The sequence below is a fragment of the Peromyscus californicus genome, unplaced genomic scaffold, assembly GCF_007827085.1.
Source record: "Peromyscus californicus insignis strain IS unplaced genomic scaffold, ASM782708v3 Scaffold_17__1_contigs__length_78620276, whole genome shotgun sequence".
Lineage (NCBI taxonomy): Eukaryota > Metazoa > Chordata > Mammalia > Rodentia > Cricetidae > Peromyscus > Peromyscus californicus.
In genome coordinates, this window is record NW_026294469.1 from 74,672,478 (window position 1) to 74,960,835 (window position 288,358).

The 288,358-nt window shown below is 38.4% G+C and overlaps 1 protein-coding gene and 2 long non-coding RNA genes across 8 annotated transcripts; 2 read left to right on the forward strand and 1 right to left on the reverse strand.

The window, feature by feature from the left end:
- Positions 1-31,752: 31,752 nt before the first annotated feature.
- On the reverse strand, positions 31,753-55,719 carry LOC128113047 (uncharacterized). 6 transcript variants are annotated; one of them, XR_008219324.1, is made up of 8 exons: positions 55,528-55,719; positions 50,393-50,555; positions 49,335-49,489; positions 48,964-49,236; positions 48,617-48,722; positions 43,436-43,586; positions 38,135-38,253; positions 31,753-32,052 (listed from the first exon to the last, which is right to left on the reverse strand). It is a non-coding gene; the product is annotated as an uncharacterized LOC128113047 (long non-coding RNA). The 6 variants fall into 6 exon arrangements; XR_008219325.1 differs by lacking the exon at positions 43,436-43,586 and having other exon boundaries at positions 55,528-55,718; XR_008219322.1 differs by lacking the exon at positions 38,135-38,253 and having other exon boundaries at positions 55,528-55,717.
- A 1,755-nt stretch (positions 55,720-57,474) lies between these two features.
- Neto1 (neuropilin and tolloid like 1) lies at positions 57,475-182,508 on the forward strand. Its single transcript, XM_052742727.1, is given in 12 exon segments — positions 57,475-58,192; positions 60,243-60,296; positions 60,553-60,656; positions 60,658-60,691; positions 67,551-67,799; positions 131,035-131,076; positions 131,193-131,320; positions 144,792-145,020; positions 167,853-167,966; positions 173,979-174,528; positions 175,517-175,591; positions 176,281-182,508. Coding segments are annotated over 11 exon segments (1,593 nt in total). The 5' UTR covers positions 57,475-58,164; the 3' UTR covers positions 175,578-175,591; positions 176,281-182,508.
- Positions 113,148-119,932, forward strand: LOC128113048 (uncharacterized). Its single transcript, XR_008219326.1, has 2 exons — positions 113,148-116,826; positions 117,706-119,932. It is a non-coding gene; the product is annotated as an uncharacterized LOC128113048 (long non-coding RNA).
- Positions 182,509-288,358: the final 105,850 nt, after the last annotated feature.

Genomic DNA, 288,358 nt, shown 5'->3' on the forward strand with positions numbered 1-288,358 from the left:
CAGCAGGTACCAGCTGTGATGGTAGGAAGCAAGTGACTAAAATGCCGTTTCATTTCCGTCTTCTTAGAGGAAAGTATTCAAAGTGGATAAGTTACGGCCAAGCTAACTGGAAACAAAATTAAGATGTAAAGTACTCTAAATCACACGAAGCAGTTACAAAGTACCAGATTATTATCTACCTCCAGTTAAAATGTAACAAGTCAGTCATCCATAGAACAGGAAAGCAGAAGAACTCATGAGAAAAATAGTAACACTGATATTTAAGTATAGTTCATCCTTGCCTCAACTTTCAGTAAAGCCATGAATAATGAAGAGAAAATATATTATACTTAAAGGAATGTATTTATATTGCCTATAAAATTACTTAAAATTTCTTGTAGTTTCACATTCACTGGGTATACAAAATTCAGAGGCATATGACTGTTCTTATCAAAGTACACAACACAGAAAGTCTTTAACCAAATGCTTGGGTGGAAGAGGAGAAAATCCTAGCCCACAGTTGTTTTTCATCCAACATTTTTGCTATTCTTCACAGGCGGTACCCCACCAGGATCATTCAGCAGTGTAAGATTGTCCTTCACTACCTCACAGGATGGTAGAGTTGATACACTTTTGTCTCTCCTCTTTGTAATGCCAGCTTTGTTACTTGGGAATTTGCACCACTTTGTGCCAGAGATCTGTATTTCATTTTTCTTGGATCAATCAGTGTCTGTAGATAGCAGTATACTTCCTCTCTGCCAGCTAAGGTCTTCTCAAAGTCAAGAGCTGGCTCAGTCCTCTTGCTCCCATAACCATTACAATCCTTACTTCTTTTACTGAAGTTTTTCTCAAAAGCAGATACATGCCTTGTTCAGACTAACTAAACCTCTGGTTTTAGGCTAGACTGCTATACAATATACACCTATCTATTCTGCTTATCCAGGAAGATATTGTTGTCATCAAATCTGAGTCCATTCTATTTGTGCATAACTATGACCTTTAAACATTTTTTTCCTCGTGTACTGAATGTTTTCATTGATATCTCAGAGTGTCTTCAATCATCACAAATCTCACTTCTGTCCTTTTCCCAGTTCCTCTGCAGCCACCTGATAATTCCTAATTCCACGCCTCCCTTGTTAAGGACTCTTCAACCTTCAGGATCTCTGTTCCTTATATTTGAATATTAAGCCATAGGCTCAAGGAGAGGAGACCCCAGATGCCATTAGAAGAATAAAACTCATGTGACATCATGGCTTTCCATGCATGGCTGTGCCATGTGATATATACACTCAGTTCTCAACCACTTGTTTTCATATTTTATCATTTACTGGATCAAATATAAAATGCCAGTTATATATAGCAATGGCACAGGTCAAGGACTCTGCTGCCTAGAATAGCACCAGTGGTGTTCAAAATGTTTTGTGTATGCGTATATGTGTGTTTCTTTGTTTAAGAAGATATAACAAAAGACTAGTGGAACACACAGGCAATGTAACAGTTAAAAACAACTCCATGTGTCCTACAAAATGGCTCAGCAAGCAAAGACACTTGCCACCAAGTCTGATGACAGAATTGACTGAGTTAAATACCCAGGAGCCACATGTTAGCAAGGGAGAACTGACTGCTGTATGATGTCATCTGTCTCTACATCTGTGCCATGACATGCATATGCCCACACACCTATACACACATACATGTACACACACACACACACACACACACACACACACACACACATACACACACACACACACACACACACACACACACACACACTACAATAAATAAATTTTAAAATGTAGTAGTTTTAAAATTCTGTCTTGTGTTCAGAGCATGTGGGGGTGGTGAGTAAGGAAGATTGAAGGTCAGAATTCCAGGAAACAGACTAAAATTAGACACAACTGGAGAGGAACCATTGGACCACGCATTGTGATACTATCTTATTGACTTTTACTCTTTTTAAATTTCACACATACATAAACTATATCTGAATCATATCCATACTTCATGTCCCTCTCCAGTTCCATGTAGGACCCTCCATCACATCTACCTCCAAAGTAATCTTCTCTATGCTTACTTATTTTTAAACCACTAAGTCCAACCAGTCCTGTCCATTTGAGCATGGGCCTAGAGAAATCACTGGGATATGGGAACCTACTGTTGGTCACACTCCTAAAGAAAAGTTGTTCACCCTCCTCCATTTGGAAGCAACTGTCAATAGCTCCTCAGTTTGGTGTGGGGTCTTTGGATCCTCTCCCCCACTCCATGCTGGAGTTTTTAACTGGCTTGATTGGATGGAGGTCTTGGATATGTAGCCAGCGCTGCTGTGTAGTCATCTGTGTAATGATCATCTCGTGCCTAGAGAACAGCATTGCTCAGGGCTCTTTCCAGACTCTTACATTTCCCCCCACTCCCTCTGGGTTGATGTTTCTTGAGGACTGGTGAACCAATATTGTTGCTCCTTCCATGGCTGAGTATTCATAGTCCCTTATTCACAGAACTTTTGACAGTAGTACTCCTCGGCATCAACTACTGCCCGCTGTAATATGAAGCTTCTCTGAACAAGGTTGAAAGCAGCACAAATCTATGAATCTTAACACAAATACTTAGAAGGCAACTTGACAACATGGCCATGCAGATGAACAACATCAATCATTTCTCTCTGAGACTTATGACTTCTCTAGCCATGTTTTCAAAAAATATTTTTTAATTATCTTACTGGGGTTTTACAAGACTTCCTCAGACAGCCTTTGTTTTGGTTGGCTTACCACACCCCTCTGTTCCCTGATCACCATTCCTACTTGAATTATTAGCTCTCGGTGATCCACCTTGGTTCTCTCATATCATGTATGTGCTACGAGTCCCTCTTTTTTTTTTCTTGGATTATAAGATTGACAGTTCCCAAGTGAATTATTAATGTATACTTTATTTTGGTTAAGATTTCCTCTGACCTGTCACTGTCCAATTCTTTTTTTAAAAATTTTATAATTAATAAATTTTCTGTTCATTTTACATGCCAGCCACAAATCCCCCTCTCCTCCTTTCTCCCGCCCCACCCCAGCCTTCCCTCCCAACTCATCCCCCTTCCCACCTCCTCCAAGACAAGGTCTCCCATGGGGAGTCAGCAGAGCCTGGCACATTTAGTTGAGGTAGTTCCAAGTCCCTCTCCCTGCTCCAAGGCTGCCCAAGGAGTCCCACCATAGGCACTGGGCTCCAAAAACCCCACTCATGCACCAGGGATCCCACTGCCTGGGGCCCTCTAGACAGTTCAAGCTAAACAACTGTCTAGCCTATCCAGAGGGCCTAATCCAGTCCCATGGGGGCTCCACAGCTATTGGTCCACAGTACATGCGTTTCCACTTATTTGATTGGCCATCTCTGTATGTTTTCCCATCATGATCTCGATGTCCCTCATTCATAGAATCCCTCCTCTCTCTCATCGACTGGACTCCTGGAGCTCAGCCTGGCACCCAGCCATGGATCTCTGCACCTGCTTCCACCAGTTACTGGATGAAGGCTCTACGATGACAGTAGGGTATTCACTAATCTGATTACCAGTGTAGGCCAGTTCAGGTACTCTCTGGACTGTTGCTAATAGTCTAAGGAGGGGCCATCCTTGTGAATTCCTGGAAACTTCCCTAGCACCCTGTTTCTCCCTATTCCCATGATGTCTTTATTTAAGATGGTATCTCTTTCCTTGCTCTCCCTTTCTGTCCCTGTTCCAGCTCGAACCTCCCATTCCCTTATATTCTCACGTTCCATCCCTTGCCCTCCATTGCCCCAACTCACTCCCAGTTTGCTCATGTAGATCTCATCTATTTCTCCTTGCTGGGTGATTGATCTATGTGTCCCTCTTAGGGTCTTCCTTATTAGCTAGCTTCTCTGGGGCTGTGGGTTGTAGTCTGGTTATCTTTTGCTTTACATCTAGTATCCACTTATGAGTGGTACATACCATGTTTGTCCTTCTGAGTCTAGGTTATCTCACTCAGGATGATATTTTCTAATTCTATCCATTTGCTTGAAAATTTCATGATGTCTTTGTTTTTTACTGCTGAGTAGTACTCCATTGTGTATATGTACCACATTTTCTTTATCAATTTTTCAGTTGAGGGGCATCTAGATTGTTTCCAGGTTCTTGTTACAAGTAATGCTTCTATGAACATAGTTGAATATATGTCCTTATGGTATGATTGAGCATTCCTTGAGTATATGCCCAAGAGTGATATAGCTGGGTCTCAAGATAGATTGATTCCCAATTTTCTAAGAAACTACCATACTGATTTCCAAAGTGGCTGTACAAGTTTGCATTCCCACCAACAGTGGAGGAGTATTCCCCTTGCTCCATATCCTCTCCAACATAAGCTGTCTTTAGTGTTTTTGATCATAGCCCTTCTGACAGGTGTAAGATGGTATCTCAGATTCATTTTGGTTTGCATCTCACTGATAACTAAGGATGCTAAGTCATTCTTAAATGTCTTTCGGCCATCTGAGATTCTTCTATTAAGAATTCTCTGTTTAGCTCTATAGCCCATTTTTAATTAGATTGTTCATTATTTTGATGTCTAGTTTCTTGAGTCGTTTATATATTTTGGAGATCAGTCCTCTGACAGATGTAGGACTGGTGAAGATCTTTTCCCATTCTGTAGTCTGTTGTTTTGTCTTATTGACTGTGTCCTTTGCCCTACAAAACTTCTCAGTTTCAGGAGGTCCTATTTATTAATTGTTGCTTTCAGTGTCTGTGCTACTGGTGTTATATTTATGAAGTGATCTCCAGTGCCAATGTGTTCAAGACTATTTTCTACTTTTTCTTCTTTCAGGTTCAGTGCAACTGGTTTTCTATTGAGGTCTTTGATCCACTTGAACTTGAGTTTTGTGCAAGGTGACAGATATGCAATCTTCTGCATATTGACATCCAGTTATGCCAGCACCATTTGTTGAAGATGCTTTCTTTTTTCCATTGTCACTGTCCGATTCTTATAGCCCCACCATGTGCTTGAACATTTCTGCTCACCATATTCTTCCTCTCTACTTTCACTTCACCTTTATTCAAGGGATCTGTGCTTCAATGCAGCCCCCAGTAATGGCTCATTTCCTAGATCCCATGTATTCCCCATGGTAATTACACAAAACAATATTTGAAGCTAGGATCTACAGGTAAGAGAGAATATTCAAGCTAGATGACATCACTCAATATAAGTTTCCAATCTATTTACCTTAAAATTTTATGATGCCATTTTTCTTTGCATATCATATTCCATTGTGTATGTATACCATATTTTTCCAACTGTGAACAGAGCATCAGTGAACACAGATGTGCAAATACTCTCTAGTGAAATATAAAGTCCTTTGCATTCATACCCTGGAGTGATATAGCTAAATGTTCTATTTGCTTTGTGCTTCTATGGTAAATACCATGGCCAAAAGCAATAAAGAAGGAACAGGTTTATTTCATCTTACGTTTTATGGTCCATCATAGAATTTGTAGGAATGGAACCATGGAGCCAAGGAATCTGTAGGCAAGAATTGAAACTGAGACCAAGAAGTAATGTTGTTTACTGATTTGCTCTCCATAGCTTGCTTAGCTTGCATTTTTTTTTTTTCTGGTTATAATATAATTACATTCCTCCCTTCCTTTTTCTAACTCCAAACCCTCTCATGCCCATATACCCCTCCTTACTCTATTTCAAATCCATAGCTTCTTTTTTTCATTAATTGTTATCACATGCTGTGGAGGTTATAAAGAAAATGTCCCCTAAAAGAAATGGCACTATTAGGAGGTATGACTTTGGTGGAGTTGTTGTGGTCTTGCTGGAGAAAGTGTGTCACTTTTGAGGCAGGCTTTTAGGTCTTATATTTTCTCAAGCCACATCCAGTGAGACAGTTCACTTCCTGATGCCTTGATCTTGCCTACACAAGATGTCGAACTCTCAGCTACCTCTCTAACACCACATGTGCCTGAATGTTGCCATGTTCCACCATGGTGATAATTGACTGAATCTCTAAATTGTAAGCCTCTAATTATATGTTTTTCCTTTATAAGAGTAATCATGGTCATGGTGTCTCTTCACAGCAATAAAAATCATAACTAAGACACATGCATATATTGATATGCATATATATTCCTAAATATATTCTGCTCATTCTGTATAATGTTAGCTTGCTTTCTTAAACAACCCAGGGCCATCTGCCTAGGAATAGCAATGCCAACAGTGAGCTGGGCCATACCACATCAATCAGTAATCAGGAAAATGACTCACAGACACATCTATGAGTTAATTTGTTGGAGAAAATTTCTCATTTAAGATTCCCTCTTCCCAGGTAACTCTGGTTTATGTCAAGTTGTTTGAACAACTTGTGTCAAGTTTGAGACGTATTATAGATCCAGTTCTATTTTCTAAAAATCTCCATACTTATTTCTGAGTGGCTACTGTGTTTACATTCCAATCATTAGTATATATGACTCCCCTTTCCCTACATTCATACCAGCAGTTATTATCATTTGTATTTCTAATTATGACAATTCTAGGTTAGAATGGACTATTAAAATAATGTATGGATTCCTATTTCATAAACAAAAATATTAAAGGATTGAATTAGGCAACATCTACACAGGGCTTTGCAACTACAAAGTACTAGGCAAACACAGAATAAAGTTTGGTTACCATCATAAGCAGCAACATCAATGTAGGTGAGAAACTAAGTTAAACACAGTTTGTTGAAAAACTTGAAAGGAATAGTTATTAAGAAGCATAATAAGTATAATGTGAGTTGTAATTTATTACAGAAGCTAAGACAGGCAAGGTAATTGTGCACTACATTATATATTTTCTTCCAAGGAGTGAGCATACCTACCATGCCACTGTTGAGTGTGCCCAATAATCACATAGGACTCTTTATAAGTCAGGTGATCCTGACGGCCAGGTAAAGAAGGCTATTTCTACACATGCCCAGGCCACTTATATTGTTAACTTGCAGATAGATAGTTGTTTCAAGCACATCTGGAGTATTTGTTTCTTGTTAGACACCAGGTTAGAGGAATACTGAGAAATTAGACATTATTATATTGAAAGATACCAAAAAATTTTTAAAAAGCAAGAAGAAAAATGGAAGAATCAGAATATATGAGCATAGACATTAACTTAGCTATATATAAAAATAATTATAAAAAATTATTGTTTTGTGATTGTTTACTGAAGTGTAGTAATTTCACCTCTTTCTCACATTTCTGAAGATTTTGAAACTTGTAGATATATAAAGATACTAATTGGGGATACTGAGCAGACATAAAGAACAATTGTGTCAAAGCATATTTATTCATTCATAATGCCTTCTTGTCTAGTATCTAAGATTAATTTCAAAATATTCATCAAATAATTTTCTATGCATAGATCATTGTGCTTAAGCCTGAAAATTATATAGTAATTGAGTAATCATCTAAAAGCACAGAAGAAAGCTAGACAGATATTTAAGCATCTCTTCATATAAGAAATAAAGCATCAGCAAATATAACCCAATTTGAAGAGCAGCAATAAATAAATTGAATATTCAAAGAGCACAAAAATGTGAAATAAACTTTTATAAACAAAGTAAATTGTAAAAGCATCCATAACATCCAAGAAGCAGATACACAACCAAATTCTCTGCCTTATTCCATTTATTGTTCAGAATCATATATTCAATATTTACTTCTTAAATTGCATTTGTAATTTAGATGATTTCTCCATATTATTGAATGCAGATTTACAAGCTATGCAACTGTTCCTGGGGATTTCACAAATAAATAAAAATCTGACAACCTGTAATTCCTTAAAATTATTGCATTGAGAAACAAAACTAACTTCAAGATAGTTGGCTTATTCTGTCGTTGCCCCATTTTCCATTGGTTCCTGTTTCCCTGCCAGAGTCACTATTAAGTAGATTATAAGCAGCACTCGAAACAGCACATCTCTTTGCAAGCTGCTGCTTCATAGAGAATGCGTGTACTGACTTCAGGGGAAAAAAATGAAGATATCACTGTATCTTTTATATTACAAGAAAATATTCTACCTTCGTATCATTATGTGATGTGGTAAAAAGCTATAACAGCAATGAAGTATGTTCTTAAAAAAAAAAAAAAAAAAAAACCTTTCCATGCTGCCAATCTTACTCAGATCCAGGTAGCAGGGAATAGCCAGAGTATTTACCCACAATCCACATTCTCCCTTCCTGAAAACCGAATAAAATAAAGCCATGGGAAATATGCTGCAGGGGAATGTATTGGAAAAAATTGAAATGTGTAGGCATTGCACAGTGATGATACATTAGGAAAAAATTAGATCAATTATTTACAAATTTAAATTTTAAATCAGCTGTCAGATTGAGTAGCGCTGTTGGAATTATGTAAGAAAATAATTCTAGATAATTCTCAAAGTCCCAATGTTAATCATTCAGTGGAAGCCAACTCTAGCAATATGGTCCAACTCTATGCAACATCACCTACAGTCTACACTGTAGCTACTGTCATTAAGGCGGTAGGTCAACAATACATTGCAAAGAAATTTTAGGAATTTTAACTCTCTTTTTTGCTATTCTGTAAATTTCAGGGGATGTAAAAAAAATCTGACATTAGAGAAAATAGAACTATACAACTGAGATGTGGTCTAAGAACCAAACACATTAGTGTTATTTTCTGTTTTGCTGGTTTGTTTTGTATGTCCTGTGAGTCATATTCTTTTCTTGGCATTCATACATCATTATTCTGAAATCAAGCAAATTATTCCAGTTTGCTTCATCTTTCTTTAGTGGTTTGAAGTCTGAAATTATACCATCTCAAAGAATGGCTTATGACAGAACGGGAAGAGAGTGATACAAGAGTTTTGCCATGAGCTGGGCTTATTAGACACATACCTTAGGACTGTGTGATGACATTAATAAAAACTTCAAGTGTGTCAGAGCCACAAGAGTCCCTTAGATATGAGAGTAATGGAGGGACATTCACAGCAGACTGCACATACTTACCTAAAAGAAATAGAAGCTGGGTGCTGGTGGCACACCCCTTTAATCCCAGCACTTGGGAGGCAGAGCCAGGAGGATCTCTGTGAGTTCAAGGCCAGCCTGGTAGAGAGAGCAAGATCCAGGACAGGCACCAAAACTACACTGTCTCAAAAAAAACAAAAAACAAAAAAAAAAAAGAAAGAAGGAAAGAAAGAAAGAAAGAAAGAAAGACAGGCACACAGAAGAAATTATGGAATCCTCTAGCATTAGGGGACAACGAAGAGGAAGTATCCTCAACTCCTTGTTCTGGAGCATGTTTTGTAGTACAGGAGATACTGTCGGTAAGCCTTCTTTACAAATAGTTCCCATTTGGACAAATTTTTAATGGTCAGACACAAAAAGAGGGAGAGCAGAGCAATAGAAATACGATGACTCTGTTTTTCTGTATTTTAAGTGAACAGAGGAGTAGAAGCAATTGTTTGAATGGTGTGAAATGTGCATTGTTTGAGGAGAATGTGTCCAAGACCTTTAAGGTGGAGATGAACATATACTTGCTCTTTAATATGTTGCTATTTGCAGAGTAAAGTAACTAAATATGACTCTTAAAAGTATCTATTTATACACTGACCTTCCTGTTTATTGTACTTGGAAATACTATTCATTCTATTTTTAAAAATTTGCTTTTAAGTATTTTGAGTCATGGCAGATAAATTTGTAACTGAAAATGTCTGAGCGTGATCACAGAGACTGAGACAGCTTGGAACTCCTTTGTGCTAGTGAGCATGTGTTGTTTCTCTCTGCACTCTAAAATTTACCCTTTCATCTCATAAAGTTAATAAATGTTACACTGACATTTTGATGAGTATCTGACACTCTTTGGATAACAGAGAAGCAGCCTCTCCATTGTAAACCGGGTTGTGATTCTGCAGCCTGAGCAAAGGATAATGGTGCAAGAACAGATTGTCTTCTGCATAGTAACTAATGTCCTGCCCATTCAAATGCAATCATTACACAATTACCTGTGAAGTGAGTGAATTGTGGTTATAATTCCTTACAACTTCTATCAATACTTTAATGAAAAGTGTAGCCTGTGTAAATTTGTATATGACAGCACATCTATATCTTATAATGTAAAATATTAATACTATAAGAATTTTTAATATAATTATTTTACTTTTTTTTTCAGAATTTCACTCATGTATACGAGATATTTTGATCATACTCTCCTTAACTCCCTTCCTTCTCCTTTCCCTCGACCCCACCACCACTAATTTACCCTCCTAAATTCTCATTATTTTCTTTTCTATTTCTTATTAATCCATTGATCCAATTTCTGCTGCATATGAGTCCATAGGTGCAGGACCATCACTGAGCATGGGAACCCTAGTAGAGACTCAAAAGTTTAAAAAAATAAATTGCATCAAATGCACAAAACTTGGGGAATACATAACACAAACATCTAGGGATTTAATTGACTGCTGTTATATTTTAATTCTAGACATGTCTATTATTTTTCTCCAAAGGGAAGTGCTAAATAGCAAAAAATTATCTGGTTTTTAAAATACCGTTGCTGGAGTATTTTCATAGATTTTTCATATTTTGTGTATAATATTTTATATCTATATCTGTATAGAAGGAAAAATACTAACTGAAATGCTATTGTACATCAAATCAAGGAGATGATGAAGCTAATAATGCCTATTAATGATGATGATGGTACTTCATCTTCTTAGGTCAAATATGATTACCACAAAGTGATGTGCATGTTCCATTTGCCAATAATCAAATAAAACCTATACATATTTGTCACAGTTAAGACATTGATATTTGTCACAGACAAATACTATATATGCTATAGAAATTCATTCTCTATGTGGACTCTGGATTCATTGTAGTCTATGTGGATTAAACGCATTATCTGTCAGGAAAGGGGAAAGTTGAAATGATCAATAAATCTGTACCAAGAACTTAAGGGACACCTCAGACTGTATGCACTCTATCTCTGCGTTAGCAGATAACTATCAGATAATTAAGATCAAACCCAGAGAGAAATCAAATATGACTTGAAAGCTTGATAAACTTAATTATTAGGAATATTTAAGCTACCATGAACCAAAAAATAACAGCATAAGTAAAGGAGAGCAAGCTTTGGGATAAGGGAAGAAGATGGAGTTCAATTCCAACTGAGATTTCTCAAGCCCAGCTCACAGTAGTACAGCTTCAAAGCACGGTATCCCCTACACACACCCTGCTGTCTACTGGACACAGATATAAAACAAAATTTTTATAGTACAGTATCCATAGGAGGAGAAGGAAGATGCACACATGGACAGTGGGAGTCATCCCACCCAGTGAAGGCAGGCAGGAGACATGGAAAGTCATCCTGCGGGTGCTATACATTCTCAGGGCAGAGACTGAACTGCAGAGAAAGCAAGATGTCTGGTTTTTTACCCTTTTTAGTGTTATTTTCCACAATGTATCTAGTGTCCAGAAAATGGTCAGTCCTTTGTGAAGTACTTTGTGTTGAACAGTGTTTTGTTTATTCAATGTATATCAATTGAGTGGCTGTTACATGCAACACATCCTCAGTAGAGGATGGACATCATTAATCATCACATTGCTTGCTTTTGTGGAACTTATTTTTCAGTGTGTGTATGTGGGTGGGGCATGGGGAGCAAGAAATGAACAAGTAAATATACAGCATGACAAACAGTGAAATTGACCAATTTGAAAAACAGAGAAGAGTCTAGATGTGGGAACTGCTCACTGCTTGGATGTTTCAGACTGTGAGACAAAGTTTGGTGATAAAATAAAATTTGAAATAAAAATTAAGGTAGCCAAAGAGAAAGACACTTGAATTCTTGGGGAAGAATATAGATAGACTGGACAGGAATTAGAAAGACAAAGGGCCCACGTGAGACTGAGGACTACACAAACAAATGAATTAAGGAAGGAAGTGTTGGATCCCCTGGACCTGAAAGTACAGACAGCTGTGAGTCACTTTATAGGTTCTAGAAATAAAAGCCAGGTCCTCAGAAAGAGTAGCAAGAACTCTTCAGCGCTGTTGCATGTCTCTAGCCCTGTTCTAGTTACTATTGTATTGCTATGATGAAACACCATGACCAAAACAACTTAGAAAGTAGTTGGGGGGTGGCATTCGGTATCAGAGGGTTAGCTCATGATCATCATGGCAGAAAAGCATGGAGGCTGTCAGTTAGACATGGTGGTGGAGCATTAGCTGAGAGCTTACTTCTGATTCACAAGTTGCAGGCGAAGAGAGAGAGGGGGGCACCTGGCATGGACTTTTAAAAACCCAAAGCTCACCCCCAGTGTCACATCTCCTCCAACAAGGTCAGACCTACTCCAACAAGGCCACATATCCTAATTTTTCCAAAACAGGTCCACTAAGTACCAAGCATTCAAATATATGACTCTATGGAAAACATTCAAACCACCAAAAATCCCAACAAGATTCTTCTTTATAGTTGAATATACACACTCCATTGTGTATATAAACCACATTAACTTATCACTTCTCTCAATGATGGACCCCTCTGCTGATTCTATATCTTAGCTATTTCTAATAGTGCATCAGTAAACATGTATGTCTAGGTACCTCTGTGGAAGCTTGAATTAGGTTCCTTTGGGTATATACCCTGCAACTTTCCATTCTTTCTGAAGAAAACAATGTCAATTCATCCTTTGCAGATCAGTGTCATGAAAACTACATAAATAATTACTGTTTCACAATATTTTATTAAGTGATATGTCAACAGTTGTAATTATTCTTCAATAGCCTATATTTTAAAGTGTAATCTATTTATAGCAATGTAGATATAAGAAATTTAATTATGAGCCAAACTTGTGGAATACTGTAAGTCTCTCTCTCTCTCTCTCTCTCTCTCTCTCTCTCTCTCTCTCTCTCTCTCTCTCTCTCTCTCTAGTTTTTCAAGACAGGGTTTCTCTGTGTAGCTTTGCACCTTTCCTGGAACTCACTCTGTAGCCCAGGCTAGCCTCGAACTCACAGAGATTCACCTGCCTCTGCCTCCCAAGTGCTGGGATTAAAGGTGTGTGCTATCACCGCATGGCTGTAAGTCTTATGAATGGATGAATAAAAATACTTATAACTGAACCACTTCACAAGAAAAATATAAAATTCAATTAATACATTTTGAATATTCACACAGACTACATAAATTTCAATCATTCTAGTTTCAGTCAAAATTTGTGTTATAATCTTCACAACTACATACCCTTGTCCCATGAGCCTTTTGGAACACTGGTAAAAAGCCTAAGGATTGTATTGAATTTAATTATCAATATTTACATAGTAGCATTTTTGTCAGAAGCTCAGGGAATTGTGAAGTTGCTATATCCTTTGAAGATAAATTTGCTTCATATTCAAACATTTGCTGCTGTGTTTGAAACTCTACTGTATCCATAGCTACAGCATGGAACTTGCCCTAGCCTCTTTGCTTGTAATACACTAAAGGATAACATTACAGAGAATAATTTTCACTGAATATATACTCATATAAACATGATTTTGACTTCACTGTCAAACTATATGAAACAGAATTCATGGGAAGGAATTTTCTCACATTGAAAATGATTGCTAATGCCTTACCTCCTAAGTATTCCTCTCTAAGCAACTGAAAGGAGAGGGGGAAAAGCAATTCTTGGCTTAGTAGAATTGGTCTCTCTGAAATTACATTATTTTACATTTATTTATGTTACCATGAGTCAGTGAGATTTTATGTCAACCAATATTTGAAAATTAAGTTATACATTGTTGATGCAGGAATCAGTCACCTATTTTGACTCTTGATGTGATCTTTAAGTAACAATATCTCTAAGATGAGTTTTCCTCTTTTTCCATACCTCAAAATTCTGAGTATATGTCCTCTGTTACAACTTCATCCTCAACATACCTATCATTGCGAAGGCCCTTATCTTTTCTAGCCTTCTTAGTCAATATTTTGTTTTGAAGGTTTCATACATTGACACAATGTATATTGATCACACCCATCCATCACATCCTCACCCCAACTTCCTTTAGTGTCTGCCCCCCCTTATTTCTCATTACTTCATGTCCTATTTATGTTGTTTGCAGTTGTTGCTGTTGTTGCTGACTCTTGACTTCTAGTTAGTGCTTCCCATATGGGCGTATCTCCAACCACTGCTGCGTGAACAACCTACCAGTGTCGACATTCCTCAACAGTCATCGACTGCCAATACTTCATCTGATCGGGCCTACACCTCAGGAATCCCAGCCACGCTAGAATGGTTAATAGCTTCTTTTTGTTCAGGTCATATGTAAGCAAACACAGTGGTTGTAAGTCAGTGGGTGCAACACTCATGTCATGTCCAAAACCCTGTATTTGAAGCTTTTCTCTCCACTGGCTGGCTCCTACATCTTCTGTGCCCATTTCAGGAAAGTTCTTCAAGTCTTGGATGGTGGAAGGTTGATATAGATGACCCATTCACAACTGAGTACTCAGTGTTAATTTATACTTTTGCGCTTCAGTAAATTACTTCTCTGAATAAAACCTTACCCACTGTAAAATTAAGTTTCTCTAACCAAAGTACAGAGCAGCACACATTTATGGCATACATGTAGAAGTTTAGAGTGCAGTTTGACAGCGTGACCATTTTTCCCTTATAAATCTCCCTAGGATAGGATATGCCCAGGTTTACCATATACCATACCAGGCATGAAATCCTCCTGAAGAGCCAGCTTCCTACCCAAATGGAAAACAACTGCTTGTCTACCTAGCCATCCTGCCACTATTGCATCAGCTCCGACATTGGTTTTTGTCTGTCTGGGCAGTGCTATTGTGTGCAGGATGCAGAACTGAGTAAGACCGTTGATATTTACCTCTTCCACCAGCCTTCTGGCACTATGAAAGCAAGCCAGCAGGGAAAGTTTCCTGGTCAGTTCGAGGATGGTTTCTCTATGTCCTGCACCCAAAGTGAATGACAGTAGCACCTTTCCATGTGGTTATGATGGGAACCCAGAGTAATAGCAATAGCCTATGTTGTTTGGGTTACTTATATAGTCTTCCTAATAATTTGTAGGGTTATATTCAGGGCCAGGCACTGAGATTTTATTTTAGTAACCTATGTCTTCTAGAAGTGATATTGTTAACACTTATGTACTTCTTTTCAATCTCTCACATGTATTTACATAAAGATATATTTTGTATAAAATTTCATGCATGTAATTTTAAAATTAACTTACAAAATAGTGGATTTCCATAGATTTCTTTATGTATTGTTAGTTTTGGCTAACATACCCCATCTTCTCTAATCCCTAATCCCTTATTTCCACTGAAACCTTTAACTGTGAGTATTTATCTTTTCTTCCTTCATGTCACCAATATGTTTCTATCCCCTCTAAGTGATTTGTTTTGTGGGTTGGAAGATCTTACATTTCCACATTGCTTTTTCATGCACCCTTCATTTGGGTTAAGCCTTCTGCCAGTGTGGTGATATTTTATTTGTGCTGAAATGTGGTGATATTTTATTTGTGCGTTAATAAATAAAGCTTGCCTGGAGATCAGAGGGAAAAGGCCAGCCATTTTAAAGTAAACAAGAAGTCAGGCAGCACAGGCCCTTAATCCCTTAGCAGGCAGGGTCTCTGTGTGTTCAAGGCCACACTAGGGAACAGATCCAAGTGTGGTGACACACGCCTTTAATCTCAGTACCAATCATAGAGACCTGAAGGTCTGTACAGACAGACAGACAGTGACAGAGCTGTGTAGTAAAAGGAAGTGACTTAGTTGGGCTAAGAGCCAATGAGAGGGCAGAAAAGCAAGGCATCTAAGCCTGAGTAGACAGGAAGTCGCTCTCTTTGAAAGCTGTGGAGTTGGTGAGGTGAAGTTAGCTCCTGGCTTTTTGTATTTCCCTGCTCTCTAAGGCTTTAACCTAAATTTCTGGCTCTGTGTTTTTTATTTAATAAGACCTTTAGAAATTCGCCTACCTGCCAGTACTTCACTTTTCATCTCCCATTCCCCTCTGTGATTTCAGATTTCTTCCACAGTATTCTACCTCTCATTTTACTTTATCTTTCATTTTATCTGTATATTACTATCCTCACTTCCAGAATGCATCTACTCACCACACGGCAATGACTAGTATTTATTTTCAATGTGACTGTCTAAAACAACCTGAGAGACTTATCTCTTGGATATGGAGGATTCCCTTAATTGCTTTAACTGAAGTGGGACTGGAATACTGTTCTGTGTGGAGGGGGAAAGGGTACTGAACAGCAGCATGCATCCATAGTTCTCTGTTTCTTGATTGTGGCTAAGAGCAGCTGGTTCACAATTGTCTTGGCTTTCCTTCAGTGATGTACTGTATCTTTGACCTGTGAGCCAAAGGTGCTTTTATTAGATTTATGTCTCAGAAATGGAAATAAGAAACTAAGACGTGCTCACAATGATGGCAGGAGAATGTGCTTGGCCTCAATCAAACCCTGTTTTGGAAATAAAGACAGTATGTTACGAAGATGCATTTTGAATTGCACCTACTGAGTATTGTTTACTTTGTGGAAAAATAACCAGCTGATTGCAGAATATCAGTTTCAATTAACTCTTCAATTAGAGACAAGCATATAAATAAATAGCAAACAAAAACCACAAAAAGATCTTCATCCACAGCCAGTAGTTGAGGGTTTTTATGGTGCACTTTGTGCTTCCCATCAGGCAGGTACAGATTCAGAATCTGACAGAAGCTTTTGTAGCGAGAAAGATCTTGTTAAATGTTAGAACCTGCCAACTCCTCACAAGCATCTTCTACCTATTTCTGCCAGAAATCATTCCCTGACTGCAGAGGCTAGTGACTTAAACACAGCTGTCATTTGTTGCATGGAAATGTCTTATAAACAGATTCAACACGGCTGTTCTTTAATGGAAAAGAAATATAGTCTCTGTATGTCTTCATTCTCCTGGGGTGAAGAGATTACATTCTCAATTTAAAACCAAACACTATTATCAATATCCCTTGGAAATTCTACTTAATTAAAATGCTCTAGTCATAAAACCTGCCAAATAAAAACTTCCTTCAGTTTCTCAATTAACTTCATTTAATTAGAATTATATAATATGGAAAGGATCTGTTTGCAGCTTATCTTAATCAAAGGGAGTGTGGTTTGGTCAAAATAAACAGAACATTAGAAAAAGTAATGGATACCAAGGAAATCAAGTATTCCACTTTCCAAATTAAGCCTGTGTTTATCTGATACAAGGAAGGGAAAAGCTGTACTTAGTCTGTTTCTTGTGATTACCTTCCCAGACTCCCATCTGCTACACCTGAATGCCTATAGACAGTCGTGGCTAAGAGCTACCCTATGTAGCTGTGTGTTTTCACAGATGTCAGACCTCTGCTAGGGTGTGTGCAGATATACATGTGTGTCCAGGTCCAGGTCTATGTGGAGGCTACAAGACAACCTCTGGTATTGCTCATATTCTATCATTCTCTCTCTCTCTCTCTCTCTCTCTCTCTCTCTCTCTCTCTCTCTCTCTCTCTCTCTCATTTTTGAGATGGTGGATCTTAGTGACCTGGACCTCATCACCTAGGCTAGGCCAGCTGGCCAGTGATCCCCAGGGATTCAACTGTCTATTTTACAGAGCTGTACTGGCACTACAAGGATGTGCACTATCACACAGCCCTTTTAAAATGAACTTCGGGGACCACACTCAGGTCCTCATCCTTGAAAGGCAAGCACTGTGTGTACCAAGCTATCATTCTACCCTGCTACTTGACTTTTGAATGTGTGAATGGTTTAGAGTTTCTGGCCCACAGTAGAAGTCCATTCTACTTCTTCCGGGATCTTCAGATCCTAATGTCAGACCACCCTGAATTCAACAGTCCTCAAAATGCCTTCATGCTTTTACCATTGCTGTGGGTTGGGACAGAGTGGCACAGAATCTATATGTTGGAACCTTAACATCAATATCAGCAATTTTAGCCTTTGGCAGAGATTCACGTTTTTGTATCCGATGCCTGTGTTTAAATGGGGTTGGTACTGAAGCAGGCTGGGCTGTAACTCATTGTGACTGTGGCCTTATAAAAGCAGATATTTGGACCCAGACACACAATAGAAAACCATGTGGAGAAGGCTCTCTGGCAAGAGGCTTTTGGAAGCAATGGGTAGCTGGAATATTAGCACTTACAGAGGCTAAGGGATAGGCATGGAGCAAACTCTCCCTCAGAGACACTTGGAAGAAACCAGTTCTAACAACAAGCTGTTTTCAGGGTGCCATCTCCAGAACTGCCAGGTGACACATTTCTTCCTGATTTTTCTTCTAAATCATCTGATTTTATTTCCCAGCAGCCCCAGAAATCCAGTTTGCACTGAATATCTGCAGAGCTCCAAGGAAGGGTCTGAGGAAGTGTTACCAAGTGCTCTACCTGAGGAATTGTTGGGGAGTCCCTCGTGGGGACACAGCATCCTCTGAAGTTCATGGAGTCCAGTTGAGAAGGGAAGCTCAGGCAGATACATTAAGGGTTTTTGATGTATTTATCTCTCTCTGCCTTTGACATCATCTTCTTTCTCCTGACTTCTTGCATCCTAACTGTGCTCATTCTGATTTCTTCTGATAACCCATGTTCATTAGTGCCCTAATGAGCTCCCATTGTGCTGTCCGTGGGTACCTATCTCTTGTTATTTCTGTAACATAGAGTAGACAAACTTTCTATGAGGATGCTATTCCAACCTATGTTTGTGACATTCCTGTTCTGTATTTTCTATTGTTAGAGCTCCGTGGTCCTGTGGTGCCAGCTTGTCTAATTTTGTAATTACTTCTTTTGTCATCAGCCTTGTCATGACAAATAGAAACATTTGGAGGGAGAGAAAGGAAGGGGAGAAAATGATGTAAATACATTGTAATCTCAAAAACAAAATTCAAAAAATGGAGCCATAATTTAATGCTCTTGGTTGTTGGTATCCCTACAACCAGTTCGCTCCTCGAATGATGATCATTCTGTCTCTCTGTGCTTCACCCATCATCAGCAACTACATGTGATACTTTCTTGCCACCCAGTACATCAACCTCATACCAGGAGCCTTTGCATCCCTTCTTCAAATGCCTGCTGGGAAAGCCTGGCTTTCAGCTTAGCTTTGTGCCACAGTTTGGAAGCGCACAGGAAGAGCAGGCATCATCAGGGTTGTGAAAATCCCCAAATCCTATGTATACAGATATGAGATGCTGTGCTCCCATTTTCATATGTTACATGCCTGAAATCCACATTTCCATTCCCCCATACAATTTAGGGTTTCATCCCTAGAAAAATTGTACTATAGTGTGGATGTTTATTCTTATTCAAGGAATTTATAATTAGATTATTTTCAATCATGCTAAGCAAAGCTGACTAAAACATAACATATAAACATATCCAGGTTTCCCACTATCTTTTATTCACTCTATTAATAAAAAAAATATTTTTAAGAACCATTGACAAATTCTTGCTTCAAAAGCACATGCTGAGGTGAGTAAAAGCCAAAAACTACTGACATTCATTTTCTCAAACTCCAGACAGATAAAAATAAATGTTTAAAATTTTCAGAAATAAAATGATATTAAAATATCTGAATGTCATAATTTATTTTATGTCATATTGTCACTGACAGACTTAAAATGATCCCCAAATATTTTCTTTTAAAAATATGTTTTTATTCTCTGAGAGTTGCATATATGCATGAAAATATTTGATCATATTCAAACCCTACTTCTTCTCAATTCCTCCCAAATCTATCCCCACCTACCACCTCACCTACTTCCTGTCCTCTTTTACAATATTTTTATAATCAGCTAGGTCCAATTTTTGCTGTCCACATACTCACATAAACGGAGGCATCTACAGGAGCATGATCCACCTACCAGTGGTCAACACTTAAAGAAAACTGACTCTCCTTCCTCCAGCAGCCAGCTCCTCAGCTGGGGTTGGGGGTGCATGAACCCCTCCCCACTTCATGCTGAAAGGTCAATGGGCTCGATCTTGTGCAGAAAATCACAGCTGCTCTGAGTTCATGTGAAGAGTGGAGCTGTCATGAGGAGGAGACACTGATTCACCCTGTCCTCCCATATCTCTGTCTCATCCTAACTCTCATAACCATCATTACCACATAACCAAGCAGGACAGACGTTCCTTGCCCACTTGTAATATGAAAATTTAGGATCAGATCTAAGTTCTTCAAAAACAGTTACACCCCTAATTAAATTTTTCTTTTTGCTCTGTCTTCTCCCATCTTATGGCAATTTACCTCTCAGGCATTTGTTTTATTACTACATATGGTAACACTGATACGATGCATCGTAGCCTCCTCTTCATTGGAGACAAGTCTTTCCCTGTGATATACAACAACAACCAATAGCTTAAGGTCGTGCTTTCTATTTTTTGGAGATTATAATGAAATTATATAATTTTCCCCATTCCCTTTCTTCTCTCCATTCCCTTCCCACATTCCCTCCTCTGCTCCCTCTCTCAAATTCATGGCCTCTTTAATTATTCTTAAACACACTCACATACATGCATGCACAAATATACATACACCTATATCCCATAATTATTAAACACATGCACGCACATATACATACACATATATCCCTTAATAATATATATTATATGATTACATATAATACAATAATGTATATTAATTAATAAGTAATATATATTCTTTAATAAGTAAATACCTACTCAATCCATATGTTATTCATAAGTATATGTTTTCAGAGCTAACCCCTTGGTATTGGATAACAAATTGGTATGTTACTTCCCGTGGAAGACCATTTCTCTCACTCTCGTTCTGTAGTTGCCTGTACTATTTTTGACTAGAGCTGAGGCTTCTTGAGCTTTCCCCCAGCGTGTTAGCACATCTGTTATTGTCATTCCTGTTCATTTCAGGTTTAGGCAGCCTGTTGTTGAGACTTCATGAGTTTAGCTTCTTACATTTCTAGGACAAACAATATTACAGCCAACTTCTTGTTCCTCTGCCTCTTACAACCTTTCTGCTCCCTCTTCTGAAATGATTGCTGAGCTTCAGTGCATACGTGGTGTTGTAGGTGTTTGAGTTGAGCCTGAGTTCATACCTCTGCATCTTGATCCATTGTACTTTTCTATAATGATCTCTATCTGTTGCCAAGAAAAGTTTCTTTGATAAGGAGTGAGAACTATCCTTATCTGTGGGTAGAAGCATAAGTTAGGGATTATGTTAGTTTAGTAAAGTGATGGTTGTAGATTCTCCTAGAAGATCCATGGACTCACTAGACCTGGGTAGTTGGCTAGGTTTACAGTAACTAGGCATGATTTTTCTCTTCCTGAGTAGGTTTTATGTCCGATTAGAGAGCTGTTGGTTAATTAATTAATAATTAATATTAATAATAATTAATAAAATATGTGTGATACTGTTGCACTCTTATGTAAGCTGTTGCGTGCTGCTGTGCCTTGTTGCTGTTCATAGGCATGATAGCTGGGGAGGACCACCAGTGGTTTCCCTCCACGGGAAGCTTGCACGGCATCTCTGGTGCCATGAAAATTAGTCCTGAGAGAATAAGTTTTCAGAACAGATCCGTCATTGATCCTCTGTGTGCTGAGATTGAATTGTGATATCATCAGCAGTGAGTAATTATCTTCTACCTCTTAGAGGCAACCAAAGTCAAGAGCACTACCCTATACTGCTTGGGAGTCCCTGGGACAAATGTGACCAACAACTCAAAAGAGGGGTTCTTGTGCTTCTGTTGGAGTTTGTGTTAGATATTCTGTGATTCTTGGAGGAAGCAGGGTCAGCCCAGATGGGGAAATTTATTCAAATTGTATATGAATATGCATACTAAGACTTACATGTACTGTGGGGATTTTTAGGTATATAGTTAATAGTACGACACATAATGACACTTGCATACATCCTTCCTCTTATGTTAGTCTTCTGCCTACATCCTCTGTGTTTGTCTTTCCCCTCTGTCTATAGTTAAAGTCCCACATTGTTCCTCATTTCCCCTTCAGATCACTTGATTTCTATTTCCCTTTCTTTAATTCTCCCCACCCTGCTCACAGATGGTAAATTTTTATTTTGTCGGTAGCTGCTGTTACTCCAGGTTTGCTGGTCTAGTGATAGTAGCTTATCTACTACCAGTTCTTGCTTTTCCTGGACATAACTGGTCATTTAGGCAAGCCTGGAGTGGGAAGAATTGGCTAAACTAAACTGAATAAACTCTAGCAAATCTAGTTGTTTGTATAAAGCTGGTGCCAACTCCACGAGAGCCTTATAGACTGGGAATAGGTTATCACAATTTACAGATGTATGGGTGCAAATGGGAGAATCCATTCCAAATAACAACAAAGGTCAAGTGCCCACTGCATGAAAGAAATAGGGAGGGGAAGGTCATCTGGAGACAGAGGATGGGTGGGTGGAAATCCTAGCAAAACTTGAAAATCAGGCACTGAAGAGACAATTAGAAAGTAATCTGTCTTTTAGGATACCTCTTCTTCAGGCCTTTAAAAAAATCAATGGTTTTGTAATAGTACTTTGAAATAAGCAAAAATGCAGAAACTCCAGTAAAAATCTTGAAAACTTAAATTTCCTTATTTGGTAAAGGAATACACACTTGATGTCACCTGATTTCCCAGTGATCATGGTGTATATCACCATATCATTGTAAATACTACTGGTTGTTTAATTAATTAAATAGACTATACATATTATAGAACATACATCTGTATATTAGCAAGGTGTTATGCAGAATTGGGAGTGTGTGGTGAAACACTGGTAGCAGCTTCTTTCTCCTCACAGGGAGTAAACAAGCAGCAGCCTCAGGAACTCAGCATCCTTTGTCTGTGTAACTTTAAATACACTGGTATGGCTGCCAACAAAAGGTAATGTGTGTGTGTGTGTGTGTGTGTAGATAGATATACATATACATATATATGTAGATACATATAAAGATTTTGACTCAAAGTCAAAAAGATAAAGGAGAAGAGAAGATGGTAATTATTTTCACTACAATGCTTTCAGGAATATTTTATTTTATTCCCAATAATGGATTTTGTAAGTAAATTATATGTATTTAAGATAAATTGAAGGCCCTCTGCATTCATTAATCATCCCTAGTAGTACAGTATTTCTCTATCTAATAATATGAAGGTATTTGTAACTGGAATTGAATCATTTCTTTCACTTTGCTGTATAAGTGAAAGAGAGGAAGAAATAATTGGAAGAAACAAAGCTTCAATTTTCCTCCTTGCATTCTCCTCCTAGATGGTTTCATCTCAGTATGGGTCCAAACTTGGTGCAGATGGAGACTGAATACCCTGGATCGACAGTCAAGCATAGAAATTGGAGTAGGCAAATGGGATTGTGAGCTTCCTCATTTATGCAGTCCAGACGTGACTTCTGCAGCCTACAAAATGAAACAAATACCAAGGCCTGTCACTCATCTTCCCAACAGATATTAGAAACTGCCCTTAGGCACCAGTGACAGGGAAAAACCTATAGCAGATAAAAATTAATCTGTTTCTCTTCCTTCTTTTTAGTTTAATATGTCCTAAATGAAAAAAAAAACAACTTTGAATGCAAAAATAGGAGGGTGTTACGTAACAAAAGTGAGCGTACAGTGTGAGAGTGAATTTACAAGTCAGGTGGGCAGGCATGCATAGAGCTTGCTTCCAACACTCAACCTGCTTCTTATGAGCATGTGTGTGTGGAGACCTTGGGCCTGTTTACGTCATGATTGGTGAGTTTTGTTTCATTCTCCTCCACCTGTTCTGCTTCCCCCACACCTGGTCCCTTCACAGCAAGTCTCTGCTGTATACCACCTTCAGCATGAGTCTATTCATAACAGTATTTTTGCTATTTGGTAATTCTTGAGAAAGATCTTTTAAAGAAAGAAGAAGTGAAAGATGCTGTAACTCTGGCGGTGTGGTCTGCTGAAGGTCTTTCATTTGATCATCCCACTTCCTAATCCATTATCCATTTTCGTTTGGTTGTCATGGTTATTTCTTTAAGGTATCAATATATTTAAAATGTTCTTTAATTTGGAGCTAAGGAGATGGCCCAGAATCAGAATTCTGATCCCCTCAAAGAATGTCAAACCGGGTAGGGCAGTGTGTATTTATAACCCCCCAAGCTTAGGGGCAGGCAGAAATACCAGGAACTCTGAAGCTTGCTGGCTAGCAAGCTTAGCTCCAGGATTAAAGACACATGTACCAAAAAATACAGCAGAGGTTGGAGGCTGATAAAGAAAACACATGAAATGAACCTGTGGCCCACACATGTACATGCATCTGCTGATACAAAACCCACAGCTTTCATCTAAGAGGGAATAAGAGACAGCTTATTCTGGAGACATTTTGAATGATCATACTGGGTGGGTAATATAGATTTAGGTGATCCCAATTCCCATGCTCCACTATGGAAGCAATTTCATGAATTTTTTTAGTTGTACAGAACAAAGAAAGTCATAAATCAAGGCAACTTTAACATTGGTGCATCCATTAGAGAGACAGGTATGGTGAGATGGAGGAAACTTTACTATAGGCCCAAGATGCTATCTGAGTTTTTGGGTTGGTGGATGCTAGTGGTCTGCTAAGTTAATAGATTCCAAAAGACTTTTATTTATTGGTTACAGGATGTTAATTCTTACTCAGAAATAGGCAAGCAATGGCTGTTTGGGGGTGTGGGGGTATGGGCTAGTACTAGTCCAAGATAAGGTAACTAATCTTTGAAACTACCACATTGTAATTTCTCCACAGTACTAAAATTGTAATTAGTTATTCACTCTCTTCAGACACAGTTTATTTAAGAAGTTTTCATTCACATACCCGTACACACACATACACACACACACACACACACACACACACACACACACACACACACACACAACACACCTTTTTCATATAAGTCTGGAGATGTCTTTAAGAATTGTGAAATTATCATATGCTATGTTGGATAATAAAGCTAGACTTGAACTACAGAGGCACAATCTATTCCCTTACAGAAACTTTGAAGATTGATTTTAGCAGCACAATGATTTAATCAATAGCCCACCCAGCCCTACTGCCATCTAAGAATGTCAGATTTAACTATTATCTTGCTCATTTATGTTCAAAATGACCTCAAAACCATCTTGTTCTGTTCAGGAAATACAACTCTATAAAGACAAATATGAAAATGTCACAGTTGCCGTGGAGTTGCCTATTGGCTGATACTGTGATTTAAAAATGGGGAACATCTTTTTTATGTTTCTGCACTTTAAGCATGTTGGCACATGCCACAGTGTTCATGTGGAGGTCAGGGGGCAAATTGAGAGAGTCAGTGATCTCCTACCTTGTGGGTTCTCGGAATCAGACTCAGATCTCAGTATGGATAACAAGAGCCTTCATCCTTGGATCCATATGCCACCGCCCCCTCAGTTATTTATTATTCCCAAAATATTTTTCAAATATTCCCAAAATAACTATTTTAGAAATATGTATCATGTCCACTTTTTATTTTATTATCTTATCTGTAAACTGTTGATTTATTCAATGATTAGCTCGTGCATAAATTAATACAGCCACTTGCTCCTTCAATTAAACAAATGAAAACACTGAAGGTCAGCGTTATCATCTAATGTTTAAACATGGGTTGTGGAGCAAGCAGTAGAGGCTGGAGTAATTTACTTAGTGATTCACTTAATGGACTGTACCCATCTGGGAAACAAGTGTACAAATGTATGTATCCAGGGTGAATATCAAGTTCCTTTGTTAACACATGACAATTGCTGTGAAGGAGGCTTGGCACCTGATCAAGACATGTTTTAACATAGGTTTATCAGAGCATGCATAATTTGCTTATTTTGTGGGTATGCATGTTTACATGTCCATGTGTGTTCCTACACATAAATGAGCATATGTCTATGCATGCATGTGGATGCCAGGGATCAGCCTTGAGTGTCTTCCTCAACTATCTTGGACTTTCTTTTGTTTGTTTGTTCTATAAGACTGTTTCTCAGTTATATTGGAGCTCACCAATTAAGGAAGGCTGGATGTCCAGGAGGCCAGGGATCTGCCTGCCTCTACCACCTGAGCACTGAAGTTACAAGCAAGTTCCACCATGCCCAGATGTATTTTCTAACATAAATTCCAGAGATTAATGCAAGTACAGCAATCACTTTAACGGATGAGCCATCTCCACAGTCTTCATCTAGGTTTTGGAACTCGTAAGATTCCTCCATCTATTTCAGGGTGTCAACTGGTGTTGTCATTGTGCCTGTCATGTTTAGATGACCATATTGTTAAGATTGAGTTGGTGTAAATTCCCTGCCGTATATAGAAGACACCAGGCTGTAGCAGATATGATGGTCCACTGGCTCTTACAATCTTTTTACCACTTCTGTTGTGCTCTTAAGCTTTGGGTGTCGGGGTTCTGTTGTTGTTCTCTGTATTATGATTGGTTGTAGATTTCTGTCATGATATCTACCTGTAGCAAAATGAAGCTTCCTTGATGAAGGATGAGATATTTACTTACCTCAAGATATAAGGATAAGTATTTAGATGATATCCCCACTACAGCAGAAGAATATCCCATTTTTTAAATGTGTGTGTATACATGTTCATGATGGATGTTAGTGTGAGTACACACATGCCACACGATATGGGTGGCGAACACAGAACAGGCTTCTGTATTGGTCCTCAACTTCCACATTTTCAAGGCATCATCTCTTGTAGTTAGGCACAGTGCATTTCTGCTTTCTGTTCTGCAAGTTTTAAGGGATTATGTTTCCTCTGCCTCTCTCTCATCCTTAGGAGCTCTGTTGCATTTAGCTTCATATGGATTCTGGAGACTTGAGCTCCAGTCCTCATGCTTGATAGCAAGTGCTTTAACCAAGGAGCCATTTTCCCATAACAGTATTTCATTTTCTGTATGTACCCATTTTTTTAACCCATTTGATGTGGGATGGTCTATATGTCAAATGTGTTGCTGATTGGTCAATGAATAAATCACTGATTGGCAGTGGCTAGGCAGGAAGTATAGGCGGGACTAAGAGAGGAGAATTGAGAGAACAAGAAGCTGGGTGGGGGAGACACTGCCAGCCGCCATCAGGACAAGGAAGATGTAAAGTACCGGTAAGCCACAAGCCACGTGGCAAAGTATAGATTAATAGAAATGGATTAATTTAAGCTGTAAGAACAGTTAGCAAGAAGCCTGCCATGGCCATACAGTTTGAAACCAATATAAGTCTCTGTGTTTACTTGATCGGGTTTGAGCGGCTCTGGGACTGGCGGATGAGAGAGATTTGTCCTGACTGTGGGCCAGGCAGGAAAACTCTAGCAACACCCATTCATTAGCTGATCATTTTGAACACAGTATTTTGAAATAAAAGACAGCATGATCCAACTCTCAGGACAATGAACATTTTAATGTGAAACTCAGGGGTGAGGCTGGCTTTGGGTACACAATTTCTGAGCTGCAAGTCCATGTGTTTACTAGTCTCCTGGCTTCTTATTTCTACCTCAATATGTAGTATCTGCTTCAGACTCAGGGTTCCAAGAACACTTGCTGTTGAAATGCAGAGCTAACAGTAAGTTTGCATCAAGAAAACAGACATCAGAATAGAAAGTAAACTTCCTTCGCATTTCTCATTTCAAAGACAATGTAGACTGTTTCTAGAAAACTCTTGAGATTTAATCTAATCACAAACTCATTGCCAGTGGTTTAACCACTGGCATCTGCAATATAAATACTTGATAAACTGAAATCAAGACAAGGAAATTAATTCTACATAGAATCAGCTGATTCAGTACAAAAAGAATGATTAAGGATAGAGCAGTAATGACTGACTAGAAATCAATGACAAAGCTATCAATGACTATACAGTTCTTTCCTTACATACACAACCTTCATTCCTATCCTTTAAAATATACATGTCAGGTTGAGCTCCATAGCCATGTATAATTTATTCCAAGTCCAAAATTATCTTTCTAGGGTGTTTTAAAAAAACATCTCTATTCTGTTATCTCCAGGATGTAAATATGGAGAGGGGGTAGGAAAACTAAATAGAAATTGCCACCCATCAAACTGAGAATTGGAAGCATCACAAGGTGTGGAGTCATTCTTCATATGCTTCAGTTCAAATCATAAAGGAAGAGTAGGAGAGGCCTGCCCTTGAGAGAGAAGGCCTGTTTCTTTACATAAACACCGTGTCCTCTTTCACTACCCAAAACTGATTTAAACAGGACCATGTGTTTCAATCATTGTTAAGGAGAAAAGGCGAGCACATCTCTATGCCGAGGAGCTCGGGGCAACACCTGTTCCCATCAAGGAAAAGAGCTCTGGGAAGAACGGGAACCTATGAAAGGTTGCAGCAATGCCTGGGACTGCCGCAGACACACTTTCTTTTCCTAGATACCATGTTTTGTAAAGAACATGCTAATTATAAATACCAGGTAGCAAAAAACAATGCACATATGAACCAATTTTCCACTGAATTTCCTTTGTTTTCTGTTATTCTATCTCTAGAACAGAAAGTCAAGATTTCTCAGAATGAAGAGTATATGGCATAGACACATGCATTGCAAATGAAACTGATAAAGTCCCCAAAACCAGCCTTCTTCCGAGGAACAATGCACAGAGTGCTAAGAGTCAGCTTGGAACTATCAGCAGCAGGTGATTCCAGAACTACTATGGATACAATTCTTTCATGATGGGCTACAGCTACTAAAGTAGAATGGCATGCTTAGCAGTATTTCAGTCAGTTAGAAGTAGAGGTTAATAGTAGATGACATAGCTTGCAGAAATAAAAGCTATCAAAATTTTCTGTCTTGCACATTTTATTAAAAAGCTGTGCATTCAGACATTACTACAAGTTAGAATAAAATCAATATAGTAATTCATTTTTAAATTTTTTAAGCAATTTCTAATTAAAATATAATTACATCATTTTCCTTCTTTCCTTCTGTTAACTCTTCCCACAATCCTTCTTCCTCTCTCTCAAATTCATGAACTCTAGTTTTGAATTGTTGATACACACACACACATATATAATTTTTGAAAACAAAGTTTTCTATAGCATTAAGAAGTCATTAGCATTCATTATGCTAAATATTTTGTCAGGAACTGCATTCCTATAGCAAGGAATATTTTCTCATATGCATTTTTTTAAAGAAATAATATAGTTCTTTTTTAATTAAGAAACTTTTTTCATTCATTTTACACACCAATCAAAGATCTCCCTCTTCCCTCCTCCCACCCCTCTAGCCTTCACCCCCAACTTACCCCCCATTCCCCCCCACAAGAAGGCAAGACCTCCCATGGTGAGGCCCATCCAGTAGAGGCAAGTCCAAGCCCTTCCCCCTGCCTCAAGGCTGCACAAGGTGTCCCATCAGAGGCAGTGGGCTCCAAAACGCCCCCTCATGCACCAGGGATAGATTCTGATTCTACTGCCATGGGACCCCCCAAGCAAATCAAGCTACACAATTGTCTCCCCATGCAGAGGGCCTCGTCCAGTTCCATGCAGGCTCCACAACCACTGATCCAACTTTCCTGAGTTCCCACTAGTTTGGTCTGGTCATCTCTACAGGTTTCTTCATCATGATCCTGAAGCACTTGCTCATAGAATCCCTCCTCCCTCTCTCTCTCTCTCTCTCTCTCTCTCTCTCTCTCTCTCTCTCTCTCTCTCTTGCTCTCGCTCTCGCTCTATCTATCTATCTATCTCTCTATCTCTGACTGGAGTCCTGGAGCTTTGCCTGGTGTTTGGCTGTGGATCTCTGCATCTGCCTCCATCAGTCATTGGAGAAAAGCTCTGTGATGATAGGGTATTCTGTAGCTAGAGTTTTCCTGCCTGGCCCACAGTCAGGACAAATCTCTGACACCTGCCAGTCCCACAGTCGCTCAGACCCGACCAAGTAAACACAGAGACTTATATTGCTTACAAACTGTATGGCTGTACCAGGCTTCTTGCTAACTGTTCTTGTATCTTAAATTAATCCATTTCTATAAATCTATACCTTGCCACGTGGCTTGTGGCTTACCGGCATCTTCACATGCTGCTAGTCATGGCGGTGGCTGGCAGTGTCTCTGACTCAGCCTTCTACTTCCCAGAATTCTCCTCTCTCCTTGTCTCACCTATACTTCCTGCCTAGTCACTGGCCAATCAGTGTTTTATTTATACGGAATGATATCCACAGCAGTATTCACTGATCTGATCACTGGGGCAAGCTGGTTCAGTTCAGACACCCTCTCCACTATTTCTAGCAGTTCACGCTGAGGTCATCCTTGGGGATTCCTGGCAACTTCCCTAGCAACAGGTTTCTCTCTATCTCCATGATATCTCCCTCCATCATGGTATCTCTCTCATTGCTTTCCCACTCCATCCCTGTTCCAGCTTGACCATCCCATTTCCTATAAGTGGATACTAGAAATAAAGCAAAGGATAACCGGGACAACAACCCACAACTCTAGAGAAGCTAGCAAACAAGGAAGACTCAAAAAAGGGACCCATGAATTGCCCTGGGATGGGAAAATAGATGAGATCTCCATGAGTGAACTGGGGGTGAGGGGTCGGCAATGAAGGTTAGGGGATAGGGGATGAGAACATAATGTAGTTCTTGGTGGTAGGTTTAGCTGAAGTTTTCTCCAGTCCTGCTTGGTCCATGGTCAGGACAAATCTCTCTTACCCACCAGTCCCACAGCCGCTCAAACCCAACCGAGTAAACATTGCTTACAATGTTTGCAAGAGACTTATATTGCTTACAAACTATTTGGCCTAATGGCTCAGGCTTCTAGCTATCTAGTTCTTACATCTTAAATTAACCCATTTCTATAAATCTATACCTTGCCACATGGCTCGTGGCTTACCAGTATCTTACATGTTGGTACTCATGGCGGCGGCTGGCAGCATCTCCTTACTCAGAATTCCTGTTCCCAGAATTCTCTTCTCTGCTTGTCCCGCCTATCCTTCCTGCCTGGCTACTGGTCAATCAGCATTTTATTTATACAGTGTAATATCCACAGCAGGTAGGTGCTGGTCATCCTAGCACCCAGGATGCTAAGGCATTAGACTGGTATGGTTAAGGCCAGCTCATACTATACACCCAGTCATGTCTCCAAAAAGGAGTGGTGTTGTCAGCAGCCATCACTTGTGGGTTTTATATAGCTTTAAAATTCACAGAAACTTATAATAAAGTAAGGTATCATCATCTTCAAAAGTGACACTTGCATGAACCCTTCTAAAAGCAAGCCTTACCCTGAGCTGTTTCTCCAGCTCTCTGTGGAGCATACGTCACATTCCATTTGTTTTATTTCAACATGATTCAAGTTAGAAAATGCACATTGATCTTTGTTTGACTTCAAAAAATTTGCGTTTGTTCTGTTGATAGTTGCAAGATCTCTCTCTCTCTCTCTCTCTCTCTCTCTCTCTCTCTCTCTCTCTCTCTCTCTCTGTGTGTGTGTGTGTGTGTGTGTGTGTGTGTGTGTGTGTGTGTGTGTGTGGATACTTGCTTTGTTATCATATAAAGCTTCCGACAAAATGAACATCCAACCCAGATTTCATGCTAGCGTTCTCTGGTACACTCTTAAATCTCCTTGAAAGAGATTATCAGAGAAACTTTCCAATAAATTCATATCCCAGAGAGTAATCAAGCAAATAGAAATTCTGTCTTAGAATATATATGCCAGCATGTAAATTAGCTGACAGTGATAAATAGTGAAATTAATCTCAATGATACTAAACATCTTAATTTGAAGAGAAACTGGTAAATTTATGATTTTAGGTAGTCTTACAATAGTGGTCTTGGAATAAATTATTATTAAATGAAAGGTAAGAGGTGACAGAATTGAGTACCTTTATTAATGTCTCTTTCCTATATATTTCAAAGTAACTTACCAAAATAAATCAGAATTCAAGTTACATCAATGACATTATTTTATTCTTCAGGCAAAATGCACACATTAGCTGTTAATAATGCTTTAAAAGGCCATGCTTCATATTCCATTTCATTTCTTTCAGTTCTGCTTGCGGTGGCAGACTTTAATTTTGCATTTAGTATTCCAGAAGAGTAGAATTTCCTTCTAAGCACTCTGATCCATATGTGTATAGTTATGAATTCCAAGCCATGTGCCTAAAATGAAAGAATATGACTCAAAGATATATACTAAGAATATATTAGAAAAAAACTTATTTCTAAGGGTAACAAGAACAATGTATTCCATCTTTACAATATTGTATGTTTTCTTTTTTTTTCAATTTCAATATATATATAATTTGTATACAATATAAAACAATCCAATCCAATGTAAAGTATTTACATTTTTCTTTTCTTTTCTTTCTTTCTTTTATTTTACAATACAATTCAGTTCTACATTTCAGCCACGGATTCCCTTGTTCTCCCCTCTCCCGCCCCCCTCACCTTTCCCCCAGCCCACCCCTCATTCCCACCTCCTCCAAGGCAAAGCCTCCCCAGGACTGAGATCAACCTGGTAGACTCAGTCCAGGCAGGTCCAGACCCCTTCTCCCAGGCCGAGCCAAGCTGCATAAGCCCCAGGTTTCAATCAGCCAACTTATGCACTGAGCGCAGGACCCGGTCCCACTGCCTGGATGCCTCCCAAACAGATCAAGCCAATCAACTGTCTTACCCATTCAGAGGGCCTGATCCAGTTGGGGGCCCCTCAGACATTGGTCCATAGTTCATGTGTTTCCATTCGTTTGGCTATTTGTCCCTGTGCTTTATCCAACCTTGATCTCAACAATTCTTGCTCATATAAACCCTCCTCTTTCTCGCTAATTGGACTCCCGGAGCTCCACCCAGGGCCTAGCTGTGGATCTCTACATCCGGTTCCCTCAGTCACTGGATGGGGTTTCTATCACGACAATTAGGGTGTTTGGCGATCCCATCACCACAGTAGGTCAGTTCGGGCTGTCTCTCGACCATCACACAATAGAAACAGAAGGAACATTACCAAACTCCTTCTATGAGGCTACAATTACCTTGATTCCTAAACCAAACAAGGATACAACAAAGAAAGAGAACTGCAGATTGATCTCCCTCATGAACATTGATGCAAAAATATTCAATAAAATACTGGCAAACAGATTCCAAGAACACATCAAAACAATTATCCACCATGATCAAGTAGGTTTCATTCCAGGGATGCAAGGGTGGTTCAACATACGAAAGTCCGTCAATGTAATACACCATATAAACAAATTCAAAGAAAAAAACCACATGATGCAGAAAAGGCATCTGACAAAATCCAACACCCCTTCATGATAAAGGTCTTGGAGCGATCAGGAATACAGGTAACATACCTAAACATAATAAAGGCAATTTACAGCAAGCCAACAGCCAATATCAAATTAAATGGAGAGAAACTCAAAGCAATTCCACTAAAATCAGGAATGAGGCAAGACTGTCTGCTCTCCCCATACTTATTCAATATAGTACTTGAAGTTCTAGCCAGAGCAATAAGACAACATAAGGAGATTAAGGGGATACAAATTGGAAAGGAAGAAGTCAAGCTTTCCCTATTTGCAGATGACATGATAGTATACTTGAGTGACCCCAAAGATTCCACCAAGGAACTGATACAGCTTATAAACACTTTCAGCCACATAGCAGGGTACAAGATCAACTCAAAAAGTCAGGAGCCCTCCTGTATACAATTGACAAAGAGGCTGAGAAAGAAATCAGAGATACATCACCCTTTACAATAGCCACAAATGACATAAAATACCTTGGGGTAACACTAACCAAGCAAGTGTATGTTTTCTTATAAAGAAAAATTCTTCAACAAGTTAGATAGGCACATACTTAAATGTGAATTCTAGACAAAAAAAATAAGTATTGCATTTCAGCCTGTGATCATTAGCAGTGCTTTTATCTATCTGTCTGTCTGTCTTTCTGTCATCAATCATCTGTATTTCATTTATCTGTCATTTCTCTATCTTCTCCTTCACCATCATCTCCCTTTCCCCTTTTCCTTTGTTGAAACTTTTATCCAATTTTAAGACATTTATTTCATTCTATGTGTATGAGTGTTTTGCCTATATGTATATATAAGCACTGCATATGTACCCAGTGCCCACAGAAACCATAAGAACATGGTATGAAATCCCCTGAAACTGGACTTACTGATGATTGTAAGCCAGTGTGTAGATGCTCAGAACCAAATTCAGGTTTTCCACAAGAGCAGCAAGTACTCTTAAAAGTCAGACATCACCTCACCACCCACTTTTTCCTCTTTTTAATGGATCAAAATTTCAGGCAGTATTGCATTAGTTCTTTTCCAAAGCAATCTTCACTCTGATAAAAATTTCAAGTTAAGTTGGCCTTGTTAAAACACATTGGCTGTGTATAGTGCTCTTTTAGTACAGAATACTGGCCCTTTATGAATTGGCCTGACCTTCCCTCACTCTCTTGGAAATCTATCCTCTGTTTATTCAATAAGGAATCTTGAAGAAAATAAAAAACTCAAATTTATAAAGAAAAATGTAAACGAGACTATCCTACTAGAAGCTTCCTAAAACAAATACACACACAAGCACGCATACCTGTGTATGCACATATATCCACATGTATGTACATATATCCATACACACACAGATAAAAAAGTTAAATCAGGGTTATACTATAATGGGTAAACAATGCCTGTACCATAGGATAACAAATAAGCACCCCTTGCCAGAAATGGGTTAATTCTTTTAGAGTTGTTGCCATGTGAGTTTCCTTAGAACCCCAAACATGAAAGACAATTTCCAATGGATTGACTATCCTTCAGAACTTGGCAGTAAGACTCTATTGATGAACACACCATAAACTTGTGTCACAGAATATGGAGAAATCAAATTGGTACAAATTTGGAAACTTCATCCTTACTAGCTAGCTTTCATAAAGCTGCAAAGCATTATCCAGGGTAGCAGAGGAGAAAAAAAAATTATCAGTCTCTTACCCAGGTGTCATCCCTTGTGAGCTAAAATAGTAACTGGCCTGGCCAGATCTGTCCCACCAATGTGATGGTGGCATGGACATCATGGTGATAACCAACCACTTTCTAATTATATTTCTGTCTTGCTCCACAAGATGAAACCTATACCTAGCACCATTATCAGGCTAAGAACCTGTGACTATATGTCATAGACCCTTGGGGAGAATCTACTCCTATGATTCTGCTACATAGTATTAAACTAATTCATAATATTTATCACTATAGGCATTGATTAATTCATCTTTCAACTCACATCAGAAAAGCTTGTTTGTAGTAAATGAACATCAACACAGATACCCAAAGTATCTTGGTATCAGAGAATAAGGTGCAGGGAATAAGACATTGCAGACTATCTGAGTAACATATATAATGTACTCTTCCCATAGGTCAGAGATTGTTGCAGAAGGAACAGAAAAGGTGTGAAAAAGTATACGGAAACTGTGTCTTTTGATACAGCATGGCAGCTGAATTCACAGCAGTTGTGGCACCATACACAGGGTGAGTGCAAGCCCGAGATGGACCGTGTTGCAGGATGGAGAGAGAAGCTGGACCAGTAGCCAAATCTGTTGGCGATTGCTAGCTGCTATTATAGGGAGAGTCTGTTTTCTCTAAGCGTGTAACTTCTGGTAAATGGACCACACTCTAGTGAAAGGCCACATATTAAAAAATATACAGGCAACACACACTTTACTTGATAGATTTAAAAAGAAAAGACACAAGTTAACAGCAGAGAAAAGGGAAGGAGACCTAGGAGACGGTAAGAGAGGACATGAGTCTGAATAACACATATAAAATTCCCCTCCCCCCAAAAAACTTCTGAAAATAGATACAGAAAGAGGGTGGTGCAGCCAGGCGGTGGTGGCGCACGCCTTTAATCCCAGCACTCGGGAGGCAGAGCCAGGTGGATCTCTGTAAGTTTGAGGCCAGCCTGGTCTACAGAGCGAGATCCAGACCAGGCACCAAAACTACACAGAGAAACCCTGTCTTGAAAAACCAAAACCAAAAACAAACCAACAAAAAAAGGGTGGTGCATGCCTTTAATCACAGGAGAGGCAGGTGGATCTCCGAGTTTGAGGCCAGCCTGGTCTACAGAGCAAGTTCCAGGACAGTCAAGGCTACACAGAGAAACCTTGTCTTGAAAAAAAAAGACATTGCTTTTTGATGGACAAAAATAATTAGAGATATACTAAAAACAATTCAAATGAAAAATAGATGTATACTCAGTAAAGCAACTGCCTTGACCACAGATTTGTTCAAGCAATGTCCTTGGTATGGACTCTTTTCCTAAATTCTTAGGAGCCAGCTTTATGTTCAGCACCTTTAATTTTAATAATAAGTCAGACAAATTTTCAGATTTCATCTGAGGTATGTGAAAAGTCTTGCTGGTAGGTATATAAATTTCACTAGAAATGCCTCATTCAGTTTTAGAAATAAAACTGTTTTATGAAACAGTGGAGTTGTGGCTGGAAATATATTGCTAAAGTAGTGTGTCATCGAATCATAGTACATGATATTATTTACTCAAATGATGGGGAGTGTATTTATGAAATAAAGGGGATAGTTTGTAATTTAAAATGTATTCCTTACCTCCCTTTACTGATTCTAGATTAATGGCTTAATGGTCTAATCCCAGTATATCTTAACTGCATAAGTCCTGATAAGGTCTAGAGACTCATAGACACATTAGCAGAATCAGGAAAGCAGTCTCCCACTCCTAAACTGCTATGGCAGGACTGTGGGGATGAGTAGAAACATCCAGAAGTGAATATCAGGGACATTCCTGTGACTCAGAATTGAATGATTTGACAAGGACCCCCCAAGTCATTGCTGCAGACAAACTGCTGACAATCTACTGTAATACCTTCTTGCAGCTTGAAGAAAATAGCCTACAAGACCCTAGTATTGAGGGTACATTGCACACTCAAGTACCACTTGCAGGCTCTAGTAATAATGTGTTTATCTGAGACAGAGACAAGACTTACTCCATCACAGTCATATCTGATTGTAACCTGGACTTTCATTTAGAAGCAGTTAAGGGAAGTAGGGTCAAATACCACAGAAGGCCAAGTCACTTCACCCTCGATGGCCCTTGCCTTCAGACAATGAATCATATAGTTCTGAGACCACGACAGACACTTTTGAGGCTTTGAGGAAACTCAGTTCAACATTCACCATGGAGACTTATCATAGGTTTCAATGTCTGACTTTTTCCGCTTCAGAGTCTGACTTTGATACAGAAATATGAGATATGGCTCAAACTAGGACATTTAATTCTATTTTCTATCTAAATGTTCTGCTGGCAACATTCTTAGCATTTGTGAAGTTATAGCCAGTTTGAGTCTTCTATGGTCCGAGAATCCCCACAGAGAGCAGGTTTGTAACCTACAGGCAGTGAGCAATCAGTGTCCAGGATTTGGTCTCTGTGGTCAGCTGCCCAGGGACACTATAGGTATAGAATATTTTGTTTACCTTTCTTCAGAAAAACAGAAACCTAAGAGTATAACATCACTGCCAATAATCTAAGTCCTTGGGGTGTTCTCCCTGAAGATATTGGTAGTATATTAGACACTGACTCCAGGAGAGAAAGATAGTCATGTAAGTTTTACTAAGCAAGTCATTGCTGTGTGAAATAAGGCCTGCTGAGAAGCCTGCAGGCCAGGCTACAGCATGTATGGCCTAATTGCATTGCATGAATGCTAAGGGAGGCCAGCTCTCTGCAGTCACTGAGAGAAGCTGCTTGCATCCCTCCCTGTGGTGAGCCTAGTTTAAAAGGGCCCAGCAGCTTGAGACAATTCTCTGAAGAAAGGTTTATAGTTACTGGTAGTTGATAACACCACTTCACACTGGGATAGTGAGGCCCAAGAGGAAAATGTGGCAAAATTTGATACTTGAATTCAGGACATCTGATTTTCATGCTAAGGTTCTACTGTCTTCAATGAAATTACTTTTATAACTTTTCTTCTTTAATAAATAAATTTTATTTATATTACTTTGCTTAAGAAAACTAAAATGTCATTTGACTAATGATAAAACTTTCCATAAAATAATCCTCAGTGGGCATGTGAGATGATTGTATGGGTAAATGCACCTTCTATGCAAGGCTGATGATCTGAGTTTGACCCAAGGAACACATGTGAAAAAGCTGATACTGTCATGTGCATCTGTGGTGAGATGCACTCACTCCTGTGGTGAGACAAGAAACATGGACAGGAGAGTCACCTGGACACTGGTGGGCCAGCCCAGTTGGAGCACTCAGAACAGCAGAAATGACATGAGATTGCTTCAGATGATGGAAGGAGAGGACTGACTCTTGGAAGTTTTCTCATTTCACACACATGCTGTGGAGTGAGATATTACACATACACTAAGTAAATAACTAATAATAATAATAACTTTAAAATCCTTAATTTCCTTAATTTTCCCTCTATTTCATTTGCTCATCATTTAATCATCCATTCATTTGTGTTGGTAAGATGTGGTGTGAGCAAGAGCCTCATTTCCACTTCTTTGTACTTATAGATATATTCAGTGTACACATACCACTCTGAGCAAAGCACCTGCAGCCTTAGCTCCTCACCAACATTGGGCTACAATGTCCACTCTTCTCCAAACAGTGGGATAGATGTCTTCTCTTGTGGGAGGGCATCATATGTTCCCAAGCTGATAGAAAGATGGACAGGTAGTTCTGGCCTACACTGGTTATGGGAACACACATTGTAATGCTAAACTATGTAATATAGAAATGATTGAAGAAAAGGAGATTATTAAATCTACTTTAATCCAAAAAGACCATTAATCTCAAAATACTTTACATTGGTATGGATTTTGGTTTATTAATACAAATTTAAGGTTAATTTTTTTATAATGATGTATATTTCTACTCTTGTTTAAGGTATTATGTTTATACAACTCATTTAAAATTGAAATACATCATTAAGAAATACAGATTAATAGTCATCTATGATAATCAAAATTATAGTCATGTTAGTTAAGTTTTTGGTATGCAAAGATAAATTTCAATTCAAAGACCTACAGAACATGGCATTTAAAGTTTTAAGAACTTAGATTTTCCTGGACATTGAGACATGTTTGCTCCTGGCAGCACCACTCTACTTCAGAAAAGATGAGGGGCACTAAAGAAACTCCATATGGAGTTTGCTTTCTTTGTGGCAAAAGTTAGTCATTTAGGCAAGAAACTACTCTTGCCTTGACTGCTTGACAGTGTGGTGTATAAACTGGACATGCAGGACTCATACGAAAGTGACCACTGAACTTTGACAAAACAAGGCAGGATGGTCGGTCCTTCAGGTTCCTGCTTTGCAGAAGGAACTGTCAGACATTCTGCAGGACACAGAAGAAAGTGACTGATGAGCTTTGCTACTAAGCAGAACAGTCCAAATTTCCTGTTTCACTGAAAAGTGTGCCAGAGACTCTAGACTTATAGGCTAAAGATATATGCCCCAACATTACCAAAGAACTTTGGGTGATTCTCTATTCTTTCAATCTTAACCTATACAATGCACATATATAAGTTTTAATGTATCTGTCATATATATCTTTATATACATAAACAAATGTATACATATATATATATATATATATATATATATATATATATATATATATATATGATATGTTTGTGTAACCATGGAAATATGCATTCTCTTTGGACTTTTATTATCCTTTGGTTATGTGTTAGAAAACCATCCAGAAGTCATTTGTCTTGCTGCAATGCATCATGTGAGCATTTTCTTGATTGGGTATACTAAAAGAAGAGTAGAGTAACTTCTTTTCTGTTATGGTTGGCTAGTTTTATGTCAACTTGACACAACCTGAAGTCATCTGGGAAGAGGAATCTCAACTAAGAAAATTCCCCCACCAGATTGGCCTGTAGACAAGTAAGTCTACAGTACATTTTATTTTACTTTATTTTATTTATTTATTTATTTATTTATTTATTTATTTATTTATTTATTTATTTATTTATTTATTTATTTTTTGTTGTTGTTGTTCTTTTGTTTTTTCGAGACCAGTATGAGATAGTCTAGCCAATTGTGAATGGTGCCCGCCTCTGGGCAGGTGGTGTGTATGAAAGCCAACTGAGCATGCCATGGAGAACGAGCTAGTAGGCAGCAATTCCCCATGGGCTCTCCTTCAGATCCTGCCTCCAGATTCCTGCCCTGACTTCCCTTGGTGGAGGATTGTGACCTGAGAGCTGTAAGGTGAAAGAAACCCTTTCTTCCTCAAGTTGCTTAAGGTTCTATTTTATCACAGATATAGAAATCCTAACTAAGATGTATGGTGATATTTTATTTGTGCTGAAATTTGATTTTTAGTAATATAAGTTAGGATAGAAAGTGAATCAGGTACATTTTGGACTTACCAAAATAGGATAGATAATGGAATTATTTTCTCTGAATTTGTCAAATGCAAATGGACTAGACATTGTTTGGGTATTTATTGCTTGTATATATTGTATATAGTTATTGTACTTTTTGTATATAGTTTTTCTTATATTAGTTATTACCTTCTTCCTTTCCTTTTATTAAAATAGAAAGGGGGAAATATGGTTATATTTTATTTGTGCTGAAATGTGATTTTATTTGTATGTTAATAATTAAAGTTACCTGGGGGTCAGAGCTAATAGCAAGCCATAGCACAAGCCAGGCTGTGGTAGCACGTGCTCTTAATCCCCATCACATGACAGGCAGATCTCTGTGTGTTCAAGGATACAGCCAGCATGGAGACACATGCCTTTAATCTCAATACCAACCATAGAAGACTTTGAGGGCTGTATAGACAGGCAGTAACTAGGAGGTCATGTGGTTGGGTTTACAACCAATGAGAAGGCAGAACAGAAAGTCAATAAAAAGACAGATACACAGGAAGTAGGCCTCTTTCTCAGGGGAAGGACGGCAGTGGCAGCCAGGGATAAGAAGGTGGTTTTAGTCTCAGTTCTTAGCTACTGCTCTGACCTCTTGGGCTTTTAACTCTGCATTTGGCTCTGTGTTTCTTATTTAATAAGATCGTTATATCTACAAAGATGCTTTCCTTTTTTAATTTTAAGTGAAAGCTTATATATATATATATATATATATTTGTGCTATATATATATATATATATATATATATATACACACACACACACACACACACACACACACACACAGTTTTGGTTCCTGAGATTTATTTAGATTTCTAATGTCTTATCTCTACAGATTCTTTGTACCTAGTATTACTTGTCAAAAGCAGATCCAAAATATGACCACTACCCTTTCTGAAATTGTAATTTATTTCCTTTTTTTTTTTGGGCATAGTTTTCAAAAATTCTTTGTTTCCTTCTTTTACTTAATGTTATTATTATAGTTTCTGATATGTATTTTATCCTACAATATTTATCCTCTGTATGTCTTTTAGTTTCCATTCTTATGTCTTTTTAAATAATATCACTTACTTAAAATATAACTTTCCTGTTTGTTATTATTTTACCCATCTTTCATTCTGAGACTCATGCACAACCTTTAGTATTTACCTCTGTACCTATCAATGTGCTTTTCCCTGATGATATTACAGAAAAATAGTTCAGATTCCCTCATTCCAATCTACCTATTAATGTTTTTAAACATTCATTTCAATAGCCATCATTATTACACTTGCTGTTTATACGTTTTTTCCACTTGTATAATTAAACTCTTGCTGTAAAATAAAAATAAAAATTCTAAAAATTAATGTCTTACTGTAATAGCCAATTTTCTTGATTATGTAAGCAAGCAATTGAACTGGTCTCATCTGGATAATTCTTTAGCCAGCTGTACCTGAAGGAGTTCTTTCAGTAGCTCATCTATCTCTAGATGTCTAAGATTATCTCATTGAAAACACTGACAGCAGTTGGCTAGGAGGCTTACTACTCTGTCTAGGGAGTTTTCTGCTGGCATGGCCTTTCTCTGTCCCTTGTAGTTATCACATTTAATAAGCTACAATAGATTTCTCCACTAGCAATGGAAAACTTCTCACCAGTAGAAATAAAGCCCAAATTTGCAAGTGCTTGCCGAGTTTCTCTCTATATCACTCTTGCCAAAGTCTCATTGGTCAAAGTACATCACATGACTAAGCTCAAATTTAATTTGGTAGGAAAATAAATTCCAGAATCTTTAATTCTAAGTATAAGCATCTTTTGCACTTGAGTTGATGGTGGTTTGGAATGTGCCTTGGAAGAGACACACTGTTTTCTTCATTTAGTCATTCCCTATACTTTGGGTGTTGTATCCCTGTCCAAATTACTGTTCTGCTGAAGGGCTTCTTTCCTCCTTTGTAAACGTCCCTTACTCAAGGGACTGTACATAGTGCACCAGAGGGTAATGGATTCTTGTGGATTATGCATTGAGCTCTGTACACTCAGCTGTCCCCTGATTGAATTCTGTGTACTGTGCCTGTAGATCTATAGCCCTACTCTGCTGTCCCTTGACTTAATAGTCACAGACTATCTCTATGGTTTTACAATGTCACAGCATCCTGCTATTCTGTCACATAACATTTAGCATCCCACTCACCTCATGCTTCTAGTCCAGGGTGCCAGCGAGTCAGTGGTAGTGGATTCCATTATAAGGCCACCATAATGTCACAAATCCTAATTACTGCTGTATGATGTGACCATGTGCAGGTAGAGTATTTTCTTTTTTATCCTCTTGAAACCAAGTGAGTCTGTGCACCATGTTATCAGTCGAATATAATGTAACTGAGGCTAACCCTACTCTCAGTGTATGTTTCCTCTGGCCTCAGAGCTTCTATTTCCTGTTACTTCTGCATCAGAAACAATTACAAAATCTGTAAAGAATCTTAAACTATTGTGTGTGGAGAAGCCATGCCATCTGTAGCAAATTGAAGGGTGAGAATCACTGTAGGGGAGTGTTAGAGGATATAGAGGACAGAGAACACAGAGATCCAAGACGTTAGGCACACGGGCATACCAAGAATTTTCCGCAGCTGATGGCACAGGCTGCACAGTAGAACACCACTATAGGAAACAGCTTTGCAGAGCAGGAGGCATTGGTCTGGGGACTGAGCTAGAACTGGAGGCCCCAGGGACCCTGAGGTGACACTTTGGGGCCTGAAAAGGCAATGCCAAAATTGCCTCCTTTTTAGTTTTCTGGGCCAACTTCCAATGACTTCTGTAGTAGCTACACCAGGTTACACTCTGTAAAGCAGTGCGTGATGTTATCCTTTTCCCATATCCTCACCAACATTTGTTAATTGTGTTTTGGATAAAAACTATTCTTACTGGAGTGAGATGGAACCTTAAAGTTAAACCTTAAAATGAAACCATTTCCCTGACAGCTAAGACTGTGGAAAATTTTTCCAATATTTTTTGGCATTTGTGTCTTTTCATTTGAGAACTGCTTATTCAGTCGATCAGTTCATTTACACATTAGGAGGTTGTTTGTGGGAGGGGCGGGGAATGAGAGTATTTAATTGTTTCAATTCTTTATATATTCTAGGTATAAAATCCTTAATATATAGTTACCAAGAATGTTTTCCCGTTCTGGAATCTGTCTTGTCACCCTGGTGATTGTTTCTTCTGCCACACAAAAGGTTTTTCATACTTTTCCATTTACTAATTATTGGAGTTATTCCTTATGCTAGTACAATTCTTTCCAGAAAATTCCTGCCAAGACCTATATATATTAAAGAGAAATGGATAAAAGTGGAAATGATTATGTTAACTCAAATAAGCCATATTGAGGAAGACAAATACCACATTTACTCTAAAAAGGAGATCTTAAATTTCAATCCCAGTATAGGTCTTGAAATTAGAAAGGAGACCTTGGACCTTGATTGAGAGGGAGAGAGAGAGAAAGAGAAAGAGAGAGAGAGAGAGAGAGAGAGAGAGAGAGAGAGAGAGAGAGGAGAGGAGAGGAGAGGAGAGGAGAAGAGAAGAGAAGAGAAGAGAAGAGAAGAGAAGAGAAGAGAAGAGAAGAGGAGACAGATCTGTAGCAGGAATCTTAGAAGGTTTTATTAATAAAAACAAACCTGGAGCCAGGTATTGGGGTGAATGCTGGAAGATCCGAGAAATAGAATCAGCCACAGTTAAACTCGCCTCACCAATTCCTCAGCTGATTCTGTTTCCTCAAACTGGAAGCCTCTGTGTCCTCATCTGAATGAGTCTCAGCTGAACTGCTGCTCAAAATCCAAAAGCTTAACTAGGCTCTAGTTCCTGGTCCTCACGCTTTATATACCTTTCTGCTTCCTGCCATCACCTACTGGTATTAAAAGAGTTAACAGAATATGGTAGCATGAAGGGGAGAAACTATAAAAGTGGAAGAAAGAGACCCCCAGGATCAGACGAAGAGATCGGAGGGTCTGGGGGATACAGAGGATCAAGAAGAAGAATTTATGTGAAAATGCTATGATTGCTTTGTATGCTAATTTTAAACACTAATGAAGTAAGTCTGTACAGATGCCTTAGTGGGTAAAGTGCTATCCTGGGAAGTACTTCTGTCCCAGCTGGATCCCCAGAACCCACTTAAAAACCCAAGTATGGTGACTTAGGTGTGTAACTTTAGCCTTAATACATGTGGAGAGTAAGGAAGTGGAGACAGATAGATTCCCGAAGCTCATTGCCAGCCTGTCTAGGCTAAGCAATAATCTACAGACTCAGTAAGAAACTCCGCCAGGATTGAGGGGAGGACTGAAAGGGTCCTTCCTGATGTTCCGCTCCATATACCTTCCCAGTCCCTCAGACCTACCATAAGTCCAGTATTCAGTGCTTTGGCATGGTATAACCATCTGAGCTTGTGCCAACCACAACTCTGACCAGGCTTTGACTAGGACCTGCCCCATCTATCATCAATCTTCAGTCTCCTGATGCGTTACATCCAAACTCTCTGCCAGGTGAGGCCAACTTATCTTCCTGTGGTGGTTTGAATTGGAATGCCCCCCCCCCCCAAAAAAAAACATAGGCTTTTATGTTTGAATGCTTGGCCCCTAGCAATCATACCTGTTTGAGAAGTATTAGGAATTGTGGCCTAGCTGGAGGAAGTGTGGACTTGTTGTTGAAGGAGGTATGTCACTGAGGGTGGGCTTTGGGGTTCCAAAAGCCTATACCAGACTCAGTATGCCCTGTCTTTCTCTCTGTCTCTCCTGAAACTCGTGGATCATGTTATCTCTCAGCTACTGTTTCAGTGCCTTGCCTGCCCTCTTACCACCAAAAACCCCTACAATGACCGTCATGGACTCACCCTCTGAAACTGCAAGCAAGTCCCCAGTTAAATGCTTTCTTTTACAATTGCTTCAGTCATTGTGTAATGCTAGGGATGTTTTTCTGTATGCTGTGAATGTGTTCCTCTGATTGATTGACAAATAAAAACTGATTGGCCAGTAGCCAGGCAGGAAATATAGTATAGGCAGGATAAGCAGAGAGGAGAATTCTGGCAAGTGGAAGGCTGAGTCAGGAGATGCTGCCAGCCACCACTGCCATGAGAAATAAGATGTAAATTACCAGTAAGTCACAAGCCACATGGTAACTTGTAGATTAACAGAAATGGGTTAATTTAAGATATAAGAACTAGATAGCAAGAAGCCTGCCATGGCCATACAGTCTATAAGTAATATAATCTCTGTGTTTTTACTTGGGTCGGAGCGGCTGTAACCCTAACTGAGACAGATGTTGATACTAGGAGTGGAGTATTGCAAGCGTGACCATAATGATGTTTGAAGGAATATGAAAGACTTAGTACTTTGGACTAGAAAAGCAGTCGAATCCTTTAAGCAATGTCAATGAGACATGCTAGTAGGAGTGTGGAAATTAGTAGTGCTGAGAACAATGTGGTCTATGGAAGCTCAGCTCAAGAAGTTTCAGAGGAAAGAATATTACTAAGTGGTCTAGAGATCATTCTTGTGTTATTTTGTCAAAGAATGTGGCTGCTATCTTGTTCTTGTCCAAAAAGTCTGTCAGGGGCTAAATTGAAGAGTTCTGAACTAATATCATTGGCAGAGGAAATTTTACTACTCCTGGTGATATGTAAATTTTACCAAAGGGGCAGGCAGGAGAGAGGGAGATAGATACATGTCATTTGAATGGGAAAATGGAGAGTTAATCAGGTAGTGGAAGGGAAATAATAATTAAAGAAAAATAGGGAAGAGGGTAAAATAAACAGTGAGCATATCTGAAAACATCAAGAGGAATCATATTATTATCTCTCTACATAAAACTAATATAATAATGTAAGTCCAAGTATACATATAGAGTCTAAACAAAATTTTCTCATCCAGATTGGCAAGGCCTAGAGACTATCTGACAGAAACTCCAACACTATCCATGAGAATCTCTGCTTTTATTTGTTGGTCAAAAGACTCCTCAAGGCTATTGCTGTTGCCTTTGGTTGCTTCCCAGAGGTTTAAGGGAAGTCTCTTTATCTGTAGACATCATCTACTTTGGACACAGGTCCTGTGTGGTCTGAGCTGTATCCAACATGGAAGCTAGCTCCCTGAGGACTAGCTCTAAATTACATGGAACCTGAGCAAGTTATATTTATTTACTTAGTATTGTCTGTGTGTGCCTCTGTGTGTGTGCCTGTGTATATATATATAAAAAAAAAATAAAAGAAAAATAGACTATAAATTTTAAAGAAAGCAAGGGAGGAGTTACATGGAAGGAGTTGGTAGGAGAAAAGGGAAGAGGGGACATGGAGTAATTATATTTTAATTAAAAAATAAGTTTTGTTTTGTTTTTTTTTTTTTTTTTTTTTTTTTTTTTTTTTTTTTTTTTTTTGGTTTTTCAAGACAGGGTTTCTCTGTGTAGCTTTTTGCCTTTCCTGGAACTCACTTTGTAGACCAGGCTGGCCTCAAACTCACAGAGATCTGCCTGCCTCTGCCTCCCGAGTGCTGGGATTAAAGGCGTGTGTCACCACCGACCAGCAAAAAATAAGTTTTAAAAACCTGAAAAGTAACAAAATAAATAAGGATAAAAAAGAGGGAAGAGATGCCCGGCATCAACTTTGGACACACACACACACACACACACACACACACACACACACACACACACGGTGATATTTTATTTGTACTAAAATGTGATTTGTATGTTAATAAATAGAGTTGCCTGGCGGTCAGAGCTAATAGCAAGCTTTAGCAGAAGCTGGGTGGTGGTGGTGCACGCCTTTAATCCCAGCTCTTGGGAGGCAGAGCTAAGCAGATCTCTGTGTGTTCAAGGATACAGCCAGCATGGAGACACACGCCTTTAATCTCAATACCAACCATAGAAGACCTGGAGGTCTGTAGTCAGGCAGTGACTAGAAGGTCATGTGGCTGGGTTTACAACCAATGAGAAGACAGAACAGAAACTCTATAAAAAGACAGACACACAAGAAGTGGGTCTCTTCTTCAGAGAGGTAGGACAACAGCGAAAGTGAAGGGTAAGGTTTTTAGCTCTTAGGTATTGCTCTGACTTCTTGGCTTTCATCTCTGTATTGGCTCTGTGTTTCTTATTTAATAAGATGGTTGGTTACATCTACACACACACATACACACATACACATACACACACACATTCCCCCCTCACACACACACACAAGAGAGACAGACAGACAGATAGACAGACAAGACAGAAACAAAGAAACAGAGAGAGACAGAGTGCACCAGGAACAGTGATAGATGCTTATGATGCCGTGCTGGGAAAATGGAGACAAGAATATCCATGGACCTTACTGGCCAGCCATCCTGCCTACTTGGCATGTATCAGGCAATGAAAGATCCTGAATCCAGGAAAATGGACAGCATCTTAGAAATGACAACCAAGGTTTGCCTCTAGATTCACAGAGCTCACAAACTTATGAACCTACACGTGGTTGGTGAACATACACACCCACATAACTCTAATAAAATATTCTTAAATATGATATGAAGTACCTTGACAGACAGAGACAAGTTATATGAAAAGGAAAGGTGAGTGTTTACAAAACTAGAACAATGCAAATATAGGAAGGAAAGAACGAGAGAGAGAGAGAGAGAGAGAGAGAGAGAGAGAGAGGGAGGGAGGGAGGGAGGGAGGGAGGGAGAAGGGGAGGAGGGGAGGAGGGAGAAGAAGAGGGGCAAGGGCAGAAGAGGAAGGAGGAGGAAGGAAGGAAGAAAAAGGAGGGAAGGAGAGAGGGAGGAAGAGAAAGGCTTAAATTTCTTGTCACAGTCCATTATATCATCCAGAGAAGTCAGAGCAGGAACTTAAAAGACAGGAATCTGGAGGCAGGAACTGAATCAGAGACCATGGAGGGATGCTACTCATTGGCTTGTTCCCATTGCTTGTTGGCTTTTTTCCTTATATAACTCAGGACCACCAGCCCAGGAGTGACATCACCCACAGAATGCTGGGCCCTCTCCCATCATTAATCAAGAAAATGCCCCCACAAGCTTGCCTACAGGACAACCTCATAGAAACAATTTTCTTAGTTGAGGTTCTCTCTTACTAAATATTGGACATAATGACCACGGCTGGATGATATAGATAATACAGATACATAGATAAATGTAAGTACTGATATGGACAGTGATAAAATAATAAATTCAGGTATGCAGCTACAGGTATAGAAATCTTCCAACTACCTAGGTCTACTTGCATTTGCTTTCATATGCCAAGTATAGAAAAACTGATCATTGTGTCAATGAAAATAGCAATATTTATTTATATAGGTTAGTCACTATATTTAGTACTTACTGTGTAATCATACAGTTCTGTGCTTCATTGTTGATGAGTTACAGATGAGATCACATAGGCTAAGAAAACCTCAATAATTACTATTAATGATTAAATTTCAGCAAACCTGAAATTTAAGAAAAAATATTATTGATTCCATTCTTCATAATTTCCTACTTCACATTTCAACAATGTAAAACTCATATTAAAGGGTTGATATTTCCAATGGTTCAAGTTGCTATGATGTGAGTGGTGAGTCTATAGTTCATAAATACATGCTACCTTCTCCCTCTATATGATGCATCTTTATGGTGTGTTTCCAGTAAGAATGTGCAATAACACAAGATTACCATTTTAGCAAGAAATACCTGCTCCATGTACTGCTCTCTGCAGTGACTCCCACTGCTTTGCTATTAACCCTCGTTGATACTGATTAATCCAGCATGTCTGAGGTGACACTCCAGCAAGTAGGAAGCAAGTGAAAAAGTACAGAACATGTTTGCCTTTCTCTGGAATCAAGAGAGAGTATCTAAAACCTGAATTCTGTCATCAGCCAGTTGGAAGATCTGGGATTACATCAGTTAAGATAAAATAAAGGGACATAGAAATCGTTGCACTTGTTCTTACTTCATTTTCCCCATCTGAAAAAAAAAAAAAAAAAAAAAAAAACAATTCAGATGGGACAGATCAGGCTTGTAATTGAAATGCATGCAGAATCCAGGTGAATACACTCTAATACCTGTAGCTGTATCCAGTGTCCTAAATGACAAAAATGTGTGTCACGAAAGCATTGATAGAGGTTGACTGTACAGTGCAGTATTATGATTTCAATCCTCCAGAAGTTGAAGCAGGAGGATTATGAGTTCAAAGACATCTTGAACTACATAACAGACCCTGTTTGAAAAAAAAAAAGTGTTGATAAAGTTTCAGGTCTATAGATTCAGTTACTTTCCTAGTATGCATGATACCTTGGCTTGGAATTCCAGCACCACAAATTAAATTAAAAAATAAAATAAAATAAAATGGTCATTAGGTACATAAAGCTGTTTGTACAAATGAAGTGGTAAATAGTGCAGACATTTCCTATATGGCTGAATGTACTGAGGATCCCTTGTCAAACATTCCTTCAAATTAAGTAAGTTGTTGGCACTTAGGAGAGAGTCCAACGGAGTTTTCTGTGTGTGTGTGTGTATGGTGAGTGTACATGTGTACAAGGAAATGAGGTTTCTTGATCTATCATTCACTGCCTTATTCTTTGAGATATGGTCTCTCACAATGCATGGAACTAGGTTGGTAGCCACCCAAACCTAGAGATCAACAGACATGTCCCTGCCCCCCACAGTCTTGGGTTTACAAGGACATGGGGTCACACTTGGCTTTTTGCATGGATTCTGAACTCAAAGCCGCATGCTTGTACATTCAGTGTTCTTACATCAGTGGTTACCTCTCCTCCCTCCATCCCCTACAGGAGGACTTAGGAAGGAAGCAGAACTTATCCAGAATTAGACTAATAAAAGGCATGACTCAAAAGCAGAAGCTTATGTAACCTTTGGATCAGAAGGTTGCTATGCTTTCCAGTTAAAAATTAACATTACTTAACTTAGTTCTCTCAGGTTTTACTTCAGACTTAAGCTCATTTATGACAATTAGATGTGAATAATCAATTCCTGTCACACACACAAAAAAAATCACATAACCTACCCTATGTACTCCAAAAACACAAAATATAAAATATCTTTACAGAGGAAAATATTCAAATCTGTATGATATGCATATATAAAATTTGTGTTCTCTTACCTCTCCCCATCTGACAAAGCCACACTCCCTCCCAGGGCTTTGTAAAAGTGACTTTCAGTATCCTCCTTGTAATGTGACTGCTGCCAGTTCCTGTCACCGCCTGCTCTTTCTTCTCATTCCGTTAGAGAGGCATCACTTTACTATTTTAACAGGATTCAGGATTCTAGGTACCATGATGATAAATACAAATCACCTTTTATGTTCCAGAGAAATAAATCGATAAAATAACTGTATAAACCAATTAGAAAACTAGTTTAAATGTTTATGTTTTAAATTAAAATATAGTTGAAACACCATCATAGTGTTCGTGGTTTTTGAAGATTATAATAACTATAAGTAGTAGGTATTAATGTTCCATGGATCTGCTACTATAAGCAATTGCATCATTTTGTAATTTGCTTATTTTAAAACTAGGGATAGAAAGTTTTCTCTCTCTTCTTTTCATATTGAAAATGTTAATGAATATATCTTGGGACACTTATTCTTAAACATCAGTGTGGCGATTTCTCAAAAGATGAAACTACTGTATAACCTAGTGGACTGGCTGGTTTTGTGTATCACCTTGACACAAGCTAGAATTATCAGAGAGGAAGGAGCTTCAGCTGAGGAAATGCCTCCATGATATCCATCTGTAAGGCATTGTCTCAATGAAATTATTTAATGATTAATTATTTAATTAATCATTAGTGATTAATGGGGGAAAGCTCAGCCCTTGGTGGGTGGTGCCATCCCTGGGCTGCTGGTCCTGGGTTCGGTATTAAGAAGGTGGGCTGAACAAGCCATGTAAAGCAAACCAGTAAGCATCACCCCTCCATGGCCTCTGCATCAGCTCCTGCCTCCAGGATCCTGCCCTGTTTGAATTCCTGTCCTGACTTCCTTCAGTGATGAATAGCAATGCTGAAGTGTAAGCCAGGTAAACCCTTTCTTCCCCAGCTTGCTTTTGGTTTATAGTGTTATATCGCAGTAATAGAAACCCTAATTAAGACAAAGAATCACTAAAATGGGTGAATTATTTTATTATTTAAGAAAAATCAATGATTCATTCATCATTTATTTCATTTCTCCCAATCAAAATATATTTCTTGAGTATGTGAGGCCCATTCCATTTTATAATACAAGGTTATTTTATACAAATAATTCTGAACTTTTAGTATTTTCCTTAGTCACATAACAAACAATGTGTTCTATGGGGCCATGGTCAATAAATTTGTGATATCATTAATGTATTTCTTTCAATTATTAATAAAATATATATCTATCCTTGAAGTAATATTCATATATCTGATTTATCAGTTTTAAGTAATGTTTCGAGTCATTAATTATACTTTGACAAAATATGTAGACTTATCTTCAGCTTAACATACTTCCTAAACATCCAGGTGATGGTGGCACACGCCTTTAATCCCAGCACTCCGGAGGCAGAGCCAGGAGGATCTCTGTGTTTCAAGGCCAGCCTGGTCTACAGAGTGAGATCCAGGACAGATACCAAAACTACACAGAGAAACCCTGTCTCAAAAACAAAAACAAAACAAAAAACCATACTTCCAAAATATCTATTGTTTCCAAATATTTTTCAAATCTATTTTAAAATAACTGTTGGAAATGTGTGTTTTCTTCCCGAAGCAGCAGTGGAGAAAGCCTGTGATGTGATGCTACAGAGAAAGCCCCTAAACGAGGTTCCACACATTCTCACAGCAGCTGGTTAACTCCATGTACAGTCTTACCCCTGCTGCACCAGTGGCCTCGTCTTGCCTGTCAAGTCAGTGTTATAACAAGAAGGATTTAGTGCTTAATGAGACTAGTGATGTCTTTTCTCCTCACTAGCCTCACAGCACCTTCCAGCTCTGGGAAACTAACCAGCAGGTAGAGTTTCCCAGTCATTTCAAGCCTTATTTCTCTGTGTCCTGCAATCAAAGTGAGTGGTATCTTCACAATTGAATCTTTACAACTACTTGTGATAGATAACAAAGAGCAATGGCAATAACCTATATAATTTTGGGTATTTCTTGGGGCTTTCTCATCAATAACTCATAGTCTAATAACCCATGACTGGAGCTGAGATCTCCATTTAATAACTCACAACTCCCAGGAGCAACAAATATATATATATATTTGCTTACAAACTAGTTAGCTTTCATACATCCTTAATTTTGGTTAACCTACTCCCACTTCCCCTTTTTCTCATGCCCCTGCCCCAGCCGTGATTACATTTTTTTTAAAATTTGTGTTTTTATTTGATTGTTTTCTAACACTTTAGAGTGATATCCGAGACCCACGTATACAAGGTAATTGCTCTATCACTGAACTGCATGCACAATTCTTATTATAGCATCTCACTAAGTTGCTCAGGATAATCTTGAACTAAGTGTGTAGTCTAGACAGGCCTCAAGTAACTGGGATTACAGTCTAGTACCACATGCTGAAATGATGTTACTTACATACTCAGTTTATTGTGTGTGTGTGTGTTCCATAATTCATGCCATTGCACAAATGTGGAGGCTGAGGAGGACAATTTTGTGAAGCCAATTCTCTACTTCTACCTTTATGCAGGTTTCTGGGACTGGACTCAGGTGTCTAGGCTTATGGAGCAAGCATCATTACCGGAAGAACCACCTTGCCAAACCCCAATCTTATTTTTTTTAATAAGCAATTTGTCTTACTTAGGGTTACTATCGCTGTGATGAAGCATCATGACCCAAGCAACTTGGGGAGGAGAGCCTTCATTTGGTTTATGATTCCACATCATTGTTTGTCACTGAAGGGAGTCAGGACAGGGACTCAAACAGGGCAGGAACCTGGAGGCAGATGTGATGCTGAGGCCATGGAGGGATTCGCTGAGTATGGAGCTCACTGACTGACTAGACTTGGGGTTCAACAGGCCCCTGTTCAAACCCCAGTGCTGAGGAAGCCACAAGGTTACTAAATCTGCCTTTGTTGATGGGTGTTAGGGATCCACACTCAGATTCTCATACTTGTACATCAAGTATGTTACTGACCTAACCATGTTCTTAGAACCTTAAGTGGATATTTTACTTTTGCATATGTCTCTTCCAGAGTTTCCAAAGAGATTTCACTGAGAAGCTGCCCTATAAATATGAGTGGTAACATGCCATTGGATGGTTTTTGGGCTGAGTAAAAGGGAGTGGGATGATCTGGGAATCAACCTTCATCCTGGTCTGTTTCCTGTGCTTCTAAAGTGACTAGCCACCTCATACTCCTGCCGCTACGACTTCCCCACCAAGATGGTCTGCTTCCTTTTATACAGTAGACCAAAATGAATCCCTTCTAGAAGAGACTCACCCTGAATGGGAGGGGCACCACTCTGAGTGCTGGCTTGTGAACTGAGTGAAGGGGGAAAGGAGCCAGCAAGCTGAGCTCCAGCAGTCATCTCTCTGCTCCCTGATTACAGGTGCAATGTGGCCATCTGCCTCAAACCACCGTGCTGTCCCTGCTGTGGTGGACTTTAGTCTTGCTCTGTATGACCAAATACACATTTCCTTATATTAGTTTGTCAGATGTTTTATCATAGTAATGGGTAAAGGAACAAATATAACTATATTGTTTGAATACTGAGAGGTTAATGAGTAAAAATAAACAATATTCTAGTTCTTGTAGCATCACCCCTTTTAACAGGAGAAAGGCAACACACAGGTTGTTCCAGTAAAGTAGAGGAGATTAACAAGGGATCCATAGTGGTCAAGTTCATATGTGTGTGTGGAGAGGGTAGTGTTCTCTATAAAGAATTACATTCGTGCAGACAAATGTTTGCATTTCAGTGTGAAGATACACACCTCTTCAGTTAGGATTTGGGACTCTTCCTTACCCCTTTATTGTTACGCTGGTGCAAGCTGGGAGGTAACCAAGGACACTTACTGGGTCCATAAAGATTTAATTTTTTCGCTGTTTCCTGTAGTAGTCACTATTTTAATTCTAGTCCTTTAGAATCATGGCAGGGTGGTATACAGAACTCAAAAATATACTAGTTTATTAGGCGCTCCTTTCAAAACAACCACACCATGTAAGTTGACCCTAGGTATTCATAGGTTTCTCTTAGGGAAACTGAACTTTTCCCCATAGCTTTTTAAAAAGAAAGAGCTCCTGGGCTCCTATTAGGGAGGTAGCATTGCTCAGCAAGTGGTCCTTCAAGGATTCTTAAGAATGAGAAGCCAGCTTGTGAAGCAAGAGGGTTGTGAGAGCATGCCTGTATGAGGGCAGAAGGAAATAGAATGGGATCAAAGAAAGAGAAGCCCCTGCAGCCTGGGAGGCTCAGGAGAGCAGAGCCATTACTTGGACATCTGCAGTCCCAGTGGAGGGACCTGGTGGTGGAGGGGTCAGAAGTATGTCCTCTTTCCTTCTGCACCTAGGGTGGAGCTGATGCAAGGACTATTAGCCTTAGGCACTGCCCACAAGTACCCTGGATACTGAACACTAGGCAGGCTACTATGAGAACTTGATTTACAGCAGAGGCTTGGGTAACTCTTAGGTATCCTGGCCCTCTCTTCTTCTGCCCCTCCCTTTCCTGAGATTTCCTCTCTGCATTTACTGTGATGGGCCTTTAGATGTGTAGTCATGTAGTGCACCCTACTTTCTGATACAAGGACCATCTGACTAGGCAAACAAACTGGACTAAAAGGAAAGAGGAGGGTACTTGGAGTGGGAGTTTAGTATGCAAACAGAACTTTTTTCCTGTATTCAATCAGCAGTTGAAAATGCAGTAAAATCTTCTGTAAAACTACTCCAAATGTTTGCCACAGTTTCTTTGAAGAATTTTGTCATTTTATAAACACGGCACATTGTGGATCTGTCTAAAGACAGCCATCTCCTTTTCAGAATTCCCATTCCCAACTTTCATCTCAAGCAACCAGCCATTTGCCAAGAAGCCCACCCTCTGCTTAAAGGTGACTCTTTTCCCAGTAAGCTGATTTCACTGTCACTCTTTGTCATGCTCATCACTGCTTGAGCATCTCTTTTCCTTCTTCACAGTTGGGGGACTTCCTGGCTTCCACCGCCTCTAATCTGTTTTCCCCACCCCCATTCCCACCTCACCCCCCTATTGGCACAAGAATCACGTGAGGGTCACAGAACTTCCCATAGGACATTCCCATAGTCCACCTGCAACTAAGTGTGAGACTCACCGGCTCAGCAGCATCCATGAGCACAGCTTTCCCTTTTTCCAAGCTCATAGCTCCTCTCACAGGTCTGCCTGACTTCAAGAGAAATTGGTTTCCTTTAGGAGGCACCGTGTTCTCTCCTCCAATTCAGATTCTCTCTCTCTCTCTCTCTCTCTCTCTCTCTCTCTCTCTCTCTCTCTCTCTCTCTCTCTCTCTCTCTCTCTCTCTCTCTCCCTCTCTCCCTCCCTCCCTCTCTCCCTCCCTCCTTCCCTTCTTTTCTTTCCTCTCCTCCCCTCCCCTCTTCCCTGTCTACTGTCTACTCCCCTCCCTTCTCTGTCTCCCTCCTCTCCCTCCTACCGTCTTCCTTCTCTTTTTTCTCTCTCTTCTTGCCTGTTTGCTCTAATTCTCTTGCCTCCTTGGCTACATCTGGTCATCTAGTCTAAATGGGCTCTGTTTACTCTCTTTACCATTCAAGACTTGCAGTCCTGAATATCCAGGAACCAGAGGCTTGCATTTGAGTGCCGATTCCCACTAGACTAGAGTCACTCATTGGTCCTCACCGCGCGAGCCTCACTTCACCTTCTCCAGCTCCACTATGAGAACCTGTGGACAGGATCACTGCATACACGCCCACTGGGCAGACACCCACACAACCACATGGGCAGCTCCAGCCTCAGCAGCAGGTGCATGGCTGTAGCTCTGGTTCTGGAGCGCTCATCTGTCTCTTTCCAAGGCCTTTCTTGGCCTTCTCTGAAGAGACCCTGTCTTTGCAGCCTCACGTATACATTTGCTGTCTGCCACGCTGACTCTTTCCACCCTCCCTTTCCTTACTACTGTGATCCCCAGCTGGGGCGCAGTCTGCCAGGTAGTGCTGCAGGCGCCAGAGGGTCTCTCACCCCCTGGGGCTGCACCGCGGAGGTCCAGCTCGCCCCGCTGTGGTCAGCACAGGCGGGGTCAGCAGAGGCCTGGGAGTCAGTGTGTGATCCCGGAGCTTCTGGGCAGAGGTGGAAGGAGGTGCTGTACTGTCAGGGGAGGAGGGACTGCCCAGTGCTGTCAGCTTCAGCCCCCGCCACCCCACCCCACCCCACCTCATGGCGCTGCCTCGTTTTTACTGTGATTTCACATTCATCTATTCGCATTTTTACATATTAGGGTTCTTCCTGCTGTTTTTCCACCAACTCCTCTCTCCTCGGAGTTTGACGAGCAGCGTGCGCGCGCGTTTGTGTGTATTGGGGTGGGGTGATCCGTGTTTGCTTTTGGACGGTTTTGAGTATTTTTCCGAGAAAGATACATTTCAAGGGGCCGCGTCTTTGCAGGAGCAGTTTGGTAGGATTCTCGTGAGGATCTCCTCCGGTGATTAATCGTGAAACTTTTACCGCTTTCCTTTCTCTTCCAGCGCGGGGCTTCCGATCTTAGCCCAGCGGCTAAAAGGTGAAGTCTTCACCCTCTAGAAGAGGGGACTAGAAAGCTCCAATTGGAGGGACGGGAGACAGTCGTTTCAAATCTTTAAAAAGTGATAAACCAAACTCGAAGGGGAATTTTCGCATGATGGCCCCTCCCCCTTCCACGCCTTTCGCCCTCCACTGAGATGCAGTGGGGAATTTGCGAAGCTGCTCTGGACCCTTCTGCCAGAGCTGGCTGAGGGAAGGAGCCCAGCCTGGTCCTCACCCCCTCCCCCTCCCCCACGAACCAAGCCGCTGTGATGTCCTTGCTGTCGCCGCCGCCCCATTGCGCCTCGCACCAGCCCTGGGGGCACCAGCGGTGCTCAGCTGCCCAGTCTCACCCAGGCTTTGGGCTTCCTGGAGGGTCATGCAACCCGGAGCTATGACTAAGGCGCTCACTTGGTAACTCTGCCATATTCTTGATCTTCCTCTCCCTCCCTTCCCCTCCCCCTTTAACCGCCCCCGTGTTCCCCTCCACCACCCTTGAGCCCTCCCCCGCCCCCAGACGCCCACCCTTAGGTTCCTTTCCCTGCAAGATCGCAGAGGTGGCGCGCAGCCTGCCGAGCCCATGACGGACCCCTGCCTCCTGCCTTCAATGCCTCAGCAGAAGACCCCCAAAGGCTGGAGAGAGGAGGGCTGCGGCTGGACATCCTCCCGGCGACGCTGCTCGGACCTGGTGCTCCTGGTGGATGAGACCGGCGACTGAGCAAGCCCCTGCCGCCGCCTTCGCTGTCGCCCTCCCAGTTGTTGCCGTCGGTCCGGACCAGTCCCCGCCTTGCGCCTTCTGCCGCCGGGTCCAGATCGGGTCCCGGCTTTGGGCGCCCCGGGGCTCGCCCCGCGCCTGCCGCCGCCCGCGCGCCGACTGCCCGCCGCGTCCTCCTGACAGCTGCGGCGGCGGCGATGATGCAGAGGAGGAGGGTGCTGCCGGCGGCGGTGCTGATGGTGGCGGTCGGCGCCCGGGTGTGATGAGAGCGTCATGGTGGAGACGCTGGCTTCGAGGCGGTGAGAGAGCAAAGGAGGGCGAGAGCCAGCCAAGGGCGGAAGACAGAACAGTTCCGATCGCGATCGCTTTCTTTCCTCTCTCGCTTTCCCCCCACTGTATTTTGCCCGTGGTTTGCATATTTAAAATCTCTGGACTCCATCCTCTCCCTACCCACGAAGTCTCCCCGTTTCTAAATGGAATTAGTGGAGATCGGAGCCTCTGGTGTAACGCACAGACATGATCTATGGACGCAGTTTGTTTCACAGTGAGTACCTCTCCAGCAGTGCCAGTCCGTTCCCGGGGTGCTGCCACCTCGCCTCTTGGCCCCATGCGCTGGGAAAAGCCCTGCCAACCACTCCAACCAGACCCCGCAGTCCCTTGGAGTCTGGGGCAGATGTAAACTTTCAGTACTGCAGCATCATACAGCCTGGCGGGGGCGGCGCACAGAGTGGCGCTGGACCTCAGAGTTGGTCAGGGAAAGCCGTTTCTCTGTAGGCAGGATCTCTGGGTGGTCCAGAGGAGCATGTAGTTAAAAAGTAGACACGTGCAGGAGATGATGGGCCCCCGAGAGGATGCAGGTCGACACAGGGAGGTAGCAGGATTGATCTTTGCTGGGTAAGAAGGAATAATTCTCCTTTGTGGGGCTCAGCGGTTCACGGGCCCACCTTCTATTCCTCAGGTAAGCTGGTGCACACCTGAACCCAGGGATTTGGGGTAGAGTACATCCCAGCCTCTGCCCCTAAAGCTCTAATTCTGCTTCAGAGTGTGGTAAGGGGTGGGGGTGAGATGGAGAGGAGTGGAGGCAAACAGGTTCAGAAGTCAGTCATTAAAGGCAATGTCAGAAAATGTGTGGTGGGAATGTCATATTATGAAGCAAGGACTGACGGGCTAAATGTGTGCCACTCTACTAAGAGATCTTAATTCACGAGTTCAGCATCATACAGGTCCTCTGTGTGATTCCATCAAAATAGGAAAAGCAGAGTAAAAAGGCCAAATGTACACACTGATATGCCTGGAGCATCTTTGTGCCTGTGGTGGGGGAGGGAGTTACAGAATTACAGCAAGTTAGGAAAGATCTACACACACACACACACACACACACACACACACACACACACACACACACACAGACAACCAGTCTTTGAATCTTAGGAGTAGATGGACGACCTGGCCAAAGTATAAAGTAGTGCAGTTGATAATTACTGGAAACTTAATGTCAGGACTCAGATAATTTTTCTGAGAATAATGGTGTGCCTTAGGTAAGATGGTTGGTTGATGCCCCCACTTCCTCGCCCTAAATTAGTTTCAGGTGGAAATGTGCAAAGGAAGAGCTTTTATGTAATTGGTCAAAATAAATAATCAAAATGGTTTCATTTAAAGAAATGTCAGTTATTACCAAGACCAGATGCATTTTTAACACTTTTCTAGTTTTGGGTTTCTCTTGACGTTTCTGAGTGAAGGAAGAAGTAAAGAGAAGTTTAGATCCTCACAGCATTGCAGACTTACTGTTCAGTGGCAGACCAGAGTCTCTGACCCTGAACTGACTCCATGGATGCTTCTAGAAATCCCCTTTTTCAAAAATGTTGTCTACTACTGGATGATAGCCAGTTTAGAATCACAGTTCGGGTTAGAAATGATGAATTTCGCAGCAGGAGAATGTCACACACAGGGCTAGTTGGTAATTGGGTTAGTTTTTTTTTTTTTTTTTTTTTTTAAACAAACAAGCAAAAACTAAACTAGCACAAACAATCAAACAAACGAACAAAACCTTCCTGGAGTTCTGTTTCAACGCCGACCAATCCACTTTGATCGGTTTTCTCTTGCACTCATCCTCCCCCCCCCCATAGGTTTTACAGAATCGTTTACATTCTACACTCCAAGCTTATTGGCAATATGTTAGGGTGGACCATGGAGATTTGGTTTTTCCCATCTCCCTTCCTCCGTCTACTCATGGTCCTCCTTTCCCTCTACAGAAGCTGACAGAGGTCTTAGCAAGGGGTCCTTTACTGCAGAGAGACCTGGAGACCTCCTGGCAGTCTGTGTGACATTTGCAGAGTGTAACACTGTTTATAGCTTTGAAGAGTTTGGGTCTCATTTGCTTTGAATAGGAAGTACTTCCTTATGAGAGTCCCACATTTTACTTAGAACATTTTGAATTAGATTTCCAAAGTTCTGAGACAACTTTGTAAGGATTAACAATGATTAAATTATTCTATTTTGGTATCATCTTACCTGTAACTTGTCTTATGGTTGTACAAGGTTTGGTCATTTTGGTTGTGAATTTTAAATTTATAATTGTTCTTTTTCTGTTTCAGTTATAGCAAGTTTAATCATCCTCCATTCCTCTGGAGCTACCAAGAAAGGAACAGGTGTGTTTTGTTTTTCATTTTTTGTTGATTAAAAAAAAAAGCTAATGGAGATGTCTAATTATTTTGCATTTTCCTATTTTACCATACCCATTCCAGAATAGCTGGACATCTCATAGAGTGTATAATAGACTGGCCTTGACTAAAAGACTATCTTGAAATTAATTTACTAATGGATATTATGAGAATATCCTCTCTATTTTTGGTGTTATAAAATATTGGATGATGGTTCTTTTTAAAAATGTGTTTTATTTTATAGAAAAACAAATCACCTCGGAAACACAGAAGTCAGTGCAGTGTGGAACTTGGACAAAGCATGCAGAGGGGGGTGTCTTTACCTCTCCCAATTACCCCAGCAAGTACCCCCCCTGACCGAGAGTGTGTCTACATCATAGAAGGTAAGAGAGGAGAGATACCAGGCCAGGGAGGCAAGCCAAAGCCTGGCCTTCTCAGGCCCTGCACGTGTGATATGAACAGACATTACAAAATAACTGTGAATCCAGAATCAGACTGATTTCTGAGATTATTAGAAATGGGTTATGAACACACAAATATCTGGTAATGAAACAACCACACAACCTAAAAGCTTCCTTTTCAGCAATCTAAAATAACAGAATTATTTGCAGTTGATGTGCTATGTCAATTTGTGACATTCTGAAAACTAATATTTTACTGGTTTATTATTATAATAGTTGATATGCTTGTTAGTGTTTTCTTCAATACTATCAAGCAACAGAGAACCATGTGAATGGCAAAGTTGTATCTGCAATCGTGTTTTCTAAACATTAACTTGAATGGCATTTAAAATCTTTTTGGGTATTTGCAAGTGAGATGATCATATTTTCAGGTCAGCCAAGGTTCTAACTTATGGAGCTCTCATCCATTTTTCCAACCTGAAGGACAAAAAGTACTTTTAAAAAGATTCACCCTTCTGAATAGTTTCCATTTCTTTTAACCTTGAGCCACCTCTCTGTTAAATATAGAGAAAGCTTTCAAATATGTCAACATGTCTTCCAATGATGAAGGAAGGCTGCATTTTAAGTGTTAGTTTCAAATAACCCAGAACTTGGTACCCTCCACGCCATGTACACCTACAGACTAAGTTATGGTAACAGAAAATTGTGACTGCATAATGTCTCCCCGTAAACCAGGGTTGTGACCACAGGGTAGATCTTTTAAAAACATAAATAAAATAAAACAAAGCAAAACAACAACAACACCCTCTGGGTTCTGTTTCTCTGATTTTGAGAGATCCTGTTTAGAAATGATTTTTTATTTTTATTTTCATCCATAAGTTAGGAATCTTCCTCTTCCTCTTGCATTGCATAATGTAGGAACTTTTATCAAAAATAACCTAAAACTACATAAAGTTTGATGTTTAAAGGATAAAACAAAGCAACTCAAACAGACATCAGGTAGTTTGGATCTCTAGAAGATGAAAATATTGAGTTGCTTTTCTGAAGTCAGCTATTATTTTTTAAACAAGTTTGTATTAGATATTAACTATATGTGTTAAAATAATATATTATAAACTTTGGAAGATTTTTTTCTTTTTGAGACAGGGTTTCTCTGTGTAGCTTTGCAGCCTGTCCTGGGACTTGCTCTGTAGACCAGGCTGGCCTCGAACTCACAGAGATCCGCCTGTCTCTGCCTCCCGAGTGCTGGGACTAAAGGCATGCCCCATTACCTCCTGGCTACTTTTGAAGAACTTACTATTTACCAAAAATATTTACTCATAGGAAGGTGTCTTCGTTTTGGTAATTAGGTAACGGAGGCATATAGAAATTAAACATCTTGCTGAAACTAAAAATAATCACATTTGAAAGAGCAAAACAGGACATGTTTCCTGTGAGTTATGCTTTCTTGTGTATTTCTTTGGTACCTTTACAAGTACCGCTAGCCTTGAATGTGATAGTTTTCATATAGTTGTATTTATATCAAGGACAAAATAAAATGATAATGTATGATTTAATCATACATTAAAATGATGTTATAGTGACATTTTTATGAATTTGCTATCAAGCATTGCACAAAAATTGCCAGATACTAGGCTTATGGTGCTGTCAATGTGGCTGGGGGAGTTTGAGCCAATCAGGGGCTTCGAGGTTTACCTAGGATTACTGGAGCAGGAAAAAGAAGAGAGAGCTATGATGTTATCCTTCATTGTTTATGTGTATCCAGGTGGTAGTCCTCTTTTTTATAGAACACCTTGTACTGAAGTGCAGAGAAGTGGTAAGCTGGCGATACCTGGCCTTCTACACAGGTGAAGAGAGGAGTGGGTAGGAGGGAGATGATCCTAAAAAGGAGATCTGTAGTCTAGGAGCCAAACCTATAGACATTCACAAGTTAATTGTAGGCAGTGGAATAGCACTGAAGGAATTCAGACAACTAATGAGGTGAGACTTTAGTAGGAAAGTAACTGAAGGAAAAGAATGCCAACCAAAGAACTACTGAAGACAGCCAAATAAAACAGAGAAAACCTAAAGGAACGATATCGGCAGGGGTGACAGAGCAAATGACAGAGGGAACAAAATGTCTTCAAGAAACTGAGATTCAAATGATTGGGTGGGAAACGGTAAAACAGGATTTATAAAACGTTGATGTGGTCAATGTTGACACTTTTATGGGTAGCTCCTGGAGAGAATAAATGTGTGGAATTTTAGTTTGATGGAGAGATCTATGCTGATTCTTCGTATTTACAGGATATAAATACAGAAATTGTTAGTGAGGATTCCATATGAATAAAAATATCAGAAGGAGGCATTTAGAACACTAATATTTCAACTTATTAAAAATGTCTTGGGCTTTCCCTAGAATGCCAATTTCTTTGGAAGTAGAGGTTCAGGCACCATCTGATTTTGAAATCATTCCACTATGTTTCAGCAACACCCAGTGCACTGGAGTAACATGAATAAAGAGAGGCTGGGGATGTTTCCGGGGCATAACATGCTGGGAATGAACCAAACAGGGAGACCTGGAAGGCTCTCAGAAGGAGTTTCAGATGATCAAGGAATCAGGAGGGATGTTATGGAGCTGGTGTAGATGATGAGACTCAAGAATCAGTGGTTTTCCAAGTGACAGTTGTTACAATAAAAATGAGGCAAACACACATATGTGTTTATTGTATGAAGCAATCAAGAGTCTGCTTGTGACTTTAGGATGAGCACAGTGATTAACACAGTGATGGAGAGAACCACCTCCCAGTCAGTAGAAGATTGAGGGAAGACAGTACTTGTAGGGCAGGGCGTGGGAAGGTGCAATAAACTGGCAGTTTCTTTTTTTTTTAATGAGGAAAATTATACGTATTTATCTCTAGAAAAAAATCACTTGATCAGTAGAAAATAGATAAATTTAAAGTAGAGAAAAAAGCATTTTTTAAATTGTTGATGCAATGTAGAATTCCTGGAAGACAGTCTCAATGAAGGATTGTCTAGGTGAGGTTAGTTTGTGGATATATCTGTGAGGGATTTTCACAACTGGGTAAACTGAGGTGAGAAGACCATCCTGAAAGTGGAGGGCTTTTTCTTTCTTTCTTTCTTTCTTTCTTTCTTTCTTTCTTTCTTTCTTTCTTCCTTTTTAAGAGATTTTCTATTCATTTTACATGTCAACCACAGATTCCTCTGTCCTCCCTCCTCCCACCCCCAAGCCTTCCCACCCAACCCACCCCCCATTCCCACCTCCTCCAAGGCAAGGTCACCTCCCATGGGGAGTCAGCAGAGCCTGGTACATTCAGTTGAGGCAGGTCCAGGCTCCTCCTCCCTGCACCAAGGCTGCAAAGTGTCTCACCATAGGCACTAGGTTCCAAAAAGCCGGTTCATGCACCATGATGGAACCCTCATCCAGTGACTGATGGAGGCAGATGCAGAGATCCACGGCCGAGTCCCAGACGGAGCTCCAAGAGTCCAAACGATGAGAGAGAGCAAGAGACATCAAGACCATGATTGAAAGCAGTACAGAGACAACTAGCCAAACTAGTGGAAACACATGAACTGTGGACCAATAGCTAAGGAACCCCGATGGTACTGGACTAGGCCCTCTGGATAAGTGAGATAGTTGTTTAGCTTGAACTGTTTACAGGGCATTGTTTTCTTTGCGTGACTCTCAACTGCAAAAGGAAAGAGCTATTAGTTTATGCTCTCTGCTCCTGTGGATATAACGTCACTCGTTGCTTCAGGTTCCTGCTGCCTTGATGTTCTCCCACGATGAGGGATTTAACTTGGAATTCTGAGTTAAACATTTTCTCATTCTTGTTGCTTCTGCCAGACTATTGTATAATAGCAACAAGAAACAAAGCTAAGAGAGATAGATCAAAGGCCTCGTTGCTTAAGATAAGACAAGATATGGTTAAAAAAATATCAGGCAAGCTCACAGTCATGGAAAGCAATATCCTTTCGTGGATTTCAGATGGTATCAGCACTCCTTCTGTTTAGGGAGGTACATGGCATGTATATCAAGTGAGTTTGCATGGGTACCATATCCCAAGAGGCTGAGAGCGATGGAAATCTGAAGAAACTTGAGTGTCAGCTGAACATCAGCTAGAGGAAGGAGAATGAAAGAGTCTGTGAACATAACAAGTTGAAGATGAAGAAAAAGTGAGTTTATGAAGCTGGACCCTGACAGCTTCAGTTAACCTACACTGCAACCATCCATTTGTGCATCTATGATAACAACTCTGGGTAGAGTGTTCACTTTTTAACAAGTTATTTGGTATTTTCTAAAATTCAACTCATGAAACTTTCTTACATGGGCTGATGGGTAGTTAATTTCAGCTTGCTAGGTGAAATGAAAATCAACTGTGCATGTGTAACATGTTCTACAGGAGCTGCATAAGGGCATGCTGCTGGAAAAGAGTGCTGTATTTGTCCATGTTGGGTAGAGTACAAGCCACAAGAAAAATGAAGATAAGAATAAGTATATTCTTTACACACAATGGCTCTTTATTTCCTGGTAGAGGATACAGGTGGACATATGTTGATAGATGACATACTGAATGCTAAGTAAAATAGCACAAGACAGTACTTTTGACTTTTTTCTCTCCTTAGCCATATAATATTTGTAGCTTAAAAAAATGCCCAATGCCAGGAGATGTTGGCACGTGCCTTTAATCACAGCACTCTGTCAGAGGCAGAGGCAGTGAGTTCAAGGCCAGCCTGGTTGGCAAAGTGAGTGAGTTCCAGGACAAACCAGAGAAACACAGAGAAACCCTGTCTCAAAAAAAAAGAAAGAATGAAAGAAAGAAAGGAAGGAAGGAAGGAAGGAAGGAAGGAAGGAAGGAAGGAAGGAAGGAAGAAATGCCTGAATCGCTGAAGTACTTTATGTTCCCATAAATCTCCCTCTAACTTATTAAAGAGCAGATGTACAAGCAAGTTTACAGTGTAGAGTAGTAAGGAACTCAAGTAATACATTTAAAACTATGTTTGTAAACAGATCCTCATTCTTAAACACTTATCTTTATATTTGTAGAGTAATAAGCTGGGTAGGAAACAGGATTTCTCAGATAGTTTTAAAAGATATTTTTCAATTCGAAAGTTTTAAGCATTGAATGGAAATTCTCTCAACTCTGTCATACTTCCTCTGTCTGTTAACCTTTGTAATATATACAAATGTCAGATGAAAATGTGGCCTGAGTTGTAAATTTCTCTTTTCAGTAGGCAAAGAGTTGGGAATGTTTATAAGGATTAAAACTATTTTGGAGAAAAATCTTTAAACATAAGCTGACCTCGTTGCTATTGATTTTTAATTTTAGACTTGGATAGCAGTAAATTTATATTTTATTAAAAAAATCTCCATTTCTAAGTTATCACATATCTCCATTTTATATAAATCATTGGCATCCATGTCTGTACAAGTTTAATTTTTAGGTGATCAATGGTGATGATCAATATACATTTAAGAAACAGTGGAGCAGGATAGCAGATATTCAGAATGGTTTCTGATCACATAGGCAGCAAGTTTTACTGTACCAAAATTTTTGGAAGAGTTAGTCCATGCAGAAGGTCAGGTAGCAAGGAAGCTCTTCTCAGAGGCTTCAAGGAAGCAGTGGTTCCTGGCCTGTGTACTGGTATTTCAGACAGTGTTATGTCTGTTATGGATATCCTGGCTGAGTATAACAGGAATTGCCATTACTACTGTTTTGGCCATGAAAGGGAACAGAGTGAAGGAATATTAAAATATGTACTAGTATGGTGACTTCCATGGTTGCTAGGCTTATCAGACTCTCCTGTTTTTCAGAGAGCTATAGAAACATTGATGAAGGCAAACTAATTTTTAATTTACTCAAAATAATATTGAAAAATATATACAATGGCGTATATTGTGCTTAAGTACCAGGAAAAGAAGGTAAATAAGGTTCTTGTCTTTAATGAACAGACTGAGAGAAGATTTCCTCTAAACAAGATTGTCTAGGAGAGCTGGAGATGTGGTTTAGTTGTGGAGCATTCCCTTATCATGTGTCAGTCCCTGATGTCAATCACCTGCACAGAAAAAGCGAAACAAAAGCAAATGGTAGGAAATAGGCAAATGAAACCCTCCCTCAATAAAGAGGGTTAAACTGTAGTTGTCTAGACGGGGAGAGAGTGAGCAAAACAAGTGTACTCCAGCTGCAGAGGGCGTGATGTGTTAGGAAACAAGACATGTGCCAAGTGCCTTGAGTTTGGGGGCTCTGAGGTGATGAGATCATGGAAGTAGAACTTCCTCAAGGCCTTTATCTGTCAAGTGCGTTGTTCTGTCATTCAGCTGGGGAGACTACTACTGGAGTTCAAGTTGAGAATGATGAAATCACATTGGATTCCTGCAATGATTACCTTGTATATGCACTTGGATCTCATCAAGACACCTGGTTGTAACTACTTGAGTGGTTGCGTAACTGCCTGGAGGATAATTTCTGAGTGCTTTCTGGCATTAAAACTGAACACTGGAGTTTATAAGAAAAGAGAGAACTATACCCTCCACCCACCCTCCACCTTCTAACATGAGTTAACAAACAGCATTGCTAAGCTGGTGTTGGCTCCATGTTAGTCATTTCATGTTACAATAGCATTTTGTGCAAAGTCATCAGTTTTAAAGGCCAACTTTTAGGTGTTCTTTAATGAAAATATCTCTAGACTGCTAAGCATCTCCTTTCTTTGTATTTCCATGTGACTCTTCTACAGACTTCTATTGAACAGTATACAAATAGAACCTGACATAGAATCAGTTAATCAGCCTCAAGATTTAAGAAACTGCTTTCTACATATAATCTGTCTTTGTTTTCTACAGCTGCCCCAAGGCAGTGCATTGAACTCTACTTTGATGAAAAATACTCAATTGAACCATCTTGGGAGTGCAAATTTGATCATATTGAAGTTCGAGATGGACCTTTTGGCTTTTCTCCAATAATCGGAAGGTTTTGTGGACAACAGAATCCACCTGTAATAAAATCTAGTGGAAGATTTCTGTGGATTAAATTTTTTGCTGATGGCGAGCTGGAGTCTATGGGATTTTCAGCACGATATAATTTCACACCTGGTAAGTAGAAGCTTGTTTTCAATTTTTTTTTCTTACCCCCTCCTTTTACTTCTCTATTTTCATAGTATAATTTTTTCTTAAGATGTTAAAATTTTTCAGTGAAATTTCAAGTTATGCTTAAAAATTCAATCTATAACCCCCTTTCTTTGTGCTTCACAAATTCTGGAAAAAATCTTGAATCTTAGCTACCATTAAGTAGGCAAGAAATGAATCAGAACTCTATGTGGTCATCAGAAACACAACTGAATTGACTTCCATTGTATTGAAATGTGTAATTTGAGACACAATCTATAATATGGAGATCAATTATAGGTAGGATCTCACTAAACTTGAAAAGACAATTGTAATACAATAAAATATATCCATCAAAATGATTTTTAAGAACTTGAAAATGAAAATATATTTGTTTCAAAAATTATTATTTTTAAGAGAAATGCATCCTTCTATACAATAGCCTAATTTTTTTAAAAAACATGGAAATCTTTCAGAGGTTTGAGGAAAAGAAAACTGAGGCCTGGGTGTTAGTAATCATAAAATTATTCATCTTATGTCAAGTTTCACTAAATATTTAAAGGATTCTGTGATGTTGACTGGCTCATTTTATGAAAAGTAAACCTCATTACTACAAATATATATTATCATATTCTTAAACCCACAAATCATTCTATACACATTGATGGATATTTAATGAACTGAAGCCATTTTTTTCTAGTTGATGAAAATCATTCAAATTACACACAACATGTAACTTACATGTGGTGATAGGCTTCTCACTTTGTATGTGTTGTTTTGCTCCAGTTATAATAGGCAACAAGAAACATGGAATGTAGGGAAAACCTTTGAAGCTATGATATCATGGAATGTAGGGAAAATCTTTGAAGCTATGATATCATGGAATGCAAGGAAAATCTTGGAAGCTATGATTTCATGTTGTAGAAGTAGAGTGCTGAAGGATAACTAAGTGGTAGAGTGTGTTTGCCTAGCTTAAGAGAGGCTCTGGCCTTAATCCCTAGTACCCCAAAAGAAAATAATTACATACATAGAAACTGAATATAAATAGGGCTTTGTTGAACAAAACATTCATAACTCTGAAGATAATTGACATATAATTTAGGATTGTTTACATTATGTCATATAGTGTTGGTTAAATAATTCAGATATTAAATATGTCATATGGATTAACCTTAAATATTATAATAGTTCATGACAACACTGTGTGATTGTGGTTCTTGAATACTTTTTATTAACTTTAGACTGCACATAGAAACCATGGATGTTTTATGAGCCTAATGAAACTAATTTGGCATGTTTAAAAAAGATATGAACATGTATACTATTTTCTCTAGCATATTATTTGTGCTGTATTTTTAAATGTGTTTGTTTTGGGGGGGGTAACTGACAATTTTGAATATAACCTATAACTAAAAATGTTTATATGAGGAAGGGTTTTATAAGTGTATTTGTATTATTAGTTTGTTGATTGTGAGCATCATGTCTAGGGTTTCAAAGTATCCTCTCCTAAAGATTGTGACATCAGTCAGAACTTTTTACCAACATAGCAATGTCCCTCACACTGCTAGCTTCTTGTGGCATAACATAAGTGGTGTCACCTCTCTGTTATCCCAGGGTTTTAGAAGTCATAGTGGGACCTAAGTGTCAGTTGGAGCTACATCCTTTCTGTCTGATGCAATATTTTATCATCAGGGGAACTCGGTCAGAAGGGATCTCAGGAAAAAAAAAATCTCAGAAAACTAGACTGAGTTAACAATGGACTTAGGTTTCTGTCTTTACTGGATAAATGAGGGTAAATGCAAAAGAGAATCTGCTGTTGGCATAGGAGAGACAGTAGAACCATAAGAAGAGAACCTGCAATGTTTTTATGATATCAGAAAACATATCACCAAAGCCCTTGCCACTGTGGCAAAGCAATCTGCAGCTCTTTCCATAAAAGGGTGTGGCTGAGGAAAGAGAGCCAGTGTGGGAATCGGTGGAGGGCAGGGCTTTGTGAATGCTCAGACAGCGTTTCAGTCCTGAGCCCATCTGCCTTAGCTGTCAGTTAGCTTTAAATTTTATTTGGTAGCTTGACTTACATGGTGAGCTGGGGAAACTGAGGAAGGAAGAGTTCCTCAGGTTGATTTCATGATTTTAGGTATAAAGTACTGTATAAGGCATCTTGCCACCAAAGTAGAACCAAAGTGAAGCATCAGGACCAACTCACCAGCTCTAGGACTGGAATCTTGGTCAGTTGGGGGTTGGGGGGAACACCAACTTTAGGACCAAGCAAGGTAGAGTTTTATTTTTTATTTTTCATGCCATTTACCTTAGACATAATCTACAATATTTTATCTTTTACTACATTATTTTATAAAAATAAAGATAGTATTGTTCAGAATTGTTTGAATATACGTTAACCAACATATAGTTATGAATTTGAGATTTTTGAATGTTGTTTGAAAGATCTCAATTGTCCCATAGCCAGATTTGTTTTACAAGTGGATCAGCTCAGGGCTGGGGAGATGGCTCAGTGCACCAGTTAAGAGCACTGGCTGCTTTTCAGAGGTCCCAGGTTCAATTCCCAGCACCCACATGGCATCTCACAACTGTAGCTCCAGTTTCAGGGTATCTGACACCCTTATCCAGACATACATGCAGGCAAAACGTCATTGTACATGAAATGAAAATGAATAAATCATTAAAAATGAATCAGATCAAGTGTTCTCTAAAATAAGGATATTTTGATGTTATTGGGAAAACAAATGTCCTAGACAATTTCAAAGTACACACTCCATCTCTGCTCTTCGTGGTCTTTATGTATGCACCAAAATATGAAAAATTAGTCCTTTTGTTATATCACTTTTTTTTAGATTACTTACTTGGGCCCAAGCCACTATAGAAGTTGTAGTTATTTATGATGATGGTGACAAAATATATCCAGGAAGACATAACCACAAGGTCAGGTGACTTATGCACTACAATCTAAAATCTGAATTTTAGTATTGAAGTCTGAAAAACTTGGTTTCCACACACTGAACGGAGTTCATATTTATTTATTAGGAGTGAATCACATTTGCCAAGCTAACAAGATTTGTATGCGTGTGTGGTGTGTGTGTGTGTGTGTGTGTGTGTGTGTGTGTGTGTGTGTACGTACATTTATGTCTGTTATACAATAAGTCATATGTGAATATACCTAGACAGCATATCAATATGTATACAAATGGGTACATTTTCAGTTCAGCTTTTAGGATCACAGAGTGCAATGTTTCCTAGGTGCAGCCATACCTGTGTATTCAGATTACTGTCAGGGGATTACATGCATGGGAAATCTTTGAGCAGTCTGTTTTGAAGCTGAGTTGCGTAATTGATACATTTAACAACACTGAGCAAGGGTACTTGGTGTTTCATCACTAAAATGTGGATGAAGTTCTCCGTGGCTGCTTCAGAACTCTAACTCCCATTGGTTTCTTCCCCTATCCTCTCCCTTCTTCTGGCTTCCTGCTTCCATGTTTTCCTTGCTACTTTGCTACTTTGTGTCTTCACTCAGCTCCAAAATTGTTTCTGTTTCCTAAGATCTGAGTGTCTGACTTTCTTTTCTTATCATTTCAAAAATAAAATAAATAGCCCTTTCATCTGTAGCTCCTGCTGGCCCTAGCGTCTAGGCTTTAGAATTCACAGTGATGTCTGAAAATCAGTTAACCAGAACTCGTGCATGGACAGGGAGGATAGGAAGTCAGCCAACAAAAATACCAGGGAAATCATTTTGAGGAAGGTGTTCTGTTTTTCCTACCCATTTTAATGGTTCTTTACTTTTTAGTTCTCTGATGGTTATTTTGGGTGCCTGTGTCGTCATTCAGTCACTCAGGCCTTGAGAACATGGATGAATCACCTGGGACGGTAGTCTAGCATGCATAAGAATTACTTTCAGGATGAGGACGTAATCAACTAGTTCAAATTCTAGGGTCTGCAAAAAACAGCATGCAGCTTAAAGAAGGGCCAGTGGATTCAGAGAGGATTAACACAGGGAAATTTCCTCTGCATCCTGAGTGGTGAGTGTACATCAGACATAGAGTTTCTGGCTTCCATGAACAGAGCTAAGTGGCTGTGGCTGGGTGTGGTGGCACATACATTTAATCCCAGCACTAAGGAGGCAGAAGCAAGAAAATAGATATCTGTGAGTTCAAGGACAGCCTGGTCTACATAGCAAACTCCATGCCAGTCAAGGCTACAGAGAGAAACTTTGTCTCAATAAAAAAAAAAATTAAACACCAGAGGTAAGTACTTAGACATGAAAAACATTAATAACTACATGTTGTAAGATATGATAAGATAGAGCCAATTCAACAAGAAACCATATTAAACATATAAACATGTGCACTGTTAGAGAACTATACTATGTTCTCATTTAACAAGTTGTGTCGTTAAAACTACTTAAACAAAGCAGTGAATAAAGTCAAACAACTAGTAATACTTATAAAGCCTGGACTAAAACTGTAGCAATATACATCAAATTCATAAGAATGGATACCCCAGGCATGAAATGGCAGGAGAAAGAATGGTCTTAGAGCCAGATAGAACCAGACTAAAAATTGACTTAGGTTTATCAGTAAGTACACTTAAAGATCCTTCTAAAAAAGATTTTATATTTTTGGTATTTTTGCATAAGCAAACCATTTAAAATAAAAATACAAAGAGAAACCACGGCAGTTAAATTGCTTTAAGTGAAGAATGTTGTTTCTCTATTCTACATTTTGTAAATTCAACCTGAGACAGCCTTTGGAGCTGGGAATAACGCTTCCTCACAGCCAGATGCCTTCTTGGCATGGTTTCCTTTGCCACTAGAAAATCTAACTTCAACAGTGAAGCCGTAACAATCCCGTTGAACCTCTAAGACCAGTGGCATCACCCAGGGACTCTTTAATCCATCAGAGTGCAGGAAAACATCCCGGAGGTTAGACGTCTATGGAAGGCAATCTTTCCTCCCCTCAGTTACATGTATGTTTTGCTAATCTTTTACTTTGCTTTCTAATGAAGAAAGTTTTTGTTTTCTGCTATTTTCAGAACAAGAAGGGTAAACATACAGAATCTTGCACTTTTGATGATTTTTTTCCTATACTATTCTCAAGAGAAGTTACACACATCCTACTAAAGAAGCTTAGCTAAAGGAGTACTGCCACAGAGGTGAGGTTGAGTTAGTCATTCCCATTGAAGTGAGTAGAGTTTTAAATACTTTGGGACGATTATTATACTTTGTACTTAAATAGCACCTTTCATCTGAAGAGCTCAAAGTCTTAGGGACAGTTGACTGATTCCTATCCTCCCTCAAATTGCATGCTGATTGACTTCAAAGGCATTGCAAAGAGTACACTGTGGTGGAGAGTTTTAAACCAAGCATTTCAAAAATATCCCTATGCACAGTAGATGAAATGTACTATTAAGTCGAAATAGCCTTGTATTTAATGTTGTCTTAATTATTTGGTACAACTTTATTCTCCTGAAGAATGAATGAATATTCACTTAACTACTTTGAAAGTTTCTAACTTTCTTTAACAATTTAGATTTATTAATATTTGAGAATTTTATAAATGAGTACAGTATTTATATCAACTTCATACCTCCCAACTCCTCTAGTATTCCTGCCCCCCACTATCTTTCAAATTTATAACATCTTCTTTAATTATTTTTACATACATGTGCATGCACATAGACATATATCCACACATGTATGTAGATACGCATACAACCTGCTGAGTATACTTTGTTGCTCTTATGTAGATTGCTTGTGGAAGACTGACTCTTTTCTCAGCTGACAGAGGTCATCGTTTAGGAATGGATAATTACAGTTCTGATATCTATTCTGACATGATGGAAAAATAATTTTCTCTAATGGTCAGTTTGAATTTTACCTAAAAGAAAGAAACTTTGCGTGTCTAAGATTTATAGTATAAAATTCTTTTTAACATAGAAACTGAAGATAACATAACTTCAGATTAGTTAGTGTTATCTTTCAAACTATTGTGTTTACAATGTTGCCCCAAATTAGTCTCATTTCACCTTAAAGAGTGGCTGTGGAATGCAAACTTTAAGGAGTAGCATCACACTTCCTTTCAAGGCATATTTTTTTTGAAGAAGCAAAAGACAAAACTTAAAGCACAATAACAAAATTTTAAATGTGGAGCAGGTTGCATTGATGTTCATGTGAGACTCCTCTCTTCAATTCCTGCTTCTCACTCATCCAGGCCATTGACTGGTTCAGCTCATCAATAGCTTGTGGAGGACTCAGCCTGAGAGATGGGGGAATGTCAGAGGAAAGAAACTGCGGCTTGGTCTAGGTGGGTGTACAGGAGAGAACTTGAGAGTGGGAGAGAGACTTTCCAGGATTAGCTCCCATCTGTGCAGAGAACACCAAAAGCAATATAAAAGGAAAGAGAAGATTGCTGAGCAGTTTCCTGTACAATAAAGATGTTGTTAGTTTGTCTCCAGGACAGACAGTGTCCAGGTGCAAGCCCGTTGTTTGCAGTTATTTGGTGGTTTAAGACTGGAGTGAAAGCTTGAAACATGGTACATCCTGCATGGAACCACAGAGGTCCCAACATGGTTGTGTATATTCTTTGGATTAGAAAAACACTTTAGGGTTGCTTTCACTAGTTCCTTCATAAGTAAATAAGGAAAGAAAGAAGTTAGGAATAAAGAAAGGAAGGAAGCAGAGAGAGAAAGAGAGAGGAAAGAAGGAAGGAAGGAAGGAAGAAAGAAAGAAAGAAAGAAAGGAAGGAAGGAAGGAAGGAAGGAAGGAAGGAAGGAAGGAAGAAAGGAAGGAAGGAAGGAAGAAAGAAAGAAAGAAAGAAAGGAAGGAAGGAAGGAAGGAAGGAAGGAAGGAAGAAGAAGAAAGAAAGAAAGAAAGAAAGAAAGAAAGAAAGAAAGAAAGAAAGAAAGAAAGAAAGAAAGAAAGAAAAGAAAGGAGAAACTGTCAGCAGAAACCATGTGGAAGTCCATGATCTGTGCTGCTGCTTGCTGTAAAGAACAGAAGCTACTTTTGCAGTGGTGTTGATGACTGCAGATGCAAGCCGAGAAAGAGGGACATAGAAGGCTCCTGTGACAACCCCCCTGCCAATAAAAAGCATCAGCCTAGACAGGAAACCATTGAAGAGAACTCTTAAAATTGTAATAAGGATGCTGAACTGCACAGCTGAGGGCTTCTGTCAGGGTGCTGATGGAGAAGGCTTCAGCTTTTTATTTTTTTAAGGGCCTGGCTACTGGGAGTCTGATCATGCTCCAGTGCATATGTGTGCAACACAAATTGGACTTGTGTTCGTTCTTTCTTTCTGTCTCTCTCTTTCTCTCTCTCTTTCTTTCTTTCTTTCTTTCTTTCTTTCTTTCTTTCTTTCTTTCTTTCTTTCTTTCTTTCTTTCTTTTCTTCCTCTTCCCCTTTTTCTCCTTCTCTTTCTCCCTCTCCCTCTCCCTCTCCCTCTCCTTCTCCTTCTTTTTGCAATGGGGAGGTCACAAGGGTAGCAGGCAGACCTGAGAGGAATGGGAAGTGAGTGGGATCTGGGTGTATGATATGAAATTTCTAAATAATGAATAAAAATATTGTGCTGGAAAAAATTAAAGAAAAGTAGAAGCCAGAGGACTTGAGAGAACATGCTGCCTGATCCATGAACTCTGCCTAGACATAGAGCTCTCCCTTGCTTATCAGTTTATGTAACTCTGTGCTGACATGCCTTCTGCAAAAGGGTAGAGATGATGACTCTAATGTTATCACATATTGAGATTACTTTTAGTGCAGCTATATTAAGACATTTAATTATAGAAAACTACAGTACCATCTCATAATTCCCTGCTATCACTTGAAGAATTTACTTTTTTTGATTTTGTCAGAAATATTTTTCAACTAACAATGTTTTCTTGCCTCCCCTCTTCATCTCTTAAACTTTATGCCTTCTCTACCCAACTCATCATGAAGTAGGTAGCTGCTTTCTTGTTCATCTCTAGTATTTGTTAGTGCTGACATGATTCTTTGTGTACATAGCCCTCTGTTAAAACTTGTGCCTCGCACATTAATTCTTATGAGGAAAGTTGAAGTTTCTTCATTCAGGTGTAACTCAATTTTTTGCCCTTCATCCAACATGTCTCTCTGAGTTTTACTTGTGATGCTAGCTGCTAGCGGCTCTTAGTTACCGTACAGCACACCTTTTCCTAGGGCTACTGTAAGCAGCTCAGCTGAGAGAGGGCCGTATCGTCAAATCTCCTGGAGGAGGCTTAGAAGAAGGAGTGGGAACGCTTATTGAGTTATTGAAAAGAGGTCTGATAGGCTTAGTGGAAGCCACACCTCCCCTAACTATGAGATCACCTCTGCATCCAAACCTATCATCACATAACTAATATCTAGCCTCCATTTTAATTGTTAAGATCAGTAGCACCATTTAAAAAAGAATACTAAAGAAATTTGACCAAAGTTAATTGGAGAACACAGGCTTTCATTCTCCATTTTGGCACTCCCCGTGTCCAGGGATTTGTTTAGTTACAAGAGTTATTAGTATAATCTTTCCCAGAATCCTCTGTTTAACATTTAATTTGCCATTGCATATTTAAGGAACATACATTTCAATTTATGAATTTCATGTACATTTGCCTAAGGAAGTATTTTTAAATCTTCATATTTAAAATATTGTCTTTCACAGCATTTCACAAACAGATTGAAACTTATTTTTAATTTAGCTGTATATGAAATCAGTTAAGGAATTATAAGGAAACAGTTTAATATTGTAATAACTAAGAGTGAGTTTCTGTTTTAATGTTTGATGTCATTATAACTATGAAAGTCAAACTTGTATTTTTGTACTTAGAGAATCTACATATTAACTTGATTTCCATCCCACTTTTTGCCACTTATTTATTCACTGAATATTTCTGGTCCATTTTCTTGATCATAAGAGTATAAATACAGTATGTTGTAACTCTAGCAACCATGCAATTAATTCATTGATCAGACCAATCTCTGTAGTAGACTAATAATCAGATCATATGCTCTACCCTCAATATGTATTTGCAGAAATCCCTGGAATCCATGAGTGTGCTGTTACATGTCCAAGGGGAGCTAGAATCACATGCAATATTCAACATTAAAGACATGCATCAGTCAAACTTAATATTTAAGAATGATCCTAGATCATGTGGGTGGGCACACCAAAGCTCAAGTTTCTTTCCTATGGAGTAAAGGTGGAGAAGATTGTGTGTCATGTGAGGTGATGTAAGGAAGACTCCAGCTCCCTTTAAAGGAAGATGGAAGAGTAGCAAGGTGATGTGTTGGGAAATTTCTAGAGATAGAAAATGACATGAAATGGAATATCTCCTAGATCCCTCAAAAGGATCACAGACAACTCATTTCAGACTTCTGATATCCAAAAATGGAAAAAAATACATTTGATTTGCTTAAAGCCACTACATCTGTGATAATTTATTCTAACAGTAGTGTGAGAAAAATAGTGATTTTAGTACTTGGAAGTGAAGTATTACAATAAAAAGTATTTTGAAAATGGTGTTGGAATCATCAGTGGTTAAAATCTAGAAGAATTTTGAGAAATACATTAGAGAAAAAGTTTATTTTACTTGTGAACTATTAGAAGACACATGGTGTCATTGACTGTAGGAACTTCAGAGGTAAGTAAGTAAGGCTCATAGGAGAGAAAAGATTCATGCCTTATAGAACATATACAACATAATGAGCAAATTACTGATGGAATATGATAACTAGGACTCACAGGAAATAAGGAGCATGAATATGGAAGTTGAGAGGTAAAGAGTCTCTGCTTTACTTAATCGGAAACTTAATGCAGTTATTTTCCGGACTTAGGTGTAAGGTAGAACTTTTAATGTTACTTACAGTTTTAAGAAATTCACTGTCAACTAAAATTTACAGGTTCTTTGAATGCAATTAGAAAAGCTTGCCTTAAGGAAACAGGAAGTAAGAACTAACCGATGGGTTGGGGACATGACCCAATCAGTAAGTGCCTACCATGTGTGCATAAGGGCCTAGATTTGATCACCAGAACTCACATTAAAAAAAAAAAAGTTAGGCACGTGGAATGTTTGTGCAATTCTACTGCTTCAGTGACGGAAACAGGAGGAACCTCTGGGCCTGCCAACTTAGGCTTGGTGAGCTCCAGGAGGTGAGAAAGCATGTCTCCAAAAACAAGATGAGCAGCTCCTTACAAACAACACCACATTGTATCCTGTATACACACATATGTATACATCTGCCAGTTCAGGGATATACAGCTACAGGCACTTGTGCCTTTATACACACACACACACATACACACACACACACACACACATGCAACACAGACACACACACTACTGCTACTTCTACATGCCCTATTACATTCACCATACCCCTCCCCCCCCACACACACACGAACACATGCATGCACATGCAAACTTGTTTCAAACAACAGCAAAACTTGCTGGAATTTTTTTTCTGATCTCATTACAAATTATTAAGTATTAAGGACCACAAATAATTCTTTAGAGAGATTTAGGGATACAATTCATAAATCGCTTCAGTCATTGTGGCCGAAGCCAAAATTGAGGCTCATAATCTAGGAAAGATCTGTAGAGGACCTTTGGAGAGGAGTTGGATGAAGCCTGTGACATACACAGGAGACACGGTTGCTGAGAATGTATACCAGCAGAAACATTGCCTTCCTGAACTACAGGAGATAGAAGGAGAACAAAATGAAAGAAGATGCCCCGCCCAGTGTTTCCAAACAAGAACTATGCTTCTGTAACCACTCAACTCAAATGTGCTTGGTGCAATGGACTGAAAATGCAGATTCCATGGGTACAATAGGACTTTCAGTTCAAAGACAGAGTCAGTGTCACTGTAGGTAATTCTCAGGCATTAAAACCAAACAGAACACTTCAGCTGGGTTTCAAAATGTCTTCAGACTGGTGACTTTCTTTCTGCCTCCCCATTTTTATTTTTGTTGGGAAGGAATATTAAGCTATACCTGCCACATCATTGTTGTGCTGTTGGGACAAATAAAATGCCGATTGAATAGTGTATGTTCAGAGATGGAGAAAAACCATGCCTCAGAGTATATCCTATTCAGAACCACGATACACCTGATTTAGATGATGCCGACACTGAGACCTGAAAGCAGCTCTGGGTTTGAGTCAATTCTCTCATGGGTTGAGCACTTTTGAGCACCTCAGAGGATGGAACACATCTGCTTTTGCCATGGAGATCTGTCTTGATAGGACAGAGTCTGACAGTGTAAAAGAGAACACTGATATACAAAGATGTCTATGTCTTCAATTCTGGAACCTCTGAAAGTATTGTGTTAGGTAACATCAAAAATAAAGCTGATCTCAATGAGCTGAATGTTGCTAACAATCGGACTTGAAGATGGGGAGGGTTTTCTGAGTTTCATGCAAAATCACAGAGAATTAACAAAGTCCTTCAGTGTAAAAAAGGGAGGCAAATATGTCCCTGTCAGATGACAGCCTAAGAAATAGGAAATGGTTATTGTGGCCTTTGAAGATGGAAAGCCATGCACTAAGGAATGGAAGCAGCCTCCAGAAGCTGGAAGGTGCATAGCAATCCCCCCTCAAATCTCCAGAAGAAAGGATACAGATCTCCTGACTCACTGATGTCATATTTTCAATGTGTCCAAAGCCACTCATATTGGGGTAAATTGTTGCTGGAGTGTCAGAACACTCACAGAGCATACAACTAAACATTGAATGTATGTGTTGAATGTGGCAGATGAATAGAAGGTAAACTAATGTGATACTTTGCCTATGAAAATGGAGAACAGGAGATGTTTACCTGCAGTTCAAATGTTAGAATTGCCCTTGTATTAATGTCCTTTGTATCTGGATTTTCCTACATATAATTAATTGTATGTGTCTAGGTGGATATATGTATGTTTGTGTCTTTATGTCATTTGATTTTATGTGTACTCCATCTTTATGCACAAATATGACTGAAACTCTCACAAAAACAAAACAAAACAAAAAAACCAAAAACTTGCCATCCTTTCCAGAGATGTGCATGGGATGGCCGTATTTTTGCTTGTGGCAAATAATAGCTACTTGTGGGAACTGGCACCTTCAAGCCTCTGCCTCTTCATGGCATATCTGCCTGATGAATTTGCTTCAGCAGCCCGTGCTGTCTGTTCCTGCCTGCTCAGTTGGCTAGTTTCCCACCACTCCACAACTGCTGACTTGCCTGAAATTCTGCTTCAGTTTGTCCTTATGGCATTTTTCTCTTCCCAGCCACTTTCAGACAACTCATTTCAACCAGCCTAGCCTAGGAGCAACAGAGGGATTATAATATGGCATGACAGTTCACAACTAGCAGTACATATGCCCACAGAAGAGTTATAGTTAACTGTTTTAGATAGGAGGACATATTAGTCATAAATATGTCACTTTTACTCTGAGTAGATCATAATCCAAATCAGATGGTTGTTCTCTTCCCTGGAAACATTTCTTCAGGAAACTGCACTTCAAAACCCCCAGGAGCTCCACTAGGTGATATAGAGGGAACTCATACAGCAGGGAAAGTAAAGAAATCAGCAGCACTTTCGTCTGAAAGCAATGTGCTTTTCCTCTGGCAGATATGGCGAGCAGAGTAGAACTAGCAGAATGGCCACTGGCAGGATGGATAGAGTATGAAACGACAGTGACAGTTGTCATGACAATGGCAAGTGCCATCAACAGCAGAGTTCTGGTAGCAGAAAAATGCATTGGCTTTGTGGAGATCTGCTGTAAATAACTGGATGACTCCTGGGGAAATTATAGCCAGATTTATTTGCATGGGAACACATGCTTTGTCTTCATAACTATTTCCTAGTAATATTTGCCTCTCGTTCTAAAACAAAATAGTAAGATCACTTAAAAAACAATGATCATGATTATTTGCTGTTAACAGCAGTTTTATCCCCCTCAGTATAATTTCCATACGGTGCCTGTCTCTCTGGGTTCTGACGCTGCTTTCGGGAATCTCTCCAGGCCTGCACACTTTGCTCCTTGACAAATCCAAGCCTCGTGTTTTCCTCTCACGGCCCTCCACCAGCTCCTTCCTTAAGCTCTGAATGGACATCACATTTCCTGATTCTGCCAGCCCCTGTTTTATGCTTCTGGCCTGCTCCCACATTTCTAGAAAAAAAAATGTCCATTTGAATCTGAACTGTTAACAATCCTTCAATACAAGAGAAGTGTAGGAATTCCATAAATAGACTGTTAGTTTCCTGCGCAAAGCACTGGCGTTGGCATTTCTGCTCACCGCACTACACTTTTCACCATCCAGATCAGATAGGAAATAGTTTTATTTTTCCTCACAACAACTTATGTGTGTTGTTTGAGATTACCATTTATGAAGTCCATTTTTTTCTTAAGGTATATGCTCTCATTACCTATGATTGAAATTTCTCATCCCCAAGAGATAACACATTTAGCGGTTTCTAGTTCCTTTCCCACATGAAAATCTATTCATTGCTGGTGGTCATGATTAATCACACATGGTTAGATTTAGTTTTTCCTTAAAAAAATACTGCATAATGATCAGTCCCTTTCTGAGCATGGGAACAACATGATGGAGTGTTTCTGGACTCTGTATAAGTCTTCATATTTTTATCTCTGCAGTTAATTTATTGATTATACTGTATATATTCACACAGTATATGTGCTTTTTCATATCATTTGCTGTGTCATATTTCATGCAACACAAACATGTTCCACCATACCATCTTCTGTGAAACAGATTCAGGCTTAGTCACCTTCCTGGTCTGTAGCTTCATATTTCTGGATCTCATCACCTGACAAGGATAACTGTGGATGTTGCTACCAACTATATAGCAGATTACTGACATTGCTTCATATAAGTTCATGTGAGAGCATATGTAAACCTTCAATTAATTATTTCATAGACCCTTTCAGCAGCGACAGGTGGCAACTGACACATAATTGCCTTATATTCTTTGCTATATGCTGAGACAGGTAATCAGCGGAAACATAGAATTTTATCTTGAGCTTAATAGTATTTTTTAAGAAATAAATGTTTATCCCCAACTCAGTGAGTGCTTTGGCATGGACACACTGTCACGTGTACTTTAGGAAGCAGAGGGCATCAACTAGATATGGCATGGGCCCTGTGGATCAGCACTGCTCTTTCTTCATAGCCCTCCCTCACCTCATTGAGACAAACAGGGAGTATTTATGTGCTCACTCAGCCATTACCAGTCATGCTTCTCTAACTAGAATTACAACAAAATATTTCCTCCTTTGACTGACCCCATGCTTTGAGGAAAAAGAGATTTACAGTATCTCTTTAGAATGTAGGCTCATCAGTGATCAGCAACAGCTGACACTTGATGAAGTTTGTGTGCATTCCTCGTGGAGTTTGTAAATGAATGGGCAGCAATCAATAATCAAAGAAGGTAGAATGTGTGAGACTCCATGACTGAGAAGAACTGCCAACGTACTGGTATCTATTTAATAGTCAAAACCATTTGTGGAGTGTGACTTTGAAAGAGGAGAAGTTAAGACTGACTAAGAAGTTAATAATTTGATTCATATGATGAAGGTCTCTGGGAGATGGGCCAAAGATTCACACATGTAACTTTAGAAGTGGGAAGCACAATGATGTGCTAATTGAATAGTGACATTTGAGACTGTGTTTTATTATAGGAGTGTGATTTATCTGGATGTGAGGGATAGACTGACTAGACAGAACACAAAGGCACAGAAATAAAACATACTTAATCCAAGCATAATGAAAATAGTACAGGTAAGAAAATGTAGACAATAATATCAGCCTAGCTTCTGTGTTGATGAATTGAAAAGGAAATCTGGAATCAGAAAAATTATGTAAGAAATCCAGTACTAGTGTTGAAAGAGTGAAGTGGAAGGGGATGTTTTATTGATTAAGCTGTGTCAAAATTTACCTTGGATAACCAAATCTTAGAAAGTGTTATGCTCATTTTAAAATGTGTTGTGACCAATTAATCAAGTAAATATCTTTGTGAGCACATGAGGAATTTAGAACTTAATGAAAATTGTGGCCAAGGAAGGTAAAACACAGTTTAGGGGAAGAACTAAGGAGAAAAGTCCAATTAATCACGGTACTTATACACATTGAAACAGAACATGACTTGAATGTGAGCCAATGGCCTTGTGTCAGCAAACCAAAAGACAGAATTGTGTATTTGGAAATTTTACATTAATTCAGTCTTGGCTTCTCCCCTTATAGATCTAATTTACCGACTGACATCAGTTTTTCTTTGTGGGTAAGCAGAGTTGTACAGTGCACTTCAATTTTTAAATTAAAGGGAGATTTATTTTGATTTATGAAAGGGATTGCCATCTCAAGACTGGTTATAGACAAAGGAGCTTCCTTCCTTGGAATATTTCTGAAAGGCATGAGATAGATACAAACTAAAATGTGTAAAAATGACAAGGATGTTGAGAAATCTATTGTTTAGTTTTTTAATTTTTCTTTCTGTATAGCTTTGTAAATTTTCCTTTCAGAAATGTCCCCATTTATTCCTATCTAACTAGGAATATGTCCCAGCATTTCTGATGTGTAAAGGATGCTAGGTGTTTTGCATTACTTATTTACTCTTACTTTCATATATAGTGTGGGTGGTGATGGGGTAGGGGTTGCTTTGTAGGTGGAGTTAGAGGCATCTGTGAAATGCCTGACCTGGGTTCTGGTAACTAAATTTCATATCTCTGAAGCAGCAGTAAAAACTCTTTAGCTTTTGAACCATTCACACAATCATCTTGCAATATCTAAAGAATTAGTTATTCTTGCTTTGAACGTAAGGGTTGAATGAGCTATTGTTTTATCTATTGACTTATTTAATTGTTATTTTGCAATACTTACTTTACCAGTTTGCTGACTCTGTTAGGACTTGAACTAATTGCATTTGTGAGCTATGACAGTGCAAAATAAGGGCACTTGATGCATTATAATCTAAATGTCAAGATAGTAAGTGGATATATATTTTAGGAATTATACTGATACATGTATCATACATAGTTATAAAAATAGCTTCTCTGTGTCAGAATATTAGATTTTATTCACTAGAGGATACACCTTTCTCAAGTTTTTCAATAAAATTGTCCTGCAGAATAGTGAGATAAATGTAGTCATTCAAAATTAATTCAAGTGAAATATGGCAAATTTAAGTAGTGATTCCTGCTTTCTAAAAGAAATTCATCTTGAAAAAATAATGAATTATTGAACTCATTGTATTCCAGATGTTATAATACATATTTTTAGTGTGTTATCTCACAGCATTGTTGTAGCACACCTATGCTGTATTACATTATTTTCATCCAAGTTTTGAATTTCAAAAATTAAAAACTTAAATGCTTAAATGATTCATATTACAAAAGTTCACATTTCTAAAATAGATGAGATTTGAAAACATGAATTAGATGTTGTGTCCTAGAGTCAACAAGTGCAGCCTGTTTCATTCTTATCAGCTGATGAGGATGAGGACAGGACTACGACATTTTCGAATGACTTGATGTGAGGTCTGCAACTGAAGCAGGTGGGGACCACTCTACTAAGAAAAGATAACAGTGCTAACCATTGAGCAAGCAGCATTCATTTCCTCTCCTTTGTGTCTCCTAAGAGTCCATTTACCATTATTGTCAGATATATTGTCAATCATTCTCCTTAAATCACCAGGAGATGCATCTGATACACTTAAATTTGTCACAATCTTTTATCTTTACTAGTTATTTAATCTAAGACCACAATTTCTAAGATGCTATTTCTTCTTTTTAAATATTTTTCTTACACTCAGAATAAGTCATTGGCCATTTTCTATTGGGCTATATAATTCTATTTGTAGGAAATTTTCCAGGGCTACCAAAAGACTTTTCAAGATCTTTATAAATAACGTTGCATCCTTGATATCCCTTTGCCTATGTTAAAGAATAATCCTTGCAATATTTCTTGGTTGACATTCAATGATGTGTTCTTAGGTTCTGTGTTTTCTTTTGTTAGCATTCAGATATGTAGGATGGCTTCTAGAGCTTGGTCAAATGGGTGCCCATAGATACCATTTGAAAATTGCTAGATCAGCAATGCATCTTCTGAACAAGTCTGTCTTCTTGTGAATTGGAAGGCACATTAGCCCTAGGCAGAAGTGGAAGGGAAGTGTGACTAACTAACCCAGCTACTCTTCAATTCTACTCATCATACTGTTCTTCCACACTCCTCAGCATTCAGCTCAGTATCTTATCTCATGTCACAGTCTTTAGAAATTCATTCTGAGCTAGCTCCCTCACTGGAAATGGATCTATAGGCCTGTAATTTCTGATGACATGTTTCATCTCACAAGGAATATTGTTCAAACCAGTCAATGTCATTTGAGTTTTCAGTGATGAAACTCAGAAGAACTGAAACCCATACTAGTTTCAAAGTAATAAATTGTGGAGACTATACATCTAAGCAATGGGACAAGTGACATAGAAACAGAAACACCTTTTGAGCATGTAAGCCAGTTGCAGAAATTTTTAACTCACTATGTGCACATTCATAAATGGAATGCACATTGAGGACTGGTTGTATGTCAAGGTCAAAACAATAGTTACAAAGTTCCAGAAAAATTCTTATCCAGAAGTCAAAATGACACAAGAGACTTTGGCTGATTTAAAAAACAAACGAACAAAAAAACAAATAAAACAAACAAAACAAAACATATCACACAAAACAAAATTATACACTTATAATATACTTATTAAATATGCTTGAACATTTGAATCAATAGAAAACCCAGCCTCTGTCCCTTTTAAAATAGTTTTATTTGGATAACATCATTCTGTTTATACTCTGTATTCTAAAGATAATTTATACCTTTCTTGTGACAAGAACGTGAATAATTTATCAGTTTAAAGGACTTTGAAGAGTTCTAATTAAATAAGAGAAAGCTTTCTCACATTTGAGACATGTACATAAGACTGAATTAACAATTCAGCCATGTGACCACAGATAGACCTCCACAGCTGAGGCACCTGTGTGTTGAAGGATCTTATCTTAGATGTTATCTAAGACTATTGGAGCACTGCTGTTCCAAAATTACAGAATCATTTCCTATTCCATTAAAACTGATTTTAGAAACAGAGATCACTTTCTTTTTTCCAAAACCAAATTACGTTGTTTTTGCTGTGTCCTGGTTTTATACATGAGTCACTTGAAATTTGGAGTGGTGAATGGCTTGTGCACACTCAAGAACCCAATATTCAAGCCTGCTCTTGCTGACTCTAAAATCCACATTTCAATCTGTTTCTTTTTACTCAAATTGGGAGACAAGACATTCAAGCTCCATTCACACATTCAGATATTCTTGATAAAATGGGTTCTTAACAGCTGCTCTAAAGTAAGAATATACTCATTCTGTAACCTGTTTACTGTCCTTCTACACAAATACAAGTTTCTTTTTCAAAGGTCAGTAGGCTCTAAATCTTTAGTTACAGTAACAATAGGTCCACAGTACTCATATTCTTTTTATTCCCTTTAATCTAAAAGTAAGTCAACCAAATTATGAAGTTTAAGCATTATTATAAACATTACAGGGTGCTACTTTTACTGTTGCTTCAAAAACTTCAACAAAACTGATTTTCAATTAAGAAAAAAATGATTGATCAAATAAATCCAAACTTCTAAAGATGACATTGAATGTATTGATATGGAATTCAAATAGTCAAGTTTGCACATCTCATTTTATTTCAGATCTCCCAACAAGCTTCATTGGTACATATGATACATTCACATTATTATTGAGTGGGAGAATTTTAATGTTTGTTGTGGGATAGAATTGACCATAGAGGTTTTGTGGGGCTGAAGATATGCAGAGAGACAGAGGAAGTCATAGGAAGGGGTTAGAAAGATTCTCAGGTGGTTTGGATTGAAGAAGGAGAGAGAGAAAAGATCACTGGTTACTTCTCTACTGATCCTTTGATCAAACAGGTTTTAACCTAAATAGACTCCCAAGATTTTGTTAACAATAGAATAATTTAGGTAATCATTGCATCTAGTGCCCCACATTGGGCGCCAAACGTAAGCAGCTTTCTTGTCAGAATTTCTTGGACTACCAGCCCACAAATAATGACATGGAGACTAGTTATTAATTATGAAAACTTGGGATTAGCTTAGGCTTGTTTTCAGCTAGCTCTTATAACTTAATTAACCCATATTTTAAAATATACATTCTGCCAGTATTGCCTCATATCTGTATTATATATCCTGTTCTCCCTGTGTCTTACTGGCAAATTGCACATGCCTACATTCCTCCTCTCCTTCTTTCTCCCTGGAAATTCCTCCTATCCGCTCCTGCCTAGCTATTGACCACTCAGCTTTTTGTTAAACCAATCACAACAATCTTCACACAGTGTACAAACATTCAACAACACGTGCTGGCTGGGTTCTCTTCAGGAGACAGTCTAGAGACTGTAGGCTCTTACAAGGTTTTCTATAGAAATTCTGGACAAGGTGTTCTGGAAACTTGTAGTTCGAGAGCTATTTTGGTACCTGTGGCTCACTGGGAGAATGCGATTGTCTGTCTGGAGTATACAGACAGAAGCCTAGGGTTTCGATAGAAATCTGAAAGTTGCCATAGATTACCCTATTCTCCCGTGTTGAACATGCAGTGAGGATGTTTAAGTTCCTTGGGGAAAGAGGTCACTTCAGAAATCACCTGAATAAAATATGTCTTTTGATGGACTCTCGGGAAGACAAAATTACATGGGGTTCCAAAGAGTCAGTCAATAAAGTACTACTAACCATCTCTATGTTGTGAGACTCATTGTAGATATCTATGGACTACACTGTGTCCATCATAATTCAAAGGAAACTTCTAGGATCACCCTTTAAAGATGTTAGCTTTTCCTGGTTTTCCTAACTTGTGTTTCTACCTCCCGTCCACCTAGGTAGCTCCTGATGGTAAGGGGGAAAGGGAAGCGGGGAGAAGAAGGGTAGACTTCTGTTCCTTTTTATTCTAAAGGTCCCTCATAGCAGTACCTAATATAAGGGAAGTTAGATATTCATCTAATATATTTTAAAAAGTTAAAATATCTGAAAGTGATTCATAAAGGTAATAACGAGCAATTTCTCTAACTGAACAGCTGTGGGATCTCCACAAAGTTTTATTCAAAGATAGGGCAAGGGATTACTATACCAGTGAAGGATGTAGCTGACAATGAAGTAAGATTATTCCTCTTTTAACCCCATAGATATAGGTCCACTAAATTAGAGACATATATGATTATATTAGAAATATTAAACTGAACTAGAATTATGAAATAAGATTCCTAAAAAAGCTTGAGAAACTTTGAAGATACAAATTTAGCCAGTTTGAAAATTATGGGAGAAAAAATTTAAATACAGTTTAACACAAACTCTCTGTTGTTTACTGCTGGATAATACTTTATTAGTATCTTCACAAGATGAAGAAACAAATTTGAATCAATTTCTACTTTCCTGGCTAATACTATGACTGTTTGTTCTTGAACTAGACTATTTTGAATCTTTTTTCTTTCCTGAACTTTACATGGAAATTTGGTTCTCCATTAAGAGATCTACTAGGAATTCATTTTATGGACTCTAGATTATGTTTGTGTTGGTGAAACTTGAACTCCATATCCCAAGTGAATATTGCACACTGAAAAATACAGAAGCCAAAATCTTTTCCCATGATTTGTTCATACTTGATCAAAATCACCATGGCAGTCATTCAGGCTCAGATTAAATGTTTTACTTTCATTTTTCCTGCTCTCCACCATTAGCCACTAAGTGCTGGCAGATAAGTGCTAAATCTTCTTGTGTCCTCTTTTATCCATTCCTGCTGACATGAACTTCATTTTTGCCTTAGGGAATTTCACCTACTCCAGCATGTTAGCCTATCTGCTGCTATAATCCATTTCCTCAATTATTTAAATAAGAAAGATGAGAGTTACGTGAAATGAAAGTCATATATAAATGTGATAAAAAGAATAGATACCAAATACACAGAAAATATGAATTGAACTTAGTTTATGAAATTAATTTGTAACTCTGAAATGGAGACTTTGAGCTAAATTTGGTAGGTTGATGGGAGTGAATCATGTAGAAAAATAAAAGAGAACCATACACTGAGAGATATGGGGAGTTGTCCTGGATTTAAGAGAGGGACTGTGTAAAATTTTAAAGTCCAAAGGATGTGGTTCATGAGAAACTGTGGGAGACAGACATGGACACCATGAAAGGTATTCAAACACTTAAGAAATTCTTGTTCAGTTTTGATGAATTATTCCTATCTGCCACTCCCGCAGTCATTACTTCCTTGGAAATCCTTCACTCTCTCTTCTCTGAGCTCTCTCTGTGACACACCCCTCTTGTTGGAAGTCCTTCACTCTCTTCTCTGAGCTCTCTCTGTAACACACCCTCCCTTGTTGGACATCCTTCACTCTCTCTTCTCTGAGCTCTCTCTGTAACACACCCTCCCTTGTTGGATGGCCTTCACTCTCTCTTCTCTGAGCTCTCTCTGTAACACACCCTCCCTTGTTGGACGTCCTTCACTCTCTCTTCTCTGTGCTCTCTCTGTGACACACCCCTCTTGTTGGACGTTCTTCACTCTCTCTTCTCTGAGCTCTCTCTGTGACACACCCTCTCTTGTTGCTCTCTCACATTGCACTGTAATTATCTGTTTATGTCTTTTTCTCCTGCTGAACTGTGAGATTTCTAAGGAAGTAACTATGAGTCATATTTGAGTTCCAAACATTAGCCATAGTGTCAACATATGGAAGAATGTACTTCAAGTATTACCTTCTTTGCACCATTTTTTCAAACCACTGTTATTTTTGCTTTTCTGATTCATTTGCTCCTAAAAATTAAGATTATCAGCATTTTCTTGCTAGAAAATTACATTTTCTTTCTTTTTCTTTTAATTGGAGATAATGATATTGCCATTGTCATTGCCAATGTCTAGACTTCAAGCAAACAACTCTGAGCTGTCCATTTTCCCTGCTAAACTTCAAAGCCTTCAGAAATAGCTTCTGGACATTCTTCAGTCTGTGCCAAGCTTTCTACTTCAGCATTAAGTTAGGATCCATTTGATTTCTTACCTGGGTTTTTAACTTTTCTTCTTACCTGAGAGCAGCTCCTCTAATTAGCTAATGAGTTCATAAAATTTGGAAAGCACTTACCTGTAATGTAATAACAGTGACTAATGGACAAATCATAGCATGCATGAGTCATGAGAAGTAAATATATACTTCATGAAGAAGATGCTAGGAAGGGTCCTGAGAGAGATGGGTGTTCATATGTGTTTCTAGGTGGGAGAAAATGTATGCCAGAGTCTAAATTCCTTCATTGCTTTCTCTGCCTCCAGCACAAACCAGTTCCTTATGGGGATATGAGAGATGTTTCATGACCACCTTCTTTCTCCATAGTCTCCCCCTTGGATGATATAGTGCCTACAATTTTGATGTAGTGCAGGCTTTGCTAACCCAGAGTGCATAAAGCACAGTGATTTAACCCCCAGGCATATGATTTGCTGTATCTAGAAAGTTTTCATATCTTCCACCTAGAAAATGCCAGCTACTTCCTTAAAAATAATATTAAGACTCACCTCTTCCAGGACCCCTGCTTTACCACCATCCTCAAAAAATATTTATTTTCTATTCCTTTCTCATGCCATGACCTATTCATTAGTGATTAGTATTATGTTACTGGTAACTGCTCTCCAAATATTATGAGCTCATCAGCCTAGAAACTGTACTATATTTTCTTGTTGCTATTGAGTGGGAATAAATATATATTCAACATATTTTAGTATAGTTTATCTAGTGTGTTTATATGTGCACGCATGTGAGTATGTTTGTGTATGAGAATGAGCACATGCATTTGACACAGGACCTTTTATTGAATTGAGGGCTCATCAGTTGGGCTAGACTGACTGGCCCGAAGATGTGTTTATCTTCTACTCTCCCTGTGATGGCGTTACAGACATCCATGGCTGCATTCAATTTTGTATGTGCATGCTGGGCATCCCAACTCAGGTCCTGATATTGCACAGCAAGAAATTTTCTGCTAGAACACCCCAGCCCCAAATTTTACTCAGAGGTAAATGTAGAAAATAATACTAACCCTACACTCAGTGACAAAGCTGGAAGTTGTTGGAGGACCAAAAATTAATACATTAAAAAAAAAAAACCCACAGATTTCCCTTTACGCTAATATCATCATCTGAGCAATAACAATTTTATTAAATTAGAGACATTATATTCATTATGCTTGTATATATTGTATAATGATCAATACTCAGAATATTTGATTAACTTTTAGCAATATCATGGAATTTTAAAGTGGAAATAGAATTTGGGGTCCACATAGGACATATGACTTCCATACGCGCACACACACACACACACACACACACACACACACACACACACACACACACATTTTAAACATTTTTTATTTCTTTATAAATCCATGTCATCTGGATTCATAGCCACTTCATAGTTAATGTTGCTTTCTCTGAAAGATTGTACAATGTTATATTACAACCTTATTTTTTGTTTCTGTGAATATTTCTATAACTGTAAGAATGATAAATCTTATTTCATTGTGGTAACAGTAAAACATTTAACAATATAATAAGAATACACATATTGCACTACAGCTTTAAAATATTCCATATAGTTTGAAGTTCTGCAAACTTCATTACTGGTATTAAACAGTCTGCTAAGTCAATAATACATGTAACAAAACATATTTTTCCTTAAATAATAAATATGCAAGTTAAGTTCCATGTCTTTTGAAAATTTGAGTATTATAATGTTATAGTCACCATGTTCCTGGTAATTTTAGCAGAACAATGCTGTGGAGGAAGAAGCTATCTTTGTTCAAATATTTTTAGCATGGGATGTGATTGAGCTGGTTGATGAGGGATGCAATACTGTTTTGTATGAGGAAGCTGAAGTGGTTATTTTAGTGCAGAGACATTTTGCATCCTTAATTTTGCAGTTATTTTGAAGTGAAGACCATTTTCAGAGGCACCCAAACAAATCATTCATCTTTCAGTTTTCAAAACTCAGAGAATATGTGCATGGCATGTATTGTATGTCATCTTCTCGTCCGCCATTCCAGTGCTGAGGACCTGAAGAGACAGAGTCAGACAATGAGCAATGGGCTATGTCTAGGCTAGGTCAGGCACGTCCTGAAAGTAAGAAACACGTCATATATCAGAAAGGTATCAGTGACTGATAGTGGTGGGAGGCGCTCATTCATTAAACAGGTCTCCTTTGATCTTAAGCAGAGGTAACTGGGATGAAGAAGATGGAGTACAAAGTTTAGAGGTAAAAACAAGAGATTAAAATAGCGTTTCTGCATCCTGACGCTGTGACACACAGCAACACAAACCACAAATAATCTAGAAATCAGAGGAAGCCTCCTTGAAAAACAAGAATTCTAGTACAGACCTGATGGAGTAAGATTCAAGTGCCGGGAATATCTATGGTGCATGAAGTGAGGCAATGGAACGCAGCAGATTCACAATTTTGTGAAGCTGTTTTGATACATATCTTTTCAAACTTCTCAATGTTGGTTTGGAATTTCACATATATTGAGTGTGTGTGTGTGTGTGTGTGTGTGTGTGTGTGTGTGTTTCACAAAAATAATAAATTAGAAGAGCTTCTTGGAAGTTTCAAGTTCAATTAATTTATGTGCCTGTTTTTCAGTAAGCATCAAATAAGTGATAAAGATTTTAAAAAGGTATTTTAATAGCATACTAAAAATGTCATCTAAAAAACTTAATCCCCCACCATATGAATGATGAGTAGAAAATCTGTAAGATTTTTATAATTGTTTTGGAAACATGATTAAGTCTAATTGATGTGTATATAGAGCTACTTTTGTCCATCTTCATGTATTTCATGAAAGCTGGTTAGAGTTGAATACTGTATAGACAGATAGGAAAAATAGCTCAAGCTTCAACCCCTGTAACTTGTTCTAATGAGTTCACTATGACAAAATATTACATTGGTTCATGGTAAAGTGCCTCATTTCAAGGAAGTTGACCAGTGATCTATTGCATCACTTGGGTCAGGGATGTCAAAGAGGGATGGGATGAGTCTGGCACTCAGAGCCTATCAGATCACCCATACATGGTATGGAAACAACATCATCAAACTCACTGAGCTGTTTGACAGGGAAAAGTTTGGAAAATATCATCCCACACATATTACTTAGCAAGCTTCTGTTGTCATGAAGACCCAGCTATGGATTCAAGTAAGCACTCAAGTCTCAGGAAGCTGTGTTTGCAGGGCAGGATAAAACAGGCCCGTGTTACATTTATTCACAAACTCATCTATTCTCTGTTTTGATTAATTATTCAAAGACATGCTTGATTTGTCTGATGTTCCATCTTTTGAACATATTTATCAAAAGTTACTCAGTAATTTTTAGGGACACAAAGAAGGCTGAAGCATGTGGAAAAACAGTAGCCTTTTATTTCTTATGGAAGTCTCTTCTTCACATGCAGGCAGACTTCTGTTCAAATCCTTTACCATTGTCAAAACTTCAGCGACTTGTATGTATGCTTTTCGAGTTGAAAGTATATATGAGTAACATTATATGGAATAAGCACGGTTTCTTATGCATTTAGAAATACATGCACACATGCATGCACATACACACCACACACACACACACACACACACACACACACACGAGTACTGAAACAAAGAGGTTATGAATTTAAAAAAGAACAAGGAGGTATATATGGATATGGGAAGGTATGAAAGAAGGAACAGGAAGGAGTAATGATTAGATTATAATCTCAAAAAATAAAATTAATAATTTAAAAAATGAACACAAAATACCCAAACATTAAAAAAAATGCAGCTCCATTGTGTTAGGAGAAAATAGCCTACTTTTCTGTAAAGATATTTCTTCTTCAACCCTCACCTTCCTCTTTCTGCTTTATACTCTCCTGCCCATCATTCTATCCTAGACGGCAGCAGTTGTATTATCTACAGATGAGAATCCATATTTAGGATGCTATATATTGTATTATTATTTACAGTTTTGTGTTGGTGTGGTGAATAGCCCTGGGTAGGGCTTCCTTGTACTGATCTACAATGGTTTATTCAGCATCTTCCAGTCGTCATCTGGAATCAACATAGACTTGTCATCTTTCAGGTTGTTCACTAGGGAAGGTAACATAGAATAAGTAAACAATTTCAAATACTTAATTAATTGCTGTCATTTCTATTAAACAGTGTTCAACTTCTGTCATTCACAGATGAAGGACACCTCCGTCAGTAATAGAACACATGCATGATGGTGATCTTGTAACACGATAATAATTAGGTATTTCAAAGTTATCTGTTGCATACAGTCTGAGGCACGGAGACAAAACTTCCCATGGTGTACTTCTCAGGATATGTTTTCTGTTACTGTCACAAAGTCTCATTTAAGAGCATTTCTAATCCTTGCTCCTCTTATCCTCGCAAAGAGAAAGAATTTACAAGCTGTACATAAAAATACAAACTAGCATCCCTTGCTAGTGAAAGTATGTTAGTATTAAGAATGGTTTTTATTGCCCTACAGTGTGCATTATTATATACACTATAAAGTTTTATGTTAAAAACTGAATTATAATAAGGTACACTTCTGTCCATCCTTTACAAAGCTTATAAACAAGGGAACAAGCAGAGTATAATTCAGTCATATACTAATTCCTTAGGCAGTAAAAAGAATCTAGAGAATAGTACATAATGTAAATTAGAAACACTGATGCCAGGTGTCACAGGAGCTCAGGAGACTGAGATGTGAGATCTGGTAACAGCAGGGTACAGATTAATGGAGTTTGAATCAGCCCTCCAAGGCTATTTTTAATTTTTTTGCTGTGTAATGTAGAAGTGGCTCAGCTCTTCCTGAATATAAATATAACTAGATAAAATTTCAAATGTTTGCATTTCCTTCAAAGATTTCTTTCTTGTGAGTGTGAAACAAGTGACTTTTTTTTTTTTTTGGTTTTTTTCGAGACAGGGTTTCTCTGTGTACCTTTGCTCCTTTCCTGGAACTTACTTTGTAGACCAGGCTGGCCTCGAACTCACAGAGATCTGACTGCCTCTGCTTCCTGAGTGCTGGGATCAAAGGCGTGCACCACCACTGCCCGGCTGAGACTTAACTTTTTCAAGTAATATTTTTTCTCAGATATATTTTGACTCAAATTGGCTGGTTAGATTGCTAAGTGGGTAAAGAATTCCTACATAATAGTGATTATCAGAGATGGGATCTCCAATACCTACGTAAAACTCTGGGTTGGGGGTAGCCCTTCTGCAACCCCAGATTGTAAAATGCAGTTGTTGGGGACTTTTGAAGCCAGCAAGGTAGCCATGATAGATGAAACAGTAGCACCAGATTCAGCCAAAGATCTTGCCTCAAAAAGTAAGCCTGGAAGTGATTATGAAGATGTCAGATGTCAACCTCAGACACACACATGTGCACATACACATATTCATTTGCATCCACATGTATGTTATCATGTATATACACATAAAAACAAACAGGATTTCTCTATATATACATATATACACATATATATACATATGTATTCATGTATATATATATATATATATAAATGAATCATACTTAAATTTATAGAATACCGTGAAAGAGTTTTCTATAAATTACAGAGACAATTGCTATATTACCTTTTAAGAATCATAGCGTTTTATATTACATTAACATTTAAGAAACAGGAAAATGAAGATCAAGCAGGAATTTTAAAAATAACTCTAGTTCATCTGTGGCATATTTGTTTACCCCTGTGCTAGCTAGATATTAGAGGCAACAAATGGATGAATCTCAAACACACCCCAATCATACCTGGGGTTCAGGGAGTATAATGGTTATCTAACAAAGGTATGTATTGCTTTGAGGAAGTTAGGGAACTTTTGTTTGAGCTATGTTATGTGATTGACAGGTGTTTTCAGGAGTTCTGATCTTAAGTACTTTGAAAATTTCCTGGAAGATAGGCCAGAACCGGCCTTCTAGGCTTTGGACCTGCAATGGTCAAAGGCTGGAATGCTGCTCTTGTGGTTTTCCACCAAATGAACAGCAAGTGATTTTGTTCAATTGAAATAAATGCTGTACATGGAAACACAGTGTTCTAGCTTTATTTTTATTCATTTTATACTTTTTTTAATGTTGCTGTGATAAAATACTGGGACAAAAAAAAAGCAAAGAAAGTTTTATTTCACGTTATGATTCCAGGCTACGGTCCATTATTGAGGTAGAGTCAAGGCAGGAACATAAGGTTTCACATACACAATCAAGAACAGAGCAAGAATAATCGCAGGACTCCTTCCTTGCTTGTTTGTATCTAGCTTTCTCTTCTCTACTGCCCCAGATCCATCTGCCTAGGAAATTATGCTACTCACAATGGGCTGGATCTTCATACACCAATCGACAACCAAGGCAATTCTCCACAGATGTGTCCTTAGGTCAACATAACCTAGATAAAAGCTCATTGAGAAGTTCTCCCCCAGTGAGTCTAGGTTGTGGCAAGTTGACAATTAAATATTAACTTCTAGTTTGATTATTTGTTGTTTTCTGTAGTGATCTCCAGCTGTGGCAAATACAAGTTTCCTTTAGGAGGGGTGAGGGTTTCGCTGATCTGCAGGTGTAAGGATAAATATTTAGAATGCACTGAGGGATTATACTAGTTTAATAAAGTTGTAGTTTTGGGTTCTTTTCCATGACTTCACTAACCTGGCTAAGTTTCCAGTACCACGAACGATTTCTATCTTGTTAAGCAGGTCTTAAAACCATAGCCAATCAAAGTGCAGAGTTATGAGCACAATCCTGATAGATTCACCTACAAAATAACTCCCACATTTAAGTCTCAGGGAACATTACAGGGTGTGTGGAAAGATTATAAGAGCCAGAGGATCAGGGAATTTTCTGTGAGATTGTGTCTCCTAGCCATGTCAGAAGCTACACCCATAAAGTCTCACCAACACGAGTGCCCAAACATGAGCTTAACAAAGACACCAATGGGCATGCTACAGTGGACAGGGGAAAAGCCCAAGGGGTCCAAACTCTACATAAAACTACAGGCAACTAAGGAATGCTGAGATTATAAGAAATAGTCTTCCTCAGGGAAAAGCACACCAATTGATTATCCAATACACTAAATGGTCAGCCCTGAAAACAATTACAAGTAACATTGTACAGACATAGTAAATTGTATTTAGGATTATATTTGTATATACATATGTATATACATGTGACATCAATTAATTAAAAAAGAGAATATGAATTGAAAAGAGAACAAAAAGGGGTATATGTGAGGCTTTGGAAAGATAAAAATCAAAGGGAGAAATGATGTACTTATACTATCTCAAAAAAAATAAGTATTAAAATAAAACTAACATGTACACACAGTGAATAACATGTTTGGTAGTGATATCCACAGTGGGTGTTAGTGTGTTTCAGGTGCCATATTACTGACTATAGCCTTCAAATAGTAGCAGCCAGAAAAGTATTTTACATATGAAAATGACTGTACTGTAGACTTAGAAAAGCTATTTGATTCCTATATGGAAATTAAAACTGAGACAAGGTAGAATTTTTGATGAGATGGGAAACAGAAAAAGGCATTCCAGTAAATTAGCACAAATATTAATAGCTACACTAGATACAATCGGGGAGTTCCAGCCTAAGTACTTCTGCAGAGGTTCAAATTTACAGCACATTCAGTCTTGTTACCTGTTAGGAGGAGACATGATAATTTGCACTGTTACATCTTTGCTTTCAGGTACCTTTGAAATTTAGAGGTATTATAACCCTTTGTTATCTAGCAGACCAGTGCATTTTTGTGAAGAAACAGATCATCTTAATTCATCGTGGGAGCTCTACATCTTGAGAACTTTAAATCATAGAGAGTTGTGATTTGTGGAGTCAAAGTGTTAGTTACTGGCACGGAGGTGGTAGTAGAAACCATGGTTGTGGATGTCATTCCTCGGCAAGGAAATATCAAGAAAGAAAAAGACGGGACATTTGTGTAGGTTTGCTGGCAAGGAAAGAGACAGGCTGCTGTTCCAGGAGCCAAAAATAAACCATGGCATGGGTGGTCAACAGCCTGAAGTGAGATTGAAGTGTTTCAGTGGGAAGAAACGAACGTCAGTCAAATTAGCATGAGGCGTGCAATGTGGAAGTCCGCTATCTATCAGGTTTTGCAACTACAAGGGTGAACTGAGAACCTTAGCAAATAAAACTTTCCTGCCATGAGAAACGTAGAACCTCAGACTGGGGAGAAAACACTAGTGTATAAAAAACTAGGCCGAGTCTCTAAGTATAGAATCGCTTAGAAGATCCTTGTTTGTGAAAGAATCCTTGTGATGCAAGGATCACGATGTGGAGTTCAGTGTAGAGTTAAAAGGATTTTTTAAGCTCATCTTCTACTGCTCTTTGTGGGTGACTCCACTACTAAGAATCAATGAAAAGGGACCAGCAAGATGGCTCAGAGAGCAAAGGCTCTTGCTGCTAAATCTGGTGACCTGAGAGTTCCATCCTTAGAGACTATTTAAGGGTAGAAGGAGATGACTGACTCCAAAAGTAAGTCCTCTGACCTCCACATATGTTCTGTGGCATGCAGCCATCAACAAACACAAATACAGAGAGAGAGAGAGAGAGAGAGAGAGAGAGAGAGAGAGAGAGAGAGAGGGAGGGAGGGAGGGAGGGAGGGAGGGAGGGAGGGAGGGAGAGAGAGAGAGAGAGAGAGAGAGAGAGAGAGAGAGAGAGAGAGAGAGAGAGAGAGAGAGAGAGAATAAAAAATAAAATTTAAGAGGACCAACCTGACACCTCTTCTGGCAGTACCCATGTCACCCTCATCTTCCTTCAAACCAGAAGCTGCTTCTAGAAGACTTTGGCGTCTTCTATTACTATAGAGAAATCCTTATGATATATGTTTATGCCAATGTTTCCTTTTTATTGGGTTTCTAAATTAGAATCACCCATTCTTCTGAGTGACCAACAAAGATGATCCTACAATTATGTTCTAAAAACTCCAGCGGTAGTATGTGCTCATCCAGGCTAGGGAGCTTCTGGAGTGGGACTCTGTCCAATGTGATGAACCACAAAGGCACCACCATTTTTGCTCCATCCTGCAGCAGTACTGAAATTCCTCTTTCCAAACTTCAGAGATGTATTGCTATGCTACGCAACTGATGTGAATGAAGAAGGCCTCCTCACCATGCTTCTGCTTCACCAGCACTGTGGATGCTCACAACACTATGTGGTGGTAAAGCCAGGGCTCTTAGGCATTTGCAATAAAAAAATAAACAAATAAATAACAACCAACCATGTGTGTAGTCTTGGAAATTGAGCTAAAACACACATAGTGATCTTCCCCAAGCCATCATCTCTTGAACCTTTATTTGCACAAAATAATGAAATACTGAATTTCATTATTTTACTCCCCTGGATACACTGCAAATGTACTTGGAAGCATTTCAAAGCACCCGAGTCAACCCTAGGGTAAAACAGATTCAAATTTCACTAGAATAGGACAGTGTTCCTAATCTTCTATGTATGTGCAGCTGTTAGAGTGCTGATGGGGTGCTTCCCAGTTCTCTCCACCAGAAATGTCTGTTTCACCCTGAGTTAGAAGGCTGCCTTCCAAACCTTGTCTGCTCGCCCAGAGTTCCTACTCTATCTTTATTCTAACATATGTCAGGAGACCTTCCGTCAATAAGCTAAATAATTTAGATAGATAGAACTGAAAAATAGGATAAAAATAGAACAAAGTCAACACCAAAAGAAGAGTCCGCTACTAAAGCATACGTTTAAAGTCATTAGAATTGTTAGATAGATTCACTCTGGTTTTATGGTGATTGTGCTTCTCAGTTTCTAAGTGAAATGAAATTTATGTTTGTTACTAAATTACAATGTACGTGTTATGATCAGAGACTAGACAGAGTTTCCATTCACTTCCCCATGTTTGTTTCCCGCATTTGCTACTATTCCACACCTTTGTTTTTCCTCTTGCACTACATACTTTAATTTTTTTCAGATCGTGTCTCTTGGAGATATCTCCTCTTGATGTTTATCTCTGAATGTCATCTCGCCTTCATCCTTGAAAGCTCGTTTCATTGATTGACAGTTCTAGGTTGATAGACCCCCACCCCCCACAGCATTGGCAGGTACCAGTTGATGCTGGATTCTGTTTGTGCTATGGCAATGTCTGAATTCATTCTGCCATTTCCTTTCACTGGCATGGTCCTTATTTTTGTTACTTCAAGATTTTTAATCTTCATTTTCTGCATTTATCAATTTCATTGCCTTGTGCCTAGGGATGTATGTTCTTTGATTTGTTTCTTGTGTGAAGGATAATGTGCTTTCTAGATCACTGACTTGTTTCTTGTGAGCTCTGAAAAAGTTTTAGATATCAGAGACTAAATATTATAAATTTTAAGTTATATTTTAATGGTGGTGGGAATCCTGATTTCATCTCTTTATAGTTTCTTAAACCCTGATAAAAAATTGTCCTTGAGTTTCAAAGTAAATAAATAAATAAAATAAATACCACTCTGCTTAAATCACTCCAGGAGGATGGATACCCTGAAAAGCTTATTATTTGAGGCAAATAAGAATCAAAAGCACTTGGAAATAAGAGGAACTCTTCAGATGTGGTTCTGAGAGTCTGCCCAGGTGTGGGTCCCTCTGACCTTTCCACCTGGAGATGCTTCCTGAACTTTCTCAGGAGTGGGTCTGGCTGGTACAAATGTAACCTCATATCTTAATTTGTGATAACTTTGTTTTATTTCCACTCATCTAGGATAAATTCTCTTGTCTATATTGATTATTTAGGACTTCTAAAACCTAGTTGACAACTCAATTATACTTTTCTAACACTCAGAGGAAAGTTTCTGCTTAATACCAGATTTCCTTTATGGCAATTTAGCTATTTTTCTAGTATTCAGAAATGAAATGGCTGTTCATGAGCTGTTCTTGTGTGATAATACTCCCAGTAGTTCATACCCAAGAACACATTTTTTATTGTTCAGACAGGACTAAGTCATGTGTACCAAGTACACAGAGCCAGAAAATTATAAATTCAATTTGAGGTTGTAATTCTGAGTTTGGGGCTTGCAAAAATTATACAAGAAAAGAAGCATATTAATAATTGAAAACTTTTGGAAGATAATTAGAAATGAATTTGCCAGCAGCCATGTTCCGGCCAATGATTGTAGTGTGTTCACTGATAACAACATTTTAATGAGAACTCACTAAATGTGAGGAACTTTGAGAGCTTTATTCTTAGATATTAAAACAAACAAATATATTTGTTCTAAACTTGCACAGCTCATCTATTCAGAGGTTTAGATACGTAATAAACGTTATTATGTAAGACCAAAGTACTAGGATACATGCATAAAATCACACAATAAAGTCATACCTGTATCCCAGTAGGACATTTCCTTTTCACGTATCAGGCAGCATGATGGTTTGAAAATAAAAGCTAGGCTCAAGTCTGTTCTCTTCTAACACACCCTGTGTTTGTAGAAAATCTACCCATTGCTTATGAAGCTATGTTAGACATCACCCAATTTCTCTAGTATAAAAGGCCAGGTGCTGAACATTTTGTTCTCAGGATAACATCAGCACTGTGGTATCTATCTGGTATCACATGAAACATTGTGGCAGGAAAGCAGAAATGTGTGGGTACAGATGTTCTCTACCAAAATGTACTGAGGGACCCAAAATTGAATTTCATACCTTCTTTTTTTTCTTTTTTTTCTTTTTTTTTTTTTTTTTGGTTTTTCGAGACAGGGTTTCTCTGTGTAGCTTTGCGCCTCTCCTGGAACTCACTTGGTAGCCCAGGCTGGCCTCGAACTCACAGAGATCCGCCTGGCTCTGCCTCCCGAGTGCTGGGATTAAAGGCGTGTGCCACCGATTTCATACCTTCTTCATGTCACCAAAGGGTGTCTTATTGACCCTTGTCAAATCTGTATAAGATCACAAAGCACTTTTTTTGGCTTCTGATTTGCACAGAACCAAGTGGCAGACTGAGTACATCCCCCTTTGCCCTCTTCATCGCCACTGACACATACTCCTCTCTGAACTAAAGTCCCTGACACTGACCAGGCCACTTTGGCCTCACTGATGCCCCTTATCAATCTAGTATAGTGGTTTCCACATAGCCTCATCTCTGTCTGGTGCTCCTCCGCCTATTGTACTCAGTATGTCTGTCTGTCTCTCCTGCCTCTAGAAATGTCACTTTATCAGACATATTGCAGTTCTCTCTGCCTTGCCCCCTGTCTACTATGTAACGAGCTACTCTGCAACTTTCTCTCCCTAATCCTATTTAATTTCCCAAATATTAGCCACTGCTCTTTACTGGGAGATTATTTTGTATACTTTTTTTTTAACCAGAATTTTAAAGTTAGGGAGTTTGAAAATCTTTTATAAAAATACTGTTTGGTCAACACCTACAATGTATAAAGTGCTCAGGAAGTATGTGTTCCATAAAATGTTAGTAAAAAGGTGACCGTGAGGACATGAACAATGACAGTACTATGTCCAACTATGTGGTGAGGTGAATAGAAAGGTTTTGATGGGTACATATCTATTTTCTATTGTCAAAGTTATGTAATGTTGAACATGCCCAAAAGTACAGAAATGTGTGAAAAATTAAAATTCTCCATACTCCTTTTATTCTTACATCTTTGCAACACTGTGAACAGTTTACTTAGTAAATTCTCACACTGTTCTGTGTGTTCAGTACAGAAGAATACACATGAACAGACAGCATAACAAGAGCTCTCCACCTTTTGTTATCTTTTATCTTTTGGGGGGTTAGATAACACATTTTTACTATTGCGGCTTGTGTTCTTGATTTCAGAGGAAAGTGATTATGTGAGTGTGTGTGCGTGTGTGTGTGTGTGTGTGCAAATTTAATAATTTATAAGTAAGCTTACAGAACAGTCATTGCAAACAGATAAATCTTCATCTTTATTTATCTGAGATAGTCCACATTTCAGTAAAAGTAGCACAATTATTAGATGTTTTAGAGGTACAAGATTGACAAAGCTTGGGGGTAGAAAAATGTCACTCTTTTATAACTAAGACAATTTTCTTAGCTCTGAGCTCACGATATTTCTCATCATTAGAAATGTAATCTAATCTACTGAGATTTTTATTTAGAAATTTCTGTAAACGTCAGGTTTTAGATCCAATTAACTCAACGTTTTGGAGTCTCCTATCATAACAGTCCTGTTCCCTGCCCCACCCCTTGATGTCCTGTGAGGGGTCTGGGGCAACAGCATTCCTGTCTGTACTGTCCCTCCAGCCCGACCAGAAACATTACACATTTTGCAGCATCTGCCTTGGTGAACTCATGGCAGCTTGGCTTCCTAGCCCTACCCACCGGCCCATTCATTTGCTGCCTACTTCCTGATGCTGCCCACTTCCTGATGCCGCCTTCTTCTCCTCCCCACGCAGCCTCTGAGACAAGAGCCTCCTGGAGCCCCAGGCACCCTCCATCTGTACTACTTTGGATCAGACTTAAATATCCCTTTAGTTTGAAGAAAAGGCAGGTATGGGTACTAAACTGTTTGCTTTTCTCTTCTCACAACCACTTCTAATTTGTGCTAGTCCTGGAAAAGTGTGGCACCAAAGGAATTCTCAGAATATTCCTTCATCATCATACTCTTTAGGAAAGACAAACGTCAGCAACTACATTCTGCAGTACCCACACTGCTACTTTCATGGGAACATTTTGCCAATTGACAAGAAGGAAGATCGGCATGGCACCTCGGTTATCTATGAGCATCGTGCCCTAGGACTGTATCTTTGTTATATTTCCATTATACTAATTTTCCCCAAAGAGTTGTTTTTTTTTTCCAAAGACAGAGTTTCTCTGTGTAGTTTTGGAACCTATCCTGGAACTCACTCGGTAGGCCAGGCTGGCCTCGAACTCACAGAAATCTGCCTGCCTTTGCCTCCCGAGTCCTGGGATTAAAGGTGTGCGCCGCCGCCACCACCGCCCGGCCCCCAAAGACCTTTTAACAACACAGCCATTTAAGAGTTTAGGCTCAAGAATACAACAACCTTTTGCCAATTCCTATTCTGCAACCTCTACCAATTTTCTCAGTCATTCAAAGTCTCCCTTTTTTCAACTTTAAAACTGAGTGGTTGAAGTAATCAGTATCATTTCAGGGATTAATGAAATAACCTGTTAAAGTTGTAGTCTTTCCAGGCAATAGTAAGGGTTTAATGATACAGTTTGATACTTTTGTGGAGACTTCCCCCAGTCCATCTATTTATATAAGAAAAAGGATACATCCGTGACTCAGTCCCAGGAGACACAGGGCAGGGGGCTCAGGGAAGAATAAGACACAAAGTATCTTCTAGAGAAAACCACTCAAAGCTCTGAAACCTCAAGCTGTCTCCCAGGCAACAGATGTGCAAAGAGACAGCAGGGCAGATCACAAAGGCTGTTTTGCCATTTACGTTTCTCAGTGTTTTGAATGGGAGACTATATGTCCATCTATAAGGAGATTTCTCAGAATTGGTTCCCACAATAACATCTCGTTACAGGAGCTGAGCCATTTCAAGATCTGGAGCCATCAAGCTGGGGGTAGTCAAGTGTCAGTAGTCTATTTTAGTTCAAACAGCATTACTTTGAAGACTTGAGTCCAAATACTGAGGACTGCTGTTCATGCCCACGCATCAGGACAGAGGGAACTCCTTCTTAGTTAGTTGTTCCATTTGGATCTTCCACTGATTGACTGAGGTTCACCCATGTTGATGAGCATAATCATCTGTTCTCAGTCTATCTATTGAAATGTTTGCCTCTTGTAGTGTAGCCAGACTTTCATTGAACCACCAGTTCCTAAATAATGATACTAAGACTTCTTATTAGTTATGAAAGCTTGGCCTTAGTTTAGGCTTGGACCATACTAGCTCTTAAAACTTAAATTAATCCATTTACATAAATCTACATTCTGCCACATGACTCATTACCTCTGTTCAATACCATGTGTTCCACTTCCTCCATGTATGGTTGGGAGATCCCTCCTCTCTTCTGAGAGTTCCTATCTCTTCCCTGAAGTCCTGCCTATCCTCTCTTGCCTAACTATTGGCCATTCAACTGTTTATTAAACCAATCAGAAGGTGTCTTGACAGAGACATATCTTCAGAGTGTACACAAAGAATCATCCTACAACAATACAGTCTGTACCTCCTGATGGAGTCATAGACTAATGCTTGAGTAAACATCAGGTGCCCTTCTGGCCTAGTCAAGGTATCAAAGAAGAGAACTGGCCTGCATGTCTAAGACATTTCTAACATGTGAATCTCCTCATTTAATTGTTCTAATATGGATTGCTTTGGAGTAAGTTAAAACTTTAGAAAGGTGCTTATCTTCATGCATTTGCTACTGTTTTTCTTAAGACATAAGTAAAGACCACTTATCCTTGTCTTGTTGTCTGTATATGTAAAGTAAATAGAAATTAAGAAATTAATTATATCAAAAGACCTCGCCTATGATTTCATAGGCGCTTTCTAATTGGAAATTTTCAGTTACATAAATTTAGTGTAAAATGTGATTTCTGGATTTTGATGTAAGAACAAATCTACATCTTCATCATTTGAATGTCTGGCTCTTGGCATTAAAGGTAGCACAAGAGTCCTCAGATCTTTGTGACTTGACTGGATTACATCACAGTTTGCTTCATTAGGCATTCTCCAGGAAGTGCTGTGATGGTGCCCTTGAACTCCTTCAAGCCTGTCTGAGCGAAACCACAAACTAGTTCTCTTTCCCATGAGTCCTGATTTGGGGAAGTTTTTCCAGTAGTGACTAAAAATTCTTCTGTGGTTTATTTCTCCCTGTGGCTTCTCATAAGTGTCTGAAAGAGATCACCAGGCAATCTTAGCACTTTTCCTTATGTTTCCTTAGTAAGATGTTCAAGTACATTCAAAACTTCCTTTCTCCTAAGTCAACCAAGGGATCATGAACAGAGATCCTTCCATGATATAAAACATCTGTCCAGTAAGATTTTTTCCAATCTGTTCTTCTAGCCACTGCTTCTTAGGTTTGTAAAGGGCTTTGGACTCCCAGTTCCTACCCATCCCCAAAGCTGATGCCCATCTTCCCCCTAAATAGGATGTTATTGATTTCTAGCATCATCAGGTAGGAGTCATGTTGCCTCAAGGTTTCAGCAAAACTTTGTGTTCCTAGTCTGACTTTCTTATGTCCTGTTTGCCTTTTAGGGGAGCTATATAGAGTTAGAATGGCATTTTTATCACTATCAGTTAATGAAGACATAGATTTCCTCCTGTATAGAGTACTCATCAGCATGTTGACATTCTTCATGCATAGTCTCATCTTGGAACAGAAATTCACCCAGAAAGTCTGTGTGATTTATATATTATTGATACAGAGGGTGTTGATGTTAATGAGATTTTTCTTGCAGTACATAGCTTAACTTTTATTCTTTTGCAGTTTCTTCTGAAGATTAGATGTTCTTACTTTTCACATTGTTCATTTTATCAGTTTTATCTATACTTTTGTGATTTAAAAACTTTTATTAACATTATTGGGGATTATTTCCACAATCAGTTAAATTCATGTTTACTTACATTTAGATTAGGTCGTTAAGGTGTTGGATGAAGCAAGGATTCATTTCTTTCAGGTCATGTACGGAATCCAGGTTATACTAACACAAATATTTTCAGAAGATCCCCAAAGAATGTTCTGCAGCAGATAGTTGAGAAATCTCTGCCTAGTAACACATAGATTTGTACTAAGAGTTTCCTTGTGAATTCTACTTCAGCAATGTCAAAACGAGTTTTTCTGTAATATTTTTGCAACTACTTTACTAAGTTATAGTCATTCTTAATTTTTTTTCGCAGTAACAAAAATCCATTGCTACAATTGTAGATATTAAAATGTTTGTTTACATTTATTTATTTAGTCATTTGTATATGTGTATCTCTCTCTCTCTCTCTCTCTCTCTCTCTCTCTCTCTCTCTCTCTCTCTCTGTGTGTGTGTGTGTGTGTATGCTATAGAGCAATTGTAGAGGTAGAGGACAACAGCTAGGACTTGGTTCTTTCCTTCCATCATGTGGGACCCAAGGATTAAATTGAAATCTTCCGGATTGAAGCACATAACTTCATCTGCTGACTCATCTTGCCAGCCCAATTATAGATTATTATTTCTCTTAGATTCCAGAAATATTTCATTAATAAAATAATAACATTGTACCTATTGATTAAGAACACATGCATTTTAAAATCTTCCATCTTTTCAGTGAAATTAATCACCTAAAGTTTTGCTCAGTTTGTGTCTACTAATGTTACTTTCTACCTTAAGGTCTTTTTGTTTGTTTGTTTTTATGATTATTGCTATGATAGGCTTCTTTGGATTTGTAAAATTTTACTACAGCCAACTACGAACATTTATGTGTTCTATTTTTTTTTTTTTTTTTGGTTTTTCGAGACAGGGTTTCTCTGTGTAGCTTTGCGCCTCTCCTGGAACTCACTTGGTAGCCCAGGCTGGCCTCGAACTCACAGAGATCCGCCTGGCTCTGCCTCCCGAGTGCTGGGATTAAAGGCGTGCGCCACCACCGCCCGGCTTATTTTTGTAGATGACTATTAAGGACAGTGTTATGTTAGACCTGTGTTCTCATGCAGTCATTTTGTCTGTTTGTGTTTATATAATTGAGTTAGATGAATCAAACTACCTCAGCCTTTATGTTTCTTTCTCCCTCTTTTCTTTTTTTTTTTTTTAAACCAAAGTGTTTTCTTTTTCATTTTGTCCCTCATAGCATTTAGGTCTCTCTATTTAGTTTTGCAAATAAATCATCCTTTTCTCATATACTCATTGTGGTTATCATGTACATTGTGATCTGACTTTACATTCTTCTTAGGAAATACACTCAAAATGTCTTGGAATCTTACATCTCACATTATCATGTCTGAATTCATGATGTTTTTGTTCAGTTCTTAGTGTGTCATTCAATCTGGGTCCACTCGTGTTTGCTCCTTATTCCTTCCCACATGAACCTCAAACTCCAAGTGTCACTTACCTGTGGGTGAGTTACGTCCTTCAGAAATGTGTTAAGTGAACGTAGCTTTTGAAAGGCATTCTCAGTTTTGTCTAAAACCACCTTTGCTTTGCTCTCGCTCTTGAGAGGACATGTCTAAGGCATTGGAATCCAAGTTGTTACTCACTTCCTTTCAGGCTACAGGATGACATTTGAATGTTTCCTGGTTCTGCCTTAGAGGAAAGTGCCCTTCTTCCTCTCTGAATCTTATAAAGATTCCCCATTTTTCAACATATTGGAAAACCTCAGTAATTAATACTTTTAAAATTCCTCCTTGAAATATCTGGTAAGATACTTTTCTTCATCCCTGTCCTATTTTCCTGTTTTTTTTATTTCTCATATTTTCCCTTATTCTCTCTCTACATATATTGTACACTAAAGATTTTCTTTCTTTTTTCTTTTCTTTTCTTTCTTTTTTTTTCTGTTTTTTTTAAGACATGGTTTCTCTGTGTAGTTTTGGTGCTTGTCCTGGATCTTGCTCTGTAGACCAGGCTGGCCATGAACTCACAGAGATCCACCTGGCTCTGCCTCCCGAGTGCTGGGATTAAAGGCGTGCGCCACCACTGCCGGCTTGAAGATTTTCTTAAGGCCTCTATCAGAGTGTGCACTGTGAGCAGCTGCAAAATCTGTGAAATGAGTTGGTAACAAATTATGGATTTTTCCATTTTGAAATCTGTATCTTTCTCAAACATAGAGGAGTCTTCCTGTTCGTATTGTACTTGGAATGTCTTTAAATGTGTTAAGATATTCATGATTATTTTATACCCTTTGAATGACCTTTCTATGTCCAGGAGTCTCTAACATTGGTTTTTGTGATCTGTTTCTTCAGCCCCCCTCCCTTGAGTTTGATGATCCTGTGCTTAACGCTTCATAAAAGATATGGCACCTTTTTGGAAAATTATTTTTAGCAATTGTTTTTTGTTGTTGTTGTTTTGTTTGTTTGCTTGTTTTTCAAGACAGGGTTTCTCTGTGTAGTTTTGGTGCCTGTCCTGGATCTCGCTCTATAGACCAGGCTGGCCTCGAACTCACAGAGATCCACCTGGCTCTGCCTTTCGAGTGCTGGGATTAAAGGCTTGCGCCACCACAGCCTGGCTATTTTTACCAACTGTTGGAGACATAGAATGGAGTGATGCTCACAAGAAGCAGTTGTATTTTCTTTGGCCTGACACTCTCCTCATTTACGACACATGTACTTGAAACATGGTTGGAGGTATTTTTGTTATCTATCTCCATTTGGGCTGCATGTGTACAATGAGGGCAAATGTGATTTGAAAAGTTCTTGCACATTTTTCATCTCTCACTGTTTAGCAGAAATATTTTCATTTTCCTCTGTGCTTATGAGTTCCACTGACCTTCTGTAGGTAAGGTGGGAAGTTAGACTGACATGAACATCCTTGTACCATCACACCTGAGAGGTGGGGTATTGCACAATTTCAGATTCATAGACATTGTTTCTCTCCCCAGATTTTCAACCTTGTTTAGACCCTACACTTCATCTTACAACACATGAAATGTGATCCTGTAATACCAAGAATTGTAAAAATAGTACATAAACAGTCTGATGCCTGTCATCTCATTACCTTGGATATAGTTTTAGAAATGGAATTGTTATAGAAAGGTGACCAGCACACTTTGCTTGTTACCTCTTATTTTGCAAAGGGTACATATCAATCATTGCTTCATCTAAATTTATAGTATTCTCATTTTTCTGTTTCTAATTCTTGGTAACCTTTTTATCTCACTTGTTAATTTGAGAAAAATAATATCAAAAACTTTTTACCAAATTTTATTTTAAATATATCACATGATAATTTAAAAGATCCTACAATCAGGGTAATTACAATGTTTTTTTTTTTCAAACATGTTGTTTATTGTTATATAAAATATTGGTACATATAGGCTCAAACAATGCCTCATATAAAAAACTCTTTGGTTTATAAATATATGATAATTTTCATTTTTCCTTCTAAATGTGAATTATAACTATTTGCATTTATTGTATGTTTTACTTACCAATTCAAACAACTTGGTTTTCCTCAAAGCACACTACCTAGGAGAAAGGTTAACTTTGTCTCTTCTTACCTTATATACTCAAATCAGATTTTTTTTGCATGATGTATGTTCAATTAAATGTTTCAAAGCTAAACTTATTAGCATACATATTTTCCTACTTTGGGAAGCATACTTTTGCTCATTTGCTAAGTGAATGTGGCTGTGCCTATGTCAAAATGAAAATCATATTTTTAGTAAGAAAGAACATTTAGTGGTAAGATAGTTTGAATATCATTGGTCCCCATAATGTCATAGGGAGTGGCACTATTAGGAGCTACGGCTTTGTTAGAATAAGTGTGGCCTTGTTGGAGGAAGTATGTCATTGTGGAGGAGGGCGTTGAGGTCTCATATATGCTCAAGATACTGCCCAGTGTCTCAGACCACTTCCTGTTGCCTGCAAGATACAGAACTCTCAGCTACCTCTCCAGCATCATGTCTGACTACACGCCACCATGGCCCACCATGTTGATAATGGACTGACCTCTGAAACTGTAAGCCAGCATCTCAATTAAATGTTCTTTATAATAGTTGCCATATTCATGGTGTCTCTTCACAGCAATAGAAATTTTATCTAAGACAAGTGGTAATACATTGAAGAAAAACATTTGAGAATAAAATTTCCAGACTTTCAATTGATGACATGTGAATATATAATTTTCAGAACATACCCCAAACTTAAGAATGTTTTGATATTTTATTTGGGGAGATGATTTCAGTTAAAAACAACAACAACAAAACAAAAACTCAAAACAGCAATAAAAACTTATACTCAGCAAGATACTAGTATATATCAACATTTGGTTTTTATTTCATTTAACAAACCTGAGTTCCCATATTTCTGTGGAAGATGTATAATGAAGGCTGTGGATTAGCAAAACAGCTTTTTCTGTTAGCCAATACTGCTATGCTTTCATTTCATGTTTTTATTCAAAATGCAATTTAATTACCGTTTTCTTGAATTTCTCTTTCACCAGCTGTACTTCTGTCTCCCACTTTTCTAGACTCCTATTGTCCTTATGTTTTGACAATTATTATTCAAAAGTGTACTGGTTAGTACTGATAAGTAAATAATGCAGGAGCAAAACATTATGAGACAAAACAGCTTCCAAACTACCATTGAGTTCATTTTGTGTTGGCCATCTACCACTGGGTTCATATACCCAGAGAGACTCCATTAGAGAAAACTAAGTTTTCATGTATGAGTGGTTGTCATTTGGAGATTGTTTCTGGGTTGTGGATAGGGCTTGTGTCTGCTTCCCCTTTCAGTGCTAGAACCTCATCTGGCTGGAACCTGTGCAGGCCTTGTGCATTCTGCCCGTTCTCTGTGAGGTCATGTGTGCATCAGTCCTGTTGTGTCTGGAAGGCCCTGCTTCTTTGGTGTCTTCCCTCCCCCACTGGCCCTTACAATCTTTGCACCTCCAATTTCACAAAGTTCCCTGAGCCCCTACAGGAGGGGTCTGATGGAGACATCCCGTTTAAGACTCAGTGTTCCACAGTCTCTCACTCTCTTCACCTTGTCCAGTTGTGGGTCTCTGTGTGAGCTCCCATATACCACAGTAGGCAACTTCTCTGATGATGTCTGGGTAAGACACTGATCTATGAGTATAGCAGAATGTTGTTAGTAGTCATTTTATTGCTATGTACAAGAAGTCACCACTGTAGATCACGGAGATTGTAGCTGCGTTGGTATTTGTCTTTCTTCTTTGGCAGTATGAAGAGTACCTTCCAATGACATGAACATTATTCAGTAGGGGTGAAGACTATAGGTATGTAGAAGCTTAACTTCTCTATTTTCAGTGAGTTATGAGGATGTTGTCTTCAGCAATAGGGCCTTATTATCAGTTTGTGGAAAGCAACCAATTGCGTTGGCATAGGCCAGAGTTGGTTGGGGTTTTTCATGGGGCTCCTTTGATCAATAACTCAACTAGATGTAACCCATTCCTGACCCTGGAAGTTTCATTTGGTGGCAAGGGATGTCCAGCTGGGGTTTTCTCTCCTCTATTACTTGGTGATTCCATTTAGTTTTGTTTCTTTTATGAATATATTTGAAGAAGGTTCTATTGTATTAGGTTTTCATATAACCCCTCAAATGGACCTTAGTTCTAGCTGTCCCTTCCCATACTCTCTCCTTCGCCTCTTCTTCCCCCCTCCATATTTGATCCTCACATTCCAGTCCCCAGCCCATCCGTAACTGTGTATTCTATTTTTTTCTGTAGACACCACCCATAGTTTCTTACTCTATACCTAATCTCTCTCCATGTATGAAATAATGTCAATCACTTAACAGCGAGGATCCATACATAAGTGAATACAAAGCATTTTTGTCCTTTTTGTTTCTGGATTACCTAATAGCTCCATTCATTTATTTGTAAATTTCATGGTTTCATTATTCAAACAGGACTAATATTCCATTTTGTAAATGTACCACATTTTCTTTATTCATTCACCCATTGATGGACATCTAGGCTCTTTCTAATTTGGAGCTATTAGGAATAGAGTAGTCACAAACATGTTTGAGAAAATGTCTTTATAGTAGAATGTAGGGTTCTTTGGGTATATGCCCAGGAGTGGTATAGCTGGATCTTCAGATAGATTGATTCCTATCTTCCTGAGGAACTGCCTCACTGATTTCTATCGTGGCTGTACAAGTTTGAAGTCACAGGAGTAATGGATGAATTTTCCCCTTACCAAACATTTTTGCCAGCATAAACTGTTATTTGTTTTATTGATCTTGGCCATTCTGACTAGAATAAGATTTAATCTCAAAGTAGTTTTGACTTGTATTTCCCTGATGACTAAGGATGTTGAATTCAACATTTTTAATTCTTTAGATTTTTTTTTTTTTTTTTTTTTTTTTTTTTTTTTTTTTTGGTTTTTCGAGACAGGGTTTCTCTGTGTAGCTTTGCGCCTTTCCTGGAACTCACTTGGTAGCCCAGGCTGGCCTTGAACTCACAGAGATCCGCCTGGCTCTGCCTCCCAAGTGCTGGGATTAAAGGCGTGCGCCACCACTGCCCGGCAATTCTTTAGATTTTTATAGGTTAGTGAAGACTAATATTGGTCTATTTCTAAAGATTATTAAGTTTACAGGCAATTAGTTAATGAGTTTTGGTTATGTGATAGGTATTGCTAAACATACATAATTAATAAATAACAAATAACACATAGCTAATTTGTTACCTAAATAAATAGATTGTTTTTGTCTGTTTTTAATTTGTAAACATTTTTGTTTTCTTTGTAACATCTTTCTTATAGATACTTATATATTTAACCACCATCAACACTATGTCAGTCATTTTGTGATGAATAAATAATGTGTCAGTAGGATTAACTGGCTTTCCAGCTTCTCACAGGCTAGAGATAGAAAGAGGGAAATAGTATGCTAAGCCCTGACAGACTGTCTTGAGTGTCTGTTCTTAACTATGACCTCAGAGTCTTTCCACATTGAAAAAATAAGTGAATCTCAGCTTTCTCTATGACACATATATAGTGAGTGCAAAGACTAAGGTTGTGAGAGAGTAAAAAATATTCCCCATTGTTATACACCTTACTTCACCACTTCCTGTTATAGTCTGTTGTGGTGGTTTGAATGAGAATGACTCCCATAGACTCATGGTCTTGGCTACTCCTTCCCTACTTGGTGGAACTGCTTAGGAGGGATTAGGAGGTATGGCCTTTCTAGAGAAGGAGTGTCACTGGAGGCAGGCTTCGGGGTTACAATAGTCTCGTACATTCCCAGTGTACTCTCTGTCTCCTGCTTGTGGATCAAGATGTGACCTCTTAGCTGTTCCTGCTGCCAAGCCTTTGCTCTCGCATCATGGACTCTAACCCTCTAAAACTATTAAGCCCAATTAAATACTTTCTTTCATATGTTACCTTGGTCATAGTGCTTTATCACAAATAGAATAGTTATTAATACACAAGATGCTAGATGACAACATTTGGATTTCTTTGAAGTTATCGGAGCATATTTAGATAAAAGTACTAGTAAGTACACAATGATAACGTTATCCTTTCTTTGCTATGAAAGAAGTAAGAAAACCACTTAAGGAAGGAATTATTTTTGGTGCATGGTTTCAGGGGATTCACTCCATTGTCACTTCAATATCTTTCTTGTGAGCCATCATGTGATTGAAGAAGAACATTTGTGAACCTTGTGATGAAACCTCCTGGAGGACATTATGCAGAGTGTAACAGTGGAGGAATGAAAAAAAATAAAAAAGGAGAGAATTGAGGGAAGACAGGGAGGAAGGAAATCTTTGGAGACAAGTTAAAGCCTCAGATGATACACATAATAGCTTATTTCTTCAGCTGGGCCTGAATTTCTAATAAACCCAGCAATAAATTGATCATTTAATTAAAATATCAGTCACTACACTGTTATTATATAATTACTTCTCACTTGCTCCACCTGGTGGTAATAAAGGTTTCAACTCATGAGCTTTTGGCGGGAGGAAGCACTTTCTATGGAAATTATAATAATTTAATGACATGTTACTAGATAGTGTTGCCAGAGAGTGTGTGTCGATATACCACCTAAATGTACCTCTACTGAAAAGGATACTGTAATTTTACCACACCTGTGTAACCTTGAAGTGCTAATCCAGGGTTATATGTGCACTCAAGTTTGAGACTTGTGGTGTACTAAAAGGATGAATTTTATTTTTTAACTGAATTCTTGATTCTTAGTGTCTGTCTTATGAGTGAGTGTGGGATCCTAGAATAGTCACTATTTTATAATTTATGCTTTGCTTCTTTGAAGAGTCTTTATTATTTTTTTCTGAGACTGGCTCTTACCATGTCTCCCAGGCTGCTCTCTTGATCTCATACTCACTCTTCCTCGGCCTAGTGAGTGAGTGCTGGAATTACAGGCATGTGATTTCACACTTTTCTTCATATTAGAGGAAATATTAGATGAAGCGGATGAGCTGGCTATGAAGTTGGTGCCCATGTTGGACCCATTGGCTGGTGGCAGCGAGTTAGTTGTGACTGAGAACAGCAAATGAGGCTCTAGGCTCTGATGCTGGCTCTTCTTACCGACTTTCCAGCTTTATACGAATTCTTCAATCTTTCATTTACTCTCTTCTATTCTATAAGGATAATCATGTGTATGTCATATAGTAAACTCACTGCTTAAAGACCAAACTAACCATTTGGTCACTTCCTATTCACCAAAGTTCCTGGACAACAATGCTAGAATAACATCTATGATTATAATTGTAAGGGAGCAGTCACCTTGGGAGCACCAATTATGTCAATAATAATTGTATGTTCGGGTCTGCTTGCCAGGTTCCAACACACTGTTGAAGTGGGAGTCGTCAAACTGGTTTCAGAAGTGTGGGAGACAATGAAACAGCCAAATGAAAGGTCACCCATAATCAAAAAGAAATTTGCAGGATTCACATTTACAGATTTATTAATAAAATACTTTTGCTCTTCTTGCTCTATTTTTCACCTTCTATTTTACACCAGTTAAATTGGTTGAAAATAAAGAGATACCAAAAGGTAGTTTGCCATACAAAACATATGGAAGAAAGAGTTTGGGGTTGGAAAATGAAGAGTTAGGCTATTCAAGAAGGTGGCATTGCTGGTGAGTTTCCTTTGGTGTGTGGGAACCAGAGAGTTTCCAAATTTAGGAAATTGTTCCTGGAAAACAAGACAGCACTACAGAGAAAACCAATGAGAGAATGAGTGTTCGGAGACTATTGATGAGTTTGGATCACTGGAGCAGGCAGAGCTGAGTTAATTCGTTGTTGAAGTTTCCAGCTCATGTACTCAGGAGAAGCTAACGACTGATTTAAAAAATAATAAACCTTTAAGGGGCTAAAGTAGATGGCAACCTGTCCACTCTCTTTCTAACAGAACAGAACCTCAAACTGAAATACTGATTGACTTTTCTTTAGACCGTAGCTCTGCAAAGTCTTATTTTACTTCTCTTATTCAAATTGACTTTGGTGCCTTTGTGTTTGATCACAGACATGCATAGGACTACAAATTCAGCAAACGTCTCTGTAAATGGTTGGGTCTTAAACTACAATCCAAGGGTTAAAGAATCATTCAAAGCCCTTTCAGAAGGCACCCAAGACCAAGCCTGGTGATGTGAGTTCATGCCCCAGACTCACATGGTAGAAGGAGAAAACCAAGGTCTGTACACCTTCCACTGTAAAAATAATGTCAAAAGTGACTGACTACAAATAAAACTCCATATATGAGAAGAACAAACAAAATAACTGTGTATTTTAAATGCCAATGAAAAGAAACCATTACAAAATTCTAAATATTTAAACATCCCAAGACTTCTGCTGCAGTGAATATCTACAGTTATATTTGGAAATAGATGGGAAATGTCCTTGCTCCTGTCAATCTTTGAGAGAATGGAGAAGTGGACCACTCTGGTAGTGTAGTTCTATCTGAAGCTCCAGGTTGCATTTGCCCAGTCTCCCAGGTCGAATCTACACTTTGTAGAACTGAAACTTTACCAACAGAAGGTCCTTCATTAACACAAGATGTATCACATCTGTTCTGCAGTAGTCCATCCATAAAAAAAAAATACCAGCTTTGTACACCCACTCATACCTTCTGCATCCCTGTAATAAGTAAGCAGGAATATGTCCAAGAGAATGCAAAAATATACAACAAATGAAAAAAAATGCTGAAATTTTGGGTAAATTTTTACTTCTATTCTATTTGCATTGTTATTTTTCTTTATGCTGTGACAAAGGAGCTTAAAAAAGAATTTGTTTTATGACACAGTTGGAGAGGGTACAGGCCATCATGGTGAGAAAGGCATGGAAGATCTGGTGGAAACATTCAGCTGTGACTCCTCACATCTGTGTAGACCAGAAAGCAGAGAACAGGGTAATGGCAATCACCTGGTCTCCTCTATCTTTCCTTTTGTTCAGCACAGTCCATGGGATAGTAGAGTGCACCTTTAGGGTAGGTAGTCCCTTCCCAGTTAAACGTCTCCTGAAACATCCTCATAGATACATCTAGAGGCGTTTCTTCTAGATGATTCTAAATCCCATGGGGATGACAGTGAAGATAACTATCACATGACTTAATGTGTTTCTTGATGCCGGAATACAAGTAAGTCAGGTAATTCCCTTGTGATTGCATGTATCTAGGCAGAAACGCCTAAGTTGAGAAGTGTAACATCAGATACACTGTTTCCATTGCTTTACAACTATTTTGATTAACTTAGTTTCCTGTTGTTTACAATATGATCACAACTTTTAGACCAAATGATCCTAAGAAGGCTTTTTTTTACATAGGCTGTGATGCCTCATGTTAAAGGAATGGCGAATGATTGTATATTTAGCAAGTATCTAACATCATTTGTATACTGAGTGGACAACAATGCAAGTATTTCTATTAATACCACATCAATTAGATTTTTATTTTAATCTTTTAGAGAAGCAATTAAAACTTGGAAGGTGGAATATTTTCAATTAAAAAGTTAGAGCCCTGGTGATGTTGCTTAGTGATAGGACATGTGCAGAGTCGGCCCAAGGCCTTGCATTTAATCTCCAGCCTCAAAGACTAAAGGGCCAGAACACAGTGAGTTAAAGGCAAAATGTGCCTAGTTCTGACCCTCATCCAGATTGGCAGAAATGTGTGCTCTTCAAAGCATTCTTTGAGCTGCTTCGGGATTTATCAAGAGGTGCCTCACAAAAGCACTCATGCCAATTTGTTGGCAGTGGCAGTTTCTGGCATTCTCCATTTGCTCTTCTCTTCCAGATCCATGATGGCTCAACATGTCCATGTGCACTTCTGGTGTCTGGCATAGTAGCCCTGATATCTTTGCCAAGGGCAGCAACAGAGGACTCTCCCAGTGTTTCCAATAAGAAGTAGTTCCAACTCTATTTAGAGGAGACTGAAGCTCCTCAAATTTACTGGAAGCAGAATAGATCTTGCCTTCCATCTCTATTTACATGACTTATACAACTTTATTCTTTTTTCTTTGAGTGTATTTATTGAGCTCTAACACTGAAGGCACCTTCACAGTTGCATTTAGGTTTATAAATAACATTGAGAAAACAAAAACATTTTACAAAGATTTCAATTGATGTGATTTATTTAATATTGAAACAAGTAGGATACAGTGTGAAAGAAATGCTATTCCATCACTCATGCACTGATCTACAATGTGCTACCATGTTCAGCATTTCAGTCCTAGATGTGGGAAGCCACAGCATTCTCCTCCTTCACAGCTTGTGACACATTTGTGAACCCAGCTCTCAAAGCACCATCTGTGGCTTCTAACCTCTCAGATTTGTTGTTGAATGTGTCCTTCTCTTACTCTAGGAGGCACAGAACTTAGCCCATTTCACACCACTGCAACCATACGAGCTCTCACTCCCCCATGTTCTTCAATGCAGAACTCTTCCTGATAGGCACAGAAAACTTCTTGTTTGTGTCAATAAAAGTTGAAGATTGAGGGGTGAATACACAGAAATTAACAGACCAAGATCAGTGGAGGTGTTATATTTGCTAACCACAGTACCAGCAAGATCTACTCCCATTCAATTAGTTCCTTAAAAGGACTCACTGATTGCAATGTTCAAGTGACCTATGTTCTGGTTACTTCAGGCAGTGAATAAGAACACTGTGAGAGCACTGATGCAAAGGTAGGCATTGTCATCAAGCCAGAACTCCACAGATGCCCTTGAACAAAGGGAGCTGGAAAAGGAGAAAGGGGGGGACAGAGAAAGACAGACAGTGAAGAAAGCAGAGAGAGAGAGAGAGAGAGAGAGAGAGAGAGAGAGAGAGAGAGAGAGAGAGAGAAGAATGGCAGGAGGAAAGGAGAGAAAGAAAGGAAGGAAGAGTGAGAGACAGAAATGTTATGTGATGGCTACCACAAATAAATAGACATCTGCTCCTCCTTTTTAGTCTTTATCCTCCTGTTTATTCCCTTTTTGGTCTTTTGTTTATTTCTTTCTTCTCTCTCCCAAGTTTCTACTTCTGCATGACAAATTTGTTTCCCCAGATTAATACTACTGGCTTCTGAGTATCCAAAATAATTAATTATCCTTATGAATAATATAGAAAAAAATGATATTATGGAATCATGAAATAAATTGCTTCATTCTGATCCCAAGCCTTACTGCTTACAAACAGTATGTTGTTAGGTGAGTTATTTGATTTCTTTGTGTCTGTTTCTTTAGTCTAAAATAGGAGTAATGTCCTTATGCATCTCAGATTACATTGTTGGAGTACAAAGGATAGATTATCTGATTTAAAGTCAATAAAATAATGCTTGGTAGATCTTAATTAGTTCGGTATCAATAGCTGTTTGACAACATAATTAAGTTAAAATAATAGGATTTTTGGTATCTTACAATACTCTTTTTGAGCATTCTATACATATATACAGTGTGTTTTGATCGTATCTATCCTTTACTTTTCTGTTCCTCCCAGACACCCCCCTCTGATATCATGTCATCTCCTTTATTATGTTTTTATAATCGACTAAGTCTAATTAATATTGCCCATATGTCCATGGGCATACAGCCATCTACTAGAGCAAAGGAAACCTAATGGGTCACATACATGTAGAAAACTGACTCTCCTCTCTCATCCTTCAGCAGCCACCAACAGTCAATAGCTCTTAACTAGTGATACTTAAATAACAAAACAATCTTTGTTTCAGTTAGGTGCATATAATAAAAAAATATTTGCAACCTTATATTTGTATAAACATTCATAAAGCCTTGTGACACACAAAATTTGCAATGCTATTTCTACTTTATAAAAGATTCAGAAAATTGTAGATCCAGAAATTGTGGAATGCTTAAAACAATAAATTCACTCTATATCTTACCTGATCCTTTGCAGCACAAATACAATTTTCTGCCAAAATATTGTGTTTGTTTCCTATGTCCAATATATTCTACAATTAAATATCTATGCTGTATTATTTTAAGGAAATTGCAAATAACACTATGTTGTATTTTTATTGTTCTCATATTTGATTTCTGATCCATTTGAGAAAGTAACCTGTTGGATTCTATTTGAAAACTCTGTTTACCCAAAGCCAAAATGAATAGCAGCAGTTGTTGAATAACTCTGGATATAATAAAGATTCAGTCTATTGTGGCATTCACTGGTTTTCAATGAGAGGACAAATAGTGAGGACGGAGGACATAATTCAGAATGTCAGCGATTATGGAAACTACAGACAGGATTTACTGACACTTTCTAAGACTGTCCTGTGACTTCACAGCCATGAGCTCTTGACCAGGATCATGGTATCTGGCATAAAATTCCCTCTTGTGGAATAGGCCTTAAATCCAATGAGAAAGCTGTTAGTTACTTTTAGCAATTGTGAAACTGTTATACCAGTGGGCATATCCTACCTGACTGTTGCTATTAGAGTATGAGAGTCTAGCATTAGGTAAGTACAAATATCTTTTTTTCCTTAGCAACCTGCATAACACCGTCTATCTCTTTAAAACCTTGCCAACAGGAAGGAAATTTCCCAGTCAGTTTGTGATTGATTTTTTTTTTTATGTCCTGTAGCAAAAGTGTGAAGTAAGCATCTCCAGGATCTGGGTCTTAGCTGTAGTTATGGTGGGCAACCCAAAGCAGTAGTGTGTAGCAAGAATCTTAAAAGGTCTTATTAATAAAAAACAAACTCGGAGCCAGGTATTGGGGTGAACACTAAAAGATCAGAGAAACAGAACCAGCCACAGCAAACCTCACCTCGCCTCGATGACTTCTCAGCAGATCTCGTTTCCTCAAACTGGAAACCTCTGTGTCTTCATCTGAATGGATCTCAGCTGAACTGCTGCTCCAAAGCCTAAAAGCTTAACCAGGCTCTAGTTCCTGGTTTTCATGTCTTATATACCTTTCTGCTTCCTGCCATCACTTCCTGGGATTAAATGCCTGAATCATCATGCCTGGCTGTTTCCAGTGTGGCTTTGAACTCACAGAGATCCAGATGGATCTCTGCCTATGGAATATTAGGATTAAAGGTGTGTGTGCCACCATTTGCTGGCCTCTATGTCTTTCTAGTGGCTGTTCTGTCCTCTGACCCCAGATAAGTTTATTAGAATGCACAATATTTTAGGGAACACAATATCACCACAGTAGTGATAGCCTGTGTTGTTTTAGAGACCTCTGGGTCCTCCCTGACAAATAAATTAAGGGAGGTATATCATGCCTTATACTGCACTTTTCATATAAGAGCCCAAGCCTTCTGAGAGTGATATTGTCCACCCTTCCAGGACATTTCAATTTAAACTTTATACAGATTTAATTTGAAATCATTTTGTTCAATGTTCATGCTGTCAAATTGCCTCCTAAATATTTATGTTTATACTAGTACACCCATGCTGCTTTCAGCCTTCGTCAGAGAAGTTTCTTTGTGTGATAGATTGTGGTAAATGGAGAGACTCATAACTGGTTAAAAATAAAAAGAGTAAGAGACCAAGTGTTCAGTCCAAAATAGGCCACCTATACCAGTTCTTCTCCCCCAATGATCAGGACACATCAAGGAAGAGGAGTGTGAAGGACTATAAAAGATGAGAGGGTTTTGGAGGAGTGCTGTGAGCTGCTGCCTTCTGAATATCACATGTCAATCACACTCATGAACAGCAGCTGTGGTTACCTGTGTAAGACAAGCATAAGATCAAGCAAGCCAAAATTTGGGCATAGATGGGCAGATGATCTTCAGATCCACCTCTTTCTTACTAAGGAGCAATTAGCAGGTGATAGTTTCTGAGGAAGGGAAAATCCATGGCTTTGAAGGATGTTCCCATGGGTAGAATCCTCATGCATTTGTGGCCCCCGAACTCATGGACATTTGAGTAACACCAGTTGGGCTTAGCAGGTTATCATCAGCAATTACAAAATGACATGATAAGAGGGAAGAACTTGTTTGTGAGAAGAGGTAAGGGTCAACACTACCATCATATTTCATTCCTTGTGTCAAATTCTCGAGAATAAAGAAACTGTTTAAAAAGAGTTACTAAAAGTGTAGACACACGCACGGGGCGGGGGCGCGGGGGAGGGAGACTAAGACTAACTTATCAGGTGTTTGAACTAAATTATAAACATACATACATATTAACCTTGATTCTTATATTGGGAAGGCTGTGGATATATTATACAGCCTGGTCACGTAGCCTATTTTCTCATGAATTGCTGCCTTCTTGGAACAGCATTGGGTTCTGTGGTAGATGGGAATATGTGAGTTGTACAAACTTAAACACAAGACTCTTGTGTTAACACAGTTAAGGAAACCACTCCTGGAAAGTCTCAGGGGTTTCTTCAAGACCCCAGAGAAAACACTGAAACTGCTTAAGGCTTCAGTCAATTCCAGTCAAATTGTTTGTGAAGTTGTCAGGCCCCATTTAGAGAAAAAGTCTGTGACACATGCATTCGTAGTCATTTGAACAGTAATTTCTTGTAAGTTGCTTATGACTTGGCTCACAGTGTGAAACTTCCTGAGACAGCCACACAAGTGTGTCTCCAGCTCTCCTATATCTTGCCATCTTGAGTTCTTTGGGAAGAGATGCCCATGAGACAGTGACAGGTTTGGTGAGGGTAGGCCTTCTGGATATTGTTGGTCATTCCTTTTTGAAAAAAAATTATCAAAATCCTGAAAGAACATGAGGAATGGTTGTGTCATAAAACATTTGACAAATTATCCAATTAAATTTGGAGTATTGTAAAAATCTACTTATAATTCATGAAAATATTACTCCAGTAATCCAATTGCGAATTAAAACACAGAGCATACATTAAGACACCGCTGACACATTAGTGGAAAAACAGCACTGGTTTTTATATTTTTACAAATAAGATGTCCGATTCTCAGATGAATAGACTTTTACCTCTGCTTAATGCTGTACTTTGCTCACAGTCATTATAGAGAGAATCCGACTTCATAGAGATGTCTAATGGGTGAAAGGAAAAATACTTTCATGGTCTTTCCAGAATAGTGGCTATTGTTTTATACATAAAACATCATCTAGTGACCGTTTTAACATGCTTAATCATGGTAAGAACCATGAAGCTACATCGATGATGTCCTTATTCTAATACATCAACTACATCAGTGTGTCTTCTTAAAATAGGCCATGGACCTGTACACACCCTTCCAGGACCATTTAAATCTGCACAGTGTGTGTTGGGCAGTCTTCTATGAGGAACTCACAAATGTTGATACAATTGCTTATGAACTATCAAAAGTCATATTTCATCATATCGAAAACCACCTTACTTCAACATTCTCCAAGTCTCGGGGAGCTGTCAGCACACAATGACAAATGCGTTCTCCTCGCTGGAAGCTGGATTCGGTCGTCGGCAAAACTGTCAGTTGTTTTCCTTTAAATCAACAGATTTTCATTTTGTTCATTTTCAAGAAAAAGTCTGGCAAGTAACTAAATCTGAATAATTACGATTTGTCTTTCAAGTAAAAATGATGTTCCACGAGTAAAACACACATGTCAGCTCACAGTGTAAACAACTGTGAAAGTGATTTTCTAAAGAAAACCATCAGAACAGTTTGAAGCAAAAATGCCTTATTGATAGTTTGTATTTCACAGTAAAGAGTATTAAGACACTTCTTCTAGGGTTCACACGTTTAAAATAGATAATTCTTGGTGCTTCACCAAGGAGATTTAAGTAAATTCTTAAAAGATTGCACCATGGATGCTGGCTACCATGGTTTGTGCTGGAGTCTTGGTTCCTGGCTAAGCACCAATTATTTGAAACACTGTTACTTTTGAGCAGTGGATGCAAATAGATCTTTAGTACAAGCTGTGCCACATATGTTTTAAAATTAAATGACAATTTCAGTATTGTTATGCAGCTTGGTTTTATTAGCAGCATTCAAATAAAAGATCACTTTTGCTAATTCATTTGTATTTAATACTGTTCAAATTCTGGTAAAAATGAACCACGTTTGTGCAGCTCTGAAACACACAAGAGTACAGCAACAATGTGAACTCTGCCCTCTCCTTTGAGCTAAATCTTTCAGTCCAGGAATTGCTGTAACTGTAATTTTGTGGAAGTGACAGTGTCCTGGATTCCCTCAATGATCTCCATCCAGCATGCATTCAACAAAGGCAGGTTCTATGCCTGCATCAACCTTTGACCCTTTGTGTGTGTGTGTGTGTGTGTGTGTGTGTGTGTGTGTGTGTGTGTGTTTCTCAGGGAGTACAATTGCTTATCCTGTGAGATGCTTCAGTGATTTCCCTATTTGTTGTTTCTTCAGTAATATTTGTCTTTTGAAGATGTGATGATGCCTATGTGTAAATATCTAGGACTCTTTTCCAAAATTCTGACTCAGATTAGTAGTTACCAAATTTTATAATAAAATTATCACACAGTGTTTGTCTAAACCCCTGTAAAAATCTATCTCTAACATCTGTAAGACTGGTATACATTTCGTCATAACCAGTTTTATGTAGTTTCCATCTGTTCAATAAGTAAGAATTCTGTTCAAAATGCTATTTCTTCATCATTTTGCCCTTTTGAACAGACTATATAAGTATGGAAGAGAAAGTGAGTCTTTTATTCTTGTATAATATTAGAGGGACCAGCCTTAATATTATACATCCCAGGGGCTCAGGAGAGAGAACTACTAATGGCGAGGACTATTTTCAGGAGATGGAATCTCAGCACACCGAGCTCTATAGTACACTTGCTTTAATTCCTCTGGCATAACATCCACATATACACAGCTTCAGTTCTGTTCTCTTGCCTAGCTCCTTTCTTGCCTGATTTCTCTCTGTTTATTTACTGTTCCCTCTTAAGTTCTATCTTAATTCTGCCCCATCTAGGTCCTTTTCACCTTGTTCTTTCCCAGCTAGGGTTTTCCCATCTGACTCTTCCTCATCTTCCATTTCGTTCTTCTAGTACTCTTTTCTAGGCCTTCAATCTAGTTCTTTCCCTTCTTAGTTTGTTCCTTGCAAGTTCTTACCCATCTAGTTCTTCCATATTCTTTTCTCTTCTCCGACCTCTCCATGCCCTGGAAGTCCCGGTATAAAAAGGGAGGGTATGTGCTTTATCCAACCTTGGTCTCAACAATTCTCACTCATATAAACCCTCCTCATTCTCGATAATTGGACTCCCAGAGATCCACCCGGGGCTTAGTCATGGATCTCTGCATCCAGATCCCTCAGTAGTTGGATGAGGTTTCTAGCACGACAATTAGGGTGTTTGGCCATCCCATCACCAGAGTAGGTCAGTTCGGGCTGTCTCTCGACCATTGCCAGCAGTCTGTTGTGGGGGTATCTTTGTGGATTTCTGTGGGCCTCTCTAGCACTTTGCTTCTTCCTATTCAGGATCGCTTGGCTCGGCCTGGGAGGAGAGGACTGGACCTACCTGGACTGAGTCTACCAGGTTGATCTCAGTCTGCGGGGAAGGCTTTGCCCTGGAGGAGATGGGAATGGGGGGCCGGCTGGGGGGAAGGAGAGGGGGGCGGGAGAGGGGAGAACAAGGGAATTCGTGGCTGATATGTAGAACTAAATTGTATTGCAAAATAAAAATTTAAAAAAAAAGGGGGGGAGGGTATGTACTCACTCATAGGAGGATACTAGATGTGGAACAAGGATGACTGGACTGCTACTCACATCACCAGGGAGGCTACCTGGAAAACAGGACCCCAAGAAAGACACAGGGATTGCCCAATGACGGAGAAATGAAAGAGATCTTCATGAACAGCCTGACATGAGTGGGGGAAATGAAGGGCGAGGGTCGAGGGAAAGAGAACTTGGGGGAGCGGGAGATCCCAGCTGGATCAACAACAGAGAGAGAGAACAAGGAATAGGAGACCATGGTAAATGAAGACCACATGAGAACAGGAAGAAGCAGGGTTCTAGAGAGGCCCACAGGAATCCACAAAGATGCCCCCACAACAGACTGCTGGCAATGGTCGAGAGACAGCCCGAACTGACCTACTCTGGTGATGGGTTGGCCAAACACCCTAATTGTCGGGCTAGAAATCCCATCCAATGACTGAGGGATCTGGATACAGAGATCCACAGCTAGGCCCCAGGTGGAGCTCCAGGAGTCCAATTAGCGAGAATGAGGAGGGTTTATATGAGTGAGAATTGTTGAGACCAAGGTTGGATAAAGCACAGGGACAAATAGCCAAACTAATGGGAACACATGAACTATGAACCAATGGCTGAGGGGCCCCCAATGGGATCAGGCCCTCTGAATGGGTGAGACAGTTGATTGGCTTGATCTGTTTGGGAGGCATCCAGGCAGTGGGACCCGGTCCTGTGCTCATTGCATGAGTTGGCTGTTTGAAACCTGGAGCCTATGCAGGATCGCTTGGCTCGGCCTGGGAGGAGGGGACTGGACCTGCCTGGACTGAATCTACCAGGTTGATCTCAGTTCTCTGGGGAGGCTTTGCCCTGGAGGAGGTGGGAATGGGGGGTGGGCTGGGGGGAAGGTGAGGGGGGCCAGAGGGGGGAGAACAAGGGAATCTGTGGCTGATATGTAGAACTGAATTGTATTGTAAAATAAAATAAAAAATAACCCCCTCCCCCACAAAAAAAGGGAGAGTCCGAGCTAAATTGTGTAAAGCTATTTACTTAACATCCACCTCACCTAGGTGGTGTCTCCTTGTGGAATTTACCTTAAGTCAGGAGACTTGTCTGAGGGCTGCTATCATTGTTAGTCCTCAGAAGTTGGCGCCCCCCTGGGTGGTGTTTCCTGTAGTCCTTGAAAGTGGCTAAGTGAGATATCTGATTCCAGAGAAAGCCTTTTCTGAGGCTGTTCTCCAAATACCTGGAATGTGTATGTCCAGAGAGTGATCAGTCCACACTGTTAGCACTTCTTAGGGAAAAGTCAGTTGGGAAAACTATGAAGGCACACCTGATTTTCATAACAGAATATAGCTGATATATAACAAGCCAAGTAACATCAAAAACTCCTTGGGATTTGGCTTCCTCTGGAGAAATTCCCTGATTCCTCCAGGTAGTGACTTTGCCATAACCAGCTGAGTTCTTATGATATATTCCTGTGGCCTGCAGCATTTTATTTTTATTTTTCTAAGGAAAATATCTGTTCTTCACCAGAGGAGACATGCAGTAGAAACAGATTTTCTTCTGTTTTAAGGCATACAAAACAATTAAGTTTGCTAACAACTGGACTTCGTGTCAGAATTGATAAAAGGTTTCAATTTATGTAGATCAGTAAACATGTAGAGGGAGAGAGAGAGATTAAAACAGGGGTGGAAAAATCTTAATACTTGCTGTTCTTCATGTAAGTGCAAGAGTGAGTTTTACAGTTCGGCACAGCGCAGGAGTGCCTAGACCAAGGCGATGTTGCGACAATGAAGAAAGCTCCACACAGCAAGTGTCCTCTCAAACCAGGCAAGGTGAGATGGGCTCCAAACACACACGTACATGGGTCAAAAGGGATCCACCTCAGGGTACCTTTGGAAAGGCCAACAAATGGTTTGTTTTCTGTAATCACACTCAAGTCATCGTATGGAATTCTGTCCATAACATATCATGCATTCTTTCGCTACATTCATTGATTCTGTATGTTTGTGCATATATGTATGTACTACACAAGCTTGCTTTGGAAAGGAACCTGAGAGAGTTAGACATGTTCAGTAGATATTGTTTTAAGACTAATCATGGTAGAAAAAGGATCTGGAGAAAAAATTCTTAGAAAGGTTTTATAAGCCCACCTCACAAAGTTAAACCTTCCTTATCATTCATGTTAGGAGCCAGAATTGTTACATGATAACCTGCACTTGTGAGAGGCTGGGCAAATGAGGCATAGCTGTATGCCCAACAAGCAAATATCAGCATGAGTTGACCTCTGGCAGGGCACCTACATTGATGTATTTACAGTGAAAGTCTGTCTATGAGCTTGGGCCTATATATGGAGAGGAAAAGTTAAAGTGTAAGAGCTTGCAAACATATGTAAATATGGAACAATGAAGTAGGAATAAAGAGATGCCTTTTTCTGTATATATACAATTATGTTTAATTCAGTAACATTATTGATCACCTATGATACTGTGGGTCTTAAGTAAATATGTTACCGCATAGAGTTGTGTTTGTCATGGGCTCACGGAAGTAAAACATAAGCACAGAGAAAAATGACTGTAAATTCTAACAAAAACAACAAGGGAGTGAAGAAAATGACAGACAATGTTCCCTAAGACTGGGTTGTCTGGGAAAGCTTTTATGAGACTTTACTATCAGAGGAATCAAGGGTGTGGAAGGAGAGCAGGGCCAGATGAGGGCTCTGTGGTCTGGTAAGGGACAGATGAAGGGCTGGGATCATACTCAAAGGACAATGGGAAGTGACTGTCATGAATTCATTTATATCTTTCAAATTAATTCAGGTTGCTTTGTGGAGAACACATTTTGAGAGACATCAAGAGAGTAGAAGGCTTATTACGCTCAACTTTACTGTGCATCTACATAATAACTTTTGTCATTGCCCCAAATAACCTTGAACAATCAATCAAACTTTATACTTTTAAATCCAATTTAGGCTGCTTCAAATGTGTTTTTGATTGTTTTGTTTTGGAACATATGAGGAATTTATAATTACAGTATTTCAAACAGAAGTGCAAAACAATTTTTACAAAGTATTTTAAGCCATCATTCCTATCAGTGTTAATACAAAGACAAAAATAAATTTTCATTTCCCAGTACTGGCACTAATATCAATCTGATATGGCATGACTTATAAAAATGATAAATGTTTCCCTTCAAACTGGAAGACAGAACATTAACTTAATCTCCACAAAATTATAGAGATAGCCATGTGCAGCTGAAACTTTCTAATCATGAAGGTGGTGATGTACATTTTTGAGAGATATATTTAAGTAGAGGCCAAATAACAAAAAAAGTATAAGGAATTAGAAAAATTTGGTACCCAAGGTGGACAATCTTAGTTTTAGATATAAGTACTTTTTGGTGTTGTTGCTGAGAATTAACTCATGGCTTTACCTTAGTCAAGCAAATGTTCAATTGTTCTTCAAATGAGCTGTACCCTGCAAGTATATGCTTGATTTTATTTTACTTTTTAGTTTTTTGAGATGAGATTGACTATATAGCCCAAAACTTGCACAGACCAAGATGTCTTTTAACTTAGAGTCATTCTCCTGCCTCTGATTCTAGAGTGCCGAATTACAGTTGTGTACAACCACAGCCTGTTCCAAAGCTTGACTTTTCCAGAAAATATGCATGACTCTATTCCATACTAGTAGACTGCTTAATGGTAAAAACATGAGTAATTTTACATAAAATGTAGCTGTTTTATTACACAATCAGGCATTTAATACATATTTATTGGAACAATAATGAGATGCCCATTGATGCTGAAGGAAGAAAGAAAGAAAAAAAAACCCTACTGATAGTTTAATGTAAATGATATATATGCCCTTTTTCTTTGTTTTCCAAGGAAATTATATACAGACTTTTTTTTGTCCTGTAAAACTAAAAGACCTGTTTTCAAGTAGTTCTAGAAAAATGGTTTCTTGATTAAAAATATTTTCATTTTTCTTGATTCAATGCATACACATAAATTCTAATAGTGTTTGTAATAAACTGAGTGAAAATAGTTGACGCAATTGGGAAATACCATGGTTAGTAAATACTATCTCTCACTGTCAACAGACCAGTTTGCATCAATATTTAACTGGAAGAAAGCAAACAATGAAAACTGCTAACACAAGTCTGCACATGCACATTTAGTATGCTCACCTACTAGGGCACAGGATGAGGTGCAGCTAGACACAGATATTATATAAACTCCATGATGTTAATGTGTGTACCTAATTCTTGCCATAATGAAAAATGACTTTTCATTCTGCAATTCAGGTTCACTTTTTAGCAGAATTTTATAAAATACTTCAAATTCTGTAAGATTTTTTCTAGTATCTGTTTTATTATAGAAATAACAACCTAAGTTCCATATTCAATTGTAAATTGCTCACACCAAGTTTCTAATCATATATCATTATGCCACAGCCATTGGTGAGTCCAGTGCAGGATAGAGGAAATTCCATTCAAACAGGCCATGCTCTATGGACATAGATTGTTTCAAATCATAGAAATGTTCCTCATATGGGTTGTGTTCCATTTTGCTTATCATCAGAGTTGATGTATTCATGTTCTGATCTTGGGGCCTCCCAATAATGAAGAAATCCACTGCATATGATTCCCAAGGATCTCCAAAATAACAAGAAAAGCTGAAAACGCCTCCTGTATTCTCTTGGGAAAACATTTTCAGATGCAGTCTTCAGAGTCAACTTTGTATTTCATGGGCTGTGTTCCTACTTTACAACCAAACCCAGGAAATGGGATTGATGACATCATTTTAGCTCTTAACAAGGACATTTGCAAAGCTTATGATGAGTCAAACTTCCCATGAAGCATTAAAATAAGCAAAGAGGAACTAGTTCCTAAGACTAGGTTCACAGAGAACAAGAAAGGAGAAAAGGGATGTTAAGTTTTCTGTGAGTTCGAGGCCAACCTGGTCTACAGAGCGAGATCCAGGAGAGGCGCAAAGCTACACAGAGAAACCCTGTCTCGAAAAACCAAAAAAAAAAAAAAAAAAGGTAGAGAATGAAGGAGTACTATAAGCCATCATGGTGTGTGAATCAGAGATGGCAGAAAACAGGACAAATCTTTCAACGAGAAGGAGGGATTTTCACTTTCGTACATGACCTTCATGCTGCTAAAACAAGAATGTATTTCAAAAACTTGCATAATCTTTTGAACGAGAACACAAATTCTATTTGTAATACGTGGGGTGACTCAAACCATGACTTACCCATGGATATACTGTACAAAAACATATCATCATAAAGTGAACACAAGATGCAGCAATGGTGTTGAAGGTTTAAAATATCTCCTTTTGTATTGAGAAAAAAAAGCTAGTAGCAATATATGGTTATGTTGACATACACTTGAAATTTATGAGTTAATACTATCATGTACTTATTATTTTATCACCTAAATTCTCCTAATGTATATCCAGGTTACTTCCTGGATAATTTGATGGAATGTTACTCAATATCACAGTAAGGAATACATGCAGAAAAAAAACTAATTGTCTTTTTTTTCAATTTTTAAGATCCTGACTTTAAGGACCTTGGAGTTTTGAAACCATTGCCAGGTTGGTAAAACAGAGATTTGATAAAGTCCAGAGGTCTTTGTTTTCTGCGATGAAGTATACTTTGGGTTTATTATTTAAGCTCCATTTTTGTGTGTGTTTGGCATTTTATTATTTAGCCTGTGAGTTTGAGATGGGCGGTCCTGAAGGAATTGTGGAGTCCATACAGATTCTGAAGGAAGGCAAAGCTTCGGCCAGTGAAGCTGTGGATTGCAAGTGGTACATCCGAGCCCCGCCACGATCTAAGGTCAGTCCCAAAGCTGAAACCCACACACAAGAGTAGATTGAGAAGCATCTAGTTCTCACATTATCTGGTAGTGCTAGGACATGTGTCAAACGTGCATAAGTGAGCAGTATTCTGTGTTTTGAAATGAGCATTGTTATCCACCTGTTTAACATAACTTTCCAGAATAAGCTGCAGTATGGGATCTGGTTAACAGATTGTACATATGAGCGAAGCAAGTCTGCCTCTCTGGAACCTAGATCCCAGTGTCAGGCTGGAGTTGTTGTTAGGGATGGTGTTAAACAACTATCCTCATCTTCAGTATATGCAGTTTTAAATTAAAGTTACATCTGAGGAAGAAGTGGGTAGAGTTTATGAAATTATGTATCTCTAGTATGTGAAATAAAGGTGTACATGGTAAATGTTAGCCAGAGGTCCTAGGAGAGCTCACACCTCTTCAAAGAGAGAGTACAGTTCTTCTGTAATTGCTAAGATTCTTGAAATTGTTATGATTTCCCATATGTGGGGGTTATATTATCAAGCTGTTCCAGTCTTTCAGATACAAACACTCCAGACCTATTGTTGACCACCTCAATTTTTGAGTGCTAGAAACATAATATAATGGTTTAACTGTTATATGCATCACAGTGAATGTAACATGGGTCTGATTCAAATGCAGGCAAGCACTTTGAAAACACTTTTTAGAACAGCAAAGAGTACATTTATCCTTACAGGTCTGTCTTCAGAGGAACTGTCCTCTAAGTACATATTACTTATTTTCCTTTTTTCCTCTTTTTATGCTCACTCCAATGTATATGGTAGAATACAATGTGACTGATTTACTGGACATACACCAACTATTCATTGAATAAAGTAAACTCTTTGTTTAATTAATTGATTTAATGACACTGGAAAGCCCAGAGCATTGTCATCCATTAATGAAAGTACAATGGAGAGGAAGAGGGATGGAAAAATGGCTTCATCTGTAGAATGATTGTCTTGAAAATATATGGACCAAAGTTTGATCTCTAGAGCCAGTATAAGAAGAATTTGATGCAGTGGTGAGAACTTAAATTTCCAGAGCTGGGGAATAGAGAAAGACAGATCTCTAGGGTTTAAGATCCAGCTATCCTGGCCTACTTGGTGAATTCCAGGTCAGTGAGAGACCTTGCCTCCAAGAAAACGTGAACGAAGCATGAGAAACAACTTTAAAAGCTGATCTCTGACCTCCACACGGGGAGGCACATGTGTATCTGTGCTGTCATATGCACATGCAACCCTACACACACATGCACACACACACACACACACATGCACACACGGGTGGGGGGAGAGAGGGAGAGGGAGAGAGAGAGAGAGAGAGAGAGAGAGAGAGAGAGAGAGAGAGAGAGAATTCTAGACTCAGTCCTCAGCTTTTCTTAATTTAGTACTTAGACATACATATATGTGAAGAAACCATGCAAGCAGTAGGATTGTATCCCTGAACTGTTGATGAGGAAGGTGTGAAGGAAAAGACGACGTAAAGGCTACTACACAGAGGTGGTCAAGGTCTCGTTAGAATGCATGAGAAACAGCACCATGGAAACTAGGCAGGAGCAGGGGGTGCTAAAGACAACAAGGAGAGCATGTGAGACTTTACGTGCAGAGAGGACAGCAAACCTTTCTGGAATCAAAGCAGTAGCTTGAGAGCTAATGAGCAATGGATGTGGAGGGAGGCAAGTCTGTAAACTCTGGGGCGCTCTGGGGTCTTTCCAGAGAACAGATGCTTTACCCCAAGTGCTTAGTGATATCAGGAAAGGCAAGCAGAAAGGGGATATGACCAGATTTGCATTTTAGAAACAGAGTATTATGTGGGAAGAAAAGATATATGGGTTAACATGAGCAGATGCCTAAGTAGGGAGAAGACAGTGAGTCTAGGACTAAACTTACTCTGTTCTGGTGACCAGTAAAGGAAATATTAAGGTAGATAGATACCAGAGAATTTTGGTGGTGGGATATTCATGTTGAGCAAAAACATAAACCTTTTTGCCCCCCCCCCCCACTTTTTTAAAAAAAGAATTTAGAGGAAGTTGGACCTTCAAGCAGTACTTTGGCCTTTCCACACCTGATTATATATATATATATTCAGGAGACTTGCCCATTTCTCCAAATAAGTAACTAAAGAGCCTTAGAAACAATGAAAGAATGGTCCTGCTCGCAGCTCTGACATTTTCAGGTCTCTCTGTGTGGGAGCAAATCTTTTTAAAAGTTTTTTGCTTTATAATAATTTAGACACTGCTTCTCTTTTTCTTTTTTTCTTTGTCAGTTTAAAGGTATTTGCTAGCTGAGTCTGAGGGCATAGACCTGTGAGCCTCTCTACTCAGCTGGGAGGCTAAGGCAAGATGGTTGCCCTTTTAGTTCAGGGTTAGCTTAGACTATACAGGGAGTGAGTTTACACAGCTAGATTGGACAGTTTAGTGAGACCCTATCTCAAAATGAAAAGGAAAAGAGGGCTGTGAATACAGCTTGGTGACAAAGCCCTTGTCTAGCCAGTGGGGGGCCCTGGGTTCAAACCTCTATATCAAAAGGAATTTTAAAAAGTAACCGTTTTGTATTTGTAACACGAAGTCGTAAATACCTGGTTGATCAGAGAACTAAGTTTATCTTATATGCAATTTTCGGATTATCAGGAAAGTGCTTGTTTTTCTTCACCTTTATGAATGAAAATCTTTTATAAACAGGGACTATACGCACAGCACCTTGCTGTCTTTAGCGGCACCTTGTCGCTTCAGTGTTAAAGTGGAGTGTAAACACACGCCTCCTTCTGCCAGCTGGCAAATAAGCTGTCCTTTGTACAGTCCCAGAACAACAATGCCTTGTGCACCTGCCTGTCACAGATTCTGGCAGTCTGTGACCCAAAGGGGACGCTGCCTGCAGAGCTGCACCAAGAGGGCTCTATCGTGACAGCCCTTTTCTGTTCAATTAGAGGTTGAGAGGGCAGGGAGTGGCACTGGATGCTATGGAGAAAAAACAAGAAACGAGGCCTACGGCCATGGTGGGCTTCCTATTTTTGTGGATAGCCTTTGATTTATGAGATTAAACTATCAAAGCATAGGTCAAGCTTGAAATGGGTCACTGTGAATATTTGAATGATCTCTCCCGACCCTGCATAGTTTACAATGAAACTGAAAAAGAGTTTACTTGATACAGTTAAAATTTATAGACACCACATGTTGCTTATTAGCACTTGGCAAAAAAAAAAAGAATATGTACTGATATCTCCTTTATTAATGTAGGCGACCCCTTTAGGTAGAAATATGATCAGTCAGCATTTCCAAGGAAAACCAGAGAAGAAATAACTTTGGAAATCCATTCATGATGTGGCTATATACAAATAGAAAAAGCAGAGTCAGGATTATAGAGGTCTTTTTGAGTTAACCATAGTGTGTGTGTGGAAGTGGGGAGCGGTTTACAAACACACTTCTGTGAACAGGCTTTGTGTGTATGGAGATTCTAGAACAAAGCTGTAGGAAAGGAATTAATGTGTCTAGTTATAGATCTTATCCAGAGAATTCACCTGTAGTGAATAATGGGAGACCAAACTGTGGTAAGGATTTGAACTTGAATTCCATGACGGCTGAGCTTTAGGTGTTTGTAGATAACGAATTTTAAACGGAATGGTAACACCTGTACAAAATGGGGCCACTCCCCATTCAACTCTCCCTGGGGGAAGGCTTCTTGAGGCCTGTAGGGAGTGGAACTATTTTGTAGTAGGTGTGGTCTTGTTGGAGGAAGAATGTCACTGTGGAGGCAGGCTTTGAGGTCTCATAAAGGCTTAAGCCTTATTTGGTGAGGCAGGCCACTTCCTGTTGCCTGAGGATCAGGGTGTAAGAACTCTCAGCTCCTTCTCTGGCACCATGTCTGCCTACATGCTGCCTTACTTGCCGCCATGACAATAATAGACTAAACTTCTGAACTGTAAGCCAGCCACCCCAATAAATGTTTTCTATTATAAGAGTTGCTGTGATCACGGTGTCTCTTCACAGCAATAGAAATTCTGAATAAGACAAAGCCTTATCCCCTTCCTAAGGAACTACTGGGAATTAAAGGTTGTCAGAGGAGGAGATGTCATTTTTTTCTGTTGTAGCTATTGCTAAATTGACCATGCTGTAGTAAAAAGGCCCATCACTCTTGTTCCTGCAAGCAAATTCAACTAAACTCAGTGGTTAAGACAGTGCATGAAAATGGGAGAGCGATAATTGATCCAAGGGCAGTAAAGGTCATAGCGGATAGGACAGGGTAATGAGAGATGAATATAGACACAATACATTATAAAGATTAAATATATGATAATTGAAATTATCACAAATAGTATTTAGAAAACTCATGTAAGATTTAAGATAAGCTATATCTAGAAAGAAAGAGCGTAACAGCAATCTCCTTGATCTACACTGTTCTAGAAACTGCACTTTTCCATTTGAAACTAGAGATAAACAGCTTTGAATTCAATATACTAAGGGTTTGGTGTTAATGATGGAAATCAAATGATATTCCAGGGGAGGAATGAGAGAAGAATTTGGCAGGGGTGTTGTATAATAATTAAAAATCAAGTAATTTTGAATAATATTACATGAAAATTCTATTAAAACCCAAATCCCATAAAAATATGTTTTGGGACTAGCTCAGACATTTAGCTCTCTAGTAGCAGGGATTGCAGCAAGGATAATATCTCAAAACTCCTGGCCCAGTCTGATATCTCAAAACTACCATCTTCAGGAAAATGATAAAGTTCACCCAAGTATCACAGGAGATAGGATCAAAAGTTTCACGAAGCATGTGCCAAGAAGAGTGAATAATTAATGTTTTGGGAGGACAAAAACCTACCTTTTGTTATCTACATGTAATTTTCTTATTTTAAGTTAAATTTAAATTTGTTACCAAATTGAAATATTGTAAGTCTACTTATCGTCAAGTCAATGTCAGAAGGTGAAAAGTAGGTCTGTATTTCATAAAACACCAAGCTGTTAACTCTGTTTATATGATGACCTGTGTGTGTGTGGCAAAAGCTTATGAAACGTCTCCAATTTCCAGTCCCAGTTCTCACTTTGTAAGTATGTTCAAACAGCACACATCTGGTTGCAGTAAATTAAATTACTCGGTAAAGGGTGCTTGAGGGATACCAGTGAAAGTGTCAATCAGATGACTTTGAGCAGAGGGAGGTGGCACGGCTGAGTTTTTTTTATTATTTAATTTTTTTTTCCTTTTACATACCAACCACTGTTCCCCCTACACAAATCCTCCACATCCCACCCCCTATTCACTCCTCATAGAGGGTAAGGCCTCCCTTGGGTAGTCAACACAGGTTGACATACCAAGTTGAGGCAGGACCAAGGCCCTTCCCCCTGCATCAAGGTTGAGTAAGGCATCCCACCATAGGGAATGGGCTCTAAAAAGCCAGCTCACTTACCCAGGATAGGTCCTGGTCCCATTGCCAGGGGCCCCACAAACAGATCAAGCCACACAACTGTCACCCACATTCAGAGGGTCCAGTTTGGTCCCATGTAGGCTCCCCAGCTGTCAGTCCAGAGTCCATGAGCTCGCACTAGTTTGGGTCAGTTGTCTCTGTGGATTTTCCCATCATGATCTTGACCCCCTACCCACTTGCTCCTATAGCTTAGTTTAATCTAATCACACAGCAGACCTTTCCTTATAGACAGAAGAGGGAGCCTTGGAGTCAGGGGACTAAGGAACTGTTCTGGGGATGAAGGATGTGAAAAGTGGTGTTGATCTTGGAAATGCAAGAACATGGAATTCCAGGCTTTGAAAAGACAGTTAAATCTAAATCTAGAGTACTTCTCACCTGGGGATTGTGCCATAATAAACGGATCATTTTAAATGGATCTACTAAGGTTGAGGTCATTTCTTATGTAACAATAGAAAGGGGTAATGACCAGAATTGAAAACAAGAAAAGTCTGAAAGTTCTAAGGATTGAATCTGTCTTCAGATTATCTCAAAATATGAGAAAAAGATGAAAATGAAAATATTAATGTAGTAGATAATAGCCAAGAAAATTATAGTACAACTTTTAAATTGAAATATTAGATGTAAAATGTGAGAATGTAGAGGGGTACTCAAATGTTTTGGAATTTTTCTATAGCCGTCCAAAAATCACTTTAATATTTTTATACCTGAACCATTTTATTTATATTTTTATTTGTGTTTCCCAACTGTACATTTTTCAACCTTCCAAATTCATGTAATGTTCTACCTATTATAATCCTGACCTGTCCAGTCACAAATAGTAAGCACAAAGCCCTGGGCACATGCTTTTAAACTGTGGTTCAAACATCAAGACGTCCAGCGGTCTTGAATCCGTGAATAACATATGTCAGACACACAGATGGCTCAACTTTTATTTATTATGAATAAGCTCTCTGTGGAGTCTCAAGTAATTGCCTTGGTATGTGTTTTTCATATGATTATGACAGGAAAGGAGGAACTTCTGAGCTTCTGGTATTAAAATTTCTTTGTAAATGTACTACTTAGTAAGTTCTGATGACATTACTTGTTTTGCATATAAACATGGCACTTTCTTCCTTATTTGTGCCATTTGGAAAATAGATAATCCCAGAAATGGTTTATATGTTCTGAAGTTTTCCATGTCTTGTTCAATGAATCATCCTGTCAGTTCCAACTCTTTGTGATTGATTAAAAAGAAGAATGCATCAAAATGATTCACTGAGAAGAGATTTTGATCTATTTCACTAGAGTTATATATTATTCTGTTTATCATTCTCTCTTTCCTTCACAGAGGGACTAGAGAGTTTTTTCTTTCTTATTTTTTCATTTGCTACCTGAAATAAGTCTTTTGCTCAGAATCATTGTGTCACAAATTTTATACACTTATTCCCATCATAGTGACTATCTTAATGTCTTTAAAATGGGACTAATTCATGTTAACGTATTGTTATGGTTAGAAAATCAGTATGCATACTTGGCCTAAACCCAAGCTTGTGGTACAAAGTAAAGGTTTTTCAAAATCATTGAAATTATAGATACAGTAGATGATCAATACTTGCTTTGTTTTATTTTTATATTATTTCATTTTTAATTATGGATTTGTGAATGTGTGTGCATATGTATGTGAGTGCGTGTGTTTGTGTGTGTGTGTGTGTGTGTGTGTGTGTGTGTGTGTGTGTGCGCTCACATGAGTGCAGGTGCAATCAGAAGCCAGAGGAAGGAAGGAATTAGATCCCCTGGAGCTGGAGATCCAGGTAGATATGAGCCACTAGGAGTGGGTGCTGGGAACTGAATTTGGGTCCTCTGCAAGAGCAAAATGTGCTTTTAACCACTGAACCATTTTTCCAGATGTTGGATTAATTTTCTAAGGAGAAGATAATTAAATAAAATGTCGGGCTGGAGAGATGGCTCAGAGGTTAAGAGCACTGACTGCTCTTCCAGAGGTCCTGAGTTCAATTCCCAGCAACCACATGGTGGCTCACAACCATCTGTAATGAGATCTGGTGCCCCCTTCTGGCCTGCAGTCATACATGATGTATACATAATAAATAAATAAATCTTTAAAAAAAAAAAAAAAAAAAAAAAAATAAAATGTCTACCATATTACAGTTAAGAAATGCAATTAACACTTTTAGATGTCCACTGCATTAAATGGGCTTGTATATTGTTTACATAATTAAGATTTTTCTTTATTTCTTCTCCTGTATAAACAAATAGCTAAGTTTATTCTCATAAATATACACAGTGACAAGGGTTTTGTTTTTTTAATTTATGGGAGTCTGTTTGCAGTTGTCCTCCAATGCCAGGAAGATATTTTTGAAATCTACGAGGATCAATTATATATGGCAGAGACTATATAGTTAGTGAGAAAAATGTTGATCAGTAATTTTTTTCCTTAAAGAAATTTAGCTTATGGACAGACAGCTCTCATTCTAATGAAGCAAATGCCATACATCTACAATTTATTTCCCTATTAAATAGAAAAATTGAAGGTCAAAATAATCATAAATGCTTCACAAGCATTTATACAAAATCTAGTAAAGGCAGTTGTGTGCTTCCTTCATAGACAGAGTTCTATGTGGAAAAAAATTTTGAGATACAGAAATAAGTAAAAGGCAGGTAATGCCCATCACTGCTCATCATGAACACATGCCAGTCAGGGACTACATGGGTGAGGCAGACTCATGGCAGAATGTCAAATGCAAAGCTTGGGCCCAGTGTGCAGATTGACTTTCTAACTAGAGCACCACTCCAACATTAAATGGCCCTAATTTTAAAGTTTTTTTTAAATTTAAGATAGTCTTTTATTTCATAAGGACACATTTATTATCACTGAGTTTTATTTATTTATTCATCAAAATGTTTCAGAGCCTCTTTTAGAAAATGGAAATACCTAACTGTATAAAATTTTTCCCAATTTATTTCTATTTTGTTAAAGTTTGTTTTCTTTAAGATTATAACTTTCCCTCTGGAATATACAACATTTGAACAATTAGTAAAAGGTTTTCGTAAGACTGTGTAGGATGCAATGAGGGTCTTAAGTGGCTTTGGAGTCAGGTGGATCCAAAGTGCAATGCTAAAGCTCCTGTTTCACTTTAAAAGTGTGACTCAACTTTTCTAAATCTCAATTTTCTTTGTCTTCAACAGTTCTTGCAGTAATCTGCTGCTGTTGCACTAATCTGTTGTCAAACACTGTAAAAAAGTATTAATTGAAGCCAAGAGTGATTGCCAATACATGACATAGACTCCTTTCTAATAACAATGAATTGCTATTCAGGTCTGTGTTTCCGCTTGCAGAAAAGTGCTCAGGCTTATCATGCCACTGAAATATCTGGATTTGAAAGTGCCAAGTGAAAAACCGCTTTCTGTTTTTATTCCCTCTTGATTTGGTTAATCATTTTCTTTCACTACTTTTCTTTCTGTGGGTATATATGTTGTTGCTGTTGTTGGTAAACTTCGTTATACTACTGATATCCATGATCATTTTGTGTTGTATTTTTTTTAAAAAAATGGACTGTGATGTACTACCTGTCCTGGTGGATGTTTCCCTTGCTGGTAAAACTGTGTGTTTCTCTGTTGAATGTGTATGTTCTTTTGAGAGTGATAAACTATGCTGGGCTTATTGCTGAGTAGTTTAGAATATATGTGTATTCTGACTTTTTATTGCACCTAACATTTTTGTTACCTTGCAAAAATTGGCAGATTTTCAATCAATTTTTTATAGAGCTTTCAGGTTGCTGACTGTTATTCAGAGTACATCAAAGCCACATGATGAAAAGAATCTAAAAAACAGAGCTTAAAATTCTTATTCCAGGTGCTCACATTCATCTGATTATTTTTCTTAAGCAAGTTATGGTTTTAGTCCCTTCTCCAGCTTTCTAATGAAGATCATGTGAAAAATGCCATCTTTTAAAGAGCATTTCATGTGAATATGTGAAAGACACAGCATTGCATATGTCAAAAATTTAGATTTAACATTTTTCAGACTTATGTTCTTTTCATTAATTTTATTTATTATTTGAAAATTTCATACTGGTATAGATGTAACTCGATCATAGCCACGCCTCAATTGCTCGCTCTAACATTCCCCAAGACACCCCCCACCACATCCTTCCAACTTTATGCTCTCCTTGTATTTATTTATTTATTTGAAACTTGTGAGTCCAATTAGTTCTCCATCCATGTGAATGGGCATTGGATCATCCACTGAGGTGTTTCAGTGGCCATGTGCCTAAAGAAGAATTAACTGTTCCTGTCCCCAAAGGCTATCAGCTGCCAATAGCTCCTCAGCCAGGGCTGACTCTTGAGAGCCCCACCTCCTTCCCACCTCCCCACCAAATTTTCTTCATTAACTTGATCTTGCATAGAACTTACATCGATAATCATTGCTGCAGCGAGTTCATGTGTACAAGAGCCATGCCATGTGCAGAAAACAGCATTTCAGGTCACTCACCCCCACCCTAAGCTCAGACACTCTTTCTGCCCCCTTTCTGCAATTGTCTTATCAACGACTGAGCACTGGCAGGGACATTCAGCACTTTGAGCAGAAATAAGTTACTGTGTTGTCCATTATCCATAAGAAGAAATGTCTTTGAGCAAGGGTGGGAGCCCAACAATTCTACAGATATGAATACTTAAAAGGCAGTTTGACATGATCATTTAGAGAAACAATAACATGTCATGGTGTTATTGGTTCTGTTAAAACACTGGGTAGGGCCACTGTGCTCATGTTGATACCCCAAACTGAGCCTACCATATTCTTTTCTTGAGGATCCAATCTTTTCTTTCTTCTCTTCAGTGAGATAACAGCACAATCCACCTGGTTTCAAACCTAACATGGAAGTACAGTTTTCAAAAGATCCCTGTATCTGATTTGTCTACATAAGAAGTTTTCAGCTCACCTCTGTCCCCACATATTTCAGTTATCCTTATTAGGATTAATTCAGACCATCACTGTGTTTATTTTGGTGTAGCTTTCTAACTAGTCACATTCTATACAAATTATGTCCCCACCAAACCTCCCTACCCACATAGTCAGAGGTGATGTTTGGCAAAAACAGAGTGACTGGACTTGGAGAACAGGGAAGAAGAAGGAATTAAGAACATCTCCCAGATTTTTTCCCTGAACACTTAAATACAATATATCTGCAGAAAAAAAAATCAAAATAGTTACCAAGCTTTTAGGGAAAGACTTCCCTCTTTTGGCTAGCAGGATCTTCAATACCCAAGTACTAAAAAAAGTTATGCCTCCCCAAAACAAAAACAAAACAAAATCAGGCTTTCTTAATCTGGGCATTTCTGGGATACAATGGATAACTTCAGGAATTTTATTATGCTGGAAAGAATAAACTCCCCATGGATGATGGGAGTAGTAGTTAGTATTTTTGTCAAATAACATAAAGCAATGACCTGGACATGGTGACAGAGGGTACTTCCTTAGACTATATGCTGTGTGTGGTGTTGATGAGTCAGCTAACTTAAAATTCATCCAGAGTGGCTGGGAAGTTACAGAAATCCTACATATGAAAGCTTTGTTGTATGAAAATCAGAGTAAAACTCCAATTGTCCATAGTTGTTCAATTTATCTCCTCATATCTCTCTATGTCTGTTCTTCCTCCTCAAAGTTATGTCAGGGTGATCTGGTGCGAGCTATCACAGTTCATTTCCAGCTCACACAGGTCTACAATATATTTTCTTATACTTCATATTCTTTAGATCTATGTCATAGTTTATTTTGAGAGTTATTTTAAACATCTCTTACTATTGAAGGTAACGTGTGCTTATTTATTATTTATAACACTTAAAACAATGTTGGGTTTGTGGACAGCCAATAAATACATGATGAATGCTGAACAAATGAAATTAGTAAAGAAAATGAGAGTTCTGGTTAGTTGCGTAGAAAGGAAGTGTCACAGGAACTGTAGCGTGAAATATGTTCAGTTCTAATAGAGTCTGGAGGGTGTAAAGGTAAAGACTTATGGAATAAGGGAGTCAGCCTAGTAGGGGGTTGTTTCCTGGGAATATAGCAACTGAGCTTAACCTTGATACACTGGGAAGAAGTTGCTACAAACAGTAGGGACCAATTCCTTCAAGTTAAAGTTTGCCCCTGGAGCACAAAGCTTGAGGTGTTGGAAAAGAAACACACTGTTGGAAGGAGAGGGAAGACTTTGCCTGAGCAAGGTTTCTCAATGGTTGTACTATGCCTCAGGTGAGGATTTGGGCTGGAGGCATGGGATCATTGACTTTGTATGTAAAAGTGTTATGTTTGGCTGGGTTGAGACTGGAAACACATGGCAGAGACTGAACCTGACAGACACACGGAGTGTTTAGGAGATTGTTGAAAAATCTTGTTTCAGGAGACAAGGCATACAACTGATTTTTAAGAGAAACTACAGGGTCCAATGTCTATTTTTTTTTTTTTTTTGGTTTTTCGAGACAGGGTTTCTCTGTGTAGCTTTGCGCCTTTCCTGGTACTCGCTTTGGAGACCAGGCTGGCCTCGAACTCACAGAGATCCGCCTGGCTCTGCCTCCCGAGTGCTGGGATTAAAGGCGTGCGCCACCACCGCCCGGCCCAATGTCTATTTTATAATAACATGCAAGGGCAATAATATTTTTGTATTAACTAAAATAATGAAATTTTAAACTTAGGATAGACATTTCCAGATCTGGGGGAAAAGTTGTCCCATAAATTTCATAGTTTTTGAAATAACAACAAAAAAATGAATATAGAAAGATGAAAGTGAACTTAAAATAAATGTATACCTTTAGTTTGTATGCATGCTAGGTGAAGTAATCTAATTTAAACAAAATAGCCTATAGATATGCATGATTACAAAATAAAATATAAACAAGCAATCAATGTGTTCAAAGGAGGCAAGTTTCATTCAGATACTGTTCTTATTGCACCTTCACTAATTTGTTTCATTTACATTTATTGTATAGAATTCCTATAGTTTTACATTCTATATAGGTGTCTTGATTTGAACACATGTTTTCAGTGCTTCGTTCCTTGTTTACACATTTGCACAATGCCTTTAACTGTGACTGTGACCAACTGAACATCGAGGCTATGGATGTTGCTGAAAGGATGGATGAATGAACAAACACATTCTTTGTTCTGATCCTGCTGGAATCAATCACTTGTGATTCTGAATACACATTGGAAGAGAGTTAGATAACTTTTCCTTACCAAGAACCAGTGTGTTAGACACAGTGTGTCCTTGAGGAAGGAGTGTAGACTGTGGAGTCAGACGTCTCACATCTGACTTGTAGTTTCTATTCTGTGAGCCTGAGTTGTCACATCTGAGGACACCGACATGTTAGTCACAAAATTGTTGGGAGCGTTTAATGATGACATATGAATTGGTGTCATGGTACATTGTACTCACTAAGTGCTAAATGCTAATTTAACTTTTATTTGCAGAGATTGAGCTAAGTGGCCTGATTTTAAGTATGATGAAAATAGCTAGATTGGCCTTTTAAAATATTTTGATACGCTCCACTGCAAAGCTGAATAAGAGTAATTGTTTAGATTAAAATCAAAAGCTGTCTTTCAATATGTTTTGTTTTCCTTTAGTGTTAATGTAAATTGTTCTTTGTATACATTAAACAAAACACAAGGGCACTTGAACAAGAATGCATAAAGAAATATTTAAAGTACTTCCATATCCAAAGCTAAATAGCATGTAAGTTTTGAAAGCTAATAGCTGATTTCAGATACATCACAGAATGATGTCAGAATCATCTGGGCAAAAAATACTTAGCTAAAGGAAATGGCGCAGCTAAGTTTTTTTTTTTTTAACAGCATAATAACACTTGTAAAGAAATATTAAAGATAATTTGCTTTGCACTAGTTTATCTGCCTGTGGACCACAAGGGAAAATAATGGGGCTGATTGCAATCAAGGCTGTCTTGTGAGACTGAAAAGAAAAGAGGAGGTCCAAGCATTGCTCTACATTTTTGAAGTGCACAGATTGTTTTATCTTTGTTTTACAGATTTACTTACGTTTCTTGGACTATGAGATGCAGAATTCAAATGAATGCAAGAGGAACTTCGTGGCGGTGTATGACGGGAGCAGCTCGGTGGAGGACTTGAAGGCCAAGTTCTGCAGCACGGTGGCTAATGACGTGATGCTGCGCACGGGCCTGGGGGTGATCCGCATGTGGGCAGACGAGGGCAGTCGCAACAGCAGGTTTCAGATGCTCTTCACATCCTTTCAAGAACGTAAGCTTCCCTTACTTGACTATTTGTCCTTCAGAAGTGTCCCAGCCTACCAGGCTCCTCAGCTGCTAATGGGGTTTTCTTCATGCAGCTTGGGCACAGCAGGGTGTTCCCTAATAAGTGGTTAAAACCAGTGAGGCTCCTTTTCCCTCATTCCGATGCAGTGAGAGTTGCATATCACATTCTGAGTACTTATTTCCGTATGTGCATCATAACCTCGCTTAAGCGAGTGCGTTCTCTTCCACTGGGAAATGATGGATTTTGTTGGCCTTCAGTTTGTTTAGCTCTTCCCAAGTATATTCGGGTGATGCTGCAGTTTCTGATGAAGCTTGAGTTTAAATATTGTTTTTCGAAACTTCATAAAATGTTTGAGACGTTAGCTTTGGTACACATCCGTTGCAGACTCTTTTTATCTGGACAGGCTTGCAACTGCAGAGTCACAATTAAAGTAAGGGGAGAGAGAACTGCTTGGGAAGGCAGAGAATTGGGGAAAAAATTCAGAAGATGCTTAAGTGACTTAATGATCTTTAAAGTTACTGAAAAGTTCATGTTTGTTTTTCAATTTTTAATTTTGAAAATTACAGTTTAATAAATAATAAGCTGTATAAACAGATACATTAGGACATTCTCAGGGAGCTTAGGCTATTTCGTGGTTCACAAATATAAGCAAATGAAATAAAATCCCAAGAAATTCAGCTTTAAAGGGTAAGAAAGAGTTTTATATTTTGAAGCTATGCATTTTGCTTAAATGGAAAAGAGAGAAAAGGAGTCCAGAGCCTTCTAAGACATCTCTTGTTGTAAACAGCACAGGGTGCCAAGATTTTTAGTTTGGAGTTGTTGAAAGTTTTGGACAATTATTTTACAAAACACCCAAATACTTTTGTCTTTAAATTCCTTTCCAATTATGCAGCTGGGCCATTCTCTGAGTTAATGAGTTCGCTATCCTGCCCACCTGTGGGCTGTTTATACACGATGAAGTCTCTGTCTTCATCTCAGTGGTTGGTTAAAATGCTGGAGGTCTTGGATCCTTATTTCATCATAGTATTTGAAAAATAGTCGCATATTTTCTAGACCAGAATATGAAAAAATTCTTAGTGTAGTTTTTGGTGACTCGTGTTACATTGCTCAACCACATTCAGTGCAGTGTGCCTTTGATAAGTGTCTTCTAGAGTCTGAATTTTAAAAGTGTTAATTACAGTTTATATGTTTTGTGGAATACAGTTGATATGAGATCTATCATCTTAGATATTTTGGCCTCAGCATTCTGTTTACTTTATTTTGTTTACATAACGTGTTATTCATTTGCCATATGTAACATGATATTTTGAAGTATATGTGCATTATAGAACTGTTGCACCTAGTCAATGATGATATATTTTTTTCTCTTGTGAAATGCTAAGAAATGAATAATAAGTATTCTCACTACAACAAGAGATGTTCAGATAATATTCACATTGATGGGCTAGAATTAACCATGATTTTGTGTGATGGTTTTATGTTTTCCATATTGCTAAGGCTTGTATGATATGTGTGCATGAGTGGTGGGGGTGTCCTGTCATACATACGTGGCAGTCAGAGGACAACATTGTGGAGTTGGTTCCTTCCTTCCAGAGTCCAAACATATCATCAGACTTGTGTAGCAAACACATTTTCAGATGCTCAGCCATCTAACCTGACCCCCAGTGTGAGAAAATTTTAAAATATTCTTTTCAATTTAGAATCATGACTTACTGAGATCCCCTATCTAATTTACTGTCAAAAATATGGAATGGCAAACTACTATGGGATCTCTTAAATATCATGAAAAGTCTGCAATTTTTATCTGTGCTATAAAATTTAATACAGATAAATGAAAAATATATTGCTAAATTTAAAACATCTACTATGATTCAAGGTTTTATTTTACTCAAGTGCAAGATGAGGCAATAACTTTATTTTATGAGGGAAACACATTTAGCTGTATAATTAAAGGACTTGTAATAATTATACAAAAAAGGTATTAGGTACATGGGATGCTACAGTTATCAAAATGAAAACCTCATAGTTTACACTTTGGTATTTTTGTGGGGAAAATAATCTATTGGAAAGACTGACAATATGTGGGATAGCAGGACATTTCAGCTAACACCTAAAGTTCCTTCGACCTCTGAAATGTATTATTGAATTCTATGTATCTATAAATCTGCATGCATATAAGACATGGTATGTTATGTCATGCTATGAACCTACCTAAGTATAGTTGAGCGAAAATATAGCATTTCAGTGCCTGTGACTATATGAGATATTAAAGCCATTTAGTGAGTATCAATTAACAGTCAGTTCATAGGATACAGGATGCTCCTTCAAGATTGACGGAAGGTCCACCCAACCCGTTAAGTTCTTCCATAGGAGCAAATGTTTACTTGTCTTGGAATGAGGGGTGTTATAATAATGGTTTCTGCAATTATTACATTCATTCACAATAAGTTTTTGCTAAAGTCTTGGTGTGTGATCTGGGTTTACTTGTTTGTCTTACTGAATGTTCTCTGTTGCTGCACAAAATATGGTCAGTTTGTCAAGTGAAAGGGGGGATGATTTCTATAAATCCTTCAAATTCCATCTGTTAAAAATTCTAATAACCAATATGAAGCCTTTAGGAAGTGGGACCCTTGCAAAGGATTAGATTTCAAAGACAAACACTCATTGATGAGCTTGGGCATCATGGACAGTATCCTCAGAAAGTGGTTCTACCCCTTCTCCCAATGTGTGAGGCCCAAGTGTGGTGTTTTGACCGATCACCTGCTTATTACCATGTACTGAATATGCTGGTATGTCACTCTTGGACTTTGCAGATTCTAGAACTGTTCAAAAATAATTCCTCACTTGTAAATGACCCTGTAGGTTGCATTTTACTATAACATCATTAGAAGATTAAATATTCCTAAAGATTTCTATCACAATGCTTTGCTTTCCTTTATTTGCTATTGTTCAGGATTGCGTTTGTGCACAGAAGGAGGAAGTCACGAAATGAACTGTGTGTGTAGTGCATGTATTATTGAAACCAATTTCTACTAGATAAGGTGCAGAAACTATAAGAAAATGCATAGTGGGCTTCTATTTGAAATTGAGTGGTTTAGAATAATTCCAGGGATATTCCTATATATCTGTCAAGGTGATTCATTGAAGAAGTTTCAAGTTCCTCACTTAATATGGCTTTATGTAACATGAGTTTGGCAGCAAATCTGGAATTGCAGTGTGAACGATGGTGATGACTGTAGTTGTTTTTGTTCGTAGTATATTATTCTGTTGTCTGTTGCTAATAACACAATATGTATAGATTGCATCTGTCATAAAGAGGTGAATTTGGAGTTTAGAGTAATGGATGTGCAGAATTTATGCCTGTTTCAGTGATGAATGGCAGTGTCTGAAAGTGGCACAGAGCATCGCATGACAAAGAATAGCATAGAGATTATATGTGTACCTGTGTGCATGTATCCACAGAAGTGTGTGTATGGACACTGTGTGATTATGTGTGTAGCTAAAGTTTTCCTGCCTGGCCCACAGTCAGGACAAATCTCTCTCACCTGCCAGTCCCACAGCCACTCAGACCCAACCAAGTAAACACAGAGACTTATATTGCTTACAAACTGTATGGCCGTGGCAGGCTTCTTGCTAACTGTTCTTACAGCTTAAATTAATCCATTTCCATTAATCTATACCTTGCCACATGGCTTGTGGATTACCGGCATCTTCAAATGCTGCTTGTCATCATGGCAGCTGGCAGTGTCTCTCTGACTCAGCCTTGCACTTCCCAGCTTTATTCTCCTCCTTGTCCCGCCTACACTTCCTGCCTAGCCAATGGCCAATCAGTGTTTTATTTATTGACTAACCAGCAACACATTTGCCATGCAGAACATCCCACAGCATATGTGTATGAGTTTCTATGTGTGCACTGTCTCTCTCCTGTTTTATATGAGGCTTCCTGGAGTCAATGATTCGCCTCTACACTGATGATTAATTAATTTTAATCACCTCCCAGAGACTCCATTCCTAAAACTAAGCCAAAATAAATAAATCTTCGTCTTCTAAATACCTCACCATAGAAATTAGACCCCAGCAAGAATAGACAAACAATATTCAAACAACAGCCATGGCTATACAGATATTTTTTTAATGACAAAACACATAATGTAATTATATGCCCAAACAAATATATACATGAGAACACACAAAAAAACAGGTTTGTCTCCTCAAAGTTCAAATGTTGAGACCATCAACCCCAGCATGATAGAATAAAGAAACGGGGACTTTGTGAGGTGACTGTGGGGCATTTTCGTCTTCTCATGAAAAAGTGCTCAGTCAGAGTCTGAGTTCTCTCTCTCTCTCTGCTGAACAAGGCTGGAGTGCAAAGACTTGAAATGGAGAAACTGGGTCCTCATGAGACTGCGACTTTGCTGGTGTCTCCATGCCTGTGTTTCCTACATCCAGAACTGTGAGAAATACACTTCTGTTGATCATAGACCACATAGAAGATGGTGTATTTTCTTAGGGTTCCCAAATGAACTACAAGAGTGCATCCAGTTGTACCTACATCAGGAAAGTAAAATGCTTTATTGAGTTAAAGCAGGGTTTAGAAATCATCTATCCCATGTCTTCACATGTTATAAGCTCAGAACTAGATAAATGTCCAGAGAAGTTAATCATCTTTCCTGCATATTTCTACCCTATTCTTGGTAATGTATTAATTGAATTGAGGCAAGGACCGAACATCTGACTCATAATGTTACTTTGCTACCTTTGAGGCATTCTGGGTTAGACATTCTGCCCTAAAGAGGGCACTGAGGACAAGGGTGTTAAAAATTAGAGAGCATAACATACTACCATCACATTACTATAAGACATAAGTAAAATTAAAATGACCACATTCTGCAGGATCTACTAATGTGATCTACCAATATGATGACTGAAAATATACACACACACACACACACACACACACACACACACACACACACACACACACACACACGTAGCTGAAGTTATCTCCAGTCCATCCTGGGACTGTAGCCGCTCAGACAGAACCAAGTAAACACACAGAGACATTTACTTTTAAACTTTATGGCCGTGGAAAGCTTCTTGCTAATTGTTTTTATATGTTAAATCAACCCATTTCTATTAATCTATAAGTTACCACGTGGCTCGTGGCTTACCATATCTTAACATCTGTTTCTCATCATGGCGGCTGGGAGCGGCTCCCTGCCTCAGCCTTCCACTTCCCAGAATTCTCCTCTCTCCTTGTCCCGCCTACCCTATCCTTCTTGCCTGGCTACTGGCCAATCAGCGTTTTATTTATCAATCATGCACAGCACGTGTGCGTGAGCGCTCATGTGCATGCACACACCACACACACACACACACACACACACAAACACACATGTTTAAATTATCAAACTTTTTTTTCATCTGAATTAATTGCAGTAAAGGGAAAAACGAGTTTATCACAGGGACATGGGTTCATTGTCACATCAGCAGAGGTTTAGCATGCACCAGCCCGTTATTACAAAGTCTGTCTTGTGTGACTGTATCTGTCACAAAAATAAAACTAGTTGTCAAAAGACCCCAGATCCCAGAAATGGAAAGAGATTTCCCCACAGTGAAGGCTGCGAAATCACCTCCTTTAGGTGGCTCCATGAAGCAGAAAGAATGCTTTCTATTTCAGCTGCTTTAACTCTCACCAGAGACATCACCAGAGTTGTGGCATGTGCTGTTGTTTGTGACAGCTATGCACTTTGTTAAGAATAACACACCCAGAACGAACACTATATAGCTGCCTCCATGTTCAGGAATTGGACAGTAAGAAAAGGCATATCTATACCATCATGGAAAATAATTCTGGGTCATTCTTAAATAGAATTATCAGTGATAAATTGAGTTTTAGCTTACTGTCTTATGTCAATGTTTTTCTAATAATACAGCTTAATATATTTACATCACTTTGCATAGTCACTGACTTTATCCTGAGGAATCATCTAATTAAAAGGATTATATTTAGTATTTAACTTTGAATATATATATACATATTCATAACTAATTATGGCAGAAGTACTTACTTAACATTAACTTGATGCCAATATGGGTAAACTGAGGACCCTGGTATATCCCACCTGTTCAGGATTAGTTACCTGTTGCCTTTTCAGAATCATTCTTGCTCTGGGTTTGTATGTGAATTCAGTAATAGGAATGGGTGCATCCAATAAGCCAGGACAATTCTCACTTCTAGAAAGCTATTTACTGTTCTGCTCTCATGTACAGCTTTTACACATTTTCAGTACTTGAGTGGTGAGCAGGGAATGTGTGTTGTAAACAGATAAGCAAGTAAAAGATATTTTTAAAATACTGAACACTTTAAGATAACATGGAAATTATTTACAATCATTTTCTCAAGTAACATAGTACATGTGGTTCAGATCAACTTATAAGACAAGTCAAAATAGTAAGTTTATTTCTGATAAAATTGCACAGAATATCCTTAGCATTGCAAGGGAAATGTAAAGATCCATTCTTAGATGAGGTAAAAAAAAAATTCTCATAGTCTGAAAACAATCTACAATATCCACAATACAGAAGCACCTACAGATATAATATCCACAATACAGCAGCACTTATAGATAGAATACCCACAGTGCAGCAGAACCTACAGATAGAATACCCACAGTACAGCAGCACCTACAGACAGAATACCCACAGTGCAGCAGCACCTACAGATAGAATACCCACAGTGCAGCAAAACCTACAGACAGAATACCCACAGTACAGCAGCACCTACAGACAGAATACCCACAGTGCAGCAGAACCTACAGACAGAATACCCACAGTGCAGCAAAACCTACAGATAGAATACCCACAGTGCAGCAGAACCTACAGATAGAATACCCACAGTGCAGCAGAACCTACAGATGGAATATCCACAGTGCAGCAGCACCTACAGATAGAATACCCACAGTACAGCAAAACCTACAGATAGAATACCCACAGTACAGCAGCACCTACAGATAGAATACCCACAGTGCAGCAGAACCTACAGATAGAATACCCACAGTACAGCAGAACCTACAGATAGAATACCCACAGTGCAGCAGAACCTACAGATAGAATACCCACAGTGCAGCAGAACCTACAGACAGAATACCCACAGTGCAGCAGAACCACAGATAGAATACCCACAGTACAGCAGAACCTGCAGATAGAATACCCACAGTGCAGCAGAACCTACAGATGGAATACCCACAGTACAGCAGAACCTGCAGATGTCTTCCGATGTGAATGGCACTAAGTCTGTATTCTATGACAAAATTTCCCTGAGAATGTTTATCCATTATCAAATAGTTATAAGGTGATACAGTGGAAGACCATCTCAGAACACCTGACCAAACCAGGGAACTCTATGAAAATGAAACATAATCCAGTTATCCAGCTGACACTAGAGGAGCCCTGTGTGAACTAGTTGCTTCTTAGCACATCAGACCCTGGAATTCAAAGAGTTTTTTGGCCGCCAACAAGTGAGGAAATGAGGAACTGAGTCAGACAACTCCAAGAACCTGAGTCCCACATAATCTAAAAATCTGGGGAAGGGACTCTTAGCAGAAAGTTGAAGATCAAAGCTACAGCTGATGTCTGCATTGCAGCTTGTGTGGTGATCCTGTCCTTGGCTTCTAACTCACAGAGATTATATGAAAATCACTGGTTGGTGTTTTAAGATTTCTGGTGATTTGTTAACTAGTGTTGTCATTGTGCAGGTCTTATTTAAACAACCATATTATTGAGATTTTTATGGGAGGAGCATCTTTCCTATCATAGAAGACATTCTAGTCCTCCAGCTCTTACAGTTTTACTGTGGTGTTTCTGGAGCCTGAGGTGCTGGAGTTGTGTTGTAGACTTATCAATTGTGGCCAGGAAACTCACAGCCAGAGGCTCTCTGCAATTTTAACAATTATAGTTTCTATCTGCTGAAAAAAGATGCTTCTTTGATGAGAAGTGAGAACTACACTCAACTGTGGATATGAGGATAAATATTGAGAATGCAGTTGTAAAGGATACTGGCTCAAGAAAGTGGCAGTAGTAGGTTCTCCTCTAGGGTCCATGACCTCATAGTTCATGAATAATAGACTAGGTTTACAGAACCACATTTTAATTCCCTCCTAGTTAGACAGCTGTTGGTTGCCCCCAGGACATAAGTTCCACTATTTCACATTGCAATGAGTCCTTCAACTGATTAATGGATAATGAAAATGTGGTATATATACATGGTGGAGTACTATTGAGCTGTAAATAAAAATTAAACCATGAAATTTGCAGGTAAATTGATGGACCTAAAAAAGATTGAGTGGGATAATCCAACCCCCAAAGACAAATTCTGCATGTTCTCTCTTATTTGCAGTTCTGAGACCCAAAACCTTAGATGTGAGCATGCAACCTAGAGTAAGCACAGATATCACTATGATGTTTATTCAATAGTAACCTTTTTTTCCGAGAAAGATTGATGTCAGGCACAACAACAAACATGGGATCATTACTGAGCCCCAGAGTGACCATATTCAACCTGTGTTTCACCAACCAACTTGTATGTTGTAGAGAAAGATAAGCCATCAGTTATGATTATTCCAAAGTATAAATTGATGTCTTGGTGAGGTAGATTTCAATATCACACCATTATAAATTGCTGTGTTTCAAGTAGATTAACAGCACTTTATTAATGTAGGAAATATTTACCATATATGTCATACAGAAACATAAATACCAGATGGCATAGATTTAAATATCAACAGTACATAAAATTTGCTGAGAAAATTCCTGAATTTATGTCACATTTTGGCAAGTCTTTCTAAAGTAGACACAAAACATAATATAGGTGATAAATATCACTAAATTTAAATGTATGATATTTAATATTTGTATTGATGAGAAACTATTGTAGCTGAAATGCAAAGGGAAAGATGAATGGATGAGCAGCCTCAAAATAAATCCTTTTTTTCAACTCTATAAGAAATAAAAACTTGCCGGGCAGTGGTGGCGCACGCCTTTAATCCCAGCACTCGGGAGGCAGAGCCAGGCGGATCTCTGTGAGTTCGAGGCCAGCCTGGTCTCCAAAGCGAGTTCCAGGAAAGGTGCAAAGCTACACAGAGAAACCCTGTCTCGAAAAACAAAAAACAAAAAACAAACAAAAAAAAGAAATAAAAACTTAATAGTGCAGTAAGAGAAGGATGATTACTGTATTATAAAAGGAAAAAAGAAGTAAATAGTTAATCATGAAGTAGTACATGTGGCCTTCTATGTAGGAAATGAGCCTAGATACAGCAGTAACAGAAGGGTGTGCAGTCAGTCATGACATTTGATCTTCATCCACCAGATTAGTTTAGAAAATGAAGAACCCAGTTTGGAGATGGAAAAGTATAGTGATGTGAAAGAAAATTGCCCCTAAAGGGAGTGGCACTATTAGGAGGTGTGGCCATGTGGAGGAATTGTGTGGGGGCTGGCTTTGAGATTTCTTTGCTCAAGCTTCCCTCAGTGTGACACTCAGACCACTTCCTGTTGCCTGCAAGACATAGGACTCTCAGCTACACCTACAGTACCATGTCTGCCTTCACTCAGCCATGTCTCACCTTGATGACAATGGACTGAACCTATGAATTTTAAGTGAGCAACACCAGTTAAATGTTTTCCTTTATAAGAGTTGCTGTAATCATGATATCTCCTCATAGCAATAGAAACCCCAACTAAGATACAAAGTGAGGTGAAAGCTTTTGTAGTTCTATTAGGAAAACAACTTTCATGAGGGACAATTCAATACAACATATCAAAATATGTACCATTACATTTTAAAATACCTTTAACATTAACTATATTTATACACTAGCAAATCATCTGTTTAAAACATTGAAGATTGGAGCTGGAAAGATGACCCAGTGGTTAAGAGCTCATATGCTGTGGTTGAGATTTCAAGTTCAGTTCCCTACACCCATACTAAGAGAATCACAGCTATGTATACCATTTAGCTCCAAGATGTCTGATGCTCTCATGAATATCACAGACCACAGGCACCTGCATTCACATGTGCATATATGCACACACATGCATAATTAAAATAAAATATAAATATTAAAATAAAACTAAACAAATAATATGAGACATTTCTTGTTTGCTTGTTTGTTTTGGGAGAACCCTTGTTGGCCTGAAACTCTATTTAGACCAAGCTGACCTCAAACTCACAGACATTTGCCTGCTTCTACCTCCCAAGCCTGGGATTAAATTGATAGCCCAATGTGACGTTATTAAGTTGAATAGTTAAATGGTTCTGAAAATGCATGTGCTCTTTATTAAGATAATATTGTAGTTGAGAACTGTATCAAACTATTTTTAACATAAGATGCTAAAATAAAGCAGTTAACAAAAGCCATCTACACTATACACATATTCTTGCAAGTATAGTGGATAAATATTTAACATGAAATATCCACTTCTACATATATGTAGAAGATAATAGAATTCAGTTTTTACTAATAATTTTAGATTATTACTAGTTTTTTGCCTTTTCTACATGGAATATGTATTGATCTAGTAAAACATTAAAAGCTAAAACTAAGACTTTCTGAAGAGATCAATTGTATTTAAGTAAATAAGTTTACTCACATTGTTTTCTCTGGTGGAATAATTACAATTCATTTATAATATCAGAAAACAATTAATCAATATGGCTCTAAATATGCCACTGCTTAAGTCATCTGATTGCTGTGTTATGCCACAGGTGTAGCTATGAATTGGCCACAGTGGAATCTCTCCACCCCTTACTGCCCAGTGGCCACTTAGGAGTTGATGGACTTTGTGCGACAAGTTCCAATGGGCAAATCCTCATTTTTACAGTATCCTGGAGCTAGTTGTTGGGTTTTTTTTATTTGTTTTGTATTGTTTATTTTAATTTTGTTGTTTTTCTGTCAACTTCACACCAAGTAATGTCATCTGGGGAAAAGGAATCTTGATTACTGAATTCTTCTGATTAGGTGGCCTGTAGGCAAGTCTGGGGGGCAAGAATTTTCTTAATTAATGTTTGATGAGGTCAGGCCCAGTCTGAATTGGATGCCAATCCTGAGCAGCAGGCTCTGAGTAGAATAAGAAAGCAAGCTGAGAAGGAAATGGGGAGTAAGCCAGGGTACAGTGCTCCTCCATGGTGTCTGAGTCGGTTCCCGACTCCAGGCTCCTGCCTGAAGTGCCTGCCCTGACTTCTCAGTGATCAGTTGTGATAGTGACATGTAAGACAAGTGAACCCTTTCTACCTGGCTTTTGATCCTGGTGTTTATCACAACAGAGAAATTAGACTAAAACACCTCAACCTCCCCGATCTCTCTCAAATTGATGGCCTCTTTTTCTTTGATTATTATTGGTGGGCTAGTGTTGTTGGTTGTTTTTCACCCTTAAGTTCTTTACTCTTTGCTCTTTCGGGGAGACCCTCCACCCAGATCCCAAATAAATCACACATGGAGACGTTTTCTTACTTATAAATTCCTGGCCTGAGCTTGGCTTGTCGCTAGCCAGCTTTTCTTAACTTTAAATTAGCCAGGCTACCTTTTGCCTCTGGGCTTTTTCCTTTTCTTACTTCTGTATTACTTACTTTCACTCTTACTCCATAGCTGACTGAGTGGCTGGGTGGCTGGTCCCTGGCATCCCCTTCTCCTTGTTCTCTTGCTCTTTCTCCTCTCCTCCCAGATTTCTCTTATTTATTCTCTCTGCCTGACAGCCCCACCTATCCTTTCTCCTGCTTTGCTATTGGCCGGTCAGCTCTTTATTAGAGCATCAAGTGTTTTAGACAGGCAAAGTAACACAGCTTCACAGAGTTAAACAAATGCAACATAGAAGAATGCAACTCATCTTTGCTTCATTGAACAAATGTTCCACAGCATAAACAAATGTAATACATCTTAAAATGATATTCTACAACAGGCTAGGGAATGTGCCCTGGGAGGATGTTGCTATTTATCTTATTACAGTTGACTTATTTCTCTTTTAATTTTTATGTAATTGAGGAGTTGTTGCTGAGAGTATAAAAGCAATAGTGAGTTTACTTGAAGGCTGTATATATGCAATTTTAACTAATTGTGCTTTACCTAAATTCATGCCCATTTTTGTAAATTATGACTCTGTATTCCTTTTCTACATAAAGAAATTATCTTTCAAATTAAGTAATTTTTATTATTGCAAAACAACAGTGAAGCATCCCCATGTGGATATGATTTTGGCAAATGGATGTGTGTTTATAATTTAAAAATTAATGTCAGATAGTTTCAGGGAAAAATCTGAGGTCAGCTATTTACAAAAGGATTGTTGTTTAAACAAAAGCTGTAATAAGATGATGCATATTTAATATCATATCTTAATATGAGCTAGTTAAACCTGCCACTTTGTTATAAGGAATGACTAGACTGTTCCATAGTGCACTTTCCAGGTAATGGGAATTATAGTGTAGAATAGGTAAAAGGTTTAAATATATTTCCTCCTCCAGGGAGGCAAGGAAAATGATACAAAATTGTATTAAGAGTAATAAGCCCTCTCTCTCTCCATCTTCCCCTCCATCTTCCACATCTTTTCTCTTAAAACTTTCCTTTGGTTTCAACTGTACTGTAAAAAAAACAGCAGCCAAAACACTTTAATATTTGAAAATTATTTGTAATGGACTCTTATTACTGACTTAGTCATTTAACTTGCATCAGTAGGAAGGCTCTATATGCATAAGTGCATAGAATAGTATAGAATATTAATCTGTGCCTTCAGTGTTTTAGGCCAAAATAATTGCTTTAGTTGAAATCAACTTAGCTTTGATTTTTAATCATTGAGGATCTCCCTTTGCACTTTTGTAAAGTGTGAGTTTCCATGAGCCTGGGTACGAGACTCGACGCAGCAGTCATGAGGAGTTTTAGGGTATTTGGTAACCATATATATATATATATATATATGTGTGTGTGTGTGTGTGTGTGTGTGTGTGTGTATGTATATGTATATGATTTTGCAGTCATTGTAGTTTATATTTGTCAGTGAAAATGAGTGTTATCTGTTTGCCCCATGAAGACAGAAGATTGTTACCTTGAACTATCAGCATTTGAAGTAGTCCAATCACAAACTTCAGGCAATATTGCCTGTTAAGACTTGGCACAAATCTTTGTTTACTGCAGGTTCTTCTATTGGAACTTGGAATATTCAGCAGCGAAGCCAAATATTGTACCTTTGTAAGAACAATGTGTCTAAACTAACCAGCGGCTGCAGACATGCATAAATCAGTCACAAAACAAACTCTGTACCAAATGTGCAGGGCCTAATAATAACTCCAGTGCAAAGCAATCCAACATCCTCCTCATTATAATTGTGATGTCTAATTGCACACAATGAATAAATCATCATGCAGCTGAGTCAAAGCAGACATAATGATGGCATAAAAGTGTACAATAATTCCTGGGAGTGAAAACTGAAGTAGATGTCTTGTGATGTGGTTCACATCACAAGGGAGGAATTAAATTACCTCTACCTATGGAATACGATGTGTACGTGGAATCATGGCTCTCATTCCATATTGCCATCTTTAATTGTGGGATGTTACAATTTTATCACAAACTTTGGGAGGAGATCTAATAATTGTGTGAGATTAAATTGAAGTTTGTAAGCAGAATTTTGTATACTACATAGATTCAGTAATAATATTGTTTCTCTAAAACTGGATGCTTTTGTGAACAATCATATCAAAACAGAGAGTTTTGGAAACATTAATCTTTTTTAAAGCAAATGGAAATATAATAAAAGACATGAAGAGAAGGTGAACAAATCTGTTTCTGGAACCAGTTTGGTAAACACGTTACAGTAAAATGTTATTTATACTTAATTGCAAAATCTAAGAGACAATTTTAGTTTACAATATGATGGCAGAAAAAAAGCTATTTGAGTGGGAAATTGTGGCAGTAATGTTGATGGCTTGATGTGTTTATAATTCTTAAAAGATTTTGGTGTATGCATGTGTTTAGGCATGAGTATATACACGTGCATGTGTAAGGGTGGCCATGCCTGTGCTGGCATGAGGGTCAGAAGAGTGTGTCAGATCCCCTTGTGCAGCTTGTTGCATAGATGCTGGGTTCCTCACTCTGGTCCTCACTGTTGCTCAGCCAGTGCCCTTAATAGCTTAGTCATTCCTACAGACCCATATTTTATGATTTTTGTCATTCCTGCTCAATAACTACAATAACCCCATGACAAATGGTGGTTAGTACTAAGCACTACATGTTAAATCTGGTTTTGATATCTAAAAATAAATATTTTATTATGATTTATAACTGCTGTTTCTGATGATCTAGCATTGTCCTTCATCATTAATACTTCATAAAGAGTGAAATGCATTAGAAATTGAAACCATCGTCAGACTTCAGTGAAAAGTTGGCCCCCTCATAAACACTGTCCTACTTGAAGAATTTGTACTCTATGTGGTCTACAAACGAACATAGATTAAGTAAGCAGAGTAGTACTTGTACCTGAGGAGTTGGCTTCGTGGGTAAGAGTGCTTACTATAAAATCAAGAGGACCTGAGTTCACATCCCCAGAACACATGTAAAAAAAATGAGACCCTGTCCCAAAAAATAGAAGGAGTCACCTAACATACTCTTTTGGCCTCTGCATTTGCAGTCATGGATGAATAGACAAAAGTGCACTAACACACACACACACACACACACACACACACACACACACACACACACACACACCACTAACAAAAGTTGTACCTGGTGCTTTAGCTTCTGATACAGAAGTGTTAAAACAGCACATTAATAAAGTAAGTTGGAGATGGCCAACTCAAGCTCTATGAAATGTGTATTAAAAACAGCATAGCTCCTCCAGTGGTGGGAAGGAAAAGATGGAGGTGTCACTGTGCATGTGCTAGGGTATCTAGATTATAGACAAACTGGTTAACAGTGACTCTGAGGATGGACAACACTGTCTATCAAATGGTGTGAGAGGTTTGAGATTTAATCTAACCTTTTGGGAAAGACTTGGAGTTCTTCTCAGAGAGGAAATGTAATCAGATTTCCCGTGACAAGATCGATGTTGTGGCTTCCATGGACTCCATGTAAACTTGTTGTTTTAATGTGTCTGTGGCATACTGAGAGCAATGGAGATTGTAATAGGAGCTTGTCATTCAAGGAGAGAAATGGAGAGAAGTAAAGGAAGCCACCTACCCTCCTCTTTGGCCTCTGTATTTGCATGTATGGATGCAAGGACAAAAGTGCACACACACATACACATACACACACACACACACACACACACACACACACACACACACACACACATACACATCACATCACAAACAATCAAACAGAAGTTAGAACAGTTTGCAGAAGGGAATGGATACAAGAGTAACTCAGATCACACAACATAGAATTTAGGCTGAACAGCTGATGGATGAAAGGCCAGGAATATAATTTTTTTTTGAAATAGTTTCTGAAACTATTTTGAATAGGGTTGTTGCCCTAGACTTTTCTCAACATGACCATTAATGTAATAGAAATGCTGCCAAATTTGGTATTGATTATATCTTGCTGGTTTCCTGGACTTTTAAAAATCATTTCTAAGAGTTTTCTGGTGAAGTGTTTAGGATGTGTTAAGCATAGGATAAAGTGTAGAGTCAAACCATATGCAAGTAGGAATAACTGCTTCATTTTCCAATATATATCATTCTTCCCCTTTCTCTTGCCTTATTGTTCTGGCTAGTATTTCAAGTACTGTAACGAAAATGATGTAATTGGAGAGATTGTCCTTCTTGTTCCTCATGTTAGGGGACTGTTTTTAGTTCTTTAGGTTTGGCACAGTCGGCCTTTGTTATGTTAAGACACTTTCTTTCTACTTCTAGTTTCTTCAGGGTTTTTAATCATGAAGGGATGCTGGACTCCATCAAAGACCTTTCTACATCAATTAAAATGATCATTTAATTTATTTCCTTAGCTCTGTTTTGTGCTATATGACATTTATTGAGTTGTATATACTAATCCATCCTTGCATTCTGGAATGCAGTAACATATGCTCATAGTGTTTGATTTTTGGTGGGATGTTGACTTCTTTTTGCAAATATTTTTCTTTTTCTTTCATCCTCTTCATCAGGGAAATTGTTCTCTCTCTCTCTCTCTCTCTCTCTCTCTCGTGTGTGTGTGTGTGTGTGTGTGTGTGTGTGTGTGTGTGTGTGTGTGTGTGTGTCTCATCAGGTTTTGATATTGGGTAATACTGGCTTTATAAAAATGAGTATGATAACATTCTTTCCATTTCTATTTCATGGACTATTCTGAAGAATTTGTGCTAGTTCTTTTTTAAAAACTCAGGTGAATTTAGTAGTCAATCCATTTAATCCTGTCATTGATCAGCTTTATTAGTTGCTTGTTGATCTGTCTCACTTGTTTGTATCTTTCTTGATTTAATTTTGTTAGGTCACATATGTCTATGAATTAATTCATTCCTTATATTTTCAAATTTATTGAAATATAATTTTACAAAATATGCTCTGCTAAACCTCCGAATTTTTTTTTTTTTTTTTTTTTTTGGTTTTTCGAGACAGGGTTTCTCTGTGTAGCTTTACGCCTTTCCTGGAACTCGCTCGGTAGCCCAGGCTGGCCTCGAACTCACAGAGATCCGCCTGGCTCTGCCTCCCGAGTGCTGGGATTAAAGGCGTGCGCCACCACCGCCAGGCTAAACTTCCGAATTTTAAAGAGACTACCAAGAATGTGGACAGGAGACAGGAAAGGATTAAAGGGTGGGAACAGTCACAGTATGGTATGTGTTTGAATGGATATGTCATTATGAACCCAACCACTTTGTGCTTTAAGTAAGTACCAATCAATTAGGCAAGGATAAAATGAAAGAAAAAAAATAAGGGAATGAAGGGGAGCTGAGGCTGGCTGGGAGAGGGATGAAAGTCCCTTTCCATGATTCCATTCAGCCATACTCAGTTAGCATGCTAATTAGAATTCCAAGTAGAGAATCTATGTGGGAATTGAAATGCTCTGAGCAAGACTGTTTCTCAGACAATTTTGAGGGCCCAGTGGGGGTCCCAAGTCAATGGTTTAAGCTCAGACTCAGTAAAAACTGATGGGCTACTTGTAAACAATAAGCCTGGGTAAAAAGGACATAGCGGGGAGAGGGGAGTGATCTGAAGAGGCCTGAAAATCTAACTGAAGATGCTTCTAGAAATTGGCATAGGGAGCTGGCAGAGCACAGAAAATCCTCAACAAAATTGATCATGATGAGTTTGAATGAAATCAGCTGAGTTTTCAATTATGCAAGCCTTTGCATGAAGTATGAACTCACTATGTATCTCACTATCAAATTACATATACGTTTTTATAATAGTGTGGAACTTTTCTTAATTTTTCATCCAAAACAACAATAAAAAAGACTCCAAATCATCTTGAAGATCAGAAAGTTCTTTTCCTCATAGGTCTGCAGGAAGTTCCATTGGTTTAGAGGTAGAGGACATGACAAAGCAGAAAAGAACAAATCAGAAGAGTGTGCTGTGCAGGGAGTGGGGTGTGCATGTGTGTGTCACCATACCCTGTGAGCTCTGGAGTAGGCGGAGGTTAAATCACTTTTAGAATAATTTGAGGGAAACAAAAAGGAAGAGAAACACGAGGAGAGAACAATGCTGAAGCCCCCAGTCAGATTGTTAGCCCAGTCATAAGCCCACGTGTGAAAGCACACTGTCTCTTCTCTCCGAACTCTTTGCTGTGTTATGACTGTGTGACTGACTTAAACTACCCATGGTAGAGTCATTGCCTCTGAAGTCACGTAGTTGAAGTATCAGCATCCCAGAAAGAAATGTTTTATTTCACATTCGATTTAATATTTAGGGAATTTTTGTTTATTTGAAGAAAGAAAAGACCTTGACAGTGCGACTGAACACTTATGGACTTCAGCATTAAAGCAGCGGTTATAATTCTAAAAACCTCTTAATTACAGAACTAAAACTGTCAGCTTAATAGCCAAGCAATCTTTGATTTTTAGAAAACATGGATTTTTAGAATAAGTAAACAGTGTCCTGCTGGAGGTGTGTGTTTCTCTTTCACTCTCCCTTTCCTAACACAGCATAACAGTGTCTCTGTGGACCCTTGTTCATTTACTCCTCTGGAGCTAGTTCTCAGGTGCAGGGGTGCTGTGTCACTAGGGTATTTAATCATCCTGACCAAGTTCCAGTGAAGTGTTGTAGAGGCCTGCCACCTTGTGGATGGAGTGCAAACAGTTGAGAATTCATACACGATAACAAGACACAATTGTCCTTAACTACATTTTATGTTTATTAAATTTTAATTGTAGAGAAATACAGATAACCTATGAAAACTGTCATTTTCCTAATACAAAAACCAAGATGGAAAATTGACTTTTTGATCAATATTTTGTACCCTGTTTTGAAAATTCTTGAGCTTTCACAGTGTGTATATGTATGAATATGAAAATATTGAAATTTTCTCAAAAAGAGATAGACACAATATAATTTCATTAAATACCACAAATAACCATTAGAAATAACCCAGAAATAACCCACATTTTGACTTCATATTTCCTGTTCATTTTTTCATAATATGTTTGTGTAACAACCTTATTATTTGAGAAATTGCATCCACATAGATATGCTTACACACTAATTTGTCTTAAGAATTAAGAATGTGCACACTATAATGAGGTTTTAACATTAGAGACATGACTCTTAAATTTAAAAAATTATTTTTCCTTTTAAATGATAAGTGAAATTATTTACAGCAAAGAAAGTTGTGTAAGTTCTTGACAATGAAACTCTTCTGAATAGTCAGCTCCTATTTGGCATAGATCTTGGGATCTATGAGCTGGACATCTGGGATCTATAGCTCACAGTGCACTTCTTCTATTTCTTAAGTGAAAAAGTTTTTAATTTTGTGTCTACATAATTTATTTTGAAGTATTTAGATGAATATTCAGTGAATAAGATTTAAATTGCATTGAAGGTGCCTATACATGATTCACAGTCTAGATACATTATTGGCTCTTCTGAAAGTTTGGAAACTTTTTTATTACAATAAAAGGCAACCTTGTCACTTCTATCAATCCTCAAGTGAACAGGATCTCAATACCTTGAATTTTTTATGTTGAGGCTAAAAGAACAGATAAAATCTACTAGATTAGCTGGTATTGCCTCTTAAGGATGGAAATTGAATATCTGAATATCTGTTGATAAAATTTAATAATGGAAAATAAATGTTATTTTGATGGTCTTGCTAAAGTCTAAAAACAGATTATCAGAGGTAAACACATATACTTAAGCTATGGTCTTTTTAAAGCTATACTCTCATTCAAACACATATATGCTAAAAACTTAAATTTGTCTTGATATTTAATATGTATAAGCTCTATTTTGGTTGTTCTTTTTCTAGAATTGAAACGTAATATCTCAAATGGTGTCAATATATTATAGATATGAAGATAACAAGAAATCTTGCTTTCAAGATGGTCCAATAAGCATTGTCACCTAGTGCAAGGCCAAGATCTCTCAAAAAAGTGCTTACTTTGCAAGTTAACAAATGAAGTATCATTAAGCCGCTTCACTTCATACTATGTATCACCTTAACATTGCAAGATTGTTATCCCTTGTATCCATTTTCTGATACAGGGTAGTTATTGAAGCCAGGTGTGGCCTTGCCCTCTTGGTCCTCTTCTTACTGCCTCTCTATTTCAGTGTTTAACGGCCTGGCCAACACACTTAACTTTGCAAGCTCTTACCTTAGTTTTCATCATTTTCTCAGTACAGTACTTAGTGAGACAGTTGACATGTATTTATCATGTTGGCCAGCTCAGTGGTAAAAGTTTGAAGAGATGTTCTGGGAGTTTGAGACTGGCCTGCCAGTATTCCAAGCCAGATGTTGGTGTATTCTACAATTAGTTAACCTGCTTTGCCTAGGGATTCCAATCATTCCTCAGGGCCCAAAGCAAAGCTCCTTCTGACAACAATCTGGGCCCTAGCATGCAGTGTCCTGATCGAACATTGTAGCTTTTTCCTATTTTCAAAATTAAGTTTTAGTTCAAGTACTAACGTGTTACAAATTTGCTTTACGGCCATGATGGTATTTATCTGCTGTTTTTGTATTTTTGACTGTTTCTTTGTGATTTGTACAAAAATTCTATTGATATTACCAAATTAAGGGAGAAAAATGTAGTGCATTCATTACCTAGAGTATTACCTGAGGTAACTTATGGTGATTCCAATTGCTTAATGATATAATGATGGGATAAAATTTTTTGACATCTGTATTTATTATGTTTTCAGTAAAAGCAAAACACATATAATAACTGAAAGGACATGTTAATTAATAGTTTCATAATCAGAAAGCAGCATAAAAAGACAAAATCACATCTTTACTATTTGAAATATCAATCTGAACACGCTTAGCAGTACACTATTACATTGTCTCATGTCCAAGGAAAAATGCTTCTTTGATCCATTACTTTAAAAACTTTAAACTAATTCATTCAATATATCAATTATTAAAATATTTGCAAGGTATTCTAGAAGGCAAAGAAATAGACAAGTATCTTAAAGACATTCTTTACTTGGTAGATAACTATACACCAGAGCAATTTATTAATAATGCTTTATCATAGACACATTTTGCAGTCACTCTAATCTATTTGCAGAAAATGCCTTTATATAGTGTTACAAATTTTGACAACATTTATTATCTGTGAGGCAGACCATATCTGTTCTACAGAGCCTCTAGGAACTGAAATTTACTTCCAAATTAAAAAGCAAATTTATGCCGGGCGGTGGTGGCGCATGCCTTTAATCCCAGCACTTGGGAGGCAGAGCCAGGCGGATCTCTGTGAGTTCGAGGCCAGCCTGGGCTACCAAGTGAATCTCAGGAAAGGTGCAAAGCTACACAGAGAAACCCTGTCTCAAAAAACCAAAAAAAAAAAAAAAAAAAAAAGCAAATTTTTGCAAAAATCTATCAGATCATTAAATTTTGCATTATAACAGATTTACACGCCTCTTAACAAATAACTAATCTAAGGACGTGTTAAGCATGGTACTTTCAAAAGGACTGCCATGGGTTATTTGCTTTTTATAGCTTTTTCAGATCATATTACATGTATTTTAATCTTTATACAAGGAACCTAGAGTAGATCTCAACTTTAGGAATTAAACTTTGTTTACTGGGAAAGCCAGAGCAAGGAACAGTCAAACCATTGGGCCTGAGTTTGTGTGTGCCTTCCTTAAAATTAAAATGCCTATTTTTTTTAATCTGTGTGAGGATGTGCTTTGGTGAGTTTATGTGCTTTGGTGAGTTTATGTGTACCAAATGCACACAGGGACACATGGGGCAAACAAGGAGTAAGATGGCTGGAATTAGAATTACATGTAGATGTAAACCATGTGGGTGATGGACACTGAATCCAGGTCCTCTGAAAGAGCAGTAAGCATTCTTAGTCACTCAACCATCTCTCCATTCCCTCACCTTTACTATTTATCTTCATAATTCAGCAATTTTACTCATAAAAATTTATTAGATGTATGAAAATACCCTTAGTTACCTCATGCAAAATATTTTCCTGTCAATATTAAATACCACACCATATATAGTACAAAAACAAATTTCCCTGAATGGACGAAATATATACTTTTGAAATTTCTAAAGTTTATTATGATTATAGTGTTAATATAATATTGATCATTAATAAGCTTTTAATGACTGATTTCAAACTTCTCATAGATGGCATATTTATCATATTTACTTTCCTAGAAATAGTACTACAGAAGAGAATTAAATTATTACTGAGAAAAGTTAACACAAAAATTAAACTTAATGAGGTACATATTGATTATAAAGATTAAGAAATGTTCTAAAAGTATTTCTGTAAACTAAAATCCACAGTGCAGTATTTCTGCAGACTAAGTAGATGTTTTTACTGGCATAATAATATAAATGCATGTTTTCTGTCATCAACATCACATTGGACATTTTTATTTGCTCTCCTTGCTCCTCACGTGTCTTCACAATCCTCTACTCACATTTCTTACCACCTTGGAGTTCTAATTTTAGCTCCCATTACCTAAATGTATACTCTAGTCTGGAAATTAGTCATGACATTGATACTAGACTGTGTAAATCATATAAATACTAGAAATAGTCTGTGTTTCTCTCTGTGTGTCTCTGTCTTTCTATTTCTCTGTGTGAGTGTGTGTGTGTGTGTGTGTGTGTGTGTGTGTGTGTGTGTGTGTGTGTGTGTGTGTATGAGAGGATGAAAAGAATGTGCATTTTCTTATTTTCTTGAGGTTGTTGAAGATTAAGTTTTTGTTGCTTCTGGATTGCTGTAACTTTTATTTTGCATATGCTAAAGTGTTTTATGGGGTTTTGTTTAATATATGTTTTCTCTCACCAATACTTGTCATACTTATTTTTAAAATATACCCACTTTGATTAATACTTTTGTACAGTAAATCTAAATCTATGTGTGTAGAATTTCTGTGTACAACATGCATATGCCCAGGGAAAGTACAATTAACTTTCCTAAGTTGCATGTGCTGATGAGACTGAAGATTCATGTCCTTATGATAACTTGAGCCTCCTGTCACCAGGAGTAATGATCATTGTGGCAACCAATGTGAGGGACAAGTGACATGTCTTATTAAATGCACATCCTAATTTCTGTCACGTTCAGACTTCTAGTAACCGTAATGAGCCGAAGAGCATTGGATGTGACTCTCTTTCTTTGTCATGCTCTCTCTCTCTCTCTCTCTCCCCCTCTCTCTTTTCTCCCCTTAGCTCCCTGTGAAGGCAACACGTTCTTCTGCCACAGCAACATGTGTATTAACAACACGCTTGTCTGCAATGGTCTCCAGAACTGTGTGTATCCCTGGGATGAAAATCACTGTAAAGGTAATGAAAACAGAGCCACAGAGTGGGAAGGAGCTGTATCTGTAGCAGTCTTAAAAAGCAGAGGGTGTGGTTTTGTCTGTCTTTGCATATGTCTTATAGTCAGTTTGTAAATAGTCTCCCTCTTCATTCCTCAGTGTGCGCAGAGATTTCCTCATTTAGACTGACAGTGACTTTCCTTACATTCCAGAACACTCACTAAAGATACCTCAAGAGAACTTGCAGAGCCAAGAGAAGAAAAGTGTAGCTAGCGATGGAAAGCCTCACTTCTCCATGACACCTTTGTACCTTATTACATTTCTTCTATTCTATTTTCCTTTATTCCAGGCTTTTCCAATGTACATTTTTGCACATAGTCTAGAGATAAAGTATTTGGATCATTTTTGTTTTCAATTAATGCTATTTCTATTTTGTTAACAAAAAGGTTTTTTTTCCCCTGTCCTATGAAATAGTTCCTAGCATTCCTGCCCTGTCAGCCAGTCCACAACCAACATATGGTCATTTAAATAGGACTTGTTGCCTGAGTTATGCTCCATTTTAGTTAACATGAAAAAAAAAAACTGTTGTTAAGGCTGAATGTTAAGCCCAATTCAAGGAAAGATAAACATGAAACACTTTTCCACTTAAATTTTAGTATGATCTGTCAAAATACTTTCTGCAAAGAGAAGCAGAGGAACCCTGCCCAGTGTCCATTAATCCAGTGAGTCTGTAAGAAAACTTTGTCTGTAAGACGAATTGCTAAGTGATCTCATTAACAAAAAACCGGAACAAGATATTAGGGGAGAAACTGAGAGATCAGGGAAGCAGAAAGAAGCCAGCCATTCTTATCACTAGAAATCCTCAGCCAAAGAGAGAGGTACTTCCTGTATACCCATGCCTATATGCCTTTCTGTCCTTGTCCTCTTACTTCCTCTCTCCACTCAGCTACATCACTTCCTCTTTCTGCCCAGCTCTATCACTTCCTGTCTGTCTGTACAGACCTCCAGACCTCTATGGTTAACTAGTGCTGGGATTAAAGGTGTGTACCACCACGCCTGGCTCTGTTCCCAGTGTGGCCTTGAACTCACAGAGATCCGGATGAATCTCTGCCTCCTGACTGCTAGGATTAAAGGTGTGTACTACCATTGGCTCACTTCTGTTTAATATAGTAGCTGGCTTTTCCCTCTGATCTCCAAGTAAGCTTTATTTACTAGGGCACAAATAAAATATCACCACATTTGTCCAATGGAAACTATTTTGACAATGAGTGTTAGTGATAATTTCAGTCTAAAGAACCCCTAGGAAATAGCTAGGAAATTAAATGCTTTCTGAAGTGTCCCCACACCTTAGTGTTAGGGAGTAGTCATCAACATCAGTTTGTGGCATGTAAGAGTCTGTGACAAAAAAATAAAAAATAAAATAAAAGGGCAATCATAAAAATCTGCTATAAAAATGTACTGCCTCTTTTCCAGACAGCTAAACCATCTTTGAAATCTTAACTCATCTTCTTGTGATATTAGAACTTACTTCTTTTGACACTAGTCATTTACTGGGGTTGGTTCTCTGGCTTAGCACATACTGTGGCCTAAAGAAATGTTGCATCTGTCCTTGACATGAGTGTGCATCTGAGACTGGGCACAGTCTTTTATATCTCCACGTCTGGTATGTTCATAGAGCATTGTATAAGTCTTCTAGTTCATTTTTTCATCTGTGTCTTCTGCAGGATTGAAAGAGGATATTCTATTTTTCTGTGTCATATAATATTGGATAGCCTCCTTTTCTGCCTACACTTACAAAGCTTCCATTTCACATGGTTTTGAATCCATGAGTGTATGAATTGTTATACTGTCCTCAAAATTAACTTCTTTATCACCATTAGACGATCTAAAAGCTTAGTAACATATTTTTGTCCTAAAGTGTATTTGTTTGCATTCAACTTTCTTTGACTGTCTTTTTTTCACTCTTTTCCTTAGTTCATTCTACTTGTTATACAGAAAATATTTACTACTATTGATGTATAATTTAATATTAATGTTCATCCATTCTAACAGTCTCTGTTGTTTCATTAGGTTACTTAATCTATCCATATATAATGCTGTATCTCCTGTACTGGGCTCACAGCCTTTTTCATTTCTCATTTTCTGTGTGTCTCATGTATCTTTTTATCTTTTCTGCCTTCTGTAGTCTCTTCTACCCTAAGTAGATATGCTTTACTGTAACATTTCTTTTTTAGTGTTTTTCAATATTTTCTTGATTTACTTTTTCTGTGTTGGCTTAGGGGCTTATAACGCACAACTTAACTTTTCAGTATATCTCAGGGTTTTTTTTGTAGGCTGACAATTCTAATGAAACATAGAACGTTTTTCCTGTATATGTCACATTCTCTACTCCTTTCACCCATTATTTTCTACATTATATGTATGTATGTTATAACCACAACCACACATTGTAATAATTGCTACTTTATATCATTCTGTCTTCAGAGTGAAAACAGAGTAAGGACAGTCTGTATTAGTACAATTTGCTATAAATGCTTCCTGTTTGTTGTTTCTGTTTCATGTGATTATATTTGGATTTTTCTTATCTCTGTGTCCTTCTTTTAATATAAACAATGGTTTAACTCCCACCAAACTCAATTCTACTAGTGTGATCAGAAACCACATCTCTATGAAGTCTAGGCTCTGTAGTACAATGATGCACAGAGCTCACTGTACTTTTTAATGAAACAAATTTAAATGACTATGAAGAAAAAATTCAGAAGTATGTCTGTCTCTCTGTTTCTTTCTTCATTTTGTTATATTTAATTTTTATTTTGTTATATCTAACAATGATGTTGTTTCAGTTTTTAAATCAGTTTTACTAGATAGTGAATTTGGGTATAGAATTATTTATATGATTTTTAAATTTGATTTTGCTTGTGGTGCCTTGCATCAGTGAGCATGTATTCTGACCTCCAATGATTGTCAATCACATGATAATCTGTATAGATCCTTTCTCTGGTGTAGCTTGAGTTTTCCTGCCTGGCCCACAGTCAGGACAAATCTCTCTCACCTGCCAGTCCCACAGCCTCTCAGACCCGACCAAGTAAACACAGAGACTTATATTGGTTTCAAACTGTATGGCCGTGGCATGCTTCTTGCTAACTGTTCTTACAGCTTAAATTAATCCATTTCCATTAATCTATACCTTGCCACATGGCTCGTGGCTTACCGGCATCTTCACATGCTGTTTCTCATCATGGCAGCTGGCAATGTCTCTCTGACTCAGCCTTCCACTTCCCAGCTTTATTCTCCTCCTTGTCCCACCTACACTTCCTGCCTAGCCAATGGCCAATCAGTGTTTTATTTATTGACTAATCAGCAACACATTTGTCATACAGAACATCCCACAGCACTTCCCCCATTTTTTTTTTCAAAAAGGAAGGTTTTAACCTTAACAAAGTAAAATTACATATAATTTGGGAATTTGGGCATAGCTTCTCTTACTACTTCCTGCTGGAGGGGGGCGCTGTATCTTATGGGGACACAAAGAAAATTTTAGAATTATGGAATAGTCCATGAGGCTGTATTGTCTGAGCCAGTTGCCTTGAAACGGTTCTGGATGTTGGATCATCTGGGCCATGGTGTCATCGGAGACCTTTCAGGGGGTCTTGGCTGGTCAAACCTGATGTATCTTAATCTGGAACAAATCCATAGCCACTGGCTTTCTGTAGGAACAAAAGCAGAGACTCTTTTCCAAAGCAACATATCCTTATATCAAAATTTTGAAGTCAAGGTATCTTTAGAATATACATTTTGGCATAACTCAACAGCTTTTACAATCAAATGTTTTTCTGCAGTTAAAAATCCCAAAGACAACACAATCCAGATTCTCTGTGTAATATTCATCTTCACGTGGCTTATTTTTTATATTAATTTTACTGTCTCTTTAAAGACTTTATTTTTTAAAACTATGTATTTGTTTCTATAACTCTATATATCACCTTTTTTGTCTCTTTCAAGCCTACGTATATTTTACACACATTTAAACTATTTCATCTGAATCTGTCTTATTGTGAATCTCTTGCTTTAAATTGCAGCAGCTGTGACTGCTGGCTCCGCCCACCTCAGCTTCCTAACATGGCATTCGCCAGCTCTGGGAGCTATCCTGGGTCTATGCTTTTATCCAAGCAGCGTGCAGCCCAGAAACCTCTTTTTTTGTTTTGTACTAGAAAAGGCTAAATCCACCGTGCAGCTTAATGTGCCACTTGCAGAGGCCTCATTCCCGCCATACTGCAGGTCGAGCACACACTAGGAACCCACAAGTAGCTCAAACCGGCAGCTGCCGCTCATTTGAGGGAGACAGTTAGGAAGCTGCTTTTAGCTCCATTTTAGAATCTTTTTTCTCAGTTTTTAGGTGGAAACTCTTGTCACCACGTTGGACGCCATTTGTAGCTAGAGTTTTCCTGCCTGGCCCACAGTCAGGACAAATCTCTCTCACCTGCCAGTCCCACAGCCTCTCAGACCCGACCAAGTAAACACAGAGACTTATATTGCTTACAAACTGTATGGCCGTGGCATGCTACTTGCTAACTGTTCTTACAGCTTAAATTAATCCATTTCCATTAATCTATACCTTGCCACATGGCTCGTGGCTTACCGGCATCTTCACATGCTGTTTCTCATCATGGCAGCTGGCAATGTCTCTCTGACTCAGCCTTCCACTTCCCAGCTTTATTCTCCTCCTTGTCCCGCCTACACTTCCTGCCTAGCCAATGGCCAATCAGTGTTTTATTTATTGACTAATCAGCAACACATTTGTCATACAGAACATCCCACAGCACTCTGGGTATATTATTTTCCCTTTGCTGATTTCTTTATTTTCTTGTCCTGTATATTTTTAAAAAAACTATTTTAATAGTAAAGACTGACTAGGTCCTTTACATTTACTCTACTTGAACTTTTTTGAACTTGGATGTGCATTTTATCATTAATATAGGACATTTTAAGCCTTTTTTGATTAAAAAATACATTTGTTCTAAGGTCTCTTTTTGCTCCTAATATGCTTTTGTTTGATTATTTGATACATTTTTCCAGTGCTACATTCACTTTTCTGCACTATTTATCCCAGAATTTTTATTCCTCCATCTTCAGCTTTGCAGATGGAGCCTTGTGGTTTTGGCTTCAACTTCTCTGAAATACAGCTGATGATTTGGAAGAGGGAGAGAGTCATTGCTTACATGGTGGTCACTCTTCCTGAAGAATTCTCACTCATTTCATTGTACTTTTAGGGAATGGAATAATTTCTTTAGTACCTCCATAAGAATGATTGTTTGTAATTATCCTTCCAAGCCTCTAGACATGCAGATATTCTCTCCTGAGCGTTCTCTCTCCCACGCCTCTGTGCTTTTTTCTATGTGCCCATTTGCTGTCCACAAATAGGAAAATTTCCATACCCTCATTATAACAGAATTTTAGTGGTCAATTTTTATATTAATTTTTGTTTGGGGAAATATGTGCAAGTTCTCATGCTTCCATTCCAAAATGTCTGCTGTGATTTTTGTGTTGAATTATTCTCCGTATCAAAATGCTGTGATTCCTATAACTTCACTTTCCCTGCCAAGCAGCAACGGAGAGAAAGTCAGGGACATTCATTTCTGGTTTGGAATTTAGAGATCCTTTTATGACTAAGAAGAGAAAATAAATCATAGTTCAGGAAATTATCACATCGTGCACAAATACTATTTTATAAGTCTTATGCAAATATTAGCATATATATGCATTTGCACACACACACACACACACACACACAAGTATGTGTACACATTCAACGTAGGAAGTAAGCAATTAGATAGTTACTTTTATGGAAAACAGAGCCCCTGTGAAAACAGAACTTTTTTTTAAAGCATTGTTGTGCGATACTTTAGGGCTGTGAAAATTGTATGCTCAGCCTGTTTTGTGTTAAAGTTTTGGAAGTGCATTTTGAAGGCAATATTAACGTGTGGTGGGTTGTTTCTCCTCTTGTCTGTCTGTTGTTTTCACTCTCTCCTACCTACAGAAAAGAGGAAAACCAGCCTGCTGGATCAGCTGACCAACACCAGTGGGACGGTCATTGGCGTGACTTCCTGCATTGTGATCATCCTTATTATCATTTCTGTCATTGTACAGATCAAACAGCCTCGTAAAAAATACGTCCAAAGGAAGTCAGACTTTGACCAGACCGTTTTCCAGGAGGTGTTTGAGCCTCCTCACTATGAGTTATGCACGCTCAGAGGAACCGGAGCAACGGCTGACTTTCCAGATGACTTTGAGAGTTACCATAAACTGCGGAGATCATCTTCCAAATGCATTCATGACCATCACTGTGGATCCCAACTGTCCAGCGCAAAAGGCAGCCGCAGTAACCTCAGCACAAGGGACGCTTCCATCTTGGCAGAGATACCCACCCAGCCAGTCAAGCCCCTCATCCCACCTGTGAACAGAAGGAACATCCTGGTCATGAAACACAACTACTCCCAAGATGCTGCAGATGCCTGTGACATCGATGAGATCGAGGAGGTGCCCACCACAAGCCACAGACTATCCAGACATGAGAAATCCGTCCAGCGGTCAGTATCCATAGATATTTGATGGCAACCATTCACTGAAGACGGAAATGCTCTCACAGCATTCGTTCTAGTCTGTCTTCATTGTCAGCCCCCACCCTCTGAATCATAGTTGAAACCACAGTATCCTCATCCCCCCTTCTTCCTCCCTTTCCTTCTCTTCCTAGCTCTAGTCTGTTCATTCTATATCCCAGACATGTGCATGAAATGTACACGTGTATGATGACACCTGTGCACACAGACCAAAGATACTTTATTTCTACATATATAAGAACTATTTCTACAGAAAACAGGACACTTCATTTATAGTAGAGATCTATGCAACTAATTTGCCTCCACATAGTTATAGTTGTTGCTCTCTCATCAATATTATATTTTAGGACAGAAAATAATATTTTAAAACTGTTGCCTTACCAAGATAATGATACCAACTTATTAAATATTTTTAATTTGAAAATAAAATATTTTTCAATAGAATCTATTTATTTTGCTAAAAAAAGTATATTTTCCCATATGATGTAATACTTAGATTACAATTATACTTTATAACATTGAGTGATAAAATACTAAAAATTGATATTTAAATATAGAAAAATTTAAATATAGAAAAAATTTAAATATAGAAAAAATATTCATCTTTCATTTATACATATATAAAATATGTGTTATATGTTAATATTTCTAAAATGAGTAAAAATATTGGGCAGAAAATTTGATTTAGTAATGGTTTATTTTTTTGAAATTCCAACATATATCAAGTTTAATTTTGCTGTTTTTCATGTTTACTATAATTTATCTAATTATATGGAATTATAAATTTGATTCATAAAAATCTAAAATATCTAAGTTGATTTGATATATTCATGCATGCTGATGAAATACCACTATTTTCATTGCTTTATTAACTTTAGGGATGATTTTAAAGTAGATATATGTATTTATATTTTGTGCAAATATTGCTTTGTTGAATGAAATAGCCATAACATTCCAGGTTCTGCCTCATTGGGTCTCTAAGCAAACACGAATCTGAATACAACACAACTAGGGTCTAAAACGAAAACTCAAGGTAAGCAAACGCCCTTGGCTCCTTCTCCCTTTGTCCTATGCTATTTTGTTCTGTTTTGTTGCAACTGTCTTACAGCATTTCAGAGAATGTGCTATTTATTCCTTATTTCTTAAGCTACCTATCTCATGGCATTTCACACATAGAGGTAGAATGGATGCAATAGTAATGGAGTGACTATTCTTAGGATGCGTAGCTTTGTGATCAGTTTTAATATTCCTTCATCAAGCATTGCTCAACAGCAGAATAAGCTAATAACATTTACATTGTAAGACAAAGATAATAAAAGCAATGAACTTTCTTTCAAAGACTAGCTCAGGAAACCAAGGTTTTTGAAAAAATGAAATACAATAATATTCACTCTTAAAGGAACTGAAGTGAATGCATCTGACTTGCAATTACTGACACAAGTTGGCTCTATTCTATTCAAATGCAACACCAAGTATTTGGGGGAATTTATGCAGTCTTATTTTTGCATGAGTAATTAGCTTATCTCATTAAAATTAAATGTGGCATGTTGATCAAATTTTATGAAATAAAATTTGAATGTTTCATGTTTTAAAGGACTCATAACATTCAGTTGTCTACATGTGCATCTATTTGTCCTGAACCCTCACACAGGCTTTACATCTTCACTTGGCAGTCTACTCTTATTTTACTCTAACTCATCTCCAATTAAATTTGCTTCACAGCTAATTTCCTCAAAACTCTTCGAGCCTATCAACTGTTCTTGAATTAGGAGAACGCATCCCATGCTCTGTATGATCTTAATAAGCTGGTGTGTTTGTTGCATCTTTTACATTGGGAAAAAATGTTTTAACTGTGCTTTATTTTCAGAGAACTATTTATACACACATGGGGACTGTGGAAAGAGAATTCTGTAGTGAACTGTGAAAAGTGGACATATTTCTAAACTCATTCCACTGCCTTTACCCAAACTTAAGAGTTACAGACATGTGTTATTTCTTCGGCAAGACATCCCTGCTGCTGCACAATGATGTGTCCATTTCCTAATTTGGTTGCTGATCACCAAGTGCTCCTTAGGTTTTAAATACATTCTAAGATTTACGGAAACTTGAAGAAGAAATTAGTTCCTGATTTAAGACTACCCCAGCTTTACTTTTACTGTCACTTCCACTTCCATTTATGTGTTGTTCACGTCTTTGTTATATGATTGTACCTGTGTGATCTGTGAAAAAACAAAAACAAAAACCACAACTTTGGGTGAACCTTGTGTTACATGTACATTGTTTTCATTATATAGACTGCTTGAGAATAGTGCGTTCCTGCGTGATTTTGAACATGCTGCAATGAAAAAAATGGAAAAGTGGATCATGGAAACACCAGCTAGAGGTTCAGTGGACTGTACCCACCTGTTGTTTCATTATAATTAAATGCAGTAAAAATTAATGAGTAAAACCTAGATTGCAATAAGACAAATATCTTCCCCCTTCTCCCTCTGTGTTTCTCTCTGTCTCCCCCTTATCATTTCTATGTACCCCTGATTTCCTTTTTTTTTATCAAGGGAAGATACCGAGTTTCATAAATGCCTTCTTGAAATCAGGTATTTTACCATTCACACCCTACAACAGAATTTTGTTTGATTAAGCACTTAGTAATACGACTGAATTGACAGTTTGAGAAAATACCCTGCATGTCAGTACTGGATATTTAGGTTGGAAAAATGCCCTCTTTATTAGACACATTGTAAAAAGCATGCATTCTCAAATATTGCTGTTACTCTTCCATTTCTTTGTGTCATATGCTTGCTACTTGTAACTTTTATATAAATATATATATAAAATGTATAATAATTTCCTAATTTGAGTTAAGAGAAATCCTTTCTTCTGTTGTAAAAAAAAGCAGAGTTACATGAGCACATGATTTATTAATATCAACTCTTCCCACACTCTAGATTACAGGATGTCATTTAATATTGAGGCTTCCCTAAATATTTGATTTCTAACATCTTATAAATTGGTTTGCCTTTTATATTAAGAATCTTCCTAAGTCAAACCTTCAGAATCATAGACCATTTTATGATTACACTACACCATTCTGACTTACCCAAACACACATGAGCCTTGATGCTTAATGGTTATGATAAGTTTTATACAAAAAATCTAGAACTAATAGTACATATAAGTTCTTTTGAATTATATGCATCCCTATAAACACTGGATGGATACTTTTGTCAAATAATGGATTTGTAGTATTCAAAAACTGATTTTGAAAACTACAATTATAGTAAATTTGCTTTCTCTCTTCAAAATAATGAGTTTCTTAAGAATAAAATAATTGGAACCTTCAAATAGCAAAGAAATCTGATCAACTACAATTTCTGCCAGCAGCTGGAGCAGACTTTATAGTCTAAATGGATATTCCTTGTCATATGTCCCTATCAGGAGGCCAATATTTTATATGTTAAAATATAAATGAAAGAAAATATCAAGTAAGTGGAGATAAAGAAAATTGTGATAGAAAAACTGAAGGACTAAGCAATTCTTGAATTTTGGAAACATGATCAACTTGCCTTGCGGAATACTTGCTGCACAAGGACATATGTGCCAGGTGGGTTTGGTAGTCTCCCTGTAATAGTGGCTCTCTGAAGACAGAGAAGGGTGTTCCCAGGGAAAAGAGTCTAACTCAGTGGTTCTCAACCTGTGCATCACGACTCTTCTGAGGGTCAAACAACCTTTTCACAGAGGTAGCCAATTACCGTTGGAAAACACAGATATCTACATCACAATTCATAACTGTAGCAAAATTACAGTTATGAAGTAGCAACAAAAAATAATTTTATGGTTGAGGGTCACCACAACATGAGGAACCATATTAAAAGATCACAGATTTGGGAACGCTGAGAAACACTAGTCTAACTAAATGAGCTGAATAGGACAGGTCTGGGTTCAGCAAAAGACCGTTTCCTACTAAACATAGTTAAGAAGACTAAGTGAGGAAGATACTCACTGTCAACGTCTGGTCTCCACACACATGCACTCATACATACTTGCACATGCACACACAGAGACAAACACACACACACACATGCACACAAACATCACATGAAGATGCATGTCCATAAAAATAAAATAATATTAAAATGGTAATTTCTTTGAATTAAGTTGACAAATTGTCCAATTAAAAAAAGATACTGACATGATGAATACTTTGGTGCATACTTTGCCCATGTCACTTATGATAAAATTTGCCTTTTCCTGTTTGGCTGGCCAATTTATTTGTTCCTGTATGTAATTTTGTGTTCATTAATTCAAATTTGGCATTTCAAGACTATCATTTAATTTAGTTGTCCTATTTTGTATTGTTTAATCGCTTTAGGAATCCTTAGTGGATGGTATTATCTTTGAATGAATAATATTACACTGGATATATATGACAGGAGTGTTTCATTATACAACAATGGAGAAAAGAAGATAAATTAAATGGATAAATCACCACTCACCTGTTATGTAGATTTACAGAGTTTCCACTCCTTTCAAGATCTACAAAATCCTCCTGATCTGCTTATTCTATGTTTAAGTATATTTAATACCTCAAATCCACCAAACAACAGACACCTTTTCTAACATTAAATTAAATTAAGCATAATAATAAGGATGGGTGACTAACATATATTTGATATATAATTTCTTCATGGGAAAATAACTTCTCTTGAAGGATGGGCCTCCTCTTGGGTGATGATCACATGACCTCCAGGTGTTGACTGTTCAAGGGAGGAGATGCTGACATCACTGCCCAGAGTCCTGGAGGCCTGTGATTGTCCCCATCAGAGATGCTACGTACTGAATCTTGGAATGTCAGAATCCAGAAAATCTACCAAATGTATTTTGGAGCTCCCTACAGGTGCCTTCATAAAACCCAATCCAATATTGAGATTTGTCAATATATTAAAAATATCTATTAAATAACTACATGAAACTTTACCAGTTGAATATCAACCTTTGGAAAACCTTCAAAATGGGTGGTACTTGGAGCAGAAGGAAGGAGTGGTTTAAAACTATCAAATTTAACAGTTAACAATATTTATTCACAAAGTTAATTCAAATACATCACTATGTAAATCTGGTGAAACTCCTGGTTTTGATGTAAGTGTTTGTATTCACCTTTTAGGATTTTGGTGGCCTTTCATTTTTACACAGAATGTCCATGAAGACCTGAGTTAAGCTTTTTACTTCTCTCGAAGTGCAGTGCAGTTGCTTAACACAAGGTTAATGCTCTGACTTTTAATCTGAATTTTCCACACCTGTTTTCATACACATGCAGATTTTATGCATCACTTCACAAAATAGACGCAATATTTGATTTTTTCACAGCTTATTTTAGTCAGATAATTAAAATGTGCAGTAAACATAATTCAAGATCAATGTCATTTGGTCTTTAAATGAGAATCAATCCTGTCCTGGAGATGCTGAATCTTTCATCTAATTTTTGTCCTATTAAAAATATTTTAGAGCATTGAATAGATTAAAAATTCTTCTCAATATTTAGAGTTTGGCTTTCAACATCATATGAATATCTCTTCAGTTTTGCGTCCCACAGGAAGTCAAGATTTCCTTACATGTTACAGGTTTTGTTTCTTTTGTATTTAAATCAAGAATGGATTTCCCTGAACTCAAAATATTAAAGTAAAAAAGCCTGGGTCTCATCATCTTTTTAAGGTAACAACAAACAATGCAATGGTGTTTGATAGTGAAATAAATGATGCCATCTAGTTTGAATAACTGCAGTTCCCAAAACTAGGGGGTGTGTGTGAAATAAAAGAACTATAAAATTGATGTGTATCCTAAATAAATACGATGTGAATAGTGAGTTTGTTCTCTGTCTGTTGAACAGAAGGGTTAGTTACTATGCATACTTTCCTCAATTAAACCATTTCTTATTTTTCACAGCATGATGAGAAAATGCGGCCAAGAAATCATTAGATGGGTAAAAGAACAAAATAGATGGAACTTGAGTTAATTACTAGTTCCTTATTTCTTTAGTTAACATTTCTTATATCCCCTTTGAAGACTGGAGAAAGAAAACTGCATGGCAAAAGTAAAGGGATGTTTTGTTTTTGTTCTTGTTTTTGTTTTATCATCAATCCAACTCAATAAATCCAAAGTAACTTTTAACTAAGAATAATAACTATTCATTTTGTAATGAATTTAGATTGTGCTAAAATTCCTTTTAACTAAATTATACCATTTGACTAAATCCAAGGGTGTAACAAAGGCAAGAAATATAAGTAAGTAATGTCAAACACATAATTCACTGTTTTCCTTGTGGCACCAGGTTATGTGCTTTCCTGTGTTTTCTTAAAGAGAAAATGCTCCCTAACATCCCTTCATTTCCTTATGTTAGGAAACAAATAAATAAACACAACTGTCATCATGCTTCTGTCATTTGCTTGGAGGATTTAGAGAAGTTCCTTATTCCTGTGAGCCATTGTGATCATACAATTGCTTTTCTATTTCGTAGCCATACAATTGTGCAGTCAGCTCACTCTTGGTCCTCACCATCTCCTTCTCTTTAACCAGTGAGCCATGGTATTTTCCAACCATTCATTGAAAAGTTGTTTGGGGGTTTCTTTTAATAGTCACAGATAGTCACTCAAACAAAAATTAAAGCTGACCAGCAAGTATGATGTGTAAGTTATTTAAAATAAAATTATTCCTTTTATATCACATTATTAAACTTGTACTCTTTATTCACTTTCCCTTGAGTTAAACCTTATATCAGCATTGCTAGATATTTTTTTGTCTGTGAAATATGTATGCCAAAACCTCTTCTTCAGTACATTGGGGGTGAAGATAATGGTGGAGGTTGGTGGAGGAATGATCTTTAAACTGTAGAGGAAAGTTCTATTCACTTCTTTTTTACCATGTGGCCCATCTTGAAACACTAGTTCGATTTCTCTGGGTCCCTGTCATCTGTGCAATATAAAACATAATTGTCTGTAAAGAAAATGCAGTGCAGAGGATAGTGTATAGTCAAGAAGTGAGAAGTTGAATATTAGAATAGTGTTTCCTTAGGGGCACCAGAGGAGCTCTGTGAAGTGTAGGCTTCCTAAGCAGACAGGGAAAAATTTATGTTTAGAGTAATCAGATAAAAATACAGGCTGGAAAACCTCTTACTTGAGTTGGATGGTAAGTAATGAAAAGTCACAGAAAATATAGTTCAAAAAATAGATGTAGTTGATGCTGAGCACATTGGGTGCTGACCCAAGAGTTTGTCTTTTGTTCAAAGATGATGATCTTAACTACATTTTGAAAAAGTATGATTGGAAACTTCTTTGAAGTCAGTATATTTAATCAGTAGAATGCAGAATGGTACATAGTAACTTCAATTAAAACAACTGGGAAGTAAGACATTAAAAGTAATAGATAGTCAGAGGAGCAGGAGTATGTCTTGCCACCCTACTTATTTTCTACAGTATGTTATTTCCATGGTTATGGTTAATGAGAAAAGATACTGACAAAGTGAAAACACATGACTAAGTCCCTTCTGAGAGATTTGTGTGGAATCTTTTCCTTGGTTATTGGAAATGTGATTCTGTGAATGAAAGTACCGCAAATAGTGTATATTGTTAGCCATTGTACTGTCAAGGAAACTGAAGTGGTTTTATAACTTTTGTAAGATTGTGTAAGACTGATGAGTTCAGTTCTCCTACAAAGCTGACTAACTGCTGAGGTGTTTTTCACCAATGTGCAAATATAACTCTGTTAATTAGTGTACTCCATCAAGAGAAATTGAAAATTACCCATATTACCCCCACAAGTTTGTGTTTACTCATCTGTAAAGTGTGATTATAAAAGCTTCTTTTCACATGAAAGTGTGTAAAGACCAAATGATCATGCACTGGAAGATATTTTTTTATATTATATGATGCATTGTAAAAATAAACCATTTTTCCTAAATTGTGTGTAAACTTCATTTTGTAATTGACGTGGTGCCTACACATCTATAAAGAACAGCCATGAAAAGACGTTAGTGTCTCTTGTCTGGATAAAACATGTGACTTCCAGAAGCCATTGAATCTGACATTTTTTAGATGTCATTTCCTCCAGGGTATCTTTCTTTGCACCTTCATATCAAAGTGCTGTTTATCACTATGAGCAGCAGTGAATCCCAGAGCTCCTAAGTAACTCCAAGTTGTTAACTTGTGCACAAAGATGAAAACATGTGGAAGTGAATCCCATGGTCAACCATGGGCAATTGTTTCACACATCTATCAACAGATAGTTGGGGAGGTATGTGTTGTCCCTTAGCCATAGTTTTGATATTAAAATATGCCACACTGTATTAAATTATTTTTCCCACAGTCCAAATTCTAGTTGCAGTTCTTACTACATTTGTGTTCCTTAAAACACCCTTGTAAGCTTCTCAATTTCACCTTGTAGTAAGTACATCGGATAAAGCTGTTGAAGAAAACACTCACAAGAGCAACCAACTGCATGAGTAGACAATCAACAAGAGGTCACGCAGGGGAAAAGTTGTAACACTTTCCTCTACTATTCCAGTTTGCTCTCTATAGCGGTAAAAACCTTCTCTACTACTTGAAACTTCTGTATTTATGTGAATGAGTCATTACTGAGCAAAACAAGCATCCAGACTCTGTGATCTCAAGTTACATATTTCATAGACAACAGATAGGAGGCTCCTTGTGCAGTCTTTTGTCTATAGGAATCACTTCATAGAAGATAAGACTACTTGGCCACATTCAAAACTCACCTTCAAAGGCCCCTTGCTTTGAATTACTATGATTCTGCCAGATATTTCCTTTCCTACATGACCAGGTTAGGATCCGCTGATCTATTCAGATCTTCATTCCCAGGTCAGCAAAGGGATGGTGAAGATACCCTGAGAACAGAGGGCTGATTTCTTGCTTGCTTCTTATTCACTTCAACTCTACATCTGCTTATTACTTTGACTGTTGTGCAGCATGAGGCCCAGATTGAGTCACCTTCTTGGAGCACTCTGTAAGTCCCTTTCTAGGCCTGTTAAGTTCAGAAAAGTCTATTCTTGCCCTCCTTGTTCCCTCAAGTCAGTGACATATAGGAGAAAAATTGACATTTTATGATCTCTGTGGGACCATTAAACCACCTGTTTGTATTTGCCATTCAACCTATGTTATTGGCTTCACTAATCTTTTGGAACATTTAATGTAATAGTCTTCTTTAGAGACTGTGGAATGACAGTGGAGTTTTCTTGATTTCCTTTGCCCTTTGGGGGGGGGGCATTTTGAAATCCTTTCTTGAGATGAGATAATTTTGTTTAATTTATTACAACATTGCCTAGCTGAACTTCCTACAAGAATGATGTATTTGACAAAATTATTTTTGAAATGTTAAATGTGTACCATAAAATATTATATTTTTTATTGCTGCTTGACATATATTCTGAGTATACATCCTCTTCCTATGGGTAGATTAATTCTCATGTGCACTTCTTGGGACAAATCGTTTTTATGGAAGTGGTCTTCCTGTGGAGGCGGGTTATCTACATTGCTTTTCCTTACAATCCACTTTAAGATGTTTCCTAACACGTGTGCAAAAATTTTTGGAAGCTTTCTTAGCCGTAAATTTCCATATAGTCTCTTCAAAAGGCTTTAGGGTTAGCTAGCAATCCTCGCACTCTCTGTCCTGCGCAACCCACCCATTGCCAATGCCATTTAACCCTTCCTGTTCTACTATTCTCCTCTCCCCCTTTCTACCACCTACACTCCATTCCTCTTCCCTTGAAACAAACAACCATTTCATCCTTACTAGTTTCTTGACTGCTGTGGGTATTTACATGCGTACACACACACACGTGTCTAAAGATCCAAAGTAAGCATTCACATTTTTGATTATTTCTTTTATTTGGAAATAATAACATAATTATATTTCCCCCTCCTTTTCCTTCTTGCTTCCATTTACTCCTTCTGGTTCTCTTTCAACTTCATTGGTTAATTTTATTAATATATTTTACATGAATATATGTATATGCATATACATATATATCCCTAAATATAACCTGCCCATTTTCATTATTCATTAATAGTTGATGGACATTTAGAGTGTTTCCATTTCCTGGCTATTATGAATTTAACAATGATGAACATGTACAAGGAAGTACCTCTATAATAGAATATAGAGTCTTTGGGTCATATGCACAGGAATGGTATAACAAGATCATATGGCACATCTGTTTCTAGCATTTTGTGGAACTTCCACACTGATTTCCCTATTGCCTGTATCAGTCTGTTCTCATACCAAGAGTTAATAGGTATCACCAGAGCAGCACTTGTACAATGCTTGTGTTTTTATTCTTACCCATTCTGTGCTGGGTAAAATGAAATTGAAGTTTTAATTTATGTTTCCCTGGTGGCTGAAAATGTTGGAAACTTATTAAATACTTCTTGTCTTTTTTTCTTCTTCTGTGAACTCTCTGTCTAGTTCCGTGCCCCAATGTTTAATTGAGTTGTTTCTTTTCTTAGTGTTTAGTTTTCTGAGTTCTTTGTTATTCTAAATACTAACTCTCTGTCAGATATATGGCTGGTAATTTTTTTTTCCCATCCAGCAGGCTGCCTTCTCACTCAGATGATGGTGTTCATTGCTGTACAGAAGTGTTTTGGTTTCAATTTTACTCTTCCCTACAAATAAAGTTCACCTCAAATAGTTGCCTAGTAGGAGCCTGCAGTTGCCTTCAAGGGCAGCCGAGAGATGCTGTTCTGGTCTGTTAGAAGTTGCAAAGCTTTTCCTGGGAGGATTAATAGCTTTGACTTTAACTAATCAACCACAGAGCTTGAAAAGCTCAGAAATACATAACCTCAATTTTTAGCAGGAACCAGCCTTAAATCAAATCACCTGGTGATAAGCTTTTTAATCTATTTAGAGTCAACCACCATCGAACTTTTATCTTAAGCAAACAGGCAACTGGATGAGGCTGATAGAATTGAATGATTTTTTTGACTCAGTCTGCAGTCTGTTTAAAATTGTGATCCCCACAGCCTGAGAATATATGGGAGGAAGATTAACTTTTTTAGCTTAATAAGATGAAATCACAGCTTCTTTTTATCTAGTTCAATTTATACAAAGATATTCTCAACATTTCTAAAACTTAAATTCTTACAGAACACTAGCATATAATTTTCTATTTCCTTAACAATTGTAGTAAATAGCTAATTCTGAGGGCACAAAGAAAACAAATAATCATTACTTTTAAAATATAGACAAATAAACAAATAATCCTGCATTGGCACATAAAAACAGTTACTTCTCATGAGAAAACTGTAATATCAATTATCAACATTAATATATCAATTATCAATTTCATTTTTGAAGTGAAAAACTGAAACCCATAACAGTAACAATAACCTTCCCAATATCATAAAACTCATAAATTCTAAAGCTATGTTTGCACTTTCAAAATGTGAATACAGAAAGTGTAGAGTTAACTATGACAGGATTTCTTCTCTTTGCATTTCCATTCATCCGTCATAATGGGAGAGAAGTCAAAAGTTAGACCCTGACTACCACCCAGGCAAGTGTGGTGGTATTGTGTTCCCCAAAATATTGTGTACCCTAATAAACTTATCTGGGGTCAGAGAACAGAAAAGCCACTAGATACTTAGGATAGGCAGTGGTAGTACACGCCTTTAATCCTAGCATTCCAGAGGCAGAAATCCATGTGTTCAAGGATACAGCCAAGCATGGTGACTCACGCCTTTAATCCCAAAAAGCGAGCCTTTAATCCCAGGGAGTGGTGGTAGAAAACAGAAAGGCATATAAGGTGTGAGGACCAAAAACTAGAAGCATTTGGCTGGTTAAGCATTTGGCTGGTTAAGCATTCAGGCTTCTAACAGCAGTTCAGCTGAGAGCCATTTGGATGAGGACACAGAAGCTTCCAGTCTGAGGAAACAGGGCCAGCTGAGAAGTTGGCCAGGTGAGGTTAGCTGTGGCTTGTTCTGTCTCTCTGAACTTCCAGCGTTCAACCCAATACCTGGCTCAGGTTTGATTTTTATTAATAAGAACTTTTAGAAACCTCATCCAATGACTGAGGGAACAGGATGCAGAGATCCACGGCCAGGCCCCAAGTGAAGATCCAGGAGTCCAATTGGCGAGAAAGAGGAGGGTTTGTATGAGCGAGAATTGTTGAGACCAAGATTGGAAAAAGCACAGGGACAAACAGCCAAACGAATGGAAACACATGAACTATGAACCAATGGCTGAGGGGCCCCCAGCTGGATCAGGCCCTCTGGATAAGTGAGACAGTTGATTAGCTTGAACTGTTTGGGAGGCCCCAAGGCAGTGGGACCGGGACCTGTCCTCAGTGCATGAGCTGGCTGTTTGGAACCTGGGGCCTATGCAGGGACACTTTGCTCAGCCTGGGAGGAGGGGACTGGACCTGCCTGGACTGAGTCTACCAGGTTGAGCTGAATCCCCAGGGGAGTCTTTGCCCTGGAGGAGATGGGAATGGGGGGGGTGGGCTGGGTGGAAGTTGGGGGGGGGGCGCGGGGATCCGTGGCTGATATGTAAAATTAAATTAAATTATAAAATAAAATAAAATTTAAAAAAAGAAAGAAATGATTCCTGCTACAGGCAAGTGTACAGAAACAAGTGTGCTGAGAAACTGAAGAACGACAAAACATTTTTCTCTGTAAACATGCTAGTAACAGTTCCCCACAGTATCATAATGGAATACTTTCAGTGTGATATACTTGATCCATAAATACATGACTTATACGAAGTGCATTCACAATTTTTAGATTTAGGCTATGTTACCTGCTGTAATAAAATGCCACAATCATTTGGTGAGTCTACGAAGACAACTGACAATATTTAATATGGTCAGTATAACTGAAAGATTTCATCTTGGATAAGTGATATTGTTCAGGCATCACACCTACCTTAACTTGTCATGTCAGTGGGAGTTGTCATCCCCAGAAGCCCCACATTCACTCACACCTCCTGTGTATATGGCATGTTCCTTCAGTCACTGGTAATTTTTGGCCTTTTGTAAAATACATGATCTGTGTAAATCTGATGGAGAAGTATAGTTCTTATTGTTTAATCAAGGATTTTCCAACAATAGAAATCTCTTGGAATTGGAAGACCTTCAGAGAGGAAGCTACAAGTTCTTTTGGATTCACTTGGTGCTTACATCAACATGATAAATACATCTCCAAAATGTATGATAGAAAAAAACATCAAATCATTCAATACACACACACACACACACACACACACACACACACACACACACACACACACACACACATATATATATACAATCTTCGTAAATTCATTTGAATCACAGAAAAAGTTTTTGGCCTATATAATCTGTCTGAAATAAACCAAATAAAGAACAAATCAATATCAAACATAACAAAAACTGTGTCATGTTGTTACTGTGTCTTGATTTATAAAAAATAAGCATATTAGGGAATACAATATGGAGATAGAGAATTGAAAAGAATGTGCATCCTCTTTTTTTTTGTGGTTTTTCGAGACAGGGTTTCTCTGTGTAGCTTTGCGCCTTTCCTGGAACTCACTCTGTAGCCCAGGCTGGCCTTGAACTCACAGAGATCCACCTGCCTCTGCCTCCCAAGTGCTGGGATTAAAGGCATGTGCCACCACTGTATGGCGTGCATCCTCTTAATATGTCTGAGGGTGAAAAGTTTTAACAAAACTGTTGATAAAGTAACACGATGAGACATAGAAAAGATTCAGGATTCATGCGTTTCTGAGGAAGCCAGTTGTTAAAAACAGGATAAGAGGGCAAATAAGAGTGCGTAACAGGAACACGTGGATAGAAATGAAGTCAAATGAGGTGATTAAGCATTGCTTTAAAAAATAGTTTTGTTCTGACTGAAGTGGGAAACCACTGGAAGGTTTCAGCAGAGCGGTGAATTCTTACAAGTATCTGTCTGCCTGCTGAAGAATAGTCCATAATGTCAGAATGGTGTCATGGAAGAAAGGCACAAGGTTAACACAATGGTCCAGGTGAATGATGATAGGGCTGCAATTCTTTATTATGATTATAATGTGATGATGAGAAGAGAATCAAAGTCCATGTGGAAAGTGTTTTTCTGTGTCCTTAGAATTGCACTGTTTCTATAATATATTGGATATACCATGAATACTTTTTAGTTGAGTGAAAAGCTGTTCTATAAGTAGAGGTGCTGGGCAAACTGCTAATGTATGGTGAGGAAATGATAAACGGTATATAAAAAGGTCCACACCAATAATCATTGTTCATATTCAATAGTAATCAGAATCTGAGGCAGCTGTAAAAAAATATGTACATGGGGATTAAAAACAACTCTGTGTATGACATGGCCATGCTTGAAACACCTATAAAACATTCTGATTATATCACTTAATTTTTCAATTAACTTCTTTAATCAAGTGATTCTTTAGTCTTTCATCTACTTGTGATTTAAAGATTTAATGGAGATTTATATTCTCCTAGAGGCTTAAGAAGGAAAATTGCATCAATAAGCACTAGTGAATTTTTTCAGATGCTATTATATTTTCTTGGATCAATTCTGTGCAAATTGAAAATGGACAGCCGAATATTTTTTCACTTTCTGAAACCATGTTTCAAATCACTTCAAGAAAATATTTCAGCAGTTTATTTCAAAGTAGTGATGGAACCACAACAAAGGCCTTTAGGACAAAATTCCACTGCCATTTCTTTCTGCAGACATTTTTTCCCCTGTGGATTCATAATTCTTACAAAGGCAAACAATTCAAAACCCGAGCTTTTCCAAATGAAACACCTGAGATATCTAACATCCAAAGGAGACTGTATATACATGATGAAGATGAAAATTTACTGTAAAGTAAGACTCAATATAGAGGAGATTCTTGGGCACACACTGTCTAAATTTTATCCTGAGTATACTTCTGAAGACCATATTATCATAGTCTTCATTTTACAGGTAAGTGAGCTAGGTACTAAAGATACCAACTTATACATTCATTTCATCGAGTCAATAAAGAAAGGATCAGATCCATTCTGTATTTTATAACCATATTCCCATTTTTTTAATTAATAATCAAAATATTCTGTTTACAGTTTCCTTTCTACTGACTCCTCCCAGTTCCTCGCCATTTCCCCTCCTGTCGAGATCCACAGCCATTCTCTCTCTCCATAGAAAACGAACAGGTATCTTAGGAATAATGACATAAAATAAAAAGCTATTCTATGAAGCGCTAAATGCCAAGAGCTAGGCAGGAAGAGGTTAAGCAGGACTTCTAGATAGAGAAAGGAAGGAACAGGGGATGAATGGAGACAAGGAAGAGACCCCAGAGGACCCAGAGAAAAAGTAGGAGGTGCAAGACGGAAGAGAGGTAAAAGCCATTAGATGAAACAGATTAATATAAGTGGGTTAATTTAAGTTGTAAGAACTAATGGGACAAGCCTAAGCTATAGACCGAGCTTATACAATCAAAAACAAGTCTCCATGTTGTTTTTTGTGAGTTGGCGGCCCAAAGAAAAATCTGTCTGCACTTTGCATAATAAATCTGCTTAACTTACTGACAACTTGGAACTTTGTGCTGATTCTTAAGTGCTTGCTAGACATAAAATGTTTATTAATTTACAACTTTGACTGGCAACAAGCAAATGAGTGCTGTATGTGTATATATCATATGTGTATATGTCATATATGTATATATCATATGTGTATATATCATATATGTATATGTCATTATATACATGATACATGTTTGCAATCCAATAACTGGGTTCATAGAAAATCTTTCTCACTTGTGTTACACAGTGTGTTCAATAACTGTTAAATCACAATATTTTCAAAATTCTGCCTCTAACAGACACGTGTGTTGGGATTCATGAATGCCAGTACTCCCAACCGCGGGCATTTTTGGAAGATAGACACAGATATTACAGTAAATTCAAGCATGAAGAAGGATAAATATATTTATATTCATTGCATACTGTGAGTAATTGAATATTGTCAAAGCAGCTACTTCTGCATAGGAACATTAAGGATACTTTTATACATATTTGGGGTTGATTAAAATCTGGGTCTGTACAAAATGTCTGATTTGACCCTCATCAACTCAACCATGGCCTTAGACTGGACATTCAATGCCATGTATCTGGTTACAAGGTCCAGGGTTCAGAAGTAAGTTTTAAGCTGGGATCAAAAGGAAAGACATTTATTTTTCATATGAAGACGTCTTCTCAGGAGTAGGGTCACCGCTGCTGGTGTTTGTGAATTGAAACAATGTGTTCCAGGTGCTTTTCCAGGGAACCAAAGTAGGAATTAGTCAGACTGTCTTCCTATTGAGGGTCCTTCAGAGTTGGCTTTTTGTAACTTAAATTAGCACTTCCAGTCCTTCTCTTCTACAATTCAAACACTGATGAGCACATTCTAGAGCTACAGCAAAAATGGAGAACAAGAAAAAAAGTATCCTCCCACTGTGACACTTACGTTCCTCTCAGGGACACAGAATGGAAGTGCTCACATAAACAAGTGCAAAGACAGATTCCTTGTTCTGTGGTAAGCCACAGTGTGAATGTGTCTTCCAAAACTGATATGCTGCAACCTGAGGTCTATGGTGGCATTAAGCAGTGTAGTCCTCATGGAAGTCAGCAGATTTACCCTCAGGCGAAAGCAATGAGAGTGAGAATCTTTGTGCCTGATTTTGCTTTTACACTGAGTAAGTGTGTGTGTATGTGTGTGTGTGTGTGTGTGTGTGTGTGTGTGTGTGTGTGTGTGTGTGTATTCATGTGTGTATGCACATGCATACAGAGGCTGGAAGTCCACTTTGAGTGCTGTTTCTCAGGAGTCATTGACTTTGATCTCTCATTGCCTTCAGCTCTTTAAGTAGATCCCCAGCAATGCCCAGGGATCCTCCTGTCTCTCCCCTTGATCTTAGGAATTACAAATTCACGCCAAAACTTCTGATTTTTTAAATGTGGGTTCTAGAGATTGAATTTGAATTTCAATGGCTGCATAGCAAGAGCTTTGTGTACTCAGTTATCCCCATGTCCCTTGCCCTTTTATCTCTTTAGGCATGTGAAGATGCAGCAGGAAGACCTACCCAAGACACTCAGTCTAGTACCATGATCTCCAATTTCTCAGTCTCCAGAACCAGGAGAAATAAATACTTTGTTATGAATGAATTGTTCATATATGGTGTTTTAAATTAGTTGTGAAAATTGGCTAAGATGGGACATACCTCTGATTTGATTTGTCTTTCAGGCATTACAAAAACATATAAATAGGAATGCAAATAGATAGGTATACAGGCTATTAAGAGCTAAAAGAAAGTTAAACTGGAGACATAAAATTTTAACTTATAACTAAATTATGGAATGCAGAAACCTACCTAGCTGTACTTGATTTGGGACACAGGACAGGGAAGGCTGTAATAGGGTGCTTCTTATTAAAGATCAGGTCATATTGTCACAGGACACCTCACCTGATGTTTAACTTAAGAGGAATGTGTCCTTATGATGTAGCTTTTCTCCACACCTTTATTATCCGATAGAGCAGGGGCCAGAGGAAGCCAGAAGGGTTTGAACAATGCAGTGTGGAATGAAAGAGGGGACTGGAGGGGTCTCATAGACTAGAGCTAGTCTTGCAATTTGACCCAGGACCTGCAATGCTCAAAAGCATTCAGAACAAGATTTTGAAACTCAAAGATTATGTCCCAGGAGCTAGTCAAAGGCTAGTTCTTCCTTCAGAATGCTCAAGGTTGGAAGATCCCAAGCATTTTAAGGCAAACTTACTGAATTCATGGATAAATATAAACAACCTTTAGGGATAAAACAAACAAATGAACAAAAGAAACACGCTTACGTAAACATCATTTACACATGATATATTAGAGGATAATGGATGTAGTGTTGGGTGTGAATAAAGTGCTTTTCAGGGCTATGTCGGAGGAGTGACAGTCAGCAATGGAGCTTCTGGAATCCAACCCACCAGACAGCAAAGCTATCGGGTACACCCTGGAGAGGCTAAGTCCCAGGGGACTCCTGCTTGCTGCTGTCCTGTTCCTGATGTATTTGGCCTGGCATGATTACTCTGTGAAAGAATCCCACTGGATCTAGTTTAGTGTGATTGTTTCATGGAAAAATCCCACTCCTCACTGGGCGATTTACTTACAGATCATAATGTAGATGATTTTTATGGAGCAATGGAGCGTCTGTGGATCAGTGATTTAATTGAACTTTCTGATGCATCCTAAAAGACACAGGTGGTTAAGAAAATTAATGAAGATGATTAAGGAACCAGTTTAGACTGCTCTGTCATCGCTCCAATGAGAGATAAAAAAAAGACAGAAGTAAGAGTAGAACTCATCCATCCCACCCCACCCCTGCTTTTGTTTGTTAAATGTGAGATTTGCCGAGGGTGGAAAATGAAAACTAGGAAGTTTCATGCATTATAGACCCATGAATTCTGCCTGTAGAAAAACAATGATTAAAGATGATTATAAAAAGCAATTATGTCCCTCCACCCAAGGTTAGGCCTGAGTTCCTTGGTCAAGTAGCTTACAGAATTAATCATAAGTTTTAGTATGCACCTTGGAAAAACAAAATTATAAAAGGAAATTCAATGGTGCTATTGTATGTAAAGAAACAAGAAAAAAATAGATGGTTAGCTAGACCACTTGAGTAAAGTTTTGTAGAGTAGAAATAGGATAGGAATCTGCTACGCTGAAACCTGAAATAGCTGCCTTCCAGTACAAAGGAACCGGCTGAAATACACTTGACTTGCTTAAAACATTGTTCACCAATAATAAAAGAGTTATTGCTTTGGGGTGAAGATACTATGGTGGGAAAACTAACACAAAAGAAAAATATTAAGTGCTTGTGGACTTCTGAGGAAAACATGTACTTGTGATCATAATGTGATTTCTTCCTGTGTATATATTTTAATTTGTTTTTGAAAAATATGGAACTTGTGGTTGTGATATAATTTTGTTGTCTCGGGTAGTATAAAAGGAATAAGAGAAAAATAAAGAGTAAGAAGAAGGAGGAGAAGGAGAAGAAGAAGAAAAATAAAAAGAAGAATTAAGTTTTGCCCCTCGGATAAGTCTCCTGTGTGTGTGTGTGTGTTTAGTATTTGCCAAGTCCACATCTCCTCTCCTGACCTGCTACAGCGGGTTCTTCAGCAAGTGTTTCAGACAAATATTTAATATTTTAATTTATTTGTAAGTCTTAAGAGAAAGAATTAAAAATATACAAAAAAGCAAAAGTTAATAAAATCAAATGTATGTCTGTGTGGACTGCTGAGCCAGTAGAAGCATCTCCATGTGGTTTCTCTATCCTGGTTGCTGGTTGGTTCTTTGAACATAACCACTCACAGCCTTTGTAATCCTGACATTTAATTTAGTAGTATTTAATAATGTTATCGAAATCTTTAATACCTTTGATATCATTGTATATAATTTTATCTATTAAAATATTGCATTTTTCCTAGTTTTGTAAGGGAAAACCTTTTTCTTACTTTTTACTTTGTAACTTTTTAGCCTAAACGGTTTATCATATAAATTGCATTGCTTTGTTTTCTTCAGTGGGATGAACTTGTAGTCATTATACAGAGGCCCTGTTTATTTATAAGGAGACAACTGCTGTACGTACAGAGCTAGAGAATAAGTCTCCTGGCTCTCAAATCTCCTTTAGTTTTTAATATTATTGATAATTTATTTTAATTTTATTTTATGTAAATAAAATTTAAAGACATTAGAATGCACAGATTTTAAATAAATAGTCTTGAGTTTGACAAAAGTATGTCTACATCAGCCATGCTGTACATAATATCTCTTAAATTTTGGTCAGCTGAGGTTATTTGACTTAGAAAGGGACTGAGCATTTGCCTGTTTGGAAGTTTACAGGAATGAACTCACATTATATGTGCCCCCACATTTTTAAGGGACAAGATGTTTTCATGGTTCTTTGTGCTTCTTCTGTGTCAGATCATGAGTTCCTTTTTTAGTGTTGGCACAGCAGTGTTTCTTTGTATGAATATACAACAATTCACATTTTCACTCTCCTGATGCACATGTTTTTTATTTCTTTTTTAAAGAATGTAGCTATTAGGAAGAAAAATGTTCCCATGAAATTCATGCAAACATATTTTTTCATGGACAAATGGTTTTGTTTCTCTTGGGTAAAAGCCTGAGTGGAATTGCTAGATCTTAAGTTGGCACATGCTTAATATTTCTTAAAAATGCGGGACTGTCTCTCTCTCTCTCTCTTTGTATTTCCCTGCTTCAATTTGGCATTGGTTTTCTTTCTGCCTGAAAAACAACAACAACAACAACAACAAAAACCACTTCATTATTTATTGTGTATGCATCTGCTCAATTCTATCAGCTTTCATTTGCCTGAAGGCCTCTTTTTGTGTGTATGTATGTGCCTATGTGTGCATTTGGGTGTGTGGATTCATGCATAGTGGCCAGAGATTGGTGCAGGGTGTTTTCCTATAGCATTGCTCAGACAAGGGTCTTACTTCATAAACAGTTCACTGAACGGTTAGGTTTATTAGCCCAAAAGCCCTGCGGATTCTATTGTCCCTCCCTTCCCAGCACTGAGATTATGGGGTGTGTGCCACATACTATTCTTTATAGGGGTGTTGGGGATCCAAATTCAAATCTTTGTGTTTGTGCAGCATGAATTTTACCTACCGAGATGATTCTCCAGCTCTGTGTCTGACAATACTTTGATTTCTTAAATCTGTATCAGAGTTCACTATGCTGTCTTCACCTTCCTATACCTGGTGCTTACTAGGTGCCCCTCATGTAATTCTTCTACCTTTAAAATTATCATTTCTTGCCGGGCAGTGGTGGCGCACGCCTTTAATCCCAGCACTCAGGAGGCAGAGGTAGGTGGATCTCTGTGAGTTCGAGGCCAGCCTGGGCTACAGAGTGAGATCCAGGAAAGGCACAAAGCTACACAGAGAAACCCTGTCTCAAAAACAAAAAAACAAAAAAACAAAAAAACAAAAATTTCATTTCTTTAGATAATCAACTTAATTTTGTCTGTTGCAATGGCATTCTTCCTTTAGCTGTTTTTGCTTCTCTCTTGCTGGATGTTCACGGTACATCTTTCTTAAGTGGATTGATTTCTTTTGTATATATAGTAATGGTGGCTATTACCTCTTCATGTGGCCTCATCATTCAATCCCATGTATTTGCCATTTTTCTTAGAACTTTTCCACAACTCTATTCAATCTTGACTTTCCTCTTTGGCAAAGTCTATCTTTGGAGATACAAATTTATTTTTTTAGAATTTAAATTTAATTTTAAAAGGCAATGGTTAAAAGCACAGGGACAAATAGCCAAACTAGTGAAAACACATGAACTATGAACCAATGGCTGAGGAGCCCCCAACTGGATCAGGCCCTCTGGATAAGTGAGACAGTTGATTAGCTTGAACTGTTTGGGAGGCCCCAAGGCAGTGGGACTAGGACCTGTCCTCAGTGCATGAGCTGGCTGTTTGGAACCCGGGGCCTATGCAGGGACACTTTGCTCAGCCTGGGAGGAGGGGACTGGACCTGCCTTGACTGAATCTACCAGGTTGAGCTGAATCCCCAGGGGAGTCTTTGTCCTGGAGGAGATGGGAATGGGGGGTGGGCTGGGGAGAGGGTGGGGAGGAGGGAGGAAGGACAGGGGAATCCATGGCTGATATGTAAAATTAAATTAAATTATAAAATAAAAAAACACAATAAAAAAGAACAAAAAAGGTAGTGGTTATATTTCACAATATTTTATACTATTAGTTTACATTGGTAAGCATATTCATATTTACTAACATCACTTTATTTTGCAAAGCAAAGCTTTTTATTTCTACTACACCAATGTGCTTCTTGTCCCTTTCCCCCCACAGAGCAAGAGTTCTCTCCTCCAGGCATCAACCTGTTACCTTCTAAGTTACCACATTTGTTGTTATAAATACTTTGTGTAGGTATTTAATTCATTTTAATATAGTACATTTTCCATCCTTTCATATAAACAAATAATTACTCATATATGATTTATAAATAATATGGCTAATCTAATCATGAAAACAGAAAATGTGGAATATAGAATCACCTTGAGTGACAAGTTAATAGATCTCCCTTAGGATCATACTCAGGGGCACATCCTAATCCTATGTTTGACCTGAGGCCCTAACTGATGTCTCATTACCTCCACCATCTTTACTGGTAATGTTTAGAAATGAAGAATAACTCTGTGCTTTCTAATTAGAAGAGACCATGTCAAGTGATCAATAGAGCATCAAGATTGACATTTTAAAACTGTATGGCCAAGGTCTTTTTTCTTCCATAGCTGAGAACCGAACCCAGGGCCTTGCACTTGTTAAGCAACCATTCTGACACTGAGCTAAATCCCCAACCAACTCCAACAGTCAAGGTTTTATCAGCACAGAGGAGAGAGCTTACTCACTGAACGTTACCTGAGAGGCACTCATTCAAAACTCCTGGCTTTATAGGTTGGAAACTGGGGTTTGACCAGCCAAGACCACCTGAAAGGTCTCTGATGACACCATGGCCCAGATGATCCAACATCTAGAACCATTTCAAGGCAACTGGCTCAGATGATACACCCTCATGGACTACTCCATAATCCTAAAATATTCTTTGTGTCCTCAGAAGATACAGCGCCCCCCTCCAGCAGGAAGTAGTAAGAGAAGCTACGCCCAAATTCCCAAATATACCAAGCTGACTTTGGAGATGTGTAAAGGTTAAAACCTTCCTTTTTAAGAAAAGAAAAGGGGAAGTGCTGTGGGATGGTCTGTATGTCAAATGTGTTGCTGATTGGTCAATGAATAAATCACTGATTGGCCAGTGGCCAGGCAGGAAGTATAGGCGGGACTAACAGGAGAATTGAGAGAACAGGAAGCTGGGTGGGGAAGACACTGCCAGCCGCCATGGTGACAAACAGCATGTGAAGACTCTGGTAAGCCACGAGCTGCGTGGCAGGGTATAGATTTGTGAAAATGGATTAATTTAAGCTATAAGAACAGTTAGCAGGAAGTCTGCCATGGCGATACAGTTTGTAAGCAATATAAGTCTCTGTGCTTACTTGTTTGGGTCTGAGCAGCTGTGGGACTGGCGGGTGACAAAGAATTGTCCTGACTGTGGGCAAGGCAGGAAAACTCTAGCTACAGTTGAAAGTGAAATTCTCCTTCCCCATGGTTTTTCTGTAGGTCAGAGGTGCAATCTCATTCTCCTGTTCCTCTTCCTCCTCCTTTCCTTTCAGTTATTGCTGTCCACCTCCTACTAATTCCTTTCCCACTCTTCCTTCTCTTTCTTTTTCTCTTCCCACCTCTCCTGGTTGTTTCCCTCCCTCCTCCTTCCCTTCTCCATTTTTTCAGTCTTGCCCTGATACCCAATTGACCTGAAACTCATGAATGTTCCTGCCGTAGACCCACACGTATTGAGATAACAGCCCTATGACACAGGTATATTTTCATTCTTTTAATTGTCACATTGGTGCTTCTTAAGGAAGGTTCTGCACAATCTATAGAGTGAATTATGTCAACAAAAGCAGTATATATCCCAGTACAACTGCAAAGGGGACTTCAGTTCTAAAACTGTCTCTTGTTCATTACTAACAAAATCTAATTAAAAATATTGACTTTTAAAAAACTAGGTCTCCCTACAGTGTTGCAGGCTTTAATGATTTCTGGAGACACGGTAGGTAAAAAGCTTGGAGAGCCTACAGGAAATTGGTGCTCAGCCACCTTGGCATCCTCATTATCAAATCCGCTAGCATGGAGCCTCAGGTGTTGCTATTGTCATAACAGATGAAACATATCCTTTCCCAGTGTGGAACCCTTTCATGAAGCCAGATGGGCTCTAATTAATGCAACACTGTCTATAAACAGTCTGCTTTTTTATATTCCTTGCTGAAAGCCCGAGGTCTATTTGGATTGCATTCAATAAGTCAGGAAAGTCCCATGCACATGAACTCTATGAAATGGCTAGCTGAATCATTCAGGAGATTGTTAATATTCAGGATGGGATGATAAACTCATTTCTATGCTCTACTGTACTCATCAAGCTAAAAAATAATAAAGTCAAATGCCATTTCAAATGCCACTGGAGTCACATGACTTTTAGCAGAGCTCCCATTTCTTCTTTACAAAGAAAACCCAAGTTGTGTTCAGAGCATCGGAATGTCTAGTAAAGCATTCACTTTCCCAGCTGAGTGTGGCCGTAAACAAGATCTAGCTAATGATGGGTGTAAAGCTGGCTAAACGAGAATCACAGGAGGAACTACATTTTTGTTGTTTGTTTGTTTTTATCAGTACTTCCTACTTGAGTTTAGGCATGAAGGCTGAAGAGGACATGGTCATACTGAGTTCATAAGGGTAAAGCTCTCACGATGAGGGTCATGGAACCAAGAAATTAACAACTGAGACACAATGGCTGTGAGAAAAACCCAGTGTCAAAGAACGCAAACCCCGTTTTGAGTACACTTCTCCTCATTGATTTCCAAGCAGCTTCATGAGTGTCCAAGAAAGGTCCTGTGTGCAGTATTGTTTTGTCAAAAAATCATGTTTTTTTGGTCTGCTTTAACTGTGTGAATTAATAAATTTACCTGTTATCATGAGAATACTGGGGGGGGGGGGGGTAAGCCAGCCTCTTAAGCTTCCTGAGCATGTCCAAAATTCTCCCCACATACCCTTCATAAAAACACAGACCACTTAACTACCAGAGAATTTAATAAGGTTCTCATTATTGAACATATTCAAACATCACATCACAGAGGTGTGTTGTTTTCTCTTCTTAGACCCCACAATGTCAATAATTTCTTAATTTCCATGAAATGAAAGTATCTTGTTCTTTTGTGGACTATTCCTATGTCCCATTCACCCCCTAATGCTTCTCTTGTTTTCTTATAAAGCTTTCTTATGAAAGCTTAAATGCAAACTTTCATGAGAGCAAGTTTTGCTTAATGTTAAAGCCATCAAGGGAACTCAAAGTTAGGCTCTCTACATCTGCTGTCTACTAAATTTTAAGTCATTATTCATCTCCAAAAAACTATTATTTATAGGAGGAACATTAATACAAGTTATTGAAATGTAAGAGGTTTTGTTTTGTTTTTTGAGACAAGGTTTCTCTGTGTAGCTTTGGAGCCTGTCCTGGACTGGCTGGCCTTAAACTCACAGAGATTTCCCTGCCTCTGTCTCCCCAGTACTGGGATTAAAGGTGTGTGCCACTACCACCTGGCAAAATACATGGTGTGTAAATATTAGTGTGAATTATTACCTATAAAACAATAAAGCAGCTCAGTATGTAAATTTTTACTTCAAAGATCTGCTACAATATTCAGAAATGGCTCCTAGAGTATCAGTGTATCCTCAAAAGATTTTGAAATCAGTGAAATGTTGAGTTGTGGGATGTCCTGAACAGAAGTTATAATACTCTGGTCATTGTCTGACTTAGGCATCAATATAGAAATAAATACATTCTTCTTAAATAGCAAAGAAGTGCCATGAAACTGTGGAGCTGTTGGATGGTGCCATTGATGATTTTATATGGAGAATGATATCAAATCTTAATTTTTAAAATTGTGTATGTGTTTTTAAACTAAAAACAAGGTTTTAATTGTCATTCTATATTTACAGTCTTAAGTTTCTTTGTTTCTTGGTATACTGTATGACGAATGTTTCCAAGAAATGAGCTTGCTATTCCAGGGAGTGGCAAGCACACCATTAAGTAGCATGCTGCTCCAGAGTGTGTCAGAATATCAAAGCAAGGCAAAGGGGATTCTAAGCCTGACAACAACTTCCTCAGAAGCCTTCACTCTTGTGGACTCACGTTCTGTTTCTAGGAAACAGACAGTGTTCTTTTTTAATATTCTACAGAATCTTTCCCACATCCTAAGGTGATGTCACCAAACAGAATAGGATTCCTGTTGCTTCCTAAACACTGAAGTGCTCTCGCTTTTCCTGGTCAGCTCTTCCCCAAAATACCCAAGAAAACTGATTCAGTCACATCAGGGATAGGTTTGTCTCTCGTTTAAACAGACATTTTTCATAAAACTTCGTGAGATCTACTGAAAGAGCATCCTCCATCTACCTCTGCCATGGCTATAACTGCTTAGCCCCTGGTCATGCTTGTTTTCATAAGTGTCCACATTCACCTTGTGATATTTATATGTTTATCACCTATTGACATAGTCAATAAAGATCAGCTTTATGACAAGGTTAGCTACTCTCTCCAATTCTATTTGATGTGATTTTTTAGAAATTTTATAGTTAATGTAATTTTACATATCAGCCACAGATTCCCCTGTCCTCCCTCCTCCCGCCCACCCCCACCTTCCCCCAACCCATCCCCCATTCCCACCTCCTCCAGGGCAAGGACTCCCCTGGGGATTCTGCTCAGCCTGGTAGATTCAGTCCAGGCAGGTCCAGTCCCCTCCTCCCTTCACCCAGGCTGAGGAAAGTGTCCCAGCATAGGCCCCAGGCTCCAAAAAGCCAGCTCATGCACTAAGGACAGGTCCTGGTCCCACTGCCTGGGGGCCTCCCAAACAGTTCAAGTTAATCAACTGTCTCACTTATCCAGAGGGCCTGATCCAGTTCCATGGGGGCTCCTCAGCTACTTGCTCATAGTTCATGTGTTTCCACTAGTTTGGCTATTTGTCCCTGTGCTTTTCTCAATCATGGTCTCAACATCTCTCGCTCATACAATCCCTCCTCTCTCTTGCCGATTGGACTCCCGGAGCTTCACCTGGGGCCTGGTCGTAGACCTCTGCATCTGCTTCTATTAGTCACTATTTGATGTGATGTTTTAAATCTTACAAAGGTGAGTAAATCGAGAGAAAAAAAATGAAGGAGACATAATAGGAAAGGAAAATGTCAGTTCACTTCTTTTTGAGATACAGCACTGTATAAAACCTAGAAACTCCACCAGAAACCCCTCAGCACATGCAGACCCCACACAGAAACACACACACACACACACACACACACACACATACACACAGAGAGAGAGAGAGAGACAGAAAGACAGAGAGAAAGGAGAGTGATCTGTGAAATATATTACAGCTATAAAGAAGAATGAAGGAAGAATGAAGAATGAATTCCTGTCTTTAATGAAAGTGATCGGAACTAGATATCATCATACTAAGTAAAATAAGCCAGACTAGGAAACACAAATATGTATATCTCTCATAAATGTAAGAAGATATATATATATATATATATATATATATATATATATATATATATATATATATATATATATATACCATAGTTGAAGAACAGTTTCCACAGGCTGTTGGCACCCCCCTGCAATTACCCTTGTAATGCTGAGGTAGAAGTACAGTGAGTTCAAAGCCAGCTTGGGGCTGTATCTTGAGCCTGTTGTGGAGATTTTTTTCCTCTGAAGTGAAATGTTCTCTCCTGGACAAAGGAGGGGGCCTCATAACTTAACTGTTGACAGCTACAACGAACAGAAAGCTTATACAAAAGCCTCACAGAGGCAGTTAGCAGCTTGCAAGTCAGGAGAGTTATAACCACAGACCTCTGCGCCTGGGAGGTTGCGATTAGATAGGCATGTGTGGATCTCAGGCAGAAAGCTCAGCTCTGTCACAGCAAGGACACTAACCTCTGCCAAGAGGTCACTTCTGAACACAGCGGCAGTGACAGACTCCATTAGGGTTATATTATTTGGATCCTTTTACGTAAAGCAGTCGCATGATCTTTTCTCAGAGTTGTAAAGGCAGGTAACCAGTACCGGGGAGAGGAGGCTTTCTTCTGGAGCTGGCTGCGTGCTGTGCCAGGAGCTCAGGAGAAGGAGCTTTCCTGACTTCACTAATGCTGAGGTGGGCTTCATTGTTCCGCAAGCAGCTTTTATTATGATGGTTAAAGTTTGCTTTTAAATAAATAAATATATCCACGTTCATGCACCTCCTGGCAGCAATAATGCACCCAATGTTTAAAAAATAAATACCTGCAGTGGACAAGGAATAGTGTTGGGGGAATATGGGAGAAACTTTAGGAGATGGAGTGGGGTGGGCTATGTTCAGTAATATATTTATTTAAACACAAATATTTTAAAAATAATTCTCTTAAGATAACATTGCAAACTCTTCTGGTCAAAATCAGCGAGGAAACATTTGAAAGGTGAAAACGCCGGGGTGAGCTTCTTCACAATGCAGTTAGTTGCATTTCTGTCAACCATGTCCTGGAAATAATCCTAATACGCTCCTTAGTTAACCAACTCGGACTTGGGTAGAACTGACTCTCCTGTCTACAGTCAGTTCTCTTTTTCACATAAGATATATGTTCATATTTAAACAGATTAAGTCACGCCACTGTCTCAACATACAAGGCACAACACACCAACACAATAGAAAAGCTGAGTCCCACAGCAACAGTGGACTATCATATAAATATATATACACATCATTTGGAAAAAACAAAAATAGTTTAATGAAAAAATAAGGATAAAGAGATGGTTCAGTTAGGAGGGGAGGGCTTGTTGTTTTTCCAGATGCCTAGAGTTCATCCTCAGTACCCACATTAGGCAGTTCACAGCTGTCCGGAAGTCCTGCTGCAGCATTTCCAACACCCTATCCTGACCTCTGCAGGCATCAGCACACAGTGCAGCAGATTTTCACACACAAACACGCTTGCACACTCACATAAATAAATTAGATATAGACATCTTAAAAAACAGTAAAAGGTTTGTCCCATGAGGAAATATTTCAGTGAAATAACTGCTTTGAAATATAAACCTAATATACTGAAATGTAGTATTGTTATAAAAATATTATAGTCATATTTACTGGCTTTGGGAGCGGTTATTGATACATCAAGTTAGAAATATTAATGATGATATAAAAATCATACCACTGTAAAAAGGACGTATATGGTTTACAATATGCAGGTGAGTATAGCCAGTTGTATATGTAATTGATAGTAAAAAGGAAGTTTAAGTCACCAAAGTTTAGAGTTAATCCTCTCTGGATGAAAATCCTAACTCAACAGTTTCCTTGTTAGAACACATGCTTTTTACAAGCAGATAATTTTTTCTTATCTTCTATTTCTTCATGGAAAAGAGAATAAAAACAAAAACAGTATTATCAAAAGTTCATTAACAAACAAAATTAGAAAATATAAATTATCTATAATAATCTGTACCAAATATTAATCTTTTATATATTATTTATAATTTTGAGATGTTTAACATCAACAACTAACTCTAAAAGTAATAATATTTGCCTTCATATTAATTATATCTCTTTAATTTTACATGTCTTGTGTCATCATATAGATAGGAACTTATTATTCTAAACTTGGAATTGAAATGACAAATGTTTCTTTGCTGATGAAATAATGTAATTTAGTACTGAAGCTCTGCAGTGTGTCTGCAGACACCCTCTGCTGGTCAGTTTGGCATCAGCACACACATAGTAGACATGCACAGACAAACATTGACATGCCAGTCAAGACTTCAGGCTCTAGACACTGAGTGGTGGTCAGCTTCTATCTTAAGTCATCTGAAACTCACTAACTGTCATAAAATGTATTTTTTAAAAAAAGCAAATGCACACACCCTAAAGTGGAGTGTCCATGCTCAACTCATGTAACCATAGTTATCTCTTCGCTCATAGACTTATTTTTTTATTTCTCTGTTTCTTGGATGGCACACCTGGTTCTGTTTCTGTGAATCTTCATTTATAATTACTGGGGAGGTTTGGAGCTTCTAATGATTGCTAAGCATTTTGGCTATAGCTTGTTATAGATCATTGATGTTAGATCCTAGTAGACTAAATCGATTACTATCATCCAAAGTGCATGGGAAAACTCTGCATTGACCCCAGGAAACACTAGCATACAACTGATAGTAGTGTATTTATATAGAGAATGTGATAGACTATATTGTCCTTAATAGACTTCACTAGACTCATACTCTATCTGTTGTATATTAGGGTATATCTTCATCTACCTATCGTCTAATATTATTTGTCTATCTATCTATCTATCTATCTATCTATCTATCTATCTATCTATCATCTATCATTCTATCTATCATCTATCTATATGGTCATAACCAGTAAGGACCAAAGATCAGGTTGTGATTATTTCCATATATATTTTTTTACTAATTATTATTTCTAAATTTTACTAAGCTTAAGTATTACATGAATATTTGTAAGAATTACTTGGCTAATTTCTAAATTTAATTGAATCACCCACTAACAAAAGTGTGATTTCTAATTTATAAATAAAAACTGTGCTAAGTTTTGAAATAACACAATTTTGCTCTGAACTATCAATTTATTGTTGCTGATTTAGTTTCTAAGTAATTTGGTTTCTCAGTGACATCTCTACAAACTGAGTTTTTCTCTTGAAAATATTTTAAATCATCAATATGTACATTATTTTATGTTGTTATAATGACCCTGTAACACTCAATATACATTACCTGATATTTTAAAGACACTTGGGGAACTCACTGCCTGCAAGTAGCCAGTAATATGTTTTCTTTTAATAGGGCTGACTCCTTTAGAGCTATGACTTCATTACATTTAGATTTTGTCAAATCTCTAGTTCCTTATCAGATTAACTTGAAATAGGTTATGAAATTATTTTGGAGAGGCTGGCTGTTACCACTCTTCAGGATTATTCAAGATAATATAAAACTGACAGGAAAAATCAATGTGTCAGATTTATTTTCATGGCCAAATCACCCCCAAATATCATAACAGAGTATGGTGCTATGTACCACTCCTGTGAGGCTCAGCAAGGAAGTAGAGATTTCTGCAAGCAGACAGGGCCATGTGACCAGAGGTCACATCAAAAGTTAAAAAGTTAACAGATGAAGTTAACAAAGCAAGAGCTATATGTTTAGGCTGCTGATCAATCATGCTGTGCCAGGATCAGACTGGGAAAAGGTCTTTATAGCTACACAAAGGCATTTATAGTGCATGTGTGGGCAATGAGAAGATAAGGAAGTATGGATCAAGAGAAATTACATGAGATTTCAGAGTCTATGGTTTGGGGAAATCACACTGCAAAGCATTTCTAATGAACTGTAGATCTGAAAGAGTTTGGACACGTGGGAAACAATTAGAACTCTCTGAGAATAACCATATCTTCCTGCTTTGTTGTCTAGTATCCTTGGCTGAATGTTACAAGGTAAATTCATGTGGTATTGTCCCATTGAGAAAACAGGACTGCAGAGGCAAAAAGACACTGTGTCACTAAATTCACTGGAATTGGAGTGTACAGCTGAGATGAGGGCACCGAATTCCACTTAATATTTAGTTTCATTTTAGTGTTTAAGTTTTTCTTCATATTTCATTTTTTTTAGTGCTTTGTTTTTCAGTAGATTATAGAATTATAGTATTTCATGTGATTTCACAGCAAAATGAAAAGGTGGAAGCAGAGCTGGATAAACATGTGGCTAATGAATCCCAGCTTTAAACTATGTCCTGACAAGGAAGAATCCACCCCATCAAATACAACTAATTAGATCTTCGTAGGCATGCGTGAGTGAGGACACACACAAGTGCGGGTGGCAGGTGCAGAGTCTGTGAGTTTGCAGCTGCTCTGCCTCCCATAACCACAGCACTGAACGCCCAGGACTAGTGACAAAAGGATGGTGTCTAGAAAGTAGCACAGCCGTTTGCGCTCCTGTAACACTTGCTCACATTCCTTCCCCACTGTTTCAGGTTCGAATCCAAATGTTTTGTCACCAGTGTGATTCCCTAAGGGTGGCATAACAAACAGACGCACAGAGGGCCACACTTCCTGGGCACTGTATGCGTAGATGAGATCTTTAAATATATTGGTAAATATAGTAATAAAGTAAAAACTGGTTTTTTGGCCTATGGAATTAGAGTAAATGGTGAAGTCACTTTCTTACCAAATAGGTGCCCATATTAAATCTATAGTTCAGTTCTCAAGAGTTTGGTGGTGTGTTCGGGACAAAGAGGGAATCAGGTTTTTCTCTTCATATTTTTGTAACACTTCCTTTCTTATATACCCGTGGCTTTCTTGCCATACTGCTCATGGGAAAGCAAAGACCTGTGAATAATCTGTTTGCAACACAGCTATGTGCTTACTCCAAGAGACTCAACAGGTCTCTGTGGTCAAATCAGCCTACACCTGTAGCTTCACTGTTAGAGATCCCTGCTCAGAAGGTCCCATGTGTATCCACAACCCAGTAGTGTCTGTCAACTCAAGGAAGTATGAACTTACACATCCAAGCCTGAAAGAAAATATCTCTCGTTCTTTTTTAGATACTAGTAATTTAGAGAAATGGATAAACAGTCTGCTCAGAGGGAGGAGGCAGGATCTGCTACCAGTTCTGTTGCTGACTCACTGCAGCCTTGAGAAAATCTATTAATTCCATTATTTTCTTGGGTGTAAAATTAAGAAATGAGATTATCTGGGATCCCTCCAGTGCTAAGAAGTAGTTTATACTTCACACTGTGTGGTGATATTGTGTTCCCCAAAATATTGTGCACCCTAATAAACTTATCTGGGGTCAGAGACAGAACAGCCACTAGATACAAAGGCTAGAAAATGGTGGCACTCACATCTTTAATCCTAGCACTCCAGAGGTAGAAATCCCTCTGGATCTCTGTGAGTTCAAGGCCATATTGGAAACGGCCAGGCATGGTGACACACGCCTTTTATCCCAGAAAGCGAGCCTTTAATCCCAGGGAGTGGTGGTAGAAAGCAGAAAGGTGTATAAGGTATGAGGACCAGAATCTAGGGAACATTTGGCTGGTTAAGCTTTCAGGTTTCTAGCAGCAGTTCAGCTGAGACCCATTCTGGATGAGGACTCAGAGGCATCCAGTCTGAGGAAACAAGACCAGCTGAGGATCAGGCGAGGTGAGGTAGCTGTGGCTTGTTCTGCTTCTCTGATCTTCCAGTTCACCCCAAAACCTGGCTCAGGCTTGATTTTATTAATAAGACCATTTAAGATTTGTGCTGCATCTGGAGCCCAACATTTGTGGTACAAATTCACGAAAAAGTGCTTGCCTGTGGCCTTGTAGGCCACAGCTCAGGCCCGAGCTACACTCGGCCGGTTGTGGTGGCACACGCCGGTAGGATTTACTGAAGGAGGCAGAGGCAGGAGGATCCCGAGTTTAAGGCCAGCCTAGGAGGCTTGCTCAGGAGAAACTATGACCAGGGCCGAGCCACAAATACTGGTGGGACCATGAAAGCAGTGGCTGCTGCTCCGAGTTGCTGGCTCCTTCTCATCCTGTTGGTGACTGTGGTGATGCTGCTACCTGGGACGAAGAGTCTACCGCTGCTTGTTCAGAGAAGAATTACCAGGACCATTGTGTTACCAGAAAGCATCGGCAAAGGTCAGTTTGGAAAAGTTTGGCAAGACAAATGGTGGGGAGAAATTGCTATGAAGATTTTCTGTTCTAGGGAAGAACATTCATGGCTCCGAGAGACAAACATTTATCAGACTGTGATTGCTCCAAACAAACAAACAAAAGTCTGCAGTGAACCATGACCACGCCTAACAGTGACTTTGAAATATTCAAAAAGATGACAGGACTCCACCATGATGATTCCACAAGGACTATGGTAAAGCCATTAAGCTGATTAACACCACCAAAAGATCCACTTTGGACTACAAAGTGCTCAGAGCAATTTTGAGATGGCTAGCTGAGATGATCTAGCCTGACAGACTACTTGAATAAGGACTTGAAACAAGCCCTGCACTTTTCCATTATGCAGAGACTGGACAAATGATACAGCACTTGACAATTAAGGCAAAATTTTCTTTTCAGAATCCCCTAAAGATGCCTTCATCCTAAAAAGAGGAAGTAATTTTAAGAAAATGATGCCCACATTCCCAAAAGGTAGGATGGGAGGTTTTTGGTCGTTTAATGAGTTATGGGTATTGTCATTGTTTATGATGGTTGGTTACAAGTTGTTAATTGTTAATGGTCAGGAAAAAAGCTGAACATGGAGATTATATTCATGGGTTTTTCTTTAAAAAGAAAGAGAAAAGAGAAAAGAATATAGATATGAGATAGATCACTGAATCTATTCTGAGAAAAAAGATAAAGAATAATAGGGAAACGGGGAGATCACTGAATCTACACTAAAAAGAGAAAGAGGAAGATATAAAAATGACAAAAGGTAGATTACTGAATCTATTATGAAAAGAAAAAATACTTTTAAAAAGGAATTACTTGTTTTAAATAAGATAAGTAATGAAAATTTTTTTGTCTGAATTTGTCAGATGTTACTGGACCGGACATTGTTATATGTTAATGGAGTTTTTTGTCTGAATCTGTCAAATGTTAATGGACTAGACATTGTTAATGTAATCTTGACTGTGTATATTGTATATACTTATTGAACATAATTTTTCTTGTTATAAGCTTTTTTAAAGAACATAATTTTTCTTGTTATAAGCTTTTTTAAATTTTTTTATAATTTAATTTTTTTTATAATTTTCTAGTTATAAGCCTTTTTAATTTTAGACAAAAAAGAGGAAATGTGGTGATATTATGTTCCCCAAAATATTGTGCACCCTAATAAACTTATCTGGGGTCAGAGACAGAACAGCCACTAGATACAAAGGCTAGAAAATGGTGGCACTCACGCCTTTAATCCTAGCACTCCAGAGGTAGAAACCCCTCTGGATCTCTATGAGTTCAAGGCCACATTGGAAATGGCCAGGCATGGTGACACACGCCTTTTATCCCAGAAAACGAGCCTTTAATCCCAGGGAGTGATGGTAGAAAGCAGAAAGGTGTATAAGGCATGAGGACCAGAAACTAGGAGCATTTGGTCTGGTTAAGCATTCAGGCTTCTAGCAGCAGTTCAGCTGAGACCCATTTTGGATGAGGACTCAGAGGCCTCCAGTCTGAGGAGACAAGACCAGCTGAGGATCAGGCGAGGTGAGGTTAGCTGTGGCTTGTTCTGGTTCTCTGATCTTCCAGTTCACCCCAATACCTGGCTCAGGTTTGATTTTATTAATAAGACCATTTAAGATTCGTGCTACAACACTGTAAGTTTTTGCCTAAGGCCTTAATACATTGTTCGGTTTCCAATAAATACCTTTTAATGCATGGACTAAGTCAGTTTCAGTCCTAACCCATCCCCTTCTCTCTCTGCTCTCCCTTTCCTCAGATCCTTCAAGCTGAGTTCCATCACCAGCCTTTGAGCACAGCTGAGGAATAAAGCTGCTGGTTTTTATTGACAGGGCTGAATTCCACTGGTGGGGTTCCTTTGTGGCCTATGTATTTGTCTTATCTAAATGAAGCAGCTGGCTGGCGATACTTGCACATGGTGTTGATGGATTTTACATGTACTTTGAAGTGTGTTTCTATCTGTCAGAAGCAGTTTCTAAACGCTCCTCTCACATTTTACATCAACAGTATCAACTGGAGTTCTTAGGGTTCATTTATCACCAGAAAGAGCATCTGAGATTTTATTTTACATTTGTATTATATAGCTAGTACTAGGTAAATTTTAAGTTACTTATTACCTTATAAATGAAGATGAATTGGGGCACCAATTTTGAACACACCAATTAACCAGAGTTTTGTTTTTCAACGGAAACAGCTTTGTTATAATTATCTCTGGCGTTACCGGTAAAAATATATTTCCTGTTCATGTCTCCTGGTAGGCAAACTCAGTGTTTTATGATGTTTTGATAACTGTATTTAAAAGATACCAACTGCTCCTTTGTTATGTGAGGTTAAAGTGTGCTTATTATAATCATGAATGCAGAATTTAATTCTTGTTCCCTTCGAGGGGAAAAAAAAAGCCCTATACATAGAGAAACTAGTTGTGACACAACGTAAAGGCTGCTACCTGTTACATCTGGAGAATGATTTATGCTAACTATACTTTCAATTTCAGATCAGTAAGTGTATTAAGCATGTAGCAAGCAGATATAAAAGAACAAGTAGTAAGCAGCAGAGATAACATTATAAAGTCACGTGCTTACAGCATCCGGTAGAAATGACTGTGGAATAGTTCTACTTGAAAGAAAAAGCAAAAGTAACATTATCAAACTGGATGCTTGTAAGACCTAATAGAAATCGCCTGGGGAAGCCCTATCGAGGCAACAATTGGAACTTCTTGATTGAAACTCTAGGGTGCACCAGCACATTCCTTGTTGTGTCATCTTTGGCACAGTGGCTGTGCCTTAATCTACTGCTATTTCAGCCAGCAGTTTTGATCCCTCAGATACCTGCCTGCTTTTCTGGCAGTGGCCTGGATGCTCAGGCAATAGCCTGGTGGGAATTCTGTTCCCACAGGCACTGGCTCTGTTGCTGCCACTAAAGGTAGCTTTAACTGAATCTCCATTGTTCTGTTTATAAATAAGATTTGAGATTCAAAGGCTGGGGTGAAAATCTGCTAGCTCAGAGTGGTTGAGTAGCAACTAGCTAATCCTCTCTTCTTGCTGGCATCGCCCCAAAAGCCCATCCTTCTGCCCTGCCAAAACAAAACAAAAAGTCTGGCCCTTCAAAATCCTTCCCTACTGCTTCTGGTATGTCTCATTATCTCTTTCAGACACCCTCTGCTGCTCTGTGATTACTTTCTGTCAACTAGTTGCTAACTCAGCATCCTGATACAAGGTTAATTTTAATTAATTAATGTAAATGCTAACTCGGTGTTCACAGTGTGATGGAATATACCCCAACATATTCCCCTTGAATGATACTTCCAAATAAATGAAACCATTACAAATAACATACACAAGAGATCAAATTGTCAGCTTGCATCTAGCAGAAACAAATGGGGAGACTACCTCAAACAATCATGCTGTAGCTCCCAATTGAGAGATTTCCAAACAGATCTGAGGTCTCACTAAGATAAGCTTTTGGTTCCTGGTTCTCACCCACCACAGATATTTTTAAACCATGGTGTGGTAGTTTGAATGTAATTGGCCCCCATACACTCATGGAGAAGTGTGACCTTGTTGGAGGAAGTGTGCCACTGTCAGGGCGGGCTTTGAGGTCTTATTTGCTCCAGTGATGCCTAGTTCAGCTTACTTCCTGTTGCCTGTGGAATCAAGATGTAGGACTCTCAGCTCCTTCTTCAGCACCATGTCTGCCTGCATGCTCCCATATCACCATGTCCCACCATGATGATAATGGACTAATCCTCTGAAATGTAAGCCACCCCAATTAAATAGGTCCCTTTATAAGAGTTGCCATGGGCATGCTGTCTCTTCATAGCAATAGAAACCCTAAGACACATGGGATAAATAATAATAACAGATAGAAATAGTTTAGCTCTACTTATTCTCAAAGGCAAATGTTTTAAATACCCTTAACTATATACTACCCCCCTTTCTCTTGGTCACTCATAGCCAGCCTGTATAAGTATAAGGATTCTCAGAGGACACTTGAGATAAACATTCTCAAATCTGAGGCTGAGAAGATTGTTTTGTTCTGAGTCAATGCTCAACAAATGCAAAAAACAAATGACAGTTCACCGACATAATATCATATAACTTTTTGCCTAAGGCTTATTCACCCCAAATGTCCATAAGTTCTTATTAATTGGATGAAATTTGTGATGCAGAATCCTCATTTAGTAGAATTTTTAAATCTAAATCTCACAAATGATAATTAAATCAAGGAGTTCCTCAAATGTTGATTATTAATGGTCACTATTACTTCCTGAAGAATGATGAATATAACATTGTATAATCATATCATAATCTTAAAAATTGATATTCTGTTGCAAAGGTGTTGATTCATAAGTAGTTTCCTTTTTGTGTATTTCAATACTTTAAGACTTACTCTAAGTTCTGTAATGTGGAATAACTTTTCCTTTTTCTTTTTGATATCCTCTTTTCAGACACCAGCCAAAACCCAAACTTGCTCTCTGTGGCATCTTGGCTTTCTCAGTCTGTGTCTGAAGGACATCCCCCATTCTTTCCATGTAGGTGCTTCTTGCCATGTGTCTGCTTGCTGACCTTATTCCTGAACATCACTGCTTAACTCAGAAGACATGTGTTTCTCTCTTCCTCCTTTCCATATTCTTAATTCTGTCAGCTAGTGAGGTTTTCAGCTTTCTTGCCTGGCTGTTTCTCTTGAACTCTAACGAAATCATAACTGAGCTTCCCGATATTAGAGTTGTTATTCCTATAAAAGGTATAGTGTTACCTATTCTCGTTTTTTCCCTTAGTCTTGTTTTAATAAACATGCTTTGTTTATTATGACTTTTCTTGGCATAACTTTTCCTACATTTATCTACTTTCCATCATCTGTTGAATCTCTAGACTTATATTTTTGCTGAATTTTGTTACTAGTCAGACATTAATTTTTCTATGCTTCTTCAACTATTTTCAATTATCTTCTCTGAATCTACGAGTAGCATAGTATGCATTGTTAAGTCTTGAGTAATAATCAGCCAGTCTTCTGAACAGTTCATAAAATGTTTTAGTCATACTTATATTTGGTTTTGAATGAGTGAGTTTATTCAGTATGAATCAAGTTAAAGTTAAAGAATAAGTGATGAGTAGATAGATAATCTATATAGACAGATGGTAGATATAGATACATGGTAGATGGATGATAGAGATGATAGACAGATAGAGGATAGACAGATAACAAAACATCATCAAATCAAGTATGCAAAACATGCACCAGATGTTAACTGGAAAATCCCTTTCAAGGCAGTCAGTCGGAGTTCACAATAGAGAGATTCCCAGGAAGAAGCAGAATGTCCCCTCAGGTGTGGCATGTGAGTAAAATAACAAATAACAGCAGAAAAGCAACACTATCAAATCAGGGGCTTGAAAACATACAGCAGAAACTAAGAAAACCCCTTCAGGGCAGTCAGCTCGAGTTCCCCATCAATGGTCTCTGGTAGATCTAGTAGAATGGTGTCCTCTTGGTGAGCCTACTAAGTAAAAGAACAAATATCCACAGACAGAGAGAACATTGACTAAGTGAGGGGCTGGTGATGGCCGGCAGAAACTGACTGGGGAAGCTGTGCAGTGAGCAGGAGTTACCTAGTCAGCCTTTTCCTCATGCCTACACTTCTCATGGCTGAACTTCCAGCTTCTCTTCCTCAGACCTTTTTATATCATGGAACATGATTTACTGTCTAGTTGCCCACAAAGATACAATGTGTTTACCTTTAGACTCTCTTTGCTCTGCTCTTCCCCTTCTCAGAATAAGAAGTCCATCCCCAGACAAGAAGCCTTGCTGGGAGAACACCTTGAGACAAACATGCTTAATTCTGAAATGGTGGCATGAGTTGAGGCAGGGGTAGGGGAGAGGAAGTAGCCGGATCCATCCCACTTTCAAAGCCAGCTTCTCAGTGAACTCAAACAACACTTGAGAACTCATCAGTATTAGGAACATTGCAGCTTTTCTGCTCCTGAGTTAGTTGGTGCAATTTATCTCTTCTCAACCTGCTGGTTAATGAAGTTTTCTCTTTCTCCATTCTGTATTTAACCCTCCCACTATGCTATGTTTCAGTTTTATCATGCAGTTCTAAAACATCAGCTTTGTTCCATTTTACAGCTTTAGTACCTTTCCTGAGGCTTCCATCTTCAAAAGTGCTTACAATGTTGAAACACTTGACTGTGATGTTCACAATTCCTCACCACACAGTTCTCATATCTACATCATCTCGGGTATGATGTCCGTTAATTGGATGTGATTAGACTCTACAGTCTCTTTTAGTTGGCATCCTCCTCAGTCCTCTGACAGGAAGTGGGTAGCTCCTCATTCTCGTAGCCCCCAAATCAGTCTCCACTGAAAGTGAGAGGAATGAAGGCTGCAGTGACTGCTGGGTGGGTGGGAATTAGGATTCTCTACTTAGAATCCGTAGGAATTTTCAAGACTTAAGAGAACTCATAGGCCAAGGAGCAGCTAGTGCCCTTGCCTGTCTCCCGACTCAAATATTCTTGAGGGGATGATACATGACTGATAACAAAAGAAGCATGAATGAAGACAACTTTTAGGGAAAGATATTGCCATTATTATCTTTACTATTATTATCATAATTACAGGGAACTTTTCCCACCAAGATATCTTTGAACAGCTTCCTGTATCTGTAGCACCAATGAAAAATTGTCCTATCCCATTTCACAATGGATCTGTCATTTGCTATGCTGTTATTCCTGTGATAATGATTTACCTCTGTTTAATGTTCATAGCAGAACCATGCCATTTACTAACCATTAAAAAATTAGCTCACTTCCCAAAGAAAGGTGACTATAATTTGACTACATGGACATTGAAAAAGACCCCAGAAATGTTATCTTATACTAGAGACGTATTGGTTTTACAGAGAGTAATTTGATATCTGGGTTTATACATTAAGATTCAGCCTCCATTATCAAGAGGCATTCATCTCCCCTTGGTTCCCTGTTGTCCCTTTTATCACTGTTTATAGAAGCTTTTCAGGGCTAGTTTGGCAGCTGAAGAAGCCTTTCAAAGAAATACTACTCTATTTATCTAACTTGAAAGACATATGAAAAGCGCAGCTACTCTTTCAATGCTTTTACAGTTGAAAGTGTCTTACGGGATTCAGCCCCTTACTGTGAGATGGAGGAGATTACCATTTTCTCATTTCACATCTACATCCTAGAAAGATGGGTTCAAACACTCAGCAGTGGAAATGGCTTTAATAAAACCTAGGTAAGCTATATAAATGTCGGTTGTACAGATGACTTGACCTCTGAGCCCACCTGTAAGTGACAAATGCCCTGCAGTACCTCATTATAAAAACTTGGATATGGCAGTCACTTCATAGGTTTGTAAGCAGAATTCCATTTTGAAAACTTTGAAAATGTTTGACTATGGAGCAATACCAAACTAGTATTAACTTCTCATAAATAAAATGTTGGAGTTTTAAATTTAGTTTTGATTTTGTTCTGTTTACTTGACACAGGGTTTTGTGTGCTCCAGGCAGGCCTCCAACTCCATATGTAGGTGATGATGACCTCAAACTTCTGTTTCTCTTACCTAGACATTCTCAGTGTCGGAAGTACAGTGTGGGCCACTTTGCATGGTTTCCATGGTGCCAGGGATCTAACTTCATATTGTGTGTTTACCGGAGGACTGACACCCTAAAATTGGGGAGATGTGTCCTCAGGCCAGATAGAGTATTTTGACTTTGGTTTGTTCTCTGAATTTTAATCAAGTTTGTTGCCTGTGCTGTTAAATAATAATGTCACAAAATTTAGAGTTTGCATACTTAGAAACAGCCTGCCCTTGGGAAAAATAACCAAAACTGTTTTTGATTCTCAAGATCAACATTTAGCAAGAACAAAAGGAAAAGAACAAATGTTTCAACAAAACAATGTATGGTACTTCCAAGACACATTCACCCAAATGAGAAAGACCACAGCAGTGCCCATGTGGTGACTGCAACATGCCTTCTATGTAGCCTGTCTCAGAGTTAGACTAAGTGCCAACAGTCTGAGGCATGAAGTAAGGTCAAGCAATACATGGTGCATTCATTTCCAGAACCTGATGATTTTAACCTCTTCTTTTTAAATATCAAGGAAATAGAGACTACTGAACTCTAGACATTCAATTGTGCTGAGCAATAATAATAACCAAAAGAACCTCAAGTGTTTGCAATTATCAGATTTATTCTTAGATATTGTTTCAACTCATGTTCAGACAATAGAAAAATATCGATGCGGCTTGACATTGACTTTTCTAAAACCACACTGGGTTAAGGAAGCAGAATCCATCACTAGTCATCTGAAGAAAACTTTGCTTTTCAAAACATCATTGCCTGGTGTGCTTTGAATATTCTTGGAGAAGTATAAGAGAGACATCTACTGGGGAGAATGAAACATGTTTGATTATCACATAAATTTGTAGTTCGAGTAAAATAGTACACCATATTTCCTGGGGTCTTTGCGTTGACATCATAGACTTCAAGGCAGCATGTTGCCACAGTTACAAAGCTGTTTGTGCAGATGTGTGGCAGCACAACAGCAGTTGTCAAGAGAAGCCTAGGTTTGATTTAAAAGCTCAGTGCAAAGCATTTCCTAAGTGAAATGGGGACTGCTCATCTAAATGATGCAGAAGAAAGGGAAATCAGCAGCCAGGACCAACAGTGGAGCCATCTTAAAATCAGAATGGAAAGTATGGGACCTTCTCCACCTGACTGGGGCAGCTGTGGCTGAACAATTCCAGGAGATGGTGAATTAGCACAAACTTTTCAGGAGCTCCATTACAGCCATGTTTCAAGTCCTGTTTAAGAAGAAGACTCTTGGGATAACTCCTAATGTGGTTCATCCTGGATGCCACCTGAGCATATAGCATTGACTGTGTAAATACAAGCAGAGCAGTGTCATCACAATACCCATGGGAATACAGGGGTTTTCCTCATTACATGTTCTCAGTCAAGTTACCCTTAAACAACAACAAAAACCTCACATCGACACATTCTCATATTCTCTAACATTCTTATGAGTAGAATAAAGTTCCTTTGTAGTAGCCTACCCAGGATGATGCAAGTATATCCTATATTCTGAATTTTTAAATGAAAATTATGCGAACACAAGATATTGGTGATGATAAAGCCTATCAGTTCTTAAAATATTTGGACCTTGTGTATTTACAGAGTGACACTCCTGTGAAATCTACAAGGTGCAAGGTATTAATTAAGGATATGATGTCTATGCAGTACAGTATAACTACATAGTGTCAGATATTGATGCAGCGTAATATCTCTATGCAAAGTAAACCACTTCTGAAAGTAACACATTTATGCCATGTAACATATCTACCCTAGAACATTCTTGTTGCTGAAATAAAATGACTTGAGAAGGAAAGCAAAAGGCAAAGGGTTTTATTTTGGGTTCAGTTAAAGGAGAATACAAGCCATCTTGGTGAGGAAGACATGGCGGCAAAGGCATGGAGACAGGAGAGGGAGACCGGTTGATCCCGTTTGTACTTGCACTCAGGAAGCAATGCGTGAACACAAAGTAGGCCTGGGCTGTGAACCCTCATGGTCTGTCCACAGTGACCCACGTCAGCAGTGATTCCACATCTCTTGTATGTTATAGCCTTCCAAACTGTGCTTCTAGCTGAGGACCAAGCATTCAAATATGTGAGGCTGTAGGGGATATTTATCTTCTACATGGTCATTAATGACTTGAAAATTCCACTCAAAACCCGTATGCTCATTGATAAACATCAACAAGAACCAGTGACATCCTGAGTCAGCAATGCTAGGTTGCTTCTGTCATATGCGTCTTTGACTTCCATGGAGAATGGGTACTGGAGTTGACAGAACATATAGATCTTACAAGAAGAAGAAAGGAGACAATACAGAAGTAGAATGGTTGTGCTGTCAATGCAAGACAGTCTTAGAGTGAACAAGTAGAACACAGACTCCAGAAGAAAAATAACTGTGGCCTTGACATCATCCTGCCATTTCTTGAGATGACCATCCCTCATTGCACTCAGAGAGCTAAGCTGAGACATGTTCAAAAGAATAGTGATAGGCCAGCTGAGCCCTGTGTCATACAATAGTTAAAAATACCTGTATTCTGGAGAACAGAGCACTTAGATAAAGAGTAGCTACACATTGATACTTTGTACTCATTTTATATGTGAATGATAACAGAAATTAGACAAGGTACAGAGGGAATAGTTCACATCAGAAATAAAACAATTTCTGAATTAGCAATACAAAGAAAGGGATTTTTGTTTAAATAAGTGTTTCTGAATATCTACCATTATTAAAAATTCCCATAAATTACAGTATTCTACTCCTTGTCTTCATAATTCCAATTCAAACTACTCAATACTTTTGTGAGAATTTCCAGAGTGCAAATGATTAATAGGTAATAATTATTGAGGTCCAGGGCTCACTCTCTGCATGGTTTTTTTCTTAATGTTCTTTATAAACCTGCTCAGTCAATCCATGTAGCTCTAATATCAGAGTTTCCATCTATCTTGCTGATTTTCTTTTCCCAGCACCCCACTCAATCGCTCTTTAACCACTTTATAAATAATGATGTTACCCTTAGGAGTCCTGAATCTAGTTGTATGCAGTGCCCCAGGATATAAATGCTTCCCTGCCTTAAACAAAATGCATTTTCAAAATATTGTTGTAGTTACTGAAATACCAACTGGCTCAGTGCCTAGGAAATAAGTTAACGTGCAGTTCACATGGCTATCACTATATTTTTCAACAAAAGAATAATAGGAATGACTTTTAACGGAATATGTGAAGAGTGAGATCATGAATCACACACCTACACACACACTTAAAATAAATCATTTAATTGTTCAACTATATAATGACTATTTGCCAATAGTATTTACAAGGAAATTGTTTAAACTGGTTCAAAAAATAGTGCAACATCATACACACCAATAGACAACTAGAATCAGTGAAATTAATTGCTAACTGATGCAAAACGTTCTGCTATCTATAGGTCATACATGTTAATACTAGTAACCATATTTTTCAAAGAGTGCAATCAATTGTACCTCCACTGGGTGATGTTTATTTGCCTCTCTTACATAGGAGTGATCAGAGTCACTATCAGCTTTCTATAATATTGGAAATGATTAACTCAGTTAAAAACATTGAAAAGTACAGGATATTCTAAATGTTTGCTGAGTTAACATTTATTTTCAATGAAAATATGAATAGGGATATTTTTGTCCATCTCAATTTTTATATATATATATATATATATATATATATATATATATATATATATATATATAATGGCTGTCAGTGTTCCTCTTCCATCTGATTATCACAGTTTCAAGTACTATACCCTAAACCATACACATATACTATGTTTGGTTATAGATTGTTTTGTACTGTGTAACAAATTACCTCCTACTTCCTGGCTTCAGTATACATGCATTCACATCTGTCTCTTTGGAGTCCCTTTGACCTCTGACTGTGAGCCGAGACTTGCCTTACAGCAGACTTTCTTAAAGAGCTGCTGTCAAGGTTTTGATTCTGAGGTCCCAGCTGAAGTTTGTGACTGGGACGATCCTGACTTCAAGTTCAGGATCTTAGAGTCACCCTTCAGTTTCTGAAGGGTCCTTGAATTGGTGGCTTCCATTCTCAGCTGTCTTTAGCCAGAGCTCACCCACGTATCCTTGCTATGTGTGGTACTTCAGCATATGCGTTCTTCTCCCATGCCGAGAAAGCAAAGTGCTCTACCTGGCACTGTGGGTACTATAGCCATTTATGAAGCAACCAAGGCGGTAACACTGTACTGCCATGGACGCCACCCGTGAGACAGGTGCTAAACAGTAGTTCAGCTAATGCAGGTATTTACATTGCTGGAGATGGGGAAGTGGGCTTGACCATTCACACAGGTGCAGAAGGAAGTGCTACTTAAACTATGGTGGACCTTTAACTTCAAGTGCATGTCATGCAACGGTGATCGATTAATGTTTTAGAATTAAGTATGGTGGGCTTTCTAAGAGATCTTACACTGCAAGGAAAGTTTTAGAAAACATTTCATTTACCATCCTGCAGTTTCCAACAAGGTCACAGGTCTGTCACTGACGTTCCTACTGCAGTACTGACTTCCTCTTTGCTTATAATAAGACTGAAGCTCTATGGTAGGGAAGATGTAACAGCATTTAAGGGTATATACATCCCTTGCAAAGGACTTGAGTTTATTTCTTACATACCATCCACTTTGGTATGTCTTACAAGAACTGTGATTAAGCCCAGCTCCAGGGGAACTGACACCCTCCTCTGAACTCTATGGGTACCTACACACACACACACACACACACACACACACACACACACACACACACACACACACATAAACACACTTAAAATAAAAATCTTAAATAGTAGAATGAGGCTATAGGAGCAAAAAATGTGCTCCTGTATTATATGAAAAACGCCAGGTCAAATATAATTTAATAAGAGTTAGTCTCAAATATAAAACTCTAAGGAAGGTCTTTGTTGAACAATCAATCAGCTCTACTCATGTCTCAATGAAAAGAACAACTATGATTAAAGCTGTATAAGTCATGAAAGACATCTGGAGAAACAGTAAGCTTCTTTAAAGCCTTAGATTCAGTTGAAAATAGACAGAATTCAAAATGTTTAACTTCTGTTAATAAAACCAGGATCTAACAAATAGGTTTTAGTCTTATAGATCTTGAGGAAAAAATCAAACAAGATTGCTATAAAATAAATGGAAAGTTTATCATGTCAATAAATAATATCATAAACAGCTACAAATAGCTTCTCTACACCTAGTAATCTCCTTCGATCTAATTTATGTTCACTGATCAACCCTTGGGTCATATATATGCATTGATGTAGAATACTTGTCACTTGACTAAGAACAGTCTCATGGCCCTATGCAGATTCAGCAGAGCAGCTCAGGGCCTCTCTCCTCTTGGAATGCCTGTGTCTTACAGCACCTGCTTTCCCCTAAGGCTCCCTCTCTGTCTTTTCCTGCTCACTGGTAGTTCATAGATGATTCAGAAGGAAGCACAAAGACTCAATATGGAAACTTCTTATGGCTTTGTTTAATCTATTACTGGAACCAGTGATATTAAAATGGGAGAAAGCACATTGCTGGGCCACAGTACTCAGTCATTCATGGGATTTATTAGTGTTTCTCTTAGATGTTGTCATAGCAAGCAAGGCAGAGGCAGATCTCCTGAGCAGACTCAGAGAACACTCAGCTTCTGAAATTTTCCAGTGGCATCTTATCTGAGCAAACCTCAGTCACTGAAGGTTCATGTCACCTTCTAGTAGGCATTTCCTCACATGGCCTTTATAGACTAGTAGAGACATATCAGATTTATGAGATACAACAACTATTTCCAGAATTGCTTAAAAATGTTAAAGAAATTCTTATTTATTTTAGAGTCCCTATGCTCTGACACTAGTTTTTTTTTTTTACAACCAATGTCATCTGAGAGCAACACTGCTCACAAATGTAAGGTAATTTTATTCAAATTTCTTTTTAAAATAAAATTATAGTTTGAGTTAATTTACAAAGCAATTGTTTCATAAAATGTGTTTCATAAATTTTCATAAAATTTCTTCCTAGTTCCTTAGCTTGCATTAACCTCTTTCTTGCTTCCTCTGACCCCTTTCCCTCAACTATAATTAAGGTTTTATCTTCCATAGTTCCCCTGTTCTCCATATCACATATGCCCTATTATCCTATGTTATTGCACTTTTATAATACCTATATCTTTTCATAAGATGCATTATAATTTGATACATTTCTGGAGTGTATGATTAAGAAATCATGGCAATAAGCCCCTCTATCTCTTCAGCTCTTAGTATTTTGTCTGTGTTGGGAAATTTTCACTCCTGTGTACTCATTCTGAAATATATTATAGATTTCTTAATGCTCCTCCGATGATGCTGTAGAGAAAATCAAAAGGATTTTATCCTTTCTGTGTTTCGCTGTCCCTCGTCTGACTATTTTTTATTCCACTCTCTGTCCCTGCTCCACAGAATACTCTATTTTCTTTGAGATAAATATTTAGTTTCCAAAAGTAAGTAACAAGAAAATTTTCTGTGTCACTTAGCATAATAGCCTCAGCTTCTATTCATGTAGAGGGTGAGAGAGTATGTTTTTTTTTTTCGGAGCTGAACAATAGTCTAGTGGATACAGTCCCTATTTTTCTGTAAAAACAAAAACAAAAACAAAAAACAACAAAAAACAAACCTACTTTTGTACTTTGTTTCTGAGGTCCCAGCTGAAGTTCATGCCTGGGGCAATCGTGACTTCAAGTTCGGGGGGGAGGGGTTGTTCCTTAGGACCAAACTAGACCCTCTGAATGTGGGTAACAGTTGTGTGGCTTGGTCTGTTTGTGGGACCCCCTGGCAGTGGGACCAAGATTTACCCCTGTACAGGAACTGGCTTTTTGGAGCCCATTCCCTAAGGTGATGTAACTTGCTCAGCCTTGATGCAGGGGGGAAGAGCTTGGTCATGCAAAAAATCAACTTGATATGCCAGGCTTTGTTGACTCCCCATGGGAGGCTTTACCCTGTCTGAGAAGTAGAGTAGTGGGAGAAGGGAGGGGGATAAGGTGGGGAACTGTAGTTGGTGTGTAAAATGAAAAAAAAATTAAATAAGAAAAAAGAAAAGTAGAAAAGAGAGAGAGAGTTTGGAAATGCTTCGAGAACAGAGCAGAATTTGTTCCTGTGTTTATGGAAAATCTGAACCAAAGCAGCATATGCATGGGGCGGGGTGGTAGCTGAGGACACCACTGAGCAGGCTAGCAGGGCTAGCTCAGGTGGCAGGGAGCTGCTCTGTCCACTCTTGGCTTCTTCTTCTGGAAACATCCAACTGGAGAAGCTTTTTAAGTGATATTTACAAACTCTCTACATCAATAAAATAGACTATGGTTTGAATAGACTTTATAACAGTTGTGCAGGAGTACATCCACATGTTCCACACAATTTTCCTAACCTGTGGACCCTAGCATTAAACCTTCATGTGTACAAAAGTTTATAAGGGGAGTGTACATGGATGAGAGTAGAAAGGAGACCGTGACAGGCTTGTGACTGAATTCTCTGTTTCCCTGATTCTGGTCATTAGTAAGTCTCCCTCCTTCCCTTGGGGTTGGAGTTATGTCTTTACTGCACAGCATTAGCAGCCTGGCGGAGGCATGGAGCCTTAGGGCTTGAGCAGTCCTGAGTTTGTACCGTCATCTGAGGCTCCTTCCTCCCTGCAGCAGCACAACTGCTGTACAATTCACAGGTACACAGTAATGAGCCCTGAGATGACTTTTACAGTTAATTCCTGCCTGTAGTCCCAAATATAGTTTTGAAACCAGTTGGTGATCAGTCCTGACATTTAACCCTGAGGGAATCTCTCCTTCCTGTTGATACCCTCCGTCTCCCTCATGAAGAGGAAGTAGCTGTTTCAAAGATGAATAACTTTTGTTGGAAGAAACAATCTTCTTGGAATTGAGAGTTATTTAAGATGTTTGCAGAAACTGGGGCATTGCTGTCATTGTTACTGAATGTCAAAGAAGGAGCAATAACTGAAATGTTTGACATTACTCTTTCCTGATTGGAGGACACAGTTAGTTGATGGATGAAGGTCTTTTCTCCCTACCAGGCTCATGATTCTGTAAGACTGTTAATATCAAAAAACAGTTTTCTGTAAGTGTGTGTGTGTGTGTGTGTGTGTGTGTGTGTGTGTGTGTGTGCGCGCGTGCACGTGAGCACTCATGCACGCTTGTATGTTTCTGTCTGTATTTTTGGCAAATGTGCTTTGAGATTCCATTAGGCGGGGCACCCTTCCCGTTTGTCATCTGTGTGCTAACAGTCATTTCTATCACTGAAGGGGCTTGTTAGTTTCATCTTCTTGTTCAGATATCTTGTCATCGAAACCATTTCTACTCTCCTAAAGCTTTTAAAAGTGTGAGAGAGCACGAAGAAAAAAAGGAAACTGAAAGCAAAGAAAATAACAGCAAGAGGGCTGAGCTACTCTAGAGATTCCTGCATGGCTTCCATCTCATGGAAGAGAAGACACAAAACAAAAAAGGGCGGTAGTTGGAGCATCACAGAGATCTCAGAGAGAACCAAGCTGTTCAGTGGAGAGAGAATCCACCATTCGAACAAAAACAGAGTCAGGGGGAAGAAATGGTGGGTGAGAGAGAGTGGGAGAGGAAGAGGAGAGCTGCTTCATGGAGAGATAATCTACCATGCACACAAAAACCAACATGAAGAGAAAGAAAAGAGGGAGGGAGGGAGGGAGGGAAGGAGGGAGGGAGGGAGGGAGCGATAAAGAGAGTTAACTAAGGCTATAATGATCGTCTCAGCCTTCCCTGGTCTTCCTGTTGAGCTTGGTGGTTCTGAAAGTTTATCTTTTTACATCTTTATGTCTTCAGATGTTCTTTCAATGTTCTGACAGCAGGTGATTTCTAAATTAAATAAGAGAAGCTGCCGGCTGTACTCTTTTCCATAATACATGCACAGGTCTTAGAACTGACTGAAATAATTTAACTTATTCCATGCTAAGTTTGTTCACCCACATTTTCAGTTCTTCAGCATAAGTGAAAATGCTTTGTGTGGTTTAATCTCACTAAACATGTCAGATGCTGTGAGCAAATGTGCAAATTCCATCTAGGGTGGAATATTTAGATGGGCAATGCAATGCATGCTTCTCCAAAAAATGCTTCCTCTGTCTTTGAAAGGGAGAATACAAAATATGCATTCATTTTCAGCTAATGGCTCTCAAGTCTCAAGGTCTTCAACCCTGGATATCCCTCTTCTTTTTATCTGTGTGGAGAATAAAAATGAAAATCTTCATATATCCAAGGACAACATTAGGAAAGACACCTTACAAAAATGTAAAAGGGAGCTGGGTGGTGGTGGTGCACGCCTTTAATCCCAGCACTTAGGAGGCAGAGACAGGCAGATCTCTGTGAGTTGGAGGCCAGCCTGGGCTACAGAGTGAGTTCCAGGAATGGCGCAAAGCTACACAGAGAAACCCTGTCTCAGGGAAAAAAAAAATGTAAAAGGGAACCTCTTGCAAGTCTTTCATGAAGTGTTCAGAACAAGGAATTTGTCTGGATCTCAACAACTTTGTTGGCCAGATTCTCATACTGTACTTTACTGTGGAAACTGTACTGAGATTTTTACTGCAACTATATTTTCTAAATTTCATAATTTCCATTTAGTCCTTTTCTGATGACTTCAATATCTTTGCAAAAGTATTCTAGTTTTTCATTTGTTTCCATAAAATTTGCCTTTGTTTGTAGCAGTTTTATGATGAATATTTTAAAATCATTTTGAGACAATTGTTATGTGTTTGCCATCTTGGTCGTTACCGTATGTTTCTTATGTGTTTATTTATATTGTGGTTTTTGTTTTTGTTTTTCGAGACAGGGTTTCTCTATGTAGCTTTGCGCCTTTTATATTGTGGTTTTTTAATATGATGGGTGGATTTTTATTATATCAGGAGAATCTAGGGCACTGTGCTACAGGACTCTAGATTCTATTTGATTTTTTTTTAATACTCTTTGGGAGTGGCTTGTTTGAGTTGTGGCAGGCTCAGGTCTGTGTTCATGCCTGACTTCCTGATGGAACACAGTGATAACACAGAGCACGTGTGGAGCGCTGATTTCTGCTGCTTCCAGTGTGAGTAGATGACACTCAGCTCTGCCTGGGACATGTTCCCTTCTCAGGTGTATCCCTGACCAGTGCCAACTCATTGTGATAGAGTGGGCCATGACCTGTCTGGCCCTTTATCACCAGGACAGGAGTGGATAAAGAGCCCAGCTCTGAGTGTCTCATTCTTCCTCAAGGGTGTTGAATGGAACGAGGCAAAGCAAAGCTCCTCTCTGGACTCCTAACCACACGTGAGATAAAGTCCTGGAGTTTTTTTTTTTTTTTTTATCACCTTAGCTTCACTCTGCTTTGCACCTTGACACTGGGTGGGAATGAGGCTGAGCTTATCCTTGGGATACATTGCTTCCACCTTACTAGAATCAGAACACCTTGTTTCCATGGAAACAAAATGACAGGCAGCTAACACCTCAGAAACCAAAGCCATTTAGTAAAGGACTTGGAGTGCTGGCCCTTGTCCCTGTGGGAAATATGAGTGTATAGTTTTTCCTGTTGATGTCGGGTTGAGGTGAGGGTAGGTTAGATAGGGCTAAAAGGGGTTTTCTATTATTAAGCCACCCTTCTCCTGGCATTTTACTTAGGAAAATTAGACTTTTCTAGGAATCAAATACACTTGTCCCAAATGACCCTTCCATGATCTAGGCTTCTGCAATGCCCTGATTGGAAGAGAGGGGAAGTCATAAGGAAAACCCCAGAATCCCTCCTTATAGCGTTCCTCTTGTCCTTAGGTTGCTGGACATTCTACTTCCTTCTTTAATCCCTTCAAAGTTTTCCTATGGCGTGTTCATGTCCATAGCTAGTGTTTCTGTTCTAAGAGGGAGGAATGGAGTTATCCCCGCTGCTGAAATCTTTCAATACACTGTTTAAAAGCATCTGTTTAATGTGTTAGGGATGAAGAGATGGGCATAAGCATTACATGTTAACCATGTGGAGGTCAGAGGGCAATTCGGGGCATGCAGTTCTGTTCTTCAATCATGTGGGTTCTAGGGTTAGAGGGCATGTCAATAAGCTATTCATCAAGTGCCTTTATCTACTGAGCCATCTTTCAGCACTCACTCTGCTTTTTAAACAATTCCTTTGTACCTATTGCAAATGAGATACAACTTTAATAAGTAAACTCTGATATCAAAACTGCAGTGTGGCATTTGTTAAAATGAATTATGAGATAAAAAGGTAATTTTAAATGAGTCACAAGTCATTGTGAAAGATGTTTTCTTTGACAGCAACGATTGGGGCTCGATAAACCTGACAAGCACATGTCTACACTTTTTTTTTCTTTTTATTCATTTTCTGCAAATCCTTTCTTTGACTCGAATGTTTGTCTCTGCCTTTCTTTTGATGCAGAATAGCCATCCAACCAAAAACATGCCAGAGCATCTGATGGGAGCGAAGAAAACAGAACTGAGGCTAAAGCTGCCCGGTGTGGTGAGTAGAATACCTTGTGCTTTCTGAGGCTCTAAGGCTGAAGAACTCAGAGTCGGGAAACTGTCAATTTATGAAAGTCCAAACTTTACTGAACTGTCGATATAGCTAATGAAAGAGAATCCTCCTGTCATATCAAGGATCAGAGGATAGATAGTATTCAGGGATTATTCAGGGCTTATCAACTTGGGTGAAGATGACCTTGTGTTGATGCTGGATTAATTTAAGGGATGAAAGGGTCAAACCCACACATACCAATAAATATTGCCACTAGTTGTTCTGGAAGGGAAAAAACAGACTATAAAATTGCAACTCTATTTCCAAACCTTTTAGGGCTCTAATGGACCAGCGTTTACCTCAGTGATAGCACTTCTTCTCAGAGCCATTAGCAGAAAAGCTGCTGAGACATGAATGCCTCTCCAGAATGCTTCCAGTAAATCTGGGAATTAGACCCTTAGTTGTATAAGTCAGACATGTGGTGCACATGTATAGGGATGTGTATATTTGAATAGAATCTCGTGAAATCTTCCCAATTCATGCTTTACCTAGACTCCATGTTTCAATGACTATGTGGGGAGATCTTGTACATGCACATATAAAATGTAGGCTGGTTCCTACTTCATTCAGTAGACATCAATTACATTATATACCTATGCATTCTGCTAGGGAATATTGAACAGAGACATTATTTTTGAGATAACAGGGAGGGGCCTGGGTACCCAGATACAGAGCATATATGAGGTGCTCTCTCACAGGTGAGAATTGAGGATTCCAGTGCAGAGGGAACATTTGAACATGGAGCATCTAGATTTTAGCTATTCTTTGCAGTCAGTGATGAGAAATCACCATGTCTCAACCCTGAGAAACAGTGACACACTCCTATGTCCTATACAGTAGTGGACATTGCTTTAAGTAACATTGGATACTTATATTAGGTTAGAAAAATTACTGAAGATGCTATCTCAGACCAATTTGAAGTTGTTGCTTTAATTTGAATATATCCTTGCTCAGAGGGAGATTTATAGAGACCAGACAAAAATATTAAAAATTCACTATCACTTACATATGTGCCTCAGTGTTCCATGTCTACCTGTGGGTATTATATGCCTTGTAAACCTATTCATGATGTTGGTGCTGCTCAGTTGTTGAACATTTCCTGAGATTTCTGTCCCACTGTGCTGTGTGTGCCTGTGTTCTTTCAAGGTAATAGCTGTGACATTCTCAATATTGTCAGTCTCCAGTTCTTACTGCCATGATGAGAAGAATGAGGCCACATGAGGCCTCAGGTCTGGTTAAAACTTGCCCTTGTGCCCTTCATAACATAACATGTGAAGTGTGCATTTTTGTGCCCTTCTGTCCGAGTGCTTTAGGGGTATTTATGTAACCTTCTGCTTGACTGGGTCGGAACCAGAAAAGCAGGATTCCTGTCTCACCATGTCAGCCTCATCCATTTGGCCTTTTGAGATGGCCACTGACATACAAATGTTTTGATCCCATGGTTTGCTAAATTTAAAGAGAGAGAGAGAGAGAGAGAGAGAGAGAGAGAGAGAGAGAGAGAGAGAGAGAGAGAGAGAGAGAGAGAGATTTTAGTAGTAGTCTCTGACATACCTTCCAAATTTATCAACATGTAGACATGCATCATTTATATTTATATTTGAATGATTGTAAATTGTTTATAAATTTCTAAAATATGTTTATGTTACAAAAAAGAATATGTGTGTATTCTAGATTTCTTCCAAATGACTTGTTGTAGAAACTTAAGGATTCACCAAAATCCTTAGCAAATGATGTCATGCCTCCAAGTGGCCACCAGAGGGCGAGAATGAATTTCACATGGACTTGTTTCTGAAGCAAATTTTGCATTGTAGGGAGGTTCTGGACCTTTGATCTCTGAATTTCATCCAGTGAACTAAAATTCTAAAAAGGTGTATTGATTTTTTTATAAAAATGTGATTAAAGGCTGAACATAAGCTTGTTTGATTCCAATGCCTTCCCCTGCTTGCCTGCACCTTCAAAGGAAAAGACAAAGAGATAAAGATGAATTCTGAAGGAAAAAATGGCCATACACACACACAAGAAAGTTCTTTGACCTTCCAGGTATCACTCACATTCCCCTAGGATATTACTCAGAAATAAAACAATACAAAAGATTAATTGCAAAATATATTTTGGCATCCTGTTTCTGGGTCAGATTTAAAATTATATGTTTGTACATGTGTTAACTTATTATAATTAAAACAATTCCATTTGCAATTGGCTTGCTTTTTGAGTGGGCAACTGAAGAAGTATAGGATAGCAGAGGAGAGACTGAACTGCATGTTTTCTGAGTCTCATTAAGCTGTATATATGTACATATGTGTATGTATGTGTATGTATTGTATATGTATACACATATATGTAATGGTCATGAAATGTTGAGTGTGGGGTGGAGAAGTGAGCTTATTCCATGTTTCTCAGAATACTAAAGGGCAGCGGTTATTTCTGATGTTCACTGAACCAAGTGAAGATGTTCTCTTAACTCATAGCCTGGATTTTGTCTCCAGCATACGGTTGTCAGCTTCTGGCCTAATGACACCCCTGCTTTGTGGAGAATTCTTCATATTTCAGAATTTCTTTTTTCTTTAGCTTTTTTTTTTAAAGATTGTGTGTGTGTGTGTGTATGTCTGTATTAGAGTATGAATTACCTCTAGCACATAGTTTGTATGCTGACCAAACTATGTTTTTATTTTATAGAACCATTGTTTACAGCCTGGGAAAAGTGAGCTTGCTGTTTTTTAATTATGTGTATGTGTGTGTATCTGTTGATTTTATGCATGAGTGTGTGGGTCTTTGGAGTCCAGACGAAGATGTCACATCTCCTGGAACTGAAATTACAGGTTTGGGGCACTATGAAACAAATTCAAGTCCTCTGGAAGAGCAGGAAGTACTCTTAACTGCTGAGCTGTCTCTCCAGTCCCCAGGTTTTTTATTTTAATATGATATCATCACCTAATACGATTTAGCATTAAGATATATCTATGGGATTTTTTCTAAAGGTATAGAATGTATTTAAACATCATGCTTAAGAATAAGTAAAAATATCAATTTAAATGTACATCTAAATGATGGGGAAGGGGAATACAGGAAAAAACTGACTTAACACAGGCTGACATGGGGTAGGGGTGGGATGGGGGAGGTAGAGGGAGCAGGAGAATGGGAGGGAGGGGGAAAAGGGGTTGGTATATAAAATGAAAAAAATTTAAATAAAGTTTAAAAAACCTGACTCAATCTTCAATCAAATTGCTCAGAAATGTGTAGAGGACTGCTTCACATTAAGGAAAATGAAATTATAATTCATAATAAAAGATGAAAAATTCTATAATTTAGACGAGATCAAAGGTCATGGTTGAACTAAACTATGAGCACATTGCAATGAGCTGTGGTTTTATGCTCCGAGAGCATCTTTAGCGCCAGTCACATTTAAACTCTTTGATAAAACCTGCTGCTTTGACCAAGTGTTCAATTCCCATGGCCTTTTGGAGAAGAATTAGTGAAATTATCAGTTTTATTTTTAGTTCCTTAAGAAATCAATGTCAATAATAGAAGCAGATGTGCATTTGTTTGGGGTACCCAAGAAACAAGTACTGACTCATGTTCAGGAAAACAAAATTTATCTACATTTCTTTAGGAAAGCAATCAATACATTGATCCGAGATATTCTGTGATTCTGTCATTTTTAGAAGCAGGATGAGAGCACTGTCCATGAGACCATGAACTGTTGCATCATGGATAATTAATTTTTAATGACAATGTTCTCTAATAGAACAAATTATCCAAACAGTAATAAAGGGGTCTTCCCAAGGAACCCAGTATGACACTCTCCATCTGGCCACACGGTGGTAGGTGGCTCCTATGTGTAGTCACTCACTTTTCTGGAAGACCTGGCCCTCCTCAACTTTGGGTCAATATTTGAGTTTAGCTCAGGTCATCTGCAGATTCATCCCTAAGTCATGTGAGCTCTGTGTCTATGTATTTTATTTTGTCTTCTTTTGGTAGTCCTATATTATACTTCATATCCCAAAATTATTATGTAGGTTTCCATATAGCAAGTTTTCTTGAAAATGTATGTGTTTTGCGATTGAATTATGTGGTGAAATAATTATAAAAATAATCGACTCATCTTTGTTCAGACAAACGTTAAAGTGGAGGGAAGTTTATAACTACTTTACCTATTGAAACAATGGAAACATAACAAAAAAAGCAAATGAACTCTAGTTTTTGTAGTCAGGACTCACTGGTTGAACATAATATAAAAGGATATATGAGCAATGAGAGATTTCCTGAGCCTAGGTCCTTGAGAGACACTAATGGACATGTGGAGAAGCAGTAAGGTTAGAGGACCTGGAACATGAGTTGGGCTTCATTTCTTACCGTGAATAGATCTAAGTAGAGTCTTAATCTCATATTTCACTACAAGGTACAGAGACCATGGAAGGAACAAATATATAAGTCAAATGATACAAATGAAGGGATCCTTTCATAGAAAATCATGACAGCAAAGCTTTTAAAGAGCAACAACATGTTAACTGTGGCCAGCAATTAGCTAGATCTGCTAAACAATGAGCTTGCAGACAAGTATGTATGATGTATCATTTAAAATACTTCTTGATGTCACACAAATGTTTAATGTACCAAATTCAAAATAGTTGATTATGTGTTAACAGGCCCCTTGGTATATAAACACAAGCCAACATATTCTATAGATGTGGTGGTATTGTGTTCCTCAAAATATTGTGCACCCTAATAAACTTATCTGGGGTCAAAGAACAGAACAGCCACTAGATACAGAGGCTAGAAAATGGTGGCACTCACACCTTTAATCCTAGCATTCCAGAGGCAGAGATCCCTCTGGATCTCTGTGAGTTCAAGGCCACATTGGAAACAGCCAGGCATGGTGACACACACCTTTAATCCCAAGAAGTGAGCCTTTAATCCCAGGGAGTGATGGCAGATAGCAGAAAGGTATATAAGTCATGAAAACCAGAAACTAGAAGCATTTGGCTGGTTAAGCTGTCAGGCTTTCGAGCAGCACAGTTCAGCTGAGCTTCATTCTGGATGAGGACTCAGAGGCTTCCAGTCTGAGGAAACAGGATCAGCTGAGGAGTTGGTGAGGTGAAAAAGCTGTGGCTTGTTCTGTCTCTCTGATCTTCCAGCATTCACTCCAATAACTGGACTCAGGTTTGATTTTATTAATAAGAACTTTTAAGATTCCTGCTACATATAGACATCATACATGTGTGTCAGCATCACTCAAAATTCTGGGCAGAACTCTTATCTATTTTAATAGCATTCATAGTTGTCTTAATACACATGTACTTATATAACAGAAATACCATAAACTAAGAGGCTACAAACAAGGAAATTGTCACTTCTCCAAGTCTTGGAGATGACCAAGTTCAAGAACATTACCTTGGATGTAGATGGCACTTTATTACTATTGCACATGTTTGGTTGTGATTAAAGGGCCAAGGAAGTGCTGGAGATTCTGTAGTAAAGTTCTAACCCCATTCATGAGAGCCTGCCTCATGACCTAGTAATATTCAAAAGGCCTCACTTTCTAATACCATCACGTAGGCTATTTCATTTCAAAATGTGAATGGAGGAGAGGTTTGCACAAAAGTTTAGTGTTTTAGTCAGTGATCTATTGAAGTAAAGAGATGCCATGGCTGTGACAACTCTTACAAAACAAAACATTTAATTGGGGGTTGCTTACAGTTTCAGAGGTTTTGTTTATTATCCTTGTGGCAGGGAGTATGGCAGCACACAGGCAGACATGTTGCTGGAGAAGTTGAGTGTTCTACATCTGGACCCAAAGGTAACAGGAAGAGAGAGAGCCACTGTGCCTGGTTTGGGCTTTTAGTACCTTAAAGCCTGTACCCCAGTGAAACACTTCCCCTAACAAGGCCACACCTACTCCAACAAATAGCTCCACTCCCTAATCATTCAAATATATGAACCTATGGGGACCATTGCTATTCAAACCACCACACTTGGTCTGCAACAGGAGATGCACAGAGAACAGCATGGCTCCTCAACCCCTGTGGAAACTCTGGTCTTGACTAAACAGATGAGATGTTCAGGTAAAACTCAAGAAGGATTAGAGTCTGCAAATAGTATACTAAGTTCTTCAGAGCAGCACAATGGGGATGGAGCACAGTCCAACCCAATGTATTTACTACTTAACTTCCTTCCTTTCTTCACTGATGTTGGAAATAGAGTTGTATGTTCTGAGTTTCCACATCTTACTATGTAAAATGAGAGAGAATGCACTTGAACAGAAAATTTAGCATTGCAACTTCTTTTTGGCATATAATAAAGATTTGTATGTGATGTAATCTGGAAACCTGGCACAAAATGTGGATGCTATTTAGGCATCTTCTCTAACACCATCTCTATCATTGCCTGACTTTTCTGAGAGAGGAGACAGCAACAAATTGTGCACAAAATCACTAGTTTGAGAGGAAGTAAATAACCTGAGGGGGGTTAAAAGAAAATAGTCTAGAAATTACACACAAATCATGAACTGATTGAAGAGGAAAAGAGACTGGACTGTAGGAAAATCTATAATTTCATTCTAAGAGGAATCCTCTCTACCACACACCTTTGATTCTCTGTGATTCCTATGTTGATGCAAACTATAAATATTACCAGTAACTCCAAAATCATAAATTTCAGGATTTAGCAACTAGAGATGCTTCCCTTAACTCCTGAGGCACAATGTGTCACATGATAATTATCACCATCACCTAAAAAAGAAGTACTATTGTCCTTACACTGTCGATGGACCTTTAAAGATGTCACTCTTCGCTATGGTATCAACAATTACATCCACCAAGCAGTTTCTGTGTCTAGCCCAGGGGAACCACAGTCTGGCAACAAATCCTTTTGCACATGACCTTTGGATCTATACCAGATCCAAACAGTACCAGTTAGGTATGTAAGAATACTAACAACAAAGACGGAAATCATTAGTTTCTATTCCACAAACTATTTGAGAGTTAGAGTCTTTGTTCTGAGATATCCAGGAAGTTGAATATCCTTCCTATTTTTGATATCTCTACATGCCTTCTTTGCTTTCTTTAGTCTAGAGATTATAAAAAGAAATCAATTGACACTTTTTAGTAAATGTCTTCAAATCCATAGAATAAACTGAATAGACCATAGGACTAATTGATTCAGTAAAAGTTTGAAAATTATATGTGAAGTACAAGGAATGTAGCACACGTAGATCATACATGCTGGTAACTAACAAACATCTGCCCTAATGGCTGCACTAAAACTTAACCAAGCAGATCTTATTTCACTTTTAATTCATCATATTTAGTATACTACTAAAGAATTGCTCTTCCTAACTTGCCTGTGGCAAAACATGAAAAAGACCAGCTTCATATTTTCACATTTATAAGGACTGATTATCTTGTAAGCAATTAACTAAGTGTCCAGGTGTCAATTAAAAGGGAAAATATGGAGCCCTTCATAGAGAAATGTCTTACCAGGACATGACCTTGATCTTTAGAATCATAACTTGCTGTTACTAATCTGTCAGTGATCATAGGCATTTTATAATATCTGAGCCTGTAAGGCAAACACACATTGAATAGAGGGTCTATCATTACAATCAATTTAATTCTAATATTTTCCTGTTTTTTCTTCAATGCCCCGTGGTTGATATATTGTGCATGTCAATAAGCTTATCTGGTGGTCAAAGAACAGAACAGCCACTGTATTAAACATAGACATTAGGCAGTGGTAGCACGTGCCTTTAATCCCAGCACTTGAGATCTCATGTCTTGCTTGGGAAAGACACATGCCTTTAATCCCAGGAAGTGATGGCAGGAAGCAGAAAGGTATGTAAGGAATGAGGACCAGGAACTAGAGGCTTTTTAAGCTTTTAAGCTTTTGAGCAGCAGTTCAGCTGAGATCAATTCCGGGGAGGACTCAGAACCTTTCAGTCTGAAGTTTCATGGAAATAGGATCAGCTGAGAAGTTGGTGGAGGTGAGGTTAGCTGTGGCTTGTTCTGTTTCTCTGATCTTTCAGCATTTATCCCAATACCTGGCTTTGAGTTGTTTTTTTTTTTAATTAATAAGACCTTTTAAGATTTTTGTTACAATGCCCTTTGTTGCTAGAGTTTTCCTGCCTGGCCCACAGTCAGGACAAATCTCTCTCACCTGCCAGTCCCACAGCCACTCAGACCCGACCAAGTAAACACAGAGACTTATATTGGTTACAAACTGTATGGCCGTGGCAGGCTTCTTGCTAATTGTTCTTACAGCTTAAATTAATCCATTTCTATTAATCTACACCTTGCCACGTGGCTTGTGGCTTACCGGTACTTTATATCTTCCTTGTCCTGATGGCGGCTGGCAGTGTCTCTCTCACCCAGCTTCCTGTTCTCTCCATTCTCCTCTCTGTTAGTCCCGCCTATACTTCCTGCCTGGCCACTGACCAATCAGTGATTTATTCATTGACCAATCAGCAACACATTTGACATACAGACCATCCCACAGCAGCCCTTTTTACATTGGGCAATATTAGTGAGACATGAGTTATGATAATAATATCAGATGTCCAAACATAATCAGTGCAAAAGATGTTCCCTTTACAGGTTTCTGAAAGGTCCTTGAATCAACCAAGCAAAATAATTTTAAGTAGTAAGTGTCAGTAATTGGGATCTAGAGATCAAAGCATCAGTCCCTGGAGATCAGGCTCAGAGGGTGAGAGTGTTGTGCTCGCTGAGCAAGGACAGAGACCTGAGTTTGAATCCTTTCCACCCACATAAAAAGCTGACAATGGCTATTTTTACACCCAAAACACCCATCACTGCAAGGAGGTAGAGGTAGCAGGAGTACTGTGGCTTGCTGGCTGCCTTCCTAACTCAGGGTTCAATGAAAGACCCTGTCTCAAGGGATTGTGATAGAGTAAGGCATCTGATATCCTGTTCTGGCTTCTGTATATATTCTCACAGGTTCACTAACACACATGTATCATATATACACACAATGCAATATACTAATATACAACACACATATTAATTTTTATTTTATTTTATTTTACAATACAATTCAGTTCTACATATCAGCCACGGATTCCCTTGTTCTCCCCGCTCCCGCCCCCCTCCCCTTCCCCCCCAGACCACCTCCTATTCCCACCTCCTCCAGGGCAAAGCCTCCCCCGAGGACTGAGATCAACCTGGTAGACTCAGTCCAGGCAGGTCCAGTCCCCTCCTCCCAGGCCTAGCCAAGCGACCCTGCATAATCCCCAGGTTTCAAACAGCCAACTCATACAATGAGCACAGGACCCCGTCCCACTGCCTGGATGCCTCCCAAACAGATCAAGCCAATCAACTGTCTCACCCATTCAGAGGGCCTGATCCAGTTGGGGGCCCCTCAGCCATTGGTTCATAGTTCATGTGTTTCCATTTGTTTGGCTATTTGTCCCTGTGCTTTATCCAACCTTGATCTCAACAATTCTTGCTCACATAAACCCTCCTCTTTCTCGCTAATTGGACTCCCGGAGCTCCACCTGGGGCCTAAAGGTAGATCTCTGCATCCAGATCCCTCAGTCATTGGATGGGGTTTCTAGCACGACCATTAGGGTGTTTGGCCATCCCATCACCAGACTAGGTCAGTTCAGGCTGTCTTTCGACCATTGCCAGCAGTCTGTTGTGGGGGTATCTTTGTGGATTTCTGTGGGCCTCTCTAGCACTTTGCTTCTTCCTATTCTCATGTTGTCTTCATTTACCATGGTCTCCTATTTCTTGTTCTCCCTCTCTGTTTTTGTTCCAGCTGGGATCTCCCACTCCCCCAAGCTCTCTTTCCCTTGACCCTCGCCCTTCATTACCCCCACTCATGTCCAGGCTGTTAATGAAGATCTCATCCATTTCTCCGTCATTGGGAGATCCCCGTGTCTTTCTTGGGGTCCTGTGAAAATATCTCCTTTTTGTGGTGGTGTTTGTGGGAATTTTTGTTTCTTTGTATGTTTTTAAGACAGAGTTTGTCTGTGAAGCCTTGGTTGTCCTGGAACTCACTTTGAAGACCAGGTTGGCCTTGAACTCAGATATCTGCCTGCCTCTGCCTTCCAGGTGTTGGGATCAAAGGTGTGCGACACCACTGTCCATGCAAAAATATCTCTTACATTCAAAGAAACTGAAACTTTTATTGAACCTCATGACAGAATTAATTAAAAAAAAAAAAAAAAACACTTGAAGTCACTTGAGTGATATCATGTTATTTACTCAGTGTTTTTAACCTGTCTCTAATATTGTAAAAACTAATCTTATTTGCCTTGTATACCCCATTTAATCAGTTTTTACAACCTATTGATAGTTTAAAAAAACAGCAAATAGCATTAAAAGCAGCCATATACAATAAATATCTGCCATAAATGTTGAAAGCAACATATGGATATTACTTGGTAAGAGAGCATTTGTAGCCGGGCGGTGGTGGCGCACGCCTTTAATCCCAGCACTCGGGAGGCAGAGCCAGGCGGATCTCTGTGAGTTCGAGGCCAGCCTGGTCTCCAAAGCGAGTTCCAGGAAAGGCGCAAAGCTACACAGAGAAACCCTGTCTCGAAAAACCAAAAAAAAAAAAAGAGAGAGCATTTGTAGTTCTGTTTTTGGGGTCAGTTGGAGTAAATAACTTAATCCCTTGTAAAACTCTGCTAAATATTTCTGCAAAGTATCCATTTCTTCTCCATGTGATTCTTCCTGTGCTGTTCAGTAAGTACAGAGCATAGCCCATCCTTAGAGACAGCATTCGCAGATAGCAGTAGGGATGGTTAGACATCAGTCAGGGAAAAGAACAAGACAGACACAGGAGCTCGCACTGGTCAGATATCTGCACACGAGACAGAATACAGACAGGCAAGGTACCACAAGCAAGACACAGAAGACATATGGGAGTGGAGAATCCAACTAGGATTCACTCTTGGTCAAACCAACCCAGGGCTAGTGCTAGGTTTTCCCCCTTAATGTGATGCCAACCTATTTTTAATGCTTTTAAAAGCACAGAAACTAACATGTAAATGAAATAGAGGTTTGGCTAGAAAATCCAGGTTACATGTAATGCAGCAGCAGAAGAGAGCTGCTTTTAATAACACTTTATGGACAGTTGGTGTCTCTCATAAGACTTATACAAATCCAGAGACATTTTCTTCTTTTTTCATAAAGCATCTGGTGAAGGTTTAGCTGAGAAAAGACAGAATTCTTAGATGAGATTTGGAACAAGGAAGGTTGTGTGTTTGCTTGTGTATTATCATACGGTAGCTATGGATTTTCTAATGATTCCTGAGGCCATTTCAGACTTCTGCAGTCATAGGTGCTGAAATGGCTGTTTTGAAAGAGACATATGCAGTCAAATGCTCAGGCATACAGAAGACACAAAATTTGGTAGTGTGAAATCAGACATTGCTAGGTGACAAAGAACTTGACTAGGTCAACAAAGGCAGTAGTTTAGAAAACTCTCAGTATATGTCTCCTATTCAGTGGGTCAATCTGATAGCCCAGAAGGGCCCAGATATATGGCCCCCAAAGACTCTGACTTTTCATATCACTGTATTTGTTCAGGAATGAGATTTATTCTTCTCCATAGATAATTGACTTCCTTAATGTGAGTGAGATTTAATCAATTAAATGAAGGACAGAAAGGCCACTTCTCCGTAAAAGAAAAGGGAATAATCCCTCTTATATGATTGATTTCAGTGTGGGAAACTATTTTTTATTTACTTTCAAACCAGGGCTGAGATATTAGTTGTCTTGGTACATGCTTACCAACGTGAGACTGGAAGACTGGAATAGCTCATTTTCCATGATCCATATGATCCCTCCCTCCCTCTCCTTCTCTCTCAATAGAAGACTATGAAGACTATGAATGGCTATCTTCTCTATTATACATTTTTAAACATATCTTTTGTAAACCCGGGTTCAGCAGCAATGGATTCTTTATTCACAGAGTATCCACATTTAAAAAGGACCAGGTTATCCTGCTTCCTAGCAAAATGTCAAAACATTGTTTAATATGAAAAAAGTAAACACATTGTTGTACTACATAATAAAAAGAATTAAAAAGAGACTACTATGTTGATGTCGACACAAACTACAGAAAACAATCAAAGGGAAAAATGAGGTGAGCTGTTAGTCTTTCATTCTTTTGAGTTAAAAGAATGAAACAAAAGTGAAGAGAGCTAGGAGAAATAAGAGCCAAGTCTCTCTGGATGGCACACAATGGCTTTTGTTTGCTTGCTTCTGTTTTCTACCAAATGTCTCTCAGGTACAGATAGCTGTAAGTTGTCTAAACAAAGTGTTGAGAGAAAAAACTAAAACGAGTCCAGTAGAACAAATACTTCCAAAGAGTTTTGAATTAATTTGTTTGTTTTGTGAGTGTTTTAGTTTTTCAAGCTCTTTGCCGTCCTTTAGAAATTGACATTGTTCTGGGTGAGGAGAGAGAATAACAAATTTTGTCGATGTAGAGGACACATAAACATGTACTTTCAAAGTGTTCGTTCCTTCCCTTTGCTCTTCATAACTTTTCAATGTCTATACTAGTATCATGACCTTTACAGGTCTAAGGAGAAAGCAATTTATTTGGAGATGTAGAGGACTTGGACTCCCTGGGTGCAAAGAACAGAGAACAGAACTAGGCAGGATTAGAACCTGAGCACCAATCATCCTGTAGCCCCCTGCAGTATGGCCTTTAGTATCGTGGAAAGCAGTGATGGGATATTTGATATTTAAAATAACTCTTTTGATTTAATGAAACTGTAGACCATTATGGAAAGTGTAATAAGGCAGGCTTTGTCTCATATGTGGAATTCAGGAGGAAAGGTGATAAGAAGGTTAAGGAAAGACAGACAAGGATGTGGAAGAGGAAGATAAGGGGTGATAAGAGGGTAGATAGAGCATATAATCTAGTACCTTATATGCATGTGTGGAAATTCCACAATGAAAATTATTACTTTATTCAATTAATAATACATACTTTTAAAAACAAAATCATTTTGTCTGTAATTTTAGGACAATATGGCAGAAAAGCCAATCTGGAGAGAGAGGAGAGAGAGAGAGAGCTCACAGAAACCCCTGTACTGCTGGGAGCGAAGGTGGTGTCAGCACAGTACTGTGAGTGTGCAGAGAGGGGAATTATTGGGCTTGGGATGAAGATATAAGAGGAAGCCTAAGGGGTTTCTTCTAGTAGGCAGAGCAAGAGTGTTTTTAGGATGTCTAATGTAGATTGGGCATGGAGATACAGAAGAGCTATACAGGAACCAACAGACTTTGTCCTGAGCAGATGCAGAAACAGATCTGCCTTGACAGAGACCAGAGGATGAAAGCTGGGGAGAGGTGAGACCGACTAGTGTGGTGCATACATTGTATTTGGTACTTTGTCAATCATCCCACATCATACACCATTATAACAATGCACACATGACTCTAAATTCTAGAAGACAGAAAACAGCCTAGAGGCACATGTGCGTTCTCAGGATGCGCAAATCTAATGCCATACTTGGGTTAGTAGGAGACTAAGGACAGAAAAGAGAAAAATCCTAAGCGGATCACTTGGCACTCAAAATGCCAAGGACTAGAGGAGATAAGGGGATCCCAAAAACTGTTCCTGAGAATAAAAGTGAGTGAAATCAGAGGAAAACCTAGGGAATAATGTCTCCCAGAACTGACAACAAAGTATTTCATGGACAGGTCAGAAAATCTTCGTTCAGTGCCACAGATGCATCCAGGAGGAGAATCAGATTCACTGTGGACTCAAAAACAGTGGAGCCATGTGGCACAAGGAGAGCCAAAGCTCTCACCATCATTCCTAAGCTGCTCTATGACAGTCAAACCTTCTGTTCTGGTCTTCCTCTGTAAAATGTGATTTGATAAAGGCTTTACTAGCAATGCTCGTGAAAGTACCTGGTAATCTTCCATTCTGACAGCCCAACTCAGGTCTTAAGAGTTCCTTCTGGAGTCAGTGGCAGGTTTTGTTTTGTTTTTTGATTGAGAAGAAGCACATGACCATCCTGGATGTCTTCAACCTTCTCATCTTTGTCTATTGAAATAGAAAATTAATGTTTAAACTAGCTAGGTCCTTCAAGTATGTTACCAAAGAGAAGGGGAAAGGAAGGAATAGTTACCAGCAATGGATATACACATCTCCTTTCATTGTACCATCTTAACAATAACCATTAATTTACATCTCACAGCTTTGTTGCCTCAGTGGGGTTTTTGGAGATATCTTTGTCTTCTGACATGATGAGGTGGATAATAGGCTTAGAAAACACTTTCTTTTCTGGTACAAAAATGTGACATGAGATCAAATCAATGGATAATATCAGTTGATCTATGAGCTGGGAATAATGATAAAAGTTCACTATGGTCCTCATATGAAACTAAAGTAAATAACAGATAAGAGGAACTCATTCATCTTTGGATTTTATTCAGAATTCAGAGCAGGAAATTAAGCATTTGTACTACATTCAGTAATTCACAGATCATTATTTCTTTTGATGAAAAAATAATGTTGTAGATAGACATTTCCTGTACATGGTGTATCAGCAATCCCCTTCTCTAATTGCTTAATGGTTGCATAATGCACACATCCACACATTTCCCTTCATGAGTGTTTACACCTTTGGATGTAAGTTCTCTCTTCACGCTCTAAGTAGAAACAACAGGAATGAATTTAGTGGCCAAATATTTTAAAACTAACAGGTTACAAGGTTAACAGTGTGTAGTTTCTAAGTCCTGCTGGCTCATGCGCTCAACAATGTCACTGTCAACTGGTACCTTCTGCTCCTCAGAATCTGACGTCACTCTCTGTGTTGTTTGTTCTGCATGGCTTCAGTGTTTATGCCATTTCCTGTATCTCCTTAGGACATACTAGAGTAAGTGTGTGGAGATGTGCATGTGAGTGCTAAAACTAGTGAGACTCCGACTGCCACACAATGTCTTGTAATTCAGAATCCACTGTAGGGCCAAGAAGAACAGCAAAGAGATATTTGTGCATGGCCAATTTTCATAGATCCACCTCAGCCTCTTATTACACCCATTGAGTGTTGATACCCAATTATCTCAGGATGTGAGGCCCAGAAGTATAAGAATTTTAATTGTTTCTCTGAAGTGAGAAGCCACTTGAGCGGCAGACAGAATCAATTCTGAAGTAATTGCTCTTCCTTAGGGTATCCCTTTAAAGTGTATCCAGTGTTTAAAAAGTTACAGTGTGGGAAGGGTGGCAAGAAATTACAATCTTTGAACTTATATGGGTATATGAATTGAAGCCCAGAAACAAGAGGATAATTCTAATTTCCTAGGCAATTCTATACTCCCTAGAAAGCTAAGGTAAGTAGAAAACTGAATTGTCTAAACAATGCCTTTTCAAAGTCAATTTGTGTGTGTGTGCTTGTGTGTGTCTGTATGAGCACACAAACACACATGCACTGCTTGCATATTCCATCACATTGTTACAAAAGGGAGAATAAAGTAGCAAAGAAGGATCAATGATCAATTAAATTTGACCTTTATGTTTAGTTGTCAGTGAAATTAGTATTTTATTTACTCGAAATTTCCCTTGAATTTATAAGTAAATCAATATTATGCTTGGCTACATGACTAAAGTGTCTTGAAAAAAAGAGGAAAAGAAAAAGAAAAAAAGCTATGTTTCCCCAAAAATTTCATAAAAAAAAATCTATGCCAAGGGGGACCAGTTAATTCTGACCTTAAAAATTCCTAGATAAAAGAGTCCAATCCCTTTTCTCTATTCCAAGACGACATTCTCTAAACTCTATTTTTGCACCCACCTCACAGAACTGAAAACAGCACTGAGGAGAAAATGGAAGAGAGGGGGAGAAAGTAATCCTTATAAACTGTCATCACATTTTGTCTCCCAAGTTTCTCTAAAACCATGTGGGCTGAGTCATTTCTTGTGAGACAGGGTGGCTTAGCTGCCTTTCTCATCACTATGATAAAATGCCTGGGAGAGGCAACTTAAAGCAGAAAAGGTTTATTCTGACTGACAGTTGTCCACTGTGATGGGAGGTGTGATGGCAGACAGCCCAGGCTAACGGCAGTTGGCCATTGTCTTAGGAGTTGTGATGATGGAAAGCCCAGACTGATGGCCGCTGGAACACGAGGCTGTTTGCTTACATCTTGGCAGAGAAAAAAGCCAAAAAGCCTGGAGTGGAAAGTAAGGCTGGACTCTAGCCCTCAAAATTAACCAATGAGCACCCCATCTTTTATACACAGCTAAGGACCAAGTTTTCAAACTCCTGAGCCTGTGGGAGATATTTCACACCCAAACTGTAACGCAGAGATATGGAGTGAAGAGAAGGAAGAGTAGGGATGGAATGTGGGATGACAAGATGCATTCTGTTCTTCCTGCCACCGGGTGTATTTTTCTTACTCAAGAATTTCTTCTAACCATTACTCTAGGAACCATACCTAGGACCATTTGCTAAAATTTCTACAACTTGTGTCCCCCAGCACATACCCTGCCCTGGTCTACCTCTGATTAGATTAAGGGGAACACTGTGAGTGATTCCTCCAGACATTCAGAGACAAAGACTCTCTTCCCCAACCACAGCACTGTTAAGCAGGTTCAGAGAAACTATAACAAGATGCTTCATGAATATCCATCATTTACTTTGCTTACTTTGATACAGATCTAGTCTTTTATGTTCTAGTCACAAGCACTTAATTTGACTTTATTAAGTAAGAGTTCCAAATGTCAGGGGATTTTTATTACCAGTTCTGAAATAGGCTAGCAATAAGAAATTATTATTTTACTAATTTAGCATGAGAATGATAGATATTCTATGGTCCTGTCTCTGGTTTTGGCATGTTCTATGACTCATTCTTAATATGGGAAGCAAAAAGCATAAGATGTATAAGCATGCATATAGAATAGACAGTGATCGTTTAGCTGGGTATGTAATAATAGTTTGCTCTGACTTCTGTTGGCAACTATTTCCAATACAGAAATACGCATGCCAAGGGAAGCCAAGTGTACTCATGGAAGTGGTGCTATTGAGTATAATGTACAAGCATTTGCTAAGCCCTGTTTATCAAAAGTCAAAATTGGCAGGGCTCTACTTAAACACAGACCATGGAAGGAATAGATTTTATAAAAGTGTGTTTAGGAGGTACAGTATAGCACTCCAGCTTAAGGCTGCTTTCTGTTCACTGTCTTTCCCATTCCTGTTGCTTAGACTGTAGGTGAAAATGCTGCATCCGGTTTGTTGCACTGTAACATGAATGGTGAAAAAATAAATTCAGGTGGATGAATCATAGAATCACCTGTTGCCCATTGAGGACAGAGAGGAGCCTCCACATCGACCACAGATGACCGACTTCTAGATTTATTTATATTCAAGAAACAAATGTATCCTGTATTTTCCCAGTGTCTTCCATTTCTTCTATAATACAGAAAGACTTTTGCCTAATGTGTGTTACTTACATTCCTAATTTTTTTGTGCTATGGTTGTGAAAAGGATGGTTTATACCACTCTCAAACAGGTCATCATGAATTCAGCCTATGCAGATTTTCAGTGTGTTTTTTAGTCTTTGGAAGTATCTCACAATTACATTCTGATTGCTCACTCACCCCTACCAGAGACAACCAGTTCACATAAGCATCAACCGTAAGTGCTGTCAGAGAACAAGTCATACAATGCACACACATACACACTAGGGGGTGTGGAGAGAGAGAGAGAGAGAGAGAGAGAGAGAGAGAGAGAGAGAGAGAGAGAGAGAGAGAGATCTAATTGCCACACTAAATATTTTTTTCACCGATTTTGGGAAATATTAATTGTATCCAATTATATTCTGAAGACTTTGTTGGTAAAATGTGCACAGTCAATTAAAGATACAGTAAGCATGTTTTAGGTGAAAACGAGTCCATCTTAGCTTTAATGATATTAACACAAAAACATCTTTCCAAGTCTTTGTGGAAGTGTCTCTGTGGTAGTACAAGGCATGAAGCCGTAATTACAGGTGTCTGTGAGCCCACGACTAAAGAGACAGAATTTGGCGGATCCTCGCGATGTATGCTGTTTTTAATTACAGAACTGAAGCAAGAAGTAATGGGACAAGAATGAAATATAGAGATATTATGTTTAGCAATGGAAGCCACACAAAGAGACCACAAGTATAGAATTCTCTTTCTATGAAGTGTTAAAGAAAGATGCCTTTTGGACAAATACGACAAGCCATTAGGTTGCACAAGGCTAGGGAGGGAAAAGAGGCGTGGCAGCTGTAAGGTGCAGAGTTTCATTGAGGGCTGCTGGAAATGTTTATAAACCTGAATTACAGTGATGGACACACAGTTCTGAGAAAACTAAAAAGCACAAAATTGTATTATTTCAAAGAATGAATTTTGTAATGTGAATTATTTCTCAATAAAGATGATATAATCAATCAGGAAAATTAGACACAACATATTTTCAAATAATGAAAGTATAGCCTCTTAAAATAAACATAATCTTTCTTCCTGGGTCAGAAATGGGTTTTTTTCTTCTTCAACAATGATCATACCATATGACTTTAAAGGAACGATGCAGCGATCAACACTTAATCATCTAAATTAAACAACCTGACGAGATGCACAGTCACACCAGGACAACATATCCCGCTATGGGACATCAAGCCCATTTTTAAATTGCACATTGTGCTTAGTTTAATGAGTGTTTAAGGGTTAAGAACCAAAACCAAAGCTAATCTAAACTGTGCACAATGTAGCACAAATGGGAATATATTTATGTAAGCTCCACATGAATTATTCAGTGTTCAGACACCAATCTGATTTTGCATTAAACTGCATTGATGGAGGCTCTGTGAAGCTGACATAAGTTCAACATTTGCAGAGTCTGGCCCTTTCTGTCTTCTCTGCCCTGAACGGGTGTTAGGGAGATGACCTTCATTATGCGCAGTTATTCTTTCAATTTTCCCCCAAAAGGCAGGTACTACACTATACCTGACACCAATATTTTCAAGAAAACCAAATGATTATTATTATGCATATGTGTAAAGCAGTTTTTCACAATATGAGTGTTGCAAACAAATCAAACCCTCTGCCCTCAAAGACCTTCCCTTCTAATTAGAGGAGGCTTGATGATCTATTATCACAAGGCAACCCATTGCATAATGATGAATCACACTTATGAGGCAACTTGGTGCTTATTATAAAATCTGAAAATACATGAAAGTAATTAAGTGTGAGGATCCTTTATGATGGTAACACGACCAGGTCACTTGACTGCATAGAGACCTTAACATTTGTAGCGGGTCATGCCTGCTCTTTTTTTGTGATGTATTCTAGAGCTGAAAATCTGTATAGTTCTTAGTTCAAATCAATAGAAAATAACTTCCATATTCTTCCACTCTAAAAAGCTGTATTAACTTATTGTCATTTGTCTTCTTACCAACTTTTGTCTTGCAAAGACTAACTTCTGAAGTACAGATGGGGCTGAAAAAAATCTACTCAAACATTGATTTTAGCCCTAACTTTAGAATGCTTGTTTCCCTCACTAAGAAATTTTGGTGTCTCCACCTGTACTCATTTCTGCTTCTAGGCACAGTCTGTACACTTATCCTAGGGACTTAGGTATTCAGTGAGAAGTTTTAGTTCATGTGTGCTCTCTCCTTGTATGATATTCAGGAAGTGAGGCACCTTCATTATTCTAAGCTAGTGTTCTTGATATAAATTATTCTTTGCCCAGGACATACTCTGGGATAATACTTAGACTTCTTTCTTTCTCATATCTATTTGTCATTAATCTGTCCATTTTGGTTTTCAAGATGTAGAAAATGATCTGGCAAATGGAACTCATTCCTAATATTTGACAATATTAAAACACAGACTGAGTTAATTGAGTGAACTCTGAATTTGTGATTCAGTTAGAATCAAGGCAGTCTTATATACTGACCTAATGAGAAATAGAATAAAGAACCCTGTGACGTATAATTCACTGCATATGAATTTAGCATCTTTTAGTTATTCTGAATTGATCTCAGGGACATGGACAGCGCAACCTGTAAGACAAACTCAAATCTCCTTTGAACTAGTTCTTTGTTTTGCTTTATTAGCTCCAAGCGTCAGGATCCCTGCATGAACATACACCTCTAAGGCTTGTTCTCCACCACATTGTCACTATCAGACATCACTGAGAATGAACAAAGGGGAGGGGGGACTTCACGTAGACCAATTGCCACATCTACTCATTCCTAAAGCCAGCCAGGCCATTGTCCTGTTACTCCACTTAGGAACCCATGTATCCAAAAGTGAATGGCTTCTGCCTAAAGCATTTCTCATGAGAGTTGAGAGAAAGATGTGGTTGACACTGATGAAGACAAAAAAACACACAGAAAGTAGCCATCATCTCAATATCTTATTGTCACTCACATACGGAAATAGTATCTAACCTCTGTCCAAGGTCAGAGATTGCCACCAACTTTCTGACTTTGAGACAAACTACTCAGTTTCAAAACTGGAACTGAGGTGATGCAATGATGATCTGTAACCCAGCCACTGCATGCTCTGAAGTCCTTCTGATGCAAAGATGACACTTTCTTTGTAAGACTGAAAAAAGCTTTGACAAGTAAGATCAGCTAGCATTCTGGAAATGGAAGCTGGGAATCTCAGTCTGACACTTGCAGCTGGAATCCTTGTCACTGAGAGACTGAGGGGCAAGCAGTGACAGCAAAGGGAAGAAATGGTGCACTAGATGGGAACCACCAGCAATAGCAGCAGTGCTGGGACCACCCCAGCTGAGCTGGTAGAGGTCACCGAGGCACCCTGCTCACTGTTCACATAATGACAAAAGTTCTCTGTGGTGACATTTTATCCCACAAATGGGAAGAATTTGTGTCCTGACCTATCTGAATACATCTTGATGTTGATGACTCTTAATATATTTTTATTCTTAGAATATTCTGAAATGCTATGCATTTGCAAAATCCTTTATGGACCAACTTAATACATATTTATTGAATGCATTTTATATGCAAGACATTCCTAGCATATTATAATGTGAATACATCATACCAATGTCAAGAAACTATTTACATTAAGATGTACAGAGGAAATGCTGTGAAACTTTTTATATTCCGTATTTCATTAGACCTACCCTTCAAACTCTGTCTCACTGGGTTCAGGGGAACTTTAAGAAACTTCTTGGTTGAGTATAGTTTGACAATTTCCTTTCCACAATGAATTTTCAGCTCGTTGCAGCCTGATAGAAGTCCAGTGGCTTATTACTCCATGAATGTTCAATCTTTCAGGCATTGTATATTTTCATTCTTCCCACAGTAGATTCAGATGGTAAAAACTTTCATAAACTCATGGAAGACAGGAGAAAGGGAAGGGTTCCTGTCTTTGCTGGCCCTAAATGCATAATAAACCTGATTTGTTAAGATCTTTAATTCTTTTTCACTCTTCTGTAGACATCCATCCCTTGACAGACACTGTCATTAAGCAAGTTCCATACTTGTTGACATGGTTAGAACTCACTGATCCTTCCTGTTTTACCCAACACTGCTTACTACCTCGTTTAATTGGTAATAAGTGCTTACATCTCTCATGATATCAGATAACTGGACCCCCTTCTATAGCTAGGAAATATGATGAAGTTGTAGGTGACTGGGGGTGACAGGTGTGGCCCCCCAGAGCACACAGGCCCACCTCACCCCAACTTTTCTCTTCATGTGCCTCTTTTCTTCATTCCTTTACTACCTCCAGTCAATGTCCCAGGACACACGCTGCTCATGATGATGGAGACTGTCTACTTCTATTACCTATCTCTCTACTATCCATCTATTTGGATCCACTGCCTGTTGTCTACAAGAAGCTGACTTCACTGGGAAAATACCTGTAAAATGAGAGGTAAGGGATAGCAATCTACCTATCAAGGAATTTGAGACTGAGGACATGCTCATGTAGCCATTCTGATATTTGATAAAGGAGACTTCAAGCTACAACTAGTCAGGAGAAAAAAAGAAAGCCATTGCATGTCAATGAAAGGGAAAGCTGATCAAGGGGATGTAACCACTGCAAATATGTATGGGTCAAACATCGATGCTTCCAATTTCATATATTAAAAACACTAAAAAGCACAAAAGGCTGGATAGTTCCTGAAGCAACCACTGTAACATCAATATGCTATTTTCAGCATAGGACAGTTTCATAACTAAAATACAACAAACTGGAGCTAAACTATACCACTGATCAGCTGGACTTATGGATATTGACAATATTATACCCAATAGATAGGAAATATATATATTTTCTCTCTAGTCCTTGGATCATGAATCTGTCTGTATAATTAATTGCATGGAAGGATGTACATCAAGCCTTTGTAAATTAGAAGAATCAAAGTCATTCCTTTATAATATCATGACACTTTCAGAATAAAGCTAGAAATAATTATTAAGTGGAATCACAGACACTACACAAACACTTAGAGGGTGAACAAAACTATTTTGAATGAACAATTTGTCAGCAATGAAATTGGGAAGTAAATTTAAATTTTCTAGAGTCAAAGAAAAATGATGGCATGACTTACCAGAATCGCTGGAATAAAGCTGTGATCGTGGTGTTTTTAAGAAGTGAGGTTAAGGCCACAAATGCTTATATTAAAAACCAGCTAGTTCTCAAATGAACTGTGTATGGACCTCAATGACTTTTGAAAAACAAAAGCATTCAAGCATAAGTGATACAGAGGTCAAGAAATAGTAAAAGTGAGAACAGAAATTAATCTGTTAATTTAAAATCAAGAATTAAAAAATATATAGGCTTAGCCAATCAAACATATTCTTTAAATATATAAGAAACTTAAACTACCTCATAGCAAAAGTAACATCAAGAAATTGATAAAAATTAGAGTTGAAATTAGAGATAAAAATCCACAAAGATTCTGAAGAAATACAATCATGTGGGACTATATTGAAAATGCATATACTAAAAGAACTTAAAAATCTAGATGAAATAGATAAATCCTTAAATCCATGGAACCTACCTAAATTAATTTAAAAAGGTATAAAGAATGGAAAGAAATCTAAAACAAACAATGAGAATGAAGAATTAAGTTTCCTCACAAAGAGAAGCCAGGGACCTTATGGATTCACAGATGAATTTGACAAAACATTTAAGGACAAGATGTTACCAATACTTCTCTAACTGTTCCACAAAATAGAAAGGAAAGGAACAGTAATAAACATATTTTATGTACATAGCAGCGCTATAATACCAAAACCAAATAAGAACACAACAGAAAAGAACAACTACAGTTTTTAAAAGAAATAAAGAAAATGAAAAGTCAGTTTCATTGATAAACATAGAGATTATAAATTTTCAATAAGATACTGTAAGCCAAATGCAAGAAAATACTAAGATCATTCATCATAATCATGTTGTTTTCATCTCAAGAATGCAATACATAAAATAATAAACATAATACATTAATAGACTTAAAGACAGGAATCAAATGATACTCTTCATAGATGTAGAAAAGGCATTTGACAAGGTTCGATATCCCTTCATGACAAAAATTATTAAAGAATGAGGAATTAAAGGCAAATATTTTATGTAATAAGCGTTATATATGACAAATTACAGCCAGCATTATATTAAGTTGGGAAAAAACTAAAAATATTTCTTCTACCATCTTTAATGGCACAATGGTGCACATACTCTTTCCCTTTATTCAGTACTGTGCTCAGAGTCTTACCTGTACCAACAAGACCAAAGAAATAAAATGATGTAAATAGCAAAGTAAAATGAAAATAATTTCTACTTGAAGATCATGTGTGCCTTTACTGGAATTTATTCTGACATGTTCTCTGTGTATGTTCTGCATGTGTGAACTCACATGTAGGTTGTAAAATTAGAAAGAAACTATGGTAGGGTAAGAATTCATCTTTAGAAAGGAAGAGGAGAGGAAAGAGAGAGTAATGGATTGGGTGAGGCATGTATCAGAAGGCGATTCTTATTGAGGAAGAAATAGACCAGCTTGGGTAAGGCAGTGTAGAAGCAGGACAGGAAAGAACACAACGTGTGTGTGTGTGTGTGTGTGTGTGTGTGTGTGTGTGTGTGTGTGTGTGCATGTGTGTGTGCAGGCACGCATATGTATATATGTATATATAAATGCAATGATGATATTCATTACTTTAATAGTATCTTAATAAAATAAAAAAGAGAGGTAGGATTGGGAGTGACCCAGAAAGACAGTAAAGACATAAAAATGCATCTTGAAAGAACATGCACAAGCAGAGATATGAGATCAGGGAAGAAAGAATACTTAAGTTATGACAAAGCTCCATTAAATAGAAGCATTTATGTCCAAGTGAGAAATAGGGAATAGAGCTTTGATCACTGCTGAACTGAATCACCCTATGAAGCTGCCTCACACATGCTTTGATTATACTGGAACCCAGAAAAAGAAATATTTGACTAGGGCACTTATAAGGCCCGAGCAATGGTCTGGATGCACGGTTTGGTCAATCCTGTGAAGGTGTGCTTGAATGATGAGCATCCCAAGGAAGTAATGTGAGGTACTATGGGAAAGTTCTTAAGATAATGTCTTTTGTTGTATTGTAATTTTTCAGTCAATATTAGCCATTACTAATTCTGTGATTTTTAGTATCATAGTGACAAAGATGTAGTTTATATTCTTGAAGACAGTGAGAAAAAGAAGTTGAATTTAAAAGAACCAGCAGATTGGAGAAAAGATGTCTGAAGTGTATGTGATAAAATGAAGGCACAAGAAAGCAGTGGGACAGCCAATTGAAGGATTTTTGAGAACTGCTGGTCGGCCAATTTAATTGAAATATTGATTGAACACATCTGTGGTGATGTATTGTGTCCCCCAATACACTGTGTCTCCCAATAAAATTTACCTGGAGATCAGAGGAAAAAGCCAGTCATTGTATCGAAGTCAGGCAATGGTAGCACATGCCTTTAATCCTATAATTTGGGAGGCAGGAATCTGGAGCTCTGTGAGTTCAAGGCCACATTGGGAACAGAGCCAGGCATGGTGGTACATACCTTAAATTCCAACACTCATTAACCATGGAGGTCTGGAGGTCTGTACAAACAGACAGGAAGTGACAGAGCTAGGCAGGAAGAGAAAGTGATGTAGCTGGACAGAGAGAACAAATCAGATAGCATAACAGCAAGGCATATAGGCATGGGTAGACAGGAAGCAGCTCTCCTTGGAAGGTTTGGAGTTGATGAGGTGAGGTTAGCTGTGGCTTTTCACTATTCCTCTGATCTCTCTCAGGCTTTAACCCCAATTCCTGGCTCTAGAATTTTTATTAATAAGACTGTTTAGCAATTCATCCACACATACCCATATTAAAAATTGGTTTGACCTCAATATTTTGTTGAAGTTATTATCACTTAATATATGTCAAGTACTACAATAGCAACTTATTGTTTATCTTTCTAATAGTGTCACACCTATATCACAAATGAGAGAATTCAGCTCAGTGATAAATCAGAAAGCATGCATAATTATTTTCAAACTCATCTCCTAATACACCTGGAATTTGTTTATCTTCCTTATGTCACTTTAAGTTATGGAAGTTCAGAGGAAGGCAATAGACCTTGTGGAGCAGAAATGTCATAAGAATGGTTTCTAAATGAGCATGTCTGTCACACTGGATAGATGGATTCAAGAGCAGTTAGAAACTGAAGTGCAGTGAAGAGGTTATTGAAAGTATTGAGGAATGTAAAGGTGATGAATATCAGGAGATTCAGGACATTCTAAAGTAGATATAAACAAGAAATTGGATACACTGTTAAGTGATAATCAATAAAATGATGACATCCCAGAACACTGTAAACTGTTGTTTGAAATATATAAAAACAGTAGATACAAGGGGCTGTTAAAAATCTGGAGAAAAGAATGAAGAGAGAGGGAAAGATGCTGAACTTGAATTTGCATGTGTAATTTACAACAGTATAGTAGGGTTGAGCCTTGAATGGTTATAAGCTCTGGAGCCCCAAAGGAAGGGAGTAACTAAAGATTATTGCATACATTGCTTTTGATACATACCTGTCAGCCTTTGAGATGAAATTACAACATACTCCACAGTTGGTTTTAAAGGTCAACTTGCCATAACTTAGAATCATCCCAGAAGGAGCCCTCAGTTGTGGAATAGTCTACACCAGGTTGACCTAAGGATGAGTATGTAGGATTGCCTTGATTGCCTTACTTCATGTGGGAAGATCCACCTTAAATGTCAGCAGCACCTTCTGGTATCATCCCAGATTTAAAAAAAAAAAAAAAAGGCATGGAAGAAGGAAAATTATTTGCCGTTTACTCTGTTGGCCTTCTCTTGGCCACTGAATACATTTAGCTTAATGCTGTTGTTGTTGTTGATTTAAGTGATAATTAGGATCAGCTTTTCTAAGTTGTTTTTGTTGTTGTTTTGACATAGACCCAGAACCAGTGGCTCTCCAGCAATCCTCCAGACTTTCAGTGTCATTTTGGAAACACTAATCTATGAGCTTCATGATCTATGCAACTCCTGGGTTCTCAGCTTCTCACATGCAGGCAGCCATTGTTGGCCTCCTCCAATTGAATTGAGACACAAAACTTGATGTACTGAGCCACTACTGTGGTCTCCAACTGTCAGATATGATAGATCTGTTGCTGTACTATTTTAATCCTATTGTATAAGCCAATTTAGTAAACCTTTCCTTTAATATATAGCTATTTTATCTGCTGTTCTGTTCCTCTAGTGAACTCTGAGTTATACATCTGATGTAATTCTGGTAATATCAAGATGAGATGGATGATAAAAAGTGTTTGTAGGAATAATGCCTCAGACTAAGCCGTCCTAAAAGTACTCCTTTCATTTCTGGTGATTGAATACGGTTCCTTCTTACCTCACTTGGGAGCCAGAGTCGGTTGTTAGAGCCCCAAACACTTCAATTCCAAGTAACGTGAAAGCAGTATAAAGCTGTGTTTCTGGTGGCAGGGACAGATCTAACACTGGAAGAGGTATGTTGACATCTACCTAGCAAGGTGTCTCATGGGACTCTCTGGTTAGCATGCTGGTCAGGATGGAAGTTATGATTGCCATTCTGTTGCTGAAAACAGAAGAAACTCCTGTAACTCTAGTTCTGTGGGGAGCAGAGGAAGTCCTGGGTGGATATGGGTAGCTGACATGAGCAGAGCCATATCAAGGACTCCTGTATCTCAGAGCCATGGCAAAGTCTTTCCTTAGTCTGGGTACAGACATGGGCAGTGCCGAAAGCGTCAACTGTAGCTTCCTCCTCCCAGGCATTGATAGTGTGAGTCTACTCACTTATAGTAACCTCCCTCTAAGTAGCTAACCCTTCTCCATGAGCTGTACATTGTCAATGAGCTAAATTCTGGGTTTCAAAGTAGGGACTGCCATCAGCACAAGCGCAATCCCAAATTCCAGCCTTTTTGGAGTTGTATCTGCCCTTTCTTCTGATTCTGCCATTTCTTCATTCCTGGGACATCCCAATCAGGTTTCCAAGACCAAGCTGTTCAGGACATGACAGAGCTCTGATTTTCTAAATTGTCCTAACATGGAGAGATGCAATTTTCCTAATGATGTTGTCTTAGTTAGTTTTCCATTGATGTGTCAAGACACCATGACCAATGAATTTACAGAAGAAAATGTTCATTTGGGTTCACAATTCCAGAGGCTTAGAGTACTTGATCATCATGGCAGGGACCATAGCACCAGGCAGACAGACATGGAGCTGCAGCAGTAGCTGAACACTTACATCTGATTCACAGGCATGAGAAAGAGAAACAGAGAGCTAACTGGGAAAGGCATGGAATTTTGAAACCCAAAAACATACCCCAGTGTCACACCTCCTCCAAGAAAGCAAACCCTCCTATGTGGTGATATATTGTGTCCCCCAATATGTTGTGTACCCTAATAAACTTATCTTGGGATCAGAGTACAGAGCCAGCCACTAGATTAGACATAGAGGCCAGACAGTGATGGCACACACCTTTAATCCTATCACTTGGGAGACAGAGATCTGTCTGGATCTCTGTGAGTTCAAGACCAGACCGAAAACAGAGCCAGGCATGGTGGCACACACTTTTAATTCCAGCACTTGAGATCTCATATCTTTTCTTTGGAAGCACACATGCCTTTAATTCCAGGAGTTGATGGCAGGAAGCAGAAAGATATATAAGGCATGAGGACCAAGAATTAGAGGCTTTTAGTAGCAGTTCAACTTAGACCCTCAGGGATGAGAACTCAGAGGCTTTCAGTCTGAGGATTCATGGAAACAGAATCAGCTGAGGAGTTCGAGAGGTGAGGATGACTGTGGCTTGTTTTGTTTCTCTGATCTTTCAATTTTTTACCACAATATCTGGCTCTGGGTTGTTTTTGTTTGCTGTGGGATGGTCTGTATGTCAAATCTGTTGCTCCGATGGGTCCATAAATAAAACACTGATTGGCCAGTGGCCAGGCAGGAAGTATAGGTGGGACTAACAGAGAGGAGAATTGAGAGAACAGGAAGGTGGAAGGAGTGACTGCCAGCCGTCGCCATGACAAGCAGCATGTGAAGATGCCGGTAAGCCACAAGCCATGTGGCAAGGTATAGATTTATAGAAATGGGTTAATTTAAGCTATAAGAACAGTTAGCAAGAAGCCTGCCACGGCCATACAGTTTATAAGCAATATAAGTCTCTGTGTTTACTTGGTTGGGTCTGAGCAGCTGTGGGACTGGTGGGTGACAGAGATTTGTCCTGACTGTGGGCCAGGCAGGAAAACTCTAGCTACATTTGTTTTTATTATTATTATTATTATTATTATTATTATTATTATTAAGACCGTTTAGCAATTCATGTTACATTCCTAACCTTCCCCAAACTCTTCGAACTACTGAGGGCTAAGCATCCAAATATATGAGCCATTCTCATGCGAAATCACAATGGACTATATATTGATAAAATTTAACTCAAAAGTTATTTAGCTTTTCCATGTGTTCTAACGAATTCTCTAGGTCATGTTTCTTGTTTCTAGGATGGAAACATCCAACTGTCAAACATCTCATGTACCCACAAAGACATTGCCTTCTTTTGGTTTTGTTTATCTCTGGGAAGTGGATAAAAATAGGTTAAGTAACTATCAGTGCAGAAAACTGACTCCTGGATGTAGAAGCACTGCATCAAAAAGCCAACACCCCTTAGGGCAAGTCCCTGAGCCATTTGGACATCTCTTCCTATAGCTCTTTCTTGAAACATGACATAGACATCATGAAATTAAGTCTTTGGGGAACACAAAATTTCTAAAGTTCATGGGTAAGATAGATAACGGAGCACCAGGAACAGACAGACAGGGAGGTAGAGACAAAGAGAAAGAGGCTGAGTGTACTGGTTAGATTTAATCAACTTTACACCAACCTAGATGTGCCTGGGAAATGTGAAACTCAATCAAGACATTGCCTCCATCAGATTGGTCTGTGGGCGTGACATTGGGGCCGCAATTTTATTACTTGCTGTTGATGGAGGAGGTCCTACTGTGGGCAGTGCTACCCCTGGTCCTGGGTTATATAAAGAATGTAGCTGAGCACATCAGAGAAAACAAGCCAGTAAGCAGTTCTGATTGTCTCTGCTTCAGCTCCTGCCTCCAGGTTTCTTCTACCTAAGTTCCTGCCCAGGCTTCTCTTGGTGATAGATTATGACCTTAGAGATATAAGATGAAATAAAGCTTTTTCTCCCCTAACTTTGTTTTGATATGTGCTTATTCACAGCGACAGAGAAGCAATCTAGGACACTACGGGACTAAATGAAGCTCAAAAGCATTTTTTGGGGAGTTACTGGAAATATATGAAAATGAACAGGAATAAAGATCCACCAAAGAATATATGATCAAAGAGAAGGAGCAAGAAATCTGCCATGGTCAAGAAGTGCTACAAAGAATAACCTAACAATGAAATAAAATACATTAGATTTTGTGAATGAAAAACTTAAATTATGTGTATGGTTAAGATTCTATGTCTTAGTCTAAAGACTGCCCACTGTTTTCCAGAAGTCTGATGTGTATAAATAGGCTTAACAGTGAGACAGGGGCTTGTGGCTTAAAGGAGTTTTTCTGTTCTTTTCTGGTGTGTGCATAGCTCAGGAAGGCAAAGAGGAAAGACCCTGTTCATTCCTTTCCTTGGGGCAAATATCCACATCATTTCCTCAAATAGAAATCACATCTCACAATTGAAGCTGTGGTGGAAGATGTCCTTATTCTGGAGAGAGAGAGAGAGCTTTCTTGAAACTGCATTATTTAAAAGTGGGTATCTATACCATGTTATGACAACTTTCTGAATAAATGTCACATTCTGAACTTTCACAGCCAATGCTCTTATTTTTCTAAGTCTTCCCAATGTAGGATATTACATGTTAGTAAATTCTGCACTCCGGTGAATGGAGTGATAAATGTCAGTTTCTTAACTGTATTAAATGGGATCCAGCAATTTCTGGGTTGTATTGCAGATGATAGCTGGAGTCATTAACTTCAGCTTATCAAGAGAAGACTAGGTAATTTGATTGGCAGATGGATGATTTACAAAGAGCAGATAAATTCAAGTGTCTTTTCTCAGGCTTTGTTTGACAGCTGTGCATTCTCTGGCACTCTGGGAAGCTCTCCCTAATTATCCTCCTCCCAGATGTCCTTCCCTGAGCACTGTACTGACCCCACCTGTCTCCTGGGATCTGCTTCTTTATTTTCCACATGTCTCCTTCTCTCCTTTCCAAGGTGCAGGCACACCTCACATGCTCTATTCTTCCCTTTCATAATTATTTACCTTAATACTTCAGCCATTGTTTATACATTCCCATCAAATTTATACCGTTTTCCCACATCTTGGTTCATGTATCCCTTTTATGGCACAGAAATTTTGTTGTTGTGCACAATGCTACTTAAACACATAACTATATAAAATTCAAATGTGTCAATAAATAGCATAATATTTGAAAACATGGGGTCTTCCAATATAACAGTGGTAGGAAATTTGCTAGCATGCACGAGGCCTTGTGCTTTTTTTTTTCAGATACTTGTTGGAAGAAAAATAATTTTATGAAATATATAAAAAGGAATAATAAAAATAACAAAATAATATTTAATGTGATCAAAAGTGTGAAGGTCATTATTCTTTAATATCAATGTAGAATTATTGTAATTTCCTATAAAAATGCATCTCAAGAAACTTTCAAGTGTGTATAATTATTTACTTTTTTCCCACTTCTAGGCTTCTTTAGGGAACAGAATCATTTCTATGCACCAAGACTTACACATGATTGTTGTTATAATCAGTGTGAACCAGCTGAAAAGAAGCAATGTTTGACACAGTCCCACTATAAAGGCCAAGAAGCCAAAAGTTACTTGTTTTCAGAGACATGAACACCAATACAGTTTGAAAGCATATCTTGTAAATTACTGGAAATGTTCACAAATACACAAAAATCAAATATGTAATGTCTTTATCTTAATCCTGTAATTACACAGAGGGGCATATATGACAGTCCTTGGAAAACCATGGCTGTGCTTAAGGTATAGCTCCATGGTAGGATGTGTGTTTAGTATATATGGCACCTGGACCCAATAACCACTACTGAGCAACGAAATATCCTGGAAAAATCCCAAATTACACACTTGTATAGAAAAACTTGGTTGTGTCTCCTCTGTGGGTCATAGGCCATGGAGTTGCTTGCCTTGGTTCAAGTTCTGTAAGACTTTCACAGAGTAAAGGAACCTAGATGATCTAAAAAAAAAAAAAAAAAACCAAAACAAATGGATAACAATGTAGTATGTACAAATGTTTGATTATTCAGACTCATTTGTTTTGAGTTAATGAGATTAAAATTTCAGGTCTCACATAGAATCGGCAAACAAATGCTTCATTCTCTATGGTGACTTCCAAGTTTTAGAAGTCTCATCACAGTTCATGCACTATGTCCATGCTTGTATCCAAGGCCTTTGAAACAGCTCTTTGTTGAACACAAACAAGCACACACAAGCGATATCAACTCAAGATCATAGAATACCTCTTGGGAATCAAAGTGGCATTGTTTATTTCTAATTAAAAAGTCTAAAGAAAAAGTTGCAATAGATTTTGTTGTGTGACAAGGCAGGAGAGTGACACGTGCTTTAAAATTTCAATCCTTCACTTGTTGACAAGTAGTTTTTACAAATAATGAGCTATGCTTAGACCTGAATCTTCAATAAGACACAGGATCTTGAATGCCTGCCCTCTGATCAGAGAGCCTGCTTGTCTCCTGGGTCCAACAGTGTGCTGTAAAACAAAGACTCCTCAATATGCCTCTGAAGCATCAATCTGACAAGAGAAAATTTTTTGCTTTCTCTCAAAATTCTCAAAACATAGTTCAGTAGACTTTACTTCTTGTCTCCCGGTGCTACCAGTCTCAGGAATAAAAAAGAGAGATCTGTAGTTGGAAGTTTTCCTGTGTCCTGGCTGGCCAAGGTGGGGACAAATCTCTCCCACTTGTGTTCCCCAAGTAAACACATAGAAACTTATATTAATTATAACTGCTTGGCCATTAGCTCAGGCTTATTACTGACTATCTCTTACACGTAAATTAACCCATAAGTCTTATTTATGTTTAGCCACTTGGTATGGTACCTTTTCTCAGTTTTGCCTTCACATTTTGCTTCCTCTGTGTCTGGCTGGTGACTCCTGACTCAGCCTTCCTTTTCCCAGAATTCTCCTTGTCTGCTTATTCCATCTTTACTTTCTGCCAGGCCACTGGCCAATCAGCATTTTACTTATCAACAAATCAGAGCAACATATATTCACAGCATGCAGAACAACATCAGCCATCTGAGATCCCTTTCCAAACGGTGCATGAATGAAGCTGTTGGCAGTGGTGGATGTATTGTTACAGGATTTGTGGTCACAGTCTATGTACCAGCAAGCAAATTCATCCATTCATCCTAAATAAGCACATGCACCCAAAGCACACACTCCCACCAAAATTTACAGTGAAAATCAGCAAAAAGGTTTATTTAGTGTGGTCACATTGGGAAGAACAGAGATTCGCTGACACTTCCAGGCCAATTCAAATTTCAGGGTCCTGAAGTAATGTTAAGGTTTAAGTACAGGCACACAGCTGTGCATATATAAGCAGTGCCAGGACAAAGTATGGTCCCACTAATCATGGTCTGTTTCCCAATCTCTCCTGCAAGATTATTTGGCAAGTTGTAAACTCATTCTGGGAGAAAGTTTTGCTCTACATGGCTCAGGTGGTAGGCTTTCTCTTGTCTATTCATTAGATTCCTAGAGGAAGTTCATTTTGTTGTTTGTTCAGTTTGTTTTTGTGTTTTGGGTCCATTGTTTAACAGTCTGATAGCCAGGTTGAGGGACATGTGTCTTTTTAAAATATCTTCAGGCAATTAAAGAAGAGTTAACACCAATACTCCTAAAATTATGTCACAAAATAGAAACAGAAGGAACATTGCCCAGTTCATGTTATGAGACCACAGTTACACTGATACCAAACCACATAAAATCCCAACAAAGGAAGAGAATTACAGACCAATTTCCCTTATGAATGCAGATGCAAAATTTGTCAATAAAATACTTGAAAAAGGAATACAAGAACACACCAAATTGATCATCCACATTCACAAATTAGGCTTTATCCCAGAGGTGCAGGGATGGTTCAATAAATATAACTCAAGAAAATTAATCCACCATATAAACAAATTGAAGGAGAAAAATACACTATCTTCTCATCAGATGCAGTAAATGCTTGTGATAAAATCCAACAACTCTCCACGATAAAGATACTAGAGATGCTAGAGATAGAAGGAACTCAGCACAATAAGGGCAGTTTGCAGCAAGTCCATAGCCAACATCAACACAATGGAAAGAAACTCAAAGCAATTCCACTAAAGTCAGGAACAAGACAAGAATGTCCACTCCTACCATTCCTATTCAATATCGTACTTGACATCTAGCTAGAGCAATAAGACAACTGAAGGAGACCAAGGGCATACAAATCCAAAAGGATAGAGTCAAAATGTCTTTATCTGCAGATGATATGATAGTATATATACATTACCCTAAAAATTACATTGGGAAATTCCTACAGCTTATAAACATTTTCAGCAAAGTAGCTAAATACAAAATTAATCTATAAAACCAATAACTCTAATATATAGAAGTTACAGATGAACTGAGAAAAAAACAGGAAAACAACACCTTTCAGAATAGTTTCAAATAATATAAAATTTCTGGATAATCATAACCAAGTAGGTGAAGGGACTGAATGATAAAAAGCTTAAGACATTGAAGATGATAATAGAAAGATTTCCCATGCCCATGGATCAGTAGAATTAATAGTAAAAGTGGCCACCCTACTGAAAACAATCTATAGATTCAATGCACTCCCCATCAAAACTCAAACATAATTCCTCACACATATTGAAAGGATAATTTTCATCTTCATGTAGAAAAAACCCCAGGATAGCTAAAACATTCCTGACTAATAAAGTAACTATAGGAAGTATCACCATTTCCAACTTAGAATTGTACTCCAGAGGTGTAACAATAAGAAATTATTTTAAAAAAGAATAAAAAGGTATGGCATTGGCACAAAAACAGATATTCTAATCAATAGAATCAAACTGAAGATCCAGGCATAAATCCACATATCTATGAACACATGATTTTTGATAAATGATCCAGAAACACACACTTGAAAAAAGATAGCTTCTTCAACAAATGGTGATGGTCAAACTAGATGGCTGCATGTAGAAGAATAAAAATAGATTTGTACTTGTCATCCTGCACAAACTGAAGTACAGATGAATAAAAGATCTCAAAATAAGACCAGATACACTGAACCTGATAGAAGAGAATGTGGGGAATAGCTTTAAACTCATTGGCACAGCAAAAGAAAGCTTCTCAACAGAATACTGTTGTAACACGAATCTTAAAAGGTCTTATTAATAAAAACAAACCTGAAGCCAGGTATTGGGATGAATGCTGAAAGATCAGAGAAACAGAACAAGCCGCATCCAACCTCACCTCACCAATTCCTCAGCTGATCCTGTTTTCTCAGACTGAAAAGCTCTGAATCCTCATCTGAATGGATCTCAGCTGAAATGCTGCTAAAAGCTAAAAGCTTAAAAAAAAGGCTCTAGTTCCTGGTCCTCATGCTTTATATACCTTTCTGCTTCCTGCCATCACTTCCTGGGATTAAAGGCATGTGTCACCATGCCTGGCTGTTTCCAGTGTGGCTTTGAACTCACAGAGATCCAAATGGATCTCTGCCTCTGGAATGCAAGATTTAAAGGTTTGTGTGCCATCATTTTCTGGCCTCTATATCTAGTGGCTGTTCTGTTCTCTGACCCCAGATAAGTTTATTAGGGTACACAATATATTGGGGGACACAATATCACCACATACTATTAGCACAGGCACTAAGATCAAATATTAATAAATGCAACTTCTTGAAACTAAAAAGCGTCTGTATGGCAAAAGATACCATCATTCAGACAAAATTGCAGTCTACAGAATGGGAAAAGATTTTTACTAAATACATGTACAACAAAGGGCTCATATACAAAATATATGAAGAATTTTTTTTTTAAAAAAATAGGTATCAATAAAACAAATGACCCAATTTAAGAAATGGGGTACAGATCTAAATAGAATATTCTCAGAAGAGAAAACTCAAGTGGCTGAGAAATGCTTAAGGAAATGTTCGACATCCTTAGCCATCAGGAAGATGCAAATTCAAACTACTTTGGGATTTCATCTTATACCAGACGTAATGGCTATGATCAATAAAACAAGTGACAGCTCATGCTGGTGAGGATATGGGGTAAGGGAGGATGTTTATTGCTGGTGGGAGTGCAAACTTGTATAGCCACTATGGAAGTCAATTGCTGGTTTCTCAGGAAGGTAGAAATGGAACTACCTCAAGATCCAGCTTTACCACTCTTGGGATATTCCCAGACAGCTGCTTCATCCTACCACAGAGACGCTTGCTCAACCATGTTCATTGCTGCTCTATTCACAGTAGCCAGAAATTGGAAACAATCTAGATGTCCCTCAGCAGAAGAACGGTTAAAGAAAATGTGTTACATTTATACAATGGAGCGTGTTACTTGGCCATTAAAAAAACCAAAACAAAACAAATCAAATGAAATCATGAAATTTTCAGGTAAATTAATAGAATTAGAAAAAGTTCTCCTAAGTGAGGTATCTCAGACTTAGAAAGACAAATACGGCATGCCTTTGCTTATATGTAGCTAATGAGCTGTTAAATCAATGCGGCAGTCTGTAGAAACACAGAGGTTAGGTATAGAGTAAGGGGCTAGGGTCAGAAGATAGCTCTCCCTAGAAAAGGAAATAATATAGATAGTTATGAATGAAGGGTAGGCTGAAACAGAAGGATCAAGTGGGGAGGGAGAGAGAAGAGGGGATGAGGGAGGAAATATGGGGAAAGAGTGCTAACATGAAGGGCAATTTGAGGGGAAGTATGGAAAGCCAATACAATAGAAGCTTCATAAAATATATACTATATAAAAGTCATCTCAATTAAATCACCAAATAATAGGGGAGACAGAGTCCTAATTGGCCATCTCTTGTCACCAAATGAAACTTCCGGTGCCATTATTGGGTTAAATCTAACTGAGCTGGCAGCCAAAATGTTCCCATTGTAATCCCCACACAATCCAGGTTGCTGCCAAGACTATAGGTTTTTCTTCACAAATCAACTATACAACTCCATTGCTGAAGACAACATCTATGTTACAGAAAGTACTCTCCACACTGTCAAAAGAGAAATGTAAACACCAACCCAGCTACAAAACCTTTGTCTACAATGCTGTTCTGTTTGCAAGATGTACCAGTGGAAGGGTAGCACAAGGCTTGTGGGAGCAACCAACCAACATCTGATTTGACTTAAGGCTCACTCCATGATATGGAACCCATACCTGACACTGCTTGGCTGACCAAGAACCTGAGACTAGATAGCCCAGAGACCTATAGTAAAACTATTATTATTTTCAGTAGTTGCAATAAAATGATTCCTAGTGACATTTTCTATACTCATAGATCAGTGCCTTGCTCATTCATCATCAGAGGAGTTTCCTCCAGCAACAAATGGAACCAAATAAAGAGATCCACTGCCAGATGTTTTGCAGTGAGAGACCTTGAAACACTCGGCCCTGAAGTGGATGTCTCCACACATTCCTCCCCCAGGGCTCAGGGAATCCTGCAGAAGAGGAGGCAGAGTGTAAGAGCCAGAGGGGATGGAGAACACCAAGAAAACAAGACCTTCTAAATTAACATGATCAATGCACATATGAACTCACAGGTACTGAGGCAGCATGCATAGGGCATGCATGGGTCTGTACCAGGCCCTTTGCATACATATTATGGTTTTTAATTTAATTTCTATGGGAATCCTGAGTGTGTGAATGAGTGGGTCATTGTTTCTTGTGCCTTTTCTTTCTGTTTGTGTTGTACAATTCAATGTGTTAGTTTCTGTTTTATCATATTATATTTTATTATTATCTCCTAGAGGCCTAATTGTTTTCTAGTGAGAGGCTGGAATGCAATGGATCTGGGTAAGAGGGGACGTAAGGTGGTGGGGGACTTGGAAGAGTAGAAAGATGACTAACCATTATCAGGATATATTATGCCATTAAAAAATCTGCTTTCAAGAAAAGTGGAAAAATACTTTCATCCCTGTCAGGTTCGTTGCAGCACTTTTACAGGAAGTGGGCCTGGGATTTTCCTGTGCGGCACAGGAGCCTAGGTGGCATATGTCACTTGCAAAAGACATTGCTAAAGCACACCATGTTTTAGAAATGTTTTTCCTTTTGCAAGTCTAAAATAGACACATGGGAAATAGCAGATGAATCACAGGGCACTTGGAAGTTAGTCATAAGCATAAATGTACCAAGAGTGTAGGGAAGGTCTTTGCATCTATTGGCAAGTTTCGCAGGCCTGTCATGGCTGGCCCAAAGTGGAAGTACAAAGAAAATAAAGTCAAGCAGGGTTTACTTGAACAGCACTTTCTCACATCTGCTGGGATCGATTTTCAATTTCTGAGAGGCTTGAAATGGAATGGAGTAGAGTGGATGATAAAGTTTTAGGCTAGGAAGAATTCTGGTGTTTTATTCTGGAGAAAGCTGGCTGTTGGAGTCAGGAACGATCATAAAGAAGTTAGCACTAAACCTAGTCCAATACCTTTACACAGCTCTGCTATCTTAGTAACAGGCGTTCCTTAGGATGTGCTGGCAGCCACCGACCATTTTGCACACCAGTTAGTCTGTTTCTTGTGCTTAGGCACACAGCACATGCACAGGTGGAAATAGCTGGGTCCTCTTTCCTAAGGCGAGTTTCCTGGGGACCTCAGGTCCACAGCCACGAAGGTTTGGAATGCACCTGTCCGCCCTGCCCTCCAGGGGGCGCCGTGCCATCCTTCAAAGCCGGCTTGGCCTCCTTGTCCTCATTAGTAAGCTGCCTACCATGCTCCCCATCTCCGGCATCGCTGCGCCTCTTTGTCTCTTTGGCCGCCTCTCTTTCCCCGCAGCGCACAGAACGCTTTGAAACAATCTCATTTCTTCCTGCCTGTCTTCCCGATTCCTCCCAGGAAGCGCCAGCACCATGAGAGTTAAGGATCTTTCTTTCCTGTTCTACCGCCAGGTCATCTCAGTGCCGGTCAGTGGCGGACGCTAAAACCCAAGTCGAATGAAGTCCTCACTGGTTAGGTAACAGTTTCCCTCCGGGGGGAAATCACACATAAGTCGGGCTCTCGCGCGGACGCTGTTATTGTGTTGACAGGAAAAGTCTCCCTGTCACGTAGCTGTTCACTCAAATGTGACAGGAAGCACACTGCTGTCGCTTTACATTCACACCAACCTCACCCAGAAAAACCACCAGCTGCCGGGGTGTCTGGGCTGTGACTGCGGCGAGAGGGATCCATCCGAGGCGCAGAGCCTGGCCTCGGCCTCGCCGGCTGGCTGCTTGGCATCTCCAGACTCGTGGCCAGCGATGATCCCAGCTCCGTCCCTAGCAGCCAGAGTCCTGCAGTTCAGGCCCGCGGGAAAGCCAACGTCCCCTCGGTCCGGGGGTGCAACCGCCGGATTTTGACTCTACACGTCTTTAGATCTATCTCAAAATTGTTTTTGTCTTCAAGTCAATAAAAATGTGGACGACAAAAATATTTCGTATTTGTTGTTTCTCCCATTACTGGCTAAGCTCAGAATCCCTGTGAACTGGAACGTGCTCCCGCCCCGCCCCCATCTCTTTGCCGCTCTACCTTTTCGGTCACTTTAATTGGAATTTGTTGGAGGGTTTTTTTTTGTTGTTGTTGTTTGGGTTTTTTTTTTTTTTTTTTTTGCTTTTTATTAGTTCCTGAATGTGATCATGATTTATTATCCTAAGTGTCAAACATTTAAGATCATCTTTCAGTCCTGTAAATCTATGTAACTGAAAGGAGGAAATCTAAAGTTAACAGTAAACGTGGTAAGAGGGTTTAAAAAAAAGTGTCTTTAGCTCTTAAAATGACCGTGTCAAGAAACAATTTCTACTTCAGTTATGAGAAGCCAAGAAGCAGAGTCCTACTGTGCAATTTCTCCTAAACTCTGTTGATTATATACAGACTCTCTAACTAAATATCAGACTAGGCTTGTATTTTATTGCTTTTTATGGAAGCACAGGGCTCCTCAAGAATCTATATTTTTCACTGGAAACAGGAAACTACTTGAAGTGGGGAGTAGAGTTTCCATGGGAATATCATCCATATGTCTGTAAATACTTAAAAAAATATTTATCCAACTAGAACCATATCCTAGATCAGATCAGAATACACACCCTGCTTAATCTTTCAGTGATAGCAACAACAACAAAAGCAGACCATGCTGCCCAAAGGAACAGGATCACACAACCCGAGACACCGAATGTTTTCATCATTTTATTGGCTGTAATTATGGCATTTGTTTCACTGTGTTGTGAACTGCTAAACAATCAATTCTGTTTTAATGTATACTGTTCCCCAACAAGAGGGGAAAAGAAACTTTATGGAAGTAACAGACTGAGTTCCTTCATTTAAGACCTGTATCTTTAGTATTTGAATTTCTAATATGTTTAGATAATGTTCAATCTTACAGTAGAAAAGACTAAATTATAGTTTAGGAACTATCTTCCTATCTAAAAATTAGAGGAAAAGAAAGATAACATATAGTATTAGCAAAAGTAATTTATCTGAAAAATTCTAAAATGGATAAGATGCTTTTTTTTCTTTTATAGACAATGGGCATCAGATTTTAGATATGAACAGATTATTTTAATTAGGTAACTATTATCATCATTTGTACTTCTACTTTAAAATCATTTGCAGGTAAATGGATGTTGTAAAATTTTGTATCTTCTATTTTTTAACTTCTCCATGATAAATATGAAACAAATACAAGTTATTGCTAAGACTTTGTTTTCTATTATAACAAGGTTGAGTATGACTTAAGTACCTCCAACAACTTCACACCTGGAGTCATTGTGCATCTCAGGTTAGAGGCCTCCCCCTTCACAACACTAGGATTAGAGTTGTACATTACAATGTTTATCTAAGTCTCCCTTGTGTTTTGAATAATTTCATTTTATTGCTTTCTCCAAGCTTCTAATTTGCCTTAAAATAACTTAGGTAGTAGCTGGAGAGACCCTTGCAGTGGTTAAGAGCACTGGTTGTTCTTTTAGAGATCCCAAGTTCAGTCAGAAGCAACTACATGGTAGCTCACAACCATCTGGAATTCCAGTTCCAATGGATCTGACAACCTCTTCTGGCTTCTAAGAGCATTGGAAATACAAGTGATGCACAGATATACATTCTAGGTAGTAAGAAAAATGTTGAGTAAATGCATATAGAGTAGTTGAGATACCAAAGGTAAACAAGATGCCTTCAGGTACTAATGTTGATTTTATTTTGAGGCTGAGATCAATGCCACTAGAGACCCACACTCAAATAAATGATTTGGCTCATTTACTTTACATGGGCTCAATTAGCTTATTTTACAGTTGTCTATATGGGAACTCTCTTAAAGAACAATGGAGAGAGAATAGGAGAAGGGAATAGATAACTGAGACAAAACAAAAGCCCTCAAAATCCACCATCAGTATCCATAATCCACAAAAGAATCAAGAAAAGGAAGCAGGTATCTTTTCAATAGGATTGAGTTCAACTATACTGCAATGACCATGTTTTCCCATCTATTTAGTTGGATTGCCTACCCCTGCATAAGCATTTCCCCCCTAATTTTGGCTCCTGTTCTGTCACATAAACTGTTCCAGAACTCATAATCCTTCTGCTCTGTGTCTTGAATGCAAGGATGACAGGCATGTACCACCATACTGTCAACATAAGAAAACACAGCTCTCATCTAAAAGAGAATATGAGACAATTTATTCTGGATCCATTTTAAGTGACCATGGCCCAGGAACACAGATTTAGGTTACGTCAAATTCTATGTTCCCATGAAAGCAATTTCAATTTCATAAAAATTTTAAGTTTTACTTAACAAAGGAAATCATAGATCAAGGCAAGTTTGAAATACACTGGTAGGTCCTTACAGAGGTGGTCACAGCAAAATGGCCGAAGCTTTCCTGTAGGGCTCAGATGTCATTTGATGGCATTGCAATAGTTTTGATTTGGTGAAAGCCAGTGGATCTGTTAAGTTAATAGAGTCAAAGGTTTTTATCTATTAGTCAAAGGTGTTAGTTTCAACAAAGAGGTGGACCAGGGTTGGCTGTTTGGGGGATAATGCTATCACAGAACAAACTAATTAGACTCTGGACCCATGACATTCCCATCTCCCCAGAGCACTGCAACTCCAATTAGCCCATCAGTCTGCAGGCACAGATTCTTTCCAGGACTTCTCATTTAAAAACCTACCTCCACAAAGAAGCATCTTGGCTAGAAGAAATGCTGAGGAAGCAGGGAGATTCTGGGTCACTTCTCCACCACTCTGTAGTGTACATTATTTAAAAGTAAGGAGTATTACTTTGTAAAACTGTCTTATGGCCACAGGAGGACACTGTGGTTGCAATTATGATCACAGGTTATATCTATCTGAACACACCACATTCCTTGCATATCCTGCATCTCAGGTTTTCTTCCTGTAATTCAAGCTAGAACACACTATAATCCCCAGAGCCAGCATAAAATGGAATACATACTTGGATGAATGACTATAGAAGTATGTAGATGTAACCAACCGTCTTATTAAATAAGAAACACAGAGCCAATTCAGAGAAGAAAGCCAAGAGGTCAGAGCTAAGAGCCTTACCCTTCCTGCTTCAGCCAAGAGAGCTCTCCAAAGAGGGCCTACTTCCTGTGTGTATGTCTTTATATAGTCTAGCTGTTCTGCCTTCTCATTGGTTGTGAACCCAAACATGTGACTGCCTCATCACTGCCTGTATGTACAGCCCTCCAGGTCCTTTATGGTATTGAGATTAAAGGCGTGCGCCACCACCGCCATGCACTTGCTATGGTTCTAATAGCTCTGACCCCCAGGCAACTTTATTTATTAACATACAATTAAAATCACATTTCATTACAAGTAAAATACCACCACATTTCCCCTTTTCTATTTTAATAAAAAGGAAAAAAAAGAAAAAGGTTATAACTAACAAAAGAAAAACTAAATACAAAAATACAATAACTATATACAATATAAACAAGCAATGAATATCTAAACAATGTCTAGTCCATTTGTATTTGACAAATTCAGAGAAAATAATTTCATTATCTATCCTATTTGGTAAGTCCAAAATGTGTCTAATTCACTTTCTATACTAATTAATCTTCAACTATAACTAACTAACCTTCAACTATAACTAACTAATCTTTAACTCCCTCAGAGACCCAAGAAGGAAATAATATTAGCTAACAAAAATAAAAACAGAAAGTGCATGCAAACAACTTCCAAAAAATTTGTGAGTTGACAGAAACAGACAGCTGCCTGGACAGTCACCTGAGGTTTCTCCACAGTACTGGGGCATCATCTTCAGCCTATAGGCTTAGCATATCTGACAGACTCATTTGTGAAGTAGGATGTACGCAAGGTCAAAGTTTAACCTCACATTGGGTAAGGGCAGTCCATGTACCAGAAACACCTGAATTCCACTAGTGTCATGTCATGATTCAGGATTTTAAATTCTGGAAATTGTTGATGGTTTTTTAATTCAACTGTCCATTCTTCTTGGCTCTGTATATATGGCTTTATCTCAGTATCCCGTTCTTCTTCACATCCCTCTATCAAATGCCAGTCTACTATTGAGAGGCGTGAGCTTAGTTACTCTTCAAGAATAACTGTTTCAGCTGCTGTTCCATAGCACATCAGAAGCCATCAGCCCACTGCCTGTTCAGCTGCCTTCAAAGAAAAGGACACTGTACCTTTTCCAAATTGCAAAGGCCACTTCAGGGATGGTGCCATATTGTCCTGGCCTCAGAAGATGCCTTTTGATAGAGCCATAACCACACTTGTTTTGGCAAAAATAAGTAGTCCTTTGTTTCATGTCCTGTCTGTCCATTTTGTCCTGTTGATTCGAGGATACTTTGTTGTCCAGTGGCTAACTTTTACCACAATGAAAGTTAACTCCATATGCAGTTTCTTCAATGCCCATATTTTCTCTGAAGTAGATTGGTACTGCCAGGAGCTGACATGTCTCAAAAAAGAAAAATTTTCTAAGTTATTAAAACATTTTAAATGTCATATTCTGTAGATCTCTGAAGGGTTTGAAGATGACCTGTCTAAAATATATCTGCTCAATTTTTAAAACATATCTAATATGACTACAAGTTCTATTATAATGTCTAACTACTAACTTTCATTTCTTTATATCCTAATAGTTGGTAATAACATTCAAGGATCAGAAAATTGCATGGTTAAATGAACGGTATAAGTACAATTCGAAATATACATATAGCATTTTCTAACAATATCAATTTCAATATATATAATTTGTATACAATATAAAACAATCTACTCCAATGTAAAGTATTTAAAACTAGTAATTGTCTTTTTCTTCTTTTCTTTTCTTTCTTTCTCTCTTTTTTTAAAAATCTAATCTCCTTTGCTTAGCCTTTTTCCTAACCCTTGACAACAACTTGTAACCAACCCCCCTAAACAATGAAAATTATCCCAGACCCAAAACCCATTAAAAAGACCAAAAAACCACCCGCCCCACACCACCTCTTTGGGAATGTGGGCATCGTATTCTTAAAATTGCTTCCTGCTGGGTATAGGCGAAGTTATCTTTATCCTGAAAGAAAAATTTTAGGTTAATTGTCAAATTCTAGGAAAGGTAACTATATCCTTCATTATCCAGTTTGTGCATAATGCCAAAGTTCAGGGTTTATCTCAAGTCCTTATTCAAGTAGTCTTTGAGACTGGATCATCTCATCTAGTCATCTCAAAATTGCTCTGAGCACCTTGTAGTTCAAAGCTGATCTGTAGATGATGTTTGTTAGCTTCATGATATTATTATTGTCCACGTGGAATTGTTGTTGTTGTGGGGCCCCATCTTCTTCCTGGAGACTTCAGTTGATGTTAGGCCTGGCCGTGATTTCCTGCAGAAAACTGGTAAGAGACTCGAACACAAAGACATATATATGCAGCTAATTGAAGCCTTTTTTCTAGAATTAGTTAGTATTCTATATGACCATTCATATCTTAACAAAGTTTAAAATGTATATATATCTATATATCTATATATATTAATCTTGTAAATTTTGATATAAAATTTATACTTTACGAAAAGTTTAAAGAATCAGAATAGAATCAAAGAGATGAGATTAGTAATATAATAGTCCCTTAATTAATTTGGCTTTTCTCCTGTCCCATAGCAGAAGATGGCTCTTTTATTCTGGCATGATACAGGGAGTTTGCATTTTCCTTTTAACAACACACTTGAGTTTAAAGAAGGAGAGAGCCATTCTCTAACTCCAAAGTCAGCTTTAAATTTTAATTGAACTGGGACTATTAGAAGACAACTAGTGTTAAATCTTTAGAGAAAAGCAGAAACGAACATTTAGGAAGACATAAAATTTTTTAGATAATATATACCCATACACTGTTTCACTCTGTTTCCTGGGATAGATGATTTGTCCCTTTTCTTCAGTTGTCTCATTTGTCCAGTGTTCTTCAGATTCCTTAACCTTCATTCTCCTAAAAGACAAAAACAAAAACCTTTCCCCAAGACTAATTTTGGGGATGTTCCTTTTTGGCAAGTTATTATCTGATTAAATGAAAAGACATGTGTTACTGGTATAAGTTAGTTTAAATTGGATGTTCATGTTGGTTGATGAACTATCACCTCCTCTAATTAAGAGGTTTCTCTTATTCAAATCGAACCTTTATCAATTTTGATGGTACCCACAGCTTATCTTCTCCTGTAGAAACAAAAGCAAAACCTCGTCCCCAACGTAACACATACCCTGGTTTCCATTCTGAGGTCAGCACATCCTTAAAGTATATAGGCTGATTTAATTCTGTAGTTTTTTCTATTATCCAATGTCTCTCTGCAGCTGTTGTTCCTTTCTCATTGGCATTAAGAAAATTCAAAGTTAATAGGGCCAAGACCCCCTGAAAGGTCTCCAATGACACCATGGCCCAGATGATCCAACATCCAGAATGGTTTGAAGGCAACTGGCTCAGACGATACAGCCTCATGGACTATTCCATAAATATAAAATTTTCTTTGTGTCCCCATAAGATACAGCGCCCCCCTCCAGCAGGAAGTAGTAAGAGAAGCTATGCCCAAATTCCCAAATTATATGTAATTTTACTTTGTTAAGGCTAAAACCTTCCTTTTGGAAAAAAAAAGGGGGGGAAGTGCTGTGGGATGTTCTGTATGGCAAATGTGTTGCTGATTGGTCAATAAATAAAACACTGATTGGCTATTGGCTAGGCAGGAAGTATAGGCGGGACAATGAGGAGAATAAAGCTGGGAAGTGGAAGGCTGAGTCAGAGAGACACTGCCAGCCGCCATGATGAGAAACAGCATGTGAAGATGCCAGTAAGCCACGAGCCATGTGGCAAGGTATAGATTTATAGAAATGGATTAATTTAAGCTGTAAGAACAGTTAGCAAGAAGCCTGCCACAGCCATACAGTTTGTAACCAATATAAGTCTCTGTGTTTACTTGGTCGGGTCTGAGTGGCTGTGGGACTGGCGGGTGACAGAGATTTGCCCTGACTGTGGGCCAGGCAGGAAAACTCAAGCTACAGAAGTAATGTGTGACAACTTTTGAACATTAACTTTATTTGGATTAGACTTTTATTAATTATTGACATCTTATCTAGTTTTTCAGGGTCCATGTCTTATCACATATGTCATGTGGGTCCTTCTTTGCTGGAGTCCACCAAGGTTTTACCCAGGAGGACTATATAGGAGGATGATTGGACCATGGGCCTAAGTACCAGGTGTTTGGAAGGGTCTACACTTGAGTGTGTATCTAGCAAGGGGGAAGTCTTTTGCCCCGCCCCTTAGCATTGTCATAAAAAGCCCTTTTGAATAAAGTTCTGAGTTGGTAGATAAAGATCCAGGCCCACTCGAGGCTATCCTGTGTTTTTATCTGTTTCTCTCCCCTCTATATTTCTATTTAAACCTCTTATCCCTCATTTCTCAAGAGTCCCTGGGGTAAATAAATGTGGAAGTTGGTCTCCCACACTTCTATATCATAAATAAGGAGTAAATTATATTTAGTTGAATTAAATTGTATAATTCATAATAATATATGGTGAGTATAATAGTCTGAAAGGGAAATCAGAACTATTAAATACACTGAGAAATGTTTTGGTTGATTCACAGAACTAGGTCATGGTTTTTTGTTTTTTGTTATTTTTTTTTCTGTGAAGCAACTGCATACAGAATATCATTAAAACTCACATATCCTGGAATCGGTGTTTGTGGTACACACTTGTTCTCTCCACACTTGAGAGCATAAGGAGTTTAAATCATCCTTAACTGCATAGTTGGTTCAATCCTACCCTGGGCTACATAACACCTTGTCTCAAAAAACAAGATTCAACAAAACAAAACAAAACAAAACAAAACAAACAAGAAAGCCCAAATAATTCAAGTTACTTTAAAGAGAAGCTTATAGGTATATAGTATATATACATAGACACATATGTACGTGTATATACACTATATACATGTATATGCATATATATTTTCCCCCAAATCAGGAATATTTTCTACACTAATGGATCACTATTATTTTAGGTTAAATTTCCTTAAAATCTCTTACTTTAATATCATCAAGTAGAACTGTTCAGTAATTCCTTACATTTAATATTTATTGTTTACATTACCCCCTCCCCTTTCTTCTCTTCAAACCCTTCCATATACCCCACCCCCTTGATCTCTTTCAATTTCTTTACTTTTTTTTAATTAAGAAATTTTCTATTCATTTTACATTCCAACCACAGATTCCCCCTCTTCTCCCTCCTCCCACTCAACAGCCTTCCCCGCAATCCACCCCCCATTCCCACCTCCTCCAAGGCAAGGTCTCCCCTGGGGAGTCAGCAGAGCCTGGTACATTCAGTTAAGGCAGGTCCAAGCCCCTCCTCCTGCATCAAGGCTGTGCAAAGTGTCCCACTACTAGATGTAAAGCAGAGGATAACCAGACTACAACCCACAGCTCCAGAGAAGCTAGCTAACAAGAAGGACCCTAAGAAGGACGCATATATAGCCCAGTGAAGGAGAAATAGATGAGAGCTACATGAGCAAACAAGGGGTGAGGTGGGTAATGGAGGGCAAAGGATGAGAACATAAAGGAATGGGAGGTTAGAGCTGAGACAGGGACAGAGTGGGAGAGCAAGGAAAGAGATACCATGATAAATGAAGACATCATGGGAATAGGGAGAAACAGAGTGCTAGGGAAGTTCCCAGGAATCCACAAGGATGACCACACCTTAGACTACTAGCAATAGATAAGAGGGTTCCTGAACTGGCCTACTCTTTCAGGTTCATGGCCTCTTTTATCATTAATTGTTGTTACATGCATATACTGGAGAACCTACTGATGTGCTCTTTTCTAGGGAAGACTATTTCTCCACTATAAGCATTCCTTAGTTTCTTTTTATATGGTTGAAGCTTTGGGGGCTTTCTCTGTCCACTTTAGCATGTGTATTGCTGTCTTTGTTTAGCTTGTATTTAGGCAGTCAGTCATATCGGTGAGACTTTATCGGAGTTGCTTCTGACATTCCTGGAAGATACATTCTCACTGCAACCTCCCCAAACCTCTGGGTCTTCCAATCTTTTAGATCCTTCCCTGTTTTCCAGGGATAAAACCAACTTAGTCAAGGTGTATAATCTTTTCTATGTATGATATTATACTGTTTGTAAGTATTTTATTAAGCATTTTTGAATCTATATTTATCAGGGATATTGGGCCATATTTCTCATTTTTGCTGTGCCTTTACCTTGTTTGGGTGTTATAGTGACACTGGCTTTGAAGAAGGGATTCGGGGTGCTCCTTCTGCTTCTTTTCTTTGTTTTTTAGTAGTTTAAAAAGGATCATAAACCTTCTTGGAAAGTCTGACAGACTCCTTCGGTAAATCCAAATAGTCTTGAATTGGTTTTAGTTGGAATGATGCTTACTACTGTTTCAATAACTTCCTTAGTTATAGGACTATCTAGGTTGTTGACTTTTTGGCTTAATATTGGTGGTTCGGCTGACTTTTTAAATTTACCCACTTCTTTTAGGTTTCCAACTCATTGGAGTCTAGGTTTTTAATGTATTCTTTTATAATATCCAGAATTTCTTTAGTGTCTGTTGTAAAGTTTTATTCTGTTCATTTACTGTTCTTCTAATTCAAGTCATTTATTACTTTCTTTTGGTTAATTAGGTCAAGGGTCTGTCAATGTCAATCTTCTTTATCTTCTATAACCAAATCTTAGATTTATTGACTTGGGGTTTTTTATTTTGTTTCAATTTCATTGATTTCTGCTCTGATTTTTATTATTTGTTGGTGTTGACTGGTTTTGAATTTGCTTTGCTATTGTTTTTCCAAATCACTGAGTTGCATCATTAAGTTATTTATTTGTACTACTTATAGTTTTTAATGTAGGCATTTAAAGTTATAAATTTTCCTCATGTTACTGTTTTCAGTGTGTCACTGAAGTTCTTGTATTGTGTTGTGTTTTCATTTTCATGAATTTTTATTTCTTTCTTAATTTCTTCTATTACCCACTCATCATTGTGTAAAAAAAATGTTTAATCTCCATGATTTCCTGTGTTTAAGAGATTTGCTTGCTGTCAATTTTTAAGTTTTATAGTCTTGTGTTCACAAAGGATACACTGAGTCATTTCAGTCTTTTGGAATTTGCAACAACTTGTTTTGTGTCCCAGGATATTGTCTGTTTTTGAGGTTCTTCCATCTGCTGCTGAATAGAATGTGTTGTTTAGTGTTTCTTTGCATAAGTCTATAGGTATCTGTTAAATCTGTTTGATGTATAATGTCATTTTATTCTGGTGTTTCTCCCTCTCCCTCTCCCTCCCCCCTCTGCTGTTCAGATATCCTGTCTTTTGGATATTGAAATTACCTACTGCTAATGTGTTCATGAGGCTTTAAATCAAGTAGTACTTTTTATGTAGCTGGGTACTGGAGAGGTTGGTGCATATATTTTTAGGAGAGTAATACCTTCTTGATGATTCAGTGTTCCTATTTATCTTTGATTAATTTTATATTGTATTCTATTTTGTCAGATATTAGGACAGCAATGCATGCTTACTTCCTGGTAACATTTGGTTAGAATAATTTGGTTCATCCTTTTACTGTAAGGCAATGCCTTTCTTTCTTTCTATTTTTTTTCTAGTATTTTTGAGACAGGGTTTCTCTGTGTAGCACTGGCTGTCCTAGAATTAGCTCAGTAGGCCAGGCTGGCCTTGAACTCACAGAGATCTGTCTGCCTCTGCCTCTAGAGTGCTAGGATTAAAGATGTGTGCCACCATTGTCCTGTTGACAGTGCCTCTTTCAAGTTAAGATACTTTTCTTCTTTCTTTTTTTGGTTTTTTGAGACAGGGTGTCTCTGTGTAGCTCTGTGCCTTTCCTGGAACTTACTCTGTAGCCCAGGCTGGGCTTGAACTCACAGAGATCTGCCTGCCTCTGCTTCCTGAGTGCTGGGATTAAAGGCATGTGCCACCATTGCCTGGCAAGATACTTTTCTTAATACACAACAAATAAATGGATTTTATTTCTTGATCCATCAGTGACTCTGTCTTTTGATCAGAGAACTGAGGTTATTGATATTTCTATTCAAAGTCCTGTGTGCTTCTTGTATCTGTATGGGTATTTCTTTTCCCTGATTTGGGCGAGTTTTCTTCCAGGGTCTCTTTGAAGATCTAGTCTCTGTCACTGGCTTATGATTCTTTTCCCTCATCTATGCCTATAGGTTGGAGGTTTGGATTTTTCATGGTGTCCCACATTTCCTATATGTTCCTTTCCTGTGTTTTAAAGAATGGTTTTCATATTCTCTGCTTATTTGGTGTAGATCATCTACTTTATCTTTGAGTCCTGGTATTTTATAATTTGCTTGACTCAGTCCACTTGTGAGGATTTCATTTGAGTTTATAGTTGGGTTACTGAGGTTTCCATTCCATCTTCATTTCCACTTGAGTTCTGGATTCTCTTCATCATTTCTATCAGCCTTATATATGTGTTTTCTTGGGCACCACTGAAGCATTTGTTCTCCTTACGGTTTTCCCCTTTATTTCATTCAGCTGTTTGTGTCTTCTTTAAATTCCTGAATTCTTAGTTGAAGTTCATGATTGTTCTTTTAAATTCCATGTCCTGGCATCCACCTAAGCTATTCTTCAGGACTGTTAGATTTCCGAGTGGATAGACTGGCTTAATACTTCAAATTGTTTTGGTTTTGCAATGAGATCTGGACATGTGAGCATCTTAGTTCTGTGTCTAATATAGACGGAGATGGTTGGGGCAAGATTATAAATGGTTTTGACAGAATGAAGTCAGGTGGACTAAGAGGATTGGGTTGGCATAAAGGATCTGTGTGCCATGGTGCAAACCTGGACTGTGGCATGGATACAGATCCTGGTAGATCTGGCAGAGAGAGAGAGGCTGGATATGGCATGCAGAGGCCTAGGTGTCAAGGAGTCAGGTCAATCTTGGAGGAAACCTAGATGGAGGTTGCATAATAGACAAGGATGGCCAGACTAGGCTAAGCCACTGAATGCGGGACCCAGACTAGATCTGGCTGGTTAGGTAGAGCGTATGGGAGGGAGGATCAAACAATTTCACTGAGCTAGACCCTGGAGAATGATAAGTCTAGATGTAATAATATTTTAAACCTGTAATTTCATAAGAAAGACTAAATTTAGGAGCACATACTTTAAAAATATTTATGAAATTCCATTGAAGTTTAAATCAATTCAATTAAAATATTTAAGTATGTATATTTAGATTATTTAAATATGTTCTGAGAAAGCTAAATTAACATAATAGGATAAGAGATCTTTAAATTTTTTTAAGCAATGATAGTTTTGTGCATTTCCAATAGTTTATAAACTGAAGCTGGCTTCTTGGGGGATGGCTTCGTGGGTAATCTTCTTTCTGCTGAAACATAAGGGATTGAGTTTATATCCTCAGAACCTATGTATAGATGTTGAATGTGTTGGTACATGTCTGTAACCCTAGTGATGGGGAAGCAGAGGCAGGTGCATTCCTGGGGATTATTGACCAGATATTCTAGACAGGCAATCTGCAGGTTCTGTAGCTATTCTGTCTCAAAAACTAGTTTGAGATGTGATTTAGTAAGATATGTAGCTATCAGCCTCTACTCTCCATACATCCACACAGGTAAGTACTCCAGCATACAATCACACACACACACACACACACACACACACACACACACACACACACACACACAGAGAGAGAGAGAGACAGACAGAGAGAGAGAGAGACAGAGAGAGAGAGAGAGAGAGAGAGAGAGAGAGAGAGAGAGAGAGAGAGAGAGAATACCATCCTGTATTCAGAAAGTACATTTTCTTCCCATCCATGGCCTTCTGTCTTCTGTGAGCTCTCCAGCTACACTGGCCCCTGCAGACCAGGGAAGTGTAGTAAACCAACCATGTAGCAGGAATCTTAGAAGGTCTTATTAATAAAATCAAACCTGAGGCCAGTTATTGGGGTGAATGCTGGAAAATCAGAGAAGCAGAACAAGCCACAGCTGCCTCACCTCGCCAATTCTTCAGCTGATCCTGTTTCCTCAGACTGGATGCCTCTGAGTCCTCATTCAGAATGAATCTCAGCTGAACTGTGCTGCTCGAAAGCCTGAAAGCCTAACCAGCCAAATGCTTCTAGTTTCTGGTCCTCACGCCTTATATACCTTTCTGCTTTCTGCCATCACTCCCTGGGATTAAAGGCTCACTTTCTGGGATTAAAGGTGTGAGTCACCATGCTTGGCTGTATCTTTGAACACACAGAGATCCAGGCAGATCTCTGCCTCTAGAATGTTAGGATTAAAGGCATGTGCTACCACTGCTTATCCTCTGTTTTTAATATTGTGGCTGTTCTATTCTCTGACCCCAGATAAGTTTATTAGAGTGTACAATATTTTGGGGAACACAATACCACCACAAACCATTACCATGCTAGCACTATTTCTTTGTAGGCAACTAATATGCAATGTTTTTCAAGTGTGTCAAATGTAGCTCTATGCTAGGCAAATATTGAGTATCTCATGTCCTTTCTTCTAAGAACAGTCAGAGGACAGTGGCAAGAAAATCATGCAAATATAGATGTACAGCAAATGTGATAAAACCCCCAAAGTATGTTCAGGATTTTGTGACACAATTTATGTAAGTTTCACGAGGTGTGAGCAAGACCAAAAAATGACCTATTTTCTCCAGGTGGATACAAACATTCCAAGGAGAGAAATGGCAAGGATGAAATGTCAGTTCAGTCATGCAAGTGACAGTAGCTATTGGGTTTTGAACTTCCAAGCTGTATATTGCTACTCAAAATTACGTAACTCAATAAACCACTTTCCTACTCAACAAATGAGGAAATTTAAGAATAGGGAGCATTGAGTGAAGTCTTCAAAATCATATTGCATTCCCTTGTATATTCATTTACCTGCCTTTTACCTTTTCATTTTTTTGTAATTGTATTTGATACTGTTTCACCTAATAACACAGGGGTACAGTACACATTAAGCATATTCCTTCTCAGACTGTGACACCTTTCCTTTTTCCCTTCAATCATTGGTCTCCCTTGTTCTTCTAATCAATTTTCCTTTTCCTTTTATCTCGTATATACACACATCATTTTCTTCATGTGAAAAACGTCAAAGAACCACAAATGAGATTAAATGTATTATACTTGTCTTCTAGAACCTGGCCTAACTTATTTCTCTTCCTTTCTGGCAACACACACCCGTGAAAAAGTACAACCAGAATTTCTTTAGGTTTTTAAGACCCGAAGCGAATATTCTCACAATGAATAGAATGTGCAAAGAACCCTGTGATGAACAAGACAAAAAAAGTATCTGGATGGTAAAAGCAAAGCCACGCTTAGCTACTGTTTGTTTCTCTTCTGGTGAGTGTGGAGACTTTCCATCTTACACAGACACAGAGGGTCTTAGCATGGACCGTCTTAAAGAAGGTTATAATCTTATCAGGTGGACTCTAAGCATGGGCTACAATGTGACAAACAAGTAGCTGTTGGGAAGATGTGAGGCAGAGGCCAAAGTGAGCACACAATCATGGTGCTCACCTACCTAAAGGCGTGTAACTGTACCCATCAGCATGGCTGTGGAACATTAACTCAGTCGTCATTTGAAATAAAAGTTTTATTTACCCATTTTTGAACTTCAAGTTAAAAACTGTTTTTAAATCACCAGTTTTCTAGACTCAAAGTTATGTGTGGAAAGTAGGTAAGACAAGACCTTTCTTTGTAGAAGAAACAAAGGCCCCATTTAGAGTTCCTGCTCTGTCATCTATGATTTGTCCTTCCACTCTGCCAAACAAAAAAAGCTGGGCCACTCAAAATCCCTCCCTACTACTTCTGGTTTGTCTCTCTTTCTCTTCCAGATGACCTCTGATGCTCTACGATTACTTTGATTACTTTCTGTCAATAGTTGCTAACTGAGTCTCCTGGACCAAGGCTACTTTTATTTAACTAACGCAAACGCAAACTTGGGGTTCACAGTGTGATCGAATATCTCCCATTACTGGTTGATTATGTGTACCTCTTCATACAAATATTGAAAGTGCTTAACAAATGGTAAGCCATAAATTTCATTGATGGTCTCATAATTCAGCATTGATGTTTGTGTGAAACACTACTGCTGACAGTTTATATGTAGAAATTGTAAAGTCAGCTCTAAGGCAGGCATGCACTGAGGTTATCGGAGGAGATGGTGTGATAGATGAAAAAAGACTAAACTTTAGGTAAGTCTAAATTTAATTTTGGAAGGAGAATTTTAGCATGGTGGAACTTATTTTTTTTCTTAAATGCACATGTAACTGTTTGCAGCCTGCTGACCCAAACTGCCTCCTTACTACACAGCACAATGCCTAGTTCTCTGAAAGTCTGACCTGTGCATTTCTAGTGAATTCCATATAAATATTGGCAGCTCTCTTGCTACTGTGGTGATTTGAGTGTATCTGGCATGAGACAGGACTGTCAGGATTTATGAGGGCTGAATTTTTGCAAATGATGGGCCTAAGATTCTAATTCCACTTCTTCTCACCCTAAATTTGCATAAGCCCTTGGGACATGTCATCTTCACATTTCCTGATTCTTTTGGTGACATTGATATGTAGACGTAAAGAGCTATCTTCATGCCATGATTCCCAAGTACACAACTTTTCTGGAACTGGAATGAATGTTAAAAGGAATAATTACTCAGTTATGATTAAGAAGAATATACAGAATATGTTTTAAAATATACTCCAGCCCTCAGCACTTAGTAACTATAATATACCTACAGGGTCCTTGCAGTGTTTAGTTTGTAACTCCATGAAAGTTGAAAGTCATCATAGCCTTTCCTATCTACCCATCTTTCCTCCTGTTTTCATTTCTAAAGCATAGTTACCATGTTAGACTGCACCTGAGTGGATCAATTCCAAAAAGGAACGCAGTAGAGGTTATTTTAGGACATTCTCCATGTATCAAATAGAAATTTAATTTTCTAAAAACAAATTGGTCATATCATGTGAGAAATTTAATTTCCTAAAAACAAATTAGTCATATCATGGGAAGAAATTTGAAAATATGTGTTCTTGTCATTAGATTGGTGTCACAGATAGCTTTCTCAGGGACATATGTCCCATCTAACCTATGTATTCATGAATTACTTTAGAGAAAAGCATATCAAATTAGCTGGTGACATATTTTCTTAGTTACTAAAAAGGTATGAGTTTTAAATAAAAAAATTAAGTAGCTGTGTTCATATTTTTGTCCTTGAGAATTCAATGAGGACTCTTTTCACACAGTGTGCGTGTGCCTTATGTTAATTGTGGACTATTAAAATGTTCCCTTTTACATGTTTGAGTCAACTAGAAGAAGCAAATGCAGTATGGGGATATTAATGTTCTTTAGATGCACAGGGAATAAAATGGCAAATGGATTCAAGAGATGTTAAAAGATTGCAGAGAAAAATGAGTTAGTTTGAAAGAGCACTGGACTAGAAACCAAGGCACTGTCTGTTGTAATCATATCTGTCACCACGTTAACTACCATTGCACAAGCCATTTTAATTGTGTGTGTGTGTGTGTGTGTGTGTGTGAGAGAGAGAGAGAGAGAGAGAGAGAGAGAGAGAGAGAGAGAGAGAGAGAGAGAGAGAGAGAGAGAGAGAGAGTGTGTGTTGGAGCAGTACAGATACACCAAGAATCATTGCATGTCCCCATAACCATTCATTTGGAGTTTATTTTGCTGTAATATAACCTCTGTTGATGAAATCAGGGTTAATGAAACCCCAGCCTTCAGAAAAGTTAACACTGTAATGGAGAGATACACAAAGATCTGACAATTAAAATACTGGGTGAAATCTATAACCGTAGAAGGACAGGACTTATCACAACTACTCTGTTTATCAAAGGTGACTCCTTCTCAGACCCTCTCCAAACCTCTGCTCCCTTTTACACTCTCTGCTGTGTGTTACCAGAAAATTCCTGTCATACAAAGTGAGGACCACCTTGATATATGTTCTGTAAGAAACTGGCTGTTTAGCAAGGTTGAAATAGAGTATGTACTCACAATAATGAAACCAGCCTTTTTTCCATCTGCTTTAAGATTGGTTAAACAATTAAAATATGTCTGAAATTATAACATGATACACATTTAAAAAGTCTATATTATTGGAAACTTTTGGAGTTGTTCAGCCTAAGGGTAAAGGAGAAGAGAAGCAGCTGGTTAATACTTTTATTGTGTTTTCTGTTCAATTTGGGACACGATGCTAACTAATACCTCTAACATAATCTAAGGGAAAGAAGCTCAGTTACTGTGAATATATTGGCAACTGGCTTTTCCAGAACTGGGAAAACTGAATATTTAAATATTAAGGCTTCTAGGGAGAACTGTCAATTTCAAAGACTTAAGAGTGAAAGAGGTCCACAAGTGTTATAAAACCAAAATTAAAATTAATGGACGATATAGAGTCTGAACTGGCCATTCTTTTTAGACAGGCAAGGCTTCCAGTGGGGGACTAGGATGCATTTGGCTATGTTGTTGGCCTAGAGGGTCCTATGGAGACCCCTAAACGACCCAGGCTGATGCTAGGACAGGAAGTCATTCTCTGAAAGCTGACAGCATGCCCCCCACTGCTGAGGACAACATCCACACAGCTCATTGAACATGGAGAGGTCAAGCTGGTTCAGGCATGGAACCTTCACCCCTACATTCTAGTCTCTGGCCAGAGAATACTCTGCAGGCTATGGAAAGAGAAACATGGACACACCGACCCAGCTACAAAACCCTAGGCCTGCAATATGTCCTGCTTGCAAGATATGCTGGGGCCACGGTGGCAAAGAACTGGTGAGAGCAGCTGACCAATGTCTGATTTAACTTGAGGCCCAAACCGTGAGAAGGATCCCATGCCCTGCATTGCCAGGATGGCCAGGAACTAGGGACTGGATAGCCCAGAGAACTTCTGTAGAACCAAACATGATTGGCCAAAACAAACAAACCACAAACAAAAACAATGAAATGATTCCTAATATTATTCTGCTATACTTGGAAAAGACTTTCTCCCACTGCAGATGGGAGTGGGTGCAGAGACCCACAGCCAGACATTAGGCAGAGAGAGAGAGAGAGAGAGAGAGAGAGAGAGAGAGAGAGAGAGTCTGGCGCAGAGAGAGAGAGAGAGAGAGAGAGAGAGAGAGAGAGAGAGAGAGAGAGAGAGAGAGAGAGAGAGAAAGTATAAATTGGAGGTTGTGATCAGATCTCTCCCCTCAGAGCTGGGGAGCCCCAGAGATGAGGTGGATGAGAGACTGTAGGAGTCATGGGGGATAGAGGAGACTCAGAGAACATGGCCTACTGAATCAACTAAGCAAGGGTCACATGGGCTCACAGAAACTAAAGTGGCAAGCACAGGTCCTGCATAGTTCTGCACCAGGTCCTCTGCGAATGTTAGATCTATTGGCTTGATGTTTTTGTAGGACTCCTAACAGTGGAAGCTGTTGTGTCTCTGACTCTTTTGCCTGCTCTTAGGATCCTTTTTTTCCCTATTGAGTTGCCTTGTCCAGCCTCCAAAGGGGAGCTTTTGCCTTGTCATTTTGTATCCTGTTTTGTCTTGTTTGGTTGTTACCTCTTGGAAGCCTGATTTTTCTGAAGGGAAACTGGGAATTGAGGGAGGGTGGATCTGGGGGAGAGGGGAGGTGGGGAGGCAGGCTGGGAGGAGTGGAGGGAGGGGAAACTGATATGACTAAGACGTATTGTAAGAGAGAAGAATCTATATGAAAAAAAATAAATTAAATTAAACCCATTCTTCCTTGCCTTTAGTATCAATGAACATTGTTTTAAAATCAGCCACAACCTGTCTCCTTTTTATTTCTATCACAAGCTGAACTGACTTTCAATCACCTTCTTGGTTTTTTTTTTTTCTTCTTTGTGGTGGTAAAGATCAAATCAAAGCCAAAAGCACAGGTAGGCAAACACAGCCACAGTCCAATCTTTTCTTTGCTCCCTTTATTCTAATGAGCAGTTGTACGTGTGGTTCTAATGCTGTTTCTTTTGGGGGGCGGTTCTAGTTTCTAGAACAGGCTGTTAAGATAATGATTGTGTGTTTGCTTAATATTGTCTGGTTGTTTTTAAGCCTTGCAGTTCAACTCATGCTCCTCCATGTAAGTTAAGCTCATATTGATCTGTCCTGTTGCTATTTGATTGTGATGAGCTGGCTTTGGCTTTGATTTTCTAAGTGGACAGTAGACTGCTTTTAAATTTTACTGGACGAAGATTCCCTGTCCAGGTGGTGACTTCACCTTTTGTTTTCAAAGAGAAGAATCTGGTTTAGTAAAGCAAATGAGGTCCTTTTGTTTGGTCTATGAGGCATATTAATGTGGCCAAGTTCACGGTTTCAATTCCACTTCAATTAGCTTTTCCCAATTCTATTACCATGAACTGAATTTCTAAGTATAGACATTCAACCAAAGACTAAATTCATGAGCTCCACCAGGGAAATAGTGAGAAAACATAGATGGATCCTTAAAACTTTACCACAAGTAAGGCAAAGATAATGAACAGTTTATAAGTCAATAGCTATGAATTGGTTGCACAGTGACCAATGGGCCAGTTGCTGACAACCAAGAACTATGCAAAATATTTGCTTGAGTGTCTCTTGGCATCAAGTATATTGTCATGCATTTGGAATGCCAAGGGGAAGAGGATATGTGCTTCCAGGTACTATTGCCCTACATGCTTAAATGTTCAGTTACATCTTTCTTCTCTCACCCTCATTTGAATGAAGGTTGAAGATTGCCCCCATTTGTCCTTCCTAGGAAAAGCCCAAATCTAGCAACTGATTCCTGGAGGTAAAATTGATGAAGAAGCTGAATTACCCAAGGCCATCTTGGACAACTTTGAAGAAGTTCTGTTTAAACTGTTGCGCTTCTTCCAGGGTCAGCTGGGAATGAGGGTGGTCCTAAAGAATGGTTCAGATTTTTTCCTCTGCATAGTTTTGTGTCTTGTCCCTCTTATGATCTTGTATCCTAAGAGTCCTTCTTAGGAAATACACTGTGCAGAAACTCCAGTTCAGAGCCTGCCTCCTGAACCACCACCACAGCACACACTTTCTTAGTTCTAGTCAGTGTTAGCACTGGCTAGTCATTTGTGGGTATTAGTACAAAAGGAAAGCACAGGCTGTACACTTTCTTTCAAAAGCAATAAAACTTTCAACATGGTGATGTGGAACATTAGCCAAGTGTGGGAACCAAGAATAGTAACACAGTGTTTACCCGTACAGACAGCTTTACTTTAGGGCAAACTGATGTTTGGTTCAAGAACAGGCTCAACGGAACTGTCATTCAAAAGGCATCAGAAGAGATGATTCAGAGACCTAAAATGGCATGAAAAAAAATTTAGGATATTTTGAAGCCAAATTTTGACTATAAGAATTTTATTGAGGCCGGGCGGTGGTGGCACACGCCTTTAATCCCAGCACTCGGGAGGCAGAGCCAGGCGGATCTCTGTGAGTTCGAGGCCAGCCTGGGCAACCAAGTGAGTTCCAGGAAAAGGCGCAAAGCTACACAGAGAAACCCTGTCTCGAAAAACCAAAAAAAAAAAAAAAAGAATTTTATTGAACATATTAATGATAACTTTAAATTTATCAATTTCTGTATAAAAAAGAGAGTGATAACTAGAGCTATAAATGTATGGAACAAACAGATGAATTTTTTATTTTAAATATTGAACTTTAATTTGTAGCACAAGACAACCAGTAAAATCTTTGATCCTGTGTAAACCAATACATCCTATAATGACCCCAAAAGATGGGAAGGATGGATTCTCTTCTCTGTAGGTTCCTAAGTCTGAGTAGATTATAATGGCTTCCAAAATTCTATACATTGTAACTGATAATTTCTTAGACTTCTTGGACAGTAGTTGAGCATACCCTTGCAGTTCACGTGCTCAGGAAGCATTAACGACTTCTCCGGGGGAACTTGGAAGATAGAAATTATAGATGGTGTCCTCAGTGCCAGGTGGCTCTTTGCTCTTCAAGGATACTGTTTCCTGGTCTTCTCAGAAGACAGAGGTAAGAGATGCAGATGTTTGAAAATGAAAAGGAGTAATTACTTCACAAATATACTTCCAATGAGACTTAGTTTTTTTGTTTTTTTTTTTTACCAGACATATGTAATTTTTTTACTGGGCTATTTTCTCCCTGCCCCACTCCATCTCTCCTAACTCAAATATAGTAATTGAATTGGTATAATTTTCAGAGAGACTTCGAAGTTTTGAAATCATCTTCATGTCACTATTATTAATAATTGATGTACGGATCAGTCTGAGTTTATTGATAAAATTCTTTGTAGTTCTACTTGCATTTGCACTTACAGCATTTTAGATTCAGGGCCTAAGACACATAAATCATTAAATGAATTTCTTTGTTAGGTTTGTTTCTTTCACTAACTTTAACATTCCTTCGTAGCATGCATGTCTTCTGTGATATTGCTCATACTTCATTTTAAGGTGTTAATGTGTAAACCAGTTAACTTTTTCCAAATCAAAACAGTATAGTAAGATGCATCTACATTCAGTGGAAGTTTCCTTTTCTATATTACTTTAGTGCTTCGATTTGTATCTAACATAACAGTTTTTTTAATTTTATTTTTTTAATTTATATTTAAATTATTTCATTTTATAAGTATAACCAAATATAAATATCTACTTTTTCTATTCCCTTATTTTGCAAAATATTCATATTCTTAACATTAGAATCCTATGTGTTCAAAAGAATAAGAGAAACACAGTATGACTCAGAGTGCTTTCCATGTAAAGGAAGGGAAGTAGTGATAATTAAGAAGATATGACATGTTCACCGTGTGCTAATGAAAGAGTCATGAAGTGGGCTTTCGGTTCACTGATATGGTGAGGACACCAACTGTGAGACTGTATGCATGTTTGCTGTACTTCTTATATTAGCGCTGACAAGAATGCAGACCTCCTGGTTTGCTTTGGATAGAATAACTTCTGTCTCTTGCTCCAGTATCCTTTCTAATTTGAATGAAAAGCAGTGACCTCATTCTTATGTTCAACCCAACTTTCCCTTTGAGTCACGGTAGTGCAGGGCTGTTGACTCCAGAATA